The sequence below is a fragment of the Mesoplodon densirostris genome, chromosome 4 (assembly GCF_025265405.1).
Source record: "Mesoplodon densirostris isolate mMesDen1 chromosome 4, mMesDen1 primary haplotype, whole genome shotgun sequence".
Taxonomy (NCBI): Eukaryota; Metazoa; Chordata; class Mammalia; order Artiodactyla; family Ziphiidae; genus Mesoplodon; species Mesoplodon densirostris.
Window position 1 is genome coordinate 111,603,594 of NC_082664.1, and position 288,358 is coordinate 111,891,951.

Consider the following 288,358-nt stretch of genomic DNA (forward strand, 5'->3'; position numbering starts at 1 on the left):
GCCGCATCAGCAAACCAAAACCTAGATCCCTTTTGTATCCCTCTAGATGCTTTGCTTGACCAGAAATGCAGTCTATGCAGTCAGTCAATCCCCAAACGCCAAGTCAACTTTGGGCCTTCTCACCCCAAACAAGGGTTACTCTGGGGCCCCAGCCAATCAGGTATGTTCTATTTGTCTTTCCCTTGTTCTTTATTCTTTATCCTGTGAAAGCTTCCTGCCTTTTCCTTCATTTTGCTGTTCTCCAAAAGGAGACTATCTGCTTCATGAGGTGTTAAATTCAGTTTGTATCACCTAAGCTGTCTTCTTCAATCATCTTCTAACAATAGGAAGAGATCCGTTATGGAGGATTAACTATGGAGGCCAAGAAGTCCCATGACCTGCCATCTGTGAGCTGGAGGCTCCAGGCCAAGTCTGAAGACCTGAGAACTGGGAGTCTGATGTCTGAGGGCAGGAGAGGATCCCAGCTCAAGTGAAAAAAGCATATCCCTCCTTCCTCTCTCTGCCATCCTGTTCTATCCGGCCCCTCAGAAGGTTGGGTGATGCCACTCACCTTGGGGAGGGCCAGCTCCTTTAATCAGCCTGCTAACTCAGATGCAGATCTCTTCAGGAGACATCCTCACAGACACATCCAAAATCATGTTTTACCAGCTATCTGGGCATCCCTTAGCCCAGTCAGGTAAACACATAAAACTAACCATCATACCACCCAAGTCACATCTTGGGGAGAGCCTCCCATTCTGAGAAGTTCCTCCTATTAAAACATGTCAGGCTTGATGCTGTAACCACTACTGTCCAGGGATTGTAAAATTCTAAAGCTCCAACAAAACCAAACTGCTGGCATCTGCACATCAAGGTAGGAGATATTGAAGCTTTGTCTGGCTCTGAATTCTGTAAATATTCAGAAATATTCTGTAAATATTCAAAAATACTGCAGACTTTTAGGTGCAGACTCACCCCAGGCTCCTTTGCAATCAACTAAGAGCCCTCAGATAACCCTCTTCAAGGAACTCAGAGATGCTGACAGCAAAGAGAAAGCCTGGATGATCCATCAGTATATGTGAAGCAGCACACCTGGATTCTAAAAATGCTTCAAGATACAGCCTCTGATGTAGACTGGGGGCTAGGTCTGCATTCAAGCCTCGCAAGCCTGCCATGATGCCTGCCGAGCTGTAAGATCTTGATGACCAGGAACTGAATGCCATGAGCATAATAATTCACTTGTTATAAAATCACTAGCAAAAGTGGCACATGACTACAGTATTCAGGAAGAAACTGTAAAAATGATTTAAGAGGTCATGTTATAGATAGGGATGGTGTTTAAAATCAGATGCCAGGACATGTTCAAGCCAAACGTTTCAGATATTAGAACAAATATCAAAGTTGTACTTTTAGTAGCTTTAATTTGAAAGATTGCCCATAAAAAGAAAAAAAAACATAACTCAAGGATTTTGATTTATTTTATATTAGTCTAGAGAAAATTTGTGGATATTTAGGAAATAATACACATAGATGAAAGACAGATCTTTATTTAGTCTAAATGTACTGCTGAGAGTACTCAGGAGGCAGCCAAGGGACCTGGGCCCAGGACTGAGAAAGGTGATGCCAGCTTATGTGGAGATGCTCAGTGGGGCAGGGGTGGCCAGTACACTGGCACTGATCTGTCTGACCTTTCTGGATCCAAGCCATTTCAAACAAATAGGATTTTACTGCCTCAAATAAAAATGAAAGATGAGACATTGAGACTCCCTGGGGAATTAAAACTCTTTAAAAGACAAACCCTGATGGGGGGGTGGGGCGACCTTTAAGATGGCAGAGGAGTAAGACGTGGAGATCACCTTCCTCCCCACAAATACATCAGAAATACATCTACATGTGGAAGAACTCCTACAGAACACCTACTGAACGCTGGCAGAAGACCTCAGACTTCCCAAAAGGCAAGAAACTTCCCACGTACCTGGGTAGGGCAAAAGAAAAAAGAAAAAACAGAGACAAAAGAATAGGGGCAGGACCTGCACCCCTGGGCGGAGCTATGAAGGAGGAAAACTTTCCACACCCTAAGAAGCCCCTTCACTGGTGGAGACGTGGGGGGGGCCGTGGGGGGAGCAGCAAGGAAGCTTCAGAGCCACAAAGGAGAGCATAGCAACAGGGGTGCAGAGGGCAAAGCGGACAGATTCCCGCACAGAGGATCTCTGCCGACCAGCACTCACCAGCCTGAGAGGCTTGTCTGCTCACCCCCCGGGGCGGGTGGGGGCTAGGAGCTGAGGCTCCAGCTTCAGAGTTCAGATCCCAGGGAGAGCACTGCACTTGGCTGCGTGAACACAACCTGAAGGGGGCTAGTGCACCACAGCTAACCAGGAGGGAGTCCGGGAAAAAGTCTGGACCTGCCTAAGAGGCAAGAGACCATTGTTTTGGGGTGCATGAGGAGAAGGGATTCAGAGCACTGCCTAATGAGCTCCAGAGATGGGCACGAGCTGTGGCTATCAGTGCAGACACCAGAGACGGGCATGAAATGCTAAGGCCGCTGCTTCAGCCACCAAGAAGGTTGTGTGCAAGCACAGGTCTCTATCCACACCTCTCCTGCTGGGAGCCTGTGCAGCCCGCCACATCCAGAGTCCCGTGATCCAGGGACAACTTCTCCGGGAGAACACATGGCGTGCCTCAGGCTGGTGCAATGTCATGCTGGGCTCTGCCGCCACAGGCTCACCCCACGTTCTGTACCCCTCCCTCCCCCCAGCCTGAGAGAGCCAGAGCCCCCTAATCAGCTGCGACTTTAACCCCGTGCTGTCTGAGCTAAGAACAGATGCCCTCAGGGAACCTACATGCAGAGGCGGGGCCAAACCCAAAGCTGAACCCCAGGAGCTGTGTGAACAAAGAAGAGAAAGGGAAATCTCTCCCAGCAGCCTCAGGAGCAGCAGATTAAATCCCCACAATCAACTTGATGTACCCTGCATCTCTGGAATACCTGAATAGACAATGAATCATCCCAAAATTGAGGCCATGGACTTTGGGAGCAACTGTAGACTTGGGGTTTGCTTTCTGCATCTAATTTGTTTCTGGCTTTATGTTTATCTTAGTTTAGTATTTAGAGTTTATTATCATTGGTAGATTTCTTTATTGATTTCATTGCTCTCTTCCTTTTTTATATATATAAATCTATTTTTCTTTTTTCCTTTTTCTCTTTTTGTGAGTGTGTATGTGTATGCTTCTTTGCATGATTTTGTCTGTATAGCTTTGCTTTTACCATTTGTCCTAGGGTTCTGTCTTGTTTTTCTGTTTTAGTATAGTTTTTAGTCCACGTTATCATTGGTGGATTTGTTTTTTTGGTTTGGTTGCTCTCTTCTTTCTTTCTTTTTTTTCCTTTATCTTTTTTAATTGCTTTTTAATTTTTTAAATAATTTTTTTATTTTTTATTTTAATAACTATTTTATTTTATTCTTTCTTTCTTTCTTTCTTTCTTTCTTTCTTTCTTTCTTTCTCCTTTTCTCCATTTTCTTCTGAGCTATGTGGATGAGAGGGTCTTGGTTCTCTGGCTGGGTGTCAGGCCTGGGCCTCTGAGGTGGGAGAGCCAAGTTCAGGATAATAGTCCACAAGAGACCTCCCAGCTGCATGTAATATCAAATGGTGAAAGCTCTCCCAGAGATCTCTATCTCAACACTAAGACCCAGCTCCACTCAATGACCAGCAACCTACAGTGCTGGACACCCTATGCCAAACAACTAGCAAGACAGGAACACAACACCACCCATTAGCAGACAGGCTGCCTAAAATCATAATAAGACCACAGACACCCCAAAACACACCACCAGACGCAGTCCTGCCCACCAGAAAGACAAGATCCAGCCTCATCCACCAGAACACAGGCACCAGTCCCATCCACCAGGAAGCCTACACAACCCATTGAACAAACCTTAGCCACTGGGGGCAGACAAAAAAAACAATGGGAACTATGAACCTGCAGCCTGAGAAAAGGAGACCCCAAACACTGTAAGTTAAGCAAAATGAGAAGATAGAGAAACACAAAGCAGATGAAGGAGCAAGGTAAAAACCCACCAGACCAAACAAATGAAGAGGAAATAGGCAGTCTACCTGAAAAAGAATTCAGAGTAATGATACTAAAGATGATCCAAAATCTTGGAACTAGAATGGAGAAAATACAAGAAACGTGTAACAAGGACCTAGAAGAACTAAAGAGCAAAGAAATAATGATGAACAACACAATAAATAAAATTAAAAATACTCTAGAAGGAATCAATAGCCAAATAACTGAGGCAGAAGAACAGGTAAGTGACCTGGAAGATAAAATAGTGGAAATAACTACTGCAGAGCAGAATAAAGAAAAAAGAATGAAAAGAATTGAGGACAATCTTAGAGACCTCTGGGAAAACTAATTAAACACAACAACATTCGAATTATAGGGGTCCCAGAAGAAGAATAGAAAAAGAAAGGGACTGAGAAAATATTTGAAGAGATTATAGTTGAAAATGTCCCTAATATGGGAAAGGAAATAGTCAATCAAGTCTGGGAAATACAGAGTCGCATACAGGATAAATCCAAGGAGAAACATGCCAAGACACATATTAATCAAACTATCAAAAATTAAACACAAAGAAAAAATACGAAAAGCAGCAAGGGAAAAACAACAAATAACATACAAGGGAATTCCCATACGGTTAACAGCTGATCTTTCAGCAGAAACTCTGCAAGCCAGAAGGGACCAGCAGGACATATTTAAAGTGATGAAAGGGAAAAACCTACAACCAAGATTACTCTACTGAGCAAGGATCTCATTCATATTCGACGGAGAAATTAAAATCTTTACAGACAAGTAAAAGATAAGAAAATTCAGCACCACCAAATGAGCTTAACAACAAATGCTAAAGGAACTTCTCTAGGCAGGAAACACAAGAGAAGGAAAAGAACTACAATAACAAACCCAAAACAATTAAGAAAGTGCTAATAGGAACATACGTATCGATATTTACCTTAAATGTAAATGGATTAAATGCTCCAACCAAAAGACACAGACTAGCTGAATGGATACAAAAACAAGACCCATATATATGCTGTCTACAAGAGACCCACTTCAGACCTAGGGACACATACAGACTGAAAGTGAGGGTATGGAAAAAGATATTCCATGAAAATGGAAATCAAAAGAAAGCTGGAGTAGCAATTCTCATAACAGACAAAATGGACTATAAAATAAAGTCTATTACAAGAGACAAAGAAAGACACTACAAAATGATCAAGGGATCAATCCAAGAAGAAGATATAACCATTGTAAATATTTATGCACCCAACATAGGAGAACCTCAATACATAAGGCAAATGCTAACAGCCATAAAAGGGGAAATCTACAGTAACACAATCATAGTAGGGGACTTTAATACCCCACTTTCACCAATGGACAGATCATCAAAATGAGAATAAATAAGGAAACACAAGCTTTAAATGATACATTAAACAAGATGGACTTAATTGATATTTATAGGACATTCCATCCAAAAACAACAGAATACACTTTCCTCTCAAGTGCTCCTGGAACATTCTCTAGGATAGATCATATCTTGGGTCACAAATCAAGCCTTGGTAAATTTAAGAAGATTGAAATTGTATCAAGTATCTTTTCTTACCACGATTTATGAGACTAGATATCAATTACAGGAAAGAATCTGTAAAAAATACAAACACATGGAGGCTAAACAATAGACTACTAAATAGCCAAGAGATCACTGAAGAAATCAAAGAGGAAATCGAAAAATACCAAGAAACAAATGACAAAGAAAACACGACAACTCAAAACCTATGGGATGCAGCAAAAGCAGTTCTAAGAGGGAAGTTTATAGCAATACAATCCTACCTCAAGAAACAAGAAGCGTCTCAAATAAACAACCTAACCTTACACCTAAAGCAATTAGAGAAAAAGAACAAAAAAATAAACCCCAGAGTTAGCGGAAGGAAAGAAATCATAAAGATCAGATCAGAAATAAATGAAAAAGAAATGAAGGAAAAGATAGCAAAGATCAATAAAACTAAAAGCTGATTCTTTGAGAAGATAAACAAAATTGATAAACCATTAGCCAGACTCATCAAGAAAAAGAAGGGAGAAGACTCTAATCAATAGAATTAGAAATGAAAAAGGAGAAGTAACAACTGACACTGCAGAAATACAAAGGATCATGAGAGATTACTACAAGCAACTCTATGCTAATAAAATGGACAACCTGGAAGAAATAGACAAATTCTTAGAAAAGCACAACCTTCCGAGACTGAACAAGGAAGAAATAGAAAATATAAACAGACCAATCACATGTACTGAAATTGAGACTGTGTTTAAAAATCTTTCAACAAGGGCTTCCCTGTTGGCGCAGTGGTTGAGAGTCCGCCTGCCAATGCAGGAGACACGGGTTTGTGCCCCGGTCCGGGAAGATCCCACATGCCGTAGAGCAGCTGGGCCCGCAAGCCATGGCCGCTGAGCCTGCGCATCCGGAGCCTGTGCTCTGCAACGGGAGAGGCCACAACGGTGAGAGGCCTGCGTACCACAAAAAAAAAAAAAAAATCTTCCAACAAAAAAAAGCCCAGGACCGGATGGCTTCCCAGGTGAATTCTATCAAACATTTAGATAGCTAGCACCTATCATTCTCAAACTCTTCCAAAATATAGAAGAGGGAGGAATATTCCCAAACTCATTCTACAAGGCCACCATCACCCTGATACCAAAACCAGACAAAGATGTCACAAAGAAAGAAAACTACAGGCCAATATCACTGATGAACATAGATGCAAAAATTCTCAACAAAATGCTAGCAAACAGAATCCAACAGCACATTAAAAGGATCGTACACCATGATCAAGTGGGGTTTATTCCAGGAATGCAAGGATTCTTCAATATATGCAAATCAATCAATGGGATACACCATATTAACAAATTGAAGAAGAAAAACCATATGATCATCTCAATAGATGCAGAAAAAGCTTTTGACAAAATTCACACCCATTTATGATAAAAAATACCCTCCAGAAAGTAGGCATAGAGGGAACTTACCTCAACATAATAAAGGCCATATATGACAAACCCACAGCCAACATCGTTCTCAAGGGTGAAAAACTGAAACCATTTCCTCTAAGATCAGGAACAAGACAAGGTTCTCAACTATCACCACTATTATTCAACATAGTTTTGGAAGTTTTAGACACAGCATTAAGAGAAGAAAAAGAAATAAAAAGAATCCAAATCAGAAAAGAAGAAGTAAAACTGTCACTGTTTGCAGATGACATGATACTATACATAGAGAATCCTAAAGATGCTACCAGAAAACTACTAGAGCTAATCAATGAATTTGGTAAAGTAGCAGTATACAAAATTAATGTACAGAAATCTCTTGCATTCCTATACACTAATGATGAAAAATCTGAAAGGGAAATTAAGGTAACACTCCCATTTACCATTGCAACAAAAAGAATAAAATACCTAGGAAGAAATCTACCTAGGGAGACAAAAGACCTGTATGCAGAAAACTATAAGACACTGATGAAAGAAATTAAAGATGATACAAACAGATGGAGAGATATACCATGTTCTTGTACTGGAAGAATCAATACTGTGAAAATGACTATACTACCCAAAGCCATCTACAGATTCAATGCAATCCCTGTCAAACTACCAATGGCATTTTTCACAGTACTAGAACAAAATATTTCACAGTTTGTATGGAAAAACAAAAGACGCTGAATAGCCAAAGCAATCTTGAGAAAGAAAAATAGAGCTGGAAGAATCAGGCTCCCTGACTTCAGACTATACTACAAAGCCACAGTAATCAAGACAGTATGGTACTGGCACAAAAACAGAAATATAACTCAATGGAGCAAGATAGAAAGCCCAGAGATAAACCCATGCACATAGGGTCACCTTATTTTTGATAAAGGAGGCAAGAATATACAATGGAGAAAGGAGAGCCTCTTCAATAAGTGATGCTGGGAAAACTGGACAGCTACTTGTAAAAGAATGAAATTAGAACACTCCCTAACACCATACACAAAAATAAACTCAAAATGGATTAAAGACCTAAATGTAAGGCCTGACACTATCAAACTCTTAGAGGAAAACGTAGGCAGAACACTCTATGACATAAATCACAGTGAGATCCTTTTCGACTCACCTCCTACAGAAATGGAAATAAAAACAAAAATAAATAAGTGGGACCTAATGAAACTTAATAGCTTTTGCATAACAAAGGAACATATAAACAAGATGAAAAGACAACCCTTAGATGGGAGAAAATATTTGCAAATGAAGCAACTGACAAAGGATTAATCTCCAAAATTTAGAAGCAGCTCATGCAGCTCAATATCAAAAAAACAAACAACCCAATCCAAAAATGGGCAGAAAACCTAAATAAACATTTCTGCAAAGCAGATATAAAGATTGCCAACAAACACATGAAGGGATGCTCAACATCATTAATCATTAGAGAAATGCAAATCAAAACTACAATGAGGTATCACCTCACACCAGTCAGAATGGCCATCATCAAAAAATCTACAAACAATAAGTGCTGGAGGGGGTGTGGAGAAAAGGGAACCTTCTTGCACTGTTGGTGGGAATGTAAATTGATACAGCCACTGTGGAGAACAGTATGCAGGTTCCTTAAAAATCTAAAAATGGAACTACCATACGACCCAGCAATCCCACTACTGGGCATATACCCTGAGAAAACCATAATTCTAAATGAGTCATGTACCACAGTGTTCATATCAGCTCTATTTACGATAGCCAGGACATGGAAGCAACCTAAGTCTCCATCGACAGATGAATGGATAAAGAAGATATGGGACATATATACAATGGAATATTACTCAGCTGTCAAAAGAAACGAAATTGAGTTATTTGTAGTGAGGTGGATGGACCTAGATACTGTCATACAGAGTGAAGTAAGTCAGAAAGAGAAAAACAAATACCATATGCTAACACATATATATGGAATCTTTAAAAAAATGGCTCTGAAGAATCTAGGGGCAGGATACGTATAAAGACACAGACATAGAGAATGGACTTGAGGACATGGGGAGGGGGAAGAGTAAGCTGGGATGAAATGAGAGAGTGGCATGGACATATATACACTACTAAATGTAAAATAGATAGCTAGTGGGAAGTAGCTGCATAGCACAGGGAGATCAGCTCGGTGCTTTGTGACAACCTAGAGGGGTGGGATAGGGAGGGTGGGAGGAAGACGCAAGAGGGAGGATATATGGGGATATATGTGTATGTATACCTGATTCACTTTGCTATAAAGCAGAAACTAACACACCATTGTAAAGCAGTTATACTCCAATAAAGATGTTAGAAAAAAGAAATTCATCTAAGATCACACACACACCCACACACACAAAAAAGACAAACACTGGACATTTATATTATTGAATAGCTAAACTGTATTAATCTCCCACCCAGTTTGACTTATTATTCTCAATCTCTACAAAACTCTTCACATTTGTCACTAAAATACATTTCCCAATAAATTTACTGGACTAAATCTTGGTACCATGATGCTATAATATATCATATACAAACAAAACTGGGAAATATTAGGAGATGCTTTTTTCTTTTTGTGTAAATGGTAAAAGCTCAACCTTCTACAGCACTGCATTTCATTTGTAAATGTCCAAATGATAGCTCTTCTGTGTCAAAATCTCTATTAGACCACAAACTTCTCTGTGACTGCAGCTCATGCTGGCACAGAACATTGTGTTGTTCTTACTTGGAGGATGTCAAGTTCAATTTATTTTTATGAAGAGAAATTGCTCATGGGAAAGTCAGAAGTTTTAAGGGAAGTGGAATCATGACGCACATGAGTTATACATTTAGAATGCCAGTGAATGTTCTCTGGGAGTCTTTGACAAATGTTCATGTCATCAGGATGTCAACCGCTCCAGCTGCTTTCCTGGATTCTTACAGAATTCCCAGAGCCAGAGTAAGTCCCATCTTTGTTTTCTAACTCTTCCCACTTCAAATGCTGGCTTCCGATAAGAAGCCTTCTTTGGCTGAGGCTATAATGTTTTTAGAAATAAACTTAATGAGAACATCTTTGTATCTAACCTACCACGCACATTATATGGAATTTAATTCATTTTCTGCATGAATGTTAGGACTCTCTTTATGAATTAAGTGGCTGAAAAATGTAGGGGTGAAGACAGCTCACGATGGGCTGGGTGTGTATTTTGCCTCCTGAATGAAATTCAAAGCAGTGACCCCTGTTTTAAAAGTCCAGGTTCTATTCTCTGTCTCGCTTGCTGCCAGCCCTCCCCTACCCTCCCTGGGTGATACCCAGACTGCCAGGGGCATCCTCACCCTCAGGTCTTTCTTCTGTTTTCCACATCCACAGTGCCCCCATGAATTCCAGGGAGCCCATCCTTCTCCTGCCAGCCAATCAGCCCACACCTCAGCCTTGCTCTTCTTAAACGCTTCAAATGTTTGATGATTGACTATTAGGTTTAGAAACACAGAGCTTCCTTATTTCTTAGACCACCTTTCTATCAAGTACAAATTGAAAAAAGAGATTTTTCTTTATGAGATTTTTCCAATTAAAACAGAAAATGGGTTTGGCAATGGTTACTGTCTAGGTGGTAAGTGACTGAAGAGTGATTTCATTTTAGAAATATTAGCAGCTTTCTTATTTTAGTAAATTAGACACTTGCAGGGAAAATGTGTAAAATAGGGCAAGATACGTGATAACATTTAAAGTCCAGGAAAGGAATCAAAATGAAAAGCAAAGCAGTGTTTGGGGTTAAGCTATTTGTACTGTTTACCTCAAAAGGAAGTCAAGTGTGACTGCATCCTCTAAATCTGACTTTTCCAACAAATTTTGTGTTCTGTAGTTGGCGGTGCAGGCTGTGCATGCACCACTAGGTGGCACCATTGCCCACAGCACACTCCTTACCCCTGCAGGATTTGCCTTCCCGAGGGGCAAAGAAAAATCCCAGTTACACACACTCCCCCACCCCTACCCTCACCCCCAACCCAGTGTCCTGCACTCAGCGTTAAAGATCACAAATGCCTCTTTGCCTTCTATCGTGTGCTTCCTATATCAGAGGCTGTTAGCAGAGCTCAGAACCCTCCACAGTCTCCCCTAGGGCCTGGAAGGTGGGGAAAAGACAGGACCCCCTCCTTATGCTAACGTGCATTAAGGCATCCCGCCTGCCAGCTGGATCAACCAGAATCCCAAAGAGAGGGTCAGATTCAAGAGAGACCTTGGAAGGTTGTTCCAGAGAGAAGCAGGGCAGGTGGCTGTGCCAGGTTTAGGAAGGGTGGGAGCCGTGTGAGGGACTCATTAGCAGGAGAGAAGGCCTGGGAAGGAGAGCCTCAGGGTCCAGGCCTGAGATGGAGTGGCCGGAGGCGGCTGTGTCCGCAGATGCCAGCAGGCCATGGGGGCATGGACCACTGTCCCCATCTGTCAGGTGACACGCAGGCTACAGTATCTAAAGCAAAGAGTCCAGGACTGATCCTCTACCTAACCGTGAGCTCTGAGCCTCATCCCCGTGGCATTTGTTTTTTGTAAAGTAGGGATACCCCCCGGAGTGAATGGGATTCCAGGCCCTGAGCAACAGGAGGGCAGGAGCGAGCCCCTGGGAGGAGCTGTTATCCAGGAGAAGGTGAGTGAGGGGGAGACACTGCCCACCCGCTTCAGCCACAGGTGTAGGCAGGAGGCGTACACCCCGATTACTTCCTCAATGGGTGCACTGCTGTGAGAGTTTCATCACTTTTCAGGCAAATGTTAGCATCGGCAGCTTTTGAGAGCACCTCAGCAGCTGCTCAAACATATGAAGGGCTGTCCTGACTCCTAAATCCAGTGGGTTTGTAATGGGGAAGAACAAATCTGACTCCATATTGGATCCATCTCTTTTACTTTAACCTTTGTGTTCTATTGCTTTTGCTACAGGTTAATCACTAAAGGAAGGCTGCCTACAGTTTAAAGTGAACATAATGGCTCATCTCCAGGAACCCTGCCTCCCATGCCTGAGTGTTAAGCTAAAACACCTTTGTTTATTTTAACTCACAGGAAACATCCTGACCAGGCCCACTTGTGAATGGCTGCAGGAAAGAAGAAATTAACACATCCTATCCGGAGTCTGGCAGAAACCAGGAAATATTTGCAACAACTTATAGCCTTTTAAAATTTACCTCCTCACCTCCCCCTGTTTGTTCTATAAAAGAAACCAGCACCGAAACCCAGGTGAGATGGTTCTTTGGGACACAAGTCCACCATCTTCTCGGTCTCCCAGCTTTTGAAATAAAGTCATTACTGTTGCCCTAGCACCTCATCTGTCCATCTATTGGCCTGTCATGCTGTGAGCAGTACAAGCTTGGACTGTGTAACAGGGTTAGTCATTCCTGAGAGGCACTCCGGCGGCTGAGGGTTGAAGGAGCAGGAGAAGATGCTGGTGCAGCCAAGAGCCCCTCCAGGTCAGTCCTGGGACCCACAACCCGAGCACTCCAAGGGTGGCAGGGACTGGCGGGGGTGGGGGTGGGGTGGCTTGTCAACTTTCCCAGCACAGAGCTGGGAACATTTGGGAATAAGACAGCCAGTGCATCATGTTGGGGACAAGCCACCCTACACCAGGACAATCCCCCTTTCAGACCCGGAAACAAGAGGGTTCTGTGAGGGACTTTCAACACGTTCCCCTGCAGGGGCGCCAAACACGTTCTGCTTTTGGCAGCCCCTGTAAGGAAAAGCCAACAGCATCCTTCAGTGGAACTTACAGATTTCAGGCACTTGCTCCCACCTTCCCAGTCCCCACGGCAGGCATGTGCTCCGAAGACCGAAGGGGCCCCTGTACTATTATTTTAAGAACTAAAATTTCCCAGAACCCTGGAATGCTCTGAGAACTGTTACAAAAAGCTATTTTTGTCCTTTGAAGATTTGGCCTTTTTTTTTTTTTTTTTTTTTTTGCGGTACGCAGGCCTCTCACTGTTGTGGCCTCTCCCGTTGCAGAGCACAGGCTCCGGACGCGCAGGCTCAGTGGCCATGGCTCACGGGCCCAGCCGCTCCACGGCATGTGGGATCCTCCCGGACCGGGGCACGAAGCCGTGTCCCCTGCATCGGCAGGCGGACCCTCAACCACTGCGCCACCAGGGAAGCCCCAAAGATTTGGCCAATATTTAACCTTCTCCCTGAGTATCCAATTTCTTGCCTATGGAAGTACTTCCCAGGTTCTGAAGGCTGCATTCCTGATGCAAACGTTTTCAGTTTGCCAGGACATGGGCTGACACTGCCGGGGTACGTGGGACCCCGAGACTGTCAAGGATCACAGGCTTCTGCAGAAGCCCTGAAGGAGTGCAGGTGCAGGGTAATATCTCCTTTGGCTGGACTCCTCCACTCCTAGATTCACTGAGAAAGTCTACCATTGGTGTGGAAATGGTATCTTCATACCTCTAGGTCACAGCCAACTTGTACACGAAGACAAAAGAAAATGTATGTTTCCTTCATAGGACAGGGTAATCCTTTCTCTATTGCCTCATTCAAATTCACTTAACTGTAGGAATTTTTTCATTTGTGAAATTCATAATAAATGCACTCCAACAACCTCTTTTGTTCCCACTTAGTTTTAGAATTCAAGCACTGAGGGTGTGTGTCCCCCACCCGCTGGGTAGTCAGTGCTGTGTTCTTCCTGCCGACCATCCCCACGTGGGAGACTCACTGTGCAGAGGGTCTGCGTTGCGGCGAAGCCCAGGCCTGGGTGGGCTCTGAGCACCTCTCTGCAGCCACATTAACTGTGAAAACTAAGTGTCCACCAGCAATTTGGTAGGACAATGGGGTAAGTGTGCAGAGAGGGGTCACCATCAGGCAGGCCATCCCACACTCGCCACCATCTATTGAGGGCTCCCTGTGGACCCAAAGACTGTCTAAACCCTATACATTTATTCCTTTTTTACTCCTTGTGCCCCTAGGGCAGGGTTTCTCAACCTTGACAGGATCAACCCTGGGAGGGATAATTTCTTGTGGGGACCATCCTGGGCATTGGAGGAGGTTTGGCCACATCCCTGGCCCTACTCACTAGATGCCCTTCCCAATTCAGGACACCGAAACTGCCTCCACACACCAGTAAATGCCTGCTGGGGGTCAACCAGGGGAGAACCACTGCCCCGTGCGGCCACCAAGCAGGAAAGTGTTGGCAGGAAAGTGAAGGTCCTGGGAGGTGGGTCAGAGCGACGCTGTGAACTGGGAGGAATGTCCCCAAATGTCCTTGGACACAACAGCACAGGCTGGGAGACCCTGCAGGGTAACAAAGCGGGCAACAACATCGAAGGAGGAGAAGCTTGATTGCGCTGCAGGATGGGCAGGACAGGAAGCGTAGAGGCTGAGGGACAGAGTGAGGTATCTGTCTGCCAGTAGGGGACCCACTCAGGCTGCACCCATCCCTCAGCAAACAGCTCCGCGTCACAGTCTGCACAAGTCCATGTGATCCCATTGCAGAACACAGGCAGCATGTCACCTCCAGAGATGAGACAGAGGCATTCTCCCTTTGTGCTGGGTACCAGCAAAGCCCTTCCGTGCCCACCGTGGTTGACACCTGGTAAATGGCATCAGCAGATCAAAGCAGAGAGACAAGTGTGTCCAAGATCGTGAGAGCACCCAACAGTGCATCACAGGGGGAATGATGGAAAGAAGTAGACACATGCTTCTGAGAAGAGAAAATGCCTTTCAACAATGCGACAGAGCTTATGGGGTATCCCAGCCCCTGAAAAATAAAGGTGGGGGACAGGACAGCTTCCTTCACACATCTGAAGGGCTCTCATAGAAAATCAAATGAGGATGAATGGATAAATGGTACCGGGATGCAAGTGTCAAGGGAGCTGTCAATCTAGATGATTCTGAGACTCTCTGATTCCATCCAATCTCCCCAGGGAACCAAGGGGTCGGCCACTTCTGGAGAGTCATGGTAGGCTCTGAAGACCACATTTCAGAAGGAATTCTACAAGCCGTATCAGGTTCAGAAAAGAGCATCATCTTATTATAAGCAACATTGTCATGTTCAGTTACATTTTACCAAGTTAATAGGGTGAATTTTCTTCTTTCCCCCTTAAGAAGAACATCTATAATTTTATCAGATTATAAAGGTATACATATTCTCTTCAGGATATTTAGAAAATACAGATGAGAGTAATCTCACCAACCAGAAATAACCATTTTTAATATTTTAATATTCTCCTATATTGCATTCCAAGATTTTTTCTATACATACAGATTCCTACCTTCAAACATAATACAAAGAATATTACAAACTCCTAATGAAATCTGTCCTTCCAAACATGATCTTCAAAGTTTCCAGCATTATGAATGGCATCATTAATTTTGAATCTTTCCTAATCCATTGAGCATAAAGATTAAATCAAAGCAGCTGTGATTGGGCTAATGGCCCCCTTCAGATTTCCAACTTCACACTGATTTCATTATGTTAGGGAAGACCTCTCCTGCTATAGTACTTGCATGATTCCATTTTCTTCTCTCTTTCATAAAATAATAAGGGCAAAGTATAATAAAAGCTATTCAAATAATTGCTCAAACATTGCAATGATGAAGCTGCCAAAATTAGACGTCTGGCCAGTGAGCAGCGTCCCGATGAGATCACTCAAAATGCTGGTCAGTTGATGTATAAAGTGTTCAATCAGCAAGGAAAGAGGAAAGTACATGCCAGATATAGGAAATCCAAGGACTTGATTTTTTCTTCTCCTAATGAAGTGTGTGTTGTATGCAAGGTTTTGAATCCCACTCTCTGCACGTAACATATGCCAGCATTGCTGCCATGTCATTAAATTTTCTAAGAATGCAGATTGGAAATGGATGTATAATATCCACCTGATGAATTTCCTAATGAATTACTTTTTCCATTTAAGTAATGGTTATGGTTAGGGCAATTTTTATCATAAATAAATGATCCTAAAATTAAAACCCTGTAGAGAAAACTTACATGTGCTTTGTTTTTGTAGGCAAATGCCTTGAAGTGAAATATGACTTTGAAGGGTAAGCATGTGTATGATACTTGATCCATTTTGCCAAATTGCTCTCCAGAAATACAATCTTTCAATGAAGTACAGCCACATGAGCAGGATATAAAGCTACTGTTTTATCTTTCCTACAACCCTTGCTAATACTGGCTATTATCTCATTTTTTCCCTTCAATCTTTGACAATAGGCAAAATGCTTATCTTTCTCATTTGCATTTTTACATTTGAGGAGTAGAAATTTCTTTATTAGGAGATTGCATTTTACCTTTTGTGTGTTTTGCTCATTTTCTATTCATCAGTATTAAGAATATTCAGCATTTTCCTTGATTTCTATTGAAACTTTTTTGGATAATACTCACCTCCTTCCCTCCCCCCTCAAATTCTCTACCAATTGAGAAATCTGCTCTGCAGCCAGCAAAGGACCTGGTTTCTCATGGAGCTGGATTCTGTAGGTCTGGGGTGAGTCCCAAGAATGTGCATTTCCAACCAGTGCCCAGCTGATGCTGGAGTGCCTGGTCAGGGGGCTGTGGCCACACGCAGGTTAGAAGCACCCACCTAACCTGCACCAGCTCTTTGCTCCCTCTTCTCAGAGGCCTTTTAGCTAACCCTAGTGTTACCCAATCAGGTCCAGCTGCTGGCCATCCTCAAAAATCAATACTCAAGAGAAGCAATATTGATAGAAAGGAAAGTTGCTTTTAATCAGAATGCCGGCAATCTGGGGAGATGGTAGACTCAGTGTCCTCCAAAAACTACCTCTGAAGATTCTGCTGGGCCATGAAAGTTTTTAAAGGGAAAAAGGAAAGTAATCTCAGTTAATCATGGAGACAGAGGTCAGAGTCGTTGCCAACCCCCACTGTGTGCAGGCTTGTGTGCAGGCTTGTCCACTTTCTGTGATTTTTCTTTAGAGGCTATCTTGTTCAGTTTGTTCATGAGATTACCGAAGGGGAAGCTAGGGAAGAGATCTGGTCATCATTTACTTACTTATTCTTCACTTCTACTTCTTTGATCTATTGAAGGAACCAACAAGTTAGGCAAGGTACTGTGTGATCAAAAGATTTGCAAGGTGTGCTTGGGCTGGAGATGAGTAGAGTATGGGGGTGCCTGATTTAAGGTTAGTTAGAATATAGCTCTGTTAAAGTGACAAGAAAAGGGGCTTCCAGTTGAGGACAGTTTCCTGCAAAGAGCTCTTTCCTGCCAAAAGCCGCTTATACTGGGGGTAAACAGTGCATTTCCAAAGAGGGCAGGGGTACAGACAGTTGTAAGGTAACAATTCTGTAAGTTCTGTACATTCTGAAAGTTCTTGCCCAGGTCTCCCTGCAGCTGGTTCCCCCAGCATCTCCTTCCACGACACCTCTCCCACGTAGCAGAGGCAGGGCATGTGCCTCACCTATGCCCAGTCATATAAGAGTGTATGTAAAAGACAACCAAACCAAAGACGCTTCTAAAATATCATCCTTCACAAATCAAAACTACAGTGAGGTACCACCTCACACCAGCCAAAATGGCCATCATTAAAATGTCTACAAATAACAAATGCTGGAGGGGGTGTGGAGAAAAGGACACCCTCCTACACTGTTGGTGGGAATGTAAATTGGTGCAGCCTGTATGGAAAAAGGTATGGAGGTTCCTTAAAAAACTAAAAATAAAGTTCTCTATGATCCAGCAATCCCACTCCTGGGCATATACCCAGATAAAACTGTAATTCAAAAAATACAGGCACCCCTATGTTCATAGCAGCACTATTTACAATAGCCAAGACATGGAAAACAACCTAAATGTCCATCAACAGATGAATGGATAAAGCAGATGTCATACAATATACAATGGAATATTACTCAGGCATAGAAAGAATGAAATAATGCCATTTGCAGCAACATAGATGGAACATAGAGATTATCACGCTAAGTGAAGTTAAGTCAGAAAGAGAAAGACAAATACCTTACGATATCAATTATATGTGGAATCTAAAATTCCCTGGTGGTCCAGAGAGTAAGACTCTGCGCATCCAATGCAGGGGGCCTGGGTTTGATCCCTGGTCTGGGAACTAGATCCCGCATGCATGATGCAACTAAAGATCCCACATGCTGCATCTAAGACCCAGTGCAGCCAAAATTAATTAATTAATTAAGTAAGTAAATATGACACAAATGAATTTATCTACAAAACAGAAACAGATTCACAGACATAGAGAACAGACTTGTGGCTGCCAAGGGGGAGGCGGGTGGGAGAGGGATGGATTGGGAGTTTGGGATTAGCAGATGCAAACTGTTATATACAGAATGGATAAACAGCAAGGTCCTACTGTACAGCACAGGGAACTATATTCAATATTCTGTGATAAACCATAATGTAAAAGAATATGAAAAGGAATATATATACATATATATAACTGAATCACTTTGCTGTACGGCAGAAATTAACATAACATTGTAAATCAACTATACTTCAATAAAATAAATTTTTAAATAAAATAAAATATCATCCTTCAATAGCTGATAAAGCACCTTAAGGCTTCCTAAGGCTTCTTTCCTGCTCATATGCACAGAACTGTTGTCACTGATGCTGACCCTATAAGCTGAGACCAGGTCTTTGTTGGGACATTCTTTTTTTTTTTTTTTTTTTTTTTTGCAGTACGTGGACCTCTCACTGTTGTGGCCTCTCCCGTTGCAGAGCACAGGCTCCGGACGCGCAGGCTCAGCGGCCATGGCTCACAGGCCCAGCCGCTCTGCGGCATGTGGGATCTTCCCAGACCGGGGCACGAACCTGTGTCCCCTGCATCGGCAGGCTGAGAGCACGAACCCGTGTCCCCTGCATCGGCAGGCGGACTCTCAACCACTGCGCCACCAGGGAAGCCTTGGGACATTCTTAATTCAGTGTTACTTAGTGCAGTGGTGAGAGTCACCTCATCCCTTTCCAACCATGCCCTGCATTATGATGAAGGATGCACAGCTTCTGAGCAAGGGTTCTGTGAGAGCAAAGCAAAGTGTCAAATTCTAAAAATATCTTTTGTTTTTTCCTCCGAGTGCATTAGGAGAGAGATCCTTAGCAAAAAATAAATGTCTCGCCAAACCGGCAGGAGCAATGCGTGTTAATGATGCTGATTCTTTTTGTCCTAAATAGAATGTTTTTTCAGGACTATCAAAGTTTTAAAGATATACCAGACTTGCAAATAAATAAATTATGAGCTTTCTTTCAGGTTCAGTGTATCATTATTCAATAAGGAAAGCAAACCTGTGTGGTCAAACAAGATCATGAAATATTGATTCTAATCACAAATTCTCACTTTTATTTGATCAGATAGAATGTTCAATATGTTCTGCCATTTATTAACAAAAAACAAAATTATACTCTAGGTGTAAGACCAAGGAAAATTTGGCCACGTTCTATAAAAAAAAAAAATGGACTTATTTTCTGTTGTTTTAAAAAATGACTCTTGTTAATTTTTATTTATTTATTTTTTTTATTTTTTTTTTTTGCGGTATGCGGGCCTCTCACTGTTGTGGCCTCCCCCGTTGCGGAGCACAGGCTCCGGACGCGCAGGCTCCGGACGCGCAGGCTCCGGACGCGCAGGCTCAGCGGCCATGGCTCACGGGCCCAGCCGCTCCGCGGCATATGGGATCCTCCCAGACCGGGGCACGAACCCGTATCCCCTGCATCGGCAGGCGGACTCCCAACCACTTGCGCCACCAGGGAGGCCCTTGTTAATTTTTAAAAATAATTCTTGTTTATTCCTGAAGCCAAACACTGGAGTTAAATACATGCTTGCCTATACATTTATTGAAGGTATACCCTGGTTCCTCTTATGCTCCTCACCCATTTATGTGAGTCTAGCTACATATAACATTTCATTATCACAAGTTAAGTGATGCTAAACAGCATCACTATCTTGTTTTTATAACTTAATAGAATAGATGATTGAATTATATTTAATCAGCAGTTTTAATCTTGACTGCTATTGGTAGTCTATCTTCAAAGACAGGTTCCATAATTTATTTCTCAATGTTTTTTGTAACATTCCTCAAAATGCATTTTAACTCATTTATTTGTATGTAAAAATGAAGTCCATTTTTTTCTAAGAGAAAATGACTGTGATGTGACACATGGGTTGACCATTAGGTTAACCTGGCAGACATTTTCTTTAGGTTGAGTAATCCGAATCTACAGCTTCAAAGTTTTGAGAAAAATATACTTAAAGTTTGTGATAAGTGTTTTCTCAAAAAATATTGTATCAGCAAAGGTGTTATGGAAATTAATGTTTCAATTTTCCAAACCCTTTATTAAGAGAATAAAAGTGAAAAATAAACAAACTAGGAGAGTTTCTGTAGGAGAAAATCTGTGCTCCCATGGAGAACTGGGCACTGTCTACACATACTTCCAGCTCATCTAGTTCTTGCTTTTTCCTGCCATTGAGCTATTTTACATCTCTAGTTGTAGACAGCTGATCTCCATGAAAAATACCTCCTGCCTGCAGCCCTGTAAACCTGCATCCTGTGGGGGGCCAAGCTGACCACTCCCCACAGCGGGAAGCGGCCAGTCTCATTTGCACATTCCTTTCAATATTCCTGACCTATAATCTTGGATTCTCCTTTGAACTGATGGTAATATCTTATTAGTTCCCTCACTTATAATGAGTTGAAATAAAATCTTTAACATGGACTCATTTTATACATGTATGAGAATCATGATTTTACCTTTTTTTGAAAATTATCTTTCACTTTGCTAATCCTGATAAAGCCTTTTTCTCTCCCAGAAATTGAGAACGTAAATGACTTTGCTGACTCAATAACAAACCCCACGTCAAGTATGCGGTTTCCAATTTTTACTTTTAACAAAATTGAATCAAGCAGTCAGCAGGTAGATTCATGAAAATAATTTGTAATGGTGGATTATTATGGGATTTGGAGCATGAAACTCCAAAGACATCCAAAGAGTTGAATATCACGGCTGTAATAAAAATCAGCCCATCTACAGCTATAAAAAACTGTAAAAAGGAATAGAGTCAATGCTGAACTCTACCACAGTCTAGCATTTAGTGCTCATCCACGGGTACATGGACTAATTGGAAACTTATCATTTATTTCATTGAGATGTATCTCCAGTACAACTTTCATATTATTTAATAACAGTTCCAGCGCATTTGTGTTTTCATCCATTTACATACAGGCTTTGTGACAGAGAAGTATGAGATTGAATAATCAGTAAAAGGCATTCAAGCAAAAAATACATTATGTTAGGATAAAATTGTGTGAGGAAGTGAAAAAGAAACAGAAGAAAAAAACCTTATAATTTCCAGCTGTCAGAGGTTTTGTTCTATATTTTTTAAGGATGACGGTGTATTTCATTTTACTAGAGGATTTAGATTTCATTGTATACATTTCAAAGAATGACATAATATAATATATATATTTAAATGTCAATATTTGCAATATATCAGAAACTACATTCTTTTCAAGTATTTAAACTCAGGATAAAACATGTCAAAAGCCATTTTTACCGTGGGTAAAAATGTGTGCAGTTTTTCAGTGTACTTTTAGGAATTTGTGAGAAAAAGTTGGAAAACCATTACCATAACTACTGATGTTTAATTTTAGTTGGGGTGTCTTTTGACATACAGATGTTTAAATTCACCCTCGGTTCAAATCTTGTGATTCTCCTCGCAATTACTTTCACTGTCTTGAGACTTAGCTAGTACTTCCTTGTTCACTTATATAGGCTAGGGTTTTTAATAGCTCCTGGGAGTGGATTTTAGCAGAGCACTCCCCTAATATCTCTGTAATCACTCGTTCCAGTAACACCTTCCCCCCCCACAACCTCAGAAATGCTCCCTGCACATCCTGGTTCTCTCCACCAGGGGTCTGCAAGTTTTTGGACTCATTTTTTAAAAGAATGCAAGTTTCCATGTAACGCCTTGCATATTTTTAAGTTGACATTTACTATTTTTAATCATACATTGAAATAGTTTCAAAAGATTTAACTTTCAACATGTGACATATGTTGTCATTACAAAATGTACATACTCTTTAAAATGTGTCCAGTGGAGTCTAAACAGCCTAAAAATTTGATACCCACCATTTTTAAAATGCATCAACAAGTTTCTCCTTAACAGCTTAATTTTATGCTATTTATGTTTCTGCTTCAACTTATTTTTAAAATTTCCCTTCCCCCATAAGATATTACTATATCAGTTTTTATCATTTTAAAATAGTTTTTATAATAATTTTTATGATGCTTTAAGTCTTTTGCAGATCACACTATCAAGTTTTCTGCAACAAAAATATGTATAGAAACAACATTTTTTCTATAAGCATAAGTCTCTAAAATTTAGGTGATTTTTTCTAGATTAAGTTATTATTGTAATTAATATTAACATTCAATTCATCAAGGCAAATGACTATGTTATAACTTTTGGTAAATAATTATTAATAATTACTAAAAATATACATTTATCAGAAACACATCTTACAATGAGACAAATGGTCCTGAGTCTTTTTTCAGGTTATTTCATGTATCCATGGATGAATATTACCTATTCATGAGATAGGGTTCAGTATCAATTGTACTACCATTCTTTTTTATATATGTAAGCATGGAGAAAAACTTCTTCTCACTAAAGTAAACTTCTTCACATTAAAAGAGTTAAATCTGTTGAAACTATTTCAATGTATGATTAAAAATGGTAATGTGTGAATGAAAGGAGTTTTGTTATAAAGATTTCACTCCTTCCACATTATGTGCTGAAAATTACCTGGTGAGTGATCATGATAGATTATTCTTAATGATCTGATCTGTCAGTTTATAAATTGATTAGATCCTCCTTCAGTTCACGGAAAGCAAAGATCTAGAATTCTCTGATATGCAGGAGGACTTGTGACACTGTTAATCCTTCAAGTTCTGGACACCTTCCAGGACTATGACCGTCCCCTTGGCTGCAGCTGCCCAGAGGCCTTTACCCTCCATCAGGTGGATGCGTCATGGCCCTTCCTCACTATGGGGACAGGGTGGGGAGACTGTGGAGGGGGGGACAGGAGCTGCCCCTCCTCAGGCGGCTCAGCACTGGTTTCAGGAAGCGAGGGTCTAGACCACGGTTCCCTTGAAACTGTCTGTGCCCTTGGAATCTGCTTCTTGCTGGGGTTTGCAGATCCCAGTCGGCTGAAGGCTGCCTACACAGATGTCAGGTGAGGACAGAAGTACATCGCCCCAAGCTTTCTCTTTTTTTGCTAAAGTCTTACTCTTTACTTATCTACATATGCATCAAACTGCTGCGGAGGCCCCTATGCCACATGGCCAGTCTTACTGCTGCGGGTCCCCCTGTGCTGGGCACCAAGGACACATTATCCCAGCCTCAAGCTCAGTGGCCCAGGGGGATGGCCAAGGGAGGAACAGCATGCTGTCCATAGACCCCAGACCCCATGGCACTTCTTTTCCAAAGAAGGAAAGAAATGAAGACCCTGGGAGTCCCTGCCCCCCAGACAAACAAATGTTCTGTCACAAATCTGGTTCTCTTCACAGCTGAAACCAGGGGATACATTGTGTTTTAGCAAAACTGTTTTCAGCACAGAGTCTGATTTTAAATACAGTGTCCTCTTAGTGGTCATGCTTGCACTACTGCTGTTGTTAAAAAACGACTTGTCTACTGATAAATATGATACACATGGATATATGGCAGGTATCTATAAGGTATATAATACCTTGTTTCCTTACAAAGAGATGATCTGAAGGTTTTCTTGGCCTAGAGGTCACTTCCTTTTTTCTCCCAGGAATATCTCTAATGTCACAATTGGTGATAACGAATGAATAGAACGCTCTTGGGCCAGGACACTCTGTACCCCTAGGTACAGGCCAGCGTGCCAGGCCCTCGGATCACGTGGTCTGCAGCCCAAAGGACTGGGTGGGCCAAGCACGCAGCAGAGTGCCCCCAACGGGAAGGCGACCGGAGGCCAGCCGGGGTGGGGGGCATCCTGTGGTGATAAGGAAGACAGACACCAAGAACTTGAGGAGAGGCTGGAGGCTATCCTGACAGTAAAGAGCCTGTCTCCTCACCGGTGTTTCTCAGGTTAGAGCTCTTGGCGAGCATGTGATGTGACACCCGCACTCCTCCAGGCCAACATCTAGGGCTCTTCAGTGATGAGCCCCGAAGGCCCCCTGGGGTGGGTCGGTGCAGGGCCATGGGGTAACGGCAGGACCTGGCTCTGGACAAACGTCCCTTCCTGACAAACTCTAGCCAGGCCCCTATCAGCCCTCCTCTGAACTAAGCCTCAACCTCTACTATAAAGACCTGAAAAGACTAACCTCATTTCTAACAGCCCAAGCTGCCTCCCTAAGTTAACCCTGGACCCTCCCCACTCCCATTAAAGTGCTGTCTTGAGAAAACTCAGCCAAAGGAATTTACTGTTTGTTCCATCTGAGATAGGCCCCTGTCTCTGTGGGAGCCTAAGTTTGGTAAGTGCTGGTTAACAAACCCAGATGGGTTACAGGGAACAGCCGTCCTTTCCCACTTTCTGTAACTTTCCACTTTCCTGACTCTACTGACCGCTGCCCACCCCCCACTCCTGTCCTCTTCCCCCGTCCCTCATCCTCCCTTTAAAATGCTCAGTCACTTCAGATCAAATAGACACATGGAGCTCAGTTCACACTGGGCCCTTTCCCTGTGACAACAGTATGTTTCTGATGAAAATCTGTCCTTACCCCTTGAACTGAGGTCTGTTTTGTTATCTTTGACACTGGATTCAAGTGCAGCAAGCCTGCCCACCACACTCGCACCAGTGACCCCACTGACCTGCCCTTTTCCTCTCTGGGGTTTTGGAGTGGGAGTTGGTTCTGCTTTGTTTGTTTTCCTGAGTTGCAGTCTCTTTGCATGTAGCCACCATGGTCAGCCCAGGCCAGCAACCTACCCTGTCTGGAGATCATAATTGTGAGCCCCGTCACAGGAGGGCCTCAGTCCCTGCCCCCAGCGACGGTCACAGGCTTCTCACCCCTTATCCAGTCTCCTCTTTGGTCCCAGCCAACTTTGCCTGCCCTGTGATTTACACTGATTCTCTCTACACTGTTCAGATGTTCTCAAAAGGATCCACCCTTCTCTTTACCCTCTTCCTAGCAACTGGAGTTTTGACTAGAATCCAGTGTTATTTTGCCCTTCACAGTGACCGCCGGCCCCTGTGCTGGCCCTGCACCAGCCTTGACACTGGCCCTGGTGTCGGATACCCACAGGTCCACCCACCCCTGCTCAGAGCCAGGCCCCTGGGACACTGGCAGTGAGTATATCTGGCGACCCCACCCAGGGTGCTCCAGTGACCCTTTGAAATATAGTAATAATGCACCAGAGTTTACTGAGCACCTTCTAAGCACCAGCACTGAGTCTAGAGCTAAGGATTGTCTCACTTGATTCCCCAAAGTCTTGTGGGGTTGGGGGGGTGGGCGGGGAGGGAATGTGCTTCTCTGTGTCTCATAGACGGGCAAGAGAGTCCATAAGACATGAGCTATTTCCTGAAGACCATAGAGCAGCAATGCTGGGTTGGGGGTGAATCCCTCACTGAAGGACTGCCCTCAGAGATGACCCCTCGGAATGCGTGGCCACCACAGTGGGTCCACCTAGTGCCGGATTCCTCTTGAGCTGAAGGAACCTGCTCTCAAGCTTCCTTGATGTGCTGGGCCTCTCACTCCCTGTATTTGCTTCCCATTGTGGGAAAACAAACTACCGCACACTTAGCCACTCAAACCAACACCTACTGATTATCTCTTGGCTTTGGTGGACCAGGACTCTGAACACGGTTAGCAGGTCCTCTGCTCAGTGTGTCACCAGGCTGAGATGAAGGTGTTGGCATGGACCATGGTCTTGTCTGGGGCTGGGGTTCTCTTCCAAGCTCCCTGTTTCTCAGCACAACTCAGCTCCTTGTGGCTGTAAGACGGAGATCTGCACGCTCTTGTGGGCTGTCAACCAGGGTCACCTAGAGGTCACTCTCAGGTCCGAGCCATGCGGCCCCTCCAGTCAAAACATGGAGTCAAACTCTCCAGGGCCATAAAGAAGATGTGGCACATATATACAATGGAATATTACTCAGCCATAAAAAGAAACGAAACTGAGCTATTTGTAATGAGGTGGATAGACCTAGAGTCTGTCATACAGAGTGAAGTAAGTCAGAAAGAGAAAGACAAATACCGTATGCTAACACATATATATGGAATTTTTTTTAAAAATGTCATGAAGAACCTAGGGGTAAAATGGGAATAAAGACACAGACCTACTTGAGAATGGACTTGAGGATATGGGGAGGGGGAAGGGTAAGCTGTGACAAAGCAAAAGAGAGGCATGGACATATATACAGTACCAAACATAAGGTAGATAGATAGTGGGAAGCAGCCACAGAGCACAGGGAGATCAGCTCGGTGCTTTGTGACCGCCTGGAGGGGTGGGATGGGGAGGGTGGGAGGGAGGGAGACTCAAGAGGGAAGGGATGTAGGAACATATGTATATGTATGACTGATTCACTTTGTTATAAAGCAGAAACTAATAAAAAAAATTATTGAGGTATAAAAAAAAAAATTCTCCAGGGCCAGCAGGAGGGCTTCATTCTCTTTTATGGACTCACCTGATGAGGTCACGCCCACCCAGAGTGGCCCCCTTTTGATTAACTCAGAATGAGCTGATTATATTTGCAAAGGCCCTTCATGCCGCATCATGTGATCTGTGCTAGTCACAGGTACAGGGTGAAAGCTCATCCCATGCGCAGCCCCTGTTCAACGGGAGGGCATTCTGCAGAGCATGCACCAGGGTGCAGGGCCAAGGCTGACTATGGATCCTCATTCCCTCTTAGGCCCCTCAGAGCCGTGAATCACTCCCACTTGAAAACAGGGCCAGTCACATGGGTGTTCAACTCTTGTAGGAACTCAGGAGGCTGTGTGGCCACTATGTGACAACTGGTGACAGGGGGAGGAGCAAGTCTGCAAGTCAAAGGGTGCACCCCTCCTGCCCTACCTGTCATCCCACCAGCCTGCCCTCTGCCCCACCCCGAGATTCCTGCACCTTGGGCATGAGTCGCTGGCTGTGAGAGTGGAAGTTTGTCTGGACAGATGAGGACTGTGCTACACCTTGGCCCCAGCCGTGCCGAACGGGCTCTCCTCCCCACTCAGCGTGGAAGACTGGATCCGTTTCCCCCTCCTGTCAAGCTACACACCAGATGGGGCACAGGAAAGGCAGATTTCCTGAGACTGGAGAGAGAGAACAGGAGCTCCTGCAATAGGTATGGAAATGCAGATGCCAAAGGGAGATGCTCAGCGAGATTTGAGTCCTGCCTGCTGTTCAACGAGAGCCCAGAAGAACGGTGCCAAGTGTAGTTGAATATTCTTATCCAGAGCCTCCCAGCCACCTCCAAGACAGCATGCAAGTTTAATCCATCATTTTTATTAAGCAATGTCTGCCTGTGGCAAAGGAAGAAATCCACGTGGTTCAGCAGGGCCCTCAATCAAAGTCTTTCTTCTCTCCCTCTGGCCATACTCCACGGGGTGACCACTGGCCAAGGTCGCTGGCTTCAGGTCTTCAGAGGGCTCTCCCTTTATGTCCTTTTGCTCTAAGTCCTCAGAGATTTCCTCAATGTCAGCTTCCGGGTCTGCAAATTTGTATTCAGCCATCCCCCCTTTATTATCCCTCCCTTCCCTTTGACTCATATTTTATTTACAATGTTTCTAAATTCCAAGAACACGTTCACATTCTCCCGGGCTCCTTTTTCATTTTAAAGCTGTGTCTTCCTATAGTGTGTATATATGCATTCTACATGTATATATATGCAACATGCATGTATATGTAACATGCATACATTATTATTATATGTATATGTAGTCATGTGTGATTTATGCCTTAATTTTCTGTATATTACATATTATCTATGTATGTAGATATGTGTATTATAAATAATTCATTATATATAATATGCTATGTACATACAATATTTGTAAAACAACATACACACATGCACTCAATTACTAGTTACATCCAATTAAGTTTCCTCCAGATCTCTGGCTTCTCTCTTCTCCAGAGTCAGCCTGTTCACTCGCTCTTTCTTTGTGGTTGGTAGTTTTCCTCACCTGTGGGGTTTTCCTTTGAAGAGAGGCCTTCAGGGTTAGTACAGGCAGTGGGGGAAAGGGCAGAGCTCCCAGGCAGGCAGGCCAGCCAAAGGTGCCGGTGCACAGGCTGCTGGAGCCTTGTTCCGAAAGGGCTGATCTCCGCCCTCACCGAGAGCCCATCAGGACCAAGGCCTCAGCCAAGGCCTCGTGCCTCGGGTTGTTTAGGAGCAAAGGGTAGAAAATAAGGACACAACACTGCCAGTGACCCCATGTAGTGATTCACTGGATCTTGCCTTTGTGCCAAAAGACCCCAGCTTGTCCCTCCAGTCTGGCGGAGACAACCCCTGCTGACCTTTGGCTATTCAGATCCTAGTTTTATCCCTTCCTGCTCAATCAGACCCACCTGCATTATATTTCTCAAGACTTCTTCAAAATTCACAGCCCACCGATGTCTCCTTTCCTATGTTCCTGCATCCATGTATTTTCTTACTTTTCAAAAGTATCTTTTCTGTCTACCTGGAGGAGGGGTAGGGCTGCCTGGGCCACATCTGCATTGCCGTTGTGATCGCATCCTGCCAAGGCTGCAACTGTCTCCTCTTGCCATCCACCCTGTCTCCTAAGACCTGGGATTTGGGCGTTGGCTGAGGGTTGGGCACCCTCTTGCAGTCAGTGTGTGGGGCTGCCATGCTTTCTCCAGGGAAGAAGAACCCCCCGCCCCACTTTCAGATACTCTGATTCAGTAGGTTAGGTTGGAGCTCAGGACTTAACAAGGGCACCTGGTCATCTGATGCCAGGGCTCGGACTAACTTCTGGGAACAGGTCTATCCTGGAGCTGGGTGGTCCAGGTTTGACATTCCTCCATCATTTATTGGCCTTGGGAAATTCAGTCCCACTCTCCAAGCTGTAAGAAGGAGGGAATGGGGGCCCCTCCCTCATGGTTTGACTGGATAAGTAAATGGTAAAATGCAGCAGAGGACAGAGCACAGCAGGAGGAAACCCCAGAGGTTCCAGCAGGTGTACCCCAGCTCCTGCTCATGCGTGGGAGGGGGCTCCAGTTGGTGACCCTGGGCTGGAGCCTCTCGAGTGGTGGAGTTCAAGCTGTACCACTTATGCAATGTCTTCATAAGCCAGTGGAGTGTGGAGGTCAATCGAGTTCTTCACAAAGGGACTCAGGCTTGATGCCACTTGGATCCTCCAGACAGCTTTCCCAGGTTGTTCTGACCCCTCCTTGGATGGCGGAAATTTGGCTGTCAATCCTTTCAGTGGGCAGAATACCCACCTCTCATGCCCTCAGATAATTTGCAATTGCTAATCTACCATTCTGAGGAAAACTCACCAGGTGTGTTAGAACTGTACCCAATTTAAAAGAAAGGTCAGAGTGGCTATTCAGTCTTTGATCTCGTTGGCCGATTGTTTGGGTGGAGTGGCTGCTGCATGTGGTGTGCATCACCACTCACTCACATTGGTGTGTGCATGTGCTTGTCCAAGTGCCTTAGTGTAATAAAGAAGAACAAATCTGACTCCTTATTAGATGTTTCTTTTACCTTAAACTTTGTATTCTATTGCTTTTGTTACAAGTTAATCACTAAAAGATTTTTGCCTATTTCCTGAAATATACAGGATAGCCCATTCTCAAGTCTATGATCTTTAAGGATTTAACACTTTTCCATTCATATAGAGATAAAAAGTTGTAGAACAGAGAAAACATTTGTCTTGTTGGAGGTTTACAAGAGCATTGTGACTTGACCTGCCTGGACCCCTGAAAGGACAAAGGATTCCAACACCAAGATGTTTGCAACAACCAACCACACCCCTCCCTCACCTTGCCTTTAAAAATGCTTTGCTGAAACTCTTCGGGCAGTCGGGGGTTTGTGGGGCCTGAACCCATTCTCCTTGCTTAGCCCTGCAAAACCCACCTCTGCTCCAAACTCCAACATTTTGGTTTGTTTGGCCTCACTGTGTATCAGGTAACATTAACAGGGTGGTATGCCCTAGATGGTACCTCACTTCTATTCAGAACCAAGTAATTTTTGTTAAATACTTGTTCTTGGTAATAAACCCCTTCATTTTCTGTGAGGAACAAACAAAAAGCTACAGTGTTACTAACACTCATCTACAATTAGCATGTTCATCATGATGCAGACTTGGATAATAATCCCAAAGATTTTGAAGTAACCCCTGAATGCTGAATACAGAATTGAGGCCATACACAGAACCCATCTTATTCTAGAACCCATCTTATTCTACTTTGGAAAGATGAGAAGATATCAACTGGTGATAAATCAAGTGATTAAGATGAAATGGAAAAAGTTTTCCTTTCTGATCTGACATGAATGTCAGTGATTGGAAAAGGAAGCAGATTTGGTATATCAGAGCAGGTGGGTCAGAGTTCATCTTGATAAATTTCAAAGGAAAATAATGACCTTGATTTAAACTGTTGGTACATAGCTCTTCAAAAGAGAAAGGAGTTTGTTTCAAAATACACCCTTCTTTCTTTGATCCTGCCATGGAGCTGAAAGATAAAACACATCATAACAAAATGGATGTTGATTTAAAGAATGTCTACTCTGGAAAACATAATTTTATCAGAGACAGGGAAGAAGAAGGGAAAGAGGAAGGAAGAAGGAAACTCACACTGAGCACAGTGGTTCTGAGAATCAAGATTACTTCCTTCTGGCACAAATGCAGAAACATGATTATGAAAAAACTAGAATAAGATGTAACTCTTTGCTTCTAATTCATGTTTGTGGTTATTGCATTTCATATTTTAATGAAATTTTAAGGAAAATTGAGTTTTCCATTTCTCTTTTTCAAATCCTATGACCTCCCCCTGTCCCCACCCCAAGTGAGTCTGCACTGTGAATGAAGCAGGGTTCCATCAGGAACACCAGGGCATCCTCCTCAGACCATAGCGCCCAGGGGTACCAGCATAGCCCAGTCCCCTGTGCCATGCATGAGGCCCCTTGGGCTTGGCTCTGGTTTTGCAGGTGATGGGCACCCTCACCAGCCTCTGTCGACCACTGAGCTCTCCTGCCCCACAGGCCCTGTGGTCGAGAGTGAGACAGGGGAGGCTACCCCCGCAGGAGAGTTTTGGTATAACTTGAGTGCCAGTACTGAAGGCTTTCCAAAACTCTTTTTCAATAGAAACCAGCTTCTCAGAATTTCTCTCTTTTGTGCCTATATACACACTTCGGCTGTTGATTTAGAGTGAAGCTTCCTCACTCTGTTATATTGTTTTCTAATCTTCACTACCACTCACTGGACTCAGTCTCCAAGAGCTACTGTCTTTCCTATCCTTACATTGTTCTCTTGATCTATTGGTACAATGTTTCTTACACATAATAATAGTAATAATAATAATGCTACTTCAAATACAACAACATATAAAAATAACTATATACCATGACCAAGTGCAATTTATCCCAGGTATTCAAGGTTGGTTCAACATTTGAAAATCAATGACTTCATCAAATCAACAATTGAAAGAAGAAAAATCACATGATCATATCAACAGATGCAGAAATAGCATTTGACAAACTTCAACACCTATTCATGATAAGAACTCTCAGCAAACTAGGAATAGAGAAAAACTTCTGCAATTGGATGAACATCTACCAAAAAACCTACAGCTAATATCATACTTAGTGGTGAGAAACTCAAAGCTTTCCCACTGAGATGAGGAACAAGGCAATGTTGTTCCCTCTCACCATGTTTTCCAGCAACACACTAGAGGTCCTAGCTAATGCAATAATACAAGAAAATAAAAGGCATGCAGACTGGGAAGAAGAAATAAAACTGTCTTTCTTTGCAGATGACATTACTGTCTATGTGGAAATTCTGACAGAATTGAGAAAAACACTCCTGGAATAATAAGTGATTACAGCAAGTTTGCAGGACACAAGGTTAACATACAAAAGTCAATTGCTCTCCTATATAATAGCAATGACCAAGTGGAATTTGAGATAATAATAGTCTTTTGTGATCATTTTGATTTGAATTCCTAATGCCTGAATTAAGGTGCATCTTTTCTTCATTTTTTAATCATGGCATTCCATCTTTCTGTTTTTGTTAGCTGTTCTCTGCTCCATCCTGTCTTCCGGTTCAGGCCAGGAGCCAGAGGGCACAGGGAATGAGCAGGTCTGCTCTCCTTCCCATCCCACTCCCACAGAGAGCAGCACATCAGTCAGCAGAAACTACACACAGTGCTTATTTAGTCACTGCTGTCCTGGGAAAGAGTTCCAAGTAAGGCAGTAATTTACTTATTACAGTTTTTAATGAAATGTATGCTTTTACGATCAATAAGTAGAAGGTCTGAAAGTTAAATGCAGTGAATGCTTATAGTCTGAAGCACCATATTTTCTCCTAGGAGAGCAAGGGATTAAAAAGGACATTTTTTTCCCTCTAAATCTACAGGAACAAAAAATGGACTCCTTCTGGGGAAAAAAGGACCCTGAGAGTTTTAAGGTATAAAAGATGACATTTCTATAAAAGAATGCCATTTTTTATCATATTAAAACAGAGAATTAGGATTTATTGTGGGAAAAAAACCCAACTGTCTTTGCACCTGGATCAGCTCACACATTCTGTTATTATTAGGGCCCAATTCTCTAGAATTGCTACATTATTGTAAAGAACCCAAGTCAGATATAAATTTACTCATTTCACTTTCTTTTAAAGAAGTTCAGACTAAGTTTTCCTACTTCGAGCATGTACCATGTTAACTTTGGGTATGAGGCTCAAAGGACCCTGAATTGTTGGAGATATTTTAAATATTGTTTTTAACTAAAACAATAAAGAATCACTTATTTCTCTGAAATTAACCACATCTAAACCCTAATTCTCCCTATGGATATTAACCATGTTGCTGGTGTCTCCTCCCTGCCCCAAGCTTTCAGAAATTCACAATGACCACAGGTGTGCACATGCCAAATGTCTCGTGTTCTCCATCTTCTGAGTCCAGCCCGCATTTCCAATCTCATTTCATGCTGTGCCCATAGTACCCCTGTGCCCCCATATTCTCCTACCTCAACCCCAACAACATTTGCTCCAGCACCAAGGAGTCATCACCATTTCCCAAACATACCACATGGCCCTTAGCTTCTGGTCTTTACACACTTTGTTCCCCTGTCTGGGTCTCTCTCTTACAACACAGCCCCTTACAGCTACTGGAATCCAATCATTCTTCAAAGCCAATCACAAAGGCCACCATCTTGTCAAAGGCTTCCAATTCCAAATGAATATCCTCTTCTTCTGTTCCCCCTGGGAACCTGGGATTCTACTCCAGCCTTCCCCACAGCCATCTGTTTGATTTAATCAGGCACTTTATATATTGGCCTCTGGCACATGTTTAGGTAACTTTCTCTCAGATGGTCTCTACCCTTTAGTAACTTAGGGGTTCTTCTTATGCTGTGGCAATTGTTGTTCATTCTTCTTCACTAGATTGTGAGCTTACTGAGAGCAGAGACTCCTCTCCTTAGCTTTGTGTCTCGGTTATTGATCAAAGTCAAAGGAAGCCAGTGTAACTATACACTTCCAGGTGGCTGCTCACGGCACCTGTGGGATGGCAGACACCTTGCCTTCAGAAATGATCCAGCAATAAAAGAAGACCTGAATGTACAAGTTGATTATAATGTCCATGTGGAAAGATAAAACAAGTAAGAATAGTCTGAAAAACTCTGGAAGAAAATAATAGGGGAGGAAACTATCCTTACCTGATAATAAAATATATTATAAACCTTCCTTCATAAAAGTAGTATGGTATTGGAAATGAAAGGACAGCAGGCCAATTAAACACTATAAAGTCCTGAAACAGAACTAAGGACATATGGAGATAGAGAATATTATAAAAATGACTTCATAAGTCAGTAAGTAGAAGAATTCTCAAACAAATGTTGTTGGGACAACTGGATAGCTATTTAGACAAGTAAAATTGGATCCATGCCTCACTCTCTACACCAGACTATATTACACATGTAACAGAAATTTAAGTGTAGAGTTTTGAAACTATCTAAGTTCTAGAAGAGAACAAGAGTAAACCTCTTTATTACCTGGAGTAAGAAAACCTCCCTAATTATGACTCAAAATTCAAAATATAGAAGCAATGAAGGAAAATACCAACAATCTGTAAAAAAATTAGGCAAGATATAGACAGAGTTCACAAGGGAAGAAATAGTGAAAATAGCCCTTAACCATATGAAAAGATGACCATCCTCACTCAATATAGGAAAAGCACAGGGGAGTGGGGGGCGGGGGTGAAATGGGTGAAGGGGGGCAATAGGCACAAACTTCTGGTTATAAAATAAGTCCTGGGGGTATAATATAAAGCATGATGACTGTGCAATACTGTATTGCATATTTGAAAGTTGCTAAAGAGTATATCTTAAAATTTTCCATCACAAGAAAAAAAATTGTAATTATATGTGGTGATGGATGTTAATTAGACTTATTGTGGTGATCATTTCATAATGTGTACAAATATCAAATCATTATGTTATGCAGCTGAAACTAACTAATGTTATAGGTTGACTATATCTCAATTTTTTAAAAAAGAATTTGGGAAAGACTTGCAAATTACATATATTGAGATACATGTTATTAATAAGGTTTGAACTCTAGATAGTTGAGTTAAAATAACTAATGTCAATATTATTTAGATTGAAATACATGTTGACATTCAAGTTCAATTTTCACTTATATCATCAAGTTGCATTCCTCTACAAGAGATATCGTATTCAGCATGTAAAAATGATTCATTCCATTGAATTAGGACAACTGAAAAATGCAACTCTAAAATTATACTGAATATATAATATAATCTTTCTTCAAACCAAGAGATTTACTTTCAATAGAAGGAAAAACATTTTTGTAGACTATTCTGATTGTTCTGATTCTGACCTAAGCAGGAGTTGGTTCTAACGGGAGTGGCTAAGATTAGACATACATACCACAGGTATCTTTACCACCCTCCCACCCTGCCCCAAAGCAGACATCACTAGTTAATTAGTTGATCATGGAACATTTAATCTTGTCGAGTCTGGATTCAGTTGCAGAACGTTTTTCATCCTACTACTTAAGTCAGTACCAACAATTCATCTTTTAGCACCTATTGCCATTCTCTGCCTTTGCAAAAAACTTTAAATCAGAGTAGAAGAAAACATAAATGGTCAGTGTAAGAGTGTTTAAGGCCTCATAATTCTGAACAAAAGAAAAAAATAGGAGAAATACAAATTAAAACTAAATTGGTGGAAAACAACAAGGCCCTACTGTATAGCACAGAGAACTATATTCAATACCCTATGATAGGGACTTCCCTGGTGGCACAGTGGTTAAGAATCCGCCTGCCAATGAAGGGGACACGGGTTCAATCCCTGGTCTGAGAAGATCCCACATGCCGCGGAGCAAATAAGCCCATGTGCCACAACTACTGAAGCCCATGCACCTAGAGCCCATGCTCCACCACAAGAGAAGCCTCCACAACGAGAAGCCCGTGTGCCGCAATGAAGAGTAGCCCCTGCTCGACACAAACAGAGAAAGCCCGCGCACAGCAACAAAGACCCAACGCAACCAAAAATAAATAAATTAATTAAAAAATACTAAAAAAAAAATCCTATAGTAAACCATAATGGAAAAGAATATTAAAATAAAAGAATGTATATATGTATAACTGAATCACTTTGCTGTACAGCAAAAGTTAACACAACATTGTAAATCAACTCTATTTCAGTAAAAAAAAAGAAAATCAAAAAAATAGTAAACTGGGATACCATTTCTCACCTACCACGTTGACAAAAATACAAAAGATTGTCAAAAAACTGCTGGAGAGACAATGAGGAAGCAGGCACTCTCAAATATTCTGGGTGTAATGCAACACAGGAAAATTTGGCAACGTGGAGAAAAATGACATGTGTATTTACTCTTTGACGCTACAATCACACTTCTTGGAATCTAGCTTAAAGACACACTTGCAAAAATGTGAAAAGATGTAGACAAAAGAGTATTCATTGCAGCAAGGACCAGAAATGGCCCACATGTCAAAGTAGCAGGAACTGATTGCGCTATGTATACCCTGAAATGGTTAAAAGGAAGGAGGGCTCTGGGCAGTGGCTGTGTTAGGGTTGATGTGTTATTCTCCTGACTTTTGTATTTATTTTTTTTTAAATTTATCTTAAATACTACCCTTACCTTTCCCCCGAGATTAGCCATGGAGGAAGGTCAGTAGACAACTTTTCTATTATTAAAGCAAGAACCTGAAGGTGGCCCATGCCTGTTTCAGGAGCTTACCTTCTACTTGGGGAGTATTAGATGTTTCTAAAGTTTGAAAAGCATTGCTGTATAAGACTTATGCCTGACTACATTACAGAGAAATATTTTGTTACCATCACAATTCTTTTCCACTCTTCAACTTTCTGAGTCTGGTGGCCCTTCAGGCTTCCATAGGCTGCCTCCCCTTCAGCTGGCTTCATCCCTGGCTGCCTGCATGCAACCGCGTGAATGTTGTTGCTATAGCTTGAGATACCTCTTGCCGTCTCAGTACTTCACAGCCCCCAAGTCTCTCTTTCTGTGTCCCTAGGTGGCACTGCTCATGGGGCAAGGGTGTCAGAAATTCAGCAGGACTGTTAGATGCCATGTCACAGCCAAACATACCACTCCTGTGGCACTAGAAAGCAACCTTATAAATAAATAAAGCAAACTAAATGAGATTGTGTTTACAAATAAAAAGTGCTATGGAAATTGTTAACTGCTAATCAGATGGGAGGTATATTACATAAAAATGCCAGTCACATAGTTTCACCATCCCAAGGCTTTTAATCCCTATAAAGTCTGGCTTGCCTCAGAGCTTGGTCCACCAACTTGTAACCGGTATGAATAAACATTTCCATTCTAGCTTAAACACATTTCCCTTATGCTGCCTAATCCTTTATTTCCTTCCCCAACTCAGGAGAAGTACATTGAAGGTAACAATTTTATCATCCTATAGAAGTTTCCCATCTAATTAATTTAAAAAAAAATCTTGGCACCAGAGGAACTGGCACACGCTTCTCTGCATTTAAGATGTAAGAAAGATTTTGAAGGTGTCATAAAATCTGCTTTCCTCCACCCAAGATCAAAGCTCTTCACACTCAGTGCCCAGGACTGTGGGGCAGCAGGTAACTTTGCTGGTCATTTGGTTCAAGTTCCCGGTTGAACTCAACCTCTTGGAGGTTGGTTAACTCAAAGGATACCAAGCCTGGGGTCTTCCTCCGTGGCAATCTCTGTAGCAATCTCTCAGGACAAAGTCTACGTTAATACATGGAAGGGTCATCATGGGCGCAGAGAGAGAAGGACAGGGGCAAGGAGGTGGTTCGAGATATATGACAAACACCTTTCTAATCCTTCCCACTGCTGCTTTCTCACACCTGCCTCATTTTGTCGGGCCCATGGCTACCCACAAAATCCTTCCCTCCTTTCCTCGCACCTGAATAATTATTTCCTGTCTTCCCCTCTCTGACGTATGTTCTACCCTCCATAACTTCGCTTTTATCTTTCCATATTGTCACCAGGAAAACTCTTTAAAATACAGCTTCAAAATAAAAATCCCTCAGTATTCAAAATTGTTTAGAAACTGTGAAGTATCAATTCCCCCCATCAGATGAGCAAAAGTGGACAGATGAATAGTATCTTGGGAATTCCCTGGCGGTCAAGTGTTTAGAACCCTGCACTTTCACTGCCACAGGCCCAGGTTCGATCTCTGGTCGGGGAACTAAGATCCTGCAAGCCACATGGTGCAGCCAAAAAAAAAAAAAAGAGAGAATGGTATCTTGTTGGTGTGAATAGGGGAAATCAGCTCACTCCACACAGTGGTATAACATTTTGGAAGGTCTGTGTCTATCTAAATTCAAATGCACTTTTTTTTTTTTTTAACTGAGAAACCAGTTCTAGGAATCTAATTTATATGAATTCTTCAGCTTGTAAATAAAGGTGTGATGTATGTTTCTGGTGACATTGTTTACAATAGGAAACTGTTAAAGATGACTTACATGCTTATGAATATGTAAATAGTCAAGAATGTTTGGGGAATATGTTGCCAGAGAACGTAACAGAACTACTGCAAAAGGTAAGGTGGACCTACAGGTCCTGCAGAGAAAGAGCTCCCATCTCACAGTCTCAGAGTCACACGATGAACAAAGACACAAGATAAATCACATGACCACCATTTATATATGAAAAAACTCAATTAAGTCCTTTTGTCAGGACCAAACACCAAACCATTAAGATGTCTCTTCCCTTTATATAATAATAATTTTTCAAAACTATAAAATAAACGTAAGTCCAACAAAGTTCTGATTTTTCTCCTCATTCTGAAAGTCTCATTTTGCTGCCGGTGCACCAACTTCATTGTTAACTCACTGCTCAGAGATTGAGTGGTGATTCTGCGAGAAAGTGAAAAGGAGGCTTGCAGTTTTTATTCTGTAGTTTTCTGTATTGTTGGAATGTTTATAATAAGCTTATGATCATACACTTCTTTTGAAATTCAGCTACATGTATATTTCCAAGAGTTCTGTGCAGGTTCCACTTATATCTCAACACCTCCCCACCATCCCTCCACCCTGGGGGTGTCATCACATCAGATTTCTGACCAACCTCAGAGACAGTCTTCAGAGTAGTGGCTGGGCTGGCTGGGCTCCTCTTCACACTTCTGCCCCTGACCATCATCCTTCTCCCTGCAGACTTGGACCCTGACTCACACCTCTTTCTCATTCTAAAAGACCAAGAAGAGCCATGATTCTGTCTTAGAGAATGAGTGATACACTGAAACCCACCCTCCCTCCACAAATGGAAAGGATATGTATTTTAGAAACAAAAATATAGCAGACTAAGGTTGAAAACTATCAGCACTGGAATTACCAAAGAAGTACAGCGGTTAGATGGGAAACAAAAAGATAAGCAAAGGAGAACTCAGGTTTCTAAAACTTGAAACAGTAAGCATTAGGAAATGTTAAGTGCAAACTAGAAATTAGGTATTTAAGAGAATCTGATTAATGTATTGAAAAATGTACAAAAAGAAAGAAAGAAAGAGTGTACCAAAGCCAGTTTTAAAGCATCAAAAGAAAGAAGTTAGCTGAGGAATCAACAGTGAGCAAAGCGAGAGAGCAGCTAGTGCCTGTAAGAATGAAAGCCATTTGGAAAAATGGCTACTAGTCATAAAAATGCAAATTAAGGCAACGAAGTACAATTTTATAACTAATAAGTTTAAATATATATAATGATAAAAATCCCGGGCTTTTGAGCTCCATGGTAGCCGGCTCCCTAGCGTGTATGTATGTAGGCCCCATACCCTTTCCCCTACACAAGAAACACTTCCCCAAGTGAGACAGAGCTCCCAGCTGCTGGCATGGAAGAGGGAAATTGGGCAAGACTCTGAGTGGGAAGGGAACAGAACAAGGGCCTGGGAGAAGGGGTATGGGTGAACTTGACTGGAGACTTTGAATGTCCCACCTCACTGGTCTTGTCCCATTGCCCCATGTTTCTCCACCCTTCCCCACCCTGCCCCCTGCCCTGCCCCATTCTCTGCCTTTCCTCATGGATGGAGAGGAGCAAACCATTTATGTCCTAACAAATACCTGCATGGTGAGATAATATGTTGATATTAACCAAGGTTAGTGTTAATTTTCTCATATCCCTTTTCCCATTTCAGCAGCAACCTGGAAACTCTTGTCTTACCAGCTCGGGAACAGTGGCCAGAAGGGTAACAAAGACCTAGCACTTGTGTTCTCCAAACAGACTTTTGTGGCAGAGAAAACCAGCTGAGAGAGACCTCAAGGAAGCTCATGATGAAAGGTCATTGATCTTGCACACTCTACCCCAGACTTGACAAAGACGTCGGAGCGAGAGAGAGGACGGAGGAGAGGGCCCACAGGGCTCGGCCAAGGGGCACAGGGCACAGGCAGCCCTTTCAGACTTTTTCTCACTGGCTTCTTCCTCTCCTGACTTTTCCCTTTTTATTCAGTCTTTTGTCACATCTGTGTTTGTTCTGCCGTCTCTCAGTCCTCTGATGGAAATATGGTGATGATGATGATATATGTGTGTATGTGTTTGCACACACATATGTGTGTTTATCAGCTTCTCATGCCCTTTTCCAACTGTCTCACTCATTCATTCTTTGAATATTTATTGACAGCATACTATGTGCCAGTCATGGTTCTAGGTACTGGAGCTATAGCAGTGAACAAGCAGACAGAGATTCTAGCCTCCTGTTTGCACAGACTTTATATTCAAATAGGTAGGGGGCAGTGCCGGGAGGACATACAAATAAACAAAAGGTGCACGGAGACCACAATATCAGGTGGCAATGAGAGCTTTGAAGTAAATATGTGAGAGTGACTAGAGAAATAGGCAAGTAGAGATGTGGGCGAAGGGACATCCAGGCTGGGGGAACAGCACACCTGGGGGCTGACGTGGAGCAGGCTCAGCATGTTTTTTGTTTTCTTCTTTAATATTTATTTATTTATTTATTTATTTATCTGCCTCCATCGGGTCTTAACTGCAGCACTCGGGATCTTTTTCAGTTGCCGCATGCAAACTCTTAGTTGCAGCATGTGGGATCTAGTTCCCTGACCAGGGATCAAACCCAGGACCCCTGCATTGGGAGCATGGCGTCTTAGCCACTAGACCACGAGGAAATCCCCTCAGCATGTTTACAGCCGGGAGGTCAGCACTGCATGTACAGGTGTGAGCGGGGGGAGAGGTACGGCATGGGGCCATGGAGACAACCAAAGGCAGGCTTGCTGGGCTTCCTCCACCATGGAAAGGACTTTGTGAAGTCACTAGGGGTTTTGAATAGAGGAGTAACCTCATCTGAAACACAAAGTTAAAAAGATCACCCTGGGCGCTGTGTGGGAAATAGACCAGAGTGGTGGTTTCTGGGCCAGATGGAGGCAGGAGGCTAGGGGAGCATCTTAAGGGAAAAATGGTGGCTTGGGCAAGGGCAGTGTGGCAGAGATGGAACTGGTGAGGAGGAGTGGGTTAAGGTCTATTTTGAGGGTAGAACGGACAGGATTTGTTTATATAGCACATGCGGGACATCAGAGAACATGAGTAGCCAGCTCTTCCTCTCCCTGAGCTCTTACTTCTTTTTTACTTCCTCAAAATTTCTCTTTTTAACCTTTATAAAACAGAGATCTGAACTAAATGTTGTGTATTTATTAGTCTTTCCAGAAAAAGATTCATGCCTTAATTTTAAATGCTTCTTTTGAATATATTATAATTTATTTAGAATAAAAAATAAACTTTCTGATGTTTGTGATAGAATTGCTTTTTCTGTTTTTATGTGCTGCTCAGTTTCTTTGATCAGTATGCCAAGAGCCATTTTTCTTATTTTTAATTCCAAATCAAAGTCCCTTTATTCATAAAAATATGAAAGACATTTTTAGAGCTGTGTATTAACAAAGTAAATGCAGTGACCTCTGCAGTAGCAATAAATGCCCCATCACACAAACTGAAGTTTCTGAATATCATTTCCCACTCTATACTACACCATCAGGGCTCTTTTGAGAAATGGTTTATTCCAGGGCTAGGATAGGGAATGTACAAGATGAGCCTGGAACATCACGTTATCCAGTAGATGAGGAACGTTGTAAAGCACAACGGGAGTTGTATCAAAAAGACTCAGAAACCAGCCTGAAGAACCCTCACTGACCAAATGCTATCTACAGTGATTGACATCCATGAGTTCATTATGACACAAAACAAAAATATCCAGATTGGTCATCATAGGAGGATGTTATGGAACAAAGTCATTATTCCATAAACTAGTTAATAACATTAAAATAAAAAGACTGACCCAAATGTCAGTGTATTGAGAGGTCCTGGGGAAAGTTGATTTAACTTAGTGCACTGACGGTGGCAGTTAAACAGAGTTCGATTGCTGAGAATACTCACAGGACTGAATGGCAATGCTCACAAATTTATAGGTTATAACAGAAAAATCTGACATACTGCATCTAGCATTAAAGTGAGGACATGCATCACTGCCAGAGTTTGTCCCCCTGTAAGGCATCCAGAGAGGTAAGCAGCAAGCTATGCTCCCTCTGAAAGGGCTGTGGTCAGGCACAGGTTCTCTGTGTGATCAGGAACCACAAGGCTGGAGAGGAAACTGCTAAGCACGCTGATAAAGCATAGCGAAGATGCAGAGCAAAGTTGGGATGGTGAAGTGTAAAGGATGCCAGAGATTAAGGCCAGGGAGCAGAGGCTGGAGAGTATTCCATTGCAGGAATATACATTGTGGTGTTTTACAGTTTTTAACTATTTTGAATAAAGCTGCAATGAACAAGCCTTTTTGTGTGTGCATGTATTCTCATTTCTCTAGAGTAAATGCCTAGGACTAGAGTTGCTGATCAGAGATGTTTAATGAAATGAAAAATGGCCAATTATTATTCCAAAGGGGTTGTCCCAGTTTTACACTCCCACCAGCAATGGTGGAGAGTTCCAGTTTCTCCCCATCCTCACCTCATTTCGTGCTGTCATTCCTTTTCATGTTAGCCATCCTAGTGAGTTTGTAGTTGTACCACCTGGGCCTGGAGTTTCCTTTATGAGAAGGGTTTTGATTATGAACTTAATATCTTTAATTGATACAGAGAGGCCCTGAACCAAGGTGGCAGAGTAGAAAGATGTGCTCTCACTCCCTCTTGTGAGAACACCAGAATCACAACTAGCTGCTGGACAGTCATCGACAGGAAGACATTGGAACTCACCAAAAAAGATACCCCACATCCAAAGACACAGGAGAAGCCACAATGAGATGGTACGAGGGGCACAATCACAGTAAAATCAAATCCCATAACTGCTGGGTGGGTGGCTCATAGACTGGAGAACACTTAGACCACAGAAGCCCACTCACTGGAGGACAGGTTCTGAGCCCCACGTCAGGCTTCCCAACCTGGGGGTCCAGCAATGGAAGGAGGAATTCCTAGAGAATCATACTTTGAAAGCTAGTGGGATTTGATTGCAGGACTTTGACAGGACTGGGGGAAACAAGAGACTCCACTCTTGGAGGGCACACACAAAATGGTGTGTGCATCGGGACTCAGGGGAAGGAGAAGTGACCCCAGGGGAGACTGAACCAGACCTACCTTCTAGCGTTTGAGGGTCTCCTGCAGAGGCGGGCGGTGGTTGTGGCTCACCGTGGGGACAGGGACACTGGCAGCAGAAGTTCTGGGAAGTACTCGTTGGTGTGAGCCCACCCAGAGTCGGCCATTAGCCCTACCAATGAGCCCAGCTAGGCTCCAGTTTTGGGTTGCTGTCAGGCCAAACAACCACAGGGAGGGAACCCAGCCCACCCATCAGCAGTCAAGCAGATTAAAGGTTTACTGAGCTCTGCCCACCAGAGCAACAGTCAGCTCTACCCACCACCAATCCCTCCCATCAGGAAACTTGTACAAGCCTGTTAGATAGCCTCATCCACCACAGGGCAGACAACAGAAGCAGGAAGAACTACAACCCTGCAGCCTGTGGAACAAAAACCACATTCACAGAAAGATAGACAAGATGAAAAGGCAGAGGGCTATGTAACACATGAAGCAAAAAGATAAAACCCCAGAAAAACAACTAAATGAAGTGGAGATAGGCAACCTTCCACAAAAAGAATTCAGAATAATTATAGTGAAGATGATCCAGGACCTCGGAAAAAGAATGGAGGCAAAGATTGAGAAGATGCAAGAAACGTTTAACAAAGACCTAGAAGAATTAAAGAACAAACAAACAGAGATGAACAATAGAATAACTGAAATGAAAACTACACTAGAAGGAATCAATAGCAGAATAACTGAGGCAGAAGAACGGATAAGTGACCTGGAAAACACAATGGTGGAATTCACTGCTGTGGAACAGAATAAAGAAAAAAGAATAAAAAGAAATGAAGACAGCCTAAGAGACCTCTGGGACAACATTAAATGCAACAACATTCACATTATAGGGGTCCCAGAAGGAGAAGAGAGAAAGAAAGGACCCAAGAAAATATTCGTAAAGATTATAGTCGAAAACTTCCCTAACCTGGGAAAGGAAATAGCCACTCAAGTCCAGGAAGCGCAGAGAGTCCCATACAGGATAAAACCAAGGAGAAACATGCTGAAACACATAGTAATCAAATTGGCAAAAAATGAAAGATAGAGAAATTATTGGAAGCAGCGAGGGAAAAACGACAAATAACGTACAAGGGAACTCCCATAAGGTTAACAGCTGATTTCTCAGCAGAAACATTACAAGCCAGAAGGGAGTGGCATGATATACTTAAAGTGATGAAAAGGAAGAGCCTACAACCAAGATTCCTCTACCCAGCAAGTCTCTCATTCAGATTCAATGGAGAAATCAAAAGCTTTACAGACAAGCAAAAGCTAAGAGAATTCAACACCATCGAACTAGCTCTACAACAAATGTTAAAGTAACTTTTCTAAGTGGGAAACACAAGAGAAGAAAAGGACCTACAAAAAGAAACCCAAAACAATTAAGAAAATGGTCATAGGAATATACATATCAATAATTACTTTAAATGTGAATGGGTTAAATGCTCCAACCAAAAGACACAGGCTTCCTGAATGGATACAAAAACAAGATCCTTCTGTAGGCTGTCTACAAGAGACCCACTTCAGACCTAGGGACACATACAGACTGAGAGTAAGGGGATGGAAAAAGATATTCCATACAAATGAAATTCGAAAGAAAGCTGGAATAGTAATACTCATATCAGATAAAATAGACTTAAAAGTAAAGAATATTACAAGAGACAAGGAAGGACACTACATAATGATCAAGGGATCAATCCAAGAAGATATAACAATTATAAATATATATGCACCCAACACAGGAGCACCTCAATACATAAGGCAACTGCTAACAGCTATAAAAGAGGAAATCGACAGTTACACAATAATAGTGGGGGACTTTAACACCTCACTTACACCAATGGACCGATCATCCAAACAGAAAATTAATAAGGAAATGGAAGCTTTAAATGACACAATAGACCAGATAGATTCAATTGATAATTTATAGGACATTCCATCTAAAAACAGCAGATTACAATTCTTCCAAGTGCGCATGGAACATTCTCCAGGATAGATCACATCTTGGGTCACAAATCAAACCACAGTAAATTTAAGAAAATTGAAATCATATCATGCATCTTTTCTGACCACAACGCTATGAGATTAGAAATGAATTACAGGGAAAAAAACATAAAAAACACAAGCACATGGAGGCTAAACAATATGTTACTAAATAACCAAGAGATCACTGAAGAAATCAAAGAGGAAATCAAAAAATACCTAGAGACAAATGACAATGAAAAGAGGACGATCCAAAACCATGGGATGCTGCAAAAGCAGTTCAAAGTGGCAAGTTTATAGTTACACAAGCCTACCTCAAGAAACAAGAAAAATCTCAAATAAACAATCTAACCTTGTACCTAAGGGAACTAGAGAAAGAAGAACAAACAAAACCCAAAGTTAGCAGAAGGAAAGAAATCATAAAGATCAGAGCAGAATTAACTGAAATAGAAACAAAGAAAACAATAGCAAAGATCAATAAAACTAAAAGCTGGTTCTTGAGAAGATAAACAAAATTGTTAAACCATTAGCCAGACTCATCAAGAAAAAGAGGGAGAGGACTCAAATCAATGAAATTAGAAAGGAAAAAGGAGAAGTTACAACAGACAGCGCAGAAATATAAAGCATCCTAAGAGACTACTACAAGCAACTCTATGCCAATAAAATGGACAACCTGGAAGAAATGGACAAATTCTTAGAAAAGTATAACCTTCAAAGACTGAACAAGGAAGAAATAGAAAATATGAACAGACCAATCACAAGTAATGAAATTGAAACTGTGGCTAAAAATCTTCCAACAAACAAAAGTCCAGGACCAGATGTCTTCACAGGTGAATTCTAGCAAACATTTAGAGAAGAGCTAACACCTATCCTCAAACTCTTCCAAAAAATTGCGGAGGAATGAACACTCCCAAACTCATTCTATGAGGCCACCATCACCCTGATACCAAAACCAGACAAAGATACTAGAAAAATAAAAAATTACAGACCAGTACCACTGATGAATATAGATGCAAAAATCCTCAACAAAATACTGTATTCAAAATCTTGTAATAACTATAAATGGAAAAAAATCTGAAAAAGAATATGTATATACATATATATAACTGAATCACTTTGTTGTACACTTGAAACTAACACAACATTGTAAATTAACTATACTTAAATTTTTTAAATTACTGAGTAAAAAAAAAAGGTTCCATCTAGTCCACATTCTCAAAAGCCTTAAGTATTGTTTGGCTTCTTAATTTTTGTTAATGCAGTATGTTATTAATTTCTTATCTCCAAATTTTTTTTCATATTTATCTTCATTTATTCTTTAGTTACTTATATTCAATTTGTCAAGTTGAAAAAAAAATCCAGTTGCAATTAGTTTGGAAAATGCACAAAATCAACAGGTTAATTTGAGAGGTGCATCCAGGGACACAGCATACTTCTATCTTTATTTAGATCTTCCTTTATCACCTCAGTAAAATGTCATGTCACCAGCCACGTGTTCACATGTTCCTCATCTCTAATATTGGGATAAAAATCCTTCTGCCTCAGGGCAGGATGATGGAGATAAAGGCTATAAAGTGATCAGCACATGCCGATAAGGTGTTACCTGCTCCCCAAAGGTTAGACATTACTGCTGCTATTGTCAGGTTTATTTGCATACAGCCCAAACAGATTTTTAATTGCTTTTCATTAGGTATTTTATATTTATGCTAAAAATGAGGCCCGTTGGTTGATTCATTATATTTTCCAATTGGCTTTTGGTTGTATATGAGAAACCTACTGATTGTATATCTTTATCTTGCCATTGGACATATTACTAACCACTTCCTTGGATACAAGCCATGATGTTGCAAAGAGTGATAAACTGTGCCTTTTTCTTTTCCAATATTTATACCTATACATATTACTATAGGGTAATAAACTATAAATAAACTATAGACGGTTCCTTCACAATTACACATTCTGATTTTAATGGGGGTTTTGCTAGCCTTGTAGAACAAATTGAGAGGGTCTCAATATCTTTCTATACTATATTATGAATACAATTTAAAACTAAACTATTTGAAGTTTCAGCAGAATTTGTCTGTCAAATGTTTTCCATTGGGTGCTTTTGGAGGATGGATTTCTGAGGACACTTTCAAGATCTTCTGGGGCTGGTTAATCTATTCAAAATGTTTTCTTAGCAAACCATGCAACCGACAAAAGATTAATTTCCAAAATATACAAACAGCTCATACAGTTCAATATCAAAAAACAAACAAAAAAACCCAATAAAAAATTAGGCAGAAGATCTACAAAGACATTTCTCCAAAGAAGACATATGGATGGCCAACAGGCACATGAAAAGATGTTCAACATTGCTAGTTATTAGAGAAATGCCAATCAAAACTACAATGAGGTATCACCTCACACCAGTCAGAATGCCATCATTAAAAAATCTACAAATAATAAGTGCTGTAGAGAGTGTGGAGAAAAAGGAACACTCTGGGCTTCCCTGGTGGTGCAGTGGTTAAGAATCTGTCTGCCAATGCAGGGGACAAAGGGTTCGAGCCCTAGTCCGGGAAGATCCCACATGCCCTGGAGCAACTAAGCCCGTGCACCATGACTACTGAGCCTGCACTCTAGAGCCTGTGAGCCACAACTACTGAGCCTGCGAGCCACAACTACTGAAGCCCACACACCTAGAGCCCATACTCCACAGCAAGAGAAGCCACCGCAACGAGAAGCCTGCACACTGCAACGAAGAGTACCCCCTGCTCGGCGTAACTGGAGAAAGCCTGCGCGCAGCAACAAAGACCCAACACAGCCAAAAATAAATAAATTAATTTAAAAAAAAAGGAACCCTCTTACACTGTTGGTGGGAATGTAAATTGGTGCAGCCACGATGAAGAGCGGTATGAAGGTTCCTTAAAAAACTAAAAATAAGAGTTACAATATGATCCAGGGATCCCACTTCTGGGCATATATTCGGAGAAAACTCTAATTTGAAAAGATACATGCATCCCAATGTTCATAGTAGCACTATTTACAATAGTCAAGACTTGGAAACAACCTAAATGTCCATAGACAGATGAATGGATAAACAAGATATGGTGTGTGTGTGTGTGTGTGTGTATATATATATATATATATATATATATACACACACACACACACACACACAATGGAATATTACTCAGCCATAAAAAAGAATGAAATAATGCCATTTGCAGCAACAAGGATGGATCTAGAGACTATCATACTGAGTGAAATAAGCCAGACAGAGAAAGACAAATATTATATGTGTGGAATGAAGAAAAATGATACAGATGAACTTATTTACAAAACAGAAGCAGACTCACAGACATAAAAAACAAACTTATGGTTACCAAAGTGGAAGGGGGGAGGGATAAATTAGGAATCTTGGATTAACATATGCACACTACTATATATAAAATAGGTAACCAACAAGGATCTACTGTATACAGGGAACCATACTCAACATTTTGTAATAACCTATAAGGGAAAGGAATCTGAAACTAATACAACATTGTAAATCAACTATACTTCCATAAAAATAAAAGTTTTCTTATTCCTGAGTCACTTATTCTAGTTTATATTTTCTAATTGTAGAAAGTAGAAAAATAACACTAATATATAAAGGCAGATTATGTTCATTTTATAGATATATTACCACAAATAGTAAGCTACATTTTTTTTTTTGTTCAGAAAACAAGCATGAATGGTTGCCTCTCTGAACTTTTGAATGTCTGGCAATGCATTTAATTGCCAGGAAAGTTGAATATCAATTTGACTAATATACAAATCTGTATTCAAAATCTGCCTCCCATGGAAGAGTGTTGCAGTTTTTCCATCACGTGGGGAAGGTAAATGTTTATCTGCTGAGTACGTTCCAGAGGCAGCCCTGTGAGGCACTCTCCTGGCACCAGGACGCGTGGCAGCAGTGACCAGGCAGCCCCCAAGCCAGGCCTGGTGGAGCTCAGGTCTTGAGTTGCAGAAGAGCGCCCACAAACAGCACATCGGGCGTGAGTCACAGCAGGGAGGGGACAAGCCAGGCTGCTAGGGAGAGGGGCTTGCAGAGTCCTGTCCCAGACCCTGGACTCTGCTCTCTGATGTCCTCCTCCTTCTGGGTCCTGGCCTCATTACCTTTGCTTTTAGTTCACTCTCTGATGCTTCCAAACAGATTTTCTATTAAGGTTTTGTCCATTTTTTCTAGATGTCCTCTGAAGCGTTGGTCCAATTTACCTTGTCAGCCATTAGCACAGGCATCTGGGAGGGAATTTTCTGGATCCATCCTCCACATTTCTAGCCTCTTCTCTGCAGTTTTCATTTCTTCATCTTTATGCCCTGCATTCTGAAAGATTTCCTCAGTTTACCATCCAGATTACTAATTTTCCCCCTCTATTATTTTTTTAATTATGATAAAATATACATAAATATAACATTTGCCATCTTAGCCATTTATGGTGTACAGTTCAGTGACAGCAAGTACATTCACATTGTGTATTATGTTTTTAAAAACTATGTAACCAGCCCTGCCTTTGCTCCAAAGTTTTTACTATTTTTATTTTTTTTTATTTTTTTTATTTATTTATTTTTTTTTTTTTTGCGGTATGCGGGCCTCTCACTGTTGTGGCCTCCCCCGTTGCGGAGCACAGGCTCCGGACACGCAGGCTCCGGACGTGCAGGCCCAGCGGCCATGGCTCTCGGGCCCAGCCGCTCCGCGGCATATGGGATCCTCCCAGACCGGGGCACGAACCCGCATCCCCTGCATCGGCAGGCGGACTCTCAACCACTTGCGCCACCAGGGAGGCCCTACTATTTTTAATTTATTGTTTCTCATTTGCTTCTTTCCCGTGGCAATTCTATACATGGGCTGGACTTTGGGATCTTTTTTAAGGATAATAATGATTTTTAATGTTATTCTGTGTTCTGTGCTGGCTCTGTATTCTCTCAGAGAGGACAAACTTACTTCTGTGGAGTTGTTTTCTTTCTCTCATGTTACTAGTTCTGCTCAAGAATCCGGTGACTCTTGACTGCTTAATAAGTTCATACTCAACAACTGCAGATGTAGACCAGAGTCTAAACCCACCTGCATGTAGAATCACCCACATATAACTGGTCTGGAGCGAGACTTGGGTGTTGGTGTGATTTTGAAGCTCACCAGGGTCCCTCATGTGCATCAGGCAGTGAGGGCAACTAGTAGAAATAACGGGCCTGGGGTCTAGAGCAGCACCCTGGTCCTTATAATGCAGGAATGATGGATCTCCTTTCCTCCCCAGATGCCCCAGCACGGCTCGTGCTCCCAGACCTTCTCTTCAGATTTGGGACTTTTCCAGGCGGTATATTTGGAAAACACTTTTTAAAAAGCGTCCTTGCCTACTTGACTATATAATGCATTCCCTTATATTTATTAGACTTCCTCACCAACCCACTTTCACCTGCTTTATATCTCTAGGCATCCCTTTCTATCTTCTGAAGATACTTTCCCCAGTTTCCCAGCACAACTATACATTTATCTTAAAAAAAAAATCATCTGTCTTTTACAAGAAATTTAGTTTGGAGAAAAGGAGAACAAACTGTGCACAGGCAAGCATTCTAAAATAGAAATGTTTACTTGAGTCTCGGTGAATTTGGCATTTCTGGGATTTGGGACATTACCATGGATCATTAACCAATTAATCTAACCTAATATTCCACAGCTCTATACTTTGATAATTTTAAAATAAATGTTAATTAATTAACATTTATTTAAAATCACATTATTAATGCCAGCATCTGTGCCTTGTTAATAAATGGCCAGCATCTGTGCCTGCTTTGATACATTTCACATTTCAAACTCTCTTATCCCTTTTTTTAAAAATTAGGGGCAGTCACAGAGTAAATATTAAACAAATGTTGTTAGTTTAAAACGTTGAGAATGTGATTGTCACTTAGTCCAGAAGTATTAATTAAGCAAGCATCACACCATCAAAGGGGCTGATTCTCGGTACATGAAAGCTGGACACGGTTTTCAGGACTGCCTCGTCTGATCCTCTACGTTGTTCAGTGAGAACGTCACACCAGGGTCTCTTCTATACACTCTATTTACGCTCTGTCTGTAGGTACCAGCTTCTCATCACATAGCTCTAAATTACAGGTCTCTTTTGATGTTGCCCAGATCTGTATCTCTGGTGCTGGCCTCTCCTATGATGTTGAGACCTCACTGTCTCACTGCCTACTGGGCATCTGTTTGATGTCCAACAGGCACCTCACACTTAGCATGGCGTATGCTACCTTTGTGTTTTCTTCCCCAAACTTGTTCTTCCCTTTAGGGGTGGAAAAACTTTTCCTTCTTTCCTCCTAGGTTCTGTGGCTGGTCTAATAGTTAAACTGACATAAGACAAATTAATAGAAGAAAAACACATTTAATTTTTGTACATAAAAAAAGAGACTCAAAGAAGCAACAAAAGCAGGCAGCTTTTAGACCTTTTAGACAAAGAAACAACGCATTTGTGAAGAATTGATGAGACAAAGGGGTTTGGGCTCAGGGAGTAAACGGTGAAGAAGTAAAAAGGTTTGTGTATATAGCCTTCTCAGTCCTAAAATTCCTTCTTTCTTTCTTTCTTTCTTTTTTTTTGGTAGCACTGTGCGGCTTGTGGGATCTCAGCTCCTCAACCGTGGATTGAACCCAGGCCATGGCTGTGAAAGCCCGGAATCCTAACCACTAGACCACTAGGGAACTCCCCTAAATTCCCTATTTCTGGTGATAAGTATGCTTTCTACCCTCCTGTTACAGAGAGGGTATCTTCACATGGGATATTTATTTCCTGATTTCAGGGGGACAAAGGAGGGTCAAAGTGTCGTTCTTGCACTGGCTGTTTCTCAAGTAACTTTTTTTTTTGTGCGATATGCAGGCCTCTCACTGTTGTGGCCTCTCCTGTTGCGGGGCACGGGCTCCGGACGTGCAGGTTCAGCGGCCATGGCGCACGGGTCCAGCCGCTCCGTGGCATGTGGGATCTTCCCGGACCGGGGCACGAACCCGCATCCCCTGCATCGGCAGGCGGACTCTCAACCACTGTGTCACCAGGGAAGCCCTCTCAAGTAACTTTAATTCAAACTAATCAATGTGCCAAAGGGTGGCATACTCTGCTCCCCTTCATCCCCAAGTTATTAATTAAACTCTTAAGTGTTACTCTTGATTCACCTCATTTCCTCATCCAAACATCCAACCTGTTGGCCAATCAATTAACTCTACAGCAAGTCCCCTACAAACAAACGCGTTCCATTCCAAGAGCATGTTCGTAAGTCCAATTTGTTTGTTAAGTCCAACGAAGTTAGCCTAGGTACCCAGCTAACACAATCGGCTACATAGTACTGTACTGTAATAGGTTATAATACTTTTCACACAAGTAATACATAAAAAACAAACAAACACAAAAAATAAAGAAAACATTTTTAATCTTACAGTATAGTACCTTGAAAAGTACAGTAGTACAGTACAACAGAAGGCATACAGGGGCTGGCATCGAGTGAACAGGCAAGAAGAGTTACTGACTGGAGGAGGGAGAGGAGGTGGGAGATGGTAGAGCTGAAGGATGGCCAGCAATAGGAGACGGAGGGCCAGCTGCAATTTCGCTCACACCTGACGCTGATGGCACAGGTTCTGGTTGCTTGCTGGATTCAATTCTATCTACCCTCTTGAAAAAGTGATGTCTGGGTAGTAGCTCTTTTTTTCTCGTCATAGATTACATGGTAGCACTGGATGGCATTCTGAACAGCTGCTGCAACCTTCGTGTACTCTTCTACATTCGGGTCCTGTGCCTCAAAAACTAGCAGTGCCTCCTCAAATAAGGAAAATCCCCTTGCCATTTCCTGTGTCGTGAATCTCTTTGGTTCTTCAGTTACTTCTTCTTCCTCTTGTTTCTCTGTACCCTTTCTCTGGGCCCCCAATTCCATCAGGTCTTCATTAGTAAGCTCCTCATGTTGCACAGCAAGGAGTTCAATGAAGTCGTCCTCTTGCAGACCTAGCTCCAGCTTCTCGCTGAGGGTCACTAAGTTACTGAAGATCTCTTTGGACTCCTCATCCACTTTCTCAAATCCACGAAAATCATGAACAAATTGCAGGCAAAGTTCTTCCAAACCCCATTCATGGTGACGGCCGTAACCTCACGCCGAGCAAAGTCAATGTTTTTTATGGCCTTGTACATGTATGGCCTTATAGTCCTTCCAAAATTGTCACAAGGTTGTTCCTGATTCGTCACTCACCTTTACTGCCTGATGAAAAGTGTGACATAAATAATATTTCTTGAAAGTCGCTGTAAGTCCCTGGTGCATAGGCTGGATCAGCGACGCAGTATTTGATGGCAGATGCACTACTTTGACATTGGGATGAAAGTCGTCCATGAATGGGGGGTGGCCCAGAGTGTCGTCAAGCAGCAAAAGAATGTTGAATGGGACGTCCTTCTCCAAGTAATATTTCTCTACCTCCAGCATAAAGTGGTGGAAAAACCAATGTACGCCAGACACATGAACTAACTTACATGATTGGACATGCGAACACACATTCGCACCTTTGCAAGTTTGCAACTGAAGGTCTGTATGTAAGGGACATATTGTACCTGGAAGACATACTGCCAATTTTTCTACTGTCTATCCATTGCCTGGGTCTAAGCCACCTCCTATTTAATCCACTGCCTTGTTGCTCCCACTGGGCTCCAAGCCCATCTTCCATCTTTTAAAAGGGGAAATCAGATTCTTTCATCTCATGCCTTTGCTTGGGGCAGTCCGTGGCTTCCTGTTGCCCTTGGAACAAATCCAGAGAGGCCTGTCCCTTCCAAAGGCAGGTGAGGCCCTGCACGCTGGCCCCTGTGCCCCAGTCCCATTCCCAGCCACGCTGTCCTCCACCCACATCCTGCTCTTTGACCCCAGACTGACATCTCTGGCTGGGCCTCCCTGTTGAGCTGGGATGTGTGCACCTGTGGACCCCTGCCTCCTGCACCTTGGCTCTTGGGCCCGGTGCCCACCTGCAGCACCCTCCCCCCGCTCCCCACACTGTCCTCCTGCCTCAGCAACGCAAGTTTTTAGCTACACATCCTCAACTCCCTTCTTTCTTTCAGACACCATGCCCAGGCCACCAGCAGATTCTGCTTGCTTGAGTAGCTGCTTTCCAGCCTCCACCATGGCTACCCCCACCTGAGCCACTGTCCCCTGTCCAGGGTCACTGCAATAGCTTCTGACGGCCTCCCTCTGCTGCTCTCACTCCTCTGCATTCTATTCACGCAACAGCCGATGATCTGTTTCTTTTTATATAAATTTATTTTATTTTTATATATTTATTATTTTTGGCTGTGTTGGGTCTTTGTTGATGCGGGTGGGCTTTCTCCATCCACTTGCAGCGAGCGGGGGCTACTCTTTGTTGCGGTGTGCGGGCTTCTTATTGTAGTGGCTTCTCTTGTTGTGGAGCAGGGGCTCTAGAGAGTATGGGCTTCAGTAGTGGTGGTGCATGGGCTCAGTAGTTGTGGCGCAGGGATTCTAGAGCGCAGGCTCAGTAGTTGTGGCGCACGGGCTCATCTGTGGCATGTGGGATCTTCCCAGACCAGGGATCGAACCCATGTCCCCTGCATTGGCAGACGGATTCTTAACCACTGCACCACCAGGGAAGCCCCAGCCGATGATCTTTGAAAACCTGAGTCCAGTCACATGAGTCCTCCACCCACCCCCCGACCAGCTTCCCTTCTCACTCAGCTAAAAGCCAAAATGATCACCGTGATCCTCCAGGCCCTCCAAGAGTCCACCCTGGGGCCCTAGTCACCTAGCCCATCTTCTGGGCCCGGAACCTCACCCTCTCCTGCACTTGGTGTTTCTTCTCCCAGACATCTGTGTAGCTTGTTTCCTTAGCCTCTGCTCAGGGCTGCCTAGGAGAGGCCCACTCCGACAGCACTAGCTACAGTAAGCCAAACACACCCCTCCCCGCCGGGTTGCCCGTGCCCCTCCATTTCCTGTGCCCGCCTTGTTGGAATTCCCACAGGAGAACACAGTGTTCCAGAGAGCAGGGACTTAGTGTGTTCCCAGAGTGTCCTGTTTAGTGGCTGCCTTTGTTATGGGACACCGATTCCAATATGTGTGTGTGGGAATTCACCAGCTGGTGTCCTACAGTTCAACTCAATTATGACACCATCTCCCACAGGGTAAGGGCTCAGTCTCACAAGACTGCTCCCACTTCAGGAGACAATCACAAGTTCAGGTTTGTCAGCTGGGCTTCTGACAATAGATCAACTATAGATTCTGGCTATAGATTGGAGGTTCCCAAAGGCCCCCCTTCCTTGAGTTTAACTGATTTGCTAGAGTGGTTCACAGAACTCAGGAAAACATTTTACTTACTAGATTACCAGTTTATCATAATAGGATATAACTCAGGAACAGGCAGATGGAAGAGGTGCACAGGGCAAGGTGCGGGGAAAGCAAAGAGTATCTATGCCCTTTGTGAGCCCTCGACACTCCTAGAATCTCCACATGATCACCACCCTAGAAGCTCTCCAACCACAGTCCTTTGGGTTTTTATGGAGGCTTCATTACATAAAAGTGATTAAAACCTTTGATTAATGGTAATTGATTCAACCCCCATGCTCACTCCCCTCCCCAGAGGTCAGGGTGGAAAGTTCCAACCTTCTAATCACTTAGATGGTTCCCTGGCAATCTGCCCCATCCTTAGGGGTTTTCTAAAAGTCACTTCATTAACATAAACCCAGGTGTGGTTGAAAGGGGTTTGTTATGAATATCAAGGCACCTTTATAGCTCTTATCACTTAGGAAATTCCAAGGGATTAGGAGCTCTGTGCCGGAAACCAGTAATGGAGACAAAGACCAAATATATATTTCTTATTATAGATCACAATATCACTGCCTCTTCTACTAGAATGTTAGATCCGTGAGACAATTCTCCCCAGTGGCCCCAGTGCCTAGAACGACGCCAGGCACATGCAGGTGATGAATAAGTATTTGCTGAGTGAGGACAATGAAAGATACTTGCCCGGGGGTCAGCAGCAGGGCCTCCTTAGAACTCGGGTCCAGATGGCCAGCCTGGGAGTCCATCCAAGCCTGGTCCGGGCCCAGGCAGCTAAGAGTCTGAGAGTTTGGCTGACAGAAGACATCCAAACCCAAAACCTCTGCAGAACAGTCTAAGAGAGGTTTACATACCACTACACATATGTCAGAATAGAAGTAATTCCATGAGGTTCAATGGATCATGCAGTGTGGAAACCTTCGAGGACAGATGAACTAGGCCTTAGTGGAAATACTGAATTTGGATTGGTGAAGAGCAGGTGGGGAGAGGTTCCAGGCTTAGGGAGCAGTGTGACTCACAGAATCTTGGAAACTTAGAGCGGAACATAGATGGGAACGAACAAGACCTGTTCTGAGAAGCATAAGGAGACCTCTCCCTTGGGGCTGGTGGGGAGGAGGGCGGGGCAGAGTTAAATTAGCAAGTTGATGCCTGTTCCCTGAGGGTCTCAAGGGACCTCTGCCTGAGGAGCCAGCCTTTGTCTTTGTAAGCAGCAGGGGACTCCTGTAAGCTCCCGGGTTAGGAAATGAATTGAAGTAGTCAAGGAAGTCAAGTAACCCCTTTGGCCACCTGGGGACTGGCTGTAGCTGGGAGACTGGAAGGCAGGGAGACCCACCCAGAGGCCCTGGGGCAACCCTGGGGATACTGTAGGGATGGGAAATGGAGGGAACCAGCAGGCCCTGGGACCTCGCTGGGTTGGGGGATGGAGGAAAATGTGGATCCATGAGTTAGTCCCTGGACACCAGAGAAATTGTGGTCCTTCGTGGGCTGTTAACACTCAATTTGGTATACCACTGGTCCACTGTGAGATCTGATTTCTTTCCCTGAAAATGCAGGCACTTCAGTCAAAATTTTCTCTGATTTGGACCTTTGATGTATGATGATGTACCATACATCAATATGGTACCCCCAGGAATGGTGGAAGGAAAGAGGCTTGATTGATGGCGTGGATTATTTTCTTAGTACCTGTCACTCTACCCTCCTCAGGCTGGATTCTAGTAAATATTGTGGTCCACGGCAAGGTTCCCTGTAGAAATGTGAGCCCCTGGCCTGGCTGGATGGGTTGTAAGCCAGGGTATGGGAGGTGAGGACCATTCTGAGAGAGCGTTATGGGGAAGAGGTAAGTGATTTGAGCAAAGCCAGGGAAGTGACTTGTCAGCGGGCACCTGAGGGAGGAACTCAGGCCAGCAGAGGCTGCTGAGGTGGTCCCTTGGGAGATGATAGTGGCCCATTGCAGTAAGAGAAATGAGGGGCTGGCCTGAAGGAGGAGGAGGAGGTCAACAGCTCCCCAGATCCAGATAGGCAGCACCCAAAAGTGCTCCTCTCACCCAAATTCCCAACCATGGTCTCCTGGGCAAGAAATCCCTGCTTCTCACATCTGTACTTCTAAAGTGGCCAAACTGTCACCGCTGGCTGTAGTACATCTGGGGGCGAGTCTTACTGTCCCCACTTGGGGCTCCCCATACCTTCTGCCATGCCCAGTCTCTGCCCACCCTTCACACACTGCTCTCTGATTCCCTATGAATACTGAGGGGAGCCCTTTGCACCAACAGACACTTCTGCCACACCCTCCTGGGCACCCCCCTTCCCCTTCCAACAACCATCTTCAACGCCCCGTCACCGTCTGGGTCATAGAGGCCACTTCAGAACCAGAGCACACAAGGTATATTTTGGCCCTAAGGGTATACCAGAGAGGAAAAGAGACGGAAATAGAGCAAACCAAAGCCTGCCTTTGCCTAGAGAAATATTCCTCCCTTCAATTAAGGGGAAAAAAAGAAAAAAAAATTCTATTTAGGGAAGTAAAGAAAGGCAGTGATTGATGATCATGAAAGTTCAAAGTCTAGTTCACCCAAGAAGTGAATCTGAAAGGGCAGGGTAAGGAAGAGTGTAGAGGCAACGAAGAATCCTCTTGGGGTCCCAGGAGCAGATGTCCTCGGTAAATAAGACATAAAAATCGGAGCATTGGTATGCCCTGGTTCATTTGAACTGTGATTCTAGTTTATTCCAGGAGGCTCCCAGCCTCCTGTATGGACTCGGGAAGAGCCCGCCAGCCTAGGGGGGCTGCGGTCCTTTTCTCCCACACTCTGCCGCCTCCTCTCTCCTCCGGTGGCGGGGCGCGTTTGCAATGTGCTGGGACCGAACTGATGCTTCTGGGAAACGAAACTAAGCCGCTCTAAAGTTTCCAGCTCGGCTTTTTGTTTCCCGCTCTCCTTGGTGTCCCACGCTGGGCGCGGCGCGGCGCGGGGCGGGGCCGGGGGCCTCCGGAGCGGAAAGGCCCGGGAGGGTGCGAGGACAAGTGGTCTCTGTGCGGTGCCCGGCCCCGACGGCGGGCGGGCTGGGCTGGGCTGGGCTGGGCTGGGCGGGGCTGCCGCTAACCGCGTCTCTGTGCGTCCCGCAGGCTGGGAGCCCGAGCCGCCGCGCCGGTCCGCCGGCGATGATCACCTAGGAGGCTGGCGCGGGCGGGCGCGAGCGGCGGAGGAGCCGGGCGCGGCGATACGCGGCCATGGAGTGGGAGCCGGCGGCGGCTGAGGAGCCCGGGCCCCCGGGACGGCGGCGGCGGCGGCGGCGGCGGCGCCGCCGCCGGGAGGTCAGGACGCGCACGGTGTGCTCCAATCTGCTGCCGCCCCCGGGCGCCGAAGACCCCGTGGCGAGCGCGGCCAAGGGCGCGCGGCGGCGGCGGTGCGGGGGCGCCCAGCACCTGGCCGACAACCGGCTCAAGACCACCAAGTACACTGTGTTGTCCTTCCTGCCCAAGAACCTGTTCGAGCAGTTCCATCGCCTGGCCAACGTGTACTTCGTCTTCATCGCGCTGCTCAACTTCGTGCCGGCGGTGAACGCCTTTCAGCCCGGCCTGGCACTGGCGCCCGTGCTCTTCATCCTGGCGGTCACGGCCTTCAAGGACCTGTGGGAGGACTACAGCCGTCACCGCTCCGACCAAGAGATCAACCACCTGGGCTGCCTCGTCTTCAGCAGGTGAGCGGAGCGGGCGGGGCGGCGCTGGGTCCGCGCAGGGCCGGGGCGCTCCCGGAAACTTGGCGTTGGGCGCGGAGTGAGTGGCACGGGGTGGGGAGGCCCGGAGAGAGCGGCTCAACTCAGGGCGGAGGGCCGGCCCTCGAGGGACCGGGGGCCGAGCCGGGACTCTGCGACTCGGCTCGCGGAGAGCAATAAACCGTAGATGTCGGGGCGCGGGGGTACCCTGTCCTTGATTGTCACTCAGACACCGCTTCTGAGCCTAGGGATCCCAGGGCTGGAATCCAGAGGCAGCTGGGCGTCCTCATTCCCAACCGCTCCTGCCTTGTAAGTAAAAAGGAGGGAAATCTATTCCCGGGCGCCCCAGCCTGAAGTCCCAGCCTCAATCTTCAGCCAGACTCCAAGCGCCAGGATGTTGAACGACTTTAACAGCCTACATAGGAATGAATGTAAAGCTCGGTCTTAGATAACATTTCGTCTTGGGGCAACAGAGTGAAACTGCCGCCAAGTTCTGACATGCCAGGCAGAGACCAGTTAAAAGGGCAGGGGTAGTAACAGCGGCGCCCATCCATTGACGTGAGCTGTGAGCAGGCCACCCAGCTGGGTGCCATCCCATAGTTGACTGTTTAGTTTTTTAAAAATTAACCCCAGTTTCCAGATGGAAAGACCGAGGTTTTGAGGGGTTTTTCAAGCCCTGTCCACAGTTAGTACCAAGGAATGTACTTCCTCTGGGCTCCTCCTGCACCTCCCTAAAGTTTTGGATCCTCAGGTGGGACCTGTCTGGGATGCTTCTGTCTCTTCTCTCTTTACACTCCCCACCGCAAGAGAGCCACTTGGCTGCATACCCATCTTGGAGCTGTGTCTAGTAGTAGAGTCCATCTCAAGGCCGCACCCCTCAGGAAGGCAGATGGTCTTGGCCTCCATCCAGAACTCAGCCCATCTTTCCCTCCTGTTGTCTTTGCTTGAGTCTCAGTGTAGGGGCTGATATGGGCCGCTGAGGTGAAGGACATTACCCTTGTTCAGCCACCATCACATGTGAGTGGACTCCAGGAAGCCCCTTGTACTCTCAGTGGGCCATGGTTATTCCTGCCTCTTAGGATAGTTTAGACGAAGACCATGAATGCCTTTGAGTATCTCTGACCCTCCCAGCAGCACTGATTGTGCCTTATACTTATTTTACAAATGAATAAACAAGTTCAGAGAGGTTAAGTAACTTGCCCAAAGCCACACAGCTGCTATGTAGTAGTATTAGAATTTGACCCATGTCTTCCCTACTTCACAGCTTTTACAATATTCTGGTGCTTGTGCTTCTTAAATTTATATAAGAATCAGCCTGAGGAGCTTATTAAAAATAACAATTTAACAACTTGAATTTAAGAATAAACAGCTTAACAATTCTCAGGCTCCAGTCCCCAACACATCTGACAGGCTCATCTGGGATTGGGCCCAGGAATCTGTATTTAATTAGCACAGAAGTGATGCTTATATCATGACCCACTTTTGAGTAATGCCGCCTGCTTGCTGTCAAGGGGTACCCATTGTCCAGTCAGCAAGCATGACATCGATAGAAAGGGCTGTGGGGTTTCCTAGCTCCTGTTCCCCAGGCTCCTGAAGCCAAGAAGGGAAGGGGGCACCCTTACGCAGATGTCCTCAGGGTCCCCCATTCCAACACTCCAGTCTGTTCTGCTCACCATGACCCCAGTGAGGCTCCAGGTTTTAGTCTTTACACATGTATCACTTCCTGTTATTACTCAGCTGGTAGCTCCTGTAGCCTCCTTTTTAGGAATACTTAGGCCTCAAGAAACAGTTTATTTTCAGATGACAAAGTGCTTTCGACCCATGAAGTCAATTAACCCTTAAAACAACCATCACCCCCAACATGCCCATGAGAAAACTCAGAGTGGAACCCCAAAGCAACCTCTGGACTCCATGGCCTCAGAATGTTTCATGGGATTCTGAAACCTTCATCTTCCTCGTGGACCCACCCATCCGCGTTCTCTTCCCCTTCTACCCTGACCTGACCTGGGTTCTCAAAAGCTGGGTACAGTCCTCGGGAACGAGGCCTGGGGGATAACGGTACTTTCAGGAGGAGTTCCTCAGAACCTCCCAGTTCCCAAGTCAAATTCCTTGAATGCTTTCCTGGGGAGAGAATTGGCCTTCTTCCTGGAGAGACTCCGTGGGTGTGAGATGGTGGCAGCTGTGTGTAGAGAGGAGGCCTGTCTGGAGGAGAGCCATCCCTTTTCAGAAGCCAGGTCAAACTTCTCTGGGCCCAGAAAGTCTGGGATGGGTGTTTTCCCGCCTAGGCTTTGAGTCCTGTGGATGTCTGAGCCCTCCCCGTCCTCCAATTGCATTCCACACTGCATATGGCTGCCTTGCTGCTGTTGCCCATCGGCTCAAACCAACACCCTGAGCTCTTCCTCACTGAGCCAGACCCAGCCCAGGCTCTGGAGAAGGGAGAGTCTGGGTCTCACCTGGAGCATACCGTGGGGACCGATTGCACCGTGGGGCATGTCCGTGGGGGTCCTGGGTGGGGCTGCTAGCCCAGAGAGGCAGCTCAGGAGACTCCCTGCCGAGGGCACGAGTCCGGGGACCAGGGAGCGTGGCGCACGTGACAGAGGCAGGGCCCCCTGAGACTGCAACCAGGTCTTAACCTGTACGCAGACACGTGTACGGCCTTGAAGTCAGGATCTCAGAGAGCTGGCACTGAGGCTGGCCAGCGAAGCCTGGGAAATGACATTTTATGTCAGGCCAGAGTTCGTTCAAGGCCTTTGATGACTACGGAGGCAGTGGCCCCACAGTGGTGCACAGTCAGGGTCTGTCCTGTGTTGTGTCACTGCTCTGGTGGCTGTGAAATGGGGCTTCTCAGTCAAGTGCATGTAAATGCAGAGTGAGAGCAGACTAGTTGTGGAAGCCTAACCTGTTGACAGTGTCTCTGGAGGGTTGCTTCTCTGTGTTCTGACTGGAGCGTGCAGTGCATCAATGACTTGTACCGTTATTTATGTGGTGTGTCCCCATAACGGAGTCCTTGGGTTCCCTCTCTGTGAGAATCCCCCATCAGGCTTGCTGGAAGTGCAGGTTCCCAGGTTCTCCTCCCCCCACCCCTGGGCTGCTGAGCCTCTGGAGGTGGGAGAGCTGGGGTCCATATCACGGCTTGGTTTGCATGAACAAACCTGAGCGGAGGTCCTATTTCCACGGCCTGAGCCCACGGTATCATCTCCTGGATTTCAGGCTGTGTTTAGGAAAACCCTCCTGAGCCAGCAGGATAGGAGCGCAGTGGGTGATCTTGGGGGTTCAGGTCCTGCCTGTGGCCCCCACCCTGGGGGAAGGTCAGTCTGAGCATCACTCGGCTGTGGGCTAGTGTGATGGGGGAGGCATGGAAGCCCTTTCTGGTCACGTAGACCTTGCTGGTGTTGGTGACAGTTGGCTGGAGAAACCACCTCCTTCTGGGCACAGGTGGAAAGAAAGGGGGTGACTGAGTTCTGTCCCCCTCCCCTCCCAATGTGACCTCAGGTTTCTGTTGCTGGGGGGCTTGGAGTTCACTTTAGCTGGCAGGCATCCACCTCCAGTACCAAGCGAGCGTCCAGCTGGGACAGGACCGGCGCCACCAGAGGCTGGGATGAATGGGGGCAGCGAATGACCACAGGTCCCAAGGCAGGTGGGACTGACAGAGGAGAGGGGACAGGAGTGCAGAGCCAGCCCAGAGGATGGCGGTTCTGGTGGTGGGAAAGCAGAGCATGGTTATCAGAGGGGAAGCTGGGGGGAAATTTAAGAAGAAATATAAGAAGAAATATTCCTGGAAGGGGATTTGCCCAAGAGAGGTGAAGAGCGGAAGCAGGGGTCCAAGCACTCATCCACCTCTTCAACCACAGGGCGGGGTGGGGGGTAACACATTAAAACCAGAAACCTCGCCCCTGCTGCCAGAAATGGAATGAGCCTCAGAGTGGTGCAACCTGAGGTGGGGGTCCTGCCTGGCCGAGACTCTGCACAAGCCCCCCCGCCTCACTTGCACTCCATTTCCTAACTAGCCAAGTGGGGTACTGGCCCCAGGTCCACGTGCCCCTTCTGGCCCTGATCCTGTGGCCCTGGGAGAGTTTGGCACCCTTGTGCTATGGGCTCCCCACCCTCTGCCCAAACCCTGCCTGGGTTCTTGTGTAATGTTTTCCCCTTTGCTTCCATACGCTTTGAGATAACTCAAACATAGGCACCTTTCAGTGTCTGTCTCTAGGATGATGGAAACAGCAGCGTTTCTGCATGAATTAACCCAAGGTGACTTTTCCCTGAATCTTTTGGGCTTTGGGGACTCTGTTCTTGGATTTGAGTATGGCATCTTGGTGTCTTTCCATCATCTTTTGGGAAAACAGGTAGTCAGGGCGTGCTCTAATGCTTATCTTGGAATTACTCTGATTTTTGTCTCTTCCCTTTCCTTTGATTCTCGCTTTGTTCCCCCAGCTCATCAGGGTTATCTGTTCAATTTGCTTACCCTGGGCTTCATGATTTGTTTTTTCAGAAGAGCCTGAAATGGGACCTGACAAAGTTCTCCTTTTGTTTCTGTCCATTTATCTTGTCTTGGTCCTCCTTTCCTCCCTTTCCTGGAGAGCCCAGTCTCTTCCTCACCAGCAGCAGAAACATTTTGCCCCTGGGAAGCACAGCATCTTTGTCTTATTTGGAGTAAAAGATTTGAAGAAGCAGAGGTACCAGCGCAAGACGCAGGGGACAGGGACATATCAGGACAATGCAAGTCTTCTTTAAGCAGGGACATCCCTCTGGTGTGCTAGTTTGGGGGATACTTGAGGAATAATATTTGGACATTGCCATTCACATGGTTTTTGGAAATAATTTTTCTTTTGATACCTTTCATGAGTCATAAGTAGGGTCCAGTTATAGAAAAATAACCTATCTTTCCCTAAAAACTTGCTTGCCTTCAGGAGATAGTCTTGTTCATGGGAAGGTTCTTTTTATACTTGTTAATATGAGCCAAGTGTTTTAATGCACAGTTCCATCTTAACATCCTGATGGTCCTATTTTCACATCCCCATTTCACAGATGAGGAAACTGAGTTTCAGGGCTTGATAGCTGCCTTAGGGGTTCCCTATTAGGAGATGACAGTACCATGGCTTGAGCCCAGAGTCATCCTGCTCTGACTCCGTGTTTGTAGTTTTCTTGTACTTGTCATCTCCACCTCCTAGAGCAGTATGCTTCATTAAAAAAAAAAAAACCCCAAAAAACAAAACCTTCAAAATTTTATTTATCTCAGAGTATTTTCTAATTTCCCTGGTGATTTCTTCTTTGACCCATTTTATTTAGGAATGTTTTAATTTCCATATATTGCTGACTTCCCCAAACTTCGTTGTTATTGATTTCCAGTTGCATTCTATTTACACAGATAAAGAGCGGTGCACAGATAGGGAACCTCTGTGTCTCCATCACCTAGTTTAACAGTTAGCACCTCATGGCAACATTGTTTATCCATATTGCCCTCACTCCCTCACCCCCTTTTATTTTGAAGCACATCCCAGACATCAGGACATTTCTTCTGTAATGCTTCAGCATTTATCTTTAGAAAATCAACAACTTTTAAAAAACCTAAACTATAATACCATTATTATAAAGAATTAATATTAATTCCTTAATATTATTAAATACCCAATCAATGTTCAAATTTCCACTTGTCTCATACATGCCATATTTTTTCAATTTGTGTGTTTGAATCAGATCCAGATAAGGTCGCCTCATCGCAGTTGGCTGATCTGTCTTTTAGAGCTCCCTTTACTCTTTTGATTTCCTCCTCTAAAATTCCCTTTCTCCCTCTCTCTCCCTCTCTTTTTACCCCTTGCAATTTGTTTTATTTATTTTTCCCCTTGCAAAATATATTTGGAGAAACTGAGTTATTTGTCCTGGAGGGTTTCGCATAGCTTGAATATTGCTGATTCCATTCCTGTGGATATGTAACACATATTTCTTTCTACTGTAATTCCTGTGAAGTGGTAGGTGAGTCTCGATGCTTTATCAGAGTTTCATCAGGTTCAGGTTTGATTTTTTTTTTTTTGGTCAAAACCACAAGCGTAGGTGGTGCACTTCCATCATGAGGAACATAAGTTCCTTGGTCCATCTTTTTATGATGTTAGCAGCCATGATGATCATTGCCTACATCCATTTATTTGCTAGTGGTTGTGAAATGATGGTGGTCTAATTCTTTCATTTATTATTAGGAATACTTTCATAAAAAAATTCTTCCCCTCATCTACTGCCTGGTTTCCCAGTGGTACAACTCATATAGGAAAGAGAGAGAAATGCTTGATTTGGATCACTAGCATCTTCCAGTTGGAACTAATTGGTTTTCTAAAATGTTTAAACTTTTTATTTTGAAATAATTTTAGACTTTATAGAAAAGTTGCAAAGATAGTATACCCCTAACCAACCTTCCTCTAATTTTAACATTTTACTTAGCTGTACTACAGTTGTCAAAAATAAGAAATTAACATTAGCACAGCACAAACCTATTAAATTAAACTACATTTTTATTCAGATTGAAATGGTTTTTCCATTAATGCAGTAACAAGTATTGGTCAGTCCTTCGGGTACTGATCCTGTATCCTGCCCCCTTGCTAACTCATTTATTAGACCTAATACTTGTTTTCTGGATTCCTTAGGATTTTCTATATATGATCATGTCTTGCTCCTGATCTAAGGGTGAAAACATTCAGTCTTTCACCATTAAGTGTGATGCTAGCTGTGGCTTTCTTATAGATGCCATTGTCAGAGAAAGTTCCTTTCTATTCTTTGTTGAGTTTTTTTTTAATAAATTTATTTATGTATTTATTTATTTATTTTTGGCTGTGTTGGGTCTTTGCTGCTGCGCACGGGCTTTCTCTATTTGTGGCGAGTGGGGGCTATGCTTTGTTGCAGTGCGCGGGCTTCTCATTGCAGTGGTTTCTCTTTGTTGAGGAGCACGGGCCCTAGAGCGCGCGGGCTTCGGAAGTTGTGGCACATGGGCTCAGTAGTTGTGGCTTGCAGGCTCTAGAGCGCAGGCTCAGTAGTTGTGGCACACGGGCTTAACTGTTCCGCGGCATGTGGGATGTTTCCGGACCAGGGCTTGAACCCGTGTCCCCTGCATTGGCAGGCAGATTCTTAACCACTGCACCACCATGGAAGTCCGAGTTTTTATTTTATTTTATTTTATTTTTTAAAATCCAGAAAGAGTCTTGGATTTTGTTAAATGCTTTTTCTTCATCTATTGACATGATCATGTGGCTTTTGTCCTTTATTAAATTAATATAATGTGTTACATTGACTTTTCTTTTTTTTTAAATAAATTTATTTATTTATTTATTTATTTATTTATTTTTATTTTTGGCTGTGTTGGGTCTTCGTTGATGCATGTGGGCTTTCTCTAGTTGTGGTGAGCAGGGCGGTGCACGGGCTTCTCATTGCAGAGGCTTCTCTTGATGGCGGTGCACGGGCTTCTCATTGCAGAGGCTTCTCATGTTGCGGAGCACAGGCTTTAGGTGCACGGGCTTCAGTAGTTGTGGCGTGTGGGCTCAGTAGCTGTGGTTTGCAGGCTCCAGAGCACAGGCTCAGTAGTTGTGGCACACAGACTTAGTTGCTCTGTGGCATGTGGGATCTTCCCGGACCAGGGCTCGAACCTGTGTCCCCTGCATTGGCAGGCGGATTCTTAACCACTGCGCCACCAGGGAAGTCCTGATTTCTCATGTTAAACCAATCTTGCCTTCTTGAGATAAATCCCAAGATTTGTCATGGTATATAATCCTTTTTATAATTCGCCAGATTCAACTTACTAGAATTTGTTGAGGATTTTTGTATCTGTATTCATATGGGATATTGGTGTGTGTGTGTGTGTGTGTGTGTGTGTGTTTGGTTTTTCTGTAAGGAAAATACTGTACTGGGCTTATAGAATGAGATGGGGAGTATTGCTACTATTATCTTTCTTGGAAGAGTTTGTGAAGAATTGGTATGTATTCTTCACTAGATGTTTGAAAGAATTCACAATTGAAGATATCTTCAGTCTGGGGTTGGGCTTTTCTTTGTGGGGAGTTTAAAAATTACTGGTTCAATCTCTTTACTTGTTGTAGGTTTCCATTAAGATTTTCTATTTCTTTTTGAGTTAGCTGTGGTAGATTTGTATCTTTCTAGGAAATTGTCCATTTCATCTAAGTTATCTTGTTTGTTGGCGTAGAGTTGTTCATAATATTCCTTTATAATCTGTTACATTTCTGTAAGGTTGGTGGTGACATATTCTCTTTTATTACTAATTTTAATGATATGCGCTTCCTCTCTTTTTTACTTGGTCATTCTAGCTAAAGGTTTTTCAATTTTGTCGATCTTTTCAAAGAACCAACCTTTTTTGTATTGATTTTTCTCTATTGTTTTTCTATTTTCTACTTCATCAATTTTGCTCTAATCTTTATTATTTCCTTCCTTCTGTTTGAGTTGGGTTAGTTTGCTCTTCTTTTTATAGTTACTCAAGGTGGGAGCTTGGGTTTTTTTGAGATCTTTTTTGTTTGTTAATGTGGATATTTATAGCTATTAAACTTCTCTGTATGAACTACTTTAGTCACATCCCTTAAGTTTAGATGTATTATGTTTTCTTTTTTTGTCTCAAAGTATTTTCTAATTTCCCTGGTGATTTCTTCTTTGGCCCATTGGTTATTTAGGAATGTCATGGTTAATTTCCACATATTTGTGAATTTTCCAAATTTTTTGTTACTGATTTCTGATTTGATTCTATTGAAATACTTTGTGTGGTATCAATCCTTTAAATGTGTTGAGGCTTGTTTCATAATCTATCCTAGAAAATGTTCCTTGTGTGACTGAGGAAAATGTGTATTCTATTGTTCTATGAAGTGTTCTATAGATATTTGTTAGGTCTAGTTGATTTAAAATGTTGCTTACGTTTTCTGTTTCCTTGTTGATCTGCTTATTGTTCTAGTCATTATTGAAAGTGGGATACGGGAGTCTCCCACTATTGTTGAATTGTTTATTTCTCCCTTCACCTCTGAGTTTTTGCTTCATGTGTTTTGGGGCTCTGTTATATAACTGGCATGTCTCCCTCATGGATTGACCCTTTTATCATAAAATACATTTCTTTGTCTCTGCCAATTTTTGTCTTAAAGTCTATTTTGTCTAGAAATAATACAGCCTCTTCAGCTCTCTTTTGGTTACTATTTGCATGGTATTTTTTTTTCATCCTTTTACTTTCAACCTGTCTGTGTCTTTGCATCTAAAGTGTGTGTGAGACTTCCCTGGTGGTGCAGTGGTAAAGAATCTGCCTGCCAATGCAGGGCACATGGGTTTGATCCCTGGTCTGGAAAGATCCCACATGCCGTGGAGCAACTAAGCCCGTGAGCCACAACTACTGAGCTTGCGTGCCTAGGGCCTGTGCTCCGCAACAAGAGAAGCAACCGCACAGAGAAGCCCACACACCGCAATGAAGAGTAGCCCCCACTCACCGCAACTAGAGAAAGCCTGCGTGCAGCAACGAAGACCCAACGCAGCCAAAAAATAAATAAATAAATTTATTAAAAAATAAAGTGTGTGTCTTGTAGGTAGCATATAGTTGAATAGCACATTTTAAATATTTTATTTTGTTAATTTTTGCCTTTTAATTGTAGTGTTTGTCTTATTAACATTAAATGTAATTACTGATAAAATAGGATTTATGTCTGCAATTTATTAATTGTTTTCTACATGTCTTAGGTATTTCTATTCCACAGTCTTTCATTATTGTCTTATGTAATAAATATGTTGTAGTGTATGATTTTAATTCCTTGTTATTTTTTTACTATATCTATGTTTTTAATTATTTTTTCAATGTTGTGGGAATTACAAGTAGTACCTTAATCTACAGTAATCTAATTCAGATTAATACTAACAATTTCCATACTATACAGAAACTTTGCTCCAATATAGTTTCATTCTCTCCCTCTCCTTTCTGTTATTATCATACAAATTACATCTTTATTATCAATCTATTAACACAGATTTTTAATAGTTGCTTTACAGAATTGTCTTTTTTTTTTAATACTTATTTATTTGGTTGCACCGGATCTTAGTTGCAGCAGGTGGGCTCCTTAGTTGCAGCAGGCATGTGGGATCTAGTTCCCTGACCAGGGATCCAACCCGGGCCCCCTGCATTGGGAGCACGGAGTCTTAACCACTGCTCCGTGGGGAAGTCCCCAGAATTGTATTTTAAATCTGGATAGGAGAAGAAAACAGTTACCAAAAAATACACTTGTCTTGTTTTCCCCAACTGATATAGCAGCCTCAGGCAGCTGTGATGTTGAACAATTGCCGCTGATTGTTTTTAATGCCTGTTCTATTGTATAGGGCTTTTCCCACAGAGCGAGGTCCAGATCAGCTCCCATAACAACACTGTTCTGGGGTTGGGACTTTTTGAGGAACTCCAAACTCAGTCTCCCTCTTCTGGTGGCATCTAGTCAGCTGGTTTTCACAGGTGCTCTGGAGCTAGGGAGAGGGGAATGGGAGTAAGTCAATTTAAAACACCACCAATCCTACTGTTCTTACTGAGGTTTATCAGGTTTTTTTTTTTTTTTTTAAATAGACTCTCCTCAGACTATGGCAAGCCTTTGTTAATATACAGCACTCTGAAAAAGTTGACTTGGAAATTTTTGCCAGTGTAGAGTTTTCATGCAGGATCAAGTGTACAGAGGTCCTCGCTTCACCATTCTGGCAGTCCCACCTCCTGATCAGTTACTTTGTAAAATTTTTCCCTCAGTTAGTGTTGGTCTGTTGTTCCTCATTAAATTGAGATTTTTGGTTTTTGGCGGGAATCCTACTGAAGTGATGCCCTCCTCTGCATGATATCAGGGGGTATACAATGCCAATATATATTACTACTGATGAGGCTAACTTTGATCATGTGGTTAGGATGGTGTCTGCTAGGTTTCTGCACTATAAACTTATGACTTTTCCTTTGGTAAAAAGCATCTTGGAGTCGATACTTTGAGACTTTGTAGGTATCTTATTTCTCCTTAAATTTTGCCCTCCAACATTAGCATCCATTGGCAGGTCTTGTCTGCAGTAATTATTGCAGTGGTGTTCTAATGGTGATGATCTTTATCCCTCACTTCTTCTGCGTTTATGAACTAGAATTCTTGGAAGAGCCAGTTTTTCCTTCCTTGTTGATTTAGTTACTCAGTTATTTATATCAGTGCAGATTATTGCATATTTATTCCAGGGGTTATAGTCAAATACTACTGTAATTTATCTTGTTGCTCACATTGTTCCAGCTTTGGTGATTGGGAGCTCTCTCAGGCTGGATCTGTGTCCCTTTGATGTGCCCCCAGCTTTTCTTTTTTTAAATTAAAAAAAAAATTTTTCATTTTATTGGAGGATAGTTGATTTACAGTGTTGGGTTAGTTTCAGGTGTATAGCACCCCCAGCCTTTCTTGAGCTGTGCTTATTTTCTGGCTCTGTAAGATGCTCCAGGCTTATCTTCTGTTTTCCTTTCCCTGGTTCTGGAATGAACCACTTCTCCTAAGGGTATTTAGCGTTTAAAAATTATTATTATGGCTTTTATAGATTTATTTACTGTGGAATTCATAGATTTAAATATAATTCATTGGTTTTAGTTATTGTAGTTATTATAATTGATGTTCTTTGGTCAAGTTGACTCCTGAGTCCTTTTGACAGAACTGCCCATCATTTCTTTTGGTCCATATCACAAGCTCACTCTTAGACATTTTCTACCGTACTTCTCCAACCAAAGATGATTTGTTATTTTTTTCATTTTATTGAGATACAATTAAAATACAGCACTGTGGGACTTCCCTGGTGGCGCAGTGGTTAAGAATCCGCCTGCCAATGCTGGGGACACAGCTTCGATCCTTGGTCCGGGAAGATCCCACATGCCGCGGAGCACCTGAGCCTCTGCACCACAACTACTGAGCCTGTGCTGTAGAGCCCACAAGCCATAACTACTGAGCCCACATGCTGCAACTATTGAAGCCCACGTGCCTAGAGCCCATGCTCTGCAACAAGAGTAGCCACCGCAGTGAGAAGCCGCACACTGCAATGAAGAGTAGCCCCCGCTCACCGCAACTAGAGAAACCCGTGTGCAGCCCAAATAAATAAATAAATAAGTAGCACTGTGTAAGTTTAAGGGGTACAGCATAATAACTTAATTTACATATATTGTGAAATGATTACCACATTAAGTTTATTTAGTATCCATCATCTCATATAGATGCAAAAAAAAAAAGCAAAAGAAAAAAATATTTTTTCCCTGTGTTGAGAACTTTTAGAATTTACTCTCTTAGCAACTTTCAAATATACCTTACAGCAGTGTTAACTATCGTCGTCATGTTAACACTATATCCCCAGTACTTACGTATAACTGGAAGCTTTTACCTTTTGACCACCTTCATCCGTTTCTCCCACCCCTACCTCTGGTAACCACAAGTCTGATCTCTTTTACTGTGAGATTTTTTTTTTTCCAGATTCCACATGTAAGTGAGATCATATAGTATTTGTTTTTCTCTGACTTCTTTCATTTAGCATAATAACCTCAGCATCCATTCATGTTGTTGCAAATGGCAGGATTCCATTTTTTATGGCTGAGTAGTATTCCATTGTGTATATGTACCACTTGTTTAGCCATTCATTGGTCAGTGGACACTTAGGTTGTTTCCATTATCTTGGTTATTGTAAATAATGCTGCAGTGAATATAGGGGTGCAGATGTCTCTTTGATATAGTGTTTTCATTTCCTTTAGAGATATTCCCAAAAGTGGAATTGTTGGATCAAATGGTAGTTCTATTTTTATTTTTTGAGGAATTAAAAACTTATAATTTTTAAAATTTTTAATTAAAAAAATTTTTTTACATACTGTTTTCCATAGTGGCTGCACCAATTTACCTCCCCACTAACAGTGTACAAAGGTTTCTTTTTCTCCACATCCTCACCAACATTTGTTATCACTCTCTCTCTCTCTCTCTCTCTCTTTTTTTTTTTTTGGTAGTAGCCATTCTAACAGGTGTGCGGTGATATCTCATAGTGGTTTTGATTTGTGTTTCCCTGATGGTTAGTGATGAGCATCCTTTTTTTGTACCTGTTGGCTATTTGTATATCTTCTTTGGGAAAATGTCTATTCAGGTTTTTTGTCCATTTTAGTCAATTAGTGGCCTTATTATTGATTGATTGATTGATTGATTGTGGTACATGGGCCTCTCACTGTTGTGGCCTCTCCCGTTGCGGAGCACAGGCTCCGGATGCGCAGACTCAGCGGCCATGGCTCATGGGCCCAGCCGCCCCGTGGCATGTGGGATCTTCCCGGACAGGGGCACGAACCCATGTCCCCTGCATTGGCAGGCGGACTCTCAACCACTGCACCACCAGGGAAGTCCTGGCCTTATTATTTTTGACACAATTCTTTGATAGCTTTCAGTGGCTTGAGAAGCCCAATATGTCTGTTCTGTTCTGCCATGCTGTGGTCTGGCTGGACCTTCATCTGATGGTCGTTCATTATGGTGATCAGCTACTCTGCAGGTTTCATCTTTTCTGGAAGGAGTCAGGTGTCTCATCTGTGGGGGCAGTACTGCCTCTAGGTGTGTTTGCAAATATTCAGTTATCACAGTGACTGCCAGCCTTCCTAGGACTTGGTGCTCCTGGACCAGGGTGCTGAATGGTATGTGATGCTCTTGCCTAGTTCTGGTTAGTCCCACCCCATTAAGGACCCCCCTGTCCCCAAGACCAGTCAATCCCTCATTGAAAAGCACTTTTGGAAGACATTTTAAAGACAAAGCTTATCCACGTTTCTGGATTCCTTGACTTGGGAAGATTGAGAGAGGGCTGTGTGTCTGCTAGGGTTCTGCCCTTTACAGTGGGTGGTCCAGCTTCTTGTTGAATTCCCTTAACAAGGGAGCCCATTTGTACTTATTTGTACAAGACTTACCTTGCTATATATAATGCACTGAAAGAATTCACAGGAAAAATGGAGAAGCTATTTTGATCTTTGCTTTTTTAGAATACACTTAGTTTGGCTTTCTATGTTTACTTTTTTGCATTTTCCCAGAGTACAGTTTGTATGCATTGCCCCCAACATACAAGTTGAAGTAGATATACTTTCAGCCAAAACAAAGACCTTTGTCATTAGCCTGTGTAGTTTTATCCCGGGTAAATGGACTGCTTTTGAAAGCATTTTGAAATATTGAAAGTAGCTTGCGGACTCCCGTTGCTAATCTCATGGACCCCTGATAATCTCAGGATGCTCCTGGTGGCTCAGGTATCTTCTTAGAAATGCACTTCACTGGAGAAGCACTGCAGGGACATGGTGACATTAAGGCATTGTTTGTTTAGATTAATAATTAGAAAGCAGTGTGGTGAGTTTTATAAATCCATTGGATGTGGTAAAATCCTTTTTTTTCTTTGGTTTTAAAAATATCAAATGAGTTAAATTCATTGACCTATTTGCAACAACAACCTACAGTAGGTCCTTGGTTTTCAAAAGGAGAACAAGTCTTGAGCAGCCAGGGTGGCTCCCTCCAGTGACCTGCGTGCAGGGCTCCTCAGAAGAGGACTTCATGGCCCTTCTGAGATTCCAGAGCTTAGGAGAGTAGGAACATCCCATCAGCTCAAGATCTGCCTTAATTTTTCTTCTTCTTTTCTTTTTAAAAACATTTATTTATTTATTTTGGCTGCACTGGAGCTTAGTTGCAGCATGTGAACTTTTAGTTGCTGCATGCATGTGAGATCCAGTTCCCCTGACCAGTGATCGAACCCGGGACCCCTGCATTGGGAGCTCAGAGTCTTACCCACTGGACCACCAGGGAAGTCCCATCAGTGCTTTTCTGAAGGAAATTTCTGCTCCTAAAGGACTCTAGTATCTGAGGGGTTAACGGAATGGGAGGAAGCCCAAGCTGTCACCAGGCGCTTTTCACTCCTCTTCTGTCCCGCCCTGTGTTTCTGTGTGCTTCCATGACAGCTAAAGATAAGCAAGTTCAGGAGAGTTCAGTTTTGGTTCCAAGTTCTCTCCTTTGTCAGATGTGAGCTTGTGGCTCTTGGCGGCATCTGCTCCATGGGTCAGCTGCGGATGGGGACGCGGGAGTGGCGCATGCAGGTGGATCCCACCTGAGCTGCCCTGGCTTCGTGTCCGCCAGCCTCCTTCGGGTGGTTCCCAGATGCAGGGTCTTCTCCGGACGGTGAGTGGGCGGAGGAGGGTGCCCCAGGATTACTCAGGGTGCGGCCACCTCCCAGTCTAGTGCTGTAATCTCCAGCCCCCGGGCGGACACACAGATGGAGCCTCTCCCCTTGCCCTTGGCCAAGTGGGAACTCATTTTCATTTCAGTTACAAAATCCATCCACTTTCTCTATCCCGGTCATCTTCAGGACCAGTGGCTCAGGAAATCTGTTGACTCAGAAAGCTCGGAGCGATCTGAGGCAAAAAGACACGGCAGGAAGAGAGTGGGTTGTTGGGAGGGAGGCAGCGTTCCTCTTGGGATGCTCTCAGCTTTTGTCTCTGAACAAACAAGCCATCTTACACGTGTGCAAGCGATTTGTTCCCTCTTCATTTAACGGCCTCAGGATATACACAGCATGTATTTATTTTCTAAGAGTACTTGTGTTAAAAGGCACAATAGTTTAGTAGATGTGTCTTGTTTCTCATGACTAATTGGTAGCAGCCTAGGCCCTAACATTCCATATTGCAGTTATCATCTTCATTCTTTTATTTTCTTTCTTTATTTTGCCATGACAGACTTTAGTCAAATCAGATGTGTGCAGTTGTTCCTGGCATATTGAGACTGGCATTGTAACGTTTTCCACTTACAGTGGTTTTTTGTTTTGGGAAAGAAAAAACATTGCTTTTAAGCGGGGTGGAAAGTTTGATTCATTACGTTGAGGTCTGGTTGCTTTGTTGCCTCTTTAACAGGCTTGATGCTAGGCCAGGGCACCAGGCCCGGGACTCCTTCACATCAGCTGAGCATCAGGGTGGGGCTGAGTCCCGGGGCTGTGGCTGCCCCATGGCAGGGGCGTCTTCCTGGTTCTGTGGGTACTCCCCACTGATCGCCATGCTGTAACCGCCCTGCTTCTGGCCTTACTTTCTTTTCACCCTGTTTTCTGTCTCATTGATCCTCTGTGACTTAATGGGAATTCCTACACAGTGCTGCGGGGCTGGAGGAGGGGTGGGCTGCTGCAGGGACCGCCATGTCTGTCACTCTTGGCTCTGATCCCAATCACTGCATACAGTGACGTCTTAAGTCAGTCCCTGCTTCTTCAGGCCCTTGTTTTATAATTGTCTGTGTTCAGAGGCTTTGACATCAGGGCTTTGCCACCTGTGGGTGGATGGCTTCTCCCAGGACCAGCCAATTCCTAGAGAGAGCAAAGGACTGGCCAGTGAGTGTGCCTTTTCATATGCAAACCAAACAATCCAGAGCCCACCTACACACCCTTTTATCAGGCTGTCACACTCAGGGCCCCCAAACCCTCAGGGCCAGGTAGCAGACAGCTGAGGACAGCCCCTATGTCCCAGAGCCTACTGATACTATTCCTGAGCCTGGTTACCGTGCCTCACCCTGTCCTTCCCACGGAAACCGCAGTGAAGTCTCTTGCCCACGTTTTCCCCTCACTCCTCTTCCTCCTGACTGCCGTGGTGCTTCCCACGTGGCCTCTCCTCCTGGGAACTGTGAGAAACAAAGTATCTTTTCACTGGCAGTGTCTCCTGATCTGTTGGCTTCCCCACACCTGAGCAACAGTAACCCTACATTAAGATGTGTCTCCACACAGCTACTACCCCAGGCCCTCTTCAGCTTCCTTGTGTGTCTGACTTCACCTCCGAACTTAGCTACTCCTGCTTCGTCTGCACCTCTCCTGTGGTCTCCCCTCCTCATTGCCACCAGAGCTGTCTTTTTCGGTTTATAACTGTTACATCTTTTTCTTTGACTCTTGGAACCTCTTGGTTAATCCCGATGTCATCTGTACCCTGCATGCTGAGCTGCAGCCCTGGACCTCTGTGCACAAGGTCCCCGGGCCACCTGCTCTCCACTGTGCTGCACACACCTGTAGCCCCTCCGCCCCAGCACCCTCTCCCCATCCCCAGCCCTTTTCTCCAAGGCCTGGTAACCGCTCCCTCCTGCTGCCATTCATATCTGGAGCAGGAGTCCCTCCTCTGTATCCTGGGTGTCTGTGCCCTTCCTCTGCTCCATATGCTCTGTCCTGTCCTGCTCTCTGGGACCAGCCAGTCCTCACTGCCCCTGCTGTGATGCTGTGACAGGGCCTCAGCATCTCTGATCTAATGAGCGAACTAATCCTTGTGATACCTGAGTCGTGACACAACGAACGCCTGTTGGTAGAATAACAGCCCCCTAGAGATGCCCACATCCTAATCCCCAGAATCTGTGACTCTGTTAGGCTACATGGTACAGGGGAATTAAGGTTGGTTACAGATGTAATTAAGGTTGCTAATCAGCTGACCTTGAGATGGGGAGATTATTTTGGATTATTCTGGTGAGCCCTTAGTCTCATCACCAGTCCTTAAAGGTAGAGGAAGAGAGGGCAGGGAGATGCAACGTTTGAAGGACTCAACTGGCTGTTGTTGGCTGTGAAGATGGAGGGAGGGTTCCCAACCTGCGGAGTGTGGGTGGCCTCTGGGAGCTGGAAAAGGCAAAGAAACCCTGTCTCCTACACCCTCCAGAAGGAGCACAGCCCTGCTGAGACTTCGGTTTTGTCCCCTCGAGACCCGTATCAGACTCCTGACCTCTAGAACTGTAAGATAACACTTTTGTGTTGTTTCAGGCCACTGAGTTGTGGTGATTTGTTACAGCAGCCACAGGAAATGAACACATCCCTGTTGATGGGAGGATCTGACAAACAAATACCAAGTTCTTGAACCATAGCCTTTTGTGTGTTCCTCTCGATTTATCTAGTTTCAGTTGAAAACATCTGTAGCTGTTTGAAATCAGCTGATGATACCTGAGAATTCCACGTTTGCTCAGTGGGGCATGAGGACATGGTAGAGTGGAAAAGAGGTGTTTACTTGTTTTTTCAGTTGAAATACTTAGTGATAAGACATCATAGATGTCTCTAGCACTGTATACTTTTCAGAGTTTTTATGAATTTGTGTGGGAAGTTCACAGCCAGCCCTGAAGGTACTGATAAATTATTCATTGAGCCTCTCAGGAAATGGTGGCCCAGAGAGGGAGGTGTCGGCTCAGAGGGGGTGTACCTGGGGAGTGGGACAGATGGCTCTGGGCTCTGGGATCCCAGGTGACGCTACCCAGGGCCACCAGCCACATGCTGGCTGTGTGCTACCCTATGTGAGTATCCAGGGCCATTTTCATCTTGTGTATGGGTGCAGATAAGGCTCCAGCTGTTTAATTATTTCAGGCTTTTGAGAAAGTATCCGAAACCAGATAGTTATCCTGACACATGCCAGGACCCAGAATTTACCAAGGGTTAATGACCAAGAGCATGTATACTTTTTAGAAAAGTTTAAATGTCGTAATGGACATTCTTTTTGGTGTAGCTGGTTCATTTGAGCAGTAATCTCCAAACTTTTTTGATCCCACACCCTTCTAAGTCACAAGCACTTGTGTGTGTGCGCTCAAGATGGACTTATTTATGTATAAATCATAGACATGTAGTGCAACGCATGAATATACAAGTGAATTTAAAAGTAAGGTAAATAGCAATTACAAATAAAAGTGGTGATGTTTTTCTGTTTTTGTGTATGAGCATTGCCCTGGAGTATCCTCAGGTGGCCTTCTGTTTATCTTCGTTCACTGGAGAGCATTGCGTGTGTTCAGATGCACAGTCCAGTTTATTCTCGGGATTTCTTTTATTTATCCAGGGCCACTTAGGAACCTTTAAAGAACCTCAGGCACCGCTAATGCCCACTGTTCACAGAGGGATGGTCCTTCCCCTGTGTGCCATGAGGTCCGTCTGGTGATCGTGGCCTGTGAGATGCTGGGTGTCTGGCTATGTCCACTTTCTGGGCACAGATGGCTTGTCAGTTCACACTGGGCAGCCTGAGCCACGCCGCATGGGCACACCGGCCACCTGCCCTCCAGTGTGCTCTTTCCTGTGCTTTACTTTTAAAACCTTTTTATTGTGGTAAAATACACATAACATTTACCAGTTTAACCATTTGTAAATGTACAGTTCAGTGGCATTAATTACATGCACATTGTTGTGCAACCATCAGCATCACCTGCAGAATTTTTTCATCTTCCCAAACTGAAATTACCCCCATTAAACAACAACTCGTTCCCACCTCCTTCAGCCCTGGGCACCCACCAGTCTTCTCTCTGTCTCTTTGACCTCACATGAGTGAAATCATACAAATTTGTCCTTTTGTGTCTGACTTATTTCACTAAGCATAATGTGCTCAAGGTTCATCCGTATGGTAGCATGTGTCAGAACTTCCTTCCTTTTTGAGGCTGAATGATATTCAGGGAGTATGTGTAGACCCCATTGTGTTCGTTCATTCAGCTGGTGATGGACATTGTTGGGTTGCTTCCACCTTTTGGCTGTTGTGAGTAATGCTGCTATGAACATGGGTGTACAAGTATTTGCTTGAGTATCTTGTGCTTGACCTGTGGGGATGTTTTGCATGGATTTCATTTGGATGCCTTGGTTTCCAGGGCTGTATCTATGTATCCAGGATGGCACAGTCAGGGTGCATCTAGGCAGCATGAACTACGGGGTCTTTCCCCACCGTTAGCTTTTGTGTGGCTCCCATGAACTAAGGAGGTTGCTTCAGCCCCTTACCTTCAGGTGGTGCTGCCAACAGACAGGTTTCCAGGAGCCCGGCCGGTGTATCCGTAACCACACCTGTCCCCCCAGCTACACACCTGCGGGCTTGGGGGCACTGCTGTCACCTTAGCCTGGGTCGGGTGCTCCCTCATGGTCCTGTTGCCTGGATATCATCCCGGCCTTTATCTTTGAGCCTGAGATTCCTTTGGGTCCAGAGGCAGCTCTGTTTACTGGCCACCCAGGCACAGCTGTGGGCTCGCTGCAGTGCACGCAGGTGGAGGCACCAGGTGTCACTGTTGCCGCATCACTGGGTTGACCTCTGATGCCCACACGTGCAGGAGAAAGGGCCCGCTGACTTCGCGGTTCTGCGGGTGTGACTTGATCTTCGCCGCCTTTGGCACCTTTCTCACCTCTGTCATCCTTACTGGTGTTCAGAGTCTCCATCCTTGTTCACGCTTTGATTCCCCACGGTCAGAGCCCAGGTTGTCTTACAGCTCCTGAGAATCTCCGGCCAAGGTCTTGCTTGGTGAGTTCCACCTCGTCAGATGGAGATGCCACCATCTCCCTGCATTTGGGGCTTTCTCCTGGGTCACTTCTACCCTTTTGATGGGGCCTTTGTTCTGGGCTGTGTCCCTTTTGGTCAAATCAGAGGCATGTGGTGGCTGGTGATTGGAGGAAGATGGGGAGGGCCCAGTGGACCTAAAATCTGTCATTGAAGACAGGGAGGGGTTGAGATCGTTCTGTGTCCCTGAGGCTGTCACAGCATCCCTGCCCGCATGGCCTCATCCCTTTTCCACGTCTCATTTTACAGTTGGGGCTAGGCCTGTCCCCAGAGGGTGAATCTGCAGGTCTACAGTGCTGGTGGCTTTGCTGCAGGAGCAGGGCCAATGTGCCCGCCCCAACACTTGCCTGCAGCCCTGTGGGATGGGCAAGGTGTGGACAGGGAGGGCCCCCTGTCCCCCCCCGCCAATCAGAGTGCATGGTGTGTGGGGGGGCGTGGTGAGGGGACAGGTGGGGCTGTGCCCATCACTCTCACTGCATGATCGTTAAGCCCTTTCTGAAAGAGGCTGGTTTTCAACCTTCTTTTACTAATAAGTGAGTTCTCACTCTACCTACATTTTGAAAGCTTTCAGGAACACAGAAATTGTTTTTAAAGGATAACAACTTTACTTATTTCCCTTTTGATTACCTGAGAAATTAAAATATCCCTTTAAAAATAGGACATCATAAAAACGAATATATTAGGAAAGTGGATGTGTAGAAAAATATTTCTTAAGCTTCATTACCCTTGTTCAGGCCCATAAAAGTTCCTTTGATTTGCGTCATAATTTAACTTGAGGTTGGAGTTTATTAATCCTCCTATTTGTAGAGGGTCCAGCTGGCCAGAGGTGGGATGTACAGGGAAACTCCAAGATTTGTTATCTCAAGGTCATTTCCACTGAATGGCAAATTCTCTCCCTTTTTGAAAGCATTCAAATTGTAATGTTATGACATACAGCCAATGAGAAATAATAAACATGCTATCAAAGTGCATGACAAAGGTGTGTTTTAATCCCTGTGTGCTTTGTGGCCTTGTGTCATTTGTTTCTCACATTTTGGCTCCTTCATATTACTTGGAGTGATAGTAAAGTAAGGTGTCATCTCCACTTGATTTATCTTGAGCAAAAGTTCCTAGTGTGGTGGGCTTTGTCATAATTTTGGCAGAGGGTGATATTGTTGTTTTAGACAAATACTTCAAAACTATGCTTTAAGGCCATGGGAAGGAGGAGAGAAGTGAAAAGGAGACTCCAGCCCTTTCTGACAGTGTCTGTTGAGTGTTTGTGAATTTAGAGTTTCTGGTATCAACCAGAAACAGCATCCAGAAATTGCTTCTGGAATTAGTGGGGTCTCTGGCAGGAGCTGTGGGCTTGGCATGATTGACTGTGAGAGTTCAAACACTGGGAGTGTCATTTGGGTGACCCAGCATCTGTCTTTATTTGGGGGATGAGTTCTTCTTGAACATCTTCAAAGGACTGGGGTGAAATCTGAGTAGATGGAAATCTGCGGGGTCAGGGCTTAGGGAAAGATGTTGAAAGAAGCTGTCTTCATTCATATGTGCCTAAAAGAGCTGATGGTGCACACACGTGTGTGTCTGTGTGCACCTGCACATTTGCTGTCATAAGGGATGCAAGTATCAACCCGCCACACCCACACCCACCCCCCCAGAAAGGAGCATGTCTTTTCTGTACCAAATCTAGGCAATGAGTTGGGAACATCAGCTATTCAGTCTATGCAGAGGCAAAGTTCAGTCAGTTTCTTAGAGAAGGTATTCTACTCTCTGCCGTTTAATCGCATCTCTGTCTGCTCACGTGGAAGAGCTGCCTTCTGTCTCCAGCTTTCTGTTTTGAAGTTTGACATCCCCAGAGGTGTGGCCCCCTGGAACCCTCTGCACACACTGATGTGGGTTTGAGTGGTGAGGAACGACTTGAGATGCCCCAGCCACACCTCAGGCTGATGAGGGGTGAAGGATGAGCCTTTGCTCCTTGGGTTCACACCTGCTGTCTGTCACGGGGGGTGGGGGAGTGGGGAGGTGTATAGAGTGACCCGGGTAGACAGGAGTTTGCACGGTTTTATTTTGTACCTCCGCTCCAACTTTAAATTGTTGGCACCTCCTGTAGCTTTTTAGAACACCGGGTTTTGAAATTCTGGATGGTGGAGGAAGGCAATTTTAATAATAGTTAAATAAAACTACTTGATAATAGAGTTAGACTTTTAGCTGTAAAAGACACCTTATAAAATCAGAGATGACATTTGTGTCTGAGACCTTAAGGACTGCTGGCATTAATCATATATATAGATTATGTAAATTTTATTTATCACAATATGAAAAAGATGCATTTCTTATAGAAATATCTCAAAAATACAAGTAAACTGATGTTTTAGTTTCTCGCAGTTTATTGAAACATGGTAGAAAAACAGAGACTTCTGGTTCCAGAACAAGATGGTATAGATTCACTTTTCCTAACTCCTCCCCTACAACCAAATCCTGGAAATAGTTCAACAGACAACAGTCAAAGAACACTGGAAGCTGAGAGAAGGCAGACTGGCTGGGGACTTGAAGTATGATAGCACGGTGAATTCTCTGGGTACCCCTTCTACCTCCCATGTACATCCAGCCTGGGCATGGATAGTCCTGTAACCAGAACTGCCAACAAGTATAGACAAAAACAAAAAAGGCTCTGTGGCCAAAGGGGAAGCCCAACAGAGACCTAGGGGAGCCCCGTCCCACACAGGGCACCAGCAGGCACTGATGCTCCTGTAGGAGCAGTGTTGGCACAGCTCTGGGTACCCTGCTCTCCACCCAGTAGTATAAGGAGACCCAGGCCCAGGGGTGTCTGCCCATCCACCCACACCACAGTGGAAGGCAACCCAGGGAGGTGCCTTCCACTCCCTTATCGCATGTACAAAAATCCCAGAGTTAACATCATACTAATGGTGAAAGACTGATGCCTCCCCTCCTAAGAATGAGAACAGACAAGAATGTTAGCTTCATCACTCATACTTGATACAGTACTAGAAGTTTTCGCCACTGCAATAAGATACGAAAAAGAAACAAAATGCATACAGGTTGGAAAGAAAAAATAAAACTTAATTTGCAGGAAACATGATTACCTATGAAGAAAATACTAAGGAATCTACCACCAAAACCAAACCAAACCCAAACAAAAACAAAAAAACTAGTAATCCTAGAGCTAATAAATGAGCTTATTAAGATGACAGCATACAAGATCAACATACACAAATCAATTGCATTTCTGTACACTGACCATGGACAAGTGGAAACTGAAAGCATAAACACAATACCAATTATAATTGCTCCAAAGAAAATAGAATACTTAGATATAAATTTAATAAAGTTCATACAAGATCTGCATGAGGAAAATTACAAAGTGCTGATGAAAGAAATGAAGAGAGATCAGGGTAAATGTGGAGACATACCATGTTCATGGATTGGAGGAAGCATTGTAATGCAGATGTCAGTTATCCCTAAAATTATCTTTAGGTTTAACACAATTCCTATCAAAATCTCAGCAAAATTTTCATAGACATGGGCAGGCTTATTCTGATATTTATGTGGAAAAGCACAGGTCATAGAATAGCCAAACAGTTACGAAAAGGAATAAAATGGGAAGAATCACTCTTCCCAATATTAATGCTTGCTGTAGAGCTACAGAATTCAAGATAGTGTGGTATTGGCAAAAGGATAGTCACATATATCAAAGGAACAGAATAGAGAACTCAGAAATAAACCCACACAAATATGTCCAATTAATTTTTGACAAAGAACCAAAAACAATTCAATGAAGGAAGGTATAGCCTTTTAAGAAATTGTGTAGGAGCAATTGAATATCTAGAGGCCAAAAAAGAACAAAAAGGAAAGAAAGAAAGGAAAATACCCTAAACCTTACACCTCATACAAAAATTTACTCCAAAAAGATCATAGATTTAAATGTAAAACTACAAAACTTCTAGAAGAAAACATTTCGAAAATTTTTTTCAGGACCTAGGACAAGGCACAAAGTTCTTAGACTTGATACCAAAAGAATCATCTATAAAAGGAGAAGTTGATAAATTGGACCTCATCAAAATTAAAAACATTTGCTGTGGGAAAGACCCCGTTAAAAAGAGAAGACAGATTACAGACTGGGAGAGAATATTTGCAAATCACATACTCAACAAAGTGCTTATATTCAGAATATATGAAGAACTCTAAAAATTGAACATTAAAAAAAACCTACTTTGAAAATGGGCAAAAAATGAGGAGACATTTCACTGGAGAAGATATGCAGGTGGCAGTAAGCACATGGAAAACATTCAGCATCCTTAGAGAAATGCAAATTCAAACCACCAGGAGATATCACTGTACATCTACTAGAATGGGAAGAACAAAAATGGTGATAACACCAAATGTTGCCACGGATGCAGAGAAACTGGATGTCTCAAGTATTGCTTGTGGGATTGTAAAATACACCCACTTTGGGAAATAATCCTTTTAAAACCATAAATAGAATTTCTGTATGAACCCAACTGTACTCTTGGGCATTTACCTCAGAGAAATAAGGATTTATTTTCACACAGAAATCTGTACACGAGTGTACACAGCAGCTTTATTCATAATAGCCCAAAGCTGGAAACAACCCAGGTGTTCAACGGGTGAATGGTTAAACAAACTGTGGTCCATCCACACCTTGGAATGCTACTCAGCAAGAAAATGGGATGAACTGTTGTTACATAACCACTTGGATGGGCCTCAGGGACATTTTACTGAGTGCAAAAAGCTGATTTCAGAAGGAAACATGCTGCATGATCCCATTTATGTAGCACTTGTGAAATAACATAATTATGGAACAGATTAATGGTTGTCGGGTTAGGGACGGGGAGGGTGGGTGCGGCTACAAAGAGGTAGCATTGAGGGTGTCTTGTATCTTGATGTGGTGTTTATAAGAGGTTACACATGAAAAATCACATAGAAGTGCACATATACATACACAAGTGCACTTAAAGCTGGTGAAATCTGCATAAACTGTAGGTTATACCCTTGTCAGTTTCCTTGTTTCAATATCGTACTCTGGTTATGTAGAAACGCAGGATATTAACATGGGGGAGGCTGGCTGAAGGGTGCACAGGCCCTCCCTCTACATTTCTTTGCAACTTCCTGTGACTCTACTATTATTTTAAAACAAAAAGTTTAAAAATGATCATTTTGTTATTATGTACTATAATTATTAAATATGAAAAGGAGACACAGAAATCAATGTTCCTAGGACCCAGACAGTGGGAACGTGAGGCTGCCAGGACCATGGCCTCTGAAGGGGTGCCTGTTCCCTCATGTTGCTCTACCATTGCAGCAGGATGGGGAGAGATGTGCTGCCACTCCTCCCAGGGAGTGGTAGTGTCAGACGTTACACGTCCCAGCAGAGATGAAGCGCTTGGGTACCAACATCTCTTATGGGTGTGGGTATAAGCATATATACCTTGTGAATAACTGTAATTAAGGGCAAATAGAAGAATCTTGCTGTTATTCCATACCTGACTTTGAGGTGACTTGGTTCTCTGGTTATAAGGAAAATATAAAACACTCGGGAATATTAGCTTAAATTAATGCCTGGAAATATCCCATAGAATTTTATCTTAATAACTTTTTTAAAAAAATTAATTTATTTATTTTTGGCTGCATTGGGTCTTTGCTGCTGCACATGGGCTTTCTCTAGTTGTGGCAACCAGGGACTACTTTTCATTGTGGTGCATGGGCTTCTCATTGCGGTGGCTTCTCTTGTTGTGGAGCACAGGCTCTATGCGTGTGGGCTTCAGTAGTTGTGGCACGTGGGCTCAGTAGTTGTGGCACACAGGCTTAGTTGCTCCATGGTATGTGGGATCTTCCCGGACCAGGGATCGAACCTGTGTCCCTGGCATTGGCAGGCGGATTCTTAACCACTGCGCTACCAGGGAAGCCCCCTTAATGTCCTTTTATCTTATTGTTATGAGTAATTCAGATAATGATGTTGGAAGGGATGCACTAATGCACACACCCTGGAGTTACTTATTAACCCTGTCTCAGTCCTGGGAATATCCCAGCCCTTTGCCTTTGAGATCAGGATTGTAACTGGATGCTGAGGGATAGCCAGTGTCTTCTAGAAAGAATTGGTCTTGGATAAAAGCACATTGCTATGTCACAGTTGACACCTATGTAAATACACATTTTTAACATATTTACAAGAGATGGATACTGCACAGAAACACTACACTGCATGGGATGTTCCTAAAATAAACAAGCTTTCAGCCAGAGACATTCACTCCCAGGAAATAAGAACAGGGGCAGGTGTCTCGCAGTCCTGTGGAAAGGTGAGGAAGTTCTCAATAGGAAATGCCTCCGAAAGGACCTTGATTTCTAACTGTAGAGAAAGGCTACTTCTAGAACAACATCTTGGAGACATGCCCGCTCCTTCCCAGTTTGCTCAGGGGAAATAGGTTAAAGGAAGTACCACACACAATATCATTAATCAAGAGCCTTAACTCTCAGCGGGACACTTCCCTGAAGAGGCTACAAGGGACTCCATTGCGTTTACAGCTTCAGAAAATCAAAACTTGATCTGCGTTTGAGTAACAATCCCTGTTGTTGGATTAATAAAATTATTTGGGGGGGAGGGATGGATTAGCAGTTTGGGATTAGCAGATGCAAACTATTATATATAGAATGGATAAACAACAAGGTCCTATTGTATAGCACAGAGAACTATATTCAACATCCTGTGATAAACCATAATGGAAAAGAATATGAAAAATAATGTATATATACATATAACTGAGTCACTTTGCTGTAGAGCAGAAATTAACACAACATTGTTAACCAATCATACTTCAATAAAATAAAAACAAATGTTGTTTGTGCCTGAACGGAGATTGAAGGGCGACCTTGAGCACAGAGCTGAGCCCTGAGGCTGTTGTTGGGATGCTCTAAAATCTGGTTCAAGCCAGGGCCGCCTTGGGCTTCCACACTGAGGCTTGGGAAGTTGTCACCCAACCCAGGTGTGGCTCTGCTGGGGATGTGAATTTGTCACAGGCCGTTTGGAACCTCCAGGTCCAGGACCTTTGCTCTGGCTCCTGAAGGAAGCTGAGGCTTGTGCAGGAGCTGAACTTGCTTGCAGGCACGTGACCTGATGTGAGATGAAGCGTACATTCCGAAGTGTTCGTTAGGCCTCTGAGATTCTTACTGTTGAGTAGTAACCACTTTGAGTATGTCGGTTTCACATTGAAATATCAGAGTATCCAAGTTTCTGTTATGTCTGAATCAGGCCAAATGAGAACCTGCCAAACCTCAAGAAAACTGGACCCAGATGGAGTACACACTTCCCGAAAGGGCCTTCCCATGGGACCAGCTACATGGGACCTGGATGTAGAGCAAAAATGACCTATATGCTTCTCTGACATGTGCCCACCAGAGTTAAATGCCTGGGCCATTTAGCCTTAGCTATCCGCAGCTTTCTTCTTCTTATTTTAATTGGTTATCCACCCCCCAACCCCCACTCTGTTGCATCTTAGTACTTTTACATATTTTCTTGCTCTCAATAAATTTTTACTTAAGGGTAACCATGTGACAAAATACTTCCTATCTAAATCATCATTTCTCTGAAAGTTGAAGGCCATTTCATATCTAATGAGATTTACTAAAGTTAAAAATCTCAGTATGGGACTTCCCTGGCAGCGCAGTGGATAAGAATCTGCCTGCGGCAGTGGCTCCCGGCCCGGCCAGCTCCGCGACGCCGCTGCCGCCGCCGCCGAGATGCTCCAGACCTTATATGACTACTTCTGGTGGGAACGGCTGTGGCTCCCTGTGAACTTAACCTGGGCTGATCTAGAAGACCGAGATGGACGTGTCTACGCCAAAGCCTCAGACCTCTATATCACACTACCCCTGGCCTTGCTCTTCCTCATCATTCGATACTTCTTTGAGCTTTACGTGGCTACACCACTGGCTGCCCTCCTGAATGTAAAAGAGAAAACTCGGCTGCGGGCACCTCTCAACCCCACTTTGGAGCATTTCTACCTGACCAGTGGCAAACAGCCCAAACAGGCAGAGGTAGAGCTGCTGTCACGGCAGAGTGGGCTCTCTGGCCGCCAGGTAGAGCGCTGGTTCCGCCGCCGCCGCAACCAGGACCGGCCCAGTCTCCTCAAGAAGTTCCGAGAAGCAAGCTGGAGATTCACATTTTACCTGATTGCTTTCATTGCCGGCATGGCTGTCATTGTAGACAAACCCTGGTTCTATGACATGAGGAAAGTTTGGGAGGGATATCCCATACAGAGCATGATCCCTTCCCAGTATTGGTACTACATGATTGAACTGTCTTTCTACTGGTCCCTGCTCTTCAGCATTGCTTCTGATGTCAAGCGAAAGGATTTCAAGGAACAGATCATCCACCACGTGGCCACCATCATCCTCATTAGCTTCTCCTGGTTTGCCAGTTACGTCCGAGCAGGGACTCTTATCATGGCTCTGCATGACTCTTCTGACTACCTGCTAGAGTCAGCCAAGATGTTTAACTATGCGGGATGGAAAAACACCTGCAACAACATCTTCATCGTCTTCGCCATTGTCTTTATCATCACCCGACTGGTCATCCTGCCCTTCTGGATCCTGCACTGCACCCTGGTGTACCCACTGGAGCTCTATCCTGCCTTCTTTGGCTATTATTTCTTCAATTTCATGATGGGAGTGCTACAGCTGCTGCATATCTTCTGGACCTACCTCATTTTGCGCATGGCCCACAAGTTCATAACTGGAAAGCTGGTAGAAGATGAACGCAGTGACCGGGAAGAAACAGAGAGCTCAGAGGGGGAGGAGGCTGCAGCTGGGGGAGGAGCAAAGAGCCGGCCCCTAGCCAACGGCCACCCCATCCTCAATAACAACCATCGTAAGAATGACTGAACCGTTGTCCCTGCTGCCCCTCAGATTAAAGCATAAAGCCAAGGAACTACCCCACTCTCCCCACAGGGTCACTTGAAGCTCTGGGAGAAAGGAGAAAGCGAGAGGAGGGTGTTCTTCTCTGTGCCCCGACCCCTGCTGCTTTTTCACCCAGTTGCCTTTAAACCAAATTCTAACCAGCCTATCCCCAGGGAAGGGGAGGTTGGTTATATCCTTGTTACAAGAGTGGGGGATGGTCTTATTTTCCTCCCTACTTTCCAAGTTGTCCTTTCTATTGCTTTCGAGACCTTTCCTCAGCTCCAGGGGTGGGGGTCACAACTCACATTCCTTATTCTTCAGAATCTGGCCCTAGCTGTCTGCCTTTGACTCCCGGACCTCCAGAGCCAGGGTCGTGCCTTACTGTCCCACCCGTGGGCCTCATTCTGCCAAAGTTGGACCAAGGCTCACCTTTCTAATCTCCCTAACTTGGACCAGAAACCAAAGCTGAGCTTTTAACTTTTTCCCTAAGATACAAATGAATTGAGTGTAGGAGGGTGCACATGACCCTTATCCTACCTCTGCCAAAAAGTGGGGGCCACAATGGGGACTGCTCAGACAGTCTTTTGTTACTTCTCTGCCAGCTGTCCCTGTAGTCACAGGTCCAAGATCTTACTGCCTCCTTTCTCTGGCCTCTTTCCCTAGGCTAGCTGGTTTGGAGTAGAATGGCAACTAGTTCTAATTTTTATTTATTAAACATTTGGGGTTTTGGTTTTAAAGCCAGAATTACAGCTAGCGCCTGGCGTTTCAGCAGAGGGACCACTTCAGACCAAAACGTATTGTTAATGGTTTTTTTAATTAAAATATATTAAAGATTAAGTAAAACACGGAAAAAAAAAAAAAAAAAAAGAATCTGCCTGCCAGTGCAGGGGACACGGGTTCAAGCCCTGGTCCAGGAAGATCCCACATGCCGCGGAGCAACTAAGCCCGTGCACCACAACTACTGAGCCTGCGCTCTAGAGCCCGTGAGCCACAACTACTAAAGCCCACGTGCCACAACTACTGAAGCCTGTGCGCCTAGAGCCCGTGCTCCGCAACAAGAGAAGCCACCTCAGTGAGAAGTCCATGCTCTGCAACGAAGAGTAGCCCCCGCTCGCTGCAACTAGAGAAAGCCCGCGTGCAGCAACGAAGACCCAATGCAGCCAAAAATGAATAAATCTATAAATAAATTTATTTAAAAAAAATCTCAGTATGTCTGAGTTTTTAATAAAACAGTGAGTCTTACTGCCATGTACATTAAACCATTCAAACTAGCTTTCTTAGCTGTATAGGCAGGGGGTGGGGTGGGGGGAAGCCCTCCTGGAGAGACCATATCAGAATCAGCTGGAGAGGTGCTTTTTCTGAGTGGTTTTGCTTCCCTAGGTGAATATTTCCTCTTCTCCACTTCCCCTTTACTGCCTTGGTTTGCAGCCATCGCAGGAAAACAAACTTGCTTCCCGCTGGTTTATTCTTTTGCAGACAGAGTAGAATGAGGTCTCTTAAGGAAGGCTAGCGGCAACTGGAAGGTACCTCTTTTCTGGAAAGCAGCTGGACCTATACTGTTTGAACTCAGAGACGAAAGCAGACCCAGTTTTAACTTGACTAAATGTGGGGTATAACGACAGACACCAGTGTGGTATGTCACAGAAACACTGGAACAACTTCTGCTAAAGTTATGGCTAGAACTCCCTAGTGCAGTGGTTTTCAAAGTGTGGTCCCTGGACCAGCATCATCAGCATCGCCTTGGAACTTGTTAGAGGTTCACATTCTAATGCCCTGTCCCCCACCAACTGAATCAGACTCTGGGGGTGGGTGCTGTCCTCTGTGTTTGGTACTGCCGCTTGCTGAAGTTGGAGCACAGGCCTGAGAACACTGGTGCCATCAGCTTTCTCCCTCCTCTTGACCTCCACACTGCCCAAGGGCAGTGCCCCCAGCCAGGCTCTTTCTTCCAAGAGCATCATCACCTAGTTTAGCCCTCCCCTGCCCATCTTCCCTCCTGCCGGCTTCCCTTTTAACCAGGTCTTCTGTGTGTTCCCCCTTCAGTTTGCCCAAAGCCTGCCCCCTACCCTCAACTGTTTCCTAGGAACCCCCTGGGGGGGGGACCACCCAAGTGACTGTGAGTGTGCAGTTTCTGGTCCTGTACCCATTGGTGCCCATCTGTTTTAGATAATAAGACCTTAGAGCTTAAAGAGCATTGCAGTTTGTACCTTTCCTTTTTGTTCCTCAAGTCAGCATCATCATCTACACATATGAAGCCCAGTTGCAGATGTTCTGTGGACACAAAGGTGAAACATTGGCCTTTGTCTTTAAGGGGCTTACAGCCGAGCCAGAGGGACAGTTGCTCACAGAGATGGCCTTTCTAGAAGTGTGGTTCTTTGCAAGTGACTTCTGCCCTCACTCTCCTCCTCTGTGAATCAAGGGTGATGATGGTACCCATTTCCTAGGGTTGCTATGGAGACCAGCTCACGTGACCCAATACTGCAATATATGTAGGACAGTTCCTGGCACATATAGTTGGCACTAATTAGTTACATAGCTGTCTGAGAGGATAGGGGGGATGGTCAGCCCTGGCTGCACTGCCCAAGAAGACTTCCTGGAGGAAGTGGGGTTTACGAGGGCCTTGAGGATGTCTTAGTGTTTGAATAGATAGGCAGGAGTTTAATAAAATGTGTCTGCACTTGGTTGCCTTGTGTTAGTGGCGTCTACAGTAGTTCAGCCCACACCAGGAGCCTTAAACGCTTCTTTCTTTGATGTTGGCACTGCCACCTCTGTGGCACCAGTTTCTTTTGCCACCACACTTATGGGGTAGTTGGTTCAGACAGCCCTCTGGAAGGAAGTTAGAAAGGGAATAGAATTAGCGAAGAGAAAAGGGTGCAGAAAGAGAGGAAGAAATGAAGGGATCCACTGGGAAAGGTGGAGCAGGAATAACATAAGGAGCTGCCGGGGAAGAAAAAGTGGGAAGGGATTGGGAGGGAGGGAGGGCGGGATGCCCAAGACTCCGGGATTGTGTTCCTGCCTTAGAGGCTGCACTGACTCCTGCAGCCCCAGAAGCAGCTGCTGATGTTGGTGACTGAGTACCCATGTCCCTGCCTTGACACAGAGTGGAGCCACTTCTGGGGGTGTTGCCCCTGTGGGGGTTAGGGGGGCCACAGAGCAGGGATTCCTTTTACATTTTTTCTTTTTAAATTTTGACTCCAAAGTGAAAAGAAATGTTTGGTAGCAGTATTCTACTGGCAAGTGACTCTTCAGAAAATAAAATTGAGGATCCTACAGGAAAGTCAGCCTGAACTGGCCTCTAACCAGTCCACCTTGGCTGCTGTGGAACCAGGTTTCCATTCTCTAGAGACAGGGGTATGCCATTCCGTGAGGTCTTTGGGGAGCGTGGCCAGCATGCATGTGTGCGTTGTGCTCTTTTAATTTCCTCTCTAGGCAGAAGGCTGGTGGTTGCCCGTTTTTGTTTTACTTTTCTGCTTTACATGTAGTACATGAAAGGAGAGTGACTCGGATGCAAAGGATATGCGCTTGGAAAAAACCTAGAACCCATGTGAAATAGTTCCCATGATCGTAAAACAAAAAATGGAATCTGCCCATCAGCAACCTGGGATGTAAAGATGCCAGTGTGGAATCCCTGTGATGGACCCAGAGTGTCTCCTGTCTTTGTGACGTCTGTGCCCTGCTGAAACAGGGTCTCTGTCAGCATAGGAAGTGGAGCTCAACTCTCCACCGTGGCTTTGGTAGTTTGGACACAAACCGAGTGGCTTAAAACAATGGAAATCTATTCTCTCACAGTTCTGGGGGCCAGAAGCGTGAAATGGAGCTGTTGGCAGGGCCGTGCTCCCCGTGAAGGCTCGAGGGAGCCTTGCTTCATGCAGCTCCTGGTGGCTGCTGGCCATCCATGGTTTTCCTTGGCTTGTAGCTGCTGCATGGCTTCAGCTTTTATCTTTATCTTACCTGGGCCGTCTTCTCTCTGTGTGAGTCTCTGTGTCTTTGTTTTCTTTACAAAAGACAGCAGTCCGTGGATTAGCACCCATCCTATTCCAGTGTGGCCTCATGTTAACTTACAAAGACCCTATGTCTGAATAAGGTTGTGCTCTGAGGTTCTGGGTGGACATGGCTTTTGAGGAAACTATTCATCACAGTGTAGTTGATGTAGTCACTTACTGACACTTGTCTCTGTTGGCAAGGTTTGTTGGTTTTCTGTTTGTAAAGGATTCCATTTAGGTGGTGAATAATGAGTTGTTAAGAGCTGGGGGTGGTGTGGCTCTTTGGAGATCTCTGACGGTGCTTGTCTTCTGGGTCTTCACCTGATCAGGCAGTGAGGTGGTGCTTTCAGTGCAGGGAGAGTCTGGCTCATGGTCCCTGGCTCCCCACGCCTGGCACAGCGCCTGGCACATCATATGGCCCAGTTAGAGCTTGTAGATAAATAGAAACTCAGAAAACACGGTGCATTAATCCATATGGTATCTGGAAAAAATCCTTGAAGACACTCTGATTGCCAAGTATTTCAAGGATGTTGCTGGGTCAGCTTTGCTTTCACATCTCTACACACTGACGTGTGTTTTTAGAGAACTCCCGAAAGTGGTTCCCTCCCCTATTAGGAATTGCCCGCCCATAGCGTTCCCCTGGAAAATGTTATCAAGGAGATTAACTGTGTCCGTGAATAAATCTGGCGCTTTTTGGAGGGAGCGTAAACACACAGAACACACTGCAGTTAGTCATGGCCCATGTAATTGCAGTGAGTACCTTGTATGGGTGGGTCCCTGCAGCCCGAGCCACACGCAGCTTTGGAATGAGCTGGGCTTCCAGAGGAGGAAGTGGGTGTAGACAGTGCTTCCAGACGTCCAGACACAGTGGAGGGTGCTGGGTCGGGCCCAGGGTGCAGCCTGTCTGTGGGGGGAGTGGTGGGCGGGTGGGAAGTCTGGCTGCATTTCACTGTGGATTCGTCATGCACTCCAAATACAGTTCTAGCTTCTAGTGATGCGGATGGGCTGTCGGATGCAGGGAGCCTGGCACATGGCGAAGCCATGAAGCTGGAGGAGGGTGGATGCTCCTCTGAGAGCACTGTCAGCTCGGCCAGCTGTTTTCTGGTATCTTTTGTGCATCTGAGGAAATGGATTCCTTAGATTTGAAATGTTGACTCCCATAAGCTCTTAGATACTGAAGGTCTCATCAGGTGACAAGCTTCCTAAAGCTAATATTTTAAAAGGGTCTAATAATGACAACAAAAGGAGGTAATCTTGTAGTGTCATGTCTTCTTGAGTGTGAGAAAATTATAGACTTAGAGTTCTGGACCAAGGACCCTCAACCCACAGTGAGAGAAGGGAAGGGGTCCCACAGAAAGATGCCCATTAGTAGAGCAGAGGTGTGGCATCTGGGGACATATGCTGAGTGAGGTGACAGGGAGGATGGGGCACGGTGCCAGGTGCTGCCTGTGGGCACTGCCTCTCCTGCAGTTAAGCCTCTGGTGTGCTTGTGCTGTGGAGGGGGTGGGGCTGTCCTCACTCCCCTTCGCTTCATAGATGGATCCTAGCTCCAGATGGTTTTCCCTCCCTGCATCCCTCACTTGTCACCCCTCCACCTCCACTGACCCAGCTGGCCTCGCCTCCGCCCCTGCCCCCAGCGCGCCCTCTACCCAGCAGTGATGCCTTACAACCTAAAGCAGATCTCACAGGCTTCCGCTCAGAAGCCTCCCTGCCTCCCCTCCCACCCGGAGGAAGACCCAAAGCCCTCTCCTGGCCACAGGTGCTCTTTACCGAGCTGGCTGCTGCCTGTCTCCCTCCGTCCTGTCCTCGCCCCCCACCACACAACCCACCACCCACCCCACGTTGGCCTCTGGGCTGTGCCCACTTCAGGGCCCTGGGCAGCTGCCCTTTCTGGAAACTTCCCCACGCTCCCTAGCTTGTTCCACACAGTGTCATCCACATCTGGGTTCCAGTGTCGTGTCCTCAGGGAGCCCTTCCCTGCATCCTACTCTGTTTATTCTGACACCACTCACCACAGTCCACTGTTGGTTGTTTTGCAGCATTGTCCCCCCGCCCCCCATTAGAGTGTGATCTCAACAGGAGCAAGAGCTTGGCTGCACACCTGGCCCCTCGAGGGGAGCACACCTGCCTCCTAAACATGCTCAAGGCATACGTACATAAGGTATATTTTAAAGAACAAATAATGTCACAATGCTCATTAACCATTTCCTCACCTATTTAGACTTTACTGGGGGCCTCGTTTTTACTAATCTTTAAAATGGAGCTGACACTTCCTCCTCAGTATAACTTTAGGTTAAAAGGATGCAAAGTCCTGGTAGCATTGCTCCTTGGATGCTTTCAGGGGTTGCCCTCCTCCTTGGTGACATCACTACCTGCCATGAAGATACCAGAACTGACACCTTCCCCTCCCTCCAGACAGGTGTGGCCAAGCTTTGTAAAAATTCCGTTATAAAAAAAGCACTCTGGGACTTCTCTGGTGGCGCAGTGGTTAAGAATCCACCTGCCAGTGCAGGGGACACAGGTTCGAGCCCTTGTCCAGGAAGATCCCACATGCCATGGAGCAACTAAGCCCGTGCGCCACAACTACTGAGCTTGTGCTCTAGAGCCCGTGAGCCACAACTACTGAGCCAGCATGCCACAACTACTGAAGCCCGCACGCCTAGAGCCTGTACTCCGCAACAAGAGAAGCCACCGCCATGAGAAGCCCGTGCACAGCAATGAAGAGTAGCTCCCGCTTGTCGCAACTAGAGAAAGCCTGCGTGCAGCAGTGAAGACCCAATGCAGCCAAAATATAAATAAATAAATATTTAAAAAGCACTTTTTGGACATACTTGTGTTATTGCAAGAAAAATGGGAAAGAAAGGAGTACAACTGTCCTCCTCTCCCCTGCTCCCCATGTTGGTTCTCGCGAGCACAGTGGAATCACAACATCTGCCACTCTTCCTTCTCCCACACATTTCCAGCATGTGTAAGATGCTGGACATGGCTTCATACACAATGAACAGAAGGTTGCCAGGTATCGCCAGCCATAGAAATACCTACCTTCTGAGTGAATGTTCCATTTCTGTAAATCTCTCCTGAGAAAATAATCTTTAATGCAGTCACAGATTAAAGTGTCCGAAGATAGTTTGTACGACAGCAAAAATGAACACAACTTAAAAGCTGCTAAATTAGGATAATGGTTAGATATTATAGTACACTCATTTCTTGGAATATTAATGTATTTATTAAAGTATATGTTAAAATACTTTTATTGATAATTCCATGGGAGTACTTATAATTGAAAAAACCAGTACAAATGATACTTAATATAGCATGTTAAATTCCCCTCTGTTTTAGGCCCCTTTTAGCCACATTCTGTAAGTTTTGGTGTGTTGTGTTTTCGTTTGCATTAATCTCAAAGTATTTTCTTTTTAAACATTGTTTATTTATTTATTTTTGGCTGCGTTGGGTCTTCGTTGCTGCATGCGGGCTTTCTCTAGTTGTGGCAAGCAGGGGCTACTCTTTGTTGTGGTGCGTGGGCTTCTCATTGCAGTGGTTTCTCTTGTTGCAGAGCATGGGCTCTAGGTGTGCAGGCTTCAGTAGTTGTGGCTCACAGGCTTAGCTGCTCCGCGGCATGTGGGATCTTCCCGGACCAGGGATTGAACCTATGTCCCCTGCACTGGCAGGCAGATTCTTATCCACTGTGCCACCAGGGAAGCCGTCAAAGTATTTTCTAATATCCCTTGTGATTTTCCTCTTTGATCCATTGATTATTCAAGAGTCTGTTGTCTAATGTCCACATATGTATGTGTTTTCATTATTAAAAACTCTCACCAAAGTGGATATAGAAGGAACAGATCTCAATATAATTAAAGCTATTTCTGACAAACCCACAGCCAGCATAATACTCAACAATGAAAAGCTGAAAGCCTTCCTGCTAAAATCTGTAAAAAGACAATGATGCCCACTCTCACTACTTCTGTTCAGCATAGTATTAGAAGTCCTAGCCACAGCAATCAACCAAGAAAAAGAAATAAAATGTATCCAAATTGGAAGAGTCATTACATGCAAATGACCTGATACTATATACAGAAAACCCTAAAGACTCCACACAAAAACTATTAGACTGACAAACAAATTCAGCAAGGTAGCAGGATACAAGATTAACAAACAGAAATCTGTTGTATTTCTTTACACTAATGAAATATCAGAAAGAGGAAAAAAAATCCCTTTTAAAATTGTGTCAAACAAAATATATCTGTGAATAAATCTGACCAAGCAGGTGAAAGACTTACATGCTGAGAACTATAAGATACTGATAAAGGAAAATGAAGATGATTCAAAGAAATGGAAAGATAGCCCATGCTCTTGGGTTGGAAGAATTAATATTGTTAAAATGGCCATACTAACCAAAGCAATCTACAGATTTAATGAAACCCCTATCAAATTACCCATGACATTTTTCACAGAACTAGAACAAATAATCCTAAAATTCACATGAAACCACAAAAGACCCAGAATTACCAAAGCAGTCCTGAGGAAAAAACAAAGCTGGAGCCATAACCCTCCCAGACTTCAGACAGTACTACACTACAAAGCTATGATAGTCAAAACAACATGGTATTGGCACAAAAACAGACATATGGATCAAGGGAACAGAACAGAGAGCCCAGAAATAAACCTACACACCTATGGTCAATTAATCTTCCACAAAGGAGGCAATAATATACAATGGAGAAAAGACAGCAGTCTCTTCATGTAAATCAATGCAGTTAGAACACTCCCTCACTTCTTACATAAAAATAAACTCAAAATGGCTTAAAGACTTAAATGTAAGACATGACACTATAAAACTCCTAGAAGAGAATATAGGCAAAACATTTTCTGACATACCAGTGTTGTCTTAGGTCTGTCTCCCAAGGCAAAAGAAATAAAAGCAAAAATAAACAAATGGGACCTAATCAAACTTATAAGCTTTTGCACAGCAAAGGAAGCCATAAACAAAACGAAAAGACAACCGAATGAATGGGAGAAAATATTTTCAAACAATGCGACCAACCGACGTGGGCTTAATTTACAAGATACACAAACAACTCATACAACACAATATCAAATAAACAACCCAATCAAAGAATGAACAGAAGGCCTGAATACACATTTCTCCAAAGAAGACATACAAATGGCCAATGGGCACATGAAAAGTTGCTCAACATCACTAATTATTAGGGAAATGTAACTCAGAACTACAATGCAGTATCACCTCACACCAGTCAGAATGGCCATCGTCAAAAAGTCTATAAATAATAAATATTGGAGAGAATGTGGAAAAAAGGGAACCCCCTCCTACATTGTTGGTGGGAATGTAAATTGGTACAGCCACTTTGGAGAACAGTATGGAGGTTCCTTAAAAGACTAAAAATAGAGTTACCATATGACTCAGCAATCCCACTCCTGGGCCTATATCCAGAGAAAACTCTAATTTTAAAAGATACATGCACCCCCCCATGTTTGTAGCAGCACTATTTACAATAACCAAGACATGGAAGCAACCTAAATGTCCATTGACAGATGAATGGATAAAGCAGATGTGGTATATACAATGGAATATTACTCAGCCATAACAAGAATGAAATATGCCACCTTCAGCAGCATGAATGGACCTAGAGATTAGTAAGTCAGAGAAAGACAAATATCATATGATATCACTTATATGTGGAATCTAAAATATAATACAAATGAACAGAAACAGACAAAAATACAAAACAAAAACAGACTCACAGACATAGAAAATAAATTTATGGTTACCAAAGGGGAAAGGAGGGGGAAGGATAAATTAGGAGTTTGGGATTAACACATACAAACTACTATATATAAAATAGATGAACAACAAGGACCTACTGTATAGCACAGGGAACTATATTCAATATCTTATAATAACTATAATGGAAAAGAATCTGAAAAAGAATATATGTACATATAAAACTGAATCACTTTTGCTGTATAACTGAAACTAACCCAACATTGTAAATCAACTATACTTCAGTTGAAAAAAGATGAGTGTATTGTTTAATGTCTACATGTGTTTGTGCTCTCTAAAAGTTTGCATCTGTTATTGATTTCTAAGTTCATTCCATTGTGGTTAGAAAACGTAGTTGGTATGATATCCATCCTTTAAACATATAGAGTCTTGTTTTATGACCTGTTCTGTGGTCAGTGCTGCAGAGCATCCCATGTGCACTTGGGAAGATGTGTATTCTGTTGTTGGGTGGCATGTTCTGTAGTTGTTTCTTAGGTCTAGTTCATTTATACTATTGTCAAGTCTTCTATTTCTTTACTGATTTTCTGCTAGTTCTATTCATTATTGAAAGTAAGGTATTGGAGTCTCCAACTCCTACTGTTTAATTGTCTGTTTCATCCTTCAGGTCTGTCAGTTTTTCTTCATAAGTTTTCGACCTTGTTGGTAGTTGCATTTATGTTTAGAATTATATGACTTCCTGGCAGATTAACGCTTTTATCATTATAAAATATCCTTTATCTTTAGTACCAACTTTTGTTTTAAGTCTATTTTGTCTAATTTATTTTTTATTTTTTTTTAATTTTTTTGTGGTACGCGGGCCTCTCACTGTTGTGGCCTCTCCCGTTGCGGAGCACAGGCTCCGGACGCGCAGGCTCAGCGGCCATGGCTCACGGGCCCAGCCGCTCCGCGGCATATGGGATCCTCCCAGACCGGGGCACGAACCCGTATCCCCTGCATCGGCAGGCGGACTCTCAACCACTGCGCCACCAGGGAGGCCCTATTTTGTCTAATATTAATATAGCTAACCTAATTCCATTTTGAGTACCATTTGTATGTTACATATTATCTGTGGCTGCTTTGTGCTCCCGTGGCAGAGTTAAGTTAATAGGAAAGAGATCTTATGGCCTGCAAAGCCTAACAAATTTACTCTCAGGTCCCCTGAAGAAAAAGTTTGCCAACCTCTGGAATATAATAAAATAGCTATATTAAATTAATTTTTTTTGGTAAAGAATTGAAGTTGGAATTGGGAAAGATGTTAGCTTAAAGTTTGCTTATTACCACATGGTTATTTTCAAAGCTCTATTGTCAAGAATAAATTTATCAGAATGTTTGGATTGTGAGCTATGTTATGCCATGGCAATTTTTTTTTGCTTACCTTATAGAAATTAAGGATCAGTGATAGTTGAATTAATTCAAGCAATGTTTTTTGGGCTCTGAATAAATTTGTATAGTAGCTTCCTTGGAAAAATCTTGTACTTGGAACAATTGGTCCAGTCACTTTAGTTTAAGAATTTGAAATACAATATTATGAATTTCTGAGTTTAAGAAGGAAGAATGCCTGTGTAAAGGCACTGACCCCACAGGAGGACACCTGGTGGAAGTCCTCAAGCTTTCAGGTGACTTTGCCTTTCGTTCTGGCCTCTATTCAATGGGTAATATAACTCTTCTGACAATGCTGTGTGAAAATGAGGTTATGTGTGTGAAAATGCCTCATAAACTGTAAGAGTAAACAGTTGTCTATTACTATTATTATTATTGTCTATTACTATTATTATTACTAGTAATATTGTTACTAGTATATAATAGAGATGCAGAAGAGTTTTTTTTCTGTTGCTAATGCATACCATTAAAGCTAGATTTTTTTTAAACTGTTAAGCTCTCCATTAATTTTAAAATATTATAGGTGTTTCCAAACTCAAACCTCAACTTCTTCACTCTTTCTTTAAAAATTTATTTATTTATTTATTTTTAATTATTTATTTTTGGCTGCATTGGGTCTTTTTTTTTTTTTTTTTTTTGTGGTACACAGGCCTCTCACTGTTGTGGCCTCTTCTGTTGTGTAGCACAGGCTCTGGACGTGCAGGCCCAGTGGCCATGGCTCACGGAATTAGTTGGAATTAGCAATTCAGTTTGGCTGAACTGTTTACCACAGTTAAACATTCAAACATTGATTCAGCTGTGAATTGGCAATACACTGCTTTGTATAAGGTACGAAAGGTGATGGGAAATTGTTATATGTAAGATAATTTTCCCTATTGAGATTATTTTCTAAGCTGTAGGTTCTGAGAGAGAGAGAGAACAAGACTTAATATGCTTATGGAGTGAGACAGACCTGTGTTTTGGCTCCAGCTGTGCTTAGATGCTAGTTATGTGAATTTGGGCATGATGCTTGAAGCCTGTATTTCTCTGTAAAATGGAAATATTACCTACCTCCTAGCCTTGTTGTGAGATGCATAAAGGCACATTGGGTCCTTGTGATGTCCCTGGTCAGCAGGGTTAGGAGGACAAAGCGTGGGTCAGATAATAAAGTCCAGAAGTTACATAGCCAGGCTAAATTTGCATGTAATACTGAAACAAACATAGATTATGACATAGCATTAATTTTATCATTAATCATTAGTATTTTTAGAAGTACTGCGTGACAGCTTAGCACCACACAATATATATTTTTTAGAAATATGTACATACTTAAATAAATAGCAAATGAATACATTAAATACATAATAATACATATTTAATGCATATATACATAAATATTATGTTTCTAAAATGTATATATGTTTACTATAGATCATTTGGAGCATGTAGTAATTCAGAAAGAAGTAAATACCAATCATGTGCAACCTTTCCTGTCACTCATAGACTTTTACCGTCCTCATGTACTTATAGTTTTGTATTCCGTGTTTGTTGCCTTGTTATTATGTTTTATGTATCATGAAATATTCTGCAAAAATATGATTTTTAAAGACTGCAAAGCTTCTGCTCTAATGATTGTTACCATTTACTTCATTGTTCATGAATTTTTGAACGGGTTATGCATTCCTATACGATCCTTGTGCAATCTTGTTGTTTTTGCTGGACGTATTCCTACAGGGCTCCTGAAATCTGAAAGAAAAAGCCTTTCCAATATAGATGCCCCAATTGTCAGAGTGTCAAAAATAAGCTGGGTGCCAGTTTCAGAGGCCACCCCCTCACTGACATTGGCCCCCAGCTTATTTTTAGTCTTTGCCTAAAGGCAGACAAAAATGGCATTTTCTTATTTTTAATTTGTGTCTTTGATGGTAAGATTGAACCTTATTTCCTTAGTGTTACTAGCTATATGTTTCCTTTTATATCACCTGTTTTTCCCCAGTTAAAAAAAATAATTGTTTACTTTTCATTAAATTTATAAGATATATAGACATATACCATCATGTATATTAATTTTTATCTAGTATATATGTTGCAGGTATTTTTCCCACTGAATCATTACTTTCAGTTTTGTTGAGTGTTTTTTGACACATAAAAGTTGAAAACTTTCATATAGCCATATCAATCAATCTTTAGTTTTTTATACCTTTTAACTTATAAAGTTCTTCCAAACCCTGAAATATCAAATAGTCACTTACATTCATTTTTGTTTTCCTTATGATTTTGTTTTAATTTCTCTCAAACATTTTACAGTGTATTTTGTGAGGGTAGAAAGTATGTTTTTCCCTTCATATAATAAATTTTCCAAGAAGAATTTATTAAATTTTTTTCCTCACCAATTTAAAATCCTACTTTAATTGTATTCATTTTTTTCGTCTTTTTACTCCAGACCACCAGTCTTACCCTGAATATTCCTTTGCACATTTATAAACATTTTAACATGTGGTGGTGAAAAATCACTCCACTTAAACTGTTTTCTTAGGTATTTTCACCCATTTATTTTTCCATGTAAATATTAGAAATATTTTCAAGCCAATATAAATGGGTTGAAAAAATGTCACCAAAAAAAAGTCCCTGTGGAGTTTTGGTTGGGCTTGCTCTGATAGAAGGAGAATCAACATCAATATGGTGTAGCGTGTTTCCATTTAGGGCCATGGTTGTCCTCGTATTAACCAGGTTTTCCTTTTAAGTTGTTCAGAAAGCACTACCGTTTCCTTCATAAAGATTCTGCACAGTAATTTTTAAATTTCTTTCTTTTTTTCTTTTTTTTTTTTTTTTGCGGTATGTGGGCCTCTTACTGTTGCGGCCTCTCCCGTTGCGGAGCACAGGCTCCAGACACGCAGGCTCAACGGCCATGGCTCACGGGCCCAGCCGCTCTGCGGCATGTGGGATCTTCCCAGACCGGGGCACGAGCCCGCGTCCCCTGCATCGGCAGGCGGACTCTCAACCACTGCGCCACCAGGGAAGCCCTAAATTTATTTCTTTACATTTGTAATTTTTGTGCTATTGTGAACGGTCTGCCTTCCTTGGACAAGCTCCCTCCCCTAGATTTTTGAGCTAGTGATTACAGATGTAGACGTATGCTGTTCAATTGCATGTGGCTCTTTCATTGAAGTTTTTTATTATGATCATATCATGATAGTTCTATCATACTTATATTCATCTATATGTATTTATATTTACCACTATAGTATGATCTATTCCTTTAGTGTCTTTTGTTTAAAAATATTTATTTAATATTAATTTACTGTCTTAAAAATTATTTTCTCATATATTAATGTTTGTCCTATATTTTCCCACATTAACATTTCTTTTGGTTTCAGTTTGCTTTAAATGTATCCCATAATGAACACTTTTATTTTTATATATTGTTTGCATAAAAATAAATTAGCAATGTAAAATTATCCCTAAGGTTCATTTTAATGGAACCTAAGATCAAATAAACAATGGTATAGGTTAATTATGCTTTTTTAGATGGCTTTTTGTGTTTGTAAATTAATCTTCCAGTTGTTTCAAGCAAATTCAATGAAAAATCAGTTTACTAGACTATTAAAACTAATTTATAGTGAAAAACAAAAATGAATACATTAGATATTCCATCTAGATATTGTACATCTAAAGGAATGTACAAGTAGAACTTTATCATCATCGTAGCATTCTACATTTAATTACGAAAAATAACCTTTCAAATTCTTTAGCACCCTTCTTCTAAAGAGCCGTATTTGGTCTTGTTCCCAGTGTAGAGATAAGGACTCTGACCCTGGGAAGGTCAAATAATATGCACCCACCTGGATTTCCATCTATGAAGAGGTGAACTGATAGTTGAACCATGGAGGTGACCAGTGTCCTCCCGGCTATGATCTGGGTGGACTAGAGAGTTTGGAGAAAAGAAAGAGCTGGTAGTGTGTGTGCATTTGGGCAGTTTTTGTTCTTATGAAGTAAATGATTTTATAAATCATTTTTAGACACTTTTGTAAGATTAAGTATGTTATGTGAACTTTCATTTCCCAAAATGAATAGTATTTTCATAGTCTTCATGCAATCAAAGTTGGAAATTGATCTATTAAACTGATCTATTTAAATAAGGGTTTACCTTCTAGTGGGTTATGGACTGCATTGTTTGTTAAAAGAGAGAGGGAGAGGGCTTCCCTGGTGGCGCAGTGGTTGAGAGTCCGCCTGCCGATGCAGGGGATACGGGTTCATGCCCTGGTCCGGGAAGATCCCACATTCCACATGCCACGGAGCGGCTAGGCCCGTGAGCCATGGCCGCTGAGCCTGTGCGTCCGGAGCCTGTGCTCCGCAATGGGAGAGGCCACAACAGTGCGAGGCCCGTGTACCGCAAAACAAAAAAGAGAGAGAGGGAGAATTGCATTATAAATAGATTACATAGACTAGTAGATTGTAAAATTCGAGCAGAATGTTTTCCCTACAGATGATCAAATTCTAGGGTGGGACCGACACCTTTTGTAGCCCAGAGTAAGCTATAACAGAAATTCTCCCACCCATTCTTATAGTAGGCTTTTCTACTCCTAATGAGAATAATACTCTAAATGTGGAGATCTTAGATCTTTTCACTTTGCAGATAGGTCACACCTCAAAATTTCATACAGATAAGACAAAAAAATCAGTTTTTCTCACTTAAAATTTTTTCATAATGTCATTATCTCAGAATTGTGTAGCATAGTATTTGATGTAGCAGGTTAGGGAGAGAAGTAACCAAATCTGTGGCATGGTTGAGGGTTACCTTTTAAAGAGATATTAAAAGCATGGCAATATTTTTGAAAATATCAAACCAATGTATACTCTTAAAAAACTTACATTTTTTAAGAAAATTCTGTATTTCATTTATTTTTACTGTGTCCATCATTAACAGAAATCTGGATTTTTGCCTTACATAAAACCAATTATATTCTTTAGGCACAGAAAGGAAAAATTTTGAGTTCATTTGGTTTTTCATATTTTCCACTTTTGTTTTAAAAGCAAAACCAGAAAAGCAACATAAGATCAGTCATGTTATTCATCATAAGTTTTATTGCTCTGCAAGTTCTGTTCACTAACTTCAAATATTTTAAATTATAAATGTTAACTATTATTGATAATAAAGGAACAGGTATATCTCACTTTTAGAAATATTTTAAGTCTTCTGTAAGTTATTTACTATAGGCATTCTAGATCCCCTATGATGGAAATTTCTGGTTTAAAAAAGATTTACATAATTTTCCTTCTTATCTTAAAATTCCTTCCATAAAACACAATTGTCAGAGTAACCCTCAGATTATCAGCCTAGAATTGGAAAGGCAAAATTTCCTTTCATTTGCAAGAGTTGGAACTGAATTGACCCATCAATTTAAAACACAAAGGTAATAATAGCCTGTGTAAAGCAAAATGTATCACCCTAAGGGGGGAAGCTAGTTCCTTGGTAAAGTTAACATTTCCTTGAAAATGGCTAATAAATAAAACCAGTCTTTTGTTTTTAACATTTTCAAGGTAATATCATTTTCTTGGAAAAAGCCACTTTTCACATGTGTGGAATATCTAATCATTGCAATAAGCTTAATAAAGGATGTTTGCAGAATTTATTCCTGAGTTTGGTTTTAGCCCGCGTCCTGTAATAACCAGGAGAGGTGACCTGGTGTGTCGGGTGAGAGTTGGAAGAGGTGAGCTCTAAGCTTCTTTGCCATCTGCAATGTTAAGACCATCTGCTAATAGATAATAAAGTTGGTGCATTTAAGTTTTCCATCTTCTTCCCGCCTGGCCACTCCTGGGAGTGAGAGGAGCTGTTGGGAGGGGCTGAGGGGAGCGTCTGGGAGAAGGGTGTGTCCCCCTGGAGGTGTCAGGCTGTGCAGGCACCCAGACCCCATGATGGACGATACTGTGCTGCAGAGGCCAGCCCAGCCCCGAGACGTGCCCCTTGTTCCCGTGCAGTTGCAGTGCTGACTGAGTTTCACAACAAAGTAGACATCAAGATTTTTTATAAATGTCTTTTTATAAGTCTCTTGTTTTGAACTCTGAAGGCAGAGGTTATTGTGGACCACTGGTTTGAGACCTTGACACTCCCATGGAAGAGGCCCGCCGTTGACTCTGTAGATACTATTTAAGAAGTGTCCAAAGTAGAACCTTGAGATGGTTGCAGAGCCACAATCCCTCCTTTATGCAACGAGAAATCAATGCTGCTATGAAATGAGAAAACAGGCCTAAATATGCAAGTAGCCGATCTGTGGCTGCAGCTTTCTGGTTCTCCTGTCACCTCCCTGGGTCCCCTCCCTAGAATGCCACACAGATTTCTCCTGGTTTAGAATATGAGGTTACGTTAATCATTTTGGGTATTGATAATCTCAACTGATCAATAACCTCAACTGATTGGGTTAAGTGAATAGTTATTTGTGTCAATTTTTGTTTTTGTTTTGATGGAGCACAGCTGCTTGTGTTTTATGGAATTTAACTTCTGAGTGCTCAGTGGTTTGAGGTCAACTTGGTAGAGGGTGAGGGGGTGGAGAGTTCAATTTAATCAAATTGATTTTAGCAAACAGCAAAAAATTTAACTGTAAAATCTTTTTGTCACCAAAGGATGTTCTAGCTTCTTGAGAGAACCTTCTTACATACATATTCTTCACAAGCCAAATGGACATTTTGTGTTTAGGAGGTATACACCTTACACAAATAGTGCAGATATTTGTGCATTTTCCTATTAATTTTTAAACATTGGTCCCAGACTCGGACAAACTTCACAATACCAGGTTAATACGGCTGGCTCTGCCTTTATCTTCTGTCTGTCCCCAAAAATGGAAATGCAAAAGAATTTCCTCTTTTTTGTACACAAAATAAGTTCCCAAACCAGAAATAGTTCCAAGGGAAATCCAAAGTGGCCTAATTGAAATTTAAGACGGCTTATTCATTTATCTTTCGAAGTAACAGACTCCCTTCTGCCCAGCTTGAAGACGTGGAAACCTCAGGGATCACAAGGAAACATGTATTTTCCAGAACAACTTAAAAAAATCGCAGGAAAATGAGGCCCGGGTTGGCATGGGTGGTCCTGAGGAAAAGGGCAAGTGAGGATTTGGACTGCAGACCCAAAGGCATTGATCTGCAGACGTCACTGCTGACACCAGGTGATGGGCATCGTTTCTGGTGCCTGTCATCACTTCTGTGCAAGCAGATTTCCACCTGGTGTGACGTTCCTTCTGCCCGAAGGGTTTCCATTTCCTTTCCCAGAGTACAGGTCTACCCGGGATGAATTTTTTCCATTTTTCTAGGTCTGAAGAAGTCTTTATTTCTTTTTTGTTTTCAAAATGTGTTTTCACTGGGTGTAGAATTATAGGTGGACAGTTTTTTCTTTCAGTACTTTGAAGGTGTTGCTTCACTGTCTTTTTTGCTTTGGTGTTTCCAATGACAAGTTTATCATTCTTGTCTTTGCTTCTCTGCATGTAATGTATTTTTTCTCTGTTTTTATGATTCTCTGTCATTGATTTTTAAGCAGTTTGAATATGATTTGCCTGGGGTGTCGTTTTTTTCTTGTTCTTATGCTTGGGATTTATTGAGGGTTTTGAATCTGTGATTTATAGTTTTCATCAAATTTGGAAAAATTTTGGTCCTTATTTCTTCATCCATTTTTCTCTGCTCCCCCACCCCCCCGACTCTATCTCAGATGTATTAGCCTACTAGAAGTTGTCCCAGAGCTTACTGATGTTCTTTTTATACCCTCCCATCTTTTTTTTAAATCTATTTTTCATATTGGATAGTTTCTATTTCTGTGTCTTCAAGTTCATTAATTTTTTTCTTTTAAGATGTCTGATCTGCCGTTAATCTCATCCAGTGGGTGTTTCATCTCAGACTTTGTAGTTTTCCACTCTAGAAGTTTGATTTGGGTCTTTATTTTTTAAATCTCTTCCAAATGTCTACTTAACAGTTTCATCTTTCCTCTAGTTTCTTGAACACCCAGATTATAGTTGTCACAACTATGTTAGTACTCTACTCATTCTGTCATCTGTATCATTTCTGCATCTGTTTGTATCGCTTGATTTTTATCTTCTTGATTACCTTTCTTCTTCTTTACATGCCTGTGTTTTTTTATCACCAGGCCAAGTGTTATGAATTTTACTTTATAAGCTGTTGGACACTTCTGTACACTTTGACCTAAGAAACTTTCTACCCTAGCTGGTGACAGCAAGGACTATTCCTGGACCACTGGGAAGTCCAGAGATCTTTCCTTTGCTTTTTTTCAGGTGGTTCTTTCCCAGGCCTTGGGTTGTTTCCTCAGGGGACCCTCGGTTGGTCTCCAGAGCAGCTGGCCTCTCTGGGCAGCTCTCCCTTTTTGGCACCCTGCCCTGCAAACTGCAGCGGCCTTGGTGTCCCTGGACCCTCAGCTCTGTCCCCCACCGGCTTGGGGAGACCGAGGGCTCTGCCTGGTTCCCCATCCTATCTGCAGCCTGAGACCCTTCAGACAATAAAGCAGGGCAAGTGTGGGGCTCACCTCAATTGCTCCCCTCTCACAGCTTCCTGCTGTCCAGTGTCTGAAAAGCATTTTTTAAAAAAATTATTTACTTATTTATTTTTGGCTGCATTGGGTCTTTGTTGCTGTGCATAGGCTTTCTCTAGTTGCGGTGAGTGGGGGCTACTCTTCGTTGCAGTGGAGGGCTTCTCGTTGTGGCTTCTCTTGTTGCGAAGCACGGGCTCTAGGCACGTGGACTTCAGTAGTTGTGGTGCATGGGCATAGTTGCTCCGTGGCATGTGGGATCTTCCCAGACCAGGGCTTGAACCCGTGTCTCCTGTATTGGCAGGTGGATTCTTAACCACTGCACCACCAGGGAAGTCCTGAAAACCATTTTTTAAAAATGTATTTTGTCCCAGCTTCTTACTTGTTTCAAAGTGGAGAGTAAATCCTGTATATTCCACTTGGTCAGAAGTGGAAGTTGGAGATCATTTTTGAAAATGGAATTACAGTTTGTCTTTTCTAAAACTCCAACTCAGAGATTAATAGTATGTTTTGCTGCCCTTCCACAGCCAGGTCTCAGAGTAGCGTATTCCCCTGTGTTCAAAGAAAAATAAAGACAGCCTAGTACCCCAAAAATAGCTTGTTTTAATTTAAAGTGGAACAGAATGAGTATTTTTTCCTCAGTGTTTAAGTGTGATTGATTGTAGATAAATTAAAGGACTTTGATATCATCAGCAAAACATTCTTGCCAGCCCAGGGACAAATACAAGTGTGCTTGGAAAAGGTTTGTGGGTGTGCTTAGGGCGTCCTTGTTATTTTCCCTCGCTTTGAATGAGAAAAGAAACTTATTTATTTTTATAGTAATGTTTCCTCAAAGTGATTGTGTAGCAGTGGTAGAACATAACACTCTACATTACAAAGCAGAAACAAATCGAGCTTTGTACTCAGCACAGGGCATGATATCCAAACTACAGAAGTGTTCTTTAACATGGTAAGAATCAGAGTGAGGTTCCTGTTGCCTGACTTATTTTTAAAGTGTGATTGACACTGTGCTCTTTATCAGAGGATAGTCAGAAACGAAGGAAACTGTTTAAAAGACAAACAAACAAAAAAACAACTAACTCCTAGGCGTCAGTTTCTTAGCGGGCCAGGCAGGCACTACAGCTGTCATCTTTGCTCCTGTAAATGTTCGCTATGTCTCCTGATCAATTGTGTCCACTTCAGAGGAGCTGTGTGGGGAGAAACATGGACCAGGCACTGAGCAAGCATCACCATCACTCCAGGTCCTGCGTGATGCCGTGCACTCTGCCGGCTGGCATCTTCCAGCCCGTGCCTCAGTTTCCCCGGCCTTACAGAGTGGAGAGCAGTGGGGCTGGGCCTGGGGAGACACACAGTGACTGGCGGAGTGAGCTGTGGTACAGCTGGATTAGGTGTGATGTCGGTCCCCGTGTGTCCGATGACCCATGTACACTGTCCCTGTGTCCCTGATCCTTGTGATGTTTCTGGGTCCCTGAAGCTTTTCCTCCCCACAATTTCACTAGTGCTTTTTAATTTTTTTCTTGTAAAAATTTTTTTCTTGTAAACGATCAGGCCCTGCCCTGATCGTTTTGTCTTTCTCCTCTCTCTTCCCTCTCTGTCTTCATCTCCTGTTTCTCTTAGTTTTTTCCTCTCCTTTCTTTTCCCAACTCTGCTGTATGTCTTGGTGGGATGCTTCCCTCTCTCTGTGGCCAGGAACTGGCCAGTCAGAAAAGTTTGCCTCTGGCCTTCTTCCTCTTAATCGCCCAGCTCTGTATCTGTAGAGAGCCTGCAAGAGCCCGAGTGGTCCACGTCTGCCTGGGACATCCTGGCAGCTCCCTTCTGGGCTCCTGCAGTGTCCCTGATGCTGGCCTTCCCCGCCTCCTGTGTTCTACCCACACTGACCCCTCTGGGACCTATGCTCACTGGACCCCATTGTCTGGTGGCTTAAGGCTGTTAATGGGTTGTAATTAGTGAAGTGAAGAGAAATTTCTGCTAAGGTGGTGTCAGGTCACCTGTGACCCCTGCTGGATGACACATGTCCTCCACCTCATTTAAACACACACTGTTGTCATGGCTAGGAGACTTGTGCTGACTCCAGATCAGGGCAGTTAGTTCTCTGCTTCTGTCAGGCTGTAGTTAAAGGGAAGGCTGTGCTACACTTGGCTTCTAGGTATAATTATGGTGTGTCTTTGTATACCTCACCTCCCTGGCTTTGCAGATGAATTTCTGGCCACCCAGTGGTCACCCCCTGGATCCCAGTAGTGGTACTTTCTCTGGAAGCCCCTTTTCCATCAGACCCGGGAGACCTCGTCTCGTAAGTCCTGGCCAGGACTGTTTGCTCTGTTTTCAGACTGTGGTACAAACATTGCTTGTTGTTTTCCTGCTCTGGCCTCCTCATTTCTCAGCCCCCACTCTGTAACACTTACATGGATCACAGGGAGTTAGCATTAAGTGATGGGGAAACTGCCATCAAGGCTTCATCTCTAGTTGAAGACCCTGACTTTGAAAACTAGATTCTAAAATGCGCATTGTCATTTTTGGAAAAAAAATTCTTGTAATTAATTTCTTATGTCAGGTGGTTTACCATACACGTCCTAGATCTACCTGAAGTGCATATAGTCTGCAGCGTGGGTGACCCTAAGGCAGACCACTTCTGTATCGACCGCCAGCCAGGATCTAACCACCCAGTTCTGCAACGGCAGAACTGAGAATACAGGCCATGGGAAAGGGGGCAAAGTATCTTCCATCCCCTTCTCGTTTCTACTTCAGGATTTTTAGCAACAAGTCCTCATGCTTAAATTACCATGTGCTGTGCTTGCTTTGGCAGCACATATACTAAAATTGGAATGATACAGAGAAGATTAGCATGGCCACTGTGCTAGGATGACATGCAAATTCATGAAGTGTTCCATATTTTTTGTATAACTGATTCACTTTGTTATAAAGCAGAAACTAACACACCATGGTAAAGCAATTATACTCCAATAAAGATGTTAAAAAAAAAAATTACTGTGTGCTGCTAGACCAAAGATGAACGGTGGTCATGGAAACATCTTCCTGCCTCTCGGCATATCCAGGGTGATGAGCACTGTTCTCAGGCACATGGTGCATCTATGTAACTATGAGTGAGTTTGAGGTTTTCCCAAGAAGGAAAGGAAAATGAGCACAAATAAAAATTTCTGAAAGCAGAAATTTAATTACATGTTACCTTGAAGATAGACTTTACCAAAAAAAAACAAAAACAAAAAAAAAACAGCCATCCTTATATAAATGTGCCCTTTGTTAATGTTAGCTCACAGCAAATTTGTGGTGAAGTGGATGGAGTTCTTAAGGTTGGTTGCTCATTTGATTTTTCTCATCTTTAGTTTTAAAAGAAACATCATAATTTTGAGAAAGTCAAAGTGAAATGTGTGTCCTCCATCACTCTGCCTTCAGTAATTGTCCCTGGTGCCCTTAGTTCATGGCTCGCCACTCCCACCCTGCTCCCACTAGACTCTTTGTGGGAGGTATAGGCCTTACAGGCTCCCTCCCGTATACCATCTCTTGGGGACTCCTCCACTGTGACATGTGGCCCCCACCATCCCACACTCAGCTGGGTTCTTTTGGGGGGTGGTCCCACCTCCCTACCTCCCACCCTCCCACCTGGGGCCGCCCAGGGTGCTCTTACTTAGAGTGCAGACTGTCCCAGTGCTGGAAGCTTCCGCAGGGCTCAGGCTTCAGAGAACACAAGCAGGGATCCTCCCATGCAGCCATCGTGTCTCCCCTCCCCACCATGTGGGCCGTCTCCTGTAAGGAGCTTATTGCCCACTTGTGGCCTCTCTGCATACCCCCATCTCACGGCCAGTCAGTGAGCACATCACATCCTCCCAACCGTGTCCGTCTTCCTGAAACCCAGGAAAGCCTTTGCTGTTGTAGCACGTGTGAATCCCCCCAGCTTTTAATCCTAAAGCCAAACTCCACCTTCTCCAAGAAACTTCTTCTAAGTTCCCCCAAAGAATAGACAGCATTTGGCATAAAAATATTATAGATCCAGGCTGGTCACCTGATGGGGGAAAATACTGGCATAAAAATACATGAGTCGTGAATCATTAGTTCCTTATACAAACTGCTTTCTCACCTGGGAAACAGGAGACTAACGGGAGAGTGTTTTGATGAGAGTTGATTGATAAATTGTGCTGAAGTATAGGTATCCCCCACTTTTCGAAAATTCAGTTTATGCCACTTTGTTTTTACTTTTATTTATTTATTTTCTTGCGTTCACTTTTGCTAACCAAAAGAAATCCAAAGAGGATTTTTGCTTTTATGAGAAAAGGCAAAAAGCAAAAATAGCATTTGTTTTGCAGCAAGCAGTAATAGAGGCAATGCACACCTCAAAGAGTGACACCACCAAGCTCTTCCTCTGGGAACCACACTCAGCATCTCTGCATCAAGTAGCTTTGAACTGTGTGAGCATCTGTGCTTTATCTAGATTTATTTTTGTGCATCCCTTGCCAGATGTGTCGTAAGGTAATTGCTTCTTCATTTATGCCATTTCAAGTCAGGAAAGGTTTCATAGAAACACTCTGCTTTTGGATAGTGGGGGAAACCTGTCATCCGTTTTTGCTCATTTAACCATTAATTTATGCCTAGCTGCTTCATCCAAAATACCCCTAGCACAGTAAGGCCATAGTGAGACCTTGAAGAAAGCAAATGCAACAGTGAGAACAAACCCTAGAACTGGGAAGTAACCTTGCTACCCAGTGGTGACTCATGGTGGTGTTATTTTCATACTGTGAAATGAAGGGCCTTGTTGTGTAGGACAGCATGGGAACCAACAGTTAAATCGGGGGCTGTGTGCTTTCAGCCTGCTGATATATTTGACACTTGTGAAAGTAAATAGGACACATTTAACTTTCAATATTACTTAAATGGTGATTGCTTACTGCTTTTTTTCTTACTGGTATGTTCTACTGTGGTCTTCCTCAAAGAAATCATTCAGTCGAACTTTTTTTTTTTGGTGGTACGCGGGCCTATCACTGTTGTGGCCTCTCCTGTTGTGGAGCACAGGGTCCGGGCGCGCAGGCTCAGTGGCCATGGCTCACGGGCCCAGCTGCTCCGCAGCATGTGGGATCTTCCTGGACTGGGGCACGAACCCGTGTCCCCTTCAGAGACAGGCGGACTCTCAACCACTGCGCCGCCAGGGAAGCCCCAGTCGAACTTTTTACCTTCAATTCCACTGTAGTTAGAAAATTTGTGAGGACGTCATTTCAGAGTCCCAACTGGCACCAACGAAAGTGTTTTTCTCTTTAAAATATTTGGTTAATTAGGACTTCACTTAAAACCATCACCCCACAAGGAATGTTTGACCATCGCAAGAATCTCAAAGCATTCATCCATTCAGCCAGCAAAACCAGCTTGACCTCTGGGAGGCCGGGCCATGGGCAGGGTGAGGGGATGGGCGGCCTGAAGGCCAGTGCGCACCCTGTGCGTGTGGCCTGGTGGAGTGGGTGAGGAGGCCCGCGGGCAGGCTGCCTGCCCACCCTCCCTGGTGCAGGTGCTCAGAGCCTGGGCATCTGGTCCCCTTGAGCGTTCAGAGGCGCTCAGTGGAGGAGAGAAGATGGCATTCGGGCTGATTCTTAAAATATGTGAAGATTCCACTGCATGAAGAAATAAGTGAAGGGTGTTTTCCTGGTCTCACACCCAAGGTGGCCGTTCTTTGAAAGTCCTGAGCACTTCTCCTTTGCCCATCTTTTGTTGCTCCTGAAAAGCTGAGCTCCCAGCTGAGATGGAGGCAGTCTGTGTGGTGGAGACATGGGTGCCTTGAAGGTAGGCTGTGGTCAGAACTGGGCCATTTAGATGCACTGGAGAAAACACATGCCTGCCCTTCATTTCTCCTGGTTTGGGGTCAGGGAGCATTCATAGTGGAGGGAGAGCAGAAGGTGTGTCAGGGCAGCTGATCTTCTGTATTAATTAGAAGATAATTATGTTTAGCAGTTTGCAGTTGCTTCTTCTCAAAGCAATATAAGGGGCTTTTCTAAGAATTAAGGTAAATGTCTTGGAAAGACTATGCGAAATAACTAGCAGATGTGCTTTTTTCATCTTTGATTCTGAAATACCTTTTCCTCCAGACTCTGGGAATTATGGGAATTTCACGTTTTCTTTTTTTCTTTTTAGTAAAGGTAGAAACTTGTTTTCGTGAAGCAAATTATGAAATGTTTGCCAATTCCTAGAGCTATGTGAGTTTTGGGAAGGAAAATAGTCCAGCCTTCCTTTTTTAACCCATGGATTTAGAATTTCCTCATGTTCTGCCCCTAGAAGGGACACATAAGCCTCCAACCTGTGGGCCCAGGAGGTGCTAGAGTGGACACAACCCACGGGTGTTGAGCTACAAGACTTCGACTTCAATCTGGAACTTTCGTATATGTTCATGTGTTATTTTCCCAGTCAAAATCTGTAAATAGCCAGCTGTTCGAACTCAAACATAGCACAAAAATATGTATTAAGTGTGATGCAGGGGGTGGGCCCACTTTTTGGTGAATGCTACTATTGAAACATTGATTATGATAAAAGACTTTCTGTTTCTTAATGAGGCTACATCTCTTTTCCCGGATCCGGACCCTTGTACAGCAGGAGGAACTCAGGGTGATGAAGCGGGGGCCCTGAGGCCAGTGTGTGCTGGGCCTGGTGGATTCCATCTGCATTTGTGGGTCCTAGGGACTCAACCAGTCATTCTAAACTAGCTGGAGAAGCATCGCTGAGCGGGTATCCAGCAGGGTCCTGTGGGCCTGTGTGTAGATGTGGAGGCTGGTTCTCTCAGAACCTTCTCCCGCATCACCATTAGCTTGCCACACCTGCTGCATGTGCCTTATAAGATTTCAAAAGAGGGTTTTTACTTTTCCTCCATTCCCACCTTTCTGTTTTCCAAACCCAGGTTGTATTACAATTTGAGCAAATCTAAAAAGCCAGTACTTAAAATTCCTGATATTTTTATAATATTCTATACTTCTAAAGAAAATACCACATAATATTATTCATTCAGCTGTTTAACAAACATTTATTTGACTCTATATATTTAATATTCAAAAGTGCGTGCTGGAAAAAATTGGTTTGATTCCCAAGGACAGTTCTGAGAGGTGACTCGCCTGTGTCATTAGCCACGTTTTCCAGACAAGATGACTTACGTTCACGTTCCTAGTAGTTAGGTGGCTTATCCAGGCACACAAACTAAGTGGATGCCAGAGGCTGATTGAACACGTCTATCTTTGTAGATCTCAGGCTCTTTCTACTTGACTTCCATGCGTGTCAGTTGTCCTTGATGTGTATATCTGTGTGTACCCATCCATGTGTACGTGTGTGCACCCCCCCACACCTACAGACACACCGCACACACTCACTTGCATACACCACACACACATGCCTCCCACTCGCACACATCTTGCGGCAGGGAAGTGTGCAGACAGAGCAGCAGTGTGGGTGGTACTAAGGTGTACTCAAGCCCACATCTGGCAGATCTGTGGCTCCCAGTCTACGCTCGCAGAAGCCAAGGCCTATGGAGGTTTGGTAATTGCCCAGCTTGGTCCAGACTGAGTGAGGTTCATTATTGGGCTTTCCGAATTCACTGCTGGGTTTAGCAGGTGCTGCTGGTGTATCTGTCCACTGTGGGCTATCTTGGCCTTATAAGCAGGACGGCAGCACTTCGGAACCTGAGGGTCACATCCTTATGGAACAGGTGCTAGTTAGTGACAAGGGCCCTTGGGAATGGGAACTGGACTTTGCCCGCCAGGGGTTAGAATGGCAGCTGCATCATGGCCAAACCCTGGTTCCCACGGACTAACTAAGGCAGAGCAGCTCAGGCTGCTTGTGTAGGTTCCGTCACTCTCTTTAAAGAACTCTCCATGGTGGACGAGTTGCTCTAGTGATGCAGTCCTTGTGTCTGAGAAGCAGAGAGGAAACTTGCAGATGCCCAGAGGGCATGAGGGCGTCACAGGCCCCCTTGCTCCCTGTTGTGCCTTGTCCCTTAGCACGTAGCTCAGCAGAACCAACAGACACTGGATGAATGAATGAGTGAGTGAATGAAAGGAAGAAGGTGCCCAGCGGGTCACGAGTAATCCAGGGGTCCTAGGGGACTGCATGGCAGATGTGCCTGAGGGATGGTAAATGGGGGCCCAGCACAGGCCACAGAGTCACAACCTGACCACCTTCCCATGAACCATTGTCTCCCCTCAGACCCTAGGCTGCTGTGTCCAGGGTCAGAGGGGGATGTGTCCCTGTGGCCGGGCCTTGCCTTGTTTCAGGAATCGTCCCCCCTCACAAGGGTCCCTTGGCCATGAGGGCACCAGGTGGGAGCTGACTTCAGGACACATCCCACTGAATATTGGCCACACCCTCCTCACATATAAAATGCACTTTTACCTGACTTCTGCTCATGATTTGTTTTAGGCAGCATAATGGTCCCCCAAAGACGTCCACCTCCTAATCCTCAGAACCTGTGAATATTTTCATGGCAAAGCACAGTTAAGGTGGCTCATCAGATGACCTTAGGATAAAGAGATTATCTTGGCTTTTCTGGGTGGGCCCATTATAATCCCAGGGATCCTAAGGTGGAAGAAGAAAAAATCAGGAGAGAGCCAGAGAGATGGAGCTCAGTGAGAGAGGCCTGACGCCACGTTGGCCTTGAAGGTGGAGGAGGGGGGCGGCCTTGGAAACTGGAAAAGGCATGGAGACGGGTTTGCCCCTGGAGCCCCCAGAAAGGGATGCGGCCCTGCCGACACCTCGATTTTAGCTCAGTGAGGCCAATGTTGGGATTCTGACCTCCAGGACTATAACATGATAAATTTGTGTGGCTTTAAGCCACTTCGCTTGTGGTAATCTGTTACTGCTGCTAGAGGAAACTGGTCCATAGTCCCAGACTCTGACTCAGTGCATCCACGTGGCCCCAGCTTCAGTGAGGGAGGCCTGTGGGTCTGAGAGAAGCTGCCTCCATATTTCCCAGCCTGGTGGTTTCAGTTTTCAAGGAGGAAAGCCCAGCTCTGTGTTGCGACGTTAATACAACATGGTCACTGCAGAGACAGGCATAGGCAACGTCTCCGTGGTGCACTTTGCCCAGTTTCTGTTCTGTTCTCAGAAGGCAAGCATCCAGATGGAGAGTTCCCAAGTAAGTCTTGGCCCCAAAGCAACATTTTACTGACTTGATTTTTAAAGTCTCCCTGGTGAACAAAGATGGCTTTGTGTGTGGTACTAGCCTGAGTCGGCCACGTGCCCCGCCATGATGTGGAGCACGTGTTCCCTGTGTTGGTATAAAAAATGTGCAGGAGATCCTTCCCTTTGGAACACAGGGAGATTCTCAGCCTTTGGCCCAAGGCAAGTGGTACTGCTCGCCAGTAACGGAGATATACTGCCACGTGGACTCTGTTCTCTGTCAGGCATGTCGGGTTCAGAGATTAGTAAGGAGGGGTCCCCATGGGGGCCCGAGGTGCCCCTCCCACCTGGTGGTGAAAAAGGACAGTAGCCTGGTGAGCAGTAGGTGCAGAAGGGGCAGGGGCAAGGTGCTTTGTAGAGCAGAAAGGTGTGTTTTCCTTAAAAGCAAGCTGTTCCATGCCAGATTGAACCATTTTCAAAATGAGCACATTGAGGCCTGATGATTGGGGAACTAAGGGTGAGAGGTGTTGGCTGCCTGGGAGGTGAGTACGAGTCAGCATTCCGAAGCTCCGTGGTGGCACCTTCCCCCAGAGACTCTCACCCTAGACCCCGTCACAGCAGCCCTGAGTACACAGCCAAGCTCATCTCTGCACCCATTTCCTACCCCCATGGTACAAGCATTGTCACTGTTACCCGACTCTGCAGATGGGGACACGGGCTCAGACACATGCCTGGCAGCACAGCTCAGAAGTGCTGACCCTGGGGTTGAACCTGGGGTCTGAGGAGCTGCTGGCTGAGGGACCTCAAGTCCCAGTGTGTAGGACAGTGTGAGGGCAGTACATGTAGCCGGTTCCCCAAAGCATCTCTGTCCCCCTGGGGTCATGGCACACAGTGGACTGCCTTCCCCAGCTGAGGAGAGGCTGTCACTCCAAAGAGTTTTCTTTTGTTCAAGTTAGTTACCTAAGAGGAGATACATTTTCCTTTCACCCAGAATGACGCCCCAAACTCTCCTCCGTAAGGGGGACAGCATGAGGATAGTGCTGTCACTAAAGTTATTCAAATACCGGCGTTTGATTAAATGTGTGGACTTCATATATAAAGTCTATGTGTATAAGCACATAGACTCTGCTGTTGTTGAAATACTAGGAATAAAATAAAAATAAAAAATAAAAAATAAGGTGAGAAATAGATGTTAAAATAGTTAGGCATGTATTGGTATCTGAAATAAAGTGAATTTTATTAGGATGGGTAGGAAGTCTCCCGAATGTTCCAGAGTGGGCTGCCTGACACACCTTCTACGCTACACTAGACTCAGTTTGCATTGTTGGGGGGTCCAGATGAAAGCCCTTTATGGGCGTGTCCAGTGTGGGTGGCAGCCAGAGCAGCCGAATTGGGTTTTGTCACCATGATCTGGAGACTGTTCTCTTGTTGGGTGTTTGTCATCCAGCCCCTGTGGCCCAGGAGACCTGGAAGCTATCTCACCAGACTGGGATCACACATTGCAGGAAGTAAAAAAGCCTTTTTTCTCCTGCCGATTGGAATCTTCTCGCTGTTCTGTGCTGCCCTCTTTGTGCCCTTGGCCTTGCTGCAGGATGTCCACAGACGCGGGTGGCGGGTCGGCCCCTCTTCATGACAGTGACCTGCTCAGAGGTGTCTCCTGGGCCTAGGGTGCCTGTCCCAGCTTTCCTGGCAGCAGGGGGATTCCTTGTGCCACTGAAGAGCCTTAATATACACAGGTGTGTGTTTTGTGAATTCTCTTCTGAAAGATAACCTTTCCAAGTTACTAAAGTTTCAAGAGCCACTGAAGGGAGTGAGAGGCCTTTCCAAGGCGAGTTTGAATGACTGCTGCTGCCATTTCCACCCAGGGGGCATTGTCCTGAGGCCCAGTTGGCCCATCCCAGGGGGCAGCAGGCAAGTTCCAGGCAGAGGACACCTGTCCAGGTCACTCGTGGCTGCAGCCATGCCCAGGATGCCTGCCTGGCCACAGGGGCGCATCCCCAGTGGAAAGAACCGGAGCGGTCCGAAGAAGGGTGAGTGCTCTCTGATGTTGGCCAGACTCAGCTTGTGCAGGAACAAAGGCTCCCTGGCCAGCACCCTGCTGTGGGAACCCCCGTGTGCTGGCCCTGGCTGTGTGTGCACAGCGGGTCATGACAGAGCCGTGGCTGTGTGGGTGAAAGAGACTGTGACACTCGGCGCCTGTGCTTCGGCTGCGAAACAAACCCTTTTCACGGGTCAACTTTTTCCCAGCGGATTTCATGACACACTACTTCAGTTAAGGAATAAAATGTCAAGAAATATTTCCAGGCAGTAATTTTAGTGCCGGTACCTACCTGGCAGTCTTTGGGAAAATAAGTATTACTATTGATAGTGGTAACGATAATAACATATTGCTAAAACCAAAATCAGGAATCGAATTCAATGGTATTTAGATTGTTAGAGGCATAAGCAGAAATCCAAAAACATTAAAAAATTTTTTTGTTCCTATTTACAAGCACTTTCAACCGCAAATCACCGAAGTGGATTGAGGGAAGAGTCTGTCTCTCCCTCATCTCAAGAAGCTACGTTGAAATCCCAAAGTCGTCATTGTTACGGGTTTAGAATTGGGCCAGAGGTGACCAGTTGGCGGGCCTTCCCGCAGTGGGGCCTGTGTGACAGTCACGTCTATGGCACCCAGACCTCATGATGTGGGCTCAGCAGTATGACGGCGATTTGGTGCTGGGATGGTGGGAACCCCTGGCTGATTCAGTTCCTCCGAAGCGGTGTGCTTCTTAACTTTGCACATTTGTGTAGCGACAAAAGATTCTTTGAATGTAACTTACTGTAACCTGCTTGATTCCCCCAAGAAGAAAAAGACATTTTTTTTTTCTAAATAAAGATAGGCGAGAACATCTATAATTTAGCAATTCCCATTTCTTAACATTTTTGCCCCCAATAATCTAAAATTGGAAAGCATGGGTTACGTTCGTTTCAGGCCTTCCTTCTATGAGTGTTTTTGGAGCAACTCTCCTCTCTTCCAGCCGTGAGTCAGGGCATAGGTTTAACCCCCTCTGGTCCTCAGCATCTTCATCCTTAAAGTGGGAGTGGCACCCCCTCACAGGGCACTGCAAACATGACTGGTGACAGTGACTCTGCGGTGGCCTGTGGCGTCTGGCAGCCGTGGCACAAGGAGAAGGGGACCATCAGCAGCATGGCCGAACTCACCATGTCTTTACCCAAGAAGGGGGTTAAGTCAATTCTGAATTCCAGCACTGTTGATCGTTCTCAGAAAATTATTGGGTGAAATCAATTTCCTGAGGTTACTGTTAGCGTTACTGCTTTACTGGAGAAAATTGGGATTGGACTCCCAAGCTGTGAATTCCAGAGGTGTCTTACGTCCCCACACAAACTGCTTCAAAAGAAATCATGTCGCCAGAGCATAGTTTGATCCATATTTTAACATCCCTTCCGTTCCAGGGGCTGAATCTTCTGAAGGACAGGGCTTGTTTGAGGTCGTTCACCGTGCTTGTCATGACTGAGGGACATTTGCAATAAATCGGTTATGGAGAAATGTTATTGCGGTGATTTTTTTAGAGAACTTTATATAGAGAATAGGTTGCTTGCGTGATTCCTCAGTCTGCTTGGCCAGGGAGAACCCAGCGTGGTATTAGTCAGAGAGTGACCCAAAGGTCAGTGCTTTTCAGTGAGCCTCGGGAAGACTTCTGGTAGTGCAGGGGGAGCAGACCATCACCCCCACTGAGTGGGAAAGTCCGTCTACTTCTCTGGCCCTTAGTCCCCTCAGAAGGTCAAATGAGAGGGAGGGACCTTGTCATCAATGAAGCCTCCTCACTTTCAAAATTCAGATTCAGAGAAAGCAGGGGGCTCTGGGGAAATGGGGGCCTGAACCTTTCTCCTCTCCAACCTGCATGCTGGAGCAGTGGCCACAGGTCTCTGTGCATCTGGACCTACCTTGGTGCATCTGGGTCCATGCAGAGCACTGGCTCAGGCTCCTGCATAGGCCACAGGCCCTCGGAGAACAGCACTGGGGTGGGTGCCACAAAGGAGAGTGTCTTGGAGAAAGCCTGGGCCTGCAGAGGGCCGTGGGCCTTCAGTGGGGAAGGTGGCCATTGGTGCATGCAAGGGTGACCTGACGCTCTGGCCTCCGGGGTGCTTTTCATTTGCCCCTGAGGCTGGGAGAGGCTGCCAGCGGGAGCCCGGATGAACTTCATGCTCACTGCTCTCTTGAGGGCCGCTTCACTTTCCGTAAGGCGGGCACCTGCCATCATTTTAGAAAGCAGAGCAGAGCCCGAACATGCTAACCAAGAATAGTAACCATTCCTTCAAAGGGGCCTGGCCGCCAGGGAAAGGAAAATGGTTTGAGCAGAAGGAACTCATGCCCAGAGAAACAGCTGCTGAGGAAGGCTTGGGACCATAAAGAATGACTCGCAGTAACTCAGGGAGCAGTGAGCACCCAGAGGGGAAGTGGGGAGGATAGTGCTGAAAACAGGAACAAATACTATAAAATACCTAGGAGTGAATTGAACAAGAAGGGCTCAAAACCTGCATGAAGAAAACTGCAGTATCTCTTTGAAGGATGTAAGCCAATAGGAGGCTTCCTGTGGCCGTGGGTGGGAGAGTGAGTTCTCCAAGAAGAGGGTTCATGTGTGTTGTGTGGTTCTGCCTGCAAGGTTCTCTTGGAACTGAATAAAATGGCCTTAGAGTTTATAATGCCCCAGTATAGCCAAGACATTTTTAAAAAGATCAAACAGGAGGGACTTTTCATACAGTTAGTGGAACCAGGGCTGCAGCATGAAGTTGACTGTGACTTGCAGGGGTGCAGAGGTGGCAGCAGGAAGCACCCAGTGTCACCCAGAGTGCCAGCCGGGGCCCTGCCACGGGGCTGCCTCCACCCGGGGTTGGGGGCTCCCAGTGGTGGGGCTGATCCAGCACACTGTGCAGTGGATCCCAGTGTCAGAGTGTGGACATGGAGAAAGACATGATAACCCCCAAATACATGATATTAAATGTGAGAATTTTAGAGTGGGTGCTTAAGTTCCGTGGGAAAGGATTATTTAATAAACAGTGTTTATACAGTTGGCTGTCTGGAGGAAACAGCCTTGGACCCTCAGTTTGTACTATATAAAAATGAATATCAGTTCATTTGAACACTTGAATACTATAAAAGAAAAGAATGCTGCACTCCCCAACAAAAAACAAAGAAGTAAACGTCCAGTCTAGGGGCACAGGGGACTTTCTTAGCCAGGCCTAGAAAACTCATACATACTTAACTATAGAAAAATTTAAAACTGTTATATGACAAAAATATACTATAAGTAAACATTAAAAAACATAATTCTTTAGAGAAAAAATATTTTCAAGGTAAAATAAGAAGGATTAATATTTTTAATATAAAAGCTCTCACAAATTAAGTTGTCAAGAAGGAAGCAAACAATACGATAGGAAAAACAGTGGGAAAATAGGCAGTTTATTCCCAGAACAGGTTAAATGGCCTGGGAGTCAGGCAGGAGCAATAAAAAGGTAAGGTGTCCTGTCTGCCTATCAGGTGGCAAGGAGAGAAAACAAAGAAGCACTTACTGTTTGCAGAAACAGGGCGGGCAGGTACTCTTAGGTACCAATGGAGAAGTATGTATTGTTGCAGCCTCTTAGGAAAAATTGTTAAAAACACCAGACCTCTCCCAGCTTTAAGGCATTGCCTGAAAAATGTGAGTCATCCTGCCTGTTTCATGAGAATGTCATACCAACCAGTGAATGTAGAAGAAGTTACATTGAAAATTCTAAAAGTGCCCCCAAAGTGTTTTACATGCTTTACAAATGGGCAGTATTATTATTGGGATAGAGAGTCTGATCCCCGCATCCTGATGTCTGGTGAGCTATTTTGAGACTGTCCCATGAAACTCAGAAAAGATTGCCGTAGAAATGATTTGTCCAAAAACAAAAGTTTTATAACTCACCAAGAGGTTTCTAATTGGTCATGTTCCTTTAGGTGTCATTTTGCTGTCACAAACTAGTACAGCTTCTGGGGAAAATTCCTTTCTTCTGGGTATGCAGTGTGGCATTGCAGTGAATAATTGTGTGGTCCCAGCATAGTCCAGTGGGGGCTGGGAAAGTCAGCATCCAATCTTCATTCTAAAGAAGACAGAGGCCCTGTAATCTGGGGGGAGTACCGCCAGCATGCTCTGATGTTTAGTATGAGATTCCGAATCCATTAGCATGTCTCACCGAAGGAGCAGCTGTTTCAGTTTAGGGTGGAAGGGAGACACATTCTGGACGTTACGCAACAGATTTGGGTCGGGTTCTTGCTGCAGATTTTGCCATTTCTGTTTCAGTGCTGAGTTCTCACCCACATAATTTAAAAAATATGTTGGTTCTGTAAAGGTTACTTAATAACCCACCTTTCTGAATGTCCATCCTGGGTGCTTTGAAGTGGTGGTCCTCCACCTGGAGCGACTTTGCCCCCAGGAGGAACTTGGCTGGTAGGATTTGTGGGGAGGGGCTGCTGCCCCTCTTGGGTGGGGGCTTGGTGCTGCCCAAGTCCCACAGTGCAGATAGCCCTCTGCAAAAAGAACGATCTGGCCCCAGCTGTCAGTGGCGCTGAGGCTGAGAAACCCTGCCTTAAAGCCATTATCTCTCTCATTCTGGGCTTTTCCCTTCTCTGCCTGTTGTGTAATTGCTAGGGACCAGGGTTCTTGGCCTCCTTAATCAATAGAAATTGATCAGAGGCCAGACAAATTCAGGCAAGGCTTTATTGGGACTCCTGCTGCAGCAGGAGGGAGCTAAAACAAGTAAGAGATTCCCTTGTTGGCTCCCTGAGGGGAGGGGCGAGCTGATTCCTTATATGGGGTGAGGGTAGGGGTGTGTCCAGGGGTCGGGCCGGAGGGGTGGTTTAGGGGATCTGCCCACCCCCTTGGTGGTGGTGGGGGGGGCATGCGCAGCACCCTGCTGTTGCTCCCGACCCCCTGTTTTTGTTCCCGGCTCTTCAGAAGTGGCAGTTGGGTTTTTTGGTCTCTTTGTATCTTGTTGTCCAGAATTTGCCCCAACTGTACATACGTGCAGTTGGTTTTAGTTCGTTATAGTTTCTTTGTATTTTGTAGCTAGAGGAGGGGTTTGTCCAGGTGCAGGCATCACAGCACTGCAGCAAAGGGTCCCAGGTCCCAGGCCTGTCTCATAATGAGTGTATATTAAATTTGGGGTAGTTTCAGAGTCTTGATGGGTCTTTTTAAAGTGCTGTGAAAATTGTCCATCTCTGTCTCTCTCTCTTCATCCCCACATACTCCTTCATTTGACCACCATCTGAATAATGAATCCATGAAGGGTTTTCTTATCCCTAAGGCATCAGGCCTTGGCACGATGATTATTCCACGAGATTCTTGGATCTGTTGCTGCCACACTCCCATTTAGGGCTTGCCTCACTGCATCCTGTTTTCTCATTTGTTCTGTTTGCTTAAAAAAGTGTTGAGCAGCTCTCCCCTTCGAGGGCCAAAGGAGTACTTCACTAGGGTGATGCTTGGGAGGCCTGAGTCTAGTCGGTTTGCGTGTTTTGTGAGTTCTCTGGGCTTCTCTTTTTCTTAAAAATGTGTTCTGTGGATCTTTCTAGATACTTTGTGTTTGACCCTACCTCAATCTTGAACCATTTGGAGGAAAGAACATGCATGCAACTGCATGCATCCCGATATTTCTGGCCAACTTTTTTTCTGTTTAGTGAATGAAGCACGACTTTAGTTGGAGCTTGCCTTTCTTATCCAGGGGATGTTTTACCAACAGGAGATGTGATAAACTGACAGGTAGACCTGAAGCAATTTTATGTTTGGAAAGAGCTTTCTCTTTACAGGGATAATTGTTCCATGTCAGAGACGTTGTATGGAATGTTGCTAACCATGCGGTCTTATTTTCTCTATGATTCTACATTCAGCGCTGCCCATACAGGTACCCCATTCACTTAACTGTTCTGAACAATCACACCATCTTTCTAAGTTAAGAAAACAAAATCTCAGCTCTTGCTTTAATTACAAACCACAAATTAAATGTAAAATGTATAATACTTTAAAAACCAGACCTCCCCCAGGGCTTCATGGGCCCCGGAGTCGGACAGATTTGGTCCTCGCTGTGCCCCTTTCTGGGTGTGACTTTGGACAGGTCAGTCTGTCCATCCGTAAGTGAGAATGTAGTGTGAGGACTGTGTGTAAGCATTCTGCATGCTGCCTGCTCCATGTGAGGGCTGCACTTAGTGGGGGGACGTACCTACTGTTCTGTTGCTCTGATTATTAAGATGATGCTGATGTGTGGGCGCTGACGGGGATTTGGTGTCAGCCTCCAGCTGGCGTTGGCTGAAAGCCTTGTCCCAAGCCGTTCAGCATGTGTGAACCTTGTGCAGGTGGCCCACTCCTGGAAAACATTTCCCGGTCTTTCAAGAGACTGAATTCTCTCTTAGCCAGGCAGGAAATGTGCTTGAGTGGAAAACAGGTCTGGAGAGGGAGGAAGAAGGGCGAGGAGTGTTTGGAAAAGTGACCTTTGATCTTAACAGGTGTGCCGTATTCAGGTTTGTGCCACTGAAGGTTGGGGCCCCACAAAAGGAAATAAGAATACAGTGACTGTGAGCACACATTCCATGACTGTTTGTCCAGATGTGATCACTTGGCAGTGGAAAGCATGGCCCCTGGACTCCTGCCCGTGGCGGTGAGCGGGCACCACGAGGCCTTGGGCACATCTTCATCCTGGGCTCCCAGCCCCCACTCTCTGCCCCGCCTGCCTGCCCAGCCACCCCCTCCGGCTTCCCCTCCTCGGCATTCCCTCCCTCGTTGCCTCCGTCCGAGCTCACGCTGTTTCCTTCTAGCCAGCTCTCTCCCTGGTAGTCACCATGACAGTGCCCATGGTCGGCATCCTGTCACCTCCATGCGTGTACCCTGAGTGCCTCTTTATCTATCTTGGTCTTGGAAGCATCTCCCAACCCATACGCCCACCAGCACCTTGGACTCAGAATTGCTCACAACTGGACTCTGTTCCATCCCACAGCACACCCACTTCTGGGTGAGGTCAGTGGCTCCCACATTCCAGCCACCAGGGCTGGAGACCTGGGCACACTGTGCCTGACTCGTCTAATCATTCATGGAGTCCAGTCACATCGATTGTACAGTCGAACTCCCACGCCTGGTCTTCCTTTTCTGTTTCTGTGTCTGAGTCTCCTGATCTCTTTTGCTGTGCCCTGCCTTAGCTCTGGTTTGGGCACTGCCCTTTTAGCCTCTCCCTAAATTCCACTCTTTAGTATAAGTAGTCCCCTTGGGGTGGGTGGGGTATGGGTTAGGCTAAGATTTTTTTCATCCTTCAGGAGCTCAAGTCAGATGCTCCCTCTTCCAGGAGGCACTCCCTGACTGCCTAATCAAAACAAGTGTTCTTCTCAGCCCTGAATTGTACTTAAAACCCAAGTGAGGGAGTTGTACTTTCATCTTTAATGCCTTGTTTTCAAGTGGATTTGCTCAAACCTTAAAAACCCTCCATCTCTTCTTTCTCTTTCTCATTCTTTCCTGCCCATCCAAACCCAAGACACACTCCTTTGTTTGTTGGTCTTGTTGGGGGAGAGACAAGTTTAAGGGAGGGAAAAATCAAGGGAGGTGAGTGAGATGTGCCTTGTTTATCCCTGCACACGCATTACCAGCACCTGAGCAGGGTGTGGGCGTGGTGAATGGTGGAAGGGCTTTGGGGAGTTCCCGTGTGTGGTTGTGAAACTTATATGCAATTGAATTAAAGGGAGCATTTTTGGAACATGAGAAAGTATATGGTAAAATATGGCCACGTAAAGTTGTTAGATAATGTAAGGGCCAGAAAATCAAATGTGTATCCAAGTTATAAGCATTTCAATCTTCTCATTTCCTAAATTACTGAGAAATGGAAGAGGCAAGCATTTCCAACAGCAAGATGCCCTGGGACGCTGGTTCCATGCATGTGACATGGGCATTTCATGGACACATTTAGAACTGTGGGCAGCCTGCCTCCTGGCCACTAAACTGGAATGGTGGTGTCACATTACAAGGGAGGAGTCACCTGCTGTAGGTGGAGTCAAAAATGAGCATGCATCTTCCTCTCCCTCCTTCCTTCAGGCGGGAGGACTCTTACGTTCATGAATCCATAAACCAGGTTGGAGATCAGGGACAGTGACAGCCCAATTCTTGTTGGGAATTGTCCTTGTACAAGGAGGGGCAGTGGGTCACCAGGGATGTTAAATGGTTTCTCAAATTTGGAATCTGTTGTCACCTTAAAAAAATTTTCTTTTGCTGTTTGGGAAAATGGTAATCCAAGAACCTAAATGAAAATTTCTTTGAAAACAGCACATTGAAGATGAAAGTAAAATTCCCTCAATTCTGCAAGTGCCTTTTTTTTTTTGAGGCTCAGAAAAACCAGTGGCAGTGCTTCCCTAGAAAAGAGATGTTTTTGCCTGTGGCCTCCTAAGGGTTCTTTTGAACAGAAGGCATTTTTATCAGGACCCCTCCCCCACTCCCGCCCCCATCTCAGAAGAATCACACTTTTTTCCACCAATGACCCTTGAACTCTTGGATCGACACTCTGGGGCAGACCCCTCAGGACACCTGAGCAGGGTACTCGGTGATGGCTGATTGCAAGGGCAGTTGTCAGTCTTGTGGAGGGTCCATGCTCCACGCTTGTAATATGTATGATGTGGCCCATATTCCAAGACTACACGTTTTCAGGTTTCCCCACATTTTAATATGTTATGCATACCTTCTGTCGGGCTCCCACTTTGTGAGGAGAGGGAAGTGTGTTTGGATTTTAACCAGTCTTGCTCTGCCTTCTTTTCCTATGAGGTAGTCTTTTCTCAGTATGCATATTCTAAAGCTGCGTGGGAGTTCTCCAGTTGCTGTGCCCTGAGAGGACTGAGCTGCCTCTGACTCCTGCTTCTGTGCAGAAGAAGGGAATTGTGTGTATTAGTTTTCTACTGCTGTGTGATGAGTTACTATAAACTCAGCAGCTGGAGACACCTCAGACGTGTACTGTCACAGCTTCCGGGAGCAGGCGTGCAGGCGCGGGTTGGCTGGGAGCTCTGCTCTGGGTGTCACCCGCTGCAGTCCAGGTGTTGGCCTGGCTGTGGTCTTGTCCTCTTCCAGGCTCGTTCAGGTTCTTGGTGGAATTCAGCTCCGGTGCTGGTAGGCCTGGGGCCCCGTGCTTTTGCTGGCTGATGGCCAGGGCCACTCTCGGCTCCTGACCCTGGTCATGAGGCCCTTCCATTGCTCTCTACACTTCAATGTCTGACTTACTGTCTCTGGCTTAGGCCCAGTTTACAGGGCTCCTGTGGCTCCATCAGGCCCACCTGATGATTAGCTCGTAGCCCACTGACTGGTCACCTTCATTACACCTGCAGGAGTGACTCCTCCCACATTCACAGCCCCCACCTTACTTGGGGGCCGGGGGTGGGATGCTGGCAGGGGCCTGCACACCAGGGCTGGGGACCTAGGGGATGTCTCAGAATCCTGCCACCACATGGGGCAGCACCTGTGCTTAGAAAGAATATCTCGGGGGCAAACTACACAGTGCCACTTCCTAAAATGGCTGGAAACAAATGCATGGTGTTGAGGACTGGGTGATTTTATTTTTTCTTTTTTTTTTTTTCTTTTTGTGGTACGCGGGCCTCTCACTGTTGTGGCCTCTCCCGTTGCGGAGCACAGGCTCCGGATGCGCAGGCCCAGCGGCCATGGCTCACGGGCCCAGCCGCTCCGCGGCATATGGGATCCTCCCAGACCGGGGCACGAACCTGTATCCCCTGCATTGGCAGGCGGACTCTTAACCACTGCGCCACCAGGGAGGCCCAGGACTGGGTGATTTTAAACCTTGCATCTCAGGTGGGTCCCCTGGTCCCTGGAGGAGTGCAGGCACCTGCCTGGTGGAAGTTAGAATTCTGGAGTTTGCAGGGAGGCCACAGGTGGCGTACACTCCTGAGACTTTTCCTATGGAGAGGAGGGGTCGTGTGTCCTGTCCACCCTAGCCTGCATCCACCGTGACCTGAGGAAATAGAAGCCGGTCCTAAATTGTTTACCTGCTGCTTCTAAAATCAGTGTTCCTAGGAGGCCAGTGTTGCCGTATGGTGTCAGTGGGACTTACATGTGTTCTCTGCAGTGCTTTTCCTGTGCACAGACACGGGGGCATGTGGGACACAAGCCTGTGGAGGCGTCTCCTGGTGTGATGCCCTCTGTCCCCTGGTCCTCTGCTGCTCTCCCCCTTCCCATCCCTGCAGGCTGGGAGCCGCCCCTTCCGGCTGGAGTCATGGGAATGGAAGGTATTGGGTGCTAGTCTGCTCGGGCTGCTGTGACAGCACCGCAGACTGGGCGGCTTAAACAACAGAAGGTTATTGTCTCACAGTCTGGAAGCAGGATGTCCAAGATCAAGGACTTGACAGGACTGGTGTCTCTGGGGGCCTCTCTCCTTGGCTTGCTGATGGCCGTCTTCTCCCTGTGTCCTCACGTGGTCTTCCTCTGTGCACACACACCCCTGGTGTCTCTCCCTCTCCTTATAAGGATCAGGGCCCCACCCTATGACCTCATTTCGACTCAGTCACCTCTTTAAAGACCTTATGTTCAAATACAGTTGCTGAGAAAAGGAGGGCAACTTATATCTAATATGTATGTTATATGTAATGTATCTATTATATATGTATAGACATACACATGTAATGTGTAATATAGTATATATAAGTTTTACAGTATATGTTACTATATAATGTAGATGATATACATATAATAAAAATAAGAGTAATGCAGGCCAGGCAGGGGCGTTGCAGGGGCGGTGTAGGGTCCACAGTCAGTGCTGGAGCTCCCGCTGGAACAGTCAACCGGACTGTGGGGCTTCAATGAGGAATTTTTGTCTGTCTGTTGAGGTGATGAAGGGGTTCTGTGATGCTCTTCTTCCACAATGACTCCTGAGTCTGGGTTTTAAGGGTCCTGCTGCTGTAGGAGTTCCTGGGAGCTGCAGGGCCTTTCTCTTTCAGGCATCCTGGAGCTGCTCTGCTGCCACTCCCTTTGCTTTCCATGGCTGGGACGGGTCCTCCCACCAGGACGGCCGGTCACCGAGGTCTCCTCATCCACTGCTCTGTGTTTCCAGGGACCTGTGCGGGGGTCTCCTTCGGGCTCAAATGCCTCCATCAAAGTTACTGTTTTCAATACGTGCTCTGCTGGAGTGGGCAAGCTAATGTTTTAAGATTTCAAGGCAGATGGAAACTGATTTTATTTTTGATGAGTTCTGTAAATGGAATGTAGTCAAGATAAACAACCCAGACAGTGTCACGCCCTGCCTCCTCCGGCCAGGTCATCCCCGCCTCCTGCCTGTCCCCAGGGCCAGTGTAGGACCACTGGTCTCCTGGCAGCTGCTGTCACACTGGGGCCCATCCAGCTCACTGTCAGCGTGCACTGCCCACCTCAGTGACCGCACAGCGAATTAGCTTTTGGAAACTTTCTTCTGGAAAGGACAGGGCCTTTCAAATTCCTCTGTGCTTTCTGTGGGAAGCCAACAAAGTGTCCTGATAAGGAAGAAAGACTAAAGAGCTAATGTTGCAATGATAGAAAGTCAAGGTTTGATCTTCAGAAGAGGAAATAGGAACATAGTTAAGTGATGTTTCATTTGTCACTCATCAAGGCTGTTTGTCCACTGGGAAGAAGTCAGACTGTGACAGTGAGTGGGCAGTGCCCTTGGGTCGGGGCTGGGGGACTTGTCACAGCTGGAAAAGGATGCCTCACCTGAACAGCACCCTGGCCTTGCAGGCAGGGTTGGGTCCAGAAGAATACCTTTGTGCTCACATCGAGGGCTTGATTCTATAGCCCCCAGGGGGTGCTATCTAGTGCTTTGGTCTCGCCTTGAATTTATTTTTGAGGACAAAGTTGTATCTAATTTATCTTTGTTGGCCCTATAGTGACCAAACTATGGTGGATCTTGAAACAGAGGAATGCAAGTAAATAGAGGCTTATAGTGGAAGGGGCTATTTCTCTTTTCAGCACCTGGGGCAGCTGATGCTAGGAGCCCCTGGAAGTCTGCCATGGGTTCCCTCAGATCCACAGTGTGGAATAAAATAGAGGTCTGACACTCAGGACTCATCACCCAGCGCTCAGGAGTCAGGTGAGACTCAGACTCGCTGCTGAATTGTTCTCCGGGAGCTCAGGCAAGGAAGTGTGGGGGGCCAGTGAGAAGGTGATGGTGAAAGTGAAGTGTGTTTTAGGGCGTTTTATTTTCCTAACAACATAACTCAGAGGATTTTTTCATGCAGTTTTCTCATGTAGAATGTCATGTTGAGATAAAGTCTTGTTCCTCTGCTTATTTATAAAACTGGACAAAACTGCCTCCAAGGAGCTCTTAAAAATGCCCTTTGTAGGATTAATGAGCCCATTTTTCCATAGTAAACAAAAAATCTAAAGCAGAAATCTACCCGTGTTTTCATTCTACTACCTATTTTTTTTTTTTTTTTTTTTTGCGGTACGCGGGCCTCTCACTCTTGTGGCCTCTCCTGTTGCGGAGCACGGGCTCCGGACGCGCAGGCTCAGTGGCTATGGCTCACGGGCCCAGCTGCTCTGCGGCATGTGGGATCTTCCCGGACCAGGGCACGAACCCGCGTCCCCTGCATCGGCAGGCGGACTCTCAACCACTGCACCACCAGGGAAGCCCCATCCTACTACCTATTAATCAATAGTAACTATCAGGGGTTGAAAGCTGACTGTGGCAGGCACTGTTTTGAGTGATTATCTACTTCATCTTGAGTGACGTGGAGGGAATACATCTGCTGTGATCTCCATCCTGCAGAAGGCACAGAGGTTCTACTAGCTGTCTCTATGAATTTGTCTATTTTTGTCTAATTTGTAGGGACCTCATAAAAGTGAAATCGTACAGTGTTTGTCCTGTTGTGACTGGCTTATTTCACTTAGCATAATGTCCTCTGAGTTCATCCATGTTGTAACATGTGTCAGAATTTCCTTCCTTTTCATGGCTAAGTCATATTCCACTGTATGGATATACGACATTTTGCTTATCCATCTATTGTTGGGCATTTGGGTTGTTTCCACTTTTGGGCTATTGGGAGTAATGCTGTTATGAACATGGGTAGGCAAATATCCATTCGAGTCCCTGCTTTTAATTCTTTGGGGTATTTACCTAGGAGTAGAAAGTGTAACCATTTTAAAGTGGACAGTTCAGTGGCATTTAGTGCGTTTAGTGTTGTGTAACCATCACCACTACCTAGTTCCAGAAGATTTTAATCACCCCAAATGGAAACCTGTACCCAGGAAACAATTTCTCCCCATCCCATCTCCCCTCCCCTCACGCTCTGGCAGCCACGAATCCACCTTCTATTGCCATGGATTTGCCTGTTCCAGATATTTCATATTACTGGAGTTTCACTATATGTGGCCTTTAGGAATCTTCTTTTATTTTTATTTTTTATTTTTTTGCATTACGCGGGCCTCTCACTGCTGTGGCCTCTCCCGTTGCGGAGCACAGGCTGCGGACGCGCAGGCTCAGCGGCCACGGCTCACCGGCCCAGCCGCTCCATGGCATGTGGGATCCTCCCGGACCGGGGCACGAACCCGTGTCCCCTGCATCAGCAGGTGGACTCTCAACCACTGCGCCACCAGGGAAGCCCAGGAATCTTCTTTTAAATGCTTGTTATTATGGAAAATTTCAGCATACCAGAAAGTGGCACGAAGTGTTCAATGAGCTGCATGTGCCCATCACACAGATTTGGCCTCCAGTGATCTCCTCCAGACTTGTTAACGGCTGTCTCTTTACCAGGGAAGAAAAGCAATACGTGAACCGATTCTGGAAAGAAATCCGCGTGGGAGACTTTGTGCGTCTTCGCTGCAACGAGATCATCCCTGCAGACATCCTACTGCTCTATTCGAGTGACCCCGACGGGCTGTGCCACATCGAGACGGCCAACCTGGATGGAGAGACCAACCTGAAACGGCGCCAGGTGGTCCGAGGCTTCTCCGAGCTCGTAAGTGGCCTGGCGTGTCCAGGGTCCCAGGTACCACGTTCCGTGGTGCTTCCCATGCCGGCCCTCCAGGGCTTCGAGCACCTGCATCCCCTCCATCAGGCCAGGCTGATGGATGGATGTGGGACTGAGGGTCTGAGAAGATCCCAGTCCCCCTGAGCGCCTGCGGCTATGGGAAACAGGACCCAGTTTTATGACTCTGATTTCCACTGTACACTTCGTAGATTTGGAGTCCCTTTAAAGTCACTAGGAACACTTGGGACTGGCTGACTGTCAGCATTTACCCAGCTGTTGCTTTCATTCTAGCACAGCAGCGTCAGCAGTAATGACCTGACCCCAGCATGTGGCTCAGGAATTTCTCTCCTCAGGGGTGTTTCTGAGTTCAGTGTCCGGTCTTCTGTGACTGAATTCTGCCTTGGAGGAGCATCGACCACAGCTCAGAAATGCTGGCCTTGTGGGGAGTGAGAAGTAGGAAGGGTCCCACCACCTATACCCACCGATAGCCTTGTGGCCGGAAAGTTCAGACCCTGTCAGGGGTTTCCAACCTCTGTCCCCCTCCAGGTCTGTGCAGAGGATGCAGGGGTGCCAACGCCAGGGCACAGAAAGGAGCATGAGCCCTCGGGGATCAGGAGGTGTCTGGCAGGGCAGTGGGCTAGCCCACACCTTGTTCTCCTGACACTGAGCTGCCTGTCTCTGTCACTCAGGGTCCTTGCCATCAAGGACGGAAGGTTTAAGAAGTGCCTGAGGCAGTGAGCTCCTGAGTTTCAGGAAGGCAGCCACTGCGGGGGTGGGGGGGAGTCTCTTCCTCTGTCACATAATGGGTGTCAGTGTCACACACTGGGGATTTTCTTCTTCTGTCGTTGGCGCCCTCTCGGTGAGCTCTTACAGGAGAACCAGGCCTTAGAATCAGGACTGGGATGGATCTGGAGCAGTTGGCTTGTTTTATAGCCTGGGGGTGTCCCTGGGGCACTGTCGGCATTTGACATAGGGCATTAGTTGTGCAGGATTGTGGGGGGCGGGCATCCCCGCATCCCTCTATGAGTGTCCGTGCCGTTTACCCTTGGTCACTGGGACAGCCGAAGGCACCTCCCGCACGCTTGCAAAGGGCCAGATGGCGTCCCACACCCAGGGGCTACTGGCGGCCTTGGTGGCAGGACTTTCTGAGCCTGACCCTCGCCCACCTCCCGCGGACGGCCCGGACTTCCTCACCAGTGTCTGGATTGTTCTGCCCTCGCTTCTGTCCACCACCAGGATTTCCTCATTTTCATCTCCTTTTGTGCCAAGAATGTTTTTGTGAGCTGCCTCAAATCTTCCTTGGAACGAGGCAAAGCATACATAAACGTTAAAAATAGTATTTTTTTTAAATGGGATGCTCTTCTCCCAGATCTGGAGAGTTGGTGACAGTGCTTGTTTGGGACCCTTGAGGCCCAGCACTGGCACATTCAGTGCATTCCAGCTTCTGCATTGATTGTGCTCCAGGGTTTGGTAATAAATGTGGGCCAACCTTCCCCTGCCGTTTCCCGCCCGGCCACATGTGCATGTGTCCTGAGGTCGCCTCACCCCAAGGCTTCTCCCCCAGGCCTGCCCCAGTCCCCCAGAACCACTGTTCCCAAGCTCTCTCCAGGGCACAGGAGTGGGGACGAGCCCTGAGGTCAGCAGGGATGGGCTTGGATTGGAGGGAGGTGGTGACCGCACAGGCTCTAGCTCCATCCAGGTGGAGTAGCCAGTGTGCGCAGAGGGTGCCTGTAACATAAACGGATGCATCTGTGTATCTAATGGGCGAAACTTCAGATGCTGTGGAAAATCTGGTGAAACTGCAGAACCTGAGAGCAGAGTGGATCCGTTTGGGTGGCGGGTGGGGCAAAGCCACGGGGGTGCATCTCCTTGGTCAGCTCTCGGGAACAACTTTCTTGTTTCCTGTCTTCTAATTTGTTCAGCTGCTGAACCCAGTAATATCTAAAAGCCTCCTCTACCCACTTTTCTCACTGGTGCTTTGTATAAACGTGCTGTTTGTAAGATGGATGTTGAAATTCCAGGATCGCTACAGACACATCCTATTATCCTACTGCGTAGGGCCCGTGCATGCCTGAGGAGGTCAATGGAGCTGAGCCGTAACTTAGTCAAAATGGCCAAAATTAAGAACCAAAACCATTTTGATTAAAAAAAAGTTTCTTTATCAGCACCCAAATTCTTCAATATGTGTGCACACTCTAGTCCCTCTTATTGGTATGTTTTTTCACTTTCTGTTTTCTTCTCCCTCTTTCCCTAACATCCAAAGGCATTTTTCTGGTACCTGAATTCTTGTTCATACATTATTATTCTGAAATGTATGAACTGCCCCATGGAAAATAAAGATAGGAAGTCTCTGGCTTTTAAAAGCCTGACAATTGGAAAACCAAGGTTTGGCTGTAACATTACAATGCCAGTAACATTTCAGTTCTATGTATTGAAGTGGGGTTTTCACGGGTGGAGTCAGCTGGCGTCTCAGGCAGGTGAAGAGCAGATTCCTGTCCAATGCACAGTAACACAGTGCCATGTTGACGAGGGCTCAGTTGGAAGTGCAGGCCCCTAGGAAAACTTAAATTAGGGGTGATTTGCAAAACTAAGGTGAAGAATATGAGAGGACTTTGACATTCATGCAGGGGCTGGGTGTATCTGTCAGGGTCCAGTGCGGAGGCAGAAACCACAGCTGATTCGGTCAGGGCAAGTTTGATGTAGAGAACCCCTCATGGGGGATTGCACAGTAAAAGTGAAGGGACTCCCCAGAATGCAGAAGAGCTGATAGAGGGAACAGCCAGTGGTCCTGGTGGTAAGATAGCACCCAGGGAAGAGGCCCCCAAGCCTGAGTCTTGTTTTCATGGCCGAGGGCATAGCTGTCCCTCATGGGATGGCAGAAAAGTTACTGAGGGGCGGGCTGTACCAGTGGGTCAGCCCTCACAGGTGCAGGGGAGCCATCCACTGGGAGGTGCTGGGCCTGGGAGCTTGCGAGATGCTGGGACAGGTGCTGCTGGAGCCGGGTGCTGGGGATGCCACCCTCTGTGTGGGGCTCCCACTGCTGCCGTGGACGAAGGCCAGGTGGCGGCTCTCTGGACAGCAGCCCCATGGGTCCCAGGCCTGTATATGCGAGGTGTTCAGGAAGGCATGCAGAGAGCAGCAGCCTGGGCTGGGGTCCGAGGCTGAGCCTCAGGGATCTGGTTTCCCTGAGCTGAGAGCTGGGGAGAGCTTGTGCAGGCTGGGTCCTGGAGAACAAATCCACTGACCCTCCACCTGAAGGCCAGCTTCTCCCTCCAGCAGCCTTGGCTGACAAGACAAGAATGTGGCTCCTCTTCCCACCCTCTCCAATTTCCAAAGTCATTTATGAAGTGCCTGTTTGCTTGGGAAAGGATGCTAAGAAAGAGGGAAGTGGTTCACATGCTGTAGGGTCTGGTCATTTAAGGCAGTGGGACCAACACCTAGAGGACCCAGGCCTGCTCACCAGCAGACACTTGACACTGAGCAACAAGAAGAATCCCATTAGGGGATTGGGCTTGGAAAGTGGCCTTCCGAGAGGCCTAGGGAGGCTCCAAGAAAGAAGGCTTAAATCGTATTCTGAAGGCTAGGATGGGAGGGTTTGGGTGCTGGGTAGGTGTTTCAGGCAATGATACAGGTCAGGTGATGTCTCAGAGGTGGAAACAGGATTGTATATAAAGAAGAGAGTTAGACAAATTGTACAGAATTGAGGGGCTGGAAGCACAGCGAGGTGGGGATGCATGGCTTGCCCAGACCCCTGAGTCCAAGGGGACAAGGCCCCCAGACACCTTCGGCCACCCAGCCATCTTGCCTCTGGAGAAGGAAACGTAGATACTGGCACTTCAAAATAAACATTTGATTTAAAAGTTGGGGTCATGGGAGTTCCCTGGCGGTCCAGTGGTTAGGAGTCCGTGCTCTCACTGCCAGGAGCCTGGGTCCAGTCCCTGGTTGGGGAACTGAGATCCTGCAAGCCACACAGCGTGGCCAAAAAAAAAAAAAAAAAAAGTTGGGGTGAAATTGGCATTATCCAAGAAATAAGAGGGACCCCAAGGCTGAACACGAGCTGTCACAATAACAACTCACATTTGTTCAGGCTTCCTGGGGGCCAGGCATTATCATGTCTCTCCCATTCATAGTGGTTCAAACATTTTTTTTTATTTTTATGCAATTTACTTTTACTGAAAATATCTGTTGCAGACATCTTTCCTGTCAGCACGTATATATCTACCACGTTCTTTTTTTTTTTAATTTTTTTTATTAGTTTCTGCTTTATAACAAAGTGAATCAGTCATACATATACATCCGTTCCCACATCCCTTCCCTCATGCATCTCCCTCCCTCCCACCCTCTCCATCCCACCCCTCCAGGCGGTCACAAAGCACCTGAGCTGATCTCCCCGTGCTCTGCGGCTGCTTCCCACTATCTATCTACCTTACGTTGGTTCAAACATTTTTAAATCATATTTTTAAATATAAATTGTGAGGTAATGATGATCATACCCTTTTATAGATGACAAACAGGGAAGTCAGGAGATTCTGCCAAGGCCCCCCTCCCCCACCCGTCAAATCAGCGGAGAGCCCGAAGCTTCCGGGTCTGGCAGCTCCTGGGTTCGCAGGATGGGGGTTCTCCAGCGCCCCGTCTTTCCTGTTCATTGGGCATCTGTGTTGCTTCATCCCACGCGTTCATTCAGACCTGCAGCCCTGCCCGTGCAGCTGCATGTGTTCAGCCTCTATACGGGGAGAAGTTTCTAGCTCATCTGTAACATTCGCGCAGTCATTTCTGCAGACTGAGGAGGTCCTTAGGCTGATAATTTTACATAAAGATCTTTTTTTTACAGAGACTCACTTCTGTGATTTTTCATTCTTTTAACAAATATTTATTGAGCACCTACTATGTTTGTTTCTTTTTTTTCCTGCGGTACGCGGGCCTCTCACCGTTGAGGCCTCTCCCGTTGCGGAGCACAGGCTCCGGACGCGCAGGCTCAGTGGCCATGGCTCACGGGCCCAGCCGCTCCGCAGCATGCGGGATCCTCCCGGACCGGGGCACGAACCCACGTCCCCTGCATCGGCAGGCGGACTCTCAACCACTGCGCCACCAGGGAAGCCCGCACCTACTATGTTTTAAATGCCATTCTAGGCACCCATCAAAACAGGTAAACGTCTTTCCCCTCATGGTGTTGTGTGACGTGTGAATAGGTAAATCGGTCAGAGGTAGACTAGGGATACTGCTGAGGATAAAGCAGAAGCAGGGGCCCTAAGCGTCAGGTGGTGTTGGAGTTTCAGAGGGGGTGGGGCCCTGAGGCCATGTAAGCCACGTCGGTGTCAGGGAGGGGCCGTCTAGGAGGGGACTTAACGTGTGGGTTAATTTCCTGGGAAAAAATGTTCCTCCAGTTTGTCTCTTGGATGGACTTGTGGGATTGTTGCCCCCCCACCCCGCCTGCTACACCCACAGGGCCATCTGCTTCCCACAGTTCGGAGCGGTGATTGTGGGAGCTGCAGGAAGAGCTGAACCCACAAGCCTGCCGAAGCTCGCTCTTCCCAGGCGTGTGTGGGTGTGTGCACACGTGTGTGCATGTGTGCCTGGCGCGTGCTCCCGATGACATTAGTGTGGAAATTTCCTAGGCTGGAAAAAGTCTGAGAAGCACTACTTTAAAAAGATGTACCTAATGTCTAGATTGGCACGGATCCTAAGACAGTGACCTGGCTTTTCCTCCACTTTGCACGTAGATTTTACTAAGTTACCACCAGCATTGGGTGCCAGACTCTCTCAGGCAGTGACAAAGCTCAGAGTTTCCTTTATGAGGGAGAGTCAGTCCTCCCCCAAGTTACTTGACAAAATTCAAGGAGTTTAGAATGACTAAAATTCCAAATATGTAGGAGACACAATTAATATTTTTTTGTTTCTACCTACACATGCTCCCAAAATTATCTCTACCACAGGAAAACTAGGGGTGAAAAGTTGGTTTGTAAGATAGTTCTTACACCAAAGTTTCTTTTTCCTTAAGCTGTTGGAGTATTCAAATTAGCTATATTCTCTTCTGTGGGATTGAAGAAGGAAACCATCTGTCATCTAAGTGGAAAACAAAGACAGCTGGCTGGGTGTGTTAATTGGATTGGTCAATATCAAGCCTTGGCAAAAAGATTCATGGTTTTCTTTTACATAATGAAATATAGTCACTAAGCTCATAATTTATACTGTGAGACATTTTTATTCTCATATTTAACAATCATATACTTTTGTTGAAGGATATAAATACGTAACAGGAAAGACTATGAGAAAGAATTATTTTGAGAATATAATAACTATATTTGGACTCAAAATTTAATTCTAGCAAGTGTGGATATTCAAAGCAATTCAGTTAGGTAGGTAATATAATTATCTGAGACATACCATGTTTTATAATATCAACTGCGTTTACTTCATGGGGAATGTCAATTTGGTTGTATAATAAGACGTTTTGGTTTCCAATCCAGGTGACTTTGCCATGGATTCTTTGCCTTGAACCTGTGGTCTAGGAAAGCAGTGCTTACAGAGAGTAAAGTACTGTAATCTTAATGAAAACAACTAAATGCCAAGAAGTTGATAATATTAGGCTCCCCTGAAGTATTAATCCTAAAAGATCTTATTACAATATATAGAAACTTTAACATTTGTTTGTGTGCATTTAACTTTGCGGTTTTTTGTTTGGTTGGAAGTGGTTATTTTCTATTCTAGGAAAAAGACAACTAAAGCAATAAGGTTTATTGTTCTATTCATGGCGGTATACAATGTGAAGTTTTATTTTTCTTTGTATTTTCATTGGAAAAAAAGGGAATTTAATCAAATTCCAACTTTTCTAAATGTAGTTAAATTGCATCAGCAGTCGCAGAGTTTGAGGCTCTGTGTGTGTGTGTGTGTGTGTGTGTGTGTGTGTGTGTGTTTCTGGAGCAGGCATTTCTTACCAATAGAAGGAGCTGGCAATGTGAGATCTGTCCAGTTGGCAGTAAGGTCCTCCTCACAAGTGGGTATGGGTGTGTATGTAGACGTGTGGTTGTGTGCGTGTGTGTTTGCCCATGTGTGAGTGTATTTGTGTGTGGGTATATGCATAGGTATGTGTATGTGTGTGAGAGTGTGTGTGTGCAAGTGTATGTCCCAAAGCATAAAGCAAAAGGAGCTAAGCGTGCCCAGGTTACCACTTTTGACTATCTTTGAGGAGAGGATAAAGATTCTTTTCCTGGGCTAAGACACACTGTTCTAGCAGTATATTGATGTGCAGGAGCTCATTCCTGGGGGACCTGGAATTTTCAGTCTGGTTGTTGAGCATCTCCTGTTCACCGCTCGCATTAGGCGATGGTGCCCAGGCAGTCCCGTCTCTGCACAGTGGACTGTGGGGCAGTTTGTTCCTTGATGGGATGTCGTGCCTGGGGCTGTGTCCCTTCCCCTGGTTTTCTGAGCAGAGCCCCCGACAAGAGGAAGGTCCCTGTTCCCACAATATGAGACCAGTCGCCACAGCATTTGATTTTTTTGAGTTATCCTCCTTTTGTTTCTGAATGTTGAGCCTAGTTCCCCATTTTACCAAGAATTACTGGGGAAGTTATATAAAGCTTTCAACCTGCATGTGCTCCTCCAGTGAAAGCCAGTGCTAGGTTCTTGTACTGGTGTGAGTGCTTCTGAGAGTCTGGCCTCCCCACACAACAGAACAAAGTAGGGATCCTTATCCACATCTGCACGGTCATCATGATGTCCTGTGAACCAGTCCTTGTGTTACCTACCAGGGTTCTTGGCCTTCCCCAATCAGTAGAAATTGATCAGAGGCCAGACAAGAAATTCAGGCAAGGCTTTACTGGGGCCCCTGCTACAGCATGGGGGTAGTGAGAACAAGTAACAGTTTCCCTTGCTCACTCCCTGGCGGGGGTGGCGAGCTGGTTCCTTGTATGGGGTGTGTCTAGGGGTCGGGCTGGAGGGGTGGCTTAGGAGGTTTGCCCACCCCTTAGGTGGTGCTGTGTGCAGGGTGCATGCCCAGTACCCTGCTTTTGCTCCTGACCCCCTGCTTTTGCTCCCGGCTCTTCAGCAGTGACAGTTGGGTGTGTTTTTTGGTCTTTTTGTATCTTGTCCATAATGTGCCCCAACTGTGCATGCATGCAGTTATTTTTAGTCCCTTATAGTTTCTTTGTATTTTGTAGCTCCAGGAGACATTTGTCTAGGTGCAAGCACTGCAGCAAAGGGTCCCAGGTCCCAGGTCCCAGTCTGTCTCACTTGTAAGGGGAAGGGAGCTGTGCTACAGAGCACACTGTTACCTGCTTGGGTGTGGATGAAACTGTGCTCCTGACATCTGAATTGGGTTTTAAACCATATTGAGATACATTCGGGGCTTTTCCAGCAGTGCTGACGAATAATCCATACTGGGGAAGGCACTGGGATTCGACCTAGCAGCCCCGGTTGGCATTGTCACCCAGCCGAGGTCAGGCTGAAGTTTGTTGGTTTCCAGTGGAGCCTCTTGCATAACAGATGTGTCAGGGCACCTTCCCCTCCAGCAACCAGAGCCAGTGTGTCATAGCCAGTGACCAGAAATCTTCCCCTCCGATCCAGAGAGGGGACACCGAGGTACATCTGCATGGGTTTTTGTACGTTTAGAATTAGGCCAAAGCTTCAGAATTGTTCTTTGTTGCACACACACACCTAACCCTAACCCTAACAGAAATATCCACGTGTGAGTCTTGTGTCTTTGAGAAAAAAGGAAAAAAATACTCTCACATACTTGTGACGAGTGACTTTTCAGCACATCTTCCTGCTGTTGGTTAGAAGTGAGCCCTTTCGTTTGGGTGGTAAAGAAGGTTGGCTTCAAAGGACTGCAGATCTAGGTTTGTTTTGGAAGGAACATCAAATGGCTGGTTTGGTCATCCGGCCTTTATCAAGCATTTTGGAGCCTTGACCATCAGGCAGGAAATCTTGTGAGGACAGACTTTGTGAGGTTGACATGAGGACAGACTGAGAGGGGGCGTGTCTCTCTCAGCCCTGGAGACCCTCCTCCAGGGCCGTGCGTGTTGAAACCCTGCTTGGATATTCTGAGTGTTGGTGTGTCAAGGCTAAGGGCGGGCAGGGAAGATGTGCCAGGAGGGTCGGGCTCTGTAGCTCAGGTGGGGCTGTTTGTCCCAAGCACCAGAGATCAGAGGCTCAAGACCACTTGGATTTAACAAGGTGGGGGCCATCTGCCTGTTCTAAGCCATCCTGCACATCGTGCCCCTTGGGGAGATGGGCATCTTTGTGACAGCTGCCTGCCAACCCCCTGTTGACCCTGTTGACAGGAGACCCTAGGGCTGGCACTGTGCAGAACCCGGAACTGGGGGGGCTCTGTGTTAGTGTTCAGAGAGCTTGTGACCCTTCTGGTGAGAATGAGACTGTCTGCGCCAACCCCCCCCCCACCCCCGCCTTGGGTAGTGGTACCAGCTGACACTCACCCAGCACTCACTGTGTGCCAGGCCTCTCTGAGCCTCGCAGGTCACTGCTTCCTCTGATTCTCTTGAGGGAGGTGCTGGGACACCCATGTCATCCAGGTCCCGTGTGACAGATGAGTCCTGACACACAGAGGGACTCAGCCCCTTGGCCTGTCATGGGGCAGAGGGACAGCTGGGACTCAGGGCCACCTCCGGAGAGCCCTAGACCATTGCTGTTGAATATACTGGATGAGGAGGGCCGGGCCGGGCTCATCCACAGCCATGGGTGCGGGGGGCCGGGGGTGGCGGGCAGAGCGTGGCCGTCCTTGGGGTGTCCAGGGTGAGTCTGGGGTCCTGTGGTCGCACTGCCACACCTGGTCTGGCTGGCTTCCTGCCCAGCTTGGAGTGTGTGCTTCTGATTCCACCCCTGTGGCTTGAGAGGCATAGGAAATGTTTGCTTTATTCTAAGCAGAAGAAGCCATTTGTTCCACTGATTATACCTTTCACAAAAAAAGTCCACAATTAAAGGCGTCGAGCTGCTGTGGCAGGAGCAGGTGGCCAGGACACCGCTTCCTTCTACTACCCGCCCCACAGCTCAGGAGACCCCTCTGACCCTCCCCTCCCCTTGGTCATGGTCACTTTTCCCCAATGGCTGTCACGGTCCAGTCATTTCCCGGCCACCCCAGCCCAGCACTTGGAGTTACCGCTCCCCCGACCCTCCCTGAGTGCAGAGAGCTGGTCCCAGTCCTGTAGCTTCTGCAGTGCCAGGCCTGGGACCCCGACTGGGAGGCAGCCCCTCATGAGGTGTCACCTCAGCTGGGGACACCCAAGGCCCTTGTCCCAGATACGTGACTCTGAAAGGTCCCTTCATGGAGAGCATCTCCCCTCCCCTCCACAGAGCTCTTCAGAACTGTGAAAGCTGCTGGCAACTAGCCTGGGGCAGTGGTCTCCACAGCTGACATTTGCTGGCACTTAACCACTAAACAGTGCTTTCTAGTATGGTTGACCTAAACCTGCCCTGGTGGGGGGGTACATGGGACCCTCTGGGCTGGGCCCCCCAGTGCTCTGCCTACCTTGGTGTGGGGTGGGCAGGCGCTGGACTGTTCCGAGCTCCCCAGGGTTTCCCCAGGGCTGAGGACAACTGCCCTGAGATAAGAACAGTTGCCTTCCTGTTTTACAAGTAAGGTGGCCCAGGTCCAGAGAGATAAGCGGGCTCGCCCCAGTCCTGCAGCTACAAAGCAGGCATCCTGGCTGCACTGCCCATTCCTGCAGCGCCCCTCCAGCTCCTGCACTCACCCTGCAGGGGTGCTTGAGTCCATCCTTCCTAGGACAACGCCTGACTTGGCTCCTCCTTGCACCTTCCCAGTGTGTGCACGCAGTGTCTTCCCCCTGCAGTTGGCCCTGAGCACTGCTGCAGTGGCTGCTAGAGTCATGTCCAAATGGCAGCACTCTGGCTCAGAAGCCTGCGGTGGAGGCAGGCACTTTAGAGCATTGTGGTAAAGTTAAGGGACAAGTCCCTAGGCCAGAACGGGCAGAAAAGAAATTGATTACTGTCCAAATATCTGACTACAAGTGCGCTGTGGAGCAGAACAGCCCAGTCTAAAGAAACTGCTGATGCCAAGAAGCCGGGGCAGAATGCGTGATATGTGTTTGTCTATATATGTCTCTCTCTCTCTATATATACACACATAGATGTAGTAGATAGGAATGTACATGCACACATGTATCTTAAGTGGGTTCCACTTAAGAGTTGATTAGTGGGTGGATTCCATTGGTTTGAAGTGTTGGCAAAACCCTGACTAGGTTGTTTCTGAGGCCTTTGGGCTGTGCTTCTCACCGAGCTGTGGTCCTCGTCCCTGGCGTCACTCCAGGACGCCTGGCTGAGCACAGGGTTCTGGGGCTGGAGAGAAGACTCCATCTCTGATGGGGGCTGGGGTGCCCCAGCTGGTTAGCTGGGGTGATGAGGGACCCTCGAGCTGTGGGCAGATGAGATGACCACCTGGACCTCTGGCACGTCCCCATGTAGGCTGCTGCTCTCAGACAGCAGGGACAGGAAGCAGTTGCCCCTGGGCGGTGTGGCCGTGTGAGCACCTGGGTCACTTCCCACAGCAGTGCTGCACTTGGGCTTTTATTTTGTTTTTTTGTGGTACACGGGCCTCTCACTGTTGTGGCCTCTCCCGTTGCGGAGCACAGGCTCCGGACGCGCCGGCTCAGCGGCCATGGCTCACGGGCCCAGCTGCTCCGCAGCATGTGGGATCATCCCGGACCGGGGCACGAACCCGTGTCCCCTGCATCGGCAGGCGGACTCTCAACCACTGCGCCACCAGGGAAGCCCCTGCACTTGGGCTTTTAAATGAGCATGACAGCCGTCACCGTTAGGGGTCTGGCCAAGATGTGGAGGGAAAACTGAGCCCTTGCCGTCTTTGCTCTCTGCCCTCCTTGAGAAGGGCAGCCCGGGGTGGGGGGTGGGGGGTACTGCCCCCTCCCCGCCTCACAGGGTGGTGGGATCCAGGTGCTGATGAGGAAACGGGAGGACAGGGAGGCTCGGAAAGGCTCCTTCATTGTTCACAGACTTAGCGCTTTGTGTGCTTGGCACTGTGATTAAAACAGAAAACATCCCTTCCTTTAAGGAGCTGCGGGTTAATTGATCTGAGCTGTTGACTAGAGCAGAGCCGGATGCAAACTGAAGCCTGCCTGAAGCAGCAGGGCGGGGCTCGGCCAGCCTCCTGGCTCCCCGGCCACCCCCCAACCCTGCCCTCACTCCCGAAGGGTGGGTGATGCCTGGGCGTGTGGTTGCTCTGTGTGTGTCAGCCCTGCCTGCCCCGTTCCCTCCAAGACTTTCTAAGAAAAACCCAATTATAGTTGAGGCTGGCAGAGCTGGCGAGGCTGATTCGAGGCTGCAGCCCCTCAGTCCACACAGAGTAGAAATAAAGCTGACCTTCCATGGCCTGTGAAGTGGCATGTGGCTTTCTTCCTTCCCAGCTTCCCAGTCCACCTCGGTGGTGGCTGGCTCTTCTCACCCCTTCTTCCTGACTCAGAGGAAACCCCTGTTTTAGGAGGGGCCACAGTCCCTGACGGGCCTGGGGAGGAAGTCACTGGTAGACAGTTTGGGGTCTGAGAAGGAGGCCCCGGGCAGGCTTGGTCACAGTGAACAAGATGGGGGCCGCGGAGAGCACTGTGGAGAGCAGGGTTCTGCACCTGCTGGCTTGCGACCCGAGAGGGTCATATGACCTCTCAGGCTTCAGTTTCAACATCTGCAAGATGGGAGCAGTGTCAGAGGTCCTCCTCTCCCGGCAGGCCAGAGCTCAGCAGGGGTGTCTCTGCCCCTGCCCCTGCCCCCATGGCTGTCCTCAAAGGAAAGGTGGGAGCGGCCCCTGTGGGCCTCTCTGTGCAGAAGAGCCTGATAATAAACACAGCAGTGGGAGGCATTGCCCTGAGCTCAGTGAGTCCAGAGTGGCTGGAGAGAGCTGGAGAGTTGGGTGCTAGTGGGGAGTTGTGCGGGGTTCTGGGGAGGAGGAGGCTGCAGCATGGAGTACCGGCCTGTGGGTGTGGGACTCCGGGTCTGCAGCTTTAACCTGCCTCCCTGGTGCAAGAACATGGGAGCAGGTAGGACACAACCAGCACCCTGGGGAGCTGCTCCTTGACCCACTCGCAGGGCAGGGCTACATGCTTCTAAGGAAAAGTCCTGGTTTTTAGAGGGAATCCTTTTGTGACATAGTGCAGCTGTTGGCATGTATTCCACAGAGGAAGGGAGGATGCTGGCTTGATGTGCCGGGGACTGTTAGATCTCTACCCACAGCCCAGGAGCTCAGCAGACGTGACGCCCCATGGTGCAGGGCCGACATCATTACCAGGGTCCATGGACCTGCCGGGGCTCTCTGTAGGTGCTTCACCTCAAACCGTAGGATGGTTGTAAAGGTCAGGCTTGCAAAGGGAAAATAATTGAGAAGGAAGCCTTCGTTTATGTCCATAAGGCTCCTCACAAGCGTTCACCAGACACACTGCAGAGTTATCCTCTGCAGTTGGCAGGCTGGAGCCGGGAGCTCTTGGCACCCTTGAATTCAAGGGCAGGACCCATATGATTTCTGGTATCACAGATGGGGCGTCCTTGGCGATGACCCTTGTGTCTCAGCTACCGGAAGTTAAGGATGGCTGAGATCACCAGATGGGGCATCCTTGGTCCTGGAAGCCCACACTGCACCATGGGTCTTAGACTGAAAAACTATTTGCACGTAATTCCTTGTGTTCTTGGGTCCTTGTCCAGAGGTTGGTGGGTAGAGCAGCAGCATTGCCCTCACCTGGGGCTGGTGAGAAATGCAGAGTCCCAGGCCCACACAGCCCCACAGAGGCAGGATCTCGTTTTGATAAGATCATTGTGGGATTCATGTCTGAGAAGTCAAGCGGTGCTGATTCACACCTGGACATACTTAGTTTTCTGTATTTCCTCTGTTTTCCAGACACAAGTAGGATAATAATCAGTTTCTCTGTTCTTCTTGTCATCTTTTTTTTTTTTTTTTTTTTTGTGGTACGCGGGCCTCTCACTGTTGCAGCCTCTCCCTTTGCGGAGCACAGGCTCTGGACGCGCAGGCTCAGTGGCCATGGCTCACGGGCTCAGCCGCTCCGCGGCATGTGGGATCTTCCCAGACCGGGGCACGAACCCATGTCCCCTGCATCAGCAGGCGGACTCTCAACCACTACGCCACCAGGGAAGCCCTCTTCTTGTCTTCTTGATGGAAGCAGATATTTCAGTACTTCACTAATTAAGACACTTCTTTTTTTTTTTTTAAAAAAAGTCACAAACATAGATCACCTTCTACAAAAGATGTGCCTTTGAACACCTCTGGATAAAACAAAATTGAATGATATTCTCCCCTAGAAGTAATTTCAGGGATGCTTTATTTGCACCACTAGGTTAGTCCGTGGGACAGGAGAAGTGCTTCCTGGAGTGAGTACTGGTACAGCAGGTTCTGGGCCCTGGACTTCATGGACCTGGCAACCTCTTCCTTTGGTGTTCCCAAGCTAGGGCCACTGTCACCTGGTATCCTAGGGAAGTCGCTCTGCCCAGCTGAGTGCCACTGCGCGTTAAGGCTACTCCGATTCTCACGCTGGCTCTCCTGCACGCCTGCCCTCCTCCGTTTCGCAGGACTCCTGCTGCCACCACTTCCAAGGGGACACTCTTTCTAACACACCAGTGCTTTGGAATGCTGTCCCCAGTGTGCCCCAGGCCTCCTTGCTTGGTGTCCTGCGTCCTCCCCAAGGTGTGCCTACAGCCTTTGGGGCTTCCTCTGGCTCCTGGAGTCTGGCTTCCTTTCAGGCTCTGCCCGTGGATGAAATTTCAGATATCACACCCATCCTCTGAGGCCTCCAGAAGTATTGCAACACAAGACTAAGATATATAACAAGCGTTCTTGGCTTTTAAAGTTTAAAATGTACGGACAAACCACAGGCACACGGCACACCTCTGTGACCGACATGAGTGCACACGTGTCTGTGTGTGTGCGTACGTGCACGCAGATAGATACACAGAGACCTGCAGTCTTCCCGTTACGGGGTGCCTGCCCTGAGAATCGGGATTTTTACCAGCTAGGTCAGCTGAATCTGAAAGGAGCGACCTTTGACAGAGATCCCCGAGGGTGGAACTGCTTACAGAAACTGTGTTCTTCCCAACCCCTGCCTGTTTCATATTTATTGCTCTCAGGGCCATGAGACTGTTTTGGGAAGATGCCTTACTTAGGTCTCTGGGAGTCCTCAGAAAGGGTGACAGACCCTAAAAGGTTGTGGTGCATTGTATTAGGGTTCTCCAGAGAAACAGAGCCAATAGGAGAGATGAAGATAGATAGATAGATAGATAGATAGATAGATAGATAGGAGGATATAGTCTCTCTGTATATCTCTTTATATATCTGTGTATCTATGTCCATGTCTCTATATTTGAGTCAATAGCTATAGAAGCCTCTCTCTTTATATATATGTACATATATATGTGTGTGTGTATAATGTTTCTTTAGAGGAATATAGAGATATATAGATATTTCTATATATGGGAATCTATGTACATATAGAGAGATTTATTATGGAAACTGGCTTACAGCATTATAGAGACAGAAGTCCCATGATCTGCCATCTGCAAACTGACAGGGAGGACCAGGGAAGCGGATGTGTAGTTCAGTCTGAATCTGAAGGCTTGAGAACCCGGGGAACCTAGGGTATGAATCCCAGTCCAAGGGCAGAAGAGAGTGAGGTGAGCTGTCCCAGCTCAACAGTGAGGCAGGAAAAAGGGCAAATTCCTCCTTCCTCCACCTGTTGTTCTGTTCGGGCCCTCAGGGGATTGGAGGATGCCTACCCACTTTGGGGAGGGCATCTGCTTTACCAGGTCCCCTGATGCAAATGCTCATCTTGTCCAGAAACACACAGACACACCCAGAAACAATGTCTGATCTGGGCACCTCGTGGTCAGTCAAATCAGCACATAAAATTAACCACCACCTGTGTTTACTTGGTATCTTGTGGGGTTTTCCTTGGAGAGAGTATGAACAGTCAAAAGGCAGAGGGAGGCACTTCTGAACTTCTGCTTTGGCCGTGACCACCCTTTGAGCGTGGACTCTTCTGCTTCTGACCTTGACTTATGGCTTGGGTGGGAGGACGCCATCCCAGGGTCTCGCAAGAGAGCAGGAGAAGTGGGAGGGGATAGAGTTGTAGTGAACAGGTTCAGGAGTCAGTGAGGCTGGGCAAGGGTTGGGGCGGGGAGGAGGCCGCCATAACATGGCCTCGGGACCTTGACCAAGTCACTTCTCTCCCATACCATCTAGAAATGGGCAGCATTGGACCATGAGGTCTCTGAGGCCCCTCTTGTCCCTGCTCTGTGACTGCCTTTCATGAAAAAGAGCAAGGACGCTGCAGTGATGTGGATGGAGAGATGATGGAGATTAGTAGGCAGCTATGCTCCGGTCGTGACACGTCCAACTCCAGCGCCCGCCAGTGCATTTGCTGTGTGCCAGGCCCCCAAGGTGGCCTCTCAGGTGACCCTCAGTGATCCAAGGGGTTTGTGTATATCACTTCTCCCATTTTACAAAGGCAACAGCTGAGACAAGGAACGAGATCTGCTGCTCGGAATGAGATGCATGGTGTGACGGGCTGGACCCTGGCCTTTGGCCGAGGGAGGCCCTCATCTGCCTCAGAATGCTGCATTCAGAGGCCCAGCTTTGTCAAGAATAGAACAGAGGAAGGTAGACTTGGTCAGGGAAGATTTAAGTTAGACGTGGGGCTAGACTCTCCTGCATGAATAAGACAATAGTGTGTTCTACCCTAGTGTGGGGAGCTGGGGGCCGAAGTCCCTGCAGCAGGAGGTCCTGAGCTGCTCAGGAAGCTCTGGGCTCTGTTGCAGTGTTGTCAGCAGCAGCTGTGAGATGAGGGATGTGCTCATTGCAGAGGAGGGACGTGGACGACATTTAACGCAAGGGCCCTGGTGACTCAGAAGGGTTTGTGCCCAGAGAATGACTGGACATCATGAACTTGGGCACCGTGGATGTGTCAGGAGCCTCCCTCAGGAAGGAGAGCCTCTCTAGGGCTTCCTCTGGGTCCCCGCAGCTCCACTCACCGTCTGCTGCTCCGTCTCCTCGGGGAGCTGTTCCTTGGCTGGACCCTCCCCAAGGGGCCTCTTCTTCATTGCCTTGCTTTACCAGCGTAACCGTTCACATCTGCTGCCCTGTTAATTCTCACCCCATGAGACAGCATTGCCGATGCCTCCACTTTACATGAAGGAATTGGAATCCTGGATAGATGCTGTGATTCGCTGGCAGGAACTCAGCTAGTTCAGGAGAGACCTGGGATTCCCATTTGGATTCGTAGACTCTGCCTACGCCCTTTGTCCTCCCAGCGAGATCACCGGTTCCCAAACTACTTCACGCACACTAATTGGTAACCGGTGCCCGAGCACTGCAATGTATGCTTGTCAGTTTCCTTCTCAGTTAAATTCTGCGTATTGGGTTGAACCATTGCTGTTGTGTGGGTCAAATAATCTCTATACTAATACTTTAGGGACCTCATAAAATATAGAGGACAAACATTTCAGGATGAGATTTAAAAGGAGTATCCACAGCAGTCTGTTCCTCGCTTGCTCCTGTGTGGTGGATCTCATCTGAGGCCGGTGCTAGTGGAGAGCGTGTGCGGGCATTGGTGTCTTTGTCACGGGTGGATCACACACATCTGTGACAAGGGGAGTGATCAGAAGCCTGTGATCGTCTCCCTGGAAAAGAGGGACATTTGTCTGAGTGCCAGGCACCCCCCTCTGTTCCTTCTATTCTGTATTTCTCCTCTGCTTTGATCTAGGTGAACCAGGTTAGCTGCCTGAGACTGTATGTGAGTGAACCTGGCAGGGATTAAGTACACTGCGCCACTGACTGACTGCCCAGCAGGAGCTGAGAGTTTCCCTCCCTATGCCCTGGAGGACAGACCCACAAGTGCCCCTGCTGCCCCCAGGGGCAGGTATGCTGAGAGGTGGGGAGGGAGCAGGGAGGAGAATTGCTGTCTGACTTCAGATGTTGGATAACAAAGGGGATTCTTTTATTTGCTCAGGATTTTCATCCTGACGACGATTAAGGTCAGGAGGAGAATGGAGTGTTGCTAGCTAGTTAAGTGTGTAAATCAGTGTAAGCAACAGAGGTCTCTGCTGGTGCCTTGCTTGGCAGAGCAAGTGGGCAGCCGCTGACACCTGCGTTGCCGGGGCAGAGGAGGGAAGGAGGCGTGCATGAGAGTAGCACACATGGCACAGCTGTTCTCCCTCACCTGGAGCCCTCTTTCTCCACCCCTTCAAGCTGGACACTGACCTTGGGGGCAAGAAGGAGTACATGGAAGGGGATTCTGCCAGGGCCAGCTACATGCTTTCTGGGTGTCCCAGTTTCTTCATCTGTGTCAACTGGGTAAGAAAATGCTTTCCTGTTGTGGGGATTGGAGACAAATTAAGACGTGGTTCCTGGCACATGGCATGTCCTCAGTAAAAGAAAAGGCTGTGTTTGGTTGCTAAGCAGGTCTGTGATGGACCAGGGACCCTGTGGATGTTCTCAAGGATCAGAAGGGTTGTGAGTGGGAGGTGAGCTGAGCCTCAGGTGATAGGAAGGTTTAGACGACTGGAGGGGCAGGGAAAGCAGACTGAAGCTGGTGATGGAGGCGCGGGGAGCACGATGTTTGAAGGGATGCTGGAGAGGCGGTCCACAGAGGAAGTGAGTCCTAGGACCCAGTGAGGGGGAGTTGCTGCAGGGGAGCCTGACCATCTGCTGTCATCTGGGATGCATTGTGCTCACCAGTTGCTGATAGTCAAGAGGCAAACAAATAAGCTTATGTTACATTAAAGATCTAGAATTGAAAGGACGCCAAGTCCCAGGGAAAATAGTTTATTTCAAGAATTCCATGTGCAGACAGCCTAGGCTTGTAAAAGTAAAGCTCTTGATTGGGGCAGGTTAATCTTGCTGGAGAATGAAGTAAGCATAGGTGGTGGATCAATTACTTTCTTTCAGAAATAAGTTTCTCTTTTTCTAAAGTGAAAAATATCCTCAGAGAAGTCAGATGACAGTGTAGTACCTAAAGGACAGGCAATTAATTAAGTGGTTGTTTTTACCTACTCTATAAGACTCATTCAAAAAATTTAAAATTAGGGAAAAACTAGTGTGCCACTAGAAAAAGAAAACCCCAAATTTTTGCTATTTAATTATCAGTTGCAAACTCTAGCTGCCCTTTCATTTTAAAAACTGCTTCATTGAGGTGCAATTGACATGCAATAAACGGCACATATTTAAAGTGGACAATTTGATGTTTGGACAACATGCGTATACACCAGGGAAACCATCACCACAGTCAAGTTAGTGGACACATTCATCACTCCTAGAAGTTTGTAATCCATCTCTCCCATCCCTCTCTGAGGCCCTGGACAACCATTGGTCTTCTTTCAGTCATTATCGATCATTTTGGATTTTCTAGAGAATTACAAATGAAATCATATAGTATATACTTTCTTTCCTTCTGGCGTTTTTCTCTCAGTACAAATATTTTGAGATTCATCCAAGTTGTGTGTTAATAATTTGTTTCTTTTCATTGCTAGTAGTAGTTCTTTATTTAGATATGTCTCAACAATATACCTTGATACATTCATCTGTTGATAGACGTTTGGGTTGTTTACAGGTTTTGGTTGTTACAAATCAAGGTGCTGTGAAAACGCATGTATAGGTCTTTGTATGGAAATAGGCTTTCATTTTTCTTAGATAAATAAAATACCCAGGAGTGGAATGGCTGGATTTTACAGTAGTTGTATGTTTAACTTTTCTAAGAACTGCCAACTGCTTTCCCAAGTGGCTTCACCATTTTGTGTTCCCACTATAGCATGTATGAAAATTCTGGTTCCTCCATATCCTCAGCATTTGGTGTGGTGAGTGGTCAGCCAGTATTTTTATTTTACTTGTGCTAAAATATGTGTAATGTAAAATTAGCCTTTTTGCCATTTTAAAATGTCCATTTAATGGTATTAATTTCATTCAGTGTTGTACAAACATCACCAATATTTAGTTCCAAAACTTTTCATCACCCCAAACGGAGCTCTGTAACCATTAAGCTATACTTTGCTATGGCCCCAGTCCCTGGCAGCCTTTTATATCTACCTTCTGTCTCTATGAATTTGCCTATTCTAATTCTATATATTTTGTATAAATGGAATAATACAATATTTGTCCTTTTGTGTCACTTATTTCACTTACCATTAGGTTTCAAGTTTCATCTGTGATGCAGCATGTATCAGAACTTTATTCCTTTTTTGGCTGTGTAATATTCCATTGTATGTATATAGCACACTTTATTTATTCATTTGCTGATGGACACTTGGGTTTTTTCACCTTTTGGCTATCGTGAATGATGCTGCAATGAACAGTGGTGTACTAGTATCTCTTTGAGTCTGTGTTTTCAGTTCTTTTGCATTTATACTCAGATGTGGAATTGCTGGACCATGTGATAATTCTATGTTTAGGATTTTGAGGAACCACCAAACTCTTTTCCACGGTGACTGCACATTTTACATTCTCAGCAGCAATGTGTAAGGGTTCCAGTTTCTCTAGATCTTTGCTAACTCTTGTTATTTTCCTTTTTAAAAAAAAATGATAGCCATCCTAGTAAGTATGAAGTGGTATCTCATTGTGGTTTTGATTTCCATCTTCCTAATGACTAATAATATTAAGCATCTTTTTATGTGGTTATTGACCATTTGTATGTATTCTTTGGATAGTTGCTCAAGTTCTTTGCCCATTTTTAAAATAGGTGATTGCCTTTTGTTTTCCAATTGTAAGAATTCTTTATATACTCTGGATATTAAACCGTTATCAGATGTATGATTGCAAATACTTTCTTTTAGTCTGTAGGTTATCTTTTCAGTTCAACGATAATGTTCTTTCACAGAATTTTTAATTCTGATGAAGTCCATTTTATCAATTTTTTCTTTTGTTGCTTGTGCTTTTGTTATCATATCTAAGAATTCATTGCTAAATGCAAGGTCAGGAAGATTTAGCCTATGTTTTCTTCTAAGAATGTTATGGTCTTACTCATATATTTAGATCATTGATCTATTTTGAGTTAATTTTTGTATGTGATGTGACTCAGGGGTCCAACTTCATACCCAGCACCATCTACTGAAGAGACCATTTTTCTTTTTTTCTTATTGGATGGTTGGGCATCCATTTCAAAAATTATTTGACCTTATATACAAGGGTTTACTTCTGGGCCCTCTATTCTATTCCATTAGTCTATTAGTCTGTCTTTCTGCTGGTACCACACTGTTTTGACTACTGTAGCTTTGTAGTAAGTTTTGAGATAGGGATGTGTGAATCCTCCAACTTCATTCTTCTTTCTCAGGATTCTTTTGGCTCTTTGGGGCCCCTTGCAATTCCACATAAATTGGAGTATTGACTTTTCCATTTCTGCAAAAAAGGCTGTTGGGATTTTGACAGAGACTTCATTGTATCTGTAGATCACTTTGTTAGTATTGGCATCTTAACAATATTAAGTCTTCGTATTCATGAACACTGGATGTCTTTTCATTTATTTAGGTAGTCTTGAATTTTTTTCAGCAATGTTTTATATTTTTCACTACGCAAGTCTTTCACCTCCTTGCTTAAATTTATTCCAAGATATTTTATTCTTTATGTGATGTTATAAATAGAATAGTTTTATTAATTTCCTTTTCAGTATATTTGCTTCTAGTGTATAGAAACAGCTGATTTTTGTATGTTGATCTTGTACCCTGCGACTTTACTGAATTTATTAGCTATAGTACTTAAAGATTCCTTGAGGCTTTCTATATATAGGATCATATCATATGTCACTTTCTTAATAGATACAGGGCTTTTCAGGTTACCTGTTTCTTCTGCAGTGAGTATTGGTAGTTTGTGTCCTTTAAGGAATTTTCCCCCTTTTGCCTAATTTGTTGAATTGATTGGCAAACTTTGTTCATACTTGCTCAATCCTAATTCTGGTAGTTTGTGTCTTCCTCTCTCTCTCTCTCTTTTTTTTTCTTTATTGGTCTAGCTAGAGGTTTATCAGTTTTATTGATGCTCTCAAAGAGCAAGCCTTTGATTTCAATGATTCTGTTTTTCTTTTTTCTTTGTAACTGATTTCCAATTTGATCTTTATCACTTTCTTTTGCTTACTTTGTTTCATAAGGTTAATTCTGAGGTCATTGAGTTGAGTCCATTCTTCATTTCTGATGCATGAATTTTGTGCTGTAAATTTCCCCCTATATTCTGCTATAATGGAATTCCACATACTTGTGTTCTCACTTTCATTCAGTTCAAAACACTTTCTAATTTCCTTTTTTATTTCTTTTTGACCCATAGGTTATTTAGAAAGGTGTTATTTTGTTTCCAAATATTTGGGCATTTTCCAGAGATCTTTGTTATTGATTTCTAACTTAATTCCATAGTGGATTGAGAACATATTTTGATGAATTGAACTATGTTAAATTTATTGATACTTGTTTTATAACCTAGAATATGGTCTGTCTTGGTAAATGCTCCACATGCTCTTTTGAGAATAGTGTGAATTCTGCTGTTGGGTGCAATGTTCCATAAGTGTCAAGCAGGTCATTCTGGTTGATGGTGTTCAAGTCTTCTGCTCCTTGCTAATTTTTATGCTACTTGTTCTATGAATTATTGGAAAGGGCTGTAGAAACCTCTGCGTATAATTGTGCATTTTTCTATTTCTCTTTGCAAATCTACCAACTTTCCTTCCTTATTTTGAAGCTTTCTTTTTTGGGGGCATTTTGACCCCTTTATCACTATGAAATAACTTTGTACATCCCTGGCTGTATTCTTTGCTCTAAAATTGACTTTCTCCAGTAATAATATAGTCATTCCAGCTTTCTTTTGACTGGTATTAACATGCTAACCTTTTATTTTTAACCTATGTGTCTATTTTTAAAGTGCATTTTTTGTAAGCAGCATAGAGTTAGGTCTTGCCTTTTTAAAATTTTAATCCTTTCTGATAATGTCTCCCTTTTAATAGAAATATTTAAAGCTTTGGCATTTAATATGATGACTCATGTGGTTAGGTTTAATATTTGTTTTCTTACCTCTGTTCTCCTTATTTTCTTTTTCTGTTCTCTCTTTTAGCTGTAACTCTTTATTTTGCTATTTTAGTAGCTGCTTCAGGGTTTGTAAGATAACATCTTTCACTCATCACAGTCTATCCCAAGTGAAATTATTCCATTTCACATATAATTAAAGAACCTTGCAATGGCATACTTACATACTTCTTGCAACCTTTGTACTATTGTCATCATGCATTTTACTTTTATAAGTGCATTAAATACCACAATACATTGCTATTATTTTTGTTTATACACACATATCAAAGAGTGCGGCTCTGTTGTGATGAGTTTTTTCCAGCTTTTGTTTATGTGAAAACATCTTTATTTTGCTTTTCTCTTTGAAAGATATCTTTACTAGGTATAGAATTCTAGGTTGACAGTACCTCTCCTTTCAGTGCGTTGAAGATGTTACTTCCCTGCTTCTTGTTTATATTATTTCCACTGAGAAATCTGCAGTCATCTTTATTTTTGTACCTTTATATGTAACATAGTTGTTCTGAAGATTTTTGGTTCTGAGCAAATTGATTATGATGTGCCTTTGTAGTTTTCTTTGTAATTTTTGGCCTTGGGATTCTTGATTCTGTGGGTTTATAGTTTTTATCAGATTTGGAAACTTTTCGGCCATTACTTTTTCAAATATTTTTTTATACCCTCCCTCTCCTTTGAGGACTCCAAGTAGTCAAATATTAGGCTTCTTGAATTTGTCCTATAATTTACTGATGCTCTTTTCCTTTTGATTCTTTTTCTTCTTGTATTTTAGTTTGGATAGTTTATGTTTCAGTCATTCAAGTTCACTGTCTTTTCTTTTGGAATTCTAAATCTGCTGTTCATCTCATCCAGTTTATTTTTCATCTCAAACACTGTCATTTTCATCTCTAGATGTTCAATTTGGGTCTTTTTTTTATGCCTTTCCTGTCTCTACTTAAATTTTTAATCATAGGAAATCCAGTCATAATTACTATTTCAATGCCCTTTCCTATTAATTCTAACAACTATCTCTTTTCTGGATCAGTTTCAAAGGATTTATTTATTCTCCTCATTATGGATCTTATTTTCCTCCTCTGTATTTGGATTTTACATTATTGGGTGCTGCCTATTTTCATGTTCCTTTAAATATTCTTGAGCTTTGCTTTGGACTGCAGTTAAGTAACTGAGAACAGTTTGATTTGTTAGGTGTGTCCAAAGCAGTACTCATTTCGAGTTAATTATTCTCCATACCTGAATACCCTACCAGTGCTCATGGATTATGCATTTTCCCAGTCTGGCTGATAGGAACAGTTACTTGTTCCAGGACCTGTTTGAGCCCAGAGCACAGTACCCTCTAACCCTTTTTGAATGTTTCTCTCCCTGCCACATACAATTCCCTCACAAGTATGCAGCTGTCATCCTTGCTGGATACTCAACGGGGGAACCTCTGCAGATCTCTGAGGTTCCCTGTGTACTTTTCTCCTCTCTGGTACTCTGTCCTGCAAACTAACTCTCCTAGTCTCCTTGGACTCCCAGGTCCAGCTTGTCAACTGAGGAAATCAGCCAGTTGGGTTCCCCTCCACAGTCATGGCCTGTAAAGTCTTTCAGTCTGGGCAGTAATCTGGGGCATCCATCTGTAGGACTCAGTTCCTTTGTTTTCCATCTTTCAGGTGTTGCTGTCCAAATGTTCCATGTCTTGAAGGTCTTTGATTTATATATTTTGTGTGTTGTTTTCGATTGTAGATTAAGTCCTGTCTCTGTTAGTAAATCTTGACCAGTAGCAGAAGTCCTGAACTTTAAATTTAAAAATCTCCTGCCTTTCTCATAGGTATTGTACCTGTCTTTCAGTTCACTCAATGACACATTCCCAACCTCTTCCCCTGGGGGCTTAGTTCTGCAAGGGGATTGCCCCTGAGGAGGATGGTGTGGATACCTGTCTTTTTGTAATTATTTTTGAAGAATTCTTTGTATATTCTTTTATAAAAGCCCTATGCAGATATTTTCTCCCATTTTGTGGCTTGCCTCTTCACCTTTTCTGTGATGTCTTTGGATGAAGGGAAGTTACTAATATTTCTAGAAGACAATGTATTCATCTTTTCCTTTGTGACTAATCTCTCTAGTTTACTATTTAATAGATCTTTCTTTACCCTGGTATCATGAAGATATTTTCCTGTAACTTTATAAAAGCTTTATTGCTTTACCTTTTACATTTAGGGCCACAGTCAGCCTGGAATTGATTTTTGTAGATGGCTTCCTTTTCCCATGTGGATGCCCAGTTATCCCAAAATCATTTATTGAAAAGACACCCTTTACCCAGAGCAGCACCACCGTATCGTAGATCAGATGACCATCATGCACAGCTCTGTATGCAGGCCTCCATGCTCTTCTATCCATTTGTCTGTCCTTAGTTTGTCCTTATACCAGCACTGTACTGTTTTAATTACGTTGCTTTCTGATAAGTCTTAGTACGTGTTAGAAGTCTTCCTCCCACTTTGCTCTTCTTTTCAAGAGTGTCATTACTATTCCTGGCTATTTGCATTTCCATTCTTTTACAATAAACTTGTTCCCAAAGGAATTCCCAAAGAGGTTGGAATTTTGATTGTGATTACATTGAATATATAGATAAATTTGGAGAGATGAGAATCAATATTGTAACAATTTTGAATTCTCTAATTCATAAATACTATATATTTCTCCATTAATTATGTCTTAATAACACTTTCTAGTTTTCAACATAGAGTCTTTGTACATTCTTGTTAGATTTAATCCTAGCAAAATAATTTGGTTAGCTTGTTATAATGTGCATATAAATGCAATGTGTGTGAATTTACAAAGTAGTAAATGCACTATACATGCATATATATGTATGTATGTGTATACAGTCTGTAGAAATACAGTAGTTGATCTGGTATCCAAAAACCTTGCTAATTAATAAGTGGATTTACACTTATTAATTCTAACAAGTTTTCTGAAGATTATTTTAGATTTTCTACAAATATAATCATTTCATTTGTTAATGATGATAGCATTTCTACCTTTCCAATTATCATAGTCTTAGTTCCTATTTTTGCCCATTTGCAAAGGCAAGGACCTCCAATACAGTCTTCAATAAAAGTGGTGATATCAGACATTCTTTCTCTGATATGAACCTTAAAGAGAAAAATTTGAACATTTCACTATTATATATGACATTTCAGTATGATATTGCTGAATACCATTTACAGCCTAAGAATGATCCCTCTTATTTTTATTCTGTTAAGAGACGTTATCATGAATGGATGTCGAATTGTATAAAATGCATTTTCTGCTTCAAGTGAGCTGATTGTATGATTTTTCTCCTTTTGTGCTAATGTGGCTAATTACACTGATATTTTTCTTTTTTTTGAATTATATTTTATTTACTTTTTTATACAGCAGGTTCTTATTAGTTATACATTTTATACATATTAGTGTATATATGTCAATCCCAATCTCCCAATTCATCACACACACACAACCCCCCGCCACTTTCCCCCCTTGGTGTCCATATGTTTGTTCTCTGCATATGTCTCAATCTCTGCCCTGCAAACCGGTTCATCTGTACCATTTTTCTAGATTCTACATATATGCATTAATATACGATATTTGTTTTTCTCTTTCTGACTTACTTCACTCTGTATGACAGTCTCTAGATACATCCACGTCTCTACAAATGACCCTATTTCATTCCTTTTTATGGCTGAATAATATTCCATTGTATATATGTACCATATCTTCTTTATCTATTATCTGTTGATGGGTATTTAGGTTGCTTCCATGACCTGGCTATTGTAAATAGTGCTGCAACGAATATTGGGGTGCATGTGTCTTTTAGAATTATGGTTTTCTCTGGGTATATACCCAGTAGTGGGATTGCTGCGTCATATGGTAATTCTATTTTTAGTATTTTAAGGAACCTCCATACTGTTCTCCATAGTGGCTGTATCAATTTACATTCCCACCAACAGTGCAAGAGGGTTCCCTTTTCTCCACACCCTCTCCAGCATTTGTTGTTTGTAGATTTTCTGATGATGCCCATTCTGACTGGTGTGAGGTGATACCTCATTGTAGTTTTGATTTGCATTTCTCTAATAATTAGTGATGTTGAGCAGCTTTTCATGTGCTTCTTGGCCATCTGTATGTCTTCTTTGGAGAAATGTCTGTTTAGGTCTTCTGCCCATTTTTGGATTGGGTTGTTTGTTTCTTTAATATTGAGCTGCATGAGCTGTTTATATATTTTGAAGATTAATCCTTTGTCCGTTGATTCATTTGCAAATATTTTCTCCCATCTGGGGGTTGTCTTTTCATCTTGTTTATGGTTTCCTTTGCTATGCAAAAGCTTTGAAGTTTCATTAGGTCCCATTTGTTTATTTTTGTTTTTATTTCCATTACTCTAGGAGGTGGATCAAAAGAGATCTTGCTGTGATTTATGTCAAAGAGTGTTCTTCCTATGTTTTCCTCTAAGAGTTTTATAGTGTCCAGTCTTACATTTAGGTCTCTAATCCATTTTGAGTTTATTTTTGTGTATGGTATTAGGGAGTGTTCTCATTTCATTCTTTTACATGTAGCTGTCCAGTTCTCCCAGCACCACTTATTGAAGAGACTGTCTTTTTTCCATTATATATCCTTGCCTCCTTTGTTATAGATTAGTTGACCACAAGTGTGTGGGTTTATCTCTGCACTTTCTATCTTGTTCCATTGATCTATATTTCTGTTTTTGTGCCAGTACCATATTGTCTTGATTACTGTAACTTTGTAATATAGTCTGAAGTCCGGAAGCCTGATTCCTCCAGCTCCGTTTTTTTCCCTCAAGACCGTTTTGGCTATTCAGTGTCTTTTTTGTCTCCATACAAATTTTAAGCTTTTTGTTCTAGTTCTGTAAAAAATGCCATTGGTAATTTGATAGAGATTGTGTTGAATCTGTAGATTGCTTTGGGTAGTATAGTCATTTTCACAGTATTGATTCTTCCAATACAAGAACACGGTATATCTCTCCATCTGTTTGTATCATCTTTAATTTCTTTCATCAGCATCTTATAGTTTTCTCCATACAGGTCTTTTGTCTCCCTAGATAGATTTATTCCTAGGTATTTTATTCTTTTTGTTGCAATGGTAAATAGTGTTTCCTAAATTTCTCTTTCAGATTTTTCATTATTAGTGTATAGGAATCCAAGAGATTTCTGTGCATTAATTTTGTATCCTGCTACTTTACCAAATTCATTGATTAGCTCTAGTAGTTTTCTGGTGGCATCTTTAGGATTCTCTATGTATAGTATAATGTCATTGCAAACAGTGACAGTTTTACTTCTTTTCTGATTTGTATTCCTTTTATTTCTGTTTCTTCTCTTATTGTCATGGCTAGGACTTCCAAAGCTATGTTGAATAATAGTGGCGAGAGTGGACATCCTTGTCTTGTTCCTGATCTTAGAGGAAATGCTTTCAGTTTTTTACCACTGAGAATGATGTTTGCTGTGGGTTTGTCATATATGGCCTTTATTATGTTGAGTTAGGTTCCCTCTATACCCACTTTCTGGAGAGTTTTTATCATAAATGGGTGTTGAATTTTGTCAGAAGCTTTTTCTGCATCTGTTGAGATGATCATATGTTTTTTTTTTCTTCAATTTGTTAATATGGTGTATCACATTGATTGATTTGCATATATTGAAGAATCCTTGCATCCCTGGGGTAAATCCCACTTGATCATGGTGTATGATCCTTTTAATGTGTTGTTGGTTTCTGTTTGTTAGTATTTTGTTGACGATTTTTGCATCTATATTCATCAGTGATATTGGTCTGTAATTTTCTTTCTTTGTAGCATCTTTGTCTCGTTTTGGTATCAGGGTGATGGTGGCCTCATAGAATGAGTTTGGGTATGTTCCTTCCTCGGCAATTTTTTGAAAGAGTTTGAGAAGGATAGGTGTTAGCTCTTCTGTAAATGTTTGATAGAATTCTCCTGTGAAGCCATTGGGCCCTGGGCTTTTGTTTGTTGGAAGATTTTTAATCACAGTTTCAGTTTCATTACTTGTGATTGGTCTGTTCATATTTTCTGTTTCTTCCTGGTTCAGTCCTGGAAGGTTATACCTTTCTAATGATTTGTCTGTTCCTTCCAGGTTGTCCATTTTATTGGCATAGAGTTGCTTGTAGTAGTCTCTTAGGATGCTTTGTATTTCTGCAGTGTCTGTTGTAACTTCTTCTTTTTATTATTTTTTTAACAGGATATTTTAATTTTAATTTATTTATTTTATTTTTGGCTGTGTTGGGTCTTTGTTGCTGTGCATGGATTTTTTCTTGTTGTGGCGAGTGAGGGCTACTCTTTGTTGGAGTGCACGGGCTTCTCATTATAGTGGCCTCTCCTGTTGTGGAGAACGGGCTCTAGGCGCGCAGTAGTTGTGGCACATGGGCTCAGTAGTTGTGGCGCACAGGCTTAGTTGCTCCACTGCATGGGGGATCTTCCCACCAGGGCTCGAACCCATGTCTCCTGCATTGACAGGTGGATTCCCAATCACTGTGCCACCAGGGAAGCCCTGTAACTTCTTTTTCATTTCTAATTTTAATGATTTGCATCCTCTCGCTCTTTTTCTTGATGAGTCTGGCTAGTGGTTTATCAATTTTGTTTATCTTCTCAAAGAACCAGCTTTTAGTTTTATTGATCTTTGCTATTGTTTTCTTTGTTTCTATTTCATTTATTTCTGCTCTGATCTTTCTGATTTCTTTCCTTCTGCTAACTTTGGGGTTTGTTTGTTCTTTCTCTAGATCTTTTAGGTGTAAGGTTAGATTGTTTATTTGAGATGTTTGTTATTTCTTGAGGTAGGATTGTATTGCTATTAAATTCCCTCTTAGAACTGCTTTTGCTGCATCCCATGGGTTTTGTATCATCGTGTTTTCATTGTCATTTGTCTTTAGGTATTTCTTGATTTCCTCTTTGATTTCTTCAGTGATTCTTGGTTATTTAGTAACGTATTGTTTAGCCTCCATGTTTCTGTGTTTTTTTTACATTTAGTAAATAATAATAATAATAATAGCTGAGAATTTAGTAAATCTGATTAAAAGCACCAAACCACAGATCCAATAACCTTAAATAGGTAAAGGGAGATTATACCTAGTCACACGACACTAAAATGCTGAAGACCAAAGAAGATAAAATCTTAAAAGGAAACTGAGAGTGTCACTGGCCAACTAGAACTAAAGAAAATCTAAATAGTGCTCTTCAAAGAGAAGGAAAAATGGCCCTGGTTCAGATGCAGGAAAGAATGAAGAGCAACAAAAAGGTAAATGTGAGGGCAAATGTAAATACATGGTGACTGTATTAAACAATAATAATGACGTCTCAGGGGATTTATAAACAGATATAATTATAACACATACCTATAAGAACATATAAGTTAAGAGAGAATAAAAAGATGTTAAAAGAAAAAGTCCTTGCATTGTCCAGGAAGAAGATAAAAATCAATTCATATTTATTAAATACTGATAAGTCAAAGATGCAAGCTGTAATCTCTAATACAACCACTAATATAAGAGTAAAGGAATGTATAACTTCCAACCCAACTGGAGAAAGAAAAATAAAACGCTCAATTGGGAATTCCCTGTCTGTACAGTGGTTAGGACTCGGAGCTTTCACTGTCAAGGGCCCAGGTTCGATCCCTGGTCAGAGAACTAAGATTCATGTGGCATGGCAAAAAACAACAACAACAAAAAAAACACCTCTCAATTAATCTAAAAGCAGGCGAAAATGGAGGAAAAGAGGAAAATGGTCCAGGCAGAACAAATAAAAGATGGAATCTTCACACTCAAATATACTTCCCAACAGTAACATTAAAAGTGAATCATGTAAAATCTTTTAGGGAAAATATAAAGATTGTCAGAATGAATTTTATTAAATACTCAACAATATGGTATTTGTAAGAAAAATACAGATACCAGAAAACAATGTGAAAGGATGAAAAATATATCTGACAAAGAGTAACAAAAAGAAAGCTAGTGTACCTGTATTAATCTTAGACAAGGTGATTTTGAATCAAAAAGCATATCTACATACAAAAAGGGTTAACTCAAAATGATAAAAAGTTCAATTCATAAGAAAATAAAAATAACTCTAAATAACATAACTTCAAAACAAATCCACAATCTTAATAGGGGGATTTTAACAATCCTTTCTCAGTATCTGATAGGACAGTCAAAAACCCAGAAGGTATAGAAAACTTGAACAGCACTATTAACAAACTTAACTGAATAGATATATACATATATATATATATAAAACACTGCACTCAGACTTCCCTGGTGGCTCAGTGGTTAAGAATCTGCATGCCAATGCAGGGGACGTGGGTTCAATCCCTGGTCCAGGAAGATCCCACATGCCATGGAGCAACTAAGCCCATGTGGCACAACTACCGAAGTCCTCGCACCTAGAGCCCATGCTCTGCAACAAGAGAAGTCTGAACACCACAATGAAGACCCAACACAGCCAATAAATAAATATAAAACACCGCACTCAACAACTGCAGAATACATCCTTTTCAAGTGCACACACAAAATTTACGAACATTAACCACTTTCTGAGCCGTAAAGCAAGTAACAAATCTCAAAAAAGTGAACATAGAATTCAAATAAACCAGAATACATAATAAAAAGAAAATGATTTTTAAAAAGACTGCTTGCTTTGAAATTATGGAATATAATTCTAAATAATCAATTGGTCAAAGAAAAAAGTCACAAGAGAAATTAAGACATGTATTTACCTAAATATTAAATACACTATGTATCAAAACTTGTGGGATGTGGGAACAGATGTATATGTATGACTGATTCACTTTGTTATAAAGCAGAAACTAATAAAAAATTTGTTACTCTTTCCCAGTGACAAATATGTCAGCCTTTCCCCCTCTCTCCTCTGTGTCTCTTACCCTCTCTTCTGTTACCTTTCAACCTCTAGTCTCCTTATTCTATTTTTTTCCTAACTTTTCTTCTAGTGTACTAATTTTCTCTTCAGCTTTACCAAATCTTCCATTGAATCAGTCATCAAGCTTGTAAATTTTTTTAAAGGTCTAGTTGGTTTTTTGTTTGTTTAATTTTTATTGAAATATAGTTGATTTACAATGTTGTATTAGTTTCAGGTATACAGCAAAGAGATTCAGTTATATGTGTGTGTGTATATATATATATATATATATATACACACACACACACACACACGTATATTCTTTTTTAGATTCTTTTCCATTATAGGTTATTGCATGATATTGAGTATAGTTCCCTGTCCCTGTCCTTGTTGGTTATCTATTTTATATATAGTAGTGTGTATATTTTAATCCCAAACTCCTAATTTGTCCCCCCCTTTCCCCTTTGGTAACCATAAGTTTGTTTTCTTTGTCTATGAGTCTCTTTCTGTTTTGTAAATAAGTTCATTTGTATCGTTTTTTTAGATTCCACGTATAAGTGGTATCATGTAGTATTTGTCTTTCTCTGTCTGACTTACTTCACTTGTATGATAATCTCCAGGTCCCTCCACGTTGCTGCAAATGGCATTATTTCATTCTTTGTAATATTCCGTTGTATGCATGTACCACATCTGCTTTATCCATTCATCTGTTGATGGACACTTAGGTTGCTTCCATGTCTTGGCTATTGTAAATAGTGCTGCTATGAACATTGGGGCACATGTATCTTTTTGAATTATGGTTTTCTCCAGATATATGCCCAGGAGTGGGATTGCTGGGTCATCTGGTAACTATTTTTAGTCTTTTAAGGAACCTCCAAACTGTTTTCCATAGTAGCTCCACCAGTTTACATTCTCACCCACAGTGTAGGAGGGTTCCCTTTTCTCCACATCCTCCAGCATTTATTATTTGTAGGCTTTTGATGATGGCCATTCTGCCTGGTATGAGGTGTTCGTTTGTTTAAATCTGTTAGGTCATTTTTTATAGTTTCTAGCTCTTCTAAGTGTCAGTCTGGTCAATCTTGTCTTTAGCTTCAGGATCATCGCAAGCATGGTAATTTAAAGTCCCTATAAGCCTGATCCTATTCTTGTTTTTGTTGGTTCTTATTGTATGATACCTTATCTTGTGTTGTGCTTGGTTATCTCTGAGTATGTGTCTGACATTGTACTTGGAAATTTATTTCTTATAAATAATTTGAGGACTAGGATTATATGTATTTTTTTAAATTAAATGAGGACTTTGTTTTGTTCATTATCTGGGAGTTTCTGCAATCTGGAATGACCTTAATCCAGTGCCAGTGGGTGATATTTTCTGGGCCACCCAGTTGACCATAAGCTGGGGAGCAGTTTGCACAAAGGCTCACTCTTACTTCTGGTTCTCTCTCTCTCTCTCTCCCTCTGGGGTGCCAGGCCCCAGTGAGTTCTATGGTAGCAGAATAATAGCTCCTCAGAGTTGCCCATGTCTTAATCCCCTGGACCGGGGAATATGTTGTGTTACATGACAAGGGGAAATTAAAGTTGCAAATGGAATTAAGGTGGTTAATCAGCTGTCCCTGAGGTGGGGATAATATCACTAATTATCCTGAACTATTGAGTCAGTCTCCTAGTAATTACAGGGACCCTTAGAAGTGAAAGAGGAGGCAGGACAGTGAATGTCAGATGCAGCGTGAGAAAGACTCCATCCCCAGGTGCTGACTTTGAAAATGGAAGGAAGCTGTGAGTGAAGGAATGGGAAGGGCCTCGAGAAGCTGGAAGAGGTAAAGCAGTGGATTTTCTCCTAGAGCCTCCAGAAGGAACACAGCAACATAGCCCTCTAGATACCTTGGTTTTAGCTCAGTGAGGCCCCTTTCCAACTTCTGACCTCCAGACCTGGAATATAGCACATGTGTTACAGCAGAGGGAGGAAACTGGCTCAGGTCCTGCACTCACCACTGGTCTCATTGGCTCCACTCATTTCTCTACTACCTCTTTTACAGACCAGAGACTCCCTGAAGGAAAAAGAGGCCCCAAAGATCAGTCCCAACTCTCCAGATTTTTTGTCTTTTCTAGATTTAATTCTACTTCACCTTCTTGTTAAATCTCTGATACCTTTGGGCAGTCATTTTTAATATTTTGTCCTGTGTTTCTATTTGCCCCCAGCTGGACATTTGGTCCAAATTGCCTATCTTTCAAGCTGGGCATTTTTTTTCTGTCTCTTGAATTCCAATGAGTGAACTAGTCTGGTTGTGCTTTAGAATTCTACTTTCCTGCTGCCCTTTTGGTTATTTCCCAGGTTAGTGCAGGGACTCCTTAGCTGACCTCTTTTTGTATCCTCCATCCTGATTTTCTTCTAATACCAGCAGTATGACTCTCTCCTACATGGTTACCCTTGGGAGCTGCCCTCAGAATCCACTTGGTTATAAATGCACCCCAGGTTTCAGTTCCCTTCAAGCCACCTTGTGAGAGGTGGGTGCCTTTTTTCCAGCTGGGCTGTCTGCTCAGTGATCTCCAAAACGGGACAGGTTCACACTGCGCTGCCTGGTCTGTGCCTACACGTCACACATCACCTTTGGTGATGAAAGGGACTGGAGGCCTGTGGTTGGTGTGAATGAAAAATATCACCTGCTATATCAGTAAAAAAAAGGATGTTGCAGCCATCAAGCCATCACCTTAGGGACAGTGAGCCCTGAGCGAACTCAGGATGGAAACAGTGTTTGCCTTGAAGCCACTCTCACCCTCACGCCAACAACAGCCTGCCTGAAGAAACTCAGGATGAGAAAGCACAGGCTACTTGGCCCCAGATAGCTGAGATGCATGTCAAAGGAATGATTTCATTGAGCACAGACTCTTGCATCTTTCCCATACAGAGAAAAGCACCGAATTCCTTAACTTGATATATCTGGTTTTCTTTAATCAACGTAATCTTTTGATGTTCCGACTACCTGGTCTTTTGTTGCAAAAACTACTATATATCTTGGCCACCCCACCCCACCTCTTCAGAATAGTTCTTCAGTGTTATCTGAGATGCTGTGTCCTGGTCGTGAAGTGTTCAGAATGTACGCGGAATAAAACACAGCTCTCAACTTTTAGGTTGTGCATGTTTTTCAGTCGACATTGGGAAGCAGACAGGCTGGCCTGTCACCTGGCAGAGCAGATCATTTCAGCAGCACAGATCCAGACGTGTTTTATGCAGTGGCACCGTGTTGGATTAAGTACAGATTCTTTAAGAGGGCTATTTTAAAGAACGGCCCTTATTTAGGTTTCGAAGTTGGTTTTCTATAAAAACAACTCTATTGCTTAACTGTCTGAAGGCATAGCCAGCTCTTAGATACTCTTTACACATTTGATTTAAAAAAAAAAAAAAGGGCAGCTCTGCTGGCAGTCACAGCCTACAGAGGCAGCATGGAGCATTTGTAGTGAGAGGGAAAGAAAGCCTTTTAATTTTGAGAATTCAGGCTCAAACCCAGCACTCTGAGCCTTTGTACTTGGCCACCATCTAAACTAAAACTTTGAGGCTTTTTGACTGTGAACCAGCAAGGAGACAAGGGAACAAAGGAGGAAAAGGTAGGGAAGGAAGGGAGGGCTGGCGTGTGCATTTTTAAGTCAGATTTAACAAATGAAAGCCTGACTTTCTACCTTCACACAAAAGGAAGTCTAGTGCAGGTACTTGTGGCAGGAAAATTTGCAATTGGAAAAAGAAGGCCTCAGCCCAGACACCCCTCGATCAGGTCTCTATCAGCTGTCAAAGACGCTGAGCTTCGGAAGCCTCCTGTGAGGCCCGCTGAGGCCCTGATGCCTGTCTGCTCTCCCTGTCAGCTTTGTTTTCCCTGGAGACGCTGATGGATCAGGAGCCGGTGTGGCACTCAGAAAAATCGCCACATTCTGGACTGCCTGCCGTCCAGGGCCCTGTCACCAGCTGCTGTGCCAGCCTCCTTATGCACTTATGAATCTAGAACGTGTTAAATGATAGTGAAACTCCTGCAATTGTAGATTAGTTGCTTAAATGTGTTTTGTGATAACTTCTGTTCTATTTCTGTTTGTATTGGGCATAAACTCCCAGTGTTACACTGAACTATGAAACCAACTGGAGAGAAGATTCTTTGGTTGAAGACTCCTTATACATTTGGCTTCTGCTGCCCCCAGGACCAGAGTGCCTTTGGTTTCATTCAGGTTTTTAGTTATTTAATAAAAATGGATTGATCAGGGGACACCCTGCCATGTGCCAGGGGACACCGTGGTAGATGATTTCTTTCCCATTTCAGGGTAACTGACTGAAAATATTGATTTGGCAATCTAATCTTTGCAGTAAATAAGTAAATTCATTCATTCATTCCCTCATTCAGTATTGGGCCGTCTGCCCTCTTTTGAATGCCCACAGCACTGACAGGCGTGTAGTAAATACAAATTGTACTAAAAACGGAAAATAAGAGTTGGGGTAGTTATTCCATGCATTTGGGTTAAATGCTTGGCCTAATTTAATGCAGGTATTAAATAAATAAATAAGCAGCCAGATTAGAGGCTATGAAGAAATCATTTGATATTGCTACCCTCACACTTGTAAAAGAGGGACTGTGCTTTCTGGAACACAGAGAGGCCCTACCAGGCCCCCTGGCAGCCCCATCTGCCTTAGCATCAGGTGGGGAGTGCCTGGGAATCAAGGGGTCCAGGCCTCCAAGGGCTCAGCATGGAGCTCTGGGTCTATTCGGGAGCTTGTGGTACATGAGATCCTTGAGGAATAAGGATCTGTCACCCCTGGGTCATGTGTGCACCAGACCCTGTGCTGGTCTTGAGGAAACAGAAGTCCTGTCCTCAGAGAATCTGAGGTCTAGGGAAGGAGCAATGTGTGTGGGGGCCATGCAAGCTCGGAGTAGCAGTACCCGCCTGCCCAACCTAAGGCAGGGGGCTGTCCACATCCTGAAGTGCAGGGGGTGGTTAGCCAGGTGGAGTCAGGTGGGAGGGCAAAGGAAGCCATGTGGAAAGGTGTGGGCCTCTCCAAGGCACCAGAGTGCAGGAACAGGTGCCAGGAGAGATGGGGGCAGCCAACAGGGTCACCTCTGGGACCCCTGGGCAGAGCCTGGCTGCTGTATGGAGGTACAGGTCTCATTCCATAGTTCAGCAGCCGAAGTAGGGTGATCAGCCTTCGAAGGCCACTGTGGGGCAGTGATGTTGAGGCTGGAACCCTGAGTCTCTTGTGTGGAGGAGATCATGACAGACCACAGGACACAAAGGGCGTCTTCAGGATGGGGGTCCCAGAGGCAGAGAATAGAAGGAGCTCATGTGTGCCCAGGTCTGGCCGCTGGTGCAGGAGGTGGTGTTGCCAGGCTCTGTGGGTCCTCTAACCAGCCTCCTTTGGGACCCAGAGACCAAGACAACACAGCCTCACTCTGAAGTCTCCACGGGGAGATCCAGGTGGGGTTCCTGCTGGCAGCACCTGCTTGTCCCATTGGCAAAGCAATGTAAACTGGTTTATGTAACATTTTAATTTTTTAAAATTATTTTTTAATTTTTAAAATATATTTATTTATTTTTGGCTGCATTGGGTCTTTGTTGCTGCGTGGGCTTTCTCTAGTCACAGCGAGCAGGGCCTACTCTTCGTTGCGGTGCGGGGGCTTCTCGTTACAGTGGCTTCTCTTCTTGCGGAGCATGGGCTCTAGGTGCGCGGGCTTCAGTAGTTGTGGCACACGGACTCAGTAGTTGTGGCTTGCGGGCTCAGTAGTTGTGGCTAGCGGCTCTAGAGTGCAGGCTCAGTAGTTGTGGCACACAGGCTTAGTTGCTCCGCAGCATGTGGGATCTTCCTGGACCAGGGCTTGAACCCTTGTCCCCTGTATTGGCAGGCTGATTCTTAACCACTGCACCACCAGGGAATTCCTATGTAAACTTTTTTATGATAAAAAATAATGTGTCTGCTTTAATGGACTATAAATGGCCTTTTTCAGACATCACTGCTTCTGTTTTAGGATAGACGAAGTCCACTTTTGCTTTTCCAGAGTATTTATTAGTCATTCATTTAATGCAGTGGTCCCCAACCCCCAGGCCGTGGACCAGTAATGGTCCAAAGCCTGAACCATCCCCCACCCAACCCCACCCTACCCCCATCCATGGAAAAATCATCTTCCATGAAACCAGCCCCTGGTGCCAAAAGGGTTGGGGACCACTAATTTAATGCAAACGTGAAACACAAGATTGATAACAGAATTTTGCATAGCAAAGGAAACCATAACAAGATGAAAAGACAACCCTCAGAATGGGAGAAAATATTTGCAAAGGAAGCAACAGACAAAAGATTAATCTCCAAAATATACAAACAGCTCGCGGAACTCAATATCAAAAAAACAAACAACCCAATTAAAAAATGGGTGGAAGACCTAAATAGACATTTCACCGAAGAAGACATACAGATGGTCAAGAGGCACATGAAAAGATGCTCAGCATCACTAATTATTAGAGAAATGCCAATCAAAACTGCAGTGAGGTATATCACCTCACACCGGTCATAATGGCCATCATCAAAAAATCTACAAACAATAAATGCTGGACAGGGTGTGGAGAAAAGGGAACCCCCTCATACACTGTTGGTGGGAATGTAAATTGATACAACCACTATGGAAAACAGTCTGGAGGTTCCTTAAAAAACTAAAAATAGAACCACCATAGGATGCAGCAATCCCAATACTGGGCATATATCCTCAGAAAACCATAATTCAAAAGGACACATGTACCCGAGTGTTCATTGCAGCACTATTTACAATAGCCAGGACATGGAAACAATCTAAATGTCCATTGACAGGTGAATGGATAAAGAAGTTGTGGTACATACATACAATGGAATATTACTCAGCCACGAAAAGAAACGTAACTGGGTCATTTGTAGAGATGTGGATGGACCTAGAGACTGTCATACAGAGTGAAGTAAGTCAGAAAGAGAAAAACAAATATCGTTTATTAACACATATATGTGGAATCTAGAAAAATGGTACAGATGAACCTATTTGTAGGGCAGGAATAGAGATGTAGATGTAGAGCACGGACATGTGGACACAGGAGGGGAAGGAGAGGGTGGGATGAATTGGAAGATCAGGATTGACATACATACACTACCATGTGTAAAATAGATACCTAGTGGGAACATGCTGTAAAGCACAGGAAGCTCAGGTTGGTGCTTTGTGACGACCTAAGGGGGTGGGATGGGGGTGCGTGGGAGGGAGGTCCATAAGGAAGGGGATATAGGTATACATATAACTGATTCACTTCATTGTACAGCAGAAACTAACACAACATTGTAAAGCATTTATACTCCAATTTAAAAAAAAAAGAATCTTCCTGGTGAATCAAACATTCATTCAGCGACTGGTCTGGGCACTGCATTCGATACCAGACTCCCCTGTGTGGTTGAACCAGGGACATGGCACCTGCGCAGGTAGCTGTTCTACCTGAGAGGGTGCCAAGTGCCAGGAGGATGTGGGAACTGGGCATCTGTGGAGGGAAGAAGGAGGGACCACAATCTGGGGTGACTTGGCTCACAAGGTTCTCAGCTGCCACAGTTTCTAGAGAAATACAAGTTCAAAGGCAGGGCCCAGGGCTCTCCCCTGTGTCACCACCCTGCCTCTTCTTTTCCACCTACCTGATGAGGTCAAATCACTTCATCCAAAGAAGCTTGAGAAATGTTTGCAGCAGAAACCATGTGCATTTTATTGCCAGTAAGGTGCTTGTTTGGACATGCAGGCTCTGCAGTGAATGATGTCAGCTGCACTTGGCCCAAGATGCCGGGTGTGCTGTGACCAAGCTGCAGAGAGTGGGTGGCACGGCTGAAGGCCTGCCGGTGTGAAGGTATCCTCGTGGATCATGCTGCTTCTGCAGCGCCTTCCAGCGCCTGCAGCGCCATTGCAGGTGGAGGGGTGGGGGTGGAGTTAGAATCACCTCTGCATTCATGGAACTGTGAATTCACAGGGCTCCGGAGATCTTGGAGAGGCAAGTCTAAATGCCAAGAGGTCTGCATTTCTTTTTTCTTTTTTTTTTGTGGTATGCGGGCCTCTCACTGTTGTGGCCTCTCCCGTTGTGGAGCACAGGCTCCGGAGTGCAGGCTCAGCGGCCATGGCTCACGGGCCCAGCTGCTCTGCGGCATGTGGGATCTTCCCGGACCAGGGCACGAACCCGTGTCCCCTGCATCGGCAGGCAGACTCTTAACCACTGCGCCACCAGGGAAGCCCAGAGGTCTGCATTTCTTTTTTTTTTTTTTTTTTTTTTTTGCGGTACGCGGGCTTCTCACTGTTGTGGCCTCTCCCGTTGCGGAGCACAGGCTCCGGACGCACAGGCTCAGCGGCCATGGCTCACGGGCCCAGCCACTCCGCGGCATGTGGGATCTTCCCAGACTGGGGCACGAACCCATGTCCCCTGCATCGGCAGGCGGACTCTCAACCACTGCGCCACCAGGGAAGCCCAGGTCTGCATTTCTTTTTTTTTTTTTTTTTTTTTTTTTTTGTGGTATGCGGGCCTCTCACTGTTGTGGCCTCCCCCGTTGCGGAGCACAGGCTCCGGACGCGCAGGCTCCGGACGCGCAGGCTCAGCGGCCATGGCTCACGGGCCCAGCCGCTCCGCGGCATTTGGGATCCTCCCAGACCGGGGCACGAACCCGTATCCCCTGCATCGGCAGGCGGACTCTCAACCACTTGCGCCACCAGGGAGGCCCAGGTCTGCATTTCTTAATCAGAAGAACTAGGAGTAAATCCCAGGGCTCCTGATTTTTTTACTCCGGTTTTGGGTGAACCGTGCTAACTACATCCAGGGGCATTGCTGAAGATGGGAAGGGGGTACATTTAATTGACGCAGGTTTTTGAAAACATTCAAACGTTGACATGTTTGTTTCCTTGGTAATTTCTGTGGAACCAATTGTACACCTTCTGGCTTATACATACGTCATCTTTTCTTATTAATGCAAGATAGTCTCGGTGAGGTCGGCGGCTGAGCTGGATGACTGAGAGGCCAAGGAGCTTCCCTCACTTGCTCCAAGGTCTCTTGACCTTGGGCATGGTCCTTAATTATCCCACATTAAAGGTAATTTGAAAACCAACCTCATTGTGGTGTTGTGAGCGGTGGTGAACAGCATTGTGTTAAGACACAATGCCTGGCATTAGGTGACCTATAAAACATTGTAGCTGTAATTGATGATTATGCTATAGATATTGGTACAGAGGTGCCCTTGGGTGAGTTAAGCATGAGGCTCTCTGTATTTGTGCTGAAATTCCTGGATCTCTGAGCTAGGTGCTACTTGATTATTCATGTTTCTTCACAGTCAATTCTCAATGCTTGTTTATATTTGCTTTCTTTAAGCTTTTTTTTGTGGTAAAATACACATAACAACAAAATTTACCATTTTAACCCTTATTTGTTGTTTGTTTTTTTTTTAGGTAGAGTCTCTTTATTGCTTTGAACTTTTCTTTTTTTTTTTTTTTTTTGGCTCTCTGTGCGGCTTGCAGTATCTTAGTTCCCTGGCCAGGGATTGAACCTGGGCCCTCGCCAGTGAAAGCGCAGAGAGAAAGTGTAGAGTCCTAACCACTGGACCACCAGGGAGTTCCCCATTTTAACTTTTTTTTAAATGTACAGTTCTGTGACATTAAGTACATTCACATTCTTGTGCAACAGTCACCACCATCCATCTCCAGAACTTTTTCACCTTCCCCAACTTTGTGTCTGCTTTTTCAAAAAATGGAGTTAGCATGCTTGGGATGGAAGGGTAGACTGGACCTTCTCTCCATGCTCTGGTGCCAGATCAACAGAAGGTTGGCTGTTGGATGACTTGGGCACTACCTTGAGGCCAGTTTGGCATGAAGGAGATGGGTAGATGAATAAATATATTTCTTAAATGGAGTTATTAAGAGATTGCCAATTACGTTGGAAACAAGGTAAGTAGAATTTCCTCATCCAAAATGTGTGCTCTGGACATGAAACCCTTTTTAAACGGAAAACTTGGAGATGGTCTCTGTATTAGTTTGTTAGGACTAGGAGTGGCCCAAACAACAAATTTATTTTCTCACAGTGCTGGAGGCTGCAGAGTCCAAGATCAGGGTGTCCACAGGGTTGCTGTCTTTGAAGCCCCTCTCCTTGGCTTGTAGATGGGTGTCTCTTCCCTTTTTCTTTTCACAGTCTTCCCTCAGTTTGTGTCTGTGTCCAAATTCCCTCTTCTTATAAGTACACCAAGCAGATTGTATGAGGGCTAACCTTGATCACATTTTACCATAATTATCTTTGTAAAGACCCTATATCCAAATACACTCACATTCTGAGGTACTGGGGGTTAGGACTTCAACGTATGGATTCTGGGGGTGGGGTAAGGAGACACAGTTTAACCCATAACAGTCTCTCAAAATCCCTCCAGCTCTAAAAATCCTCCCCAGTTCCAGACAAAGCAGACGAGGCCAGGCATCCCATGCCCTGGGGATGCACATTCCCCAAGGCACATGGTTATTAGTAGAACGTTACAAATGCAGCTCTGAAGCCCCAGAGACAGAATGTTCTACCGTTTCTGAGCCATGCACATTACATTTTTCTTAGAGAGAAAGAATCATAAACAGAGACAGAGTATTTTAAGTCTACCCTCCCTGTCTGCCAAGAATAACCCTGGTGTGCTGCAGAACTCCCTCCCTCATGGCCGTCCTGGGCACTGTATCTGCAGATGTCTGCTCTGGAAAAGTCAGCCAACTGGCTTCAAGAGAAGCACAAGGCTTGAAATAAACACCGCTTCTCCAAGCATAGCGTTACTCTGGAACAGAGCCAGAGGCCATTTCAGTCCACGGAGAGAGGGGCCGATGGCTAATGAAACTTCAGGAAGAGCCTTTTAAAATGGCACTTTCCTTTCAGCTACTGAATTGAGCTACTACTATGTAGTGAGTTCTTTTAATGTACATGCTATACGGGAAAACAGGACGGACTTTTGAGTCCCATATCCTGTCCCAGGGAGGGCATTGTTGTGATGGAGTAATAGTTATATGGGTGGGTGTCAACAATGTTTATGGCATTCCTTTGATTTTTAACCAGTTGCACTTTTTTTGTGACACTATGCTTGCGTGAGCAAAGACAGGTTCCCCCCCCCTTTTTTTTAAACCACGTGTGACACTTATGGAGAAAAGAGAGTGGCCAGCCTGATCAAAGCAAGCTGATTTTTAAAAACACATAAATGTACTCAGCTGTTTACACTGAAGACGTATTCCCGGTATTTCTCTCCTCCCTCCCTACCACCCCCCTCCTCTCACCCCTTCCCTCTCCCCACTCCTCATCTCTCCACGCAAGCCAGGCCTTGCTGCATCTATCAATGCCAAATACTAAGTGAAGGACTTTTTTTGTGGTGAGCTGTCATTTTTTCATCAAGCAGAATAATAAAGAAATTGTTGGCTGACACATTGATTATTTAACTGTTTTTCCCCAGATATCTGTGAAGAATTTTTAGCGCACATTGAGGAAGTGATATTTTTATTCTAAGTTCCTATTTTCCAGATGGAATCTGCTTCTCTAAATCTGTATAGAAAGTTGGAAAGTGCTGGTCTGTCTCAAGAAACTCACTCATTCCTTCCCGTCACTAGTGGCTTCCCTCTTATACCATATGTGCTTAATTTGCATTAGAGCTACAGTTCTATGGGCTCACTGTCATTCACTGTAAAAACAAAGATGCACAGGCCAAGCGCTCTGTGTGTGGTGTGTATGTGTGTGTGTGAGAGAGAGACTCTGCACAGGTTACAAGGAAGAGTCCTTCTTCATGAAATGTTCCTGCTGTGGGTGGGAGACAGAGAGGCAAGTGCCTTTTAGATGGACAGGCTGAGTCCAGATCTCTCTAATGTGTATGCGCTATTATTTTAGGTCTCCGAATTCAATCCTTTGACGTTCACCAGCGTAATCGAGTGTGAGAAGCCCAACAACGACCTGACTAGGTTTCATGGGTGCATGTGAGTATCAGACCTCGCCTGGGCTTCCCCTTCTGTTTGACAAACTATATGTACATATGCGGTCAACCCTTGAGCAACATGGGTTGGGGGATGCCAACCCCCACCCAGTTGAAAATTCACATGGTCAGTGTCGATGGGGGGTTGGTTCCGGGACCTGCCGGGGATACCAGAATCCATGGATGCTCAAGCCCCACAGTCTGCCCTCTGGATGTGCGATTCTGCATTCATGGATTCAGCCAATCTCGGATGGTGTAATACTGTGTTTATTGAAAAAAAACCTGTGAATAAGTGGAACTGCACAGCTCAAACCCATGTTGTTCAATGGTCCACTTTGTATAGTATAGTACAGTACTATATATATATATATATTCTTTGCCACTTGGTGCAGCCTTTGAGGAATGTTGCCCTGCACCTGAGCTCATGGGGCTGCTTGGTAAGAGCCTGTCAGCAGTAGAAGTTTGTCAGATCCCCTCCCTCTAGCAGCCAGAGAAGGTGGGGACGTGGGAAACAAGTTTGACTACATGTGGCCCCATAAATGTAAGCACAGGCCCCAGGCAGGAGGAGCCTGCCTGGAAGTTCATTCCTTCATTCATGCACTCAGCCATTGAACAAGTATTTGCTGAGCACCTACTGTGTGCTAGGCTCTTTTCAAGGCTCTGGGGATAACACAGTGAACTGAATAGAAAAGAAATGCCTGCCTTCATGTTTATTTCACTCTAGTTAGAGCGACAGTAAACAAAACAAGAAGTCCTAGAACATGTTAAGTTGTCCAGCTCCTTGCTCCAAAACAGAGAGACAAGAAACGTAGATGAATGACATTGGATTGGCCATCTGTTGGTCCTTGTTGAAGCTGGGCTGGGGGTCCATGGGAAGTATGGACTGGTATCTCTGCTTCTGTGAATGGTTGGAAATTACCATAATCGTGTTAATAGTTGTGCACGACTTGGCTGGGCAGTGTGGGGAAAAGGGAGGAGGGAGAGAACAGGGTGTAGCGTGGAGTTGTAGAGCTGCCTGCTGGGGGCGGTGGGGGCGCCCCCCACAGAGGGAGCCAGCTGTGTGGGCATGAGCCTGGGGACCACAGGTGTGACCTGGAGAATTGGGGCCTCCCACGGCTGTCCGGCTCTGAGGGCCAGCTGACCAGGTGCAGTGTGGGTGCCTAGGACACACAGGTAACACAGGCGCTCTGCTCCTGGAGGGGCTCCACTGCTGAGAGCTTTCAGCGTGAGGTCAAGTCTTCTGCTTTGCTGACATGTCCAGCAATGTTGCCTTTGCCCAGCACGTGGCAGGCTTCCCATCATGTTGGGGGGCAGGGGGAGAGTTAGTGAATGAAAAGTGTGAACGTGAAGGGCCAGATACTGCCTGTCACCTGCTGAAATTGCAGATACTTGCCTGAGGATCGACTAGAACTTGAAAGTGTTAGATCACCCCTTAAAGGAACCAGTTAAAGGAGACTAAAACCTCATTAGAAAAATGCTAAAATGTCATCTGTAAAATTTGGGGGAAGATACTCAGCCGTCCACCCGAAACTGGTCTGCTGTGGGTTTCTCAGCCCCTTTGGCTCCCCTGGGCTTCACACACGTGGCACCGTCCTCTGCACCACCCCAAATCTCCCCGGTCAGGCGGGCAGAACAGAGCAGATGCTGGATCCACAGACCCTGAAATGACTACTGTGAAGGAGGTGGGGGCAGCCTCTAGGGAGAATGTTCTGTGGACATTCTTGCTGATGGGGTAATTTTTTGGTGCCAACTCTCCCAAAGGAAAAAGCTAGACCTCCTTCTCCTGACGGTACCTTGGCCTGTGCTTTCCTGCTCTGTGGGGCCTCTGGAGCCCTGTTCTCAGGTGCTCCTCACACTCTTGTTGCCTGCCCCAGACTTGGATTAGTGCTGCAGGAGATTTAGCCCCAAGTCAGCAGCTCTTGGTCCTGCCCTTGGGAGCTACCTCTGTGTTCAGGGGTATTGACCAACTCTGGCTTAGTGCTGAGGCTGGCAGACTCTGGAGCCCATGCTTTCCAGCAAGATAGCTCTGGCGAACTACTGAACGTTACTCATCTATATAATGGGGAGAATCCAGGAGCCCCCTCGTGTCCTGGGTGCAAAGCTTTGTCAATTTAATACATGGAAAGCTTTCAGAAGGGTGGGTGCTTAATAAACATTGGCCACTATTATGGTCATTGCTGCTGTTGTTAACATTTCTATGACTATACTACTATATAGTAATATATTATTACTATCATACTATAGAGCAGGGAGAGAGACAGGTCAGGAGGGAGGCAAAGGCGAGAACTCACATGTTCCCTGGGGAGGGAGATAGAGTGGAAGAGGAGGCTGGGAGGATGGTTTGGCTACTATGTATGGATCATGGGGAGCTATAGGTGGAGGAGAGATGGGGTTTGGGATTCCCTGCATTTGAGGAGCTGGCCAGTGCATTCGGTGGAGTGACCCAGCTGACAGAAAAAAATCTATGTGACAGGAATTCAGGGGAGTAGGCGCTAAAGACACAGGTTTGAGGAACCTCTGTCTAGAGTTTGTGTTTGAGGACAGGGAGACACCAGACCAACATGGGACAGAAGGCAAGAGAGAAAAGGAATGAAGACAAAGCAATCCCAACAGGCAGGAGCTGGATCCCTTGGGGATGTGGTTCCAAAGGCAACGCCCAGTGGAGGAGGCCCAGGGGGACATTTAGGAAGGAGGTCTGCCAGATGCTGGACTCCACAGGAGCCTGGGAAAGGAGAGGGCCGCACTGTCGGAGTAGAGCCCAGATTATAGGAGGTGGAAGAGGAATTGTATTTTCAACCACTCTTTCTAGAAATGTGGCTTGAAAAGGAGGGACAGGGCCAGAGATGAAAGCCTCAAAAAAAGAAGAGGGACACTTGTTTGGAAGAGAGAAGATAACGAAAGGCCAGGCTGGAGATCTCCGTGGGGACCTCCATGCGAAGGGATTCAGTGATCTGGGAAAGGGGTGTCCCTTGGCCCCTCGCCCACCTGAAGACCCTACATTGCCTCCAAGCCAGCCCTCAGCTGACTTGGTGCTCCAGCTGCCTCTTTCTTGGGAAGATGGCCTCAAGTGGATGGCATTGTGCCTGTGGCCGGCTAGGCTGACTTGGCCGCTCAGACAGATGCCGCCAGCAAGTGTTCCCAGCATGAGTCATTTTTGCTGGCACGTTGCCCAAGAAAGGCAAGAAGGGCAACTCTCCCAGGTGAAACCTCTTCCCGCTCTGGTCCAGCCTTGTCATGCTTTCTCTTACTTTTCCCAACAAGCCATCCTGCCCCGAGGCTCATGCTATAGAGCCCGGCCAGTTCAGGCCTCTGCGTGCCTAAACCTCCATGCATTTGTGACTTGCTCTCTCTACCAGGCGATATTTGGGATTTGCTACAAGAATGTCAGGGTGCAGACAGGCCCCTCTCCCAGCTAGGCCTGTCCAGCCAGGAGCTCTGGAGGTTGGATGTTGGTGGCAGTGTGTTAAAAGCTCTTCCCTCCGTGACTCGGGCTGAAGTCTCCAGGAAGAGTGCCGAGGGGAGGGGTAGGGCAGGTGAGCAGGGCCTCTGGGAGGGGCCTGGTCACCCCAGGTCCTGAGTCCTGCTTCCAGCCAGAAGGAAGGGAGGAGGCCTCAGCCCTGCTACTGGTCCTGATGCTCAGGGGTGGGGCTAACCTGGGTGGTAGAGCTGAGATTTAGACCCAGGGGGTAGACCAGCTGCTGAGCCCGTTCCCTGGTTTGCTGGCTCTCACTTTCTGCTCCTGATGGCTTTCCTTCAGCCTAAACTCAGCTGCCGCCCTGTAGCCTCACTCACACTGGAGAGCCCAGGACTATAGGCCACTGGACAGGCCAACAGGTTTCACTCTTATTTGGACCAGTCCATCCAAACTGGAAACCTTAGCTGTTTGCAGCTGGAGAACTAAGCTTGCTTGGGGTCGTACCAAGAAGTCCCAAGTCTGAATTCCAGCTCTTTCCCTCCCCTGGGCAAATGGCCTTAGGAAAGTTATCCTGTGTTTCCGAGCCCCGGCTTCCTCCTAATTCTGGAGAGAACAGTGGCTGGCATTGAATGGAGTGAAAGACACAGTGTGAATCAGAGCACTTAGTGCAAGAGGGTGGTGTCAGCCATGGTGTGTGGTCCCATTGGTGTGAAATGTCCACAGTAAGAATATCTTTAGAGGCAAAAAGTGGATTCGTGGTTTGCCACGGTTGGGGGGTGGGATGGGAATGGGGAGTGACTGCCATTGGGTACAGGGTTTCTTTCTCATGAAAACATTCTCAAATTAGCTGGTGGGGAGCACTGCACAAGTCTGTGAATATAAAAAACCCTGAACTGTACACCTTAAATGGGTGAGTTTCATGGTATATGAAATATAGCTCAAGCTGTTAAAATAAAAGTATCAGGTGCATCATTATTCAAGTGCACTTTAATGCTCACTAGTTTTTAATGCAGTCCCTGTAGTTAAGCACTTATGAAATCCTCAGAGACAGGAGCTGGAAATAACATTGTTCCCCACCTCTTCAGCTGCCTTGGGCCCTGGCAGCCCAGAGAGCCGCTGTGGATGGGGGATCTGGCTGCTCAGGGGTCCCTGCTCAGCTCGCTCAGCAACTCCAGGGCAGGACGATGTGGGCTTTGAAGCCACCAGTCAACCAAACATTTTCACTTACTCCTAAAGAATAAATAAAGCAAAGAGGTTGGTTGGTTTCATCATCTGATGTGAAATTCCATTCCCAGCTGTAAAGCCAGGCTCCATTTCTTATCCTAAGTTCTCCGTGGAGCAGGTTCTGGGGTCCCTCCCCGTGGGCCACAGAGCCTGCTTGACCACATGAGGCTTCAGGACACTGGCTGCCATCCAGAGCCCAGGGTGTGCTTGTTGGGGCAGCACCCCCACCCCACCCCGGCAGATGGCATGCTCCAAGACTGTGGTCACCCCAGGACACCCTGGCAGTTCCCCCAGCCCCCCAGCCCAGCATCTGGATGGAGCTCTGTGTGAGTTTATATCCAAAATGTCCTCACTCCCAAGGACCAGGCTTTGAGACGAATTGTAACTGCGTCAGCTAGACTCTAAAATCGGAATATTTTCATTTTACCTTAGCACCTTTAACTGATATTTACATCTCAAGAAAACCTAACATTGGCACAAAACACAGTCGGGTCATTTCTGTACTTACATAGATAAACAGAAACCTGAGCAACTATTATTTTAAAGAAGATGATGCCTAGGACTCGGCAGTAGAAGGGGTTATCTCTCCTTCCATCCTCTCTACCTGTGTCAGTCGGGTCCCTTCTGGAAACAGGTCAGATGCTGAAATTTGAATGTGTGGGGCTATTAGCCAAGGGTCCATTTCTGCAGGAGGGGCTAGGGCTTAAGGCAGCCACAAGGGTTAGGAGCAGCTGAGCTGTGGTCACCGTGAGGCCCAGTGGTCCCGAGGGGGTGAGGGGAGTGGCCCCTGGGGGCTCATGTCCAGGGGGCGCCTGGGAGGCTCACCACCCTGGTTGAGAGACACAACCAGCCCAGCACTCTCTCCTAGGAGGAGCCGAGACACGCTCACATCCTCCCTCGCCTCTGTCCACTCCTTTGGTTTCCTTCCGACATCCCCGTGGGCTGGACCACCCCAAAGCTGAGGGCCAGGCAGCCTCAGCATTTGCCAGGGACTGGGGTGGGCATGGGGTGCAGGTTGGAAGAACATGTGAGGAGCCCGTCTTTACAAGCAGAGACAGGGAAGCACAAAATACCACAGAGTCTCCTGGCTGTGGAGTCTGGGGAGCTTAGTGTTAGCAAAGCATCTTCCCGAGGGCTGTAAAATGTGAGCCCAGGGTAGCAGGCCAAGCTCCCCAAGGTAGGACGCGCTGGGCCAACAGCATGGGTAGCAGGACGTGCAGCATGGGTGGCCGGGGCCAAGAGCCTGCACAGGATGGGCCCTCCCAGGGCGCAGAGTGGCCGTGTGTGCCAGAGGAAGTCAGAGATCCCGCAGGATGCTCCCAGGAGAACACAGCACTCCAGCCTGCACCCTGAAACATCGATTGGTGCCTGGGTGAGAAATGGACAGGAAGGGCCAAGTCTGGTGGCATCCAAGCCACAAGGCATGCATCGAAGGCTGCAGTAGGGAAATTTGGAAGCCTGAATTAGGGCAGTGATGCACAGAGAGTGTGAGAAGAAAGTGGATTAAAGAAATAGCCAGTGAGTAGCGGATTCAAGATGGTGGAGGAGTAGGAGGACGTGGAGTTCATCTCTCCACAGATGCATCAGGAATACACCTATAGATGCAACAGTTTTCACAGAACACCTGCGGAGAACTAGCAGAAGACCTTGGACACCAGAAAGGACTATAAAGATCCCTGCATAAGTGTGTAGGACAGAAAAAAAGAAGGGAGAAGGAGGAGGAGAGGAAGCTGGATGGGACCTGCATCCCGGGGTGGGGGAGCTGAAGCAGAGGAGATATTTCCGAATTTGGGGAAACACCCTCTCTGACGGGGAATTCGATTGGGACAGAAGGGACGCATTTGAGGCTGTTGGAAGAGGGTGAAGCGGTCAATCTGTGGCAGACGGGACAGAGTGAGAAATACACAGACGGTCTGTACGTCTGTTCACAGGTGTGCAGGGGGGCTGGGAGCTGGTGTGTGGGGATTGGAGAACAGACCCAGAGCGAGAACTGCCGTTGGCTGTGGGGAGATGGACTGAAGGGATGGAAGGGAGGAAATCCACAGCAGGAAATGCCTACGGAGGAAGAATGGACTGCCATGGAAACAGGGCGCTTCTGCTGAGTCACACGCAGGGTCAGGAGCCACTGTTGTAGCCTCTCTCTCCCCACACGCCAGAGCCTGCCGACAACAATAAAAGAAGCACACCCAGAGCTGGCCCTTGCGCGCCTGCAGCTGGGCACCAGAAAAAGCCGGGCCAGGGCTGGACTTCACGTGCCTTATGCCAGGCACCAGAAAAGGCCCTCACTACGGCCATATCTCTTGCACCCGTGGCTGTTGGCTTCTTTGTGCATTTGGCGCTGCCAGGGCTCTGCGATCCAAGTAGTCATACCACCTCTGTGTCCGGTCCTCACAGCGGTTGACCCAAGAGCTCGAAGGCAGCCTCAGGACTGGACTCCTGTGGGTGGACCACACACAGAGGTGGGGATAGAACCAAAGCTGAACCCCAGGGACACGGTGGCTAAGGAAAAATATCAAAAATTTTTCCATCAGCTGTACAAGCTGAAAATTAAATCCCCGCGATCAGCTAGGTAGTCCCTGCGTCTGTGGAATACCTGAGTAGACAATGAGTGTTCCCACAAATGAAAACAGTCTAGCTCTGGCAGCTGTGGACTTTGGGGGTAGCACACGCAGGAATCAGGCCAGATCAGAGTCTGTGTGGTCCCCACAGGGCCCACAGCAGGTCCAGAGACCAGCCTAGAGGCAGAGGACAGGCTCTTGGGGAGGCGGAGGAGGTGGAGGTGGGCTGTGGTTCATGGTGTGTGCAAGGACACTTACAGCGGAGACCCCAGGGAAGCATAATTATTACTATTAATTCTATTTGTTTTGATTCATTCTGTCGTTGGTTCTAGCTTTTGTTGTTGTTGGGGTTTTTTTCTTTTTTTGTTTGTTTGGTGGTGGTGTTTTAGTTTTTTTTGGTCTCCTGGGATCTCCATGTTTTATAACGTTTATTTTTATTTTTATTTTTTAATTTATTTTGCGTTACACGGGCCTCTCACTGTTGTGGACTCTCCTGTTGCGGAGCACAGGCTCTGGATGCACAGGCTCAGCGGCCATGGCTCATGGGCCCAGCCACTCCGTGGCATGTGGGATCTTCCTGGACCAGGGCACAAACCCGTGTCCCCTGCATCGGCAGGTGGACTCTCAACCACTGCGCCACCAGGGAAGCCCTATTTTTATTTTTTTATATATTTTTATTTTTGCTTTGCTTTTCTTTGGTTCTCTGTTCTTTTCCCTTATTTTTTCTTCTTTTTCTTTAATATATTTTTTCTTTCTTTTTAAAAAATATATTTCCATTTCTACTTTGCTTCTCTGTTGTCCTATGATTTTTCCTTTTTTATTTTATTTTATCCTATTTTTAAAAATCATTTTTACCTGTTTGTTCTGTTTCCTTGCTTTATTCTTAAGTAGGCACATTGCTTTTGTTTTGTTTTTAGGTTATGTGTTTCTGTTGGTTCTAATCCTAATTGTTTGATTTCGTTTTTGAGTTCTTCTATTTGTCTGGTTATTCTCTTTTTGTTTTATTTGGCTCTGTTTTTGTTTTTTTACGTATGTATTTCTCTGTTTTTGTTTGACTGATTTTGTTTTTACCATTTTTCTGGGGTTTTGTTTGTCATTTTTAAAAATATATTTTCTATTTTTTTTAAATTTCTGTTTCTATGTTGCCTTTCTTTTGTTCTGTCTTCTTTCTCCTTTCTCTTTTTCTCTTTTTTTTAATCATTTTCGTTGGTTTGTTTCTTTGCTTCATTCTTCTGTTGGCACTTTGCTTTGATTTTGTGTTTTTGGTTTTGTGTTTTTGTCAACTTTCTTCTTAATTGGTGGATTTCATTCTTAGGTTCTTTTGTTTGTCTGGTTGTTCTCTTGCTTTTTGATTTATATGGTTCTGTTTTTGTTTCTTTTGTGTGTGTGTGTGTGTGTGTGTGTGTGTGTGTGTGTTTCCTTGTTTCTGTTTTTTTTTATTTTACTTTTTACCATTTGGGGTTTTCTTAGTCTTTTTTTTTTTTTTGATCACCTTTATTGCTGGGATGAGCAACTTGCGGGGTCTTGGTCCCTCGACCAGAAATCGGGCCTGAGGCTCTGGTTGGGGGAGCACCAAGTCCAGGATGCTGGACCACTAAAGAATTCCCAGCCCCAGGGAAGACTAATTGCCGAGAGCTCTCCTGGAGGCCTCTACCTGAATTCAAGACCCGGCTCCACCCAACAGCCAGCAGCTCCCAGTGTGGGATGCCTCACACCAAACAACAAACAAGACAGGAACAGAAACCCACCCATTAGCACACAGACTACCTAAAGTCACGCTAAAGCCACAGACACTCTGAAACACACCACCTGACACGGCCCTGCTCATCAGAGGAAAATGACTCAGCTCCACCTACCAGAATGTAGGCACCAGTCCCTCCCATCAGGAAGCCTACACAAGACACTGGACCAATGCCACAAATGGGGGCAGAGAACAGAAGCAAGAGAACTATGACCCTGCAGCCTAGGGAACGGAGACCTCAAATACTGTAAATTAGACAAAATGAGAAGACAGAGAAATATCTTACAGGCAAAGGAGAAGATAAAAACCCACAAGACCAAATAAATGAAGAGGAAATAGGCAAACTATCTGAAAAAGAATTCAGAGTAATGATACTAAAGATGATCCAAAATCTTGGAAATAGAGAAAATACAAGAAACGTTTAACAAGGACCTAGAAGAACTAAAGATCAAACAGTAATGAACAACACAATAACCGAAATTTAAAACACAGTAGAAGGAATCTATAGCAGAATAATTGAGGCAGAAGAACGAATAAGTGAGCTGGAAGATAGAGAGTGGAAATAACGGTCACAGAGCCAAATAAAGAAAAAAGAATGAAAAAAATGGAGGACAGTCTCTAGTCAATCAAGTCCAGGAAGTGGAGAATCCCATACAGGATAAACCCAAGGAGAAACATGCCAAGACATATATTAATCAAACTAACAAAAGTTAAACACAAAGAAAATTATTAAAAACAGAAGGGAAAAGCAAAAAATAACGTACAAGGGAATCTGAATAAGGTTAACAGCTGATCTTTCAGCAGAAACTCTACAGGCCAGAAGAGAGTGGCACAATACATTTAAAGTGATGAAAGGGAAAAACCTACAACCCAGATAACTCAGCAAGGATCTCATTCAGATTCGATGGAGAAATCAAAGCTTTACAGACAAGCAAAAGTTAAGAGAATTCAGCACCACCAAACCAGCTTTACACTGAATGCTAAAGGAACTTCTGTAGGCAGGAAACACAAGAGAAGGAAAAGACTTACAAAAACAAACCCCAAACAATTAAGAAAATGGCAATAGGAACATACATGTCAATAATTACCTTAAATGTAAATGGATTAAATGCCCCAAACAAAAGACACAGACTGGCTGAATGGATACAAAAACAAGACCTGTATATATGCTGTCTACAAGAGACCCACTTCAGACCTAGGAACACATACGGACTGAAAGTGAAGAGATGGAAAAAGCTACTCCATGAAAACGGAAATCAAAAGAAAGATGGAGTAGCAATACTCATGTAAGAAAAAAATAGACTTTAAAGACTATTACAAGACACAAGGAAGGACACTATATAATGATCAAGGGATCAATCCAGAAGATAAAACATTTGTAAATATCTATGCACTGAACATAGGAGCACCTCAACATAAGGCAAATGCTAACAGCCATAAAAGGGGAAATTAACAATAACACAATAATAGTAGGCAACTTTAACACCCCACTTAACACCAATGGATAGATCATCCAACAGAAAATGAATAAGGAAACAAGCTTTAAATGACACATGAGACCAGATGGACTGAATTGATATTTATGGGACATTGCATCCAGAAACAACAGAATACGCTTTCTTCTCAAGTGCACATGGAACATTCTCCAGGATAGATCACATCTTGGGTCACAAATCAAGCCTCAGTAAACTTAAGAAAACTGAAATCGTATCAAGTATCTTTCCAACCGCAACGCTATGAGACTAGATATCAATTACAAGAAAAAAACTGTAAAAAATACAACCACATGGAGGCTAAACAATGTGCTACTAAATAACCAAGAGATCACTGAAGAAATCAAAGAGGAAATCAAAAATACCTAGAAACAAACGACAATGAAAACACAATGACCCAAAATCTGTGGGATGCAGCAAAAGCAGTTCTAAGAGGGAAGTTTATAGCAATATAATTCTACCTCAAGGAACAAGAAACATCTCAAAAAAACAACCTAACCTTACACCTAAAGCAATTAGAAAAAGAAGAACAAAATACCCAAAGTTAGCACAAGGAAAGAAATCAAAAAGATCAGATCAGAAATAAATGAAAAAGAAATGAGGGAAACAATAGCAAAGATCAATAAAACTAAAAGAGGGTTCTTTGAGAAGGTAAAGAAAATCGATAAACCATTAGCCAGACTCATCAGGAAAAAAAGGGAGAAGACTCAATAGAATTAGAAATGAAAAAGGAGAAGTTACACCTGACACTGCAGAAATACAAAGGATCATGAGAGACTACTACACGCAACTATATGTCAATAAAATGGACAACCTGGAAGAAATGGACAAATTCTTAGAAAGGCACAGCCTGCCAAGACTGAACCAGGAAGAAATAGAAAACATGAACAGACCAATCACAAGCACTGAAATTGAAACTGTGATTAAAACTCTTCCAACAAACAAAAGCCCAGGGCCTGATGGCTTCACAGGAGAATTCTATCAAACATTTAGAGAAGAGTTAACACTGTCCTTCTCAAACTCTTCCAATATAGCAGAGGGAGGGACACTCCCAAACTCATTTTATGAGATCACCATCACCCTGATACCAAAACTAGACAAACACGTCAAAAAACAGAAAATTACAGGCCAATATCACTGATGAACATCCTCAACAAAATACTAGCAAACAGAATCCAACAGCACATTAAAAGGATCATACACCATGATCAAGTGGTGTTTATCCCAGGAATACAAGGATTGTTCAATATATGCAAATCAATCAATGTGATGCACCATATTAACAAACTGAAGGATAAAAACCATGTGATCATCTAAATAGATGCAGAAAAAGCTTTTGACAAAATTCAATACCTATTGATGATAAAAACTCTCCAGAAAGTGGGTATAGAGGGAACCTACCTCAGCATAATAAAGGCCATATACAACAGACCCACAGCCAACATCATTTTCAATGGTGAAAAACTGAAACCATTTCCTCTAAGATCAGGAACAAGACAAGAGTGCCCACTCTCACCACTATTATTCAACATAGTTTTGGAAGTTTTACCCACAGCAATCAGAGAAGAAAAAGAAATAAAAGGAATCCAAATCAGAAAAGAAGAAGTAAAACTGTCACTGTTTGCAAATGATATGATACTATACATAGAGAATCCTAAAGATGCTACCAGAAAGCTACTAGAGCTAATCAATTAATTTGGTAAAGTAGCAGGATACAAAATTAATGCACAGAAATCTCTTGCATTCCTCTACAATAATGATGAAAAATCTGAAAGTGAAATTAAGAAAACACTCCCATTCACCATTGCAACAAAAAGAATAAAATATCTAGGAATAAACCTACCTAAGGAGGCAAAAGACCTATATGCAGAAAATTATAAGACACTGATGAAGGAAATTAAAGATGATACAATTAGATGGAGAGATATACCATGTTCTTGGATTGGAAGAATCAACATTGTGAAAATGACTACTACCCAAAGCAATCTACAGATTCAATGCAATCCCTATCAAACTACCACTGGCATTTTTCACAGAACTAGAACAAACAATTTTACAATTCGTATGGAAACACAAAAGACCCTGAATAGCCAAAGCAATCTTGAGAAAGAAAAACTGAGCTGGAGGAATCAGGCGCCCAGACTTCAGACTACAAAGCTACAGTAATCAAGACATTATGGTACTGGTACAAAAACAGAAATATAGATCAGTGGAGCAGGATAGAGAGCCCAGAGATAAACCCATACACATATGGTCACCTTATCTTTGACAAAAGAGGCAAGAATATACAATGGAGAAAAGACAGCCTCTTCAGTAAGTGATGCCTGGAAAACTGGACAGCTACATGTAAAAGAGTGAAATTAGAACACTTCCTAACACCATACACAAAAATAAACTCAAAATGGATTAAAGACCTAAATGTAAGGCCAGACACTATAAAACTCTTTGAAGAAAACATTGGCACAACACTCTGTGACATAAATCACAGCAAGACCTTTTTTGACCCCCCTCCTAGAATAATGGAAATAAAAAATAAGCAAATGGGACCTAATGAAACTTAAAAGCTTTTGCACAGCAAGGGAAACCATAAACAAGATAAAAAGACAACCCTTAGAATGGGAGACAATATTTGTAAATGAAGCAACTGACAAAGGATTAATCTCCAAAATATAAAAGCAGCTCATGCAGGTCAATATCAAAATAACAAACATCCCAATGCAAAAATGGGTGGCAGACCTAAACAGACATTTCTCCAAAGAAGACATACAAATTGCCAACAAACACATGAAAGATGCTCAACATCACTAATCATTAGAGAAATGAAAATCAAAACTACAAAGAGGTATCACCAGTCAGAATGGCCATCATCAAAAAATCTACAAACAATAAATGCTGGAGAGGGTGTGGAGGAAAGGGAACCCTTCGGCACTGCTGGTGGTAATGCAAATTGATACAGCCACTATGGAGAGCAGTATGGAGGTTCCTTAAACTGAAAATAGAACTACCATATGACCCAGCAATCCCACTACTTGGTATATTCCCTGAGAAAACCATAATTCAAAAAGAGTCATATACCACAATATTCATTGCAGCTGTATTTACAATAGTCAGGACATGGAAGCAACCTAAGTGTCCATTGACAGATGAATAGATAAAGAAGATGTGGCACATATATACAATGGAATATTACTCAGCCCTAAAAAAGGAGCGGAATTGAGTTATTTGTAATGACATGGATGGACCTAGAGTGTCATACAGAGAGAAGTAAGTCAGAAAGTGAAAAAGAAATATCGGATGCTAACGCACAGATATGGAATATAAAAAACGGTACTGATGAGCCTAGTGCCAGGGCAGGAATAAAGACACTGATGTGGAGAATGGTCTTGAGGGCATGGTGGGGAAGGGGAAGCTGAGACGAAGTGAGAGAGTAGCATTGACATATATACACTACCAAATATAAAATGGATGGCTAGTGGGAAGATGCTGCATAGCACGGGGAGATCAGCTCGATGCTTTGTGATGAACTAGAGGGGTTGGATAGGGAGGGTGGGAAGGAGGCTCAATGGGGAGATATGTTTCCATATAGCTTATTCACTTTGTTGTACAGTAGAAACTAACACAACATTGTAAAGCAAATGTACTCCAATAAAGATAGTAAAAAATAAAAAGGAATAGCTAGCGAAGGGGGCAAAATCGAAAACTGATGTCTGTGTGGATATAAAAATAAGGAGGGGAGTGAACAGTGGCAGCAGGGGTGCTGGTCTATGTGTGACCAGTCAGTGGTCCAGCAATGGAGCAGAGAAGAGACCCAGGTCTGGGTGCTAGAGGTGATGTGACCTAGGGAGGGGCGGCTGCAGGTTGCTGTCCAAGGTCCCCCTTCTCTTGCATCACAACCATGGCACCTTGCACCTGTGTCTGGACAGATGGTTGGTTCCCCCCAGCACCTCCGAGTGCTGGGACTTAGAAGGACAGAGCTGACATGCAAGCCCATCAGGAGACACAGCCTCTCTTGAGAAAGAACAGCCAGGCAGGAGTTTATTAGCTGAGCCCTGTCACATCCTGCATGTGGTATTTCCCAGGGCACTTTTGGACAGTTTCGATTTAGAAGAGATTGTTTGGATGAGTCAGACAATGGGGACTTGAACTAAAGGAGCTCTTCTAAGTGGCTCATATTAAATGTTAAGGGATGTATCCGTTTGCTCGGGCTGACACAGACCCGGCAGTTTAAACAACAGAAATGCATTGTCTCACAATTCTGGAGGGTGGAAGCAAGATCCAGGTGTCAGCAGGACTGGTGTCTTCTGGGGCCCCTCTCCTTAGCTTGCAGACAGCCACCTTCTCCCTGTGCCCTCACATCATCTTAACCTCTGTGCTTGTCCGTCTCTGTGTCCAAATCTTTTCTAACAGAGACAGCAGTCATATGGGGTTAGGGCCCGTCCATACGACCTTATTTTAACGTAATTACCTCTTTAAAGACCTAACTCTAAATGCAGTCACATTCTGAGATACTGGGGTTAGGACATCAACATATGAATTCTGGGGGGGACACATGTCAAGCCATAAGACAGAGGTAGGTGCTGAGGGCAGTGTGATGGGCTCATATTCTCATGCACGTTTTCCTGGAGTCGAGCCTCATGCCTGCTGGGTCCTGGGCCTATTCGCCCTTGGCAGGGACTTTCCCCCTTAGGAGACCAAGGCAGCACTTGCACTGCCAAGCACCTTTAGGGTGACGCCGTTCTCCAGCCTTCCTTCCCTTCTGATGCAGGGAGATTCACTCAGAGCACAGCCCCCATTGCCTTTTGTATGCCGCCAGGGGCCTTAAACAGGCCGATACACCTACTGTGATCCGTTCTGGTCTGGCTTGGTCTGATTAGAAAGCACAGTAGTTACTGAAAGGTGTAGGTCACATCAAAGGAAGCTTAATGTAATACCTTTTCTTGTTTCTGTTGAGTTCATCTCTTGTTCTGAATAAGCATGACTGGTTTGATTTAGATGATTCATCCTTGACTGCTGTCCTGAGAAATGGTTTCCATGCGTGACTGTTGCAGAGAGAACTGTGGCAGTGGGCATTCTCTCACTCCTGACTCGGGAGCTGGGTTTTGTGTGTAACGTCTCACACACTCGGGCCTCTTGACGCTTTAGCTGGCACTGAGGTTTCCAGTCTTGAATCTCTTTTTAAAGCAGAACTTTATTCTGGAATTGCCACAAGGTGGGGGGGAGGGAGAGGGCATCACACAATGTTGATTGGCCCTCCTCCTGCACGTTCCTTTGCATGAGTTCTGCAGAAGAACCAGTGCCATGTTGGTAAATAACAGGCTTGCAGGAAATGCGTCCCCCCAGCATGGTGTTCTGGCCTTTTCTTTATTGTTTAGCTTGTTTTCTTCACCATAAAATATATTGATTTCCCTGGTTGTGAAGAATACAGGTTTTGTCTTAGGTTGAGAGGCAGCCCCATCCCTCATGCGGGTGACCAGGGTCCGGAAGTGGCAGGAAGTGCTGTTTTCCTGGAAACCTTAACGGCTCCTTCTGACCTTGTACTTCTCCAAACTAGCTCTGCTCCCTGGTCAGTGGGCACTACTAGGAGCTGGTGGGAGGGGCGACACCTGCAGGGATCCTTGGTGACTTCCGAGAAGGAGTTTGGGCTGCAGGTGTATGTGGGAGGGCTGGGGAGGGCTGTCCACCTAGGGTATGAGAAGGTGGCTTCTTGCAAGGCCCTCCTCTTGGAAGGCAGGTGGCACTACTTGATTGATGTAGGTTAGGCTGGGCCCCTGCTCTAGTTCTGAAAGCTTCCAGGGCCTCCCCTTGTGACCCATTCATCAGGCTCCTGGGACCTCATCCACCCCAGTGTGGCCCTAGCACACTCTTGACCAACAGGGGTAAGGGTGCGGCTGCCATTAGTAGGTCAAGAGGATGAGTTTGAAAAGCAGGTGCTTAAACGTGGGATATTCTCTGAATCTAAATAGCAGTGAAACCGAAGGTATAAAATTGTATCATGGAGTTTACCACATTTCAAATTTAACATGTTAATATTTCTAATAATTGTATGACTTAATAAGAAAAACAATGTAGGAAATATTGCTGAAATCAATATGATCCCCTTTTCTAGAGAAATATTTGTACCCTTGTGACAACATGAGGTACTGGTGAGGAGAAGTGTTCTCTGGGATGATCAGGACATGGGCAGAGACCACTTGGCAGGGGCTTCCTGGGCCAGCTTCCCAACTCGGTCCCCCAGTTCCCAGCTCTGCCCTCTCTAGCTGTGGCCAGACCCTGTGGCATGAAGCCTACAATGGTCCTGGTACCAATTCTGACGTGTGGGTTTTTCCCACACCAAGCTGGGTGTCCCACAGTCTAACTCAATTCTGATACTATCTACCTGGGGAGAGCATCACATCCCACACGTGACAAGCTCAGTCCTGTGTGTCAGGAACAGCCGGTCTCGAAGACCAAATGTTAGAACAAAAGATGTTCCTAGTGCTCTGATCACTTAGGAAATTACAAGAATTTTAGGAGCTCTGTGCCAGGAACTGGAGTCAAAGACCAAATGTTAGAACAAAAGGTTATCCTAGGACTTCTATTTACAAAGGTGTCAGGAGCCCTGTGTCAGGAACCAGGGAAAGAGACAAAATCATGTATGTCTTATTTCACAAAGCCCGTGGGCAAAGTAAACGAACAAACATCAGGCTCTGGAGGGGCTTCTAGAAGCCCAGTTACTGGTGAGCGCCAGCCCCATCTCAGCTCTTGCAAAGGTCCACTGAGACCCTCCACCCCTCCCCTCCCTAGCCCCAGGTCTAGGCCTTCCTTCCCAGAGCGGTGCTGCTTGAGCTGTGAGGCCATGTAAGCACCCACGTGACACATGCCAACTGTTCCATGACAGCATACACAACAACGGGAAAAAGGCTGGGCTCTACAAAGAAAACCTGCTGCTTCGAGGCTGCACCATCCGAAACACAGAAGCCGTCGTGGGCATCGTCATCTACGCAGGTAGGTGCTGCGTGTCACCTGCAGTCTGTGATGGCATTGGCTCAGCATGGTGGGCTGGCTATTCCTGGACATTGCTCCTGGTTGTTTTGGTTTTTTTCCCGATTATCAAAGTAGCATAAACCCATTGTAGAAAACCAGGAAAATAGATGGACGCAAAATGTCTAATAATATCTGGACCGGAAGTGTTCTTAGTATGTTAGCCTGTTTCTTTCTGTGCATTTCCTCGTGGTGGTTACATAGTTGAGATTAATTGTAGAGCCTACTTTTCTGACTGAACTTATCCCATATGGATCATTGGATGGCAGCACACTTTTCCAATCCATCGAGTCAGCGTAGCCCGTCCCTTCCCTGCTGGGCACTGACTCACTGCCTCCCCCACAGGACACGAGACCAAGGCTCTGCTGAACAACAGCGGGCCCCGCTACAAGCGCAGCCGGCTGGAGAGGCAGATGAACTGCGACGTGCTCTGGTGTGTCCTCCTCCTCATGTGTATGTCTCTGTTTTCGGCTGTCGGTAAGTCTCCTCAGGGGTCACGATGAGTAGGCACTGCTGGACGGCTGCCCGGGGCCCCTGCTGGGCTGTCTGTCTCCTTCTGACCCAGTGCTCTAATTAACACACATTTGTCACTGGCTTGGACTCGGGATGTTTGCATTGGCAAGGCCACATTGAGACGCTTCGATGAATGAGCTTCGCAAACTAGTGTTTTTCGAATTGGCGTCTTCTGGGGTGGAAGAACGGCTTAATCATGCCTCCTGTAATGATACCAGTGGAAAGAGTGATACTAACCTGGTGATAACAGGAATCAGAGCAGTAGAAGCACAAATGCTACTATTAGGGACTCTGTGAAAAGAGGGAAAACATTATTTGGGTCCCAAGAAGGGGCTAGCAGTTAGGCTGTGTGCAGAGGCTGGCACCCCCGGCTTCTGGTGGCCTCCAAACCGGCATGCTGCTTTGGGAGTGCCTGGCAGGGAAACACGTGGACCTCCAGGTAAACGACCTTCACCGTGTCCCCCTCAGCTGCCATCACACACCAGACAGGTGTGACGTGGTCTTGGAACTCAGTGGTAAAAGGCACTGGTGTACGGGGCATGAAAAGGGCTCTGTCATCATTTAGGTGTGGGGCTCAGTTGATGAAATAATGTGTGTTGCTGTTGGCTTTTCAGAGTCTGTGAGATGTGAATTTTGAATCTCTAAGCAGGGACGATAACAGGCAGTATTCAGAGCCTATTGAGACTGATGTTTAGTGAGGCATTGGGAAATTCCTTTCTGGGGTTTCTCACTGGCAGCTACCAGCACACGTCCAATTCCTGTGTTATGACCAGCGGTGCTATTCAGTACCAGCGATGAGAAAGGCAGGGGGTGAGGCAGAATCCAAGTCCCGGGGCCTTCCTTCCAGCGCTCTGATTGTAGTGCCAACAATACCGTGGGCTTTTGCTTTCTTAGGTGGCCAGGCGGGCTCATAAAACCCGATGTACTTGTGTCGGGTGAATGACGTTCCTCTTTGAACTTTGCTACAGGACATGGACTATGGGTGCAGCGCTATCAAGAGAAGAAATCATTATTTGATGTCCCCGAGTCTGACGGCACCTCTTTATCCCCAGTCACAGCTGCAGTTTATTCATTTTTGACAATGATAATAGTTCTGCAGGTAACAGTACTAAGTTCCGTATGACAATTGCTTTACTTTTCTGATGAGAACTTTGAGTCATAGTCTGCTAAGAGCTTCCTACAAATTCTGCATCTGGGAGGAGCACAGGTTCATCTGACAAATGTGTTGCCTTTTGTTTTCCCACCCGACTTATCTAAAGGCTCTTTTCTTGGGTGCTTTTCAAGTTAAAATTCTCCTTTGCTGTTCTTAAGATTTTTAGGCCTGAAGGGTCGGTTTTTCGATCATTGGTTCTGTTTTGTTTTCCCACTCAATTACTTCTTTTTTTTTTAATTAATTTTTATTGGAGTATAGTTGCTTTACAATGTTGTGTTAGTTTCTACTGTACAGCAAAGTGAATCGGCTATACGTATACATATATCCACTCTTTTTTGGATTTCCTTCCCAGTTTCTGCTGTACAGCAAAATGAATCGGCTATACGTATACATATATCCACTGTTTTTTGCATTTCCTTCCCATTTAGGTCACCACAGAGCATTGACTAGAGTTCCCTGTGCTATACAGTAGGTTCTCATTAGTTATGTATTTTATATATAGTATCAGTAGTGTGTATATGTCAATCCCAGTCTCCCAATTCATCCCACCCCGCCTCCACTCAATTACGTCTTAAAAAAACCTACTTTTAAAAAAAACATCTTTATTGGAGTATAATTGCTTTACAATGGTGTGTTAGTTTCTGCTTTATTAACAAAGTGAATCAGTTACACATATACATATGTTCCCATATCTCTTCCCTCTTGCGTCTCCCTCCCTCCCACTCTCCCTATCCCACTCCTCTAGGTAGTCACAGAGCACTGAGCTGATCTCCCTGTGCTATGTGGCTGCTTCCCACTAGCTATCTATTTTACGTTTGGTAGTGTATATATGTCCATGCCACTCTGTCACTTTGTGCCAGCTTACCCCTCCCCCTCCCCGTATCCTCAAGTCCATTCTCTATTAGGTCTGCATCTTTACTCCTATCTTAAACCTACATTTTTATTTCAGAATAATTTTAAGGTTTACAGAGAAGTTTCAAAAAATAGCACAGAGAGTTCCCATGTGTCCCTCACCCAGTGTGTCTTAATGTGAGTGTATTACATTTCTCTGGTACATTGTCAAAACTGAGAAACCAACTTTGGTACTTTGTCTCAAACAAAACTCCAGAGGTCATTCGGATTCTACTAGTCTTTCCACTGATGTGCTTTTTCTGTTCCTGGAGTCAATTTAGGATATCACATTGCATTTTGCAGCATTGGTTGTTGTTATTATTATTAGTTCCCATGCCTCCTGAACAATTCCCCATCACTAACTGAGAATCTATGCCCCAGAAGCCTGTGAGAGTGGAGAGGGGCAGTGAGCATCTCTGCCACCCTCCTTAGGGACACAGAGTGAACAGAAGATATTGGCTTAGCCTTCGCTTGGAAGGGGGGTTCTGCTGTCTTATATCACATGTACTTGAGTTCATCCTGTAGTAGGTGTTGCATTAACATATACTTAGTTTACCCAGAGAACCCAGTTAGTCTGGATGTGATATTCTGAGCCCATAAGTATCAGTTCAATACTGTTACTCCACAGATAAAGAAAAAATTAAGCGTTGATTTCATGAAGGTTTTTCTTGAATTGTCAAAGCATAACCGTGACTGTTCTTTTCAAAGCCTCTTCTCTCTGCTCTGTATTGTACAAAATCACAGAGATTGTCCTTCAGCACAGAACCAGCCTCTGAAAAGACTGTCTCTTCTGAGCTATAGGGTTGTGTCTGCGGGACAGGCAGCTCCTGTCGCCGGGAGCCCCGGGACAGCCTGGGTGTGAGGTGACTTTGCTTATGAGGACTCTGACTGTGCCATGTGTTTTGTGTTTCTCTTTTCTCTTTTTCCTCTCCTAGCTTCTCTCAAGCACAACTTAGTCATATGAAAACGCTTGCTTCTATACAAGCCATGGTTTCCATACTTGCAGACACGATAGTGGATTTCCGCTCTGCAGTGGCATAGGCTGTCCTAGTTTAAACTCTTTGCCAATATCCTAATACTCTAACAATACTGACTCTAAGCCAACTTGTTTAAGCTCTGAAAGGTACAGTATAGTCCCTACTTACTTGAGGTTGTAGTTATTTGTCGTTTAGATTGGACTAAATCTGCAGTTCCCGGGTCTTCACAGTCATTCATTCTATGTGCCCTGTGTCTCCTAGGTGTTGATCCCAATTTCCTTGTACGTTTCCATTGAAATTGTTAAAGTATGCCAAGTGTACTTCATTCACCAGGATGTAGAGTTGTATGATGAGGAGACGGACTCGCAGCTGCAGTGCCGAGCCCTGAACATCACGGAAGACCTAGGGCAGATACAGTATATCTTCTCCGATAAAACTGGCACTTTAACTGAGAATAAGATGGTTTTCCGAAGATGCACTGTGTCTGGCATAGAATATTCTCATGATGCAAATGGTGAGTCTGGGGATGGGGGCTCCCAATCTGGGCAGGACCAGAGAGCTGCTGTATCAGAGTTGCATGCCCATGTGCCTGTGTGTGCGTGCGTGTACACCTACACACACACACACACAGCTTCAGGGGTTGATGATTTTTGAGGGAGAATAAAACAGAAAGGCTGTCAGAGCAACTCTGGACCAGCATCTATAGAAAAGGCCCCACCTCACTGCTGATGGCGCCCTGCTTCCTGCACTATCTGCTGTGGTGGGCATCTGCTTAAACACTCATTTTCTGCCAGACAAGCAGAACCAAAGAGGGCAACCTTGAGGCTGAACTCACCTCAGAGGCACCCGGTCTCTGTCACACCAAGAGGCAAAGAGATGTTTCCTTTGTCACGCGTCAGTCTCCTTGTTACCAGCTGCAAATTCTCAGCAGGGCACTGGGCAGTTCATGCTGCGTTCTCTCCTCTGGAATATGACCTCCCGGAGGGAAGTGTCACCTCACTTTGGAATTTAGGCAGTCCCTCCTCCCACCTCTCCTTTTCTCATCCTTGGCTGCCTCCCTCTGTCTCCTCTGAACACACAGGGGAGCCATCTGCTTCCTAAGTCGAGGGGTGCCTGGAGCCAGCTGCCCACCCAAAACAGGAGGGGGTCCCTGCACCACAGAAGTGTCTCTGGGGCCATCGTGCCTCTGAGAGAGAGGGCACCTGCTCTGCAACCAGGACTCCCCTTGTTTCCTGGAACAGCGTCTCAGAACATCACTTCGTGCCCCTCCCCCACAGCCCGGCGTCTGGCCAGGTACCAGGAGGCAGACTCGGAGGAGGAGGAGGTGATGTCCAGAGGGGGCTCGCTGCCCCAGCGCAGCAGCACCGGGAGCCACCAAAACATCCGAGTCGTGCATCGGAGCCAGAGCACCAGGTCACACCGGCGCACCAGCAGCCGTGCCGAGGCCAAGAGGGCCAGCATGCTGTCCAAGCACACAGCCTTCAGCAGCCCCATGGTGAGTCCCGCAGCCCTCCTTCCCGCTGTCACCTCCCCCAGTCACCAAAAGTGTCTGTACTTCACTGGGGGGTTACCTCTGTTGAGTTAGGGGATGTTTTTCTGTCCAGTGCCTCCTTCCCACACTGCTGTATCTTTTCCAAAACACTGATTAGGTCCCCTTACCAGGCTTCTCAGGCTGGGGACTGCCGATGACCCACCCAAGTGGGTGAAGGAGAGGAAGTCCGTCCTGCCCTATGAAATGAGTAAAACATCAGGGCAAGATGACAACGGTGAAAAAGCAAAGTCAAATTTAAAAAAAATTTTTTAATTAGATGAACCCAAGTCCATCCTTTGCCTTGTCAGCCGCCCAAACATTTATGGACCATTCTCATCTGGCAGGGAAATTTCCATAAGTACGTGAGTGACAACCTCTAAAAGATCCTTTCACTTCTAAAATTTTTGAAGACCAGAGAGGGAGAATCCATTTTGTTCATGTATGGTGGCCTCATTCTTTTATGGACTTCGAAACCCATATAGAAGGTGCCATTTGAATAGAAGTCATCTAGACTTGTGGTCACTGATTGTTGTTGGGTTTACATGGGGCACGTGGGCGGGGAGCTGTCACCCGAGCAGCAGGGAGGCTGTGTTGGAGAAGGTTTTCCTGACATCAGTTTCACAGTCAATATGGGTCAAGAGTATTTGAAATGTTCCAACTTTCTGACCTAGGAAGTTAGTGATTCCGTGAAAGATTTCTGTGCATAGAAGCTTATCAGTGTGCTAGTTACATCAATAAAACAGCGAAAAAATGTACCCAGTGATAAAGGAATGGTCAAATAAATTATGGTATGTCCGTTTTTATGCCGTTAAAAATTATGTTTTCAAATGGCTCTTAAAGGCCTGGTAAAGTTGAGGCAATATAATGTTTTTGGGGAAATGGAAACTGCCAATTTATGTATAAAATATTTTGATTAAAAATGTACATGTATAGGGCTTCCCTGGTGGCGCAGTGGTTGAGAGTCTGCCTGCCGATGCAGGGGACAGGGGTTCGTGCCCCGGTCCGGGAGGATCCCACATGCCGCGGAGCGGCTGGGCCCGTGAGCCATGGCCGCTGAGCCTGCGCGTCCGGAGCCTGTGCTCCGCAACAGGAGAGGCCGCGGCAGTGAGAGGCCCGCGTACCGACAAAGAAAATGTACATGTATAGAAAAAAGATGAAGGAAAGGCAGAGAAGCATGTTTTTTAAAAAGTATATATTACTGTGGGGTGGTGTGATAGAGATCTGTTACATTTTCCCTATTATTCTCTTATTTTTCCAAATCTTTCTGAGTAAGATATGTTACTTGGAGGTATTATTTTATAAAAAGAACATGTGTACCTTCTTATATATAAGAATATATGCATTTCATTTCATATGTTAGCTATATATTCTTATACAATCAAGATTATACATAACTTGTAATTATAAAATGACATGTGTATATATGAGGTGAAGGTCTGTTTACAGCTTCTAGTAAAATCAAGGTGCCTTACGTAGTCAAGCACTAAAAGGACACTTGGCAGGTCACTGGGTCAGACTGACCCTTCGGCCCCTGTGTTCTTCCCAGGAGAAGGACATAACGCCCGACCCGAAGCTGCTGGAGAAGGTGAGCGAGTGTGACAGGTGCCTGGCCTTTGCAAGGCACCAGGAGCACCCACTGGCCTACCTCTCGCCTGAGCTGTCTGACATTTTCGACTTCTTCATTGCACTCACCATCTGCAACACAGTGGTGGTCACGTCCCCGGATCAGCCGCGACAAAAGGCAAGTTCTGGAGCATCGTACTGTGAGCCCGCAGAGCCCCTGCCCCTAGGTGTGGCCCCACTGGTGTCAGTCTTCCTGAGAGGGAGCATGCTTCCCTGTCTTGCAGGAGCCTGGTCGCTCAGCACCACTCTCAGGTTTCAGGGGGTGCACTGGGGGCTTCAGACAGGGCAGACCAGCTCAGTAGCTCTGCGGTGACATCTTCAGACTGCAGTGGGCAGGTGCCAGGATTGTAGCGAAGAGGGAGAGGTCAGCCAGCCAGAGACAGCTCCTGAGCCCAGGATGAGAGGGGCACAGACCATACAGGCGTGGCCCAAGGTGGGCAGTGGCAGGAGGGTGGCTGCCCTCCATGCCGACCAGAGCCTCAGGGTCCTAGATTCTTACATGAGAGGGGACAGGATGGGCTGGGGCCCAGATTCTGGGAGGAGCTGCCTGGACTTGCATCCTGACGACACTATAAGCTGGTCCCCTCCTGTGTCTTTGGCACCCTGTCTGGGATGTGGGGGCGGTGGTGGGATTTAGGGAAAGGTCTCAGAGTAGAGTTTGGCACATAGTAAATGTATTTGATGTTAATAAAGGCCTTTAACATTGGCATTCAGGAAGTGGTTGAGAATCAGTGGGAAGTTACGTTGGGCGGTAGAAACATAGCAACACCCAAGTTGGGTTTTGTTTGGGTTAACATCAAGTTTCTTTCCAAAGAGAGTAAGGTTTTATATGTGAAAGGAACCTCTATAACTGAAGCGCTCCTTCCGGTGGACCAGGTGGTGTTACAGGGGGTGGAGTGCACCTAAGCATGGCTGTGCGTCATGCAGCTAGGTAAATGGATACAAATGAAGGTGTTCTAGGGCTGATGCACACTGTAGGCCTGTCCCCTGACCCCCCACTCTCCCAGACGCCTTCCCCTCCTCCTGGGCCCTTCTGGCAGGTTCTGCTGGTGAAGCCATTGGTGTGATGGAGGGTGAACAAGGGGCCCCTGCCCTCTCTGCAGCAGCAGCATATCTGGCAGTAGTGTGACCCCCCTGTGCTCTTGCTCATACCCCACCGGCCTTTGGAGGCCCCAGTGGGCCTGGCGGATCCCAGGTGGACGGGCTCTGCCACTCAGAGACTACAGGCTTGTGCCATCAGCCCTGGATGGAGGCTGCTTCCTTTTGCACAGGCTTTTGCTTCCTTGGCATCCCTCGTCTGGCCTCTGGGTTCTTCCTCCACCCTGTTCAGTCCCTCTGTAATACTTCCCTGAAGAGGCATCTGGTTTCTAGGTTAGACCCTACCTGACTGACCTAGGCATTGTTGCAATTACTGAATAAGTGAGAGAGACCCCGACATGACTGAGGTGTGTGCCCATGGTCACACATGGAGTGAGTTCCATGTAGGGAGCAGAATCCTCAGACTGCACATGAACGTGTCTCTGGATGCATTTCTGTGCCCACGTATGGGTGGGTGCCACCTTTAAGGGCGTTTGGAGCTAGCAGGAGCTCTGGCATGGCTGCCCGAATCTCCCACTTGGATATGTAGCAATATTTAAAGTCAGTAGAAGACCAAAGAAAAAAGCACCTTTATCAAAATTGGTCCTATGTGCCTTGTTTTACCAAATGCCTGACTTTTCTGGAGGCTCTTACTATAATTCACAACTTCAGACCCATGGGCAAAATTGCAAAAATTAAGGGGTAACTGTAATTCAGTGGTTTGATTGTTTCAACATTTGCTCTAAATCCATTATCTAGCAGAAAATTAAAATAGGTATATTGTATCAGCATTAGCATACAGCACTCATTTAAATAAAGTGTTGCTGTGTTGCTCCATATTGAGCTTTCTGAAACTTTAACAATTGTATACATGTCGTTTTGTTGTTTTCAGTCCTCGTTAGAAAATATACAATTTATTGTGATTTTTTTAAACATTTGTTTAAGGATTTGGAGCCTGAATTTGCCTATGTATTTCATTTGTTTAGAAAGATTCTTTGGGTTTGGGAAATTTTGTGTAAATTTAAGTTTTTTATGGACATAATTCAAAGGAATGTATAAATTGGTCTTTTGTTAAATGGTTTTTTTAATTGAAAAAAAAAAAAAAAGCCAGGGTTCATGCCAGGCAGTGGCAGGCCCACTCCTGGGAAGTTTCTGTAAAGCCACGGGCCACTGCAGTGAGGGGACAGTCCCAAAGCCTTGGGAACCACAGGCCACCCAATACCCCGAGTCCATCCCGGGCCTTGGTCGTTGCTACCCTACAGTCACATCCTGAAAGAGTGAATATGACAGAACCTGTGTTGAGGTGAAGAGGAAGAGGCCAAGGGATAGTCTCAAGGAAGAAATGCTGACTCTGGTTGCAGTTTTCAGTGGGAAATGGGAAATCCGTATTCAGGCCCCCCTGGGGAAGTGGAGGGCGGCCCTAAGGGAGTCAGGGTGAGGCCTCTTGGGAGACACCTAACCTGTCTTCCGACTACTTCCCTGGCAGGTGAGGGTGCGCTTCGAGCTGAAGTCCCCAGTGAAGACGATAGAAGATTTCCTCCGGAGGTTCACGCCCAGCCGCCTGGCCTTGGGCTGCAGCAGCACTGGGAGCGTGGCCACCAACAAGTCGGCGCACAAGTCCAGCCTCTTGTCCACGCTGGCCAACGACGGCACGCTGTTCCGGCTGGAGGAGAGGCTGGGCCCACCAGCCCCGGGCCTCGCCAGCAATGGCTACAGCAGCGGGGCGGACGGCTGGGCACCTGAGTGCTCAGCGCAGGAGCCTGAGCCCGAGCGGGAGCTGCGCTACGAGGCCGAGAGCCCCGACGAGGCAGCTCTTGTCTACGCCGCCCGCGCCTACAGCTGCGCGCTCGTGGACCGACTGCACGACCAGGTGTCGGTAGAGCTGCCCCACCTGGGCAGGCTCACCTTCGAGCTCCTGCACACGCTGGGCTTCGACTCCATCCGCAAGAGGATGTCGGTGGTGATCCGGCACCCACTCACGGACGAGATCAACGTCTACACCAAGGGGGCCGACTCGGTGGTCATGGACCTCCTGCTTCCCTGCTCCACAGGTACCCTGCTCCCCTCCGCTAGCAGCTCCCCGCTGCAGGGAGCAGTCCTGAGAAACCAGCCCCTCCCTCCAGCGGAGCTTTGCCTCGCGGAGCTTTGCCTCTCTGGGTGGCCTTTTCCTCCTCTGAAGGGTTTGGACTAGAATTGGGGGGAGGGCCCAGTGGATGGAGGGCTTCAGTGCCTGAACCCACCTCAGAAGAATGGGTTTGGGGATTAATGGGGGTGAGGCCTAGCATCAGGTTTAAATCTGGGCAATGCAGATTAAGAGCTTTTAGATTAGAAGTCCCGGAAGGTTCCTTTCTGCCCTATGATTGTTTGGACCTTGGGCACCTGTGAGGCCCAAGCCATGGTTTTTAGCCCATTTGTGGAGTGTTCTCAGGGCCCAGGTAGTGGGGGCTGCTGGCCTCTGGCCATCTTACAGCCAAGAACCTCCGTCTTGGTCTCTTTTGCACTTGACTTCCATGTAACTTTCGGGTTGAAAAAGAGGGGTTCATATACCACTGGTGTAGAGGGTGAAACTTTGTTTAGCAGAAGGGCTTGTACCTCTTTCCAGATACAAATGCTTCTGGGACTTGGAAGGGGGAGGGCCTGGGTCCCTACTAGTAAACCTAGTCACCCTCCCCTCTGTGCCCAGAGGACAAAAAGAGGTCACATCTGACCTTCAGTGGGGAGAAGTGGGGTGGATGGCAGATGGCAGATGGGAGAGGGACCACTGCCTGACCCCCACAGCCTCCTTCTCTCCTATATCATGGAAACAGCTCTGGGTACCACCTGTGGGAAACCCTTACGCTGGATATGCTCTTCTGGGGCTCTGGAACGGAGCTAGGGGTTACCACTTTGCTTCCCACAGTCCTCTCGCCATGATCTCAGTGCCTCAGAACAGGACTCCAGCTCCAGTTAAGGGAAAGTGCACTGGTGGATCTCTGCAGACGAATCTGTTTTCCTGTCACAGAGCTATCGCCTCCCAAAGGCAGCTGAGTGAATTGCAAATGCGTCTTTGAAAGCAGTTTGCATGGCCTTTCTTGAGGGTGACCTACTCCAGGGCAGGGTTTTCCTTCCCACCCGTGTGTTGGTTCTAGGGTGGACGTAGAATCCAATTTACAGGCTGATTTTGCATTCCAAGAGCCTCCTTCATTCTGAAATTCGATTTTGCATCCACGCAAAAGAAAAACAGATTGGTATGGCAATTATCTGAGCAGATTTTATTCTACTGCAAAAATATCACCTTTGTCCTATTCCACAGCCTTGTACTAAAGATAGTTTAATGGACTGCTGTGTTTCAGACTTTACTACATACAGTGGGTCATGGATAAGGTGAAAAGACTGGACCAGCTCTAGCAAGCAAGGGTGGCAGGAGAGGCTTACTCCCACCCCAGAGAGAGGGCAGGGAGCCTGCTGAGCTGTGCAAGGGACACAAGAGCAACCGAGAAGGCTGCAGCAGTGGCCACGCTTGTACTTGGCTGGCAGTGCACTTTTAAAAATGAGTAGAAAGCCTCAAATTTCTAGACAAAGCACAAACAAACAAAACTTCTATCACTCAGAGTCAGCTTCAAGGTCAAGGGGTGAAGGAAGCCCTTGTGCAAGCTGGGGAGCTTCCCAGACCCCTCCACCTGGTCCTGGGAGGAATTAACTACAGGTGAGAAAGAACAAAGCCATGGAGCAGACAGGTTCAAAGCACAACATTGCCCAAACCGTGACATTGAAGGGGGCACCTTAAAAATAAGCAGTTTGGGGGCTTCCCTGGTGGCGCAGTGGTTGAGAGTCTGCCTGCCAATTCAGGGGACACGGGTTTGAGCCCTGGTCCGGGAAGATCCCACATGCCACAGAGCAACTGGGCCCGTGAGCCACGGCTACTGAGCCTGCACGTCTGGAACCTGTGCTCCGCAGCAAGACAGGCCGCGACAGTGAGAGGCCCGCGCACCGCGATGAAGAGTGTTCCCCACTTGCCACAACTAGAGAAAGCCCTCGCACAGAAACGAAGACCCAACACAGCCATAAATAAATAAATAAATAAAAATAAGCAGTTTGTGTAGATCTCCGCCTTGCTCTGGGAATTTCCAAGCAGTGTGCACTTCAAATAAGTTTGAATCGGTCAGAGCTACACGTAGACACCAGGCAATTTAAGATTCAGGATGTTCAGAGCCCCCAGTGGTTTCCCAAGAAAGGGGATGGCTCTGGGGTAATCTTGAAGTTATCCACCAGTGACACCCTGACATTGTACATGAATCATTCAACTTTCACTTTGGAGGTGGGGTGGGCAGGGTACGGAGAAGAGCAGGCTTGCAGATGGCCAAGCTGCTCTACCTGTGCGCAGGCAATAAAGTGAGGGGGGCACATGAGTGTCCAACATCTTTCTTCAAAGAGTTCACAACACTTTTGCCAAAAAAGGGCACGAGAAGGCTAAGCTGATGGTGGATGGGGAATGTGTTGTAGTTTTAGGATGTGGCTGTGTCTTCCCTGCCCTGCCACTAGGTTGTATGGGATCAAGTAGAAAGCAGGGACTCTACCCCACCCATTACCTTACAGACCTCGGTTCAAATCCCGAGTCTACATTTATGGGCTGGGGTCACCCTGGATAAGTCACTCCTCCTGTGCCTCAGTTTCCCATCTGTACAAAGGAAGTCAGGCTTCTGACCTCACAAGAAGCCCCTGTCCAAGCTCCTAGCAGTGCTTGGTGTGTTATAGGAATAAAGCATAAGCTGGGTCCCTTTCCCTTCTCTCTGGTTTCTTTTCCTTAAGATTCACTTGCCTGAGGTTCAGTCCAGTGCCACTCTGTGTGGATTCCCTTCCTTCCTTCCTTCCTTCCTTCCTTCCTTCATTGGGTCTTCGTTGCTGCACGCGGGCTTTCCCTAGTTGTGGTGAGCAGGGTCTACTCTTCGTTGTGGTGTGCAGGCCTCTCATTGCGGTGGCTTCTCCCATTGTGGAGCACGGACTCCAGGCACACAACCTTCAGTAGTTGTGGCACATGGGCTCAGTAGTTGTGGCTCGTGGGCTCCAGAGTGCAGGCTCAGTAGTTGTGGTGCACGGGCTTAGTTGCTCCGTGGCATGTGGGATTCTCCCAGGCCAGGGCTCGAACCTGTGTCCCCTGCACTGGCATGTGGATTCTCAACCACTGCGCCACAAGGGAAGTCCCTGTGTGGTCTTTAAGACACAAAAGTTGTGATGGCTCCACCCTCCTCCAAGGGCAAGGATAGAGGGGGAGGGATGGGCAAGATGTGGCGGTCACGGCTTCTCTCCCTGCTGGGCTGGGTGGGCTCCGTCCCACACAGAAACACGTCAGTGTGTTCTGTGACCACACCCTTGTCCAGGGCACCCTGGGTCCCCAGTGGCCCACACTGCCTTCTCTCATTAGTTTTGTTTGGACCAGTGTGGTTAAGGGCAGCATCACAGCCCCTGCACCCTGCTCCTGCCCTGGAATGCAACCTTCCCCTCCCCCTCTGGACAACTCAAGTACTTTATTAGTGTTAATTCCAGAGTTCCTCAGCTAGACATGTCTTTGCTCAAAGAACAGTCAGAATCTGGAATAATGTTATCACAATACCAGGAGTAAATGGTAGTCAAAATTAAGATGACTTTCAGTGTCATCTTTTCAGGAAATTTAAATTCCTGAAGCACAATAATCTAGGGCAGTGTTTCCCAACTCTCCCTCTCTTTTTTTCATTATTGCCCCCTTAAGGAGTCTTTTCAGATATTTTTTTTCTAATGGCCCTTCCATGACATTTCAATGCCACAGATAAGCTGTATATTTGTTTATGTGCTGTACATGTATCTGTGCTTTAGGCACAATAAGATTTTTTGCCTCTGAGGGACCAATCTTCGGTCTGTTGGGGGCACTGTCTTCTCCATGAAGAGCACAGATCTAGAAGATTAAGAGTGTTTCGTGTGTCAAGGAGCTGACCTGGTTAGTAGACAGCCTTCCCCAGACCAGGGGCCTCACCACTGGAAAGTAGGGTTGCCAGATTTAGCAAAGAAAATATATTGAATGTCTAGTTAAAATTTAATCTCAGATAAACGACAAATAATGTTTTTAGTAAAAGTATGTCCTGTGTGCTATTAGGGCATCTTATCTTCTTTTTTTTTTTGGAAGGTGTAAATTATTTCTCACCTTTATTCTTTTTTTAAAAATTTATTTTATTGATGTATAGTTGATTTACAATGTTGTGTTAATTTCTGATGCACAGTAAAGTGCTTGTTATAGTTCCCTGTGCTATACAGTAGGACCTTGTTATTTATCCATTCTATATATCTTTGCATCTGCTAGTCCCAAAACACCCAATCCATACCTCCTCTACCCCTCACCTCCTTGGCAACCACAAATCTGTTCTCTCTCTGTGAGTCTCTTTCTGTTTCATGGATAAGTTCACTTGTGCCATATTTTAGTTTCCATATATGTGATACCATATGGTATTTGTCTTTCTCTGTCCAACTTTTTCACATAGTACGATAATCTCTAGGTCCGTTCATGTTGCTGCAAATGGCATTATTTCTTTTTTATGGCTGAATAGTATTCCATTGTGTACATATGTACCACAGCTTCTTCATCCATTCCTCTGTCGATGGACACTTAGGTTGCTTCCATATCTTGGCTATTGTGAATGGTGCTACAGTGAACACTGGGGTGCATGTATCTTTTCGAATTATAGTTTTCTCTGGATATTTGGGCATCTTATATTCTGTCTGGCAACATTACTGGTGTAGGAGGATAGAAACTGCACTTTCTATTAAGTATGACTTTTCCTAAACGGGAAGTTTGTGTGCCTCCATTTACACCCACCTCCTGGACAAAAAGATGCCAGATCACTCTTAATGAGGTTTTGTTTATGTGAGATTCTCATTTCAACAAGGGATATTAGAAATAGTCAAAAATATTATGAGATTCTTTTTAAGATAACATCTAACTTTTGCTTTAAGTTTTATATTGAACATGTATACTATTGACAAGTAACGAAGCAAGAGGGGGGTTAAATCTACTGGTGCAGATGTTTTCTGGGCGCCCTTTCTGGAGGCTGTTGGAGTAAATCACAGTGATGTGACAGGGCACCTGTGACATTCCTGCTTAATGAATTGCAACAAAATTCCTGCTAGCATTCCAATTGCAGGCAGCTACCGTGAGGCAGAATGGGGAGGGCCACGTCGTCCTCACTGGATCTGAAACACATTCACTCCTAACATACTTTTATCACACGAAAACTAAAGTGCCTTCTGCCTTCTCACTAACAATTATTGACCCAAGAACACGGTGGAGTTAAGAAGGTGTGTGTCACTTTGCCATGGATTCCACAGTGGTGAGGCTCAGAGTCAGCACTTCTGCAGTCTGGTAATAAACAGCAAGTCTGTTCCACATCTGGGTCTACAGAAAACAGAAAAGGGTGGATGTTTGGAAAAATCTTACTAGCTGATAGCTAATTTCTTAGTTGTTTTGTGTGTGTGTGCGTGTGTGCATGCACGCGTGTGTGTGTGTTTAAAAAAAATCAATATAAATTTACCATCTTAACCAGTTTTAAGTGTACAGTTCAGTAGTGTTGAGTATATTCACATTGGTGTGAAGCAGATCTCCAGAAATTTTCATCTTGCAAAACTGAAGCTCTGTACAACGCCTTTCTCCCCTCCCCCCAGCCCCTGGCAGCCATCATCCTACTTTCTGGCTCTCTGAGTGTGATTACTTTAGAGACCTGAAAATGTGGCTGTTTTCTCTCCCTGGGTGAGAAGAGTACCCAGCTAGAACCTCTGATGGCGCTGAGCTCTCAGCTGCAGAAACTGCATATATGCAGACTCATTTCAATGGGCCAGGTGTCCTGGGAGTCCAGGCCATTTCACTGGGCTCTGTTGTTCTCACTCATCCTTGTTTCTGCTCTTACTCCAACTTAGATGACGCCAGAGGAAGGCATCAAAAGAAGATCCGGAGCAAGACTCAGAACTACCTCAACCTGTACGCGGTGGAGGGCCTGCGCACCTTGTGCATCGCCAAGAGGGTGAGTAGGCGTGGCTTCGCGGAAGGGGCGGGGCCGGCCACGGGGCTCGGCCTGGGCGCTCATCAGCGGTTCTCACCCAGGTTCTGAGTAAGGAAGAGTATGCCTGTTGGCTGCAGAGCCACTTGGAAGCGGAATCCGCCCTGGACAACCGCGAGGAGCTCCTGTTTCAGTCTGCCATTCGCCTGGAGAGGAATCTGCATCTGTTGGGTAATTACGCTCTCCAGCGGGCGGGTGCTGCGGAGCCGGGTGGAGTTTGCAGCATCCTGGATGGAGAGGTGCCCTGGCTCTAGTCAGTGGCAGCTCTGCACACGCTAGGTTTGATTAAGGACCCCTCTGGCCTGACGCTAGCGCGGCCCCCAGGCAAGGCTGTGCTCGATTGAACGTTCTCCCCGTGGCTCGTTTCTGGGGCATTCTATGTGCCACCCTGCCAGGCACCACGACAGTGCCCGACTTGCTTCCCCTGAAACCCTGCTTTCCCACCAAAAATAGAGATGAGGAGCAAGGCTTCTTAACAACTGATGTGTTAAAGGATCCCCCAGTCCCAGGAAACAAACAGAAACCGTTGGACTTGACAGGGCTGCACTTTACATCTAGTAAATATTTCACAGATTTGATTTGGGTGAAAAAAAAGGGGGCTCATTTTTACCAAATTATGCCCGTATTTGCTACTGAGTTCATGTTAGTATTTTTAAAAGTATTTATTTATTATTTAAAATATTTTATTAATGTATGTATTAAATTAGCTGGATCTTTGTGTACATGCTCTCTGTGCTCTCACCAGGAGCTGGTTGTGGCAGTGCTGTGTATACACACTCCCCATCTCATGGTGCCGGTGGTCAGATAATGATACTCTTGGGGCATGAAGATATGGGGGTTCATCTTTCAACAAGAAAGGCCGTAATTCATTTGGCGCCCTTCCTAGGCAGAGGCGTTGGTATATCTCTGTATCTACATACTTATATCTAATAGAATAGCTAGCTATTCAGATATTTAAGAGCACTACATATACATACTTTATGCAATATTCTATTTCGCCTACGGTGTCCTATACGAGGCCATGCACTATTCAAAAAAGCCCGAAGATCCAGAGGCCCAGAGGCATCCTGAGCGGTACTCAGGAGGTGAATTAAATGAAACACTTGGAAAATGTCTGTGCCTCCTCTAGATTGCCAGGTTTTGATTTCCTGAACTAGGACTGTTCACATCTGGAACGTGCTTCTCCCAAAGACACTGTTGATAGACCCGTGGGATGGGAGGGGTTCCGCTGATTATCATGGCCCCCCTCTCTGCAGGGTGTTCTCCCCTGGGACAGCTCTCCTCCCACCAAGCTCTAAAGTCTTGAATGGAGTGAAATCCGCCTCCCGGTACCTTCTTCCAGGGGGCACTGGTCCTACCCTCTAGAGCAATGCAGATAAAATCTCTTCCCTTTTTCACAGGATGAGACCTTAACTGTTTGAGAACACAGCTATGAGTCCCTGAGCTGTCCCTCCTCTGCCTGTCTTTGCAGGTACTCCTTTCTTTCCTTCTTTCAGAGTCTTGGAGCCCTGGCTCAGTTGTCCAGTCCTGACTCCGCCGCTTACTGGCCTTGTGAGCCTGGGCACTTGCATCCCAGTTTCCTTATCTGCCAAGTGGAGGTAATAGTTCTGTGAGGGTGAGCAGAGGGGATGCAGCAAAGCACTGAGCAAGGTGCAGGCACTGGGTCCAGCCCCACGTAGCTGCACGGTGAAGGTGATGAAGCTCGTGTTACTGCTTCCATACCTGTGTGGCCCGGCTGGCATCTTCTGCACAGACTCTCTGCTGATTGGGACCACAGAAATGGCAGACGCACTAATCAGCCTTCCTCCTGCAAGCCAGTTCTTAAACATGTACCATCCCCTACAACCTGGAATGTTTATGGTTCAAATGATGAAGCCAAGCTGGAGAGCGGGAGAACCCCCACCTCAGTGCTCACCACTGCTTCATCCATGGGCACCGTGCTCCAGCTCCTCTGATTTGTAGTTGAGAAATGTGAAGTCAGCTTTTATATGTTTAATATCCCATACCAAATACCCCCTTTTAAACCTTTTCATTTAGGTTCTTACATTAAGTAACATCAGAGAGCCACAGGGCAAGGATTGTCCTTCCCACTGTGTTCTTGAAATTTTCTTTTCCATAATGTTCTGGCCAAGAACCTAAATTCAAAAGACAACATTCTGCTCACTCTCCCCAGCGTTCTTGCTGGTTTCTCCAAATGTCATCTGAAACTTTCCAGTTGGTGAGATTTTTCCCCTCCATTGAAAGCTACCTGACATCTGAGTGCAGTGATGTAAGGTGGCACTAGCTTGAACTCCACTAACTACCCTGGTTATGATACTCAAGATGCCAGGTTCTCCCAAGGATCAGGTTGTAAAGAAGGTGACATTTATTCAAAGTCACATAAATTATATTACAAACAAGCTACCTTGGAGAGCTGAAAGGAGATACTAGGCTTCCAGATCATTTTAAAAGGACTGTTCCTCAGATTGCCTCTTTATTCTCAGCCATAGTTCACGCTGAGACAGACATGCTTTCCATAACTATATTTCTAAGTTCATTAATGTCCTGTGTTTGATTCAAACATGTGTGTTATATAGGTGAGGGGCAGTCAAGTGACTCAATTAGGAGCCCATTACTTTGGCCAATAAGCTCCTGAAATAAAGAGGGTATGTTTTCAAGGTGTTAGATTTTCCCTGAAAAGAGGCAGACTTCTTCTGGATGGGAATTTATCCGCGAGGTCTTCCTTGCTTTCTTTCTTGGTGGACACTTGCCAAGGAGCCCTGGCTGAGTGGCCAGAGTACAAGGATGGGAGATAGAAGGCCTTTCTGCAGAAAATCCCCATCTAGTGAAGTGGTTGAGTTGTACACAAAGCACTGCATTATAGGAAGTGCTATCCTAGAGCAGACATGCGGCTCAGAGGTTTGGATCAGAGACATACCGTAAGGGGAATGCTGGCCCTTCCCTGGCTAACTCACTTCCCTACCCTGCTTTCCACACCTGTGTTGTGGGGATCATTGTAGTTCTCACATCTTAGGGAAGCTGTGAAAACTTTCTCTGGCATATAGGAATCCATCAAGGTTAGCCATGGTTATGATTATTCCACAATCATTATTAAGTATGAATAAGACACTATGAACATGCAGAGGTGGCAAGATCATCCCTTCCTCTTTCCCCCACATCAGGGAATATATTCTAGCAGAAGTGACACTTAGGATGCACTGAGAGATGTTGACTCTGTTGGATGGTGAAGATAAGGAGCCAGAGATGCACACTCGATTCTAATGCTAGAGCCACAGAGCTGGGGAAGGGGAGAGGGGCCAGGAGGGTGGTCAGGGTCATGCTCACCATGAGCAAGCAGCATAAAGTGGTTCCATTCCTAAGCAGACCTTGAACCCCACACCCCTGCCTGCTCCTTCCTGGGAGGACTTAATGGTTCAGAGCAGAGGAAATCTTGGGTGCAATGTCCCCTCCTCCTTTCTGGGTCCTTCCCAAGTTACCACTTAGCCTTCTGGTACATTCATCAAGTGTGGGGTAGGCCCAGGTCCAACACCCCACACAGGCTGCATGAGATGGAAGAGAGAAGACAACCACTTGCCCCTGAGGGGGGCTTCTGGGGAGTTAGTGACACTGTTCCCTGAGCTCAGGGCTGACAACACAGCTGTGTGATTTGTGAAAGTGTATCAAAGCGTATACTTAAGAAATGTGCACTTTTTGTACGTGTGTTCTACCTTGACTCCTTCCTCCCCGCACCTGCCATCTTACCCATTCAAGGCAGAGAAAAGGAAATGGCGTCTATCTTAGTCATTTCAGGCTACTTGAACAAAACTTCCATAGACAACGTGGCTTAAACAGCAGACATTTATTTCTCAACAGTTCTGGAAGCTGGAAGTCTCAGGTCAAAGTGCTGGCCAGTTTGGTTCCTGATAAGGGCTGTCTTCCTGGTTTGCAGACGGCTGCCTTCCTTCTGCATCCTCGCACAGTGGATAGAAGTCGTCTCCCTTGTGTCTTTTGCTGTGAGGACACAAATCCCATTCGTGAGGGCTCCACTCTCATGACCTAATCACCTCCCAAAGGCCCCACCTCCTAATGCCATTACGTTGGGGATTAGGGCATCAACCTATGAATTTTTAGGGGGGACACAAACATTCAGTCTATGACAGCATCCCAGCACAGGGAGCAGCGTGCATAAAAGAGAAAGGCAAGGCTGACAAGGAGGCCTCAGGCAATGCTGCACTTCTAGAAGGAAAGTGAGACCATCTCACCAAGTTGGAAATGGAGGGGAAAACAGGCTGGCCTAGAGGACACTTTTCTGCATTGGGTAGTATATTTTTCCCAATATACTGAGACCTGCATGGGAAAATCTGCCCCTTAATCATTATTTTTGTGGAAAAAACATTCAGGATAATGTTGCTTTCAAGAAATAGTGGGCCTTTGTGGTCTGTTTCGACAGCTAGTGGTAAGCATTGCTGAGAGCAAGCACTGTGGGTGTCATTCACCAGAAGCTTTCTGTGGGATGGATAAGTTTTTGTTTGTTTGTTTGTTTGTTTTTTGTGGTACACGGGCCTCTCCCGTTGCGGAGCACAGGCTCCCGACGTGCAGGCTCAGCGGCCATGGCTCACGGGCCCAGCCGCTCCGCGGCATGTGGGATCTTCCTGGACCGGGGCACGAACCCATGTCCCCTGCATTGGCAGGCAGACTCTCAACCACTGTACCACCAGGGAAGCCCTAGGATGCATAAGTTTTAAAACTTTGCATCCCTCAGAATATGGTCACTCCCACCATCTCCCCACAAGCTTCGTTTCCAAGCTATCTGTAAAGTTAAAAGTTGTCTGCATGTTAGAAAGCATTGGAGGTGCTCTGTTGTACGTCCAGAGAATTATGTTCAGTGCCTCCCAGGTATTCCTACCGTGTGGAATTGACAGCTAGTGAAGGTGCCCCCATGTCCTGAATGAGGAATCACCCGAGTGCTTCCAGATAAGATGGACCACAGCAGGACCCAGTCTGCAGGGTGGGGCCAGCACCTCTGCTGTGTTGGAGTGAGGCATTCATGCCGGTCAGGGTCGGGGCCCATGAGCAGGGGGCTTACCCACACTGTTGTACCTTTGACCAGGTGCCACTGGGATTGAAGACCGCCTGCAGGACGGAGTCCCTGAAACCATTGCTAAATTGCGTCAAGCAGGCCTGCAGATTTGGGTTCTCACTGGTGACAAACAGGAAACAGCCATTAACATCGCTTACGCCTGCAAACTGCTGGACCACGACGAGGAAGTCATCACCCTGAATGCCGAATCCCAGGTGGGTGGATGTTGGGGAGACCCGCTCTGCCTGGGCAGCCTCACACCCCACCAGCCCCAGAGCAGAGCAGGAAAGAACACCTTCCATTTCTGGCAGCCGCTGTGAGGCGGGCCTTTGCCCTCTGCTCTGTTTGCACCTGTGTTGTGTTTCTGGCACTCGGAACGTGCTTGTCATAGTCTTGGAAGATGTGGGATTTGCTGGGATTTCTTAGGAACGCACATCTGGGCTTTATAATGCAAAGTTCAACCCGCTTTTTCCTGAGATACTTTCCAGCCAGCAGTATCAGAGAGTGTTTTTCGTGAGGTCACATGGAGCCAGGGCAGTGGTCCATTCTGCGTTGGTGTCCTCAGGATGGCATGTGTTGTCTCACGGATGCCCCAGTGGCATGTGGGTTTTCATTTGTCACATCTATTGACCGAAATCCCCAAGTGTGGAGGGTGGATCTCTTCCCATAGGCCCTGGCCGGGGCTCTGATTCCTCAAGTGACTGACTCTCCCTTGGAACATCTCCTCCAGCAGATGACAAAGTCTAACTTTTATGGATCATGCTGTAGGTGTCACACTTAAGATGTGCCTAATCACAAGGATTTCTCCTTTATTTTCTTCTAAAACTTTTATAGTTTAGCATCTCAGCTTTAAACACAATCTTTTTTGTGTAGAATTTTGTCTAAGGTGTGAGGTTTACATCAAACTGCATTTTTCTGCATTATTCAGGCACCGTTTGTGGACAGTCTTTCTTCCACTAAATTGTCTTTACACCTTTGTTGAAAATCAATTGGTCCTATTTGTGTGGGTCTATTTCTAGACTTTCTATTCTGTTCCATTGATCTGTGTGTCTGTCCCTTCACCAATACCATGCTGTCCTGTGGGTTTTTAAATGTCTTAAAATAGGCAGTGTTTTGTTTAATTTCCAAGTGTTTGGAGTGTTCCTATTTTCTTTCTGTTACTGATTTCTATTTGAAACCTATTGATTTCTATCCATTATTGTCATAGAATATGCTTTTTATGATTTTAATTCTTCCATATTAATTTTTTTAATGACCCAGGGTATGGTCTGTCTTGGTGAATGTTCACATGCATATGAAAAGAATGTGTGTTCTGCCATGTTGTTGGCTGGTATATCAATTAGATCCAGTTGAGAGATGGTATGGTTCAATTTTTCTATAATAGGGGTCAGCAAACTGTGGCGTACAGGTCAAATCCAACCTACCACCTGCTTCTGTAGAGTTTGAACACAGCCTTCCCCATGTTTTTATATACAATCTTTGGCTGTTTTCATGCTATAATGGCAGTTTTGAGTAGTTGCCACAGAGACTGAATGATATGAAAAGGCTGAAATAATTTACTCTGGCCCCAGATAGCTACTCCAGCTATTTTGATTTCTGTTTGCATGGCATAACCTTGTTTGATCCTTTAGTTTTTAATCTACCTGTAGCATTACATTTGAAATGAGGTGAGGTTTTTTGTTTGTTTATGGTTTTTTGGTAGATAGGTCATGTTTTCATATATTCAGACAGTCCCTTTTAATTGGTATGCTTAGGTCATTTACATTTATGATAATTATCAATATGTTTGTATTCAAGTCTACTATTTTATCTTTTGTTTTCTTATTATTCTCTGTTTTTTGTTCTTCCATTCCTTTTTCTACCTTCTTTTGGGTTATTTGAACATTTTTTAGTATTTCATTTTAATTTGTCTCTTATGTTTCGACATCACTTAGCTTTTTTAGTGTATTTTCTAAGATTACACTATGCATACTTAAGTTGTCACAGTCTACTTAGAATCAGTGGGATGAAGAAATCTTACCACTCCACGTGCCCTTTACTCTTCCCCCTAACGTTGAAGGTGTCATATATTACAACTGCATAAATTGAAATCCTCATCAGATATTATATTTTTTGCTTTCAATCTAAAAGCATATTTTAAAGAAATCAAGAGGAAAAGAATGGTCCATTATATTTAGTTAAAATAAATTATATTTACATAAATTAAATTATATTTACAATTTCTGTTGCTCTTCTTCCATTTCTGTTGTTTCAGGTTTCCTTGTGGCACAATTTCCCTTCTCTAGGAAGAACTTCCTTTATCTATTTTTTAGAGTAGGTCCACTGGTGGCAAATGCTCTTGCTTTTCTTCATCAGAGAATGTCTTTATTTTACTGTGGTACCTAGTGAGAAATCAACAGTCATTTGAATCATTGTTACCCCATAGCTAATGAATCATTTATATCTGGCTGCTTTCCAATGTTTTTCTTTGTCTATAATTTTAAGTAGTTTCATTACGATGTGTTTGGGCATGGATTTCTTTTGATTTATAATCTGGGACTTGCTAAAATTCTTTAATCTGTGGGGTTATGTCTTTCACCAGATTTGGAAAGTTTTCAGCCATTATTTCATCAAATACTTTTTCTGCACTGCACTTTCTCCTCTTCTTCTGTAAGACTTATGACTATTGGGTCTTTTGTTATCTTCTCAAGGGTCCCGCAGGTGCTCTTCAGTTTTCAATTTTTTTTTCTCTCATTCAAATTGGATAATTTCTCTTGATCTGTCTTTTAGGTCACTGACTTTTTCTTCTGTTATCTCCATTCTGCTATTGAGCCCATTTAGTGGTTTTTTTAAAAATAAACTTTTTATATAGAATGGTTTTAGATTTACAAAAAAATTGTGAAGATAGTACTGTTTCACCTATACATAATTTTGCCTATTATTAACATCTTTACAATTTTTAATATGGTATTGATATACAGTTACTTACTAAAATCTGTGCTATATTCAGATTGCCTTAATTTTTACCTAATGTCCTTTTTGTTTTCCAGAATCTCATTGAGGACCCACATTACATTTTCTTTAAATTAATTTATTTATTTGGCTGCGTTGGGTCTTAGTTGCAGCACATGAGATCTTCGTTGTGGCATGTGGAATCTTTCGTTGCGGCACACGGGCTCTTCATTGCAGCACACAGGCTTCTCTCTGGTTGTGGTGCTCGGGCTCCAGAGTGTGCGGGCTCAGTAGTTGCGGCACACAGGCTCTCTAGTTGTGGCGCGTGGGCTCTAGAGCGCACGGGCTCAGTAGTTGTGGTGCACGGGCTTAGTTGCCCCGCAGCATGTGGGATGTTAGTTCTCTGACCAGGGATTGAACCCACGTCCCCTGCATTGGAAGGAGGATTCTTAACCACTGGACCACCACCAGGGTAGTCCCCAGGATCCACATTACATTTAGTCGTCATGTCTCCTTAGGCCCTTACTGGCTATAACAGTTTCTCAAACTTTCTTCATTTTTGATGACCTTGACAGTTTTGAGGATAGATGCATTCAGGTGTTTCATAGAATATCTTTATATGGGAATTTCTCTGATATCTTTCTCATGATTAAAGTTATGAGTTTTGGGGAAGAAGACCACAGACAAAGGGCCATTTTCATCATTTCATCACATCATATCAAGAGTACATTCTATCAACATGACGTATCACTGTGGATGTTAATTTTGTCAGGTTTCTGCCCCATAAACTAATTCTCACACTGTCCTCTCTGGAAGGAAGTCACTGTGCACAGCTCACACTTAGAGAGTGTGGGGGTTATAATCCCCCTCCTTGAGCACAGAGAAATTATGTAAATTATTTATGTAATCCAATGATGGACACATAAGTGGAATCCAGTGAGCCTTTCATTTTCGTTAATGTGTTTTGGGTGTTCTAAAATTTTTATTTGATTCCTCTTTATATCTTCTGTTTTTTGCTGAGATTTCCTTTCTATTCATTTCTAGAATTTTTTCTTACTTCTTGGAACACTTTTATAATGGCTGCTTCAGAGTCGTTGTCAGGTAATTCCAGTATGTATGTCATCTTGACATTGGCTTCTGTTGATTGTCTTTTACCACAGGCACTGAGAATTTCCTAGCTCTTTATATGCTGATAAATTTGGAGTTATGTTGTGGGTATTTTGAATGGCACTCTGGTCATTTTAAATTTGGAGAATGTGGATTTTTTTAAGGCAAGGTATCAGTCCTCTTGGGTGCAGGCTGCAGGCTCTGAACAGCCTTGGGGTGTTGATTTCAATGTCAGTTTTGTTTGGCCTTTGCCAAGCTGTTAGAATCTGTCTCACATTTTTGCCAAGCTCCCCACTCCTGACAATTTTTCCAGTACTTTCTGACTCTCTGGGACTCCCTCTGGCATGAAAGCTGGGGTTTGAGTTACCTTGATCTGCTTTGTACTTCTGCACCGACTTCCAGGGCCAAGTGGTGGCAGGACAGAGAGAAAGGAGGGCAGCCGTTGCCTTGCTGTCCTGGGGCCAAGCTGCTCTGATAGGAAGGAAGGACCACCTCCCTCAGAGTCCCCCGCAACAGATGGCTGTGCTACCACTGTTCTTCCTACTGCTGCCCACAGAGCAGAATTGCCTGGGGCTGGGTTCAAGAGAATAGAGGAAAGAATAAATAAAAATGGGGTTTCCTCCATTTTCTCTAAGCATTGGAAGTTCTCTTTTCCACTCCTCAAGCCAGAAGTAGAGGGCTTCTAGAGCTGGAGCTTTCTCTGTCCCTGCCTCGGTGTCCACCTCCAGCTTCCGTGAGGGCCTTCCAGAGTGACAGTGGAAACCTTGTGGTTCAGTGTGTTTAGAATGCCAGTCTTCCTCCCCAGCCTGACAGCTGCTGTTTACTCTGAGTACTCAACGTGGCTCTATGAATCTGTCCAGGTGCCACAGCTGCACCTGTAGGGGAGGCAGGGCGTGCTTGCTCCATCCTACCTTGTCAGTGCCTTGTGCTAGGACCAGGGCATCCATGGTATTCCTGCAATGAGGTCCTGCATTCTCTGCAAGGCCTTCCCAGTCACCACCACTCCCAGCCCTGCCTGGAAGCAAGTCTCCCCCTCCCTGTATCCAGGGACCTTTTGCACATGCTGGTCAGTGACTTGCTGTGGTCATGGGGGAGTGTGTGTGTCCGGCTGCCTGCCCATCACTCAAGGCCAACAGCTGCGTCTTCTTGGTCTTCTTTTCTGCAGTCTCACTCACTTTCCTCCATATAAAAGGTCCTCAGTTAAGTGCTTGTCGGACACACCCGGATTCCCACAGTGCATTGTAGGAAGCTGCTTACTAACCTGTGGGCTCACTGTCCTTCCCTGGAGGACCAGGAACCACTTGAGTTCCCTGGAGTGTGTTCGTTCTTGGAAACACTTTTCCTTCCTATGCCTCTGTCCCCTGACCTTGCAGGTTCCCCAGGAAATTTCCCTATTCTTTCTGGAACTCAGATACAGCTTTGGAAGGACACTGCCAATTCAAACCCTCAGTAATTAGGCTTTTTTTTTTTAACTTCATTTTCCTGAGCTTAGGGAGACACTGATTACTCTTCTTTTGGAGCTAATCACAACAGGAGCGTTTGTTGGTACCTCACTAGGAAACAAGAAGGGCTGAGTAAGGGCCTCTGAGGACCATGGGGTAGTGTCTGGAAAGCTCCCATAGCCTAACTAGCCAGCAGCTCAGCCAGTCTGGCCAGGCCTCCCAAAGTGAAAATGCTTTGTCCTAATCTCTACACAGTATAATGGAATCAAGTAGAGTCTTTTAGGAACCCTAAACCAACTCAAATCCTTTCATGTTGAAAGTCATCCACCTCTACTGACTTCCCAGGCTCAGGAGGGCCACCTCCTGGGCAGAGCCTGCAGCCTGGGTCCCTGGAGATTCTCAGATGTGTTGTGCGGGTAGCCTGGTCTGTGATGCGGCCGAGTGACCTGCACCATCCTCTCGTGTCCATTTCAGGAGGCGTGCGCAGCCCTGCTGGACCAGTGCCTATGCTATGTGCAGTCCAGGAGCCCCCACAGTGCCACCGACAAGACCGCTGGCGGCGTGAGCGTGGGCTTCTCCCCACTCTGCCCGCCCTCTGCAGCTGCCATCTCTGGTCCCAGCCCCAGCCTTGTGATCGATGGGAGAAGTCTGGCCTATGCCCTCGAGAAAAACCTGGAGGACAAATTCCTCTTCCTTGCTAAGCAGTGCCGGTCTGTCCTTTGCTGTCGCTCGACTCCCCTACAGAAGAGCATGGTGGTGAAGCTGGTCAGGAGCAAGCTCAAGGCCATGACTCTGGCCATAGGCAAGTATCCAGGCCGAACAGCCCCCACCTCTGCAGCTGCTTCCTGTCAAAGCATCTTGAATTTCCTGCCCCTTCTACGCTATGCCATAGGATGGGAAAACGCTTCCTTGCTCTTTTTTCTATTTATAAAATCATACCTGGTACAATGAAACAGGCAGCCTGTTCCAAATATAAAGCTTGGATTTGAAAGCCACAAAATGTACTAGCAATAGATACAGCTACATATTAGGAAGTCAGAATTCAATGGTGGTTGAAGAAGATGGAGCTTATTACTGTCTCCTGGGCGACAGAAGACTACTGTCCAGCAGCCTCGGCCACAGTGGAGCCCAGCACACTAAGCACGACCCCAGGCCAACTTAGGAAGAAGGCCCTTTGCAGGTGCTTCTGATGGCCGTGAGCCGCCTGGAGTCCAAGGCTTCTTCATGCTGCACCACCCAGGGACTCCATGGTGATCAGAATTCCCATCGCTTCTTGTCTGCTGAACTTTGTTTCAAGACAAGCATCTAATTTGAATAATCCCTCCTAAGGCCTGAATAGTTGTTCAATTTTGCATCATTTCCTTAAGGACTGTGCATCTAATGGTGGTTTTTCCTTGCAGACTGTTGGTCTGGAGAGCCTTCTCGGCTCCTCTTCTGTGCTGCACCTTTGCTCACTTGTCTCCCCCAGGGGAGTGTCCCCACCTCTGATACAGGTCCAGCCTCCAGGGAGGTTCAGGGACTTGGCAGCGCCACCTGCTGGTGAGGGATGGGAGAGACTGCAGGTAGCCCAGGAAAAGAGATGATACGATCCCCGGGATCCCCCGATATCAAACAGTTTGTTTTCCCTGCATATAGAATGCACACCGGGGTGAGAGTTGGCTCTGAAATAAAGCATCCTCACCAATCCGTAATAGTTGCCGTATTTTCTACAAAAGGTCTGTGACAGCCCCTCCTTGATGACGTAGGGATTGCCGCCCTGTCATACAGGACGCCTCATCAGGATAGTTGAGGCCGGTGTTGAGCCCAGTCTGTGGGGGATGGCCTTAGCATGGTCGTCATGGAGATGGCTCTGCACATCCCCAGGGCCATGGTATCTGCTAAGGGGAGTGAGTGTGTCTTCATCTGTGGCCCCTTGGTTCAGGCTGAGGTAAGACAGGCAGCTCTTCTGGGGGTGGCCCCTCCTCAGGGAGGCTGTCTCAGGACCACCTTTGCCCTCATGTGCCTGGAGGGGCCTTTAGGGCTCTCTGAGCAAGTGTTGGAGGGAGAAACTGAGGAGTCTGCAGGCTGGGTCTGCACCCTTACCAATAACTTTGCTCCTGTGTAACATGAGGGCAGTGCCCCTCAGTGGGTCTGGTGTAAGACCTGAATGATAAAGCACATTTTCACTGCCTGGTCAGTGCCTGCTCAGCCACTGAATCACTGATGTGTGGCATTCATTTAGGAAAACGGAGGTAAAGCTTGGCTGGTTAGAAAGAAAAGAAAAAGCAAAATAGAATCTCAAAAGGGAAAGGGAAAGGGAAAGTAAGGACCAATCAACTTTAGTTCATTTCTTTCTATGAATTAAAGCATGGATGTGACCTAGTCCTGGGCATCCAGCGGTTAATAATCCAGAGAACATCATTGTCTACATATCTCATTTTGAATGGGACGTTCTGGAAAAAGCTGCAGAGGTTATTGCTTCACAGAATTTCAATTTGACAAATATTGACTCGTCACCCATGTTGGGCCCAGTGCAATAAAGAACAGAGGAATCACAAGGGAGAGATGTCCTATAGCCATGGTCTGAGATACTCCGACTTTATGTATCTACACTTTCTGCATATTTGAAATTTGGGAGGTACTTGGTGATGCTGCCCTGTTCCAAGAACGGTCACTGTCACTGAATGACAATGACTTTAAGTCTCTGCTTGCCTTTCCCTAAAGGTGTCCAGAGCTCTGACCTATACCCTGTATTCCTACACATTTTCTGTGACTGAATAAGTAGACGGTGTCCTTTATCACATGCTCAAAGAGCCCAAAGGTGGGCACAGTAGCTAACAAGTTAGCTGGACATTGGTGTGCAAAAAGAGCTCCACAGTTTGTTTGGGCAGAGTTTAACCTCCTTCGTTCAGTTTAGAAAACCACTCACCTGAGTATGAATTGGAGTAGGCTTGACTGACATGTGACAAAGTCTGGAGTGGTTCAGGAAACAGCAATGAAGGTGGTGGTCATATGTCTCCCTGTGCTGGATGCCACGTAAAGGGCTCTATTGGTGTATGAGCCAGTAGCTTGGAACGTGTACTAACTGGAAAGGGACACGCTGGCCACCACTTTTGGAAATACCTCCTGGTGTGGCTGGTGGGTGCAAGCCTCCCACTAGGCTCTTTCTGGCTGCATAACTTGGCTTCCCCGAGACAGACTCTGCACTGCCTCTTCCTCACTCCTCCCCAAGACCCTTCACAGGACCCAGCTCACGGGGACCCCATGAAGATCCATCAAGCTGATTTGATTCTGTGTATCTCAACTCAAATGATTCTTCCTGCCCGTGCTGTTTCTAGGAGATGGAGCCAATGATGTCAGCATGATCCAGGTGGCAGACGTGGGCGTGGGACTCTCAGGCCAGGAGGGCATGCAGGTAAAGACCAAAGGGGTTGTCCTGGGTGACCAAGGGGTCCTCACACTGTGAGCTGTGCTGGCCTTGTGGGCTCTGTGCCGCAGAGCTAAAGGGTTGGACTTCAGTACAACTGGTTCTCTCCTTCTGCTAAGCCAGTGGTAGGAGACCAGGTGGCAGGTGGCTCTTCATGTTTATGAAGCCATGTGCAGTGAATGTGTCTATTAGCGTATTTCTGTGAAAAGGTGGGATGGAGTGAGGCACGGTGAGTCACCACCTTCCTCTGGCTGTCAATGGTTCGTCCCTCGAGGGCATTTTTTACTGCTCCTGAACATTAGTGATACCATTTGAAGAATGGACTTTGCTGTAGGACTGTTGTATCCTGGTGTCACTATAAAGATGGAGTGCAGCCATCCTTGCTCATGTGAAAATTTATTTCTGCATTTTTCCTTTGCCACTGTGTTGGTTCCTGACATGTGATCCAGACGATGAACAAATGAGTTCATTAAAAATGTACTTCTTGGGCTTCCCTGGTGGCGCAGTGGTTGAGAGTCCGCCTGCCGATGAAGGGGACGTGGGTTCGTGCCCCAGTCCGGGAGGATCCCACATGCCACGGAGCGGCTGGGCCCGTGAGCCATGGCCACTGAGCCTGCGTGTCTGGAGCCTGTGCTCCGCAACGGGAGAGGCCACAACAGTGAGAGGCCCGCGTACCGCAAAAAAAAAAAAAAAAATTGTACTTCTTGGGACTTCCTGGCGGTCCAGTGGTTAAGATTTCGCCTTCCAATGCAGGGGGTGTGGGTTCGATCCCTGGTCAGGGAGCTAAGATCACACATGGCTCATGGCCAAAAAAACCAAAAACATAAAACAGAAGCAATATTGTAACAAATGCAATGAAGACTTTAAAAAAAATGGTCCACATCAAAAAAAAAATCTAAAAGAAAAAAGATGTACTTCTTTTGGATGTAACATTACAACAATTGCCAACATTTGATTAACTTTGAGTCACAGTATTTTTTAACTTGGTGGAGACTTTCAGGAACAATCTATCCAGTTGTCTTCCTTTAAAAATCAGCATGTTGGTCACTGGTCATTGGTCAATCTCATTGATGCATTCAGTCAGTAATTAGCTATTGAGCATTCATGTGACATGCTTGTGCAGGCTTGTTGATTTTCTCACTTGACACTGAAATCGCAGTAAGATGGAAAGTCCTGAGCCAGAAGCAAGGTCGCTCCATCTTGGGCCCATCCTCAGCACCTTCTTACTCTCCTACTGCCACTCCTCTGACTTGTGTTACCTTATTGTACATTTTCCTTCCTCCATGAAATTGAAAATAGAGCCCAGCTTGGACTCATCCATGCCTCTTCATGGTGCCATGTACATGGGGGAAGCTCAAAAAACATCTGTTGAATGAATGAACAAAATAGTTAATTCCTTCTGATTTTTTCAACATTGCCTCCTTTGCATTCATTTCCTAGAGTGAAAAGCTACCCAGGGCAGTGTTTGTAAACCACATATGCAGAGAAATGCACCCAGTGAATCCACTTTGTATCAGTGTCTCTAAGGTTGAGCATGTGGGTGAGGAGGGGCATGAGCTGCCCCCACTGCATGGCCTCAGGGCAGGAGCCAGAGGGGTCTATGAGCCATGAAAGAGGTGTGGGGATCAGCCAAGCTGTAGGGCTCCTATTGAGACTTGGTTTTGAGTGGACGTGACTTCTGCGTGGGGTGTTACTGGATGCTTCTGTATTGTTTAAAGCTATACTTCTTTCTTGAGGGCACATTATGTAAGATGGCAGTAAGACTGGACACCTTTTCTTACTGCTCTAAGGGCTCAGGTTACCCAAGGGAATGTGGCCCTGTTTGCATGTTAGTCAGTCTGATAAGCAAAGGGACATTGTGCAGAGCTCTCTGGGAGATGCACTTTGTGGGGTGCTGTGGCCGCAGGGACCCAAGGAGTCCAAGCTGAGTCCCTGAGGAAGAGTGAGGGTGATTGCAGCTCCCCAGCTCAGCCAAGGTGGGAAGGGTGTCCAGGGCAGGGAGACAGAGGGGACCAAGGAGATTCTGTAGCTGTGAGGTGCTCAGTCTTTGTAGAGTCTTCTGGTCAACCATGTTTGTTGAGTGCCCCATGGGCCAAGCGCTGACTGGGAACTAGGGCTGCAGGGTGATCACAACATCTACTGTCCTGGCTCTCATGGGATGTTCAGAAAGACCAGAGAGGGAAGACAGAGAAGTATTTTAAACTTACACCAGTAGTCATAATTGTAGTGAGTGCTGTGAAAGAGAAACACTAGTTTCCCTGTTGAGGATGTGACGGGAGGCTCTAACCCAGCTGGGAGCGTTGGGGAGGCTCCCTTGACGGAGGAACAAGCAGTGTGTTTGGGGTGTGGAGGTGGAAAGTTGTGGCCAAAGGCTGGAGAAGCAGGTAGGGCCTGGAAGGAGGGGTCTATCTGCAGTTCTCAAGGGTCGGGGCTGCTTCTCAAAGACCCCCTGGGCCTCTCCTTAACTCTGTTTAACAGCAACCCTTTGAGTTTTTAGACTGACTCCACTGAGGACAGGGACCCTGTGTGATGGTGTCTGTCTCCAAGTCTATGCCTGGCAACTGGAGTGTCTTAATACATGATTTTTGAGAGGATGAATCATGGAATAAATGAAGGAAGGAATAAAAGATGCACAAAACCCTTGACTCCTACATGTTGACAGGAAGAGGGGTAAAGACACTATTTGCTTTCAGATCCTTGTGTTTGGGTTCAGAAAGCAGACATTCTAAGTCTTCATTCTTTTCTGTCATGCATAACGATGTTATTCTGTTGCACAGATGGGACAACATCATCACCTACTCTTTTCCACCTGTTGTTTAAGGAAGTCCATAAAATTTGAAAAGCAGACTTAACAATTTTGTGTGGAATAACCCTCAAAGATAAGCAGAAATGTATGGAAAAGAAAGCATGGAAAAGAAAAAGCAAAAACTTTAAAAATCCATCAATTACATATATTTGAAATCTTAAGTGATTCCTCTAGGGCGATATCCCTAAACTAGAGTGTTGTTGAGATTGGAATTTTCTTAAATGCAGGCATTCATCAGGGAGATGGTGGTACAGCCAACTCAGACTGGATTTCTCCATCCATGTTGTGCCTTGTGTTTGGGGGGAGATGAGACAGACCTTAGGCTCAGTGAAGCGGCACCAGTAACGGGAGCTCTCTCCCTTTCAAGGCAGTGATGGCCAGCGACTTCGCGGTGCCCAAATTCCGATACCTCGAGAGGCTCTTGATCGTTCATGGACATTGGTGCTATTCCCGACTTGCCAACATGGTGCTGTACTTCTTCTACAAAAACACAGTACGTATTTGGTGCCAGTGTCAAGGATTTTTTATGTGAAAGGCCTGAGATTCACAGGACCATCACCTGAACATGGCCGGAGGGCTACCCCACAGCCTCCCATTGGTCCCACCCTCCTTGACCTTTGTGGATTTTCCCCAGGCCTGGCCTGGTGTTTTACCCTGCAGGCTCAGAAGTCTTAACTCACCTGCACCTCTGAGGATGGAAACAGGTAGATCCAAGGAGAACATCCACTTGGAGCTTTATAATAAGTAGAGTGACCACAAGGTCCAGGGGTTTGCATGAGGTCATCAGCCGGTGAGTGGCTGAGGCTGCATTCAGCCCCCATCCATCTGACTCCAGCTTCCAAGCCCTTGACCACTCTGTCCCTTGGTCTCTAAGGAGTGGTCTGCCGAGGTGCCCACAGACAGGAGTGCTCTGATTGGTGCTCTCTCCAGAGCAGGCAGGGGATCAGAAGATAAGCAGGAGTGTGATTGGCAGTCCTGGGTCAGCATGAGAGGACTCAGCCAGGCTTTGATCCTGATACTGAGCAGTCTCCGAGAAACCTTTCCTCGTTTCCCCTGGCCGACATGAATATACATACTCCTATGGCTGCATTGTTGCTTCTGTATTTGTCAACCATAGGCATCGTCACATTTTACCATAGTTTTCTATTTACGGTACTTCCGCACTAGACATTGACTCTCTACTACAACTTACTACACTCTACTACAACACCTAGTCCACTGCACCATCTCCATAAATATGCAAATAAAATAATTTCACTTGTAAATGCAGGATTAAGGTGGACTGTCCAGGGACTTCCCTGGTGGTGCAGTGGTTAAGAATCCACCTGTCAATGCAAAGGACACAGGTTCGAGCCCTGGTCTGGGAAGATCCCACATGCTGTGGAGCAACTAAGCCCGTGCGCCACAACTACTGAGCCTGTGCTCTAGAGCCTGCGAGCCACAACTACTAAGCCCGCATGCCACAACTACTGGAGCCCGCGAGCCACAACTACTGAGCCCACATGCCACAACTACCGAAGCCTGTGTGCCTAGAGCCCATGCTCTGCAACAAGAGAAGCCACCGCAATGAGAAGTCTGTGCACTGCAACGAAGAGTAGCCCCTGCTTACCGCAACTAGAGAAAGCCCGCACGCAGCAACAAAGACCCAGTGCAGCCCCCAAATTAATTAATTTTTTAAAAAAAGAAAAGATTGTTTAGAACCAGTGAATGAAGTATGTGAAATGATAAGTTTGATTGTGACCTAAACTGATTTCATAGAAAATTGTTTATTCAGATACAGATGGGCTTTGATATAGCAATTGATGGCATTGAAGCTTTGGGGTCCAGATTTAATAAAGTAGAAACAATTGGGAAAAAAATGTGCCCACCCTGGGCCAGTGGGAAGGGGATGCCAGCAGGCACCCTCTCTGGCCAGCTTAGTCTGTAGTTGACCCTTCAGTTAAGGCATTCCCAGACCTGGCTGGCTCAGGACAGTTCTGTCTCTCCAGGGACTCTGATCCAAGGCCCTGGTCCATTTCCTGTTGACCCTAACATTTAAATCTTAGTTCTTTCACTACTATGTCCTTGGCAGACAGCTGTGTGGCAGCCATAGTCCTCCAGGCTGGACCACATGGCCATTTCAGGACCCTACCCTACTTGTAAGTGAGGTATAGACATTCTGCTGAGAAGTTGCTGGATTGCTACTTGTCCGTCTTGCCTCTGATAGCTTGTGGTTGAATGTACAAACAAGGAGGCAAAGTAAATAAACTCTTGGGGTAACTGACTCTGCAGAGTAGTCCCATAAACCTACCCTGCTGAAAAGCACAGCTTCAAAGTCAAGATCATCCTGTAGTCTTCTGAAACAAAATCAAATAAATTAAAAGGTTTATTTGTTTATTTCTAATTCCATTTTAAATCTCCATGTTCACTCTGAACTACCATCAGGACAGCTCTTGTGCATGTTCTTATAGTTCGTTCCGGAGGCTTAGACCCACCTTTCTTTTCCCATCTCCCAACTCCTCACTCTCACCCATTTTTCTGAAATGTCTTCTAGCAAATTAATACAGATATTCAGGACCAATCATGGCATGTCTAATTTTATAAGTTGGGTCCTGGAAATAAATTGAGATTGGGTTCTGCCTGGGACTCAGTCCACACAAGGATGTGCCATGCTGTCTCTGTCCTTGTCAGATCACTCCCCTTTTTTCTGACTACCTGGCATTGCTTCCCTAGCACCCTTCCTCCCCACCAAGCACACAGTTGCAAACCTGGAGGGTCCCAGCTCCCAAGGGGGTAGGAGGGTGCTTTGAGTAAAGGTGAGCAGGGCTGGGCAGGGTGGAATCCTAGCCCTGTTTCTTTAATTCATTAGCTGTGCAATCTGGAGTGAGTTATTTGCCTTCTGTGGATTTTGTTTTCTTTATCTGAAAACAAAACAAAATGGAACACGTGAATTGAACTCTGCTGTCTGTAATTCCTAATGAAAATTTCTCAGATTGAGCGGATGGCATTCAATATTTCAGTTGCAGACGAGGCCCAGAGTGGCCGCCTGCAATAGTCACTGGCTCCTGCCTGCCACGGTGAATCTGTCCTCACGGAGGGGACAAGGAAGGAGAAGGGGTGCCTGTTTTTATTCTGTATAAGATGCAAGGCCTCTGTTAACAAGTACTTAATCTACTTGAGAAATTCGAGGATAATCACTCTGCCTCCCAAAGTGAGAAATTCATTAGTTTTAGGAATAAGGTGGCCTTCCTTCCAGTAAGGAGCAGAGAAGAAAACTTTCCATAGCAACAGTGGTTTGGGGAGAAGGCTTTTGGGTACTGCAGTAAAAAAAAAAAAAAAAAAAAAAAAAGTCTCAGGTATCTAAGTACTTTTCCTCCTCTTTGTCTGACTCCACTTGCTCACTGATGACTCATTAGGCTGTGCCTGAGGAGGTGGGAGAAAGAAAAGCAGGCGTGGGTGTGAAAAAGGGAAGAAAGTCAATGAAAAAGCCAAGTTTGTCAGTTTTCAGGGTGGAGGGGAAAAGTTGCATTAAGTCATAGATTGAAACAAGTCCTGGAGGATCTGTGTCATTAGAGGTGATATCAGTGTAGACTATCATTTTTTCTCATCTTTGGAACAAGCCATTTTCAGGTCAAGAAACCCGAGCTCAGAGAGGTTAAATGACTGTGTCAAGGTCAGAAATGTGCACAGCGGCAGCTCCAGAACCCACACCCAGGCCGTTGTATGCGGTGCACAGCAGAGAATGTTCTTCCACCATGGCTCCTCCAGGCCACGAGTGGTTGAACAAGTTGGGTTTGTTACTCATACAATGACCATAGTCCAGTCGTTTGACATCTTGGACCTCAGTTTACTTTGCTCTAAATGGGGTGAGCACACTGGCCCTGCTTGAGCCTCAAACAAAGGAAATAGCGGTCCTGCTGACAGTAACGACCACAAACCACTGATGAGCATCTCAGCGCGCAAGAAGCTCTTGTGAGTACTTGAAGGTGCATTAGTCATCAATCTTCACCACAACCCCACAGCTAAGTACCATTGGTGTGCCTATTTCACGGACAAGGTCACTGAGGCAGACAGGCGCTAAATGGTCTGTGCCAGGTTGCACAGCTAATAAGCGTAGGAATGCTTTGCAATTGCTAACCTGCCATGCGCCCCATATAACATCAGGCCACGGATGTTCAGTGATCAAGTAATAGTGGGAAGAGGTCCACCCAGCTCCTACTGCGCATGGGAGGAGGCTCTTCCACCTCTCTGGACCTCACTTTCCTGTTCAGGGTAGCTGTAGGGACCAGCGATAATGCCTGCAGCTCACCCACCAACAGAGTGCCCAGCAGATGCCAGGGCTCAGTCAAGGCAGTGATGTTGGTGTCACCATCAACTTTACCGCCATGCTTGTGTGTGTCCTCTCCTCCATGCGAGTCAATAATTGCACACTGTTCCTCATTAAAAGAGGGAGGCAGGATCCAGGGTGTAGCCCAGGTAGGTTTGGTTTAGTGCCACCGAGAGGAGCACAAGGAAAGAAGCCTCATGATGGGTGAGGTATCTAGCCAGCCCTCTTGAGATGGGAGCCACCCTAGACCCTGCCAGACCTTTGTTTTGTTTTCTCTTATCTGTGGCATTTGGGTCCAAGACTCCATCCTTCCAAGGGCTGTTGGTGGGAATTCCCAGCTCCCAATGCTGGTCTTTGATGCTCGAGGGATCGAGGATAGAGGGGGAGGGGGAGGGAGAGACAGAGGGCACCAAAGTGCGGGCTGTCTTTGGAGACAATTTCTGCCTATAAATTCAGTCTTTACAGTCAGACTCTGCAAAGCCCTCAGCTCCCTTGGACAAGATTCTGCAGGGCAGCTGAGAATTGCTTGTTCCCACTCTTCCCTTGATCGCAGATGTTCGTGGGCCTCCTGTTTTGGTTCCAGTTTTACTGTGGCTTCTCTGCGTCCGCCATGATTGACCAGTGGTATCTGATCTTCTTTAATCTGCTCTTCTCATCGCTTCCCCAGCTTGTGACTGGGGTGCTGGACAAGGACGTGCCGGCTGACGTGCTGCTGACCAAGCCGCAGCTCTACAAGAGCGGCCAGAACATGGAGGTGAAGCCCCGCTTCTCCCCACCCCATCTCCTGGCCCTCCACGCTCCACATCCAGCTCCTGGAAAGTTCAGGTCCCCACACCTGCCTTTAAATGGACACCCTGGGCAGACAGAGAAAAACAAATATGATATCACTCGCGTGGAGTCCAATTTTAAAAAATTATATAAATGCACTTATTTACAAAACAGAAACAGACTCTCAGATTTCGAAGACAAACTTATAGTTACCAAAGGGGAAACATTGGTGGGGAGGGATAAATTAGGAGCTTGGGATTAACATACACATACTACCATATATAAAATAGAGAACCAACAAGGACCTACTGTATAGCACAGGGAACTCTACTCAAAATTCTGTAATAACCTATATGGGTAAAGAATCTGAAAAAAATATATATACGTATAAATAAATCACTTTGCTGAACACCTGAAACTAACACAACATCATACATCAACTGTACTCCAATAAAATTTTTAAAATAAAATCTTCCAAGAAAAAAAACGGACACTGTGGAACAAACAGTTAAAATTCTAGAATCTGACCAGTGGGAGGAAAACAATGAATTCTGTCTCTTGACTGCAATGCATTTATTTAAGTAGAGAGTTGATTGGTTGTGGTGATGGTATCAGGGGTGTATGTATGTGCCCAAACCCATCGAAATGTGTACATTAAAAGTGTGTGGTTTTTGTATATCAATTTACCTAAAGCTTTTTGAAAAAAAAAAAAAAGGAAGATTTTTTAAAAAGTGTACGAGGTGAAAACTGTCTTTACACCAGGAGTCTCAAGGAGCCCAAGGAAAGCCCGTTTGGAATCTAAGTCACGTGGGATGACTGCAGGCAGAGCAGAGATTTTTCTAAAACACCCCCAAAGAAATGTGATTTCCTTTGAATGGGGATTAATGGGAAAATAAACCCTTAGGGAAACCCTGGGAAGAACAAGTGAACACAAACAGATGATGTATAAAATACATGTTTACATCAATACATCACATAGATTGACATGCTAATTACCAGCTGTTCCTAGCTGGCCATTAAAGAAAGCCCTGTGAGTGCTTCTCTTCGGCTGGTTGGAATTATTATACGAGTGCCCAGGGAACGGATCCCCGCATCTCCCAAATGGTCTCATTCGGAACCGATTTACTGAAGAGTTGACTTCCCCACAGGCAGCCTTGGGTAGGTAGGGGCTGCTGAGGGTCAGGTAGATGAGGAGGGCCTCTGCTTGTCACCTGTCACCTGGGGGAGCTCTTGCACTCAGCCAGGCCTCACGTCCTAGGTGGCCACAGCGAGTTTGTCCTGGGGACAAATGGGAAGGGCCTGGCTTTCGTTAAGTGCTCAGTTAACGCTCATCCTGCCTGCTCTGTGCGGCCTGCGGCCTGCCGGCCAGTGCTGGCACCAGCAGCTCAGAACTCAGCAGTGCCAAATACAGATTGGGGCATCTAGATAAGGAAGACTTGATTAGTCAGTTTCAAAGCATTTTTTGCCCATGGTAGGCAGCTTTTTGATTTTAACATTAGGAAACACCCATGATCTAATTTTAAAATAACTCACTTTTAAGAAATATTCTAGCTGGTCCACCAATGGAGGGAAGCAAAGCCCTGACAAAGTAGACGGCTCAGGTCGGGGCAGATGCCGGAATTTCATGCACTAGTCCCTGTCTAGGGAAATTCCTTATGGGATTTAGAAAGTGTTTTCATCTTTCTGATGTTGATCGAGAATGCTGTAGCAGGCCTTGTGGGCACAGATGCTCACAGTGACTTACTCAGCCCCATGTGCCCCTGCAGGCCTTTCTGTAGTGTTTTTTCACCAGCCCTCCACGCTCCAGGATCTCCCTCTCCAAGGTCCTGAATTAGCAGGTGTCCCTGGGGTGCTTGACTTGTGCCTTCATGGCCCCCATTGGTGACGGAAAACCATTTGAAGAGATGAGGCCTTTCCTGTAATCTCCGTGCTTGTTTTTGTGTCTCAGGAATATCGGCCTCGTACGTTCTGGTTGAACATGGCTGATGCTGCCTTCCAGAGCCTCGTGTGTTTTTTCATTCCCTACCTGGTAAGTTGGCACCTGGCCCAGCCTTTCCCACCAGCTTTATCTGGCGACACACAGACACAGGACCTCGCTGTCTTTCAGGCCTACCACGACTCAGACACAGACATGTTCACCTGGGGGACCCCCATCACCGCCATCGCGCTGTTCACCTTCCTCCTGCACCTGGGTATAGAAACCAAGACCTGGGTGAGAGTTGTGGGCCTGATCCAGAAGGGGGCTGGTCTGCGATCTGCTTACTTCCGTGCACATTCTGTGAGATTGAGCAGAGTTTTGAGTTGGGGGCTGGGGGGACTGCAAAGCTGGCCTCACTGTGATGAGAACAAAAGCAGGTGCACAGGCCGGCCATGCACACGCAAGCCCAGGGTGTGGGAGCAGCACTTGTCCCAGGCAGTGCTGGGCTCCTGCCTGCCCGAGCCCCTCCACCCCCGCTCTCCTTCCCCCTCCTTCCCTTGGCACCTGACTTCCATCTCCCCATTTGTGTTCAGGCCGGTCCACCACTTCTCAAGGCTCCATGCCCCACCGACCACCCTGTTCCCACTCCACCCTCTTACATCCTCCGCTTGCAGAGGACCAGTGCATTTTTGTTGAGATAAAAGCCCTGTCTTTCTTTTTCCACCTCAGACCTGGCTCAACTGGATGGCTTGTGGCTTCAGTATCCTTTTATTTTTCACCGTGGCTTTGATTTATAATGCTTCCTGTGCAGTGTGCTACCCTCCATCCAACCCCTATTGGACCATGCAGACGTTAATGGGTGACCCTGTGTTTTACTTCATTTGTCTCATAGCACCCGTCGCCGCGCTGCTGCCCAGGTGGGTATCAGGGACAGTGGCCTTTGGGTCCCACTTGGGCTCTGACAGCATTCTCCTTTGTTGTGTTCCTGTACTGTTCGAGTCTCAGAAGCTCAAAGGCCCCACTGCAGCAGTAGCTGACTGTATTCTATATGTTCTTTCCAGATTGTTTTTCAAAGCCCTGCAGGGGAGCCTTTTCCCCACCCAACTGCAGCTGGAACGCCAGTTGGTTAGAAGGTCCCCCAGGAAACTCAGGGCTCCCAAAGAGACCTTTGCTCAGGGACACCTCCCAGGAGAACCGAGGACGGAACCGTCAGAACAGAGGAACATCAGTGCCTTGGGGTCCTTCTCCCAGGATTGTAGCTCGCAGGTGTTTTGGCACACACAGCAGTCGGCCTGCTCCCCAGAGGGCAGCGGGGAGACCAGCGTGGTGGACATGGGCGTGTCTCTGAGGGAGGACACCCTGCTGGAAGGGCTGGGCAGCCAGACCCCAGGATCCTCCTCACCAGGGGAGGTGATCCCGGAAGGCTGTCCAGGGGACTCCAAGATGAAACCCACAAGTGCCAGCAGGGCAGCTGCCCTGTCGTCCATCTTCAGCCTGCCCAGCCTCAGCTCACTCAACTGGATTTCCTCCCTCTCTCTGGTCAGCGGGCTGGGAAGCGTCCTACAGTTCTCCCAAAGTGGTTTACAGATGGACAAGCAGGACGGCGAGTTCCTACCCAGCCCCCCGCAGCCAGACCAGGACCTGCGAGGCTTGAGTGGGCAGACCACGGACTACTTCTAGGACCTCCTTCCAGGGACTACAGCTGGCGGTGGCAGCGGTGAAAACCTCAAAATGCCTTTTTTTTATAACATAGATGTTAATACTATTTATGTTTATTATTTGCACAGAAGAGTTCTAGTAAGATGTATTTTATATATTTCCAAGGCCAACACAGGAAATGAAAGGTACCAGAAAAGAAAGTTTATTTTTTAAAATTTCTAACTAGAGTATATTGAAAAGAAAAATAAGAGCTTTATCGTATATAAAAGTTTAAGGAAGAGCGACACTTGAGAGGTGGGTTTAGATTTATTTTTTCATCTCATTTTATAAGAAAATGCAGTCTGATTGGTTTTCTTCAACATGTGTGATGTTTGCCTTCCCTTAGTGGAAATGCATGTGAGCACAGTGAACCCTGGGTGGGTGTGGACGGTGTGAGGGGAGGTGACAGGCACGCACACGGCCCCAGCAGAGATCCCCACTGTCTGTCTCTCAGTCCCACCACTGGGAGGGTGGGCTCTGCTTCACCAGGAAAGGGAAAGTGAGAACTCTGGGAAAACACACATACACACACACACACGAAATTCATTCCAACATTCTACTCTATGCAGGCATTTGGTAAAGACCACCTGTAGGTATTATAGTTCCTATGTAGGGTCTCGCCTGTTAAAATCATAACAAGCAATAAACAACCTTCACTTTGCAAAGAGAACGTTTCGGGTTACCACTGTTGTGTGGTATTATTAATATGTGACCTAATGTTACCGAATGCAAGTTCATGTGCTTGATGCACAGTGAGGCCAAACAAAGCAAAACATCAGAGTTTGGATCAGAGAAAAGTTCATTGCAGGGCTAAGCGAGAACGGGTAGCCCGTGCTCAAAAATACCCCAAACTCCCCAAAGGGTTTCAGCAAAGCATTTTTAAAGGCCAGGTGAGAGAGGGACATTGCAGGGTCTTTGATCAGCTGTGCACAATTCTCTGATGGTGATCAATCCTTAGGGCTCACGATCATCAAACATTAATTTCTTCCTTCTGGTGGTGGTACCAGCATCTGGAAAACTCAGGAAATATGCATCAGATACTATCATCTAGGTACTTCAGAGAGGAGCTATAGCAGAGAATATGGGGGAGGGGTCTGTCCTGGGAAGACCCCGTAGGGTCCTGCTCGGTTACACTGACAGAACATATTCTGAGTACTCCAGGGCACTTCCTCATGGCAAGTCCTTTTAGACCCTGTGGAGGAAACAGCTGGGTGACATGCAAGCTGCACATTGGGACACTGTGACATGGGCTACACCAGCTCCCTGCACCAAGAGGCTGGGCTCTTTAGATTTTTGTCTTATGAGTCATTACTTCTGTCTCTAAACAGAGAAAAAAGAGAAGGAAAAGATTATAAGAATCCAAGGCAGTTGTATAGCATTTACTCTTCAGAACCCTCTCTTTGACTTTGCCAGCCATTGTGAGTTGCCTGCTTGCTCAGCCTGGAGATGTGAAGTGAGCAGGGTGTGCTCCTGCTTAGGACTCCTTTGGCTGCCTGTCCCCGGAGCAGCGATGTGCAGAGGTCAGAGGATCTCAGGACTAAGCAGTTTCTGAGCACAGCATGCCAGCAATAATGGCTGGTTACCCAGCATGTGTGGCTCATTGCATGTGACAGAAGATGGACCTCCTCTAGTCAGATGGAAAGGGAAGGCAGGCCTCATGTCTGCAAGGCCAGAGAGAAGGTGGGCTCCAGGGCAATTGAACATGCAACTCAGACCTGGGCTTTCCCCTTTCTCCCTGCACTCAGCTTTCTGGGATCAGCTTGATCCCAAGGCTGGCTCTGTTCTTGGTAATGACATGACTGGAACCATCCCGGGACGTGTGCTCACATCGTGCTCCAGAGGAGAAAGAGGGTGCCACTCTCCACAACCTGAGCAGAGTCTTGGTTTCCTTGACCTCATGCAGTTGCAGGACAGCCTTAAACCAGTTACTGGCAAATTGTGAGAATGTCCTGATGGGCTCCAGGGTGGAGCTGAGAGAGAGGTCAGCTTCCCTCCATGTACCTGGGCTGCATGAGTGGATACTCAGGAATATCTGGGTCCTGTTAGTGGGGCAAGAGAGAAGAAGGAATGGAAGGGCTTCAGCAGCCAGCAATGCCCAGGACTGAAAGTGGTGCTGTCCTAGCCCGCCCCCTCCCCCCATGCCTGAGATTACCTCATGTTTTCTTGGAGCAATACATATAAAAATAATTTCCCTGGGAAGAAATTTCCCGAATTAAGGTAATGGTTGTTAGTACAAAGTACAAGAAGAACTAGATACCTATTTACCTGAGAATCTGATAATTCAAAATGCCCCAGCTTCCAGATTTTACTGCACTCACAATCTACCTTCTTGCCAAAGACATCTTTCTTCCATAGATACTTCCTCTTGGGAAATGGAATGATCCAGGAAGTGGCTTTGTGAATATGCCTACCAAGGCCATTTCAGAGAAAAAAGCATCATAAAGGGCATTGGCAGTTAGCTGCCCGAAGGATGAAGAATAATTATAGAAGCCTACAATAATATTATCACAAGCAGCTAAGTTTCATCTCAAATGAACATACTACAGAGATGAACTCCATGATTATCTCAAAAGAACCCTGGGGAGTACATGTCATGTCACTCAATCCTAATTACAAATCCAAAATAAAGAAGGCTGCCTCTGCTCTTGGTGACAAAATGGATGGACTAAGTATTTGACATTATACAAAACCAATTGTAAGTTCTTGGAGGTCAGATCTTGTGTCCTCTTCACCTTACACCCTTGGCAGTAGCATAGAACCTAGCTCTTAGAATGCACTCAGGAAATGTGTGGTGACCCCAAGAACTAATGTTTATGCTGAGACACTAAAGGCATTCCTGTTAGAGATAAAGGAAAGTTGCTTGTTATAACCCAGTATTATTTAATATTTTTTGGAACTTCTGGGTAATGCAATAAGACATGAATTTTTAAAAAGAATGAATATTGGAATTAGAGACCAAATAATCATTACTTACACATATTGAAACCGTGCACCTCAGATGGGACTTGAACCCATGGGCCAGACTCAAACCCAGCCAAAACCCAGGTTGGGACTTGAACCCACTGTCTTTTAATTGAAATCACACACCTGATCTCAGGACTTAGTGAAGCTCAGGGTTTTTTTAATTCTTATGGCAGAAAGAATTCAGTGAGAGGTAAGGTAAGAAGTGGATTTATTTAGAGAGAAACACTCCACAGATGGAGTGTGGGCCATCTCAGAAGGCGAGAGGCCCCGAAATATGGGGTGGTTAGTTTTTATGGGCTGGGTAATTTCATAGGCTAATGAGTGGGAGGATTATTCCAACTATTTTGGGGAAGGGGCAGGGATTTCCAGGAATTGGGCCACTGTCCACTTTTTGACCTTTTATGGTCAGCCTGGAAACTGTCATGGCACTGGTGGGTGTGTCATTTAGTTGATGTATTATGATGAGCATATAATGAGGCTCAAGTCAAATCTTCTGCCATCTTGGACCTAGTTGGTTCTAACCAGTTAATGTCCTCAATGGCTATGCCATTCTTTTAAATGTTGTACCCTGCCCCCTTTCCTCCTCTTTCATTCCCCAGTCAGAGATTTTACTCCCATATTCTTTTGGGAAGTAGAGGGGCAACAGTCCATCTCTGTAACTGCTTCAAGGCTGAGTAGGGGGATCGCTCCTGCCTGTCAGGGAGTAAAAATCTCTAGATGCCTGATCTAGGGACCCCAGGGACAGGACAGCTCCTTGTTTTAAGTTGGTATGGGCTGGAATCCTCGTACAGCCATCATCTTGATATGGAACTGTTGTGACTGTTTCCTTAGCCTTCCTATGAATCTTCTTGATGATGAAGCACTTTTTGTAACAGCATCAGAGTACAAAAATAGCCATCTATAAATGACAAAACGCTTAAAAGGTATGGTTAAACCTCTGATTACAGTGTAATTGATAAAGAAACTTGGTTACAATAACCAGAATTACGAACGATTACATTTAACATACCAAATAGTCTTAGTTAAGTATTTTTCTTTGAGATGCCTCAGGGGCCCTCTAAAGCATTCCAAAGTTAGCTGTAAATCAAAAGAACATTAATTAAAATTTGATCTTTGGGGAGTTTGTCAAAAAGTTTTAAAATACTTGGTCAAATACCATCAAGGTCACTGTGAGACAATACCTATTCCTTAACCAGAGTTAAAAGAAGTCTCAAAAGCAAAAACAGGTCACTTAAAGGCAAAGAAATTTACATAATCTATTATCAAAAGCAGCATTTCAAGAAAACTTTGGAGGGAGAAACCAAATCCAGTCTTGCCTCAGCCTACTCCCAACAAAATCCATTTGCCCAACTAAATTTAATCCAATCTTAGAAAATCCTGATCATGCACAGCTCTTTTTTCAGTATTTTTTTTTATTCCTCACACCTTCTTTCATTGAAGACATACGTCTTAGTTTCCTTAAAAGTTTTTTTCACGTCGAGTTAATTTTCTTACTGACAAATTTGCAATAGGAATAACATAAACTTGACCTTCAGTAAACCTAGGTACAACAGAAGTATTATACTTAACATTGATGACTCTAAAGACATGTCTATATTAATCAAACCAACAAGCTTAAGCTAGCTTTAATACCAGATATCCGTTCAGTACTGAATATTTCCCAGATCATGTGAACCTGAAATTCATTTGGCTGGTTTTCTTCACATTTATGAGTATTTATATAAGCACTTAATTTTTAAAGCCAATTAAATAGAGCTGTTTTATGAATTTTGGCAGTACCATAAATCTATAACACATATATAGATAGGAACAAACAAAAACCTCATAGCTCCTGTCTCAAAATTTCAGCCATGAGTCAGGTACAAAAATGTAAAACCCATCATTTACAAAAGAGATTGGATTCAAATTGGGCTCTGGCAGATGAAACAGATCAAGGTCACCTGTCTAGATGGCTAAACTTTTTACTAATGATTAGTAAAAGACACTTAGGATTTCTATTTATCCTTGAGAAGTCAAGTTCTAAATTATCCCTTTTCAAAATTTGTATTTTAAAAGATGGTGGAGATAAGTGTTCCTGGAGAAGACCAGGTAGAACATTTGTATCTTTAAGAAGGCACAGGCAATTTCCTTCTAGGATGACTTTTGTTCCCTTAAGGCCAGAAAAATGAATTTTTCTTCTTTTCTTTTCTTTTTTTTCCCTCGAACAATTGGGTGGCCACCTCAATGATACCAAATGACTGACACATTCATTCACCTATGTTGTAATGTTTTACTTTCCCTCATTTAGCTTAGGGAAAGGGCTTCCCTGGAAAGTTTTTATCAGGCTCCAAATATCAGCTTTGGTTAGTCTAGTTCGATTAGTGACCTCCCATTTTGTAATGTATTCACAGACACTTTTGAGGATCTTCCCTGGTTTAAGAAATTTATGTCTTATATCCAGACACTCTGTAACCCTTTTTAACTTAATACTCACCAGCTGGAAATCTTTGGCCAAGCCCAGAACCTCAATATTCCATACTCCAGGGTCTACTAAGTCTTCTATTTTAGCTCCAGGTTCAATCTGTTACTTTTCTGCTTTCTGTTAGAATCATATGGTGGTGAAGGTGTTTCTCTTGCCCCTCAAGAAACAGAGTGGCCCCTAACATAGTTAATAAATTTCTTCCCATTAAAGAGATGAGACAATCAGGCCCAAAGAGAAAGGAATGTAGAAACAGCTGGCCATTGATGTTGCATAAAAGGGGTTCCAGGAAAGTGTGCCACTGCCTCTTCTCTGACACCCCCATTACATACTCCTTATGATTGCTAAGGTTTCCAATCCTTTGGGTTAAGACTGAAAAGGTTGCACCAGCAACTACAAGAAATTTTATAAAGTGGCCCACCATATCTGTGACCACCCGAGGCTCGACATTAGTTATATAGATGGTATCTCTAGGCAGAGCCACCTTTGGCCTTGGGCCCCTTCAGTCTTCTGATTGTAAAACCATCAATGGCCGAGGGGCCCCCCATCACTCTCTGGCATCTGGGTCATTCCCTCTTCCAATGTCCTGGCTATTTGCAAAGGGTGTAATGATTGCAATCCTCATTCTAGTGCCGTGTTTGTCCACACAGGGTACATTGGTCCTGTCTGGGTGCCCGTGGGCCTAGTGGTCTGCCAGGGCCAGATTGGCCCTGAAAAGCTGGCTTCCCCTTTGGTGATCTCTGAGCAGACAAAGCCACTGCCAGTATTTGGGCCTTTTGCATGTTTTGCTGGGTGCATTCAGCCTTCTTGGCCATATCCCTATTATTGAAAACTTAATAAGCCAATTGAAGCAAATCATTCATTGGAGTCTGAGAACCAGCAGTTGCCTTCTGAATTTTGTGCCTGCTGTCTGGGGCAGACTGGGCTATGAAACTCAGAGCCAAAAGGGTCTGTCCCTCCGGGGAGGAGGAATCTATGTTCATATACTTCCTAAAAGCTTCCATTAGTCTCCCTTGGAAGACTGCAGGATTTTTGTCCTGTCCCTGTTGGATCTCTTTTACCTTTTCATAATTAACGGGTTTTACTGTAAGTTTCTTCATGCCCTCTATTAAACAGGTAATCATATGGTCTTGTCTATCTCTTATCAATAGAATTTACCTGGTAATTCCATTGTGGGTCTACCTCAAGAATGGCACTGTTCCCCACCCAGTGTACTGCATGGCCCCATAGGGTGGGTCAGTTAAAATGTCCTCTGTGTTCTTCCTAGAGTTATCCCTCTGAGCTATACATTCCTTAAATTCCTTTGGGTTTCATTGTCTAAATACAAGGCCGTGAAAATTTGAACATACAGAATCTCACTCCATTTTAATTTTCTTCTACAGTATAAACCTAACTACAATATAGTATCATAACTCAGGGACCCATTTAGTGGCCACTTTTCTTGGCTTTCTAACTAATATTGTGGCCAAACCTGATTATATAATGTAATATGGTTTTTCCTTTTTAATATCTGTTATCTGATTTTTTCCCCCAATCCCGGAGAATATGATCCAGAGGGGTATTGGTCGGGATTGATGTGGCTTGACCCATTTCAGACCCAAGCCTGAGGTGAGGTCTTTAATTTCCATGCTATCCAAAAGTTCCCCTCTTATGTCAAAATCCACCATGCAATTTGGTCAAGATTTGCACTTATGATTTTAGGTGCTATCCCTTCCAAGGTAGTCTCCCAACCAGGTGTTAGTGCCCAAAAAGTTGCCACAAAGGAATGGTACAGAAGGTGTCCCCCACAGTGTTGATGATGAATGGGAGTTGGCCTAGCTGCAAGTCGGGAATAAACAGTCAGCACTTGTCAATAAAAAGTACATCTTGGCAGCCACACATGTCTTCTGGGGTTAAGAAAAGAAAGAAATAAATAAAACAGGAATGAACATAGAATGTAAGAGAAAAACCAGAGTCAAGGAGAAGAGTATAGATTATCAAATCCTGCAGTAATAATTCTGTCCTGGACATGCTGTTGGATGTGCCTAAGCATAGCCATTCCACACCAGCTTTTTATAGCAAACCATGCCAATTGCCATTATTCCTCTGGTCTAAACCTAGATTCCTGATCAGAGCCCCGAAGCATTTGGGGTTGACCAGCCCATCAAAAATGGGCAGACATTGGCAGAGCATACTCCCCAGTACACCTGGCTCATGGAATCCCTCAAGCCCTTCTACGACCAAGACCTAACTCTCAACATTTTCTTACCTTATCACCACTGTCCCTTCATGAATTGCCAGCTGAAACCATGCACCTCAGATGGGACTTGAACCCACGGGCCGGGACTTGAACATGGCCAGAACACAGATTGGGACTTGAACCCACTGTCTTTTAACTGAAAAATCACACACCTGGCCTCAGGAGTTACTGAAGCTAAGGTTCTTTATGTCTCATGGCAGAAAGAATTCAGTGAGAGACAAAGTGATAGGTAAGAAGTGGATTTATTTAGAGAGATACACATTCCATAGACAGAATGTGGTCCGTATCAAATGGTAAAAATGGCCCTGGGAGAAACACACTCCACAGACAGAGTGAGAGCCATCTCAGAAGGCTAGAGGCCCTGAAATATGTAGTGGTTAGGTTTTATGGGATGGGTAATTTCATAGGCTAATGGGTGGGAGGATTATTCCAACTATTTTGGGGAAGGGGAAGGGATTTCCAGGAACTGGGCCACTGCCCACTTTTTGGCCTTTTATGGTCGGCCTCGGAACTGTCATGGCATTAGTGGGTGTGTCATTTAGCGTGCTAACATATTACTATAAACATTTAATGAGGCTCAAGATCTACTGGAAGTCGAATCCTTTGCCATGTTGGATCTAGTTGGTTCTAACCAGTTTTTGTCATGTCCTATGGCTATGTCATTCTTTTTTTTTTTTTGCCATATGCGGGCCTCTCACTGTTGTGGCCTCTCCCGTTGCGGAGCGCAGACTCCGGACGCGCAGGCTCAGAGGCCATGGCTCACGGGCCTAGCCCATGGCATGTGGGATCTTCCCGGACCGGGGCACGAACCCATGTCCCCTGCATCGGCAGGCGGACTCTCAACGACTGTGCCACCAGGGAAGCCCTATGTCATTCTTTTAAAGGTTGTGCTCTGCCCCCCTCCCTCCTGTTTCATTATGGTTGTATACCCCAAAATCTAAATGAATAAACTAGAAGGTTCTCAGGACTAACAAGAGGAAGCAATAAATGGACTAACTACAAGGGAAAAAAACTAGTTTTTCTATAGAGCATGATAGGGAAAAGGAAAAGTTCTCATTCACCAATACAACAGCAACACTAACAAAAATTTAAAAACCTAAGAATACTCTAAATAAGTATAAAGACAACCTACCAGAGTTTAGGAAGACGTTAACCAAAGTCTTAACTATAAAGACTTGCCTCATTTCTAGGTTAGAAAACTAAGTATTGAGGACTTTGCTGGTGCTTCAGTGGTTAAGACTCCACACTTCCACTGCAGGGGTCACAGGTTCCATCCCTGGTCCTGGTCGAAGAACTAAGATCCCACATGCCACGTGGCATGGCCAATTAAAAAAAAAAATAAAGAAAACTAAGTATTGCAAAGGTACTGCATTCCAAACACAATTTCTATAGCCTTTAAAAATGTTTAGTTCTTTTTTGTTTCTTTTCCTTGTTTAGGTATTTTTGAAATTAATAGAATGGATCTAGAGTTTATCTGGCAAGATATACAGGCAAAAATATCAAAGAATATTCTAAAAAGTAAGAGTAATGGAGAGACCAAATAGTAAAATATAAAGCGCTGATACTTAAAATAGTGTAGTAATAATTCAGAAAAAGGTACATAAACAGAACTGACTAGAAATGTATCTGACTAGAAATGAACTGACTAGAAATGAAAGAAATGTATCCTGTTACATACAAGAACTTAATGTATAAGGTTTAAGAAAGGATCAAGAATCAATGAGGAAGAGAAATAGTTACTAAAAATTTCATTGGTAACTGGTCAACAGTGTAGAAAAATAATTTATTCTTATGTGCATATCAGTAAATTCCAAATAAATTAAAAATTGTAGGAGATCAAACCATGGTAAAATTAGAAGAAACTGAAATCAACTATCCTCAAACTGCTGAAGAGAGAGCCCTTAGGCACATGTGATGGGTCCTGAGGTTTTGCCTGCCCTTTGGCTAGGGGCATTCCCCAGCCTCCTTTTCCCACAGCCCCTCTGAACCTGAGCAGAGCCCACACAGCTCCTTTCCCAGCCTTCTTGGTTTCTCATTTGCACATTTTGGACTTGCCCACACTATTCAATATTATAATCCGGAACCTGGACTGTCCAGGATGCTGCTCCTACAAAATCACTTAGGCTCATTTTGATATTGTTACTTATAATTAGACAGGTCCTGTTCCTAGCACCGAGCTCCTAAAACTCTTGGAATTTCCTGTGAAGAGAGCAGTAAGTTGTTTTTTGTTATGTTAATGAAATGGTTTTTAGAAAGCACAGAAGGATGGGGGCAGGTTGACTGTGAAGCCAACTAAGTGATTAGAGAGTCTGAACTTTCAGTCCCACCCCCTGACCTTTGAGGAGGGGAGAGAGGCTGGAGATTGAGTTCAATCACCAATAGCTAGTGATTTAATCATGCCTATGTAATGTAGCCTCTGTATAAACCCAAAAGGACTGGATGGGGGTGGGGATTCAGAGAACTTTCAGGCTGGGAGAGTGGCACACTTGGAGGGGACATGGAAACTCCATGTCTGTTCCCCATACCTCACCCTGTGCATCTTTTCCATCTGGCTGTTCTGAGTTATATCCTTTTATAATATCTAATGAGTAAACTGGTTTCCTGTGTCCTGCAAACCACTTTAGCAAATTAATGGAACTCAAAGAGGGGGTCAGGGGAACTTCTGATTTATAGCCAGTCAGATGCACAGGTGACAATCTGGACTTGGAATTGGTGTCTGAAGTCTGAGACTGAGCCCTTAATCTGTGGAATCTGATGCTATCACTGGGTAGTGTCAGATTTGAGTTGAGTGTAGGATATCTAGCTGATGTCAGAGAATTACTTGGCAGTACGGGGAAACCCACACATTGGAACTGGTGTCAGAATCCTACTCACACACCAATACTCCCATGAAGCATGAGGGGCCATGTCTATGGCCCCACCCAGTCCCTGGGACCCCAACAGTCAGCCCAGAGCAGTGGCTTTGTTTAGGAAATCTAACAGGATAAACAATTATGATACAAGAAGTACAGCTTTAAAAATACAGAAAATAAATTTAAAGACTAAAAATTATTAGGATCATACGCCTCTTCCCACAAGGTAGGGGGAAGAAAGGAACAACAACAACAGATGGACATTTGTTTACTATTTAGTAAACAAATAGCAAGATCGTAGACTTGAACCAATCATATTGATAATTACATTCAATGTAAGTAAACTAAAAACTTCAATTAAAAGACAAAGATTTTCAGACTAGATAAAAAAAATAAGATCCAGCTATATGCATTTGAAGTATAAAGACACAGACAGGTTGAAAGTACCAATGTGGAAAAAGGAATAACAAAAAAAGAAAGGTGACATAATTGGAGCAATAGCAGATACATAGACTTTGAGACATAAAGAGGGACAATAAATGATAAAATGTCAGTTTCTTGGGAGGACATAACAATCCTGAATGGTGTGCACCTAATAACAGAACTTCAGAATACGTGACACAAAATTTGACAGAAGGGAGAAATAGAAAAAAAATCACAAATATAGAGAAAAAAATCACAAATATAGCTTGACCCTCTCTCAGAGATTAATAGAACAGGTAGAGAAAAAAAGTAGTTGTAGAAGTTAGAAGATCATAAGCAGCTTGTTTCTGTACTTGTGACTGTGAAGTGAGTAGAAAATAGTGGACCAACTATAAATCTGCAGAGGCCACAAGTCCCTAGACAGAGCACCTCCACTTCCACTAGAAGTGGATTAGGTCAAGCAAGGCCAAGGAGGAGCTGGGGGTGGGGTTGTGGACAGTGAACAGAGACAGGGACAGGGAAGGTCCTGGAGTCCCTGACTCTCATCGGCTAGGGAGGAAGTCCCTCCCTCTCACCTGGCTCTGCCCTGGCCTTTCCCTTTGTCTGTGCCTCCAAGGAGGGAGGGTTCCATGGCCTCTTTCCTGAGCCCCTCACACATTTGCCAGCTCCAGCACTGTGACTCAGTTTCACCTCATCCTGCATTTTTTGCATCTCCACTGAATAATCTCCATACTGGGAATTGTTCTTAAGTCCTTTCCTTAAGTGTTCACTCTGCCACCACAGGGAAACCCATCTGGGGTTGGGGCCCATTCATAGGTTATAAAATCAACTTTGTCTCCACCAACCATTTTTCTTTTCTTTAATGAATTGATGACCTTGGGTAATCTGAGCAAGCCACAAGGAAGACAGGGCTTCCTCACCTCCCTCCCAGTCTCTGGACTTTGATCTTACTCAGAATGAACACTGCCTCCAGGATGGCTGCCTCTGCCCTGCCCAGGGATGACCTCTCTGTCATGTGGACTGTTACACAAGTCCCTAGTGTCTCTTCCAGAAGGACCTGCATGTTATGATTCCTTTTTTATCTCAACCTTGAAGTTTTAACATAATCGCAAGCTGGTTTCTTTCTTTTGTTTGTACATAAAAGCACTAAAACACTTCTGAACAATTTCATCTTAGTTTATACCTAACTCGAAGCAAGCGTTTTGGAAAAATGACAAAGTGTTTTCAAGACGCTTATAATGGTATTTCTTTCCTCCTGTCCTCATTAATAAAAACAAAGCTGGAGACCTTCACTGGAAACTTTATGACACGGTTCAGACACTGGCTGGCATAAGGAAAACCTTAACCAAGCCCGGTCCTGCTCGGCACATGGCGGCCCTCCCACCCTGCCAGGAAGACAGCTCCCTGCCTTACAAGTTACATGAGCCATGTTCCCATCCCACACACCCTGAGTTAGGATAGTTTAGTCACCTCAACTCAGGGTGGATTTCAGGTGACTCTGGTTTTCTTTATAATTAGGATTTTAACTTTCTTCAGTTTTTTTATTTGTTTTTGCTTTAATTTTGCCTGGCACTACTATTCCATGTATTTGTTTATATGTCAAGTCTTTAAAAATCAACATTTAGGTAAATTGAGGTTAAGAACCATCTGTCATCCTCAGTTCTTCCTTAAACCAGCACACAAGTCCTAGATTGCTACTGGATTGAACCCCTTCTTGGTTCTCACCGGTTCTCACCCTTTTTGGAGGGAGGGTGGGGTCAACTCTAGCTAAGGGGGAGGCCGAGAAAAGAGCTGTGCTTAGGAAGAGAAGTGTCGTCCTCTGCTCTGCCTTCTGTACATCCAGTGAGGCTGCATTCTATGACACCCCAGGTCAATTAGTCTTTTACCTCAGAAATTAATATTTCCTAGCCTGTAATTTAATTATTTTAGAAGAGGTTGCTTTTTAGTTTTAAAGATTTTTGACTCTGCATCTTGCCTTTCAAAACTAAATGACAAAAAAATAACAAATGACAAGATACGCTGGTCATGCTGGCTCCAGCATATATAATCCACATACAGAGAAATGCAAAAATGTTGTAGGCTGTCAGGGTGGATCGATTACACTGTTGGGATGAAGCCAAGAATTTTAAGAAGAACTGGCCAGAAACATGGCTACATAATAAAACAGAAGAGCGGTTCATGGTTAGCATGACCAATTGGAGCTCATGGGTCTTTACTGTAAATAAAAGTCCATATGCTGGGTGGGCAGCTGAGGTAGGTAGAGGAGTCTTACCAGATCCGTTCTCTTCCTGAATTCCACTTTGTACCTAAGGTCAGGGCATGTGGCCTGGGTACTCACTCCTGGGCTTTTTTAGGTGTAAGTGGCTGTGTAGCTGAAATTCATCCTCTGTACACCAGTACCGAACAGAATCTCGGAGACAGAGTTTTGCATGAAGTAGGAAAGAATATCTTTATTGCTTTGCGAGGCAAAGGGGATCACAGTGGGCTAATGCCCTCAAAACTGTATGTCCCGACCTGGGTGGAGTAGTGAGAGGTTTTATAGTAATGATTCAAAGAGCAGGGCATGATCAGCTCATGGACCGTCTTCTGACTGGTTGGTGGTGAGGTAAGTGGCAGTCAGCTTCATCAACCTCCTGGTTCCAGCCTATCTGGAGTCTGTGTGCTTGTGGGCAGCATACTTCTTCCACCTGGTGGGGGTTTCAGTATCTGCAAGACAGCTCAAAGGTATTGTTATGTATATCGCTTGAGGGGGAACCAGGCCCCTGCCCCAAGGTTGTATTACTGTTTCTTGACTGCTCCTCCCTTGTCTCTGCATCCCCTCCCTTCCCTGATTAGCAACAGTTTGAACCTGCCCCTTGGAACTCAGGGAAGGTCATGGAGGCTGAATGAAGCTTGTTTCCTGTAATCAAGAAATGGGGGACACAGAAAGGCTTTTGTACCCAGGATCCCCACAGGGTCCTGCTCCGTTTCAGCTGCAGGGGTTTCTCTGTTTGGAAAATGTTCTGGAGTCCTGACACACATCAGGAACAGCTTCTGGCCCTGGTGCACTTGTCACCTCCAGCCCCAGCAGCCCAGGTGGGGACAGCGGGCAAGCCTCCTCTTCCCTCTCTGGCTCAACTGATGGGTCAGGGGTCATGAGGCTCTGGTCCATGTGCAGCAACTCAACAGCTTCAATGGAGAGTGTCCAAGGCCGGGGACGTGCACAGAGGCTTGTCATATGTTCTTTCCATCCCTTTAAGGAGAGTGGTTGTCAGGGGCATGGCATTGCTGTCTCGCATCACACTACTTGGGCCAAGGAAGCAGGGCTGCTGGAGCTGTGAAATACGAGTCAAATGCATGTCCAAGATGCCCACGTGGCTGTCACACCAACACCCACAGCTGCTTCCCTTGGCATCTGCACATACAGGTGACCCTAGGACTGCCCCAACCAGATAAAGAAGCAGGCTGCCAAGAAAGAGTGGAGGCTCCCAAAGGAGACAATGCATTTCACCGTTAAGGACACACAGAGAAGCACTGCTGCCCACTTCCCTTTTTCATTTTTTTTCTTTTTTGAGTAACATTTTATATATTTTTACAATTTTTATTTTATATTAGAGCATACTTGATTACCAGTGTTGTGTTAGTTTCAGGTGTACAACAAAGTGATTCAGTTATACATGTACATGTAAATACAAGGAAAAGGGATCTCGGTATTTTAAGTACTCACTATTCTTGAGACTTTTAAATGTGGCGACCTCAAAATGAGCCAAGGCAGGCTAGGAAGGGTGTGCTAAACCTCTCTGGGTGACGGTCTAAAAGGACAGAGCAGGCTGTTGGAAACCCACCAGCAGAAGTCCCACCTGGTTGAGGAACCACCCCTTCCGGTGCTTAGAAGTCACCGTGGTCCTTGTTCTGTGAGCCGGGTTCTCAAAGTCTTGTGTGAACGAGGTCTGAGGAGGCAAGAGTTGCTTGAAAACGAATAGGGCATTCAGTGCAGAAGGAGGGTGATTTCAATAGAAATGTATCTCTTTTCCTGCTGATTTTTAGCCATGACCCATTGGTGTTGCCCAGGAGTGGAAGTCTGGCAAGACAGACACCCAGGAACTTACCCCTCCTCCATTCTTGTTAGTAATTTTCAGCCAAGAAGTGAGGAGTTCTTATTCAAATGTGCCACTGCCCAGTGCTGTAAGAGGGGCCAGAATGCCAGGGGCATGTTTTGCCCATGCCTGACTCTCTCAGGGGAGCAAACTGCCCCCCACAGCCCACCCTCTACTTTGGAACTGGGATTTCTGAGTTTTTCTTGTGGCTGACTGCTGGGGGAGAGACGACCCATCCTAAACACCTGCAAACCACCAGCTGGGTTCTGGGTATGGACCTCATATTCTGCTAAGTAGTCCCTCTCCCTGTGGACCCTCCTTTTGTCCTTCCCATCCAAAGTGTATGATGCTTGGGGTATTACTGAGTATGTGTTCCTGTACCTCTGTGTCAGGGCTGATGACTTAGATTAGTTCTGTTTTTATATATAGACGTTTCAGGTGTACAGCATTATAGTTCAACATCTGTGCACACTACAGAGTGATCACCACTACATGTCTAGTTCCCATTCATCACCCTTCACCTATTTTGCTTACTGCCCCAAACCCCTTCCCTCTGGTGATCACTAATCTGTTCTCTGTATCTATGTTTTTATTGTTGTTGTTCATTGATTTTTTTTGTTATGTTTTGGTTTTTTGTTTTTAGATTCCACATATGACTGAAATCATATGGTATTTTTCTTTCTTTATCTGACCTATTTCACTTGGCATAATATCCTCAAGGTCCATCTATGTTGTTGCAAAAGACAAGATTTCACTCATTTTTATGGCTAAGCAGTATTCCATCATGTATATATATACACACACATATATACATTATATGTATGTACTATATGTATGTATTATATATATGTGTATACATATACACATATATTATATATATGTATATATATACCATATCTTTTTTATCCATTCATTCATCAATGGACCATTGATGTTTCCATATCTTGGCTACTGTAAATAATGCTACAATGAACAGAGGAGTGCATACATCTTTTCAAATTAGTGTTTTTGTGTTCTTTGAATAAATAAAGGCCTACCTCATTTTATTGCACTTTGAAGATATTTTTTGTTTTTTACACACTGAAGCTTTGTGGCAACCCTGCACCCAGCAAGTCTATCGGCAGCATTTTTCCAAAGGCATTTACTCACTTATTTTGTCTCCGTGTCACATTTTGGTAATTCTTACAATATTTCAAACTTTTTCATTATTGTTATATTTGCTATGTCTATCTATGAGTAGTGATCTTTGATGTTACTATCTCCAGAAGATTACAACTCACTGAAGGCTCAGATGATAGTTGACATTTTTTAGCAATAAAATATTTTTTAATTAAGGTATGTACATATTTTAAGACATAATGCTATTGCACACTTAAAGACTCATTTTAGTGTAAACACAACTTTTATTGCACTGGGAAACCAAAAAAATTGTGACTCACATTATTGCAGTGGTCTGGAACTGAATCCGCAATATCTCTGAGGCCCACCTGTACCCAGAAATGAAATAGCTGAGTCATATTGTAGTTCTATTCTTAGTTTTTTGAGAAACCTCCATCCTGTTTTCCATAATGGCTGCACCAATTTACATTCCCACCAACGGTGTAGGAGGGTTTCCTTTTCTCCACATCCTCACTGACATTTGTTATTTGCAGTTTTTTGATGATAACCACTCTGACAGGTGCGAAGTGATATCTCATTGTGCTTTTGATTTGCATTTCCCTGATAATTAGTGATGTTGATCATGTTTTCATGTGCCTGTTCCCCATCAGTATATCTTCTTTCAAAAAATGTCTATTCAGATCCGTTGCCTATTTTTTTTTTGGCCACACCATGCAGCATGTGGGATCTTAGTTCCCTGAGCAGGGATCGAACCCGTGCCCCCTGCATTGGGAGCGTGGAGTCTTAACTGCTGTACTGCCAGGAAAGTCCCCTTTGCCCATTTTTTAATCAGGTTTTTTGTTTTGGTTTTCATCTGTTTGTTTTTGAGTTATATGTGTTCTTTTCATACCTACGATATTAACCCCTTATCAGATATATGATTTGCAAATATCGTCTCTCACTCTGTAGGCAGCCTCTTTGTTGATGGTTTCCTTTGCTGTGCAGAAGCTTTTTAGTTTGAAGTTGTCCCACTTGTTTATTTTTGCTTTTGTTTCCCTTGCCTTTGGAGTCAGATCCACAAAAGCATCGTTAAGATTGATGTCAATGAAGTTACTGCCTGTGTTTTCTTCTAGGAATTTTATGGTTTCAGGTCTTACATTCAAGTTTTTAATCAACTAGTTCTTAAACCTATTATCACTCTACACAAAGCCCCCAATCACATCTTGTCCTGCCCCAGGGATCCCATCTCCCTCCCAAACACCATGGTTTCCCTTATCCTCAACCTTCACTTCAAAACATGACTTACGGGAGTTCTTTTCATTGTTTTGGTAATTGCTCATATTAAAATCTCATAATATCAACAATATAATAATCTCATAATGTCAATGGTTGCGGCATGTTCTACATCACTCATCATTAGGGAAATGCAAGTCAAAACCACAATGAAATGTCATGTCATACCCCCATGAAGGTTAGTATCAAAAAAAACCCAAAACAAAACAACAAATGTTGGCAAGGAGGTGGAGAAACTGGAACGCTTGTGCACTGGTGTAGGAATGTAAAACGCTACAGCCACTGTGGCAAATAGTATGGTGATTTCTCAAAAAAAACTAACCATAAAATTAAATATGATCCAGCAATTCTACTTCTGGGTATATACCCAAAAGGACAGAAAACAGGGACGCAAACAGGTATTTATACACTCATGTTCATAGCAGCATTATTCACAATGGTCAAAAGGTGGAAGCAACCCAAGTGTCCATCAACACTTGGGTAAACAAAATGTGGTCTATACATACAATGGAATATTATTCAGCCTTAAAATAGAAGGAAATTCTGACACATTTCTTATAACATGGGTAAACCTTGTGGTCATTATGCTAAGTGAAATAAGCCAGACACAAAGTGACAAATACCACATGGTCCCACTTATATGAGGTACTTAGAGTAGTCAAATTCATAGAGACAGAAAGTAAAATGTGGGTTGCTGGGGGAGGGGAGAAAGGGCAGTTATAATTTAAAAAAAATTTTTTTTTCAATTTTATTTATTTTTATTTTTGGTTGCATTGGGTCTTCATTGCTGCACACGGGCTTTCTCTAGTTGAGGCGAGCAGGGGCTACTCTTAGTGGCGGTGAGCGGGCTTCTCATTGTGGTGACTTCTCTTGTAGAGCACGGCCTCTAGGCACGTGGGCTCAGCAGTTGTGGCTCATAGGCTCTAGAGTGCAGGCTCAGTAGTTGTGCTGCACAGGCTTAGTTGCTCCGTGGCATGTGGGATCTTCCCAGACCAGGCCTCTAACCCATGTCCCCTGCATTGGCAGGTGGATTCTTTTTTTTTTTTTTTTCTTTTTGCGGTATGCGGGCCTCTCACTGTTGTGGCCTCTCCCGTTGCGGAGCACAGGCTCCGGATGCGCAGGCCCAGCGGCCATGGCTCACGGGCCCAGCCGCTCCGCGGCATATGGGATCCTCCCAGACCGGGGCACGAACCCGTATCCCCTGCATCGGCAGGCGGACTCTCAACCACTGCGCCACCAGGGAGGCCCGGCAGGTGGATTCTTAACCACTGTGCCACCAGGGAAGCCCTACATGTAATTTTTTAAAGGAAAGCTCTAAGTACTTTCCTACTGAATAAGTGACCATTTTCAAATTTAATTTAGGCTTAAATCTACTCATTTAAGGAATTATTTCTCAAGATTCTGAGCTTGAAGTCAGTCACTCTCAACATTTACACTGACTACATTTTTGTAGATATTTGGTTTTTGTTTTTTTAACATCTTTATCGGAGTATAATTGCTTTACAATGGTGTGTTAGTTTCTGCTTTATAACATAGTGAATCAGCTATACATATACATATATCCCCATATCTCCTCCTTCTTGTGGGCAGTTATAATTTAATGGGTGCAGAGTTTCAGCTCAGGATGATAAAAATGTTCTGACAGTATTTTTCATAGTTAATTGAGGATGATTTTTATAATGGGCAAATGTCATTTTGATCTTTGATACTGGAACATCAGCACCATCTCACACTAGGTTTTTACCACTGTTTTTGAAATAAGGGCACAAATTCCTACTGGCTTCCTGATGTTAAAAATGCTAGCTTTTACAAACACTTGCAATTTGATCAAGCAGTTATAAGCAGATTCAATAAAGCGAGCTCCATATGGGGTGTACCTTGAAAATTTGTATATTTTTAGAGATTGTCCAAACTCTCTTTCTTTGGCCTCTTCTTATTGAATCACACTCTGGGAGTAAGGCTGAAGAGAACATGCAATTTTTTTTTTTTGGCCTCTCCCGTTGTGGAGCACAGGCTCCAGACACGCAGGCTCAGCGGCCATGGCTCTGTGGCATGTGGGATCTTCCCAGACCGGGGCACAAACCCATGTCTGCTGCATCGGCAGGTGGACTCTCAACCACTGCGCCACCAGGGAAGCCCGAGAACATGCATTTTTTAAAAAAGGAAGTATAGTATTACATTCCACTGTGTGAAAAAAGAGATGTGATTCTTGGCTACACTTAAAAAATGCAGCTGCATATTTATCCCTTGAAAGGTACATGCTAAGACATGTGACCTCCTACTTGAGGTGCCTATGTATGTGGAGCCCAAGCTGGAGAGACCAGCTGCCCACTGGCCTTCCTCCCTTCACATTCTAGATCCATCAGAAGGCACTGGAGTTAAAAAGAAAACCCAGGCATTCAATGTTTTCTCATGTGCCAATCAGAATAAACCAAAGTCTCTGGTATCTGAAATTTCTTCTGGGCTGTGCACAGAGCACTCCTAAGGCTCTCAAACCCCTGGGTGAAAAATCCTGCCTAAGTGGGAGGCACAGGGCTACTTTCAGCTTGCATTTCTCATGAGGACTGGCCCTGTGGTCTGCTGCTGCTCTGTGCAGTCTCTCTGCTGGTCATCCTGCAAAAGGTTTCAGGGTAACTACCCCCTCTCTGGTGGTCCCCTTTTTCCTTTCCTATGCTCTGAGGGATTCTCAAAACTGGCCAGGAATGAAAATCAGCTACCCAACCTGGGGCTACAGAAAGATCTTTTAAAATAAGGATGTACTCCTTAAGACAATAATCCCATATTTTCCTGAAAAAAAAGTTTATATAGATATGCTATATATATTTATAGATGTTATAATCACCTTTTAGAAAAGTGTTTCCATACATTCTTTTTTTATATATAAATTTATTTATGTATTTGTTTATTTTTGGCTGCATTGGGTCTTTGTTTTTGCGTGTGGGCTTTCTCTAGTTGCGGCGAGTGGGGGCTACTCTTCGTTGAGGTTCACGGGCTTCTCATTGTGGGGCTTCTCTTGTTGTTCAGTAGTTGTGGTGCATGAGCTTCGGTGGTTGTGGTGCACAGGCTCTAAAGTGAAGGCTCAGTAGTTGTGGCGCACAGGTTTAGTTGCCCCGTGGCATGTGGGATCTTCTCAGACCAGGGATTGAACCAGCGTCCCCTGCATTGGCAGGCAGATTCTTAGCCACTGTGCCACCAGGGAAGTCCCTCCATACATTCTTTTTTTTTTTTTTTTTTTTTTTTTGCGGTATGCGGGCCTCTCACTGTTGTGGCCTCCCCCGTTGCGGAGCACAGGCTCCGGATGCGCAGGCTCCGGACGCGCAGGCTCAGCGGCCATGGCTCACGGGCCCAGCCGCTCCGCGGCATATGGGATCCTCCCAGACCGGGGCACGAACCCGTATCCCCTGCATCGGCAGGCGGACTCTCAACCACTTGCGCCACCAGGGAGGCCCCCTCCATACATTCTTAACCTATTATGTACTGCAGAATATTAAGCATATTCCAGGAAAGCGATGGGTAGGTAGTGTCCCTGGGAAGGCTTTTACAAATTCTCTCTCATCCCAACACACACACACACACACACACACACACACACACACACACAGGGCAGTGAGAGCTCTGTAGTGTGAACTTTAATTCAATTGTTTAAAATGGTGGTGATGTTAATTTGTTTCTCTTGAAACACAGGCATAAAATTTGTCTGTGAGGCACTCTGTTTTTTATAGTTAGATGTAAATGAGAAGCAGCCCTCTGTATTCTCAGCTCTAAATGTATTTTATGTACTTTATCCATCTCTATCTACATCTCAATGCTTTGGGGTCAGCAACTGGTGGTGGGGCAGGGTAGGGATCCAGGTCCCTCTCTGGATCCGTTAGATCAGTCTCATCATGTGACACCCACACATTTCAAGACTAAATTAGGTAACATCCTCGAATATGCTCCTTATAAAGCAGACATCCATCTAAGTGGTTTCTATAGATGGACTTCCTTACCCCTCACAAAAGCCTATGAGGTATATTCTAATTTTGTTCCTTTTTCAGATGGAGAAAATTGAGGCCCAAGGAGGGTAATTAACAACAGCATGTGGGAGAGCTGGGATTTGAGCCCAGGCAGGTGGGTGCAAGAGTCTTAACTCAGACCATGGTATTTTGGTTGAGGAAAAGCTCAATAAATATTAACTAATTTCCACTTATAAGTTAAGAATACTACTTTTATTTGTACATTGACAGAACAAATTCATTCTCCAAAGTGAATAAAGTAAATTAACATAACTTAAATACTTTTTATAAATCCAATGAAATATTACTCAGCCAAAAAAAGAATGAAATAATGCCATTTGCAGCAACATGGATGGACCTAGAGATTATCATAATAAATGAAGTAAATCAGAGAAAGACAAATATCATATGATATCACTTATTTGTGGAATCTAAAAAAATGATACAAATAAACTTATTTACAAAACAGAAATAGCCCCACAGACATAGAAAACACACTTATGGTTACCAAAGGGGAAAGGTGGTGGGGGATGGATAAATTAGGAGTTTGGGAATAACATATACACACTACTATAAATAAAATAGATAACAATAAGAACCTACTGTATAGCACAGGGAACTCTACTCAATATTTTTTAATAACATATAATGGAAAAGAATCTGAAAAAGAATATATATATATATAACTGAATCACTTTGCTATACACCTGAAACTGACACAACATTGTAAATCAACTATACTTCAATAAGAAACAAAAATATTAATTTTATTTGCACATAGAACAAATTCATTCTCCAAAGTGGATAAAGTAAATTAAAATAACTTAAATACTTTAAAGGTAATTCTGGTGGAACATCCATTATTTCTAAACCAAGTTTCATGTGACACCTACTGTTTAATTCAATTCCCCCATCCATCCATTCACTCATGCAACAAACATCTATTGAGCACAAAGGGTATGCCAGGTTGAGAGGCTCCCCTGCAGGGTTCTCAGTCAGCATTTGGCTTCACCCTGCTCCCTGTCCTGGAAATGTTTAGAGTATGACTGGGGACACATGCAGTCACCCCAAGTGTCAGAGAATCAGAGTAGGAAAGTGCCTGTTGTCCTGAGTCACCCACGTCACCAAGATCTTTGAAGTAGATGGATTGCGGAAAGTGGGATGGGCCAGGGAGGAGCAGGCGGGAGGAGTGGGCGCATGCGTGGACAGAGGCATTCAGGGAAGGAACAGGAGGGCGTGGCGCATTGGAGTGGACAACAAGGAAGTGGTTGCTACAGGCCCCCAGGCCACTTATAGAGTGGAACACAAGACACACACCACTATGATGCACACGTGCACAGCAAAGAGGATTGACTTTCTCTAGAATAATATGGTCTTTCGCCCCACCTGCTCTCTTACCGGGTAACACTGGGTAGCAGGAACAAATTAGATTTTTCCCTGTGCCATCAGAGCAGTCCCTAAGGGGGGCTTCTCATTCTTTAAGGGTGCTTGTTCCTCATTCTCATTCTCACCCCGACACCAGCCTCTAAGATGACCTTATGGCTCAGAGAGGGGGTGGGTGAGACTCCTCAGACTCCCCTGGAGGTGTGCTGGGACTGTGTAGGCTGTTCCAGCCAGGGCTGTCAGACTGTGGGTGGGTCTCTGCGCTTGGATGGGGTCATCTGGTGAAGACCCCAGACTCCAAAGTCTCACGTTTCTAAGCAAACAAAATGAACTATGTTAATGACAAAGGAAACCAGTTATAATGAAATAGCAAAATAATTTTTAAAAATTTTGCTATATATGAGATAATAGAAAATATATATATTGTTCTCCGCTCCCAGTCCCTGGCACAGAGCTCCTAAATCCCTTGTGAATTCCTAAGTTGTAAGAATACTCGGAGCATCTTTAGTTCTAATGAGGTGACTCTGGGTGGGCTCCTGGGTGGTTCCTAGTCGCCAGAAAGACCAAGCCATGCTTAGAAGCTTGGAATTTTTCAGCCTCACCCCTCACTTCTCTAGACAGGAGAGAGGGGCTAGAAATGGAGTTAATAATTGATCGTGCCTGCGTGAGGAAGCCTCCATAAGAAATTCCCAAGTATGGTGTTTGGAGAACTTGTAGGTTGGTGAACATATCCGCGTACAGGGAGGGTGATGCACCCTAGGTTCACGGGACAAAACTTCCTGTGCTTGGGACCCTCCAAGACCTCACCATAAGTATCTCTTCATCAGGCTGCTCATCTGTATCCTTTATCATATCCTTTAATACACTGATAAATGTAAGCGAGTGTTTCCCTGAATTCTGTGAGCTGCTTGCTCTAGCTAATTAATCAAACCTAAGGAGGTGGTTGTGAGAACTTCTGATTTGTAGCCAAGTGGGACAGAAGTTGTGGGCAACCTGGGAACCTACTACTTGTGACTGGAGCCTGAAATGGGGACAGTCTTGTGGGACTGAGTCCTAAACATGTGGGATCTGATGCTATCTCTTGGTGTATAGTGTTTTAATTGAGTTAAATTGTTGGATACCCAGCTGGTGTTGTGGAGTTGCTTGGTGGGGGGAAACCCAAACATATGGTGACCAGAAGAGTCAGACATGAAGTACTCTGTGTGGGGAGCACAGGAGACACACAGGAGGGAAAGACTAATTCACTATATGATAAAATGTGCTCCTTATGAATGCATTAAATAAGCTGGCACCTGGCTTAATACCTCCAGCAATTCTGGAGAACTGATGCATATATCAATATGTTATGATAACTACACCAATCATAATGTAAATGGAAATAGCTAATTGCTGTTGGGAACAAAGATAACTTAGGGTTGCCAAATAAAATACAGTATTGCCAGTTAAACTTGAATTTCAGATAAAAAGCAAATAATTTTTAAATGTAAGTATGTCCCAAATATTGCATGGGATCTACTTATACTAAAACAAATTATGTTGTTTACAAGTTCCTACTGTATAGCACAGGAAACTATGTTCAATATCTTGTAATAACCTATAATGGAAAAGAATCTGAAAAAGAATATATATATTTGTATAACTGAATCACTTTGCTGTACACCAGAAACTAACACAACACTGTAAATCAACTATACTTCAATTTAAAAAAAGACCAAGAAACACATATATGTGTTGTTTATCTGAAGTTAAGATTTAACTGGGCATCCTATATTTTCACTGGCTAAATCTGGTAACCCTACCAGTGTCATTAATACTACAGTAGTTTATTGCCCACGTTTATAACTAAAAGAAGTACAAAACATCAGTTAGAGATTAGTGAAAATAAATATTTTTTTCTTCCCATCCCAGTTCACAGACCCCTCTATGGAGAAGCTGGAGCCCATCACCATCACTGCCTGGGACACCTGGGTGCAGGGCACCAGCCCATGGGGGCACCTGTTTCCAGTTCTCACAAAGACATTTCATCAGTGCCAGGCCCTGTTTACCTGTTGGCTTGGCCTCACTTGGGATCCTGCTAATGTCCTAGACACCTGAATACCTGCTGGGTCCCTGACCAGTGTCATCACTCCTTGTTATGGGTTGAATTGTATCCCTCCCCCCCAAAAAAAGATGAGTTGAAGTCCTAACACCCACCCCACCATAGCTCAGAATGTGACCTTATTTGGAAATAGGGTGGTTGCAGATGTAATATTAAATTAAATTGAGGTCATACTGGAATGGGGTCATTTGGACCAAGGGTGGGCCCTTGGTCCAAATGACTGGTGTCCTTATAAGCAGAGGAGAGAGAGGCATGGGGGGAGATAGCCAAGGTTCTAGGGAGGCACAGATTGGAGTGATGCAGCTGCAATCCCAGCAATGTCATGGATGGTTGGCACCAGCAGCCAGGAAGGGGCAAGAAAAGATTCTACCTAGAGCCTTTAGAGAGAACACAGACCTGCTGACACCTTGACTTTGGACTCCAAGCTTCCAGAACCCGGAGACAATACATTTCTGTTGTTTCAAGCCCTCTAGTTTGTGGTACTTTGTTACGATAACTCCAGGGGACAAATATACCCCTGCCAGGAACCCCCCCCCTTACCCCCACTCTGCTCTTCTCTGCTGCCTTCGGTATCTGCTGGGACTGTGGACCCCTCCTCTACACTCTGGGAATGAGGGCAGCCCTGGGAAAGCTGAATCTCAGTGTCTCTTCTGACAACCGCAGTGCATCTCCTGGGGACTTGAGGAGTCTGCTGTCTTTTCTGGTGGCCTTTGACCTTGGAGCCCTCACTCAACTAATGTGTGCCTTTCTTTCTGGCTAAAACCTGGGCAAGGGGCAGAGGGATGCAGCTCTGACCCCAGCTCTCCTCCTTCCCTCTCTTCCTCCCGCACATGGTTCCTGACCTGTCAGTACCGGTGCTGGGGGTGGTGGTGGGGAGGTGCTTTCCTCCCTTTCTCTTCCAGTCTGGCCCTCCCAGGACTGGTCCTGTCCACAGGAAGGGGGCTAAAGGAATCTTTAGGGTGTGTCCATATCACTCTGCCACCTTCCTCAAGAGGTGAAGTACATTCTCCTAGGGACCGTGACCTCAGATGGGAGAGGCTGCAAGGGTGTAGAACTTTAAGATAAATCAAAAGCTTTAATGTTTAAGATTTGCAAAATGTCTTCATTACATATGTGTGAAGCAAGAGAAAAATCGGGAGGCAGATGGGGGAGGAGCACTTGTGCTGAATTAGAGGAAGGATATATTCCTGGAAAGGGTCTTTTTTTCCTGCCTTTTTCTCTGTCTTTTTCTCTCCTGCTACCTCAGGTCTTGTGAATGACAGAATTTAGTGTAAAGGCCACCCCGTCACCCTTGGCACCCTAAATTAAAAAGAGAATTTAAAGGCATATCCTAAGAATGCAATAATAATAATCACCAGTGAACAAGATAGTGATAGATTCGTTATCTCCCCATAAGGTTCACAAATTTATTATAAAGAAACACATTTACGATGGAAGACAAAGATCATGGTCAGGTGCATCTTCAGCATAATCAGAGAGTATGTCTAGAGGTGGGAATTCCCATGGAGAATATAGACGGAAATTGCTGAGGGACTATTGGGCTGACACATCCTGATTATTGAAGCCCCAGCCTGGCTGTGGGTCCCTAAAGAGGCCATCTGTGCCATGTCTGAGTGGCCTCGGCTGTGACGCCAAACCCTCTAGACTCCCCCAAGCAGGGCATTTAGTCTCTCTGTAACTGAGCAGGACCCTATGGGGCCTTCCCAGAATAGACCCTCCCCCATGTCCTTCAGCTGCCTCTTGTCTTTAGAAAACATTAGCCTCCTAGGCCTTCCCTAATTTCCAAAGAGTAAATTTAATCAGAGAAGTGATAAAATGCAAAAAGAAAGGAAAACAGTCAAGCAAGACAAAATAATAATAGTTTAGCCATTAAACAAAGTCAAGGACTTTTAGTTACCCCTCAAGAGCTATAGATAATATTTTGAGCCATATCCTTTTAGCTGTTTGGTAGATACTGAAACCCCTCCACCAGGTGGAAGAAGTTAGCTGTATGCTACCCACAAGCACATAGTCCCCAGACTGGTAGGAACCAGAAGGTTGATGATGTTGACTCCCGATTACCTCACCACCAACCAATCAGAAGAATGTCCACGAGTAGATCACGCACCCCACAACCCTCTCCCTTGCCCCCAAAACTTTTGCCTGCAAGCCTTTGAGGAGTTTGGGCCTTTTAAGCATTAGCTGCCTGGATTCCTTGCTTGGTGCCTGCAAAAAACGCTGCACTTTCCTTCACCACAACAGGTTTGGCTTTACTGCACACGAGCAAGCAGACCCAAGATGGTTTGGTTCTCCACACAGTGGTTCTTCTCTTGTTGGTGTTGCTCCCCAGATTGTAAATCCCACGATGACTGAGCTGAGACCCCCTTCTGCTCACCCATGTCTTCCTGGCTCCTAAACAGCATTGTGGAATGTAAAAAACAAAATATAATACAAAGTCACAGGCTACATCTTACATTACTCATTCTGATTATGTTTGTTATTGGTGTGTAAAATATGCCTAGAGAGGTGAAATGCAGCCATTTGGCAGATCTTTAAAAACTATAGTGAGAACTTTAATTTAAATTTAAATTTTAATTTCATGAACTGGGAGATTCTGAGCCATTTTCAGCTTCTTGGGAGGGAGAGATATATTCATAGTGTTAATCAAGAAAGGACATTTTTGGTATCATTCTTGGCAGGGCGAATGGGAACAAGAGAGATATCAGGATGAGTTCTCCCTAGACTGCTCCACACTGTCTAGCAAAATGCATTGCAGGTTCCCTTCTGTGTGGAAACGATGTCATAGAGACTTACTTTTATTTCATGGTTCTTCCTAAAATCTACATCTAAAGTGGCTTTTATAATGCCCAAATCTGGAAGATGAAAATCCGCCCACTCCAAGACCACATTAACACGGAAAGCTGCCACTGTGATGGGGAAAGCTGGGGCTAGGAAGGCCAGGATGCTCCACTAGCATCATCTTCCTGGCCCAGCCTCCTTTTGTAAACTCAAAAATGTTCAACAAACCCAAGCCTAATACAACAAGGATCTTTGACAACTGTTCATGGCAGGAAACCAGCTCTGAGCAAATATGAAAGGACCCTGCTGAATCCAAGGGGCAAGACACCTGGGAGTAGCAGCCAACCATCGCCAGAGGAGTGAGAAATTGCCTCCCAGACATGCAGACACTTCCTCAGTTCAGTCCCCTTCCCTCCCCCTACTACATCCATCATTAATGAAATCCTGTTGGTCCAGCTTCAAACTGTGTCCAGATGCTACCACCTCTGTCCACTTTCCCCTGTCCCTGCCTCTGCATCGCCCCCTGGGACTACACTGATGATCCACCATGTCTCCCCAAAGGAGGTATGTCAGAGCCAGACCCTGCTCTTCTCAAAGGCCTCCAGTGGCTTCTGTTCTCCCCCCAAAACCACAGTCTTTGCAGGGCCTACAAGGTTCAACATGATCTGTTCCTCCTGCATCCCTCCCTCACCTTCTTGGCCTATTGCTCTGTCCTCCCCAGGACAAACAATGGGCCATGCGCCTGCATGAGGGGCTGCTCCTCCTGCTTGGACACCAGGGCCCAGATGTGCACTTGGCTGATGTCCTCTGTGCTCCAGGAGACCTCCCTGGACTCTGTGTAACACTCATCTCTCATCCCCCCCACCCAATGCAGAGCACCCTTCCCTACCCTACCTTACCCTACCTTGACTTTTTCCCCCAGAGTGACCATCACCTTCCGGTAAACTCTTCTATTTACTTTTATAAAGATGTTCACTGGTTCCATCTCTATTCCTACTACACTGTAAGTGCCACGAAGCTGAGGATCTTTGCCTGTTCTGTTCACTTCGTGTGGGGTTAGCACTGGACGTTAAGCTTTCGATTGCCAAGGCATTCCTTTTGAAGACACCCATCTTGGAGTGACAGATTGCCTACTGTAAGGCACAGCTACTAACAAAACAACCAGATGAGGAGCTGGGCACCCGCACACCTGAAGACCCCTCTTTCAGAAAGCCCTGGGTGACCTAGATAACTGACCACTTGAGGGACCCCCTTCTCCTTTCCTGCACCATAATTCCTGCTCTATGCTTTGAATTAGCCTATGAAGGCTCTAGATATGCCACCCTTGGGCCCTACTAAAGGCAGAAGCCCACGTCCATGCTCCCTCCCTCCCTCTCCACAGACATCTCTCTGTGTGGCCCTCTGTGTGCCCATCTGTATGCCCTGTACCCTCTAGGAAAGGCGGCGAGTGGCAAATCTTGTTCCTCAAAGTTCCCTGACAGTTTTGCTGAAGCACATCCTGCAGGACCATCATAATAAGAACTACAAGTTCCAGTCCAATGGCAACATAGGCCCCAGTGAGGGAAGTGTCTGTGGGGCTCCCTCTGGGTCACATGGGTCCAGGAGAGTGCCTCAGGCATCTGGTTGTGAGCATCACGACCCATGGGCTGGGACTGACACAGCGCTCTAGCACCCCAGTGCCTCTGGCAGTGCCTGTCTCACAGGGCCCTCAAGAGTTATTTGTGGAACGAGTGAGGAAATGAGTGAATGGATGGATTCACAGCCTGGCAAGATGGATGACTCAGACTCTGCTCCAAGCTGTTTCACCTTGGTTAACTACCAAACAGCAGACATAGCACATAAAGGACATCTTGTGCTCAGGGTAAGGCATTGGGCATGCACATTCCCTCCTTCCCACAGGGGAGCCACCGCTGACCAGTCAGAGGAAGTCCTGCTAGACCAGCCCTCAGGGTGCACTGTTGTTCCTGAAGGGGTTCCCACCTCCATAGCCAGCTCTCCTGTGTCCCCCTCATGCCGTGGCTGGGCCCACCTGTGTAAGCAGATTTTGGCAACAGAGAGCTCTGCAGGAAACACCTGGGTCTTGTCACTTTAGCAAAGCTATATTGTAACTAACCTTAAACCAGTCACCGCTATGCTCTACTCATCTCGAGCCCAAGCACACCTTTCAGATCTTTTTTTCTTTTTTTTTTTTAACATCTTTATTGGAGTACCATTGCTTTACAATGGTGTGTTAGTTTCTGCTTTATAACAGTGAATCAGCTATACATATACATATATCCTCATACCTCTTCCCTCTTGTGTCTCCCTCCCCCCCACACTCCCTATCCCACCCCTCTAGCTGATCACAAAGCACCGAGCTGATCTCCCTGTGCTATGCGGCTGCTTCCCACTAGCTATCTATTTTACGTTTGGTAGTGTATATATGTCCATGCCACTCTCGCACTTTGTCCCAACTTATACTTCCCCCTCCCTGTGTCCTCAAGTCCATTCTCTAGTAGGTCTACGTCTTTATTCCCGTCCTCCCCTAGCTTCTTCATGACCTTTTTTTTTTTTTTTTTTAGATTCCATATATATGTGTTAGCATAAGGTATTTATTTTTCTCTTTCTGACTTACTTCACTCTGTATGACAGTCTCTAGGTCCATCCACCTCACTACAAATAACTCAATTTCGTTTCTTTTTATGACGTAGTAACATTCCATTGTATGTATGTGCCTCATCTTCTTTATCCATTCATCTGTCAATGGACACTTCAGTTGCTTCCATGTCCTGGCTATTGTAAATAGAGCTGCAATGAACACTGTGGTACATGACACTTTTTGAATTATGGTTTTCACAGGGTATATGCCCAGTAGTGGGATTGCTGTGTCATATGGTAGTTCTATTTTTAGTTTTTTAAGGAACCTCCATACTGTTCTCCACAGTGGCTGTATCAATTTACACTCCCATCAACAGTGCAAGAGGGTTCCCTTTTCTCCACAGCCTCTCTGGCATTTATTGTTTGTAGATTTTTTTTTTTACATCTTTATTGGAGTATAATTGCTTTAAAATGGTGTGTTAGTTTCTGCTTTATAACAAAGTGAATCAGTTATACATATACATATGTTCCCATACCTCTTCCCTCTTGCGACTCCCTCCCTCCCTCCCTCCCACCTTCCCTATCCCACCCCTCTAGGTGGTCACAAAACACCGACTTGATCTCCCAGTGCTATGCAGCTGCTTCCCACTAGCTATCTATTTTACGTTTGGAAGTGTATATATGTCCATGCCACTCTCTCACTTTGTCACAGCATTTGTGTCTAGATTTTTTGATGATGGCCATTCGGACCAGTGTGAGATGATATCTCATTGCAGTTTTGATTTGCATTTCTCTAATGATTAATGATGTTGAGCATTCTTTCATGTCTTTGTTGGCAGTCTGTATATCTTCTTTGGAGAAATGTCTATTTAGGTCTTCTGGCCATTTTTGGATTGGGTTGTTTGTTTTTTTGTTATTGAGCTGCATGAGCTGCTTGTAAATTTTAGAGATTAATCCTTTGTCAGTTGCTTCATATGCAAATATTTTCTCCCATTCTGAGGGTTGTCTTATTGTCTTGTTTCTGGACTTACATTTAGGTCTTTAATCCATTTTGAGCTTATTTTTGTGTATGGTGTTAGGGAGTGTTCTAATCTCATACTTTTACATGTACATGTCCAGTTTTCCCAGCACCACTTATTGAAGAGTCTGTCCTTTCTCCACTGTACATTCCTGCCTCCTTTGTCAAAGATAAGGTGACCATATGTGTGTGGGTTTATCTCTGGGCTTTCTATCCTGTTCCATTGATCTATCTTTCTGTTTTTGTGCCAGTACCATACTGTCTTGATTACTGTAGCTTTGTAGTATAGTCTGAAGTCAGGGAGCCTGATTCCTCCAGCTCCGTTTTTTGTTCTCAAGATTGCTTTGGCTATTCGGGGTCTTTGGTGTTTCCATAAAAATTGTGAAATTTTTTGTTCTAGTTCTGTGAAAAATGCCAGTGGTAGTTTGATAGGGATTGCGTTGAATCTGTAGATTGCTTTGGGTAGTAGAGTCATTTTCATAATGTTGATTCTTCCAATCCAAGATCATGGTATATCTCTCCATCTATTTGTATCATCTTTAATTTCTTTCATCAGTGTCTTATAATTTTCTGCATACAGTTTTTTTTGTCTCCTTAGGTAGGTTTATTCCTAGATATTTTATTCTTTTTGTTGCAATGGTAAATGGGAGTGTTTTCTTGATTTCACTTTCAAATTTTTCATCATTAGTGTATAGGAATGCCAGAGATTTCTGTGCATTAATTTTGTATCCTGCTACTTTACCAAGTTCATTGATTAGCTCTAGAAGTTTTCTGGTAGCATCTTTAGGATTCTCTATGTATAGTATCATGTCATCTGCAAACAGTGACAGCTTTACTTCTTCTTTTCCAATTTGGATTCCTTTTCTTCTCTGATTGCTGTGGCTAAAACTTCCAAAACTATGTTGAATAAGAGTGGTGAGAGTGGGCAACCTTGTCTTGTTCCTGATCTTAGTGGAAATGCTTTCAGTTTTTCACCATTGAGGATGATGTTGGCTGTGGGTTTGTCATATATGGTCTTTATTATGTTGACGAAAGTTCCCTCTATGCCTACTTTCTGGAGAGTTTTTATCATAAATTGGTGCTGAATTTTGTCAAAAGCTTTTTCTGCATCTATTGAGATGATCATATGGTTTTTATTCTTCAATTTGTTAATATGGTGCATCACATTGATTAATTGGCATATATTGAAGAATCCTTGCATCTCTGGGATAAACACCACTTGATCATGGTGTGTGATCCTTTTACTGTGTTGTTGGATTCTGTTTGCTAGTATTTTGTTGAGGATTTTTGCATCAGTATTCATCAGTGATATTGGTCTGTAATTTTCTTTTTTTGTAGTACCTTTGTCTGGTTTTGGTATCAGGGTGATGGTGGCCTCATAGAATGAGTTTGGGCGTGTTCCTTCCTCTGCAATTTTTTGGAAGAATTTGAGAAGGATGGGTGTTAGCCCTTCTCTAAATGCTCGACAGAATTCACCAGTGAAGCCATCTGGTCCTGGACTTTTGTTTGCTGGAAGATTTTAAATCATAGTTTCAATTTCATTACTTGTGATTGGTCTCTTCATATTTTCTATTTCTTCCTGGTTCAGTCTGGGAAGGTTATACCTTTCTACGAATGTGTCCATTTCTTCCAGGTTGTCCATTTTATTGGCATATAGTTGCTTGTAGTAGTCTCTTGGGATGCTTTGTATTTCTGCCCTGTTTGTTATAACTTCTCCTTTTTCATTCTAATTGTAATGATTTGAGTCCTCTCTCTCTTTTTCTTGATGAGTCTGGCTAATGGTTTATCAATTTTGTTTATCTTCTCAAAGAGCCAGGTTTTAGTTTTATTGATCTTTGCTATTGTTTTATTTGTTTCTATTTCATTTATTTCTGCTCTGATCTTTATGATTTCTTTCATTCTGCTAACTTTGGGTTTCGTTTGTTCTTCTTTCTCTGGTTCCTTCAGGTGTAAGGTTAGATTGTTTATTTGAGTTGTTTCTTTTTTTTTTTTTTTTTTTTTTTGCGGTACGCGGGCCTCTCACTGCTGTGGGCTCTCCCGCTGCGGAGCACAGGCCCTGGACGCACAGGCCCAGCGGCCACGGCTCACAGGCCCAACCGCTCCGCGGCACGTGGGATCCTCCCGGACCGGGACAAACCTGTGTCCCCTGCATCGGCAGGCGGACTCTCAACCACTGCGCCACCAGGGAAGCCCTGAGTTGTTTCTTGAGGTAGGCTTCTATAGCTATAAACTTCCCTCTTAGAACTGCTTTTGCTGCATCCCATAGGTTTTGGGTCATGTTTTCATTGTCATTTGTCTCTAGGTATTTTTTGATTTCCTCTTTGAGGTCTTCAGTGATCTCTTGGTTATTTAGTAACGTATTGTTTAACCTCCATGTGTTTGTGTTTTTTACCTTCTTTCCCCTGTAATTGATTTCTATTCTCATAGCATTGTGGTCAGAAAAGATGCCTGATATGACTTCAATTTTCTCAAATTTACTGAGGCTTGATTTGTTACCCAGGATGTGATCTATCCTGGAGAATGTTCCATGCACACTTTAGAAGAAAGTGTAATCTGCTGTTTTTGGATGGAATGTCCTATAAATATCAATGAAATCTGTCTGGTCTATTGTGTCATTTAAAGCTTGTTTCCTTTTTAATTTTCTGTTTGGCTGATCTGTCCATTGGTGTAAGTGAGGTGTTAAAGTCCCCCAGTATTATTGTGTTACTGTCGATTTCCTCTTTTAGAACTGTTAGCAGTTGCCTTATGTATTGAGGTGCTCCTATGTTGGATGCATATATATTTATAGTTGTTATATCTTCTTCTTGGATTGATTCCTTGATCATTACGTAGTGTTCTTCCTTGTCTCTTGTAACATTCTTTATTTTAATGTCTATTTTGTCTGATATGAGTATTGCTACTCCAGCTTTCTTTTGATTTCTATTTGCATGGAGTATCTTTTTCCATTCCCTCACTTGCAGTCTGTATGTGTCCCTAGGTCTGAAGTGGGTCTCTTGTAGACAGCATGTATATGGGTCTTGCTTTTGTTCCATTCTACAAGCCTGTGTCTTTTGGTTGGAGTATTTAATCCATTCAGGTTTAAGGTAATTATCTATATGTATGTTCCTATTACCATTTTCTGAACTGTTTGGGGTTTGTTTTTGTAGGTCCTTTTCTTCTCTTGTGTTTCCCACTAGAGAAGTTCCTTTAGCATTTGTTTTAGAGCTGGTTTGGTGGTGCTGAATTCTCTTAGCTTTTGGATGAGCACCATTTTTTGATTCTGGAGAAATTAAATTTATTATTCTTGTGTGTGTGTACTGTCCAAGGTATATTTGCCTACACAGTGGTTACATGTTAGTCTTCTAGATTATTCCTAGAAGCTTTATAATTTTGGATTTTGTGTTTAAGTCTATGATCTATCTTAAATTAGTTTTTGTATGTGGCATGAGGTAAGGCGTTTACCACAGGGAATGGAGTGGTCATAGGTGAAATGATCAATGCCTCAGCCCAGCTAAAGTTCTGGTAATTCTTGTGGTGGAACAAACCATCTCATACCACCATCTCTCCAGGTCTGCTAAATGTAGTTGGCACTTGTTGTCTCTCAGAATCTTAGGTTAGGTTTGTACTAATGACATGCATATATTTCTAGCAAGACAGAAGCCATTTGGCATCATATCTACCAAAAAATCACTGGCTTAACACAAGAAACATTAGGATTATATAGACTAGTGCCTTAATTTTACAGATGTCAAAAATCCAGAAATGGCAAAAGTAAAACCATGAAATCAATAGATAGTATTTACTAAGAGTTTATCGTGCTTATAAAAACTGTTCACTGGGAGCTTCCAAATTCAAACTGGTATGAAGCTCAGGGCCATGAAGTTACAGGTTGGCTTATAAAGTAAAAAAGAGGATTGGTTACTACAATGGGGGTTTCCAGGTAACAGGAGATTGGTTAAAAGTGATTATCTCATACCATTTTTAGGAAGATGAGAAGTTTCTTTTAAAATTGTCAGAGCCATTTACCAGAAATAACCTAATTAAGTTTTTTGCTTTTGTTCATGAAATAAGCTAGATTTAGTTTTACTTACATGGCTTAAATGACTTTGTCTGCTCAGAGAATTCGCAAGTCCGCTCTCCATTTTGTATTTAATTTTAACATAAAGGAGAGATTAAAGTTCAGAGAGGTTAAGTACCTTGTCTGAAGTCACACAGCTTTGCAAATGGTGGAATCAAGTCTAGACTACAAAACTGTGAGGAATACATTTCTATTGCTTAAACAACCAAGATTATGGCATTTTGTTTTGGAAGCCCAAGCAGACTAAGATACTAGGTCATATCAAATTAGCTTCCAATTTATATCAATACATCCATCAGAAGAATCCTTACCTTTTTTAAGAGATATTTTTCAGTGAAAAAATATGGTCTTTTTGATAGTGTTTCCATTCTCCCATCTTGATTGACAGTTTTTCTGGTCTGGGGTGGTGGGTCTTCCCTCCCTCACCTGATCCCCATGACAAGGCCTGGAGGACCCCTTGCCTGGTTCTCTCTGGGGTAGCCTCCAGGGAAAGCACTGCAAAACCCTGCTGGTCATGACTGACATGTGTTTTATTTGTCTCAGGGGTTCTCACACGATACCTTTATGAACCCAATAAAAGCAACAATTCCCGTTGCTGGGAAAACACACAGCTTTCATTTAATTTCATAAGATCCATAGCCCTCCCAGCCCTACCCCAACTGAATAAGCTGTATTGAGTCTTGAGGAGAAGCCTGTGTGAGCATTTGGCCCTGACTAAAGCTGGGGTTACATTGCAAAGTAAATGATGAATAATAAGTTCTTATGCACTTTTAACAGAGAAGAAATGATGGCAAGATGCAGAGTGGCAGTAGATTTCAACAGCAGAGCCATCTTTGAAGTATGTTCATTTATTCCATAAAAAGTTACTTCCCAGCTCCATGAACAAGGCACTGTGCCTGGATACAGAGCAGGCTGTGATCAACACAGAAATGGAAGCAAGTGTGTTTCTTTAAGGAGGAGGACACCAGGAAAGTAGCTCCTGGAGGTTCCATCTGCATTGTCTGGCAGGGGGAGAGGTGTTGAGAATGGTGAAGGGTCCTTGCAATCTAACAAGTTAGCCTGCCACTGTTCACAGAAGCTGAAAGATGACTTCTCGGTCAGAGTAAAAGGACCTCATCACTCATGGCAACTGTTCCCTTTGTCCCTAAAGTCCCATGGGGGTGATGTGAGAGGCCCAGGAGGATGCTGCCCACATGGTGGGTCTATATCAGCTGAGGAACTCTGAACTTAGGAACCTCCCAATCTTATAAGGGGGTTGTTAGCAAACTTGCTCAAATTGCATCATTATCCTCTCTTGGTCAGGAAATGAGTCTACCCTCTGCCCCAAAGGGAGACACTATCTCTACCTCCCAAAGCTGTTTGCTATACAGACATCTTTGGAGTGATAGCTCAGAACAAAAGGTGATGTAAGATGTGCAGAAATACATGAAAAATTATCTCCTATCAAAAGGGAATGGCATTATGGTTCCCGGACGTAGACAAGGAAACTAGGGTGCAGAGAAGTTAAGCTCTTACACAGGAACACACATTGATGGGCCCTGGGCTTGAAGTGGGTCATGAGCCTCCAGAATACAGAGTCTTCCCACTGTACCAGTAAGATTGGGCTGGTTTAGAGTTAAGCATGGAGGATTTCCCTGGGAGAAGAGGGGTGGTGGGGAGAGAAGGCACTGAGGCAGACAGAGCATGTTATTAGCCATTGCATCAGGAAGTAGGTGGGGTGGTGAGCTGCAGCCGGGACAGTGGGGACAGGGAGGTGGGGGGAGGGCAGTGGTGGAGGGAGGCGGGAAGCTGGGCCAGCATAGCATGTAGAGGGCTAGACTTGATCTCCTGCACAAGGAGTAGGCAGGGAAAGCTGTGCATACACAGCCCTTCACAAGCAGGTGTTCCATGGCAGCCATCTGGATCCTACTCCATCCCAGGAAGGTAAAGGTGGAAAATAAGAGAGGTCAACTTTTTAAAAAAGGTGTTATATTTCAGATCACCTTTGAGATATAGGCAAGAAAGCACATCTCCTGTCCTGCATCTCTAGTACACAGAGATGAAGGAATCTGAGAGAAACTTCCAGAAACTAGAAGGAACTCTAGAAACTAGACAGAATCCCAGAGGGGAGGGGCAAGTCATTTGACATCAATTGTCTGCTGCGGATGATGGACACGACTTCTCCTGAGTACCACACTGGTTGAATTAAAGTGATGAATAAACAAGTAAGTCCCCATACAAGATTATTGAAATTGAGGAGAGTGAAACCCAGACACATTTTTTCGAGTGTGGGAAACAGAGAGAACTTCACAGGAATAAACCCACAAAAGCAGTGGGTTGAGACCCATCCTTGGCTGCAGGCTCAGAAGGTCTCTTTTCTTCCTTCTTTCTCTCTCTTTCTCAGGACCACTGGCCAGTGCAGCCTCAGAGGGCTGGGTGACAGGACGAGCTAGGTCGCTGGAGGGGAGACTTGACCAGTGGGTAATGGAGAGGATGAAGCTCAGGACAGTTCTCCAAAAGCCCACCCCTGTCATAGGTCCATCTCAATGCTTCAGGAGTAGGTCCACTGGCCGAATGGAAGAGGCGCTGAGAACTATAGTGTCTTCGTGGTGAAGTGTGGACAGCATGTGACATCTTCCTTGCTTTACCATCCATAACTTTCCATATGATCATCGCACTCTGGTTCTGGCTTGCAGATCTATTTTCTCTAGGACTTGCATTTGATTGGAAAGAAAAAGCAGGGATCGATAAACATCTCTGTATTCCTTTTTGGGCTGGTGTAGATGAACACATGTGTATCAAGAAAAAGATATTACTCCCGGCTCTCTGGCCTTTTCTGGGTAGGGCTTCTCTCTTCTCTGAAGACCCTTCTTCTCTCCCCAACACCAGCAGCCTCGGAAGTCTGTGGCTCTCTTCTCCTTTTGCAAACAACTTCCTAGGAAACATCTTCACTTGAGTCATGAATACTTTGGTGTGGGTATTATCAGATCTGTGACCTCTCAGAGGTGTTTTCCATTGAAAACCTTATTGCTGATGGTGGACTGTGTTGTTCATTGGTAGCTGACATCATCTGGGGAGGGATGGAGAAATGGTTTAGGACAGGAGCCCGTTTCCTGAGAGGCACGGTAAAAGAACAAATCCTTTGAGTCCTTGCTTTGTCTCCTGCAAGTGGTGTGATTTTGTGTGAGTTACTTAACACAGATGTCATGACATATTCCCATCCATAAATCAGAAATAATTATATCTTTACCTGTTCAGGAGGATTTTGTAAGGATGAAATGAAATAATTTGGAGATGGAATGCTTTGTGTAACCCACAGAGAAACTGCTACCAAATCCATTCACCTATCAATCTGTCCCTCTTTCTTCTTGTGTGTATGTGTATCCATCCATCCATCCATCCATCCATCTATCCATCCGACTCTCCGTCTCCCTACTTACCCATCCACTTAGCCCTCACCATCAGGCAGACAGCAGGCCCCAGACTGTGGGGTGACATATCAGTTGTCCAATGGCATAACCTGCCACCCATGGTCAGAGGAGTTGCTAAAAGTGGGAACAGTATGATTAATACACTGCTTGGCAGGTTTCAAGGAAAAAGCTGCCTCAATAGTTATCAAAACTGGGATGTTTTAGTGGTTCTGGGGGATTCACTGATGCACCACTTTTCAGTGTGATCGCTTGTCCACAAATCCAGTTGATTGTGTTTTCTCTAGGTGCCTCCAGGGGGGAAATACAACTGCTGATGGCTTGGTTGAAGAGTTCACTCTCGATTGTGGGAGGAGTAGGAGGTGTATATGTAGAGGCAAGGGCAATGATTTTGTACCTGATGTTGAATTTGGGAGAACCACTGCCAAAGAGGCCTTAATAGATGACAAATCCACAGGCACATTAAAAAATCACCATATATCACAACTTTTCTGTAATATTTTCAGAATTTATGCTAAAAAAATTAATCCTCCATGAGAGCACTTATTTAGGAGAAAAGTTGGTTAATTGTCCTCATCCATGTGACAGTGACATTGCTGCAGGGACCAGAAGCCTAAGGTTCTCCTTTCCTTGCTCTTTCTCTGTCCACACCTCTCCCCTTCCTGTGTGGAGTAAGCTTCTTTTCTGTGCACACCTGGCCCCGGCAGAGCTGTGTGTTGTTCCTTGGATCCAGGTGCTTCTCTCTGACTCTTCCCACAGGAGGAAAAACGCATTCCTTCCAGAGCCCACCTTTTGCCCTATTTCATTTGCTGAACTGTCTTGTATGATCTTGTGTCCTGTCAAGAGCTCGATCAGAGGGCTTCCGCACCAGGTAAGGTCAGATGCTGCCCTGGAAGCTAGCAATTCTCACGCAGTCCTGATTGCCTGTCACAATCACCTGGGAGCTTAAAAATATCCACCAGCCCAGGTGCCCTGCAAACTCTGGGTGGGGCCTAGTGAGTTCCAGAAGCCCTGTCCTTGTTCAACTCTTCCATCTTTGTGCTCAGCAAACCCTGGTTTCTGTCAACAAGACAAGCATGTCCACCATGAAAATGGGGTCGTATTCATTTTTTTGTCAAGTTAGGCAGAAAAAAAAAATAAAGCTAGTGTATAGAATTTTCTCAAATTTAAAATTTCTCCTGTTAGTTTTCTTAAAACTTCAAGGTCTAATGCTGCTTATGTGAATTAAAATATAGCCAAATATATTGTGTCTGATTTAGCCTGCATTATGTTTTATTATTTTACATGAAATATAAAAATTCTTCATGATGTTAGGACAGAACCCCATGTGCTTTGTCAGTGGAACACATTTGGAATGATGCTGACACTTGCTTCTGGAATGGGATATTCGTCAATGTCCTCTGAAGAAACAGAGCCAATAGGATGGAGGAGGGATGGGGAGGGAGAGAGAGAAATCTGAAGTGGGCCAGCAGGCTAGAGACCCAGGGAGGGGTTGATACTGCAGCTCAAGTCCAAAGGCCGTCTGAAGGTTAAACTCCTTCTGGTTCAAGGAAGGCCAGCCTGTTCTTTCTTGAGGCTTCAGCTGATTGGATGAGGCCCACCTACATTACAGAGGGTCATCTGCTTTACTCAAAGCCTACTGATTTAAATGTTAACCTCATCCAAATAGACATCTTCACAGAAACATCTATTTGACCAAATATCTGGGTACCGTGGCCCAACCAAGTTCACACATAAAATTAACCATCACAGATGCAACATGCATGTACATCATACATTACACGCTGAGCAACTGTCTTTGAGGAGGGCAAGAAGCGGGAGGGTGTGGCAAGCTGCCATCTAAGCTGTGGAGCCCATGAGAGATCAGCAGAGCCAGGAAGGTGCTGTGGTGGGGGGGGGGAAGAAAGGAGGGCCGCAGCATTGCCTTGGAGGGAGTATTCAGATACACCAAAGGGCTGCCTTCCCACCCACAGAAGGTGGGCTGTGATGTGCCTCCCAGGAGAGTAAAGGCAGCTCCCTCCAGGGAGGGGCCCATCAGCAGGTGTCATCATGCATCCGTGGGTGGTGGTACTGCTATTTTCATCCCCAACTCACAGGTGAAGTTGCTAAAGATCAAAGTGAACCCACCATCCAGGTGCACACAGGGCTCATGTGAGGAGCCAGGACTATGCCCAGGTCTGCCTGCTCTGAAGTTGGAGATACCTTCACACTTCACCTTTCAGCCTCACTCCACCTTTCAGCCTCACTCCACATGACAGTGAAAAGAGCCCTAAGAACTCGAGTTTGACATGATCGAGATCTTGTGGGGAGGAAGTAACGAGCTGCAGTCTTTTCTCACTCAGCACTGGTAGCTCAGCAAAGGAAAGGAAATCTGGCTCTCCAAGCCTGAGACAAAGGCACCCACTTGCATGCTTGTTCAACTTAAGAGGAGGTTCATTTGTCCTTTATTACCTGATAGATTGTGGCCTCAGTGAGAAGCATCTGATTCATCCATACTTGATGACTCCCCATTACTGGAAATTCGCCAGCAATAGTTTCCCTTTCTCACAGAGGTCCATTTCTTGTTCTCTGGGTCTGGATACTTGATTGCCCTGAGTGAGCACGTGCTTGGAAAGAACACGTGTGGTGGCAGCAAACTGAGGGGATGCTTCCTGGAGACTCAGAGAAATGGGATCTGTGTGTCCCAGGCAGAGCAGCTTCTCTGCAACCCCTAATTACCAGGGGAAGACCAGGAAATGCCCTTGGCTTTGAAGGGCCAGCCTCTCTTGTGTATGCTCAGGGGCTCTGTGGAGTTAGCAGGCCTAGTGTTGCCCTTGACACTCACAAACCTGCACAGGGAGAGGGAAGTAGTCCACTCAATTTGGCACTTTAAAAGCTGACAAGGCTCTGGGTCAAGATGGCAGAGTGGGAAGATGCAGAGTCTGCATCCTAGTTCTCACAGCTGGGGCACCTACCAGGCACTGGTGGGGGACTTCGTACACCTAAAAGGATGGGAGGAATCCCCAAGTGACCAGGTAGGACGCTGGGGGGAAGAAAGAGGGGAAGAAAAGTGGAGGTGAAACAGAACCAGCACCCCTAGGGGAGAAGAGGGGTTTCCATGCTTGAAATGGCCCACCCACGGAGCAGGGATCAGCGGGGATGGGGAGAGACCTTTGAGGGATCAGGGGATCAGAGGGGAATGAGGTTAGTGTCTCCCTTGCCTGCTTGAGCCCCCCTGGGCCTAAACCTCAGCCCTCTGGGACCCCCTTGGTCGGTGCTGAGCCTAAGCCCTGCCCCCATCCCCCTCAGGGCCTTTTCCAGATGCATGGGTCTAGAGCCTATGCTCCGCCCCCACCCAAGCCCCACCCCAGCTAAGCCCCACCCCAGCCTAAGCCTAACCCCCCAAGGCCCTTTCTGGACTTCTTTTTCATTTTTTTTCTTTGCTGCTGTGGTTCTGTTTTGCCTTCTTGTTGTTCCATTTATATTTTTATTTTTTCTAATATATTTTTTATTTTTCTAACTTAATTTAATTCTGTTATTGTTCTTTCTTTTTTTTTTTGCCACACTGTGTGGCTTGTGGGATCCTGATTCCCAGGCTGGGGGTTGGCCTGAGCTCCTGTGGTGGGAGCACCAAGTCCAAACCCTGGACTAACAGAGAGCCTCAGACCCCAGGGAATATTAATTGCTGTGAGGTCTCCTAGAGGTCCTCATCTCGGCACCAAGGTCTGGCTCTACCCAAATACCTGAAAACTCCAGTACTGGATGCCTAAGGCCAAACAACCGGTAAGACAGGAACACAGACCCACCCAACAAGAAAATATTAGAGGACAAAAAATATGTTATAGATGAAGGAGCAAGGCAAAAACCCACAAGACCAAATAAACGAAGAGGAAATAGGCAACCTACCTGAAAAAGAATTCAGAGTAATGATAGTAAAGTTGATCCCAAATCTCAGAAATAGAATGGAGGCAAAGATCGAGAAAATACAAGAAATGTTTAACAAGGACCTAGAAGAACTAAAGAACAAACAAACAGTGATGAACAACACAGTAACTGAAAGGAAAAATACACTAGAAGGAATCAATAGAAGAATAACTGAGACGGAAGAATGAATAAGTGAGCTGGAAGACAGAATGGTGGAAATAACTGCTGAGGAGCAGAGTAAAGAAAAAAGAATGAAAAGGAATGAGGACAGTCTCAGAGACCTCTGGACAACATTAAATGTACCAACATTTGAATTACAGGGGTTCCAGAAGAAAAAGAGAAAGAAAAAGTGTCTGAGAAAATAAGAGAGTATCGTTGAAAACTTCCCTAACAGGGGAAAGCAAATATCCACCCAAGTCTGGGAAGCACAGAGTCTCACACAGGATAAACCACAGGAGAAACACACCAAGACACATGTTAATTAAATTAACAAAAATTAAATTCAAAGAAAAAAAATTTTAAAGCAGCAAGGGAAAAGCAACAAATAATGTACAAGGGAATCCCCATAAGGTTATCATCTGACTTTTCAGCAGAAACTGCAGGCCAGAAGGGAGTGGCAGGATATATTTAAAGGAATGAAAGAGAAAAACCTACAACCAAGATTACTCTACCCAGCAAGGATCTCATTCAGATTTGATGGAGAAAGCAAAAGCTTTACAGACAAGCAAAAGCTAAGAGAATTCAGCACCACTAAACCAGCTTTACAGCAAATGCTAAAGGAACTTCTCTAGGAGGGAAGAACAAGAGAAGAAAAAGACCCACAAAAACAAACCCAAAACAATTAAGAAGATGGTAATAGGAACATTCTTATCGATAATTACCTTGAATGTAAATGGATTAAATGTTCCACCCAAAGCCACAGACTGGCTGATGGATGCAAAAACAAGGCCCATATATATGCTGTCTACAAGAGACCCACTTCAGACCTGGGGACACATACAGCCTGAAAGTGAGGGGATGGAAAAAGATATACCATGCAAATGGAAAGCAAAAGAAAGCTGGAATAGCAATACTCATATCAGATAAAATAGACTTTAAAATAAAGACTGTTACAAGAGATAAGAAAGGACACTACATAAGGATCAAGGGATCAATCCAAGAAGAAGATATAACAATTATAAATATTTATGCATCCAACATAGGAGCACCTCAATACATAAGGCAAATGCTAACAGCCATAAAAGGGAAATCAACAGTAACAGAATAATAGTGGGGGACTTTAACACCCCCCTTACACCAATGGACAGATCATCCAAACAGAAAATAAATAAGGAAACACAGCTTTAAATGACACAATAGATCAGATAGATTTAATTGATATTTATAGGACATTCCACCCGAAAGCGGAAGAATACACTTTCTTCTCAAGTGCACACGGAACATTCTCCAGGATAGATCACATCTTGGGTCACAAATCAAGCCTCAGAAAATTTAAGAAAATTGAAATCATATCATGTATCTTTTTGGACCACTACGCTCTGAAATTAGAAATCAATTACAGGCAAAAAACTGTAAAAAACACAAACACATAGAGGCTAAACAGTATGCTACTACATAACCAAGAGATCAGTGAAGAAATCAAAGAGGGAATTTAAAAATGCATAGGAACAAATGACAACGAAAACACAACAACCCAAAACTTATGGGATGCAGCGAAAGCAGTTTTAAGAGGGAAGTTTATAGCAATTAAAGCTCACCTCAGGAAATAAGAAAAATCTCAAATAAACAACCTAACCTTAAAGGTAAAGCAATTAAAGAAAGAAGAAGAGGAAAAACAACAAAAAACCCCCAAAGTTAGTAGAAGAAAAGAAATCATAAAGATCAGAGCAGACATAAATGAAATAGAAATGAAGAAAATGATAGTAAAGATCAATAAAACTAAATGTTGGTTCTTTGAGAAGATAAACAAAATTGATAACACTTTAGCCAGACTCATCAAGAAAAAAAAAAGGGGGAGAGGATTCAAATCAATAAAATTAGAAATGAAAAAGGATAAGTTACAACTGATACCACAGAAATACAAAGGAACATAAGAGACTACTACAAGCAACTATGTGCCAATAAAATGGACAATCTGGAAGAAATGGACAAATTCTTGAAATGTACAACTTTCCAAGACTGAACCAGGAAGAATTAGCAAATATAAACAGACTACTCACAAGTAATGAAACTGAAACTGTAATTAAAAATCTTCCAGCAAATAAAAGTCCAGGATCAGATAGCTTCACAGGTGAATTTTATCAAACATTTAGAGACGAGCTAACACCTATCCTTCTCAAACTCTTCCAAAAAATTGCAGAGGGAGGAATATTCCCAAACTTGTTCTACGAGGCCACCATCACCCAGATACCAAAACCAGACAAAGATATCACACAAAAAAGAGAAAATTACAGACCAATATCACTGATGAACATAGTCGCAAAGATCCTCAACACAATTCTAGCAAACAGAATCCAACAACACGTTAAAAGGATCATACACCATGATCAAGTGGGATTTGTCCCAGGGATGCAAGGATTCTTCAATATATGCAGATCAATCAATGTGATACACCATATTAACAAATTAAGAATAAAAATGATATGATCATCTCAATAGATGCAGAAAAAGCTTTTGACAAAATTCAACACCCATTTATGATAAAAACTCTCCAGAAAGTGGGTATAGAGGGAACCTACCTTAACATAATAAAGGCCATATATGACAAACCCACAGCAAACATCAGGCACATGGTAAAAAACTGAAAGCATTTTCTCTAAGATCAAGAACAAGACAAGGATGTCCACTCTCGCCACTATTATTCAACATAGTTTTGGAAGTCCTAGCCACGACAGTCAGAGGAGAAAAAGAAATAAAGGTAATACAAATTGGAAAAGAAGAAGTAAAACTGTCACTGTTGGCAGATGACATGATACTATATGTCGAGAATCCTAAGGATGCTACCAGAAAACTACTAGAGCTAATCAATGAATTTGGTAAAGCAGCAGGATACAAAATTAATGCATAGAAATCTCTTGCATTCCTATACACTAAGGATGAAAAATCTGAAAAAGGAATTAAGGAAACACTCTCATTTACCATTGCAATAAAAAGAATAAAATACCTAGGAATAAACCTACCTAAGGAGGCAAAATACCTGTACTCAGAAAACTATAAAATGCTGATGAAAGAAATCAAAGATGACATAAACAGATGGAGAGATATACCAAGTTCTTGGACTGGAAGAATCACATATGAAAATGACTATACTACCCAAAGCAATCTATATATTCAATGCAATCTCTATCAAATTACCAATGGTATTTTTCACAGAACTAGAACAAACAATTTTGCAATCTGTATGGAAACACAGAAGACCCTGAATAGGTAAAGCAATCTGGAGAAAGAAAAACTGAGCTGGAGGAATCAAACTCCCTGACTTCAGACTATACTACAAAGCTATAGTAATCAAGACAATATAGTACTGACACAAAAACAGAAATATAGATCAATGGAACAGGATAGAAAGCCCAGAGATAAATCCATGCACATATGGTCACCTTATCTTTGATAAAGGAGGCAAGAATACACAGTGGAGAAAAGACAGCCTCTTCAATAAGTGGTGCTGGGAAAACTGGACAGCTACATATAAAAGAATCAAATTAGAACACTCTCTAACACCATACACAAAAACAAACTCAAAATGTATTAAAGACCTAAATGTAAGACCAGACACTATAAAACTCTTAAAGGAAAACACAGTAAAAACACACTTTGACATAAATCACAGCAAGATCTTTTTTGATCCACCTCCTAGAGTAACGAAAATAAAATAAAAAATAAACAAATGGGACCTAATTAAACTTAAAAGCTTTTGCACAGCAAAGGAAACTGTAAACAAGATGAAAAGACAACCCCCAAAATGGGAGAAAATATTTGCAAATGAAGCAACAGACAAAGGATTAATCTCCAAAATACACAAACAGCTCATGCAGCTTAATATCAAAAAAAAAACAAACAACCTAATCAAAAAATGGGTGGGAGACAAAAATAGATATTTCTCCAAAGAAGACATACAGATGGCCAAGAGGCACATGAAAAGATGCTCAACATCACTAATTATTAGAGAAACGCAAATCAAAACTACAATGAAGTATCACCTCACACCAGTCAGAATGGCCATCATGAAAAAAATCTACAAACTATAGATGTTGGAGAGGGTGTGGAGAAAAGGGAACCCTCTTGCACTGTTGGTGGGAAAGTAAATTGATACAGCCACTATGGAGAACAGTATGGACGTTCATTAAAAAACTAAAAATAGAACTACCATATGACCCAGCAATCCCACTACTGGGCATATACCCTGAGAAAACCATAATTCAAAAAGACATTTGTACCCCAATGTTCATTGCAGCACTATTTACACTAGCCAGGACATGGAAACAAGGTAAAAGTCCATTGAAAGATGAATGGATAAAGATATGGTACATATATACAGTGGAATATTACTCAGCCATAAATAAGAATGGAATTGGTTCATTTGTAGAGATGTGGATCGACCTAGATTCTGTCATACAGAGTGAGGTAAGTCAGAAAGAGAAAAACAAATATCGTATATTAACGCATATATGTGGAATCTAGAAAGATGGTACAGATGAACTGGTTTGCAGGGCAGAAATAGAGACACAGATGTAGAGAGCAAACGTATGGACATCAAGGGGCGAAAGCAGTGGGTGCAGTGGGGGGATGAATTGGGAGATTGGGATTGAAATATATACACTAATACGTATAAAATTGGTAACTAATAAGAACCTGCTGTATAAAAAATAAATTAAATTAAATTTTTTAAAAATCAAGAAAAAAAAAGGAATGAAGTTGGGTCCGTGTAGAGATGTGGATGGATCTAGAGTCTGTCACACAGAGTGAAGCAAGTCAGAAAGAGAAAAAAAAAACATTGCATATTAACACATATAGGTGGAATCTAGAAAAAATGGTACAGATCAACCAATTTGCAGGGCAGGAATAGAGACACAGACACAGAGGATGGACATGTGGACACAGGGGAGAAAGGGGAGGGTGAGACGAATTGGGAGATTAGGATTGACTTATATACACTATCATGTGTAAAATAGATAGCTAGTGGGAACCTGCTGTATAGCACAGGGAGCTTAGCTCGGTGCTCTGTGATGTCATAGATGGGAGGGATGGGGAGAGGATGGAGTGGGAGGGAGGTCCAAGAGGGAGGGGATATATGTATACATGTAGCTGATTTACTTCATCGTACAGCAGAAACTAACACAACATTGTAAAGCAACTATACACCAATTAAAAAAAAAAGAAAGCTCCTGACTTTGGCTGCCCCAGGGATTTGGATGTAACAGGGAGGGAGGGGGTTCAGCCTGGTCAGTGGGGTTCTAGGTGCAGCCCACTTTGAAGAGTGCTGATCTGCACCAGGGGCTGTCGCATGCGGCATCCCATGGACTGCAGCATCACTCTGCCAAGAGCTTGTCAGCCACACAGAACCCCACGTCCACCCAAACCTGCTGAATCAGTACCTGCATTTCCACAGGTGATGAGTTTGCATGTGGAGTTTGAGAAATGCAGATCTAACGTGGAGCAATCCTGTTGCTTCTCCAGAAACAGGCGGTAACGAGGTGGAGCTCAAATCAGGTGCACAAGTAGATTTCAGAAAGTCAGGGAGCACAGCAACGCAGCCAAGCCTCTTCCCTCCTCTGCCTGTGCCCTGGAGCCTCAATCTTGCAGCCAGCTTCCTCCTGCCATGGGGAGAGCCATGGCCCCGGGATGGGGACTGTGACACCCGCAAGTGCTCAGGCAGAGTCTGGGACAGACACAAGCTCTGGGATGCCCCCAACAGCCCCATCCTCTCCCTCAGCCCTTCCCATGCTTTGGGTGTAGGAAACATTTTCATTAGTTTGTAAACTGTCATACATATTAAATACATATTTCTAAATATGCTGACATAACCCACCTCTCCAATCATTATCCAGATGTGATGATTAAATGACCATTGCAGTGGTGCTTCAAACAGGGGTGTTCTTAGAGGGCTTAGGTGACGATAAGAGGGAAAGGTGGGGTCAGAACGGCTGTTGGCTGTGTTGTACTGTGATTTTGTTGGTTTAGGAGGCAACACTGGTGGAGAAGACGGTTATGCACTGGCTGCAGGTGTGTTATCCTGGGGCCAGTTGGGCACCCACTCCGCTGGGCCTCAGCTCAGAGGGGCGACACTGAGATGACCCTGCCCTAGCCTCCTCCCTGCCCTGAGGTTGTGAGTCTGCCTTCTTGAAACCACTAGAAGGAGAACCAGGGATTCTCAGAGCAGCCAGCATTGGGGCAGCACTGTCTGCAGCCCTGTGGACAGGATGGCAGTTCAGTCCCCAAAGGCCATGGTCCTGAGGGGAACTGTTCTCGGGCAGAGGACAGTACCTGTGGCTCTGTGAGCCTGAAGCTCAGCCCCTCTCAGGGGACAAGTTATCCTGAAGGAGGACAAACAGGACTTTCAAAAAGGAGGGCAATACTCCAAGGACCCCACAACCACACCTGCTTTCTAGTCCAGGAACACCGGACTAGGGTCACAGGAAAGAGGCAGCAAGTACCTTTCCCCACGGTCCTGTGGTCTGGTTGATGGGATGAGGCCATTCAGGGACTCAGGACTTAGCTGCAGATGTCAGCCTCCCCAGGCAGCACTGCTGCTCTCAAACACAGGAGACCAGGAGGCCTGCCCACATCCGGCTACGGGCTCAGAGGCCAAGAAGGATGTGCAGGAAGAAAGGCTGTCAGCCCTGGGATCTGTCTCCACCCTCCCCGTGGCCACCTTCTAGGATGTCAGGCCATCTGCGTTTGCAGGAGACTCAACCCCACCCACCTGTGGGAGGAGAATGTAGGCTTTCTGGATCTCCAAAGGCAAAAAAAAAGCATATTTTAGTATACCCACTGCCTTGACCATGCCCTGTCTTACATGCACACACAACCACATGGCCACATGTGCTCACCCACGCCCACATTTACACACTCACCATGAATCACCCAGATCACTACCTTGAGAAATCATGCGTCATCCCATCCACACATAGTTCCTGAGGCCCCCTGTGGCAGCCAGACAGTGAACGGCACTCTTGGAAAAAGGCAAAGACAATGGCTCAGGTCTCCAGAGGTCCTGCACTCACCCCGTATCAGACCATGGAAACTGGGTCCTTTGTGCATGGAAGCTGAGGGCTCTGGTTAAGGGAGGGGTTCTGGCCCTAAAGGGCTCCCAGCTTGGCCATAGCAGCTCAGCTGCCTTAATTGACACAAGCTGACAGAGAGAGAGAGAGAGAGAGAGAATGCAGAGCAAGACCCTTCAGCCATCTAGAATCTCCCTCAGGCCCTGCTCAGAGAGAGGGTGCTGAGTGCTGGGACAGAGCTGGGCTGGGCTGCTTCCTGGGGGTCCCAGTACTCAGCTTTGAAAAAGGTGACTCCTGGGTCAGGTTCAGTGGTGGACAAATTCTGAAAACAGCAGCCACTCAACTCCCCTGGCTCTTCAAGGGGGGCATGGGGTGTACTCATCAGGAATGTAAAAGATAAATACCTGTCAGATTCCTATTGCAAAAACAAACAAATGAAATCCATGCAACTTCTTTGCTAGAGTCAGTCTCCCTGGATGACTCACGGGAGGCCCAACTACAAAGTCACAAACACGAAAATGTGGGAGCAGCCAGAACTGTGAGCAATCAGACTCCTGCCCCTTTCACAGGCTCCCCTGAAGTCCCTCCCTTGGGCAGCCCTGCCCTCCAAACCATTCTTAGCTTGACACTTAAAATGTAGATTTAGGGAAATTCTTGGTCACTTGAAAAAATCTCTTGCTGCCTTTTTGGTTGACCCCAAATGGAAAACCTATCAGACATATCAAAGGCACCAGTGTGACCACACAGTCTGCTGCCCCATTGGTTCCCTGAGTGATTGTGGACATATAGCTTGTCCTGCTCCTGGACTGCAAAGCTCATGCTTCATCTCCAGGCCCCCGCCCAGTGTGTGCGCTCATGTGAAGCAGGGGCTCATAGAATGCTCCCAGGTGATGAGCATCAGCATAGCAGATATGCTGCTCTGCGTTTTTCCAACAGAGCTGCCCTTTAATCAGGATCTCACTATTGGCCCAGTTTAGAATTTTTCTAAAAGGAGTTTTGCCCTCATGGAAACTCAGAAATTTAGGTTTTACCTATTCTTGAGCTTTTGAACTAAAAAGAAAAAAAAAAATCAAGGAAGGATATTGTCTGTTGCATTGGAGCACCAGGCACTGTTACATCGACACTATTATGGACCAGAAAAGCTAAAATAAGCTCACTGCAAACCTTCTAATCTATTTATAATGCCCTCCCTGCCTGCCTGGTTGTTACTTCCTATTATTACAAAGTTATCTTTGGTCTCAGTTTGTATAATACCAAGAACTGCCCACCCACAGTTATTGAGTTCCTGATATTGTCCCAGCCGTGACTTTTATGAACTGTGCTGAGGGGTTCAGCCTTCCAAAGGAGTGCAGATTTAAAAGGAACTGGAGACACAAAGGGGGGGTGACATCACAGGCCTTTTCTTTGTTCAGAGCTGCCGGCAGGGGAGGGAAGAGCTGCTCCCATTCCCTGACCACCTGCAGGGCAGGCTCTGTCTCCACTCCGGGCCCCTGACCTTTCTCTCATCCCTCCCGCCAGCCTCAGTGCTGTGAGGCCAGTCCTGGTGGGTTTTTACAAAGCAGGAAAAGAGGCCCCAAGTGCAACCCTGGCCTATTTCCCCTGAAATAGACAGGCCTGGGGAGAAGCCCCTGGCCCCACCATTATCTCCACGCCTCTCCCTTCAGTTGACAGGCAGAACACCAAGGCCAAAGCTGCCCCCAGGGTCCTGGAGGTCACACCCGGTCAGGTGGTCCCCTCTCTTCCTCCACCTGCCTGGTGAGTCCCCTCTGAGTCTGAGCCATCTGAGTTGAGGACTTCAGGCCACGCATGGCCCATGGGTCAGTGTCTCCATCACCTCTGGCCTCCATTCCCCCATCCATGTTTTCTCTCCCTTCTTCTCCCCAGAGTCCTAGTTTTCTTTTGATATTTTATGGAAAGTCTTATACTTTTACATTTTGCATTTAATAAGGTTTTTTCCCCCTCCTTTCAGTAGCACTATTTAATTTTATCATCACAGAAACATCATCTGTGAGGTAACATGAAAGCAGGGACCCTTACCCCCATTTCACAGACTGGTGCACCTAAAACCAGCAAAGAAGGCAAACATACTAAGTCCACACAGTGAGGAAGAGCCTGGACTCTTTCTTCTAAATCAGGGAAGGAACTATAGGCTGCAGACCTCAGGAGCCCCAGAGTTTCAGGGGACTTCACACTGGTGACAGTCCCTCCTCAGCCTGCACTGCTGTTGTCATGAACATGATGCCCATTCACTCTGAATTCATAGTAGCTTGGTTGTTTTCTATTTTCTCAATTGGCAGATAATGAAAAAACTATCACCGTCTAGAGGAAGTGCACAAAATGTTTTCTCTCTTCATTCAAAAGACCTCCTTATAAAGGGTTAAGAATCGCAGAGAAGGACCAGATACCATCACCATTTCCCAAAGTGGGGTGGACATTCTGCTGCTGGTGCACAAGATAATTTTCAGGGCTACACTGACATTTTTTATTTAAATGTGTTAGCCTCTTAGCCTCCCTTTGTGACAGTAGCATTAAATTTTTTTTGGAGAATATTCAAGTAGAAAAGTATTGATAGGTTGATGTAAAGAAAAGGCTTGTAGGTAACTGGCTCATTGGTTCTGGGGACGTGATAATTGCAGGAGTGAAGGATGTTTGCCCAACCTGACACTGTACTGAGCTAGGAAGTCAGGATACTGAAAAGAGAATCACTGGTGAAATGAATCCATTACCAACCATCAGGAGTGAGGTTTCCTGTGTACAGGTATCCATGTGAGGTGAGGACAACTGTCAGGGGGCTGAGAAGGTCCCTGCCCTGTAATTCCTGAAGCCTTTCCAAGAAGGCCCCCATGAGGACAATGCAGCAAAGAGAAGTCTGGGACAGTTCTGC

The 288,358-nt window shown here is 44.8% G+C and overlaps 2 protein-coding genes and 1 non-coding gene across 3 annotated transcripts; all 3 read left to right on the forward strand.

Moving 5' to 3' along the window:
• Window positions 1–58,528: 58,528 nt before the first annotated feature.
• Window positions 58,529–235,878, forward strand: ATP10A (ATPase phospholipid transporting 10A (putative)). Its single transcript, XM_060096925.1, is given in 22 exon segments — window positions 58,529–59,148; window positions 132,849–133,053; window positions 176,840–176,925; window positions 194,230–194,336; window positions 194,718–194,849; window positions 195,854–195,984; window positions 198,168–198,420; window positions 199,184–199,401; window positions 200,984–201,178; window positions 203,624–204,188; window positions 210,055–210,158; window positions 210,239–210,365; window positions 215,284–215,468; window positions 221,208–221,535; window positions 224,051–224,127; window positions 227,313–227,438; window positions 231,805–232,005; window positions 233,968–234,048; window positions 234,127–234,231; window positions 234,667–234,854; window positions 234,999–235,513; window positions 235,516–235,878. Coding segments are annotated over 22 exon segments (4,542 nt in total). The 5' UTR covers window positions 58,529–58,678; the 3' UTR covers window positions 235,659–235,878.
• LOC132488582 (ceramide synthase 2-like) lies at window positions 87,143–89,191 on the forward strand. Its single transcript, XM_060096926.1, has one exon. It carries the CDS (start codon window positions 87,191–87,193, stop codon window positions 88,331–88,333), a length of 1,143 nt encoding a protein of 380 aa, XP_059952909.1. The 5' UTR covers window positions 87,143–87,190; the 3' UTR covers window positions 88,334–89,191.
• On the forward strand, window positions 110,778–110,884 carry LOC132489983 (U6 spliceosomal RNA). The gene has a single exon (XR_009532347.1). It is a non-coding gene; the product is annotated as a U6 spliceosomal RNA (small nuclear RNA).
• Window positions 235,879–288,358: the final 52,480 nt, after the last annotated feature.

Bases quoted from the DNA above. Each gene is read 5' to 3' on its own strand.
- LOC132488582 (XM_060096926.1), top strand. From the start codon at position 87,191: ATGCTCCAGACCTTATATGACTACTTCTGGTGGGAACGGCTGTGGCTC.